General features: G+C 39.2%; 1 protein-coding gene across 1 annotated transcript; it reads right to left on the reverse strand.

Moving 5' to 3' along the window:
- Positions 1 to 31885: 31885 nt before the first annotated feature.
- On the reverse strand, positions 31886 to 243524 carry MDGA1 (MAM domain containing glycosylphosphatidylinositol anchor 1; the record flags this gene model as incomplete). Its single annotated transcript, XM_083376427.1, has 17 exons — positions 31886 to 32360; positions 35738 to 35846; positions 43470 to 43594; positions 80477 to 80608; positions 82143 to 82295; positions 92980 to 93003; positions 94148 to 94325; positions 140385 to 140530; positions 145384 to 145653; positions 192822 to 193115; positions 198093 to 198422; positions 199186 to 199455; positions 211177 to 211309; positions 225820 to 226016; positions 235196 to 235370; positions 242945 to 243084; positions 243428 to 243524. The coding sequence occupies 17 exons, from the start codon at positions 243522 to 243524 to the stop codon at positions 32269 to 32271; spliced, it is 2865 nt and encodes a 954-aa protein (XP_083232553.1). The 3' UTR covers positions 31886 to 32268.
- Positions 243525 to 262274: the final 18750 nt, after the last annotated feature.

Here is a 262274-nt window from a genome sequence, read left to right on the forward strand (position 1 = left end):
GGGTATTCCTTGAAGTCTAGCATTCAGACAAAGCAGCCATCAATAGGCACATAGAGATAAACCCCATTGACACACCATTCCAAAAACAAAACCAATAAAAAAAGCTAAGAAGGAAACAATACGACCAAAGCACATCATCTCCAGCAATCAAGTCATATAAGCAAGGATTTCCACCAGACAAATAATCAAATAAGCAGAAAACAATACCCTAATCAAGAAACTGCCAAGGACAAAATACCAAGGAGAAAATCACACACCCCACTAACACTGGAAGTATAAACTTCTGTATATAAACAGAGAGCGAACCTCGCACTCACTAACCCTTTCATTACTTAGGTAATGAAAGATATGCAAGTAAACAATCAAGATCAGAGAACAACAAGGATTCCACAAAAATCCTTTTTTAATCTTTAAGGCTGTAAATATTTAAGTATCTGTTCCATGTCCTGATAAATGCATGCCTTGTTTGCTTTGTTTGCAGTCCCATCAAATCCGACATAACTTTGACATTTCAAGGAACATCATTGTTTTTGATTGACAATCCTTGAAATCCCTGATCTGGGACAGATTATACATTTGTGGCCTAAAGCTGCATCCTGGTCAAACCATTCTTCCACACTCTTCCTCTGTAAAATAGGAATGTTTTAGACCTGTTGTGAAGGAAAAATACTGGAAGGAAACTGCATGTTTTGCAAAATGAATGGGCACCTTCTAAAATAGCTCCATGTGAAATGTATTGATCTGAGTATCTAGTTAGTTACACATTCAGCATGGTGCTGTTCACAAAGCCTTTAAAGTGAGTGGATTTCAATGGCACTGAGTGACTTGACCTGAACTGTCCTGGCTCTTTCATTTTTTTTTTCTGCTCATGTCTTGTCTGGAGGAAAGAAATGGCAGGCATGAAATGCAGAGATCTGACGGGAACCAGAGGAAAGAGCATTAACATAAACCTGGAAGAAGTAAATGAAATGCTTGGCAGAGTTCCCAAGACAGGCAGGAGGAATCTGACCAGGGAAGCTCCTTAAGGGCTTTATCTTAACATTGTCAACAACTGACTGGCAACAAATCAAAGTTGCTGTATTTGTCAAAGGTTTTGCTATGTTTTCGTCTAACAAAGAGGCAGGGAGGGAAAAAGAGAGAGAGAATTTGAATGATCGAGTCAAGCAGTGCCAACTGGAAAAGGGCAAAGAGCCGCTGGAGAGACAGGACAGACTGCTCTGAGTGCTGGATAATAGAAGCTTAATCCTCTTAATGAAGATCTTGGTGCAGATCATTAAACTGCTTATTGATGCCCACTTTTGATTGTTGACCTTTCTGATTCTGAGGATTATGCTCATTCCAACTTCACCTTTTGTGGAAGGCATTAACAAAAGTCCTATGTGGGGCCTTCAGTACTGGTACAATCAGCAGATGAAGCTGTTGAAATTAGGGAACTCGTTGATAGGTCTTCATAATAGAATGACTTTAGCTTGAAAGAGAGAATTTTATATAGGCCTCAGGCCTCTCCTTCTCCAATTTTATTTTACTGGTAAACTTTGTGAACTAACCATTGACTGGGCCCTGGAATCAGTGTATTTAGGCTTTTGGACAGAACACCCACTCTTCTTCTGACACACTTTTCTGATGTAACTTGCAAGCAGTAAACTCTTGTTGTAGAAGTGTCTTTGCCTATGCAAGATTTCTTCTGAAGGACAGCAGCCATCAACTTTGGTTGCAGCAGAATCCTTATCTTGGCCCAGCAATTGCCATCTACTGATTATTTGAAATACACAATGCTTCACATACACAAGGCTTAAATTGCTTTTCAGCCTCTCTTGTGCTATTTATGTTAATGGCTGATAATTTTTCATGCGGAAGAGAAACTGAAGGAGATGCATTTGTAATGCAAATGAGCATTCTGCCCAGTGTAGGCTTTACACTTGAATTACAAACACAATTGAATATTTTATCCTCATGTGTGAAAGAGTGAAAGAGAGTTTCAGACAGACACTCCAATCTGCCCACTATTGCTTAAATCCCCTGATATTATGCCTCATTGTTCCACCTCATTTTTCATGATAAATACCAGACTTTTCAGGATCCAGAGTTTCCCACTGAAAAGTGGCCTGGACTAATTCTAATTACATTACTTCCTGTATCCCCATAACACACTGTACTTAGCCTAATTCAGGTTTACATCCATATTAATCTATCTAATAGAATAACATCTCAGCAAAACACAACCACTTGCTCGCAGCATTTAGTGAGGACACCAAGCTGAATATGATCCAGATGAAATGAGGCATGGCAAGAGGGAGAGACAATGAAAGCCCACCTGAGTCTTTATGTATGGGACTCTGCTCTTAGTAATTTACTGCTGCCTTATTATACCCAGGCATCCCAATCAAAGAAATGCATACTTAGGCAATATTTCTCTTCTCAGGAAAGATGTCATTAATATACAAATGCCACATCTCTATATTCTATCTGAAAATAGTAAAATCAAAACAACATCAGATTACAATGATCAAAAGCATAATTTTTTGATCCGTCAAAATATTGTACTTGCTGCCAGAGTTGGAGCAAGTGTAGAACTGGAAACACTACTTTTGTGAAGGTTTGGCCAAGCCCAGTCCTCAAACACCGCATTAATTGTAAATTATTGAATTGAAAACATTCCAAACATGGTGGATAGTCAGTTTAATCTGAAGCAGCAGAAACTGCTAAGACGTCTGCAGCACTTTAATGATTATCACCATGTTCACAATGCCATAATTCATCTTAACCTTTAAGAGGTTTTTAGCTTTGCTTCTCCTGCCTTCCTTCTTTTGTTCTTTCTGTTCTTAGATTTCAGGCTATTTAAGTGCTCAGGAAAGAAAATTGTCCTGTTTTAGACCCTTATCTACCATGGACATTAATGGCTCCAAATAAATATATAACATATTGAGGTTTATACAGTGCTTTTTTTCTAAAAAAAATGGTGCTGGAACTCAGAGGTGCTGTCACTGGGAGCGATGCCAGTGTCTTGCTATGGCGTCACCGCCTGTCCTTTATACCCCCACCCCTGCGGCTCAGAGCCACATGCCATGGGGATTCCCCTCCCTACAGCTGCCATGGGGATTCCCCTCCCTGCAGTTGCCACACCATGGCCCATGATGAGCCCCCACCCAGAGCTGCTCCGAACCCCAACCCAGAGCTGTGTTCCTCATGGCAGTGGTCTCCGGTGCCAAACAGCCTCTTTCCAACCACATCCAGAAAAATTTGTAACAAACATTGGAATTCTCAAGGCCATGTTTGGTATTTCCCAGCAATCTGTTACTGGAAGGAAAAAGCAATCCCTGCTGCGTTACTGATCCCAGAGAAGCATTTGCATGTATGCAGGTATCCTTAGGGTGCCATAGTTATGGATGAGAAATATTGGTTGCAAAGTTGGCATTTCTGGATGTAATACAGACTTTAAAAATGTTCATAGCTTACAGAGAAGGTGCAGAGCCTTTATTTCTTGCTAGGCAAAATATGTCTCAATGCTAACATGTGGGAAATTTGCCTCACTGTAGGAGAAAACACAAGTTTTTGTTCTTCTTTAGAACAGCCAGTCTAAGGCTTTTCATCTGCAATCTTCAGGCAATAAAGAAAGTAAAGTTAAATTATTTTTAAATTGGAACAAATTCTTTCAGAGCTATGGCTAAAATAAGTACTGTTTAGAAATTGCAGCATTCCCCCCCACACACCTCGGAATAATAGGTAGAAATGCTACCTCAAGTAAGCCAGCCTAATTAACTGTACTTTCTCTTCAAATACTTAATTCAAATGTTCTCATCTTGTAGCAATTAAAAAAGCATTTGCCACACACTGGAACTTTTAATTAGATCTAATGTCTAATAAAATTAGAATAAACCAAACAAATAGTTTTCTCTTTGGTGAAGAGTTTATAATAAACTTGCATTTGGAGGTGTTAAAATTCAAATAATAATCATCCAGTGATTTCAATGGCCTGATGGCAGATTTCATTATGAATTACTGGTGGGACCAAACTGGTTAGAGAAAGGAAAACCTCCATACCCAGTTAACGAGTGCAGGGTTGGGAAATAATGAGGAAATAGCCACATGAAACTATTGGATATGAGAATAAAAGGGATTATTTTTTAGTAGCCAGATAGTTATTTCTTCCCCTTTTATGGCATGTTCAGAGAAGGTGGACTCTATACACCATTGTGATTGCTTTTAAGTTATTCCTTCCTACAACATGTCTAAGTGCCAGGACCTGAACTGCTCTTAAAGCTGGTGTACTGTATAAAGCTAAAGATCCATGAGCAGTGCTTTTTAATCACTTCTCTATCCTGAAACAATCATAGGTCCCAAAGAGCCAAAAATCCCATCCTCCTCCTCATGCAAATGGAAAATAAAAGAAAATGCTTGCATTGTTCTCCCAGAGACCTTTACTTCGTATTGTGCACATTTATCTGCTGGTTTGCAACTAAGTAAGTAAATAATAGATGATAACACCTGAATGGCCATTTTGTGGAAAAGCTGGAACCTAGAGGCCAAGGAATCTGGGGAACAAGAATTCCCACAAGAGGGGAGATGGGCTCTTCATGAACTCCACTGAGCCATAGCATTGTGAAGAAAAGATTTGTTTTTCTGTACTTTTAAATGTGCCTCAGCTGAGCTGGAAATAAATGGGTTCGGCTGTCAAATCCAGAGAATGGTGGCCAATCTACCTAGATGCGGAGGTGATTGCACAACACTCTATTGGCCCTGTGGGGTGCCCACCCCCAGCCCACTCCATTGAAACAAGTGTGTTTGATCTGACTTTCGCATTCGTATTTGCTATTCCACAAAGTGGAATGTAGAAAGGATCAAATGAGAGCTGAGCTCGTTGTCAAATGTTTTATTTAAAAATGCATTTTTGGGATGGAGTAGATGAAGCTGACTTGAAAAATAAATTGGAATAAAGACATGGAGCCTATATAGTAAGCAAATTGCTATTTCCTTGCCTGCATCTGTGACATGAGAATAGCAATTTATCTCAGAGGATGCAATGAGCTGGATGTATTTGTGCTTATCTGCACACTGCTTCTCTGTGACAGTACGTGGGGCAAAGATGGACAAACTTCCCCTGGGATGAGGCTGTAGGACCCGCCCCCGACCCCCGAGCAGCTGGAAGGCTATGAGTGACATCAGTGGAAGAGGTGATATCATATTAAGAGGAGGGGCTCACTTTAATCCCCCCCAAAGTGTTTTAAGATTCAGATGGGAGTAGCCAGTTGCTCATGTTTCCATTCTTGAAAGGTTTTTCTTCAAATATCTTAAACTATACTGCTGAAATCTGGTAGCAAAATGGCTGAAGCTGAGCTGATTGTAGGGGGAGGTTTTGAGGAGCAGAAACTAGAGAATCCTTCTGCTTTATCACCATCCTTATTACTGATGGAAAAATGTCTCAGAATTGTGCCATTGAAAATTGTGGTGTGATCTTGGGGTGCTGATATTGATTTGTTTTCAGGCCATTAAGTGCTCTTACCTGGCTGTTTTGCGTACAGGAATATTTGAATAGAGATAATTAGTATGTGGTGTTTTTTTTCCCCCCAGGAGCTGGATTTGTAGATGTAGATCATCATCTGACAAAACCTAACATCTTGCCTAGCCTCATAACATAAATCTTTGGGAAAGCTTCAGAGTGATACTCAAGAAATTTAGCTACAGTATAATCAGTTTTCCCATTGTGCTTGTTGCTGTACATACTGCCATTACTGTGATGGATTCCAAATTGAGCTCTTTTCTTTCAGCACAGATACAGAAGATGTATTTGAAAACAGAAGATGTCTATCACTTGGAAAGATTTAGAGGACACCAAGGTTTCCACTGTCTCCTTGGTAGGTCAACATTGCTCCCAAAGTTCATGGAGTAAGTCAGACATGCAGCAGATTGAAAGTGTCAAGAAAAAAAAATCAGCAACTGAAGTGGGAGCTATTGCTCTGGTATTCATTGGGCATATTGCTGAGAATCAATTATCTTTGCATCATTATCTCATTTGGCCGCACTTTGAATTGGATACAAAGTTCAGTCCCTACTTCCTTTCTATCGTTTATGCCTTCCAAGTCCTTTGCAGGGACATGGTAGATTTTTATTTCTGGAATGGAACGGAGGAAACAGAATTGCACAGTGAAATTCAGCAGCATCACCACCATCTTTCTATATGTTTTTTGTGAGGCAGATACCAATAAAGGAGAATATTAGTAGCTGGGTGTTGAAATGAGAGGTCCTTGGTGCTCTCTGAGCTTGCTTGTTTTCTTGCAGACATTTCATTGCCCAAACTAGGTAACAAACAGAATTGGCCTTGTGGCTTACCAAGAAACCTTGATATATAAGCACCCAATAAAGAACAGGAGGAGGAGTTTCCAAAATAGCTGGTAACATTTTAACTAAGCTAATCTCATTCATTGTAAAATGTAATTTATGAATTAAGCTGTGAGCTGCTTAAAGATGTCTATTTGCTGTGGCTGATGGGCACCAGGGGGATGCTTCTGGAGGACCATGTGCATCATTCGTCCAATAGTTTATTTAAGAAAATAACAGGCTTTAAATGCATTTTAAAATGCATCTTTATTATGAAAGACTGATTCACATATGCATGTCTTTAGTTTCCCCATTAGATAGTTCTGCACTTGAATCATAGTTGTATGCACAATGACTTCCCCAAAGTATCATGATTGTGATAATTGGAGATTATGTAAAAATCTTGCCTATAATGAGTTGAATTCTATATCAGGCTATCACTTGATAGGACATACATGCTGCCTAGAGTCACCTTGTAGGGACATGGGCAGCAAAATAAATAAATAAAATAAAATAAAATAAAATTATGAACACCACTCTATTTCTTTAAATGAGTAGGCAGGTCTTTTTCTAAGCAGACATTATAGCCAGTACAATGTATGTATCAGGCAATTGAAGACTGCAAAATAATATAAAAAGAAATCTCTTGATCAGACATCCAAAGATCCAAATTCTCTTCCTAAGAGTGACTTAGCAGAATTTTGGGAATATCAGAAGGCTAATATACATGCCATAGTACTTTCCCAGTTGGGTTTCTTAGGAACTGGTCCTGAGGGAGCACGCTGACTTTAGTGCTGCTGGAGATAATATAAAACTCCCACAAGGAAGGCCACTGATGGCCTTATCTTCCTCCATGAATTTATCTAATCAATATTTCCTGCAGTAGTAACTATGCACATAGTGGTGAGCCTAAATCTAGTCATTTAAAGAGAATTGTTGTGGACCATGACTTTCACCTCAGGAAAATTACCTGCGCTTAACTCCGATAAAAACAAACTCACCACATTTTAAACAGTCATAAAACAGAACCCCGCTTGGTTTAAAAAACTGCTCCAGTGATTTTTTTCCAGAAGACTATTTTGAAATCCATTCTTAGAGGGAGGCATGTTCTAATTATCAACCTGGACTAATGGATACTTTATGTGGCTTGTTCCTGTTCTAATTTTTCCTTTAAATAATGTTTACCAATTTTGCTGTGTTAAGATTTTTTTTTAATTGAAAAGTTTTACAATTTTTAAATACAATGAACTCCCTCCCCCCCCGCCCTCTCCCCAACCCTCCCCTCCCCTCCCCTCACCCCTCCCCGACTTCCCAGAGCTGAATACAGGGTATAATAATACAAACATAAACTAAAATATGCTAACAACAAAAATAAAACATTAAGTTCTATCGGAGTTTAACTCTCCATAGTCATAATATTAATAAAGTAACAAATAACTAATCATACATCATAAAAATCCACTACTTATTCAAATGCTAAATGAAACTTTTTAGTCCCATATTTATTCTGAATATATTCAATCCATCTTCTCCATTCCACAATATATCTCTGTTGTGATTGATCTTTCAAATATGCCGAAATCTTTGCCATTTCCGCCAAGTTGGAAACTTTCAAAGTCCACTCTTCTATAGTCGGCAATTCCTCCTTCTTCCAATATTGCGCAACTAAAAGTCTTGCCGCCATAATTAGATGCAACATCAACTTAGTGTCTATAACAGTAGTATCTGTAATAATACCCAATAAAAACAATTGCGGAGAAAACTTTATCCTTTTCTTAAATATCTTTTGCATATTCCACCAAATTTTAATCCAAAAGGCTTTAACCTTTGTGTTAAGATTGTTTTGTAAAGTGCAACTATCTACTAGCCTAAATAGTAATATAATTTCCCATTTTGCATCTGTAAGAGTCAGTACAGCAACATCAATGATATTTCCCATTATGTTATGTATAGAACCAATTATTCTCCAACTGCAGACTTCAAAATTCAGGAACATCATAATTACCATAATTCAGCTTTTATGGAATTAAGGTGCCCGTATATGACTGCAGTCTAGTAATATTGGTCATAGAAAACATACCATTCAGAAAGCTGGCATGAATAGCATTGCCTTTATCCCTCTCAAATAAAAAGATGTAAGAAACCTCAGATTTGAAACAGATACAACTAAGATCAAGGCCTAAATTGTTTGTTGGCTTTTTCTCTCATCTTCAATATCTGTTGAAAACAACAGATAAATGAACATTATTAAAATGTAATTCAAGAATTAATTTCTGAATTGCAAAGACTTCTGAATGATTCAACCATGCTGAGTGATTATTAGCGTAATAACAGAGCCATTCGTCTTCAAGGCTCAAGTAATGTCCACATCAAACTATTTGAGTTTACAGGTGCTGCTGTTGCTCTTGGCAATTGTGCTGTCTAAAAAAGATAATATTTTTGTAACTGGAGGCCATAAATGTTATTTACTGTTGTTTGGGGGTGCTGACCTACTCAGGAATAGCTGGTAACCTTTGAAAAGATTATTTGAATAATAATGTAGAAATTACATTATATTTGCAACAATAACATATTCAAGGTCTTCAAGAAGATCTGGATTCCTCCCCCTCCCTCATTTACTTAGGGTATCTATAGTTGCACTTACCTATGGATTCTATATAGGAATTGTTTCTGAGCCTACAGGAAAAGCAGCCACTTGTATATTTCTAGAGAGAGCTTGGTTACAAAGATTTGCAAGAAAAAATGTGGGTTGATCACACGCCACCTATTGGATTCCCATTTTATTTTATTTTATTTTTTTTATTATTTCTGATTGGGAACTCCATTAGCTTGCATCTCTCCCAAAACTGACTTGAATAACTCTGGACTTATTTGTGGCAATCTACATCTAGCGTTTCACAATGGAGCATAATTTTACGAAGAATACAGTAGTACAATGGCACTAATTCTACCACATCTTACCATTCCTGCTCTTGGTCTTCAGAATAGATTTTCTAGGTGGTTGTATTTAGCTCCTCTTAGCCTGTTTGGATGGAAGAGTCAGAAAGGAGAAAAGGAAAAGCTAGAGGAGGGTATGCTATGGATCACAGGATGAATATAAACCAAGGTATAGTTCAACTACCAAAAAAGCAAATACAATTTCAGGCATAAGCAGAAACCTAGGGTCAAGATCAAGACAGTCATTACCTCTCTGCATTTTGCATAGTCCTAGAACGTTTCACCCAGTGCTTGCACCACATTTTAGGAAGGACATTGACAAACTGGAGAATCAGCCAAACTGATAATGATCCTAGTAAAATTTATTAGGAGCAGTGGAAACATTTGGATATGTTGAGTCTGGAGAAAGAGTGTGTTGAAATGGGATAGTTGTCTGCAGATATCTGAAGGGCTAACTGAAGATGGAATGGTTTAATGTTGCTCTAGGATAATTTTTTGGTCTCTGTGAATCAGTATTATCTCCTGGAGGCTGCCTGGACTAGTCCTTGCAGTTTTCTTGGCAAAAACCTTTGGAAATGTCTTGTCACTGTCTTCTTCCTAAGAGAAAAAGAGAGGTCTGAAAGTCACCTAGCTGGCTTTGAATCTAAGGTGGGACTAGAACTTGGGGTCTCCATGTTTCTAGCCTGATGCCTTAACAAATATACCAAATTAACTCTCTAGGACAAGAAATAGTGGGTTATTATTACAAGGAAATGGTTTCAACAGGCCATCAAGAAAAAAAATCCAAATAGAGTTGTTCAACAATGGAACAGACTGCCTTGGGATTCTTCTTCGCTGGAAGAGTTTAAACAGAAGATGGATGGTCATCTGCTAGAGATGCAATAATAGTGGATACCTGCACAAGGCAGAGGGCTGATCTGGATGGACTCCAAGGTCACTTTCAATACTTACTTTCTACAGTTCTATGAAACAAATGTTATAGAACTGAAAACCATAGCTTGCTTGTCTGTACTAGTAGGTTTTCCTGTCTCTCAGATGCCAAAAGCAATTGTCTCCTTTTCATCTTTATGGACCCTTGACACTCAGAAATGGCACATAACTACAACATATTGCTTTTCTACTATGGCCCCTATCCTATGGAACGACCTCACTGTAATACTGTGGACTTTAGTGCTGATATATTAAAATAACCCACAATCACCTTTTTAGATCTGGCTTCTCCAGCTATTAATTCTCTCCTAACATTTGTTTTTAAGGGATTATTTTGAGCTATGTTTTTTTTACTGATATGTAAATTGATTTGGGATTTTTTTTGCAATGAGAAGTGGCATCAAGTATTTTAATTCATTGCAACCATAGGAAAGTAGTGCTAAATAAAGTTTGAAAGAAAGAAATGGGGGGAGGGTGGACACAGCTCTACCTGGAGGACAAGAGTCGTAGATGCAGAAATGACTCAAATAGCCTGGCACAGCTATTCCCAAAATCCCGGCACTTCACAATCGGGGGGGAGCTGAGATACCTTCTCAGTTTGCCCAGTGAAGTTTAAAATAAATAAACCTTGCAAGAACTAATAAATTCTTTTATATACCTTGGCAGAACCTGTTGTGCCAATCTGCTAGGGTAAACTTTCTCAAAGTTAGTAAAATTAGACTGCAACATTTCAGCTTCTCCCATACCTCAGGTTCATGGCTTGGTAAAATGGGATCATTAATCCTATTCATTTTCAGTTTCTGTTAACTAATTCCTGCCTGCACTTTATAGTGATTCAGAATCAGAATCAGAATAGAGCTGGAAGGGACCTTGGAGGTCTTCTAGTTCAACCCCCCCACCCCCCCGCTCAAGCAGGAGACCCTGTGCAATGTCAGATAGGTGGTTGTCCAGTCTTTTCTTAAAATTGAATTGATACTTTCTTGTAGCTTTGATGTCTTGAAGGGAAGGGCAATGGAGAGCACTGATGCTATCCAACTTCCAGTTTAGTTGGATTTGCATTCACCTCTAAATGCATCCTAGAAGTGAATGGAGCTCTCGTCATTCATTCACATGCCATAAAGTCAAATGATGTAAAGCATCTCCCCAAATGTCTTTGGAGACAGCCTCTGTGACGGGAAGTGGGTTGGACTGAGGGCCTGAAGCTGAGCTCCACTGGAATGCAACACACGATGTAAGCGGCTGCTTATGAGCCCCAAGGGGTTGGCTAGATTTAAGACTGGGTTATTAACACCATAAATCATGGAGACAGTCCTGAGGAAGGCTGACGAGGCTGGTCTGGCTGCAAGGAGCATTGCAAGGGAGGGGTGATGGCCAATGAAGTTGCGCAATCTCTCAGTAGTGCTGCATGTTATTTTAAGAATCTTTCATTTTTATGGCTCTGCTGTCAGCAAAGAAAAAAAGAGAGAGATTTCAAACTCTCGAATTTGGCATCCAAGCAAAGTTGCTTGACAGTCTGGGATGTCAGCAGGATGGAAACAACAGCAAGCGACTACAGCAAGGACCAAGACAATGCTGATTCTGGAAAGGGGTGTTGGTGGGATAGTCTTAATATTTTAGGAGCCTGTGGGTTGTGCTGTGCAAAGCACTGATACATACAAGATTGGGGTGATTTTTCTTTTCTTTTATGAAGGAAAAACCTCTTGGGTTCTTTGCCTTTTAAGCCTATTGTAGGATCTACACTACAGTGATTGTATATTACTTACCTGAAAATGAGAAAAAAAAATCTGCTATCTATTTTCAGGAAGAAGCAATAAATAAATAAATAAAAATAATTTGGACCATCAGGCAATTGTATTTGCCCCAGAAGAAAGTTTTTTAAAGTGTAATCAAAAGTGATGCATTTGTTTGTAATTTTTGTAGGGAATATTCATTGGAAAAGTGCTGGGTGGGCTTGGAAAGGACATTGACGAAACAGATGTAGGAAAATAATAATAATAATAATAATAATAATAATAATAATAATAATAATAATAATAATAATAATAATAATAATAATAATAATAATAATAATTTTATTTGTATACTGCCCTTCTCCTGAAGGACTCAGGGTGGTGAACAGGGCAATAAATACTAAAATACAAAGATACAAAAATTAAGAAAAGATTAAACAAAGTGCCCAATAACTTACAACAATAAGTTAAAATACGTTAAAACAATAATAAAACCCAAACCCATCAGGCCAGGCCGGCTTGTTCAAACAAGTAGGTCTTTAGATCCCGTTGGAAGGAGCGAAGGTTGGGCACCATTACTTGAAGGGGGCTTCTAGCAGAGATGAGTCTTACAAGTAAATTTGCATTGTAATGAGATTGGGAATACAGCTAAAAACCTCATAGGATCTCTTGCAACTTAGCCATTTGTGATCTCAAAGTGTCTATGAATGGATTTATTGTCAGCATACGGTGCTTGAGGCAAAGCTAATGTATTAAATTTTGGGCAAAATTACCCAGCTCCTCTATCATGCTGACTGTCTTCTAGTTTTCTGTAATTGGCTTTAAAAATGACTAAATAAATAAAGACAATTCTTTTTCTATCTCCATTTCTTTTTGCTAGAGAAGATGTTATCAAGCTTGATGTATAGGTGAAGATGCTGCCAGGAAAGAGATGTAGAGAGGGAGAGAAGGAGGGAGAGGGAGAGAAAGAAAGAAAGAGAGAGAGAGAGAGAGAGAGAGAGAGAGAGAGAGAGAGAGAGAGAGAGAGAGAGAGAGAGAGATGTTTATCAGCCTTTATCTATGCTGAGCCTGAATATTGGTTAAAAACAATGCAGCTACTACAAACACTATAGTATTTGTGATATCATCCTGGATAAAGTTTAGCACCCTTGAAACCTTTAACTTCCTGGCAAAATTGGGAGTTTATAAATATTTGTTCAAGAACTGACTCATTCATTTCTTTATACTGTGTATAAATGAATCTTGTGTGGTTAAAGAATATTTAAAGAGCATTTATTATGCTTTTGAGGAATGGTGAATTGAAAATATCCTCTTTTTAGATTTTTAAGGTAATCAGGATGTATTGAAGTATTTTTATGGGCAATATGCAGCATGTTACATCTTGTGGTTGCATTATTTTGCAGCTGATAATTTAGACTTAATATTCTTAAAAGGGCCTCTTACATGTTAACATTTGTAACTGCACTACTCAAAAATTTAGTGAGCCAACCTTGATGTATCTTGGAAGCCCTTTCAGCTTATTGCTCTACAGAACCTGGGGTGATGCTTCAACAGATTTGCCATCATCACCCTTTGGGTAGCTGATAAACAACCTGTGGATGGCTGAACCTTTCATGGGCAGTTCTTTCTTCTACCTTGTCCAACTGAAAAATTCTCCAAAAAAAAAAAAAAAAACACCAGGAAGATGACCCTGACTTCATGAGACTTAGGTGACTAATATGTTTATTTCATTTATTATAAGGGCTTGGAATATTTTATATGCATTATGTTTGTAATTTTTCCATAAATCAGGGAAGCCAGTATGATTATCTGTTTATCATATGCATATCTGCTTAGAAGAAAAGCCCATTGGAAAGTATAGTATTGTGAGTTGTAATTTGAAGGTCACTCTCTCTTATCAATGCTTTGTCCTTATTTCAAGCTTGAAACAGTGATACCAGTGTAACATCTCTACAGCAGACACCAGAACGGTATCTAAGTATGTGTGGTGTTTCAAACAATATTGAGTTACACAAGTGTATATTTATCAACAGAATATCTTTCCTTTTCTTCCCTCACTATCTCATTTGCCAAGGTCATGCACCGAGCCACAGATGTAGCATTAATATTAATAGTTCCTGTGTGAAAAATGCCAGGTGTCTTCTTTGGGAAATGTCAGTGATTGCTTGAGTTATGCAGAATTCTTGCTGTGATGGCAATTGGCATCTGTCTAAGAAATGGAGAAACACTTGGAGGCTGTTGTGAACTATTGTGGCCTAATCGATCATCGTAAGGATAGCAAAACAAGTCTGCTCTGGCAGAGACCTTTTTTTGGAGCTGCTGATGGGAGCAACAGGCTGCATCTACCTGCCAAACTTTATCGGAAACAAGGGACTTCTAACACTGAGCTTCAGAAGAAACAGCTTGCCGTAACGTAGAATGACCAGTGCAAAAAAGAAACTGCTTATTAAGATTCTCTGGTGAAGCTGCCGGCCTATCTTGTTACAGTGCATGCAAAAAAGATATGCTTACATTAGAGATCAAATACTGCTGGAAATCAATGCATTGATGAGAAAATAGCCATACCAAATTGCATTCCTTGACCCAGAAAGCAGTTTTTATTTTTCCCTTACTAAGAATAGTTTTTCTAGCGAGCAAAGCATATTTTGTACATTCATAAGAGGAATCCATTTGGATCAATCCAAAGGCTTATTTTGTCCAGCGACTTCTTTCCCACAGTGGCCAACCATCTGCTTATGGGAAGCCAAGAAGCAGGACACAAGGCGATTTTTCTTAAGATGTTGCTGCCCAGTAGCTTCCTCTAAAACAACATTTATTATTTAAACATCTACATGTTGCCTCTTGCCTACTTTCTTATCGTCTCAGGAGTGTAAATCTGCATGTTAAATTCTACTTTTGATTTAGATTTCATTCTGGTCTCTCACAGTGTAAGAGTTTATCCCCTCAGGAAGTTATTTTTATAAAGATAGAAAATGTCTTGAACTATTCTGTAACTTTGTGGTTTTGTACATCAAAAGTGTCATGTAACCATCTGGAAGAAAGTTGGCTTTGATCCTTCCACCGGGAAATAATATTTTGCGTTTGTGCTTATACTGGTCATAGAGACATTCTTCTATATTCTTCTATATCTCTATGTAATCGGGTTTAGATATCAAAGTACTGCATATCTAAGTTTCTGTTTTATTCTGCTGTACTGTATGTTTTATTTATGTACATCTGATGATGATGATAATATGCATTTAGTCATGTCTGATTCTTGGTGATTCTCTGGGCCAGGTCTTGCCACATCTTCTCATCTTTCACTACTTCTTTGAGTTGTTCTATGCTCTGGCTGGTGTCAACTTTGAAGGTGTCCAGCCACCATGTTCTTTGATGGATTGTCTTCCTTTTACCACTAACTCTTGCAATTACAATTGCTTTCTCCAGTGCTATGTACATCCACTTGGTTTAATATTCCAGAATTATCTAATCCAGAGATGGTTAACCTTGCCTTTCATTTAGATCCATTCTGCGTTCCAGACACTATTCTGGGATATCTGTTCCCTGCACAGATTTATGATACTATGGCTAAAGCCATTGTACAGAAAGAACATCACTGAAAGCAGAGTAGTATGAGTAATATATAGTACCATCTCCCAATATTTGGCTAATCTAGATTTCAACTCATGGGATTGCATCTGATTTTATCTATTGTTTTTTTCCAATTTAATAATAGGGTTTTGGGTAAATGCCATATCAGGGGATTGTTTTTCTCACAGAGATTTTCTTTTATTGAGCTTCACAAGACAGTTAGTTGTAGTTTGTTGTTGTTTCTCTAGTCCTTTATGTGCCCATTTTGTTGGCTTTATACTTCCTTTTTCCCTCTTAGGTCATTATATTATGTGCCATATTTGCCTTTTTCATTCCAGGCCTCTTCTGGACTACAAGATTGGAGGTGGGGGAGGGTGCGTATTAAAATGGACATCTATATCCAGGTAAATCCTCAGAGGATCAGAAGATACTTACAAATCATTGTGGCTTAGTAACGTAGCTATGCCTCTACAAAAACTCAGGAGGGGCATTTGGCTATATCCCACTTTAGATTAAGAAGTCAGGGGGCAGGTTTTTCTCCACACTTTTCTCTAAGCCTTCTCTTAGAAAAAATAAATTGGTTGTATGGGGAGAAACGATGCTTGCTCCAAGATGGAATGAAGAATTTCAAGATTCCGGAAAGAAATAACTAATCACAATCAGACTTAAGTGAAGACTAAGTATATTACTTATTTTTCTTTTTTTAAAAAAATATTGGATATGCTCAAACCAGTGTCTGAGGTTGATTCCTTTCACAACCATTTTTCCATTAGGCTCAGTCTCCATTTGGAATGAGCTTGCCTATTGATTTTTGGTTTATATTTACTCTTTGAATCCAATTCTTTTCCTCTAAACTCTGTGGTCCACCTGTGTTTCTCTTGATGGTTGTGTGTTTTCTAATAAAGCAAACACTTTACTGTTTGAAATAGAAATTTTGCTACCAATTTATACTTTGAAGAATTGTAATCTAGAAACACATCTCTGATGGCTAAAGGCATTGCAAGCTAATTATCAGCTACTGGGCTCAAACTGCAATTTTATTTTTTCCCCTTTCTTTTAATTAATGGAAAAGAAAAGTTCAAATGGTCAGGAGTGTGTGTGTGTGTGTGTCTGTGTAGGTGATAGCAGACATACTAGAGAAGTCATTCTGTTCTGTATTCACAGTTATTAGTCCCAGTTGGGTGGGGAAGGGCCTGGTGGGTGGATAGGTGAGGTTAGTCAGTGGGAGAGACCTCCCTTTGTTAGGTTCATCTTTATCAGCATCACATTAGAGCTACCTTATCTTACTGATTCTGAGAGTTTCACCTCTCCAAATATGTTTTCATACACTGATTTTTTCTCTCTCTTATGAATCTACCTACTGAAACACTAATGGAATTCAAGGCTTGTTTTCGCATGTCCTAATTTTCAATTACTGAGCTGAGGGCTGCTGAAATGAGGAATGAGACTTGTGTGTGTGTGTGTGTGTGTGTGTGTGTGTGTGTGTGTGTTCCCCCTTTATGCACTCCAGAGCCATGGCTGTTTCCTGCCATCCCTTTGGAGAGTTAGGATTCTTGATCAAAATTTGTCAGACAAACTCTAAAGCAGCATTTCCCATTTCATGCCTCATTAGGCTTATGGTCACCTTTCACCATGTATATAAACTATATCACTTAGTTCTCCTCCTTTATGGGATGATAGATGACTCTCTGAAGTGTCCTATCAACATCTGATGCTCACTGATGGCTACCTTAACTAAGTCACATTTTGTCAGAAGTGGCTTTATAAGAAATTTGGCTGGATGTGTTGGAAACATGAACACAGGACACTCCTGGAGAGCTGAGAGAGATTCTTGGATAATACCAGTTCTAGCACCAGTTTTCATAAATCGTTCTCATTCAGCAAAGTGACCTGTAGTGAGTCTTAATTAGTAGCCCTTACACAGATTTAATTCATTTTCACTGGTTCTGTTTATAGTCAGACTGTCATTTTATTACCCACCAAGACTTAACATCATGCAATATTGTGGCCATTGTTGAAAATTATAGTGGCAAAGGCACAAAGGAATGAGGCCGATTGTTGCTCAAGGAAAGGACAGTGTCAAGATGTGACAAATGTAGGGATTACATACATTTGTGGATGATAAGGTTATCATTAGCTACCAGTCTGAATGGCTGTATTATCACCGACGTCAATGGCAGGGTGGCTCCTAGCATCAATTGCTGGGGAAAACAAATACTGTTCTCCTTGTAAGCTTTTCAGACACATCTGGCTGTCCCCTGAAAGGACAGGGTGCTGGACAAACCCCTTTTTTGTTTTATGTTTTACAACCTCAAAAAATAAATGTGGAATGGTGGTGGTAAAGTCAAAGACAAGCCCTAGTTTGTATCTTTTTCCTCCTAAAAGGCTGAAAGCACAGACAAATTATTTATTTTTTTCCTGTCCCTTTTTCTTAGTTTATTCTGATTCTTCAAAACTTGATGCTATCTCACAGCTCATAAATCTTCTCCCTGTGTCCCAGTCACTTGGGTTTCCTCTCTTGGGCTTATAAAGCAAAAAGGTCAAAGTACAGTATTTGAAATACAGGGTGGTTTCATGTTCAGAAATTGATGCGTGTGTGTGTCTGTGTGTGTGTGTTGGCATTGTAGTACCTTCTTTTAAATTGAGTTTAGATCTTGAAATTGCTTGGAGATATGGGAATCCAGAAGGATCCCTTGGCATGGGCATTTGCAATCATGAATTGACCCACTGACAGCATTGTGCAGCCCTGCCATTTTACAAATTGCTTAAATTTGACAATGGTTTCCATCCATATGGATCTTAAAACTGTTTTCTTTCCTTGGTTGTGTTTCTCTGTTATCAAGAAAAATGTGAAGCCTTTTCTATAATGGTGCTGTATGAGACAACTAGATATTTCACCAAGGAAAACTTTCTTGGTCCAAACTTTTCCTGCTTTTGGTACATGGTTTGCTCTGACCCCATTTCACTTGTTATCAGAAGATTTTTTTTAAAGTACAGTTCTGTTTGCTGCTCTTTTAAATGTCCAATTCTAAATGGGGCCTCAAACAAAACGTTGCAGTGCAATATGCTCCTACTCAGCATTCCAGACAGCCAGGCTTTTGTCCAGCATGCTGTAAACATTCCCTCATCTGGGCTCTAGGTTTTACCTGTCAATATTTTGTGGTCTGTTGAACATGTCCTGTCTCCATTCACAAGTACAGCAAGCTCTAGATTTCCCCAAAGCCTGCCAAGCTTTATAACTAGTAAGATTCCATCCTCGGGAAAATGAGCTTGCTATCATTATTTAGAATATTTTTCCCTGTATTTTAGGATTATTGAAATATGGTAACTTGGGAACATATTGTTTTATTTTTGCTATTACCTCTTGCTTCTTGAAATATATTTTCCATTAGAAAGGCCAGAAATAAGTAAGCTGCCTGATAGAAGAAAATATGGATAAGACATCACTGTGTTTATTAGAAAGAAATGAATAAATTAGAGCAGCTCTCCCTAACCATGTGCTCTTCAGATATATTACTCCCATAATCTTCAGGCAATATGCTAGCAAAGATAGTATTTATGTAAATTTGTTATAGCTGCCCACTCCAGTAGATTCTGGGCAATTTTAGAAAACATCAGTATGGCGGGTGGCTAAATTATAGTGACATTATGGTAAAAAAAATTGGTGTGTTTACTCAAATTTGATAAAACAACCTGATTACTATCTGAATTTGTCTTATTGAACTTTATACATATTGTTCATTAAGGGCTGACACAATAACGAGACAGCTGTTTCTTGCAACCTGTACACATGGAGATGGTGCTGTTTTCATAATTGCCTGAATTCTAGAAGAACAAGATGCATACCTGGCCATGTGAAAGCAAAGAACAGTGTAATGCGAGTTCTTGAACTGGTTATTGTTCATAGAAACTGCTTTCAGGGCAATATAAAAGAAGGAAGATATTACCAATTTTTAGAAAGTGCTGGACAATTCCACAGGGTTATGAACAAAGCTTTGCATGTGTTACTTGGAGGTTTGGGGTGGGGGAAAAAGAGAAACAAGTGATACAAGATTCTAGTGACTATCCTTAAAAGTTCCTTATACCATTGGTTATACATTTAGGTCTCCTTTGTCATTCTGCTCCTCATAGTTGGTTCTTGCAGTTTGCTACCTTAATTTTTAATGTGTTGAGAGAACCAGCAGAAACACACACAAGAACTTGTATTTTTCAAATACTGCAGCTTTATTGGAATAAAATAGTCCATGTTGATATTTTCAGGGAACACAACAATGGTCAGAGAATGTATGGTGGGGAAGCTTATAAAACATCTCACCTTGTTTCAAACATTCTTTTCGTCCCTTCATATTCTGTGCTTTTATTATTTTAATTATTAGATACTTTCTACTTCTGCATGATGATGATGACGGTGACGACAATGATGATGATAACCCTCATGAAAAGCAAAGAAGGTGCATAAAATGAAGATGAAACCAAAGGCAGGTAATGGAGCCAGAATTGTCCATTTTCTTCTCATGATCCTAATGAGAAGGACATCAGACACCATCTTGCTCTCTCTGTTCACCCACAGTCTTTTTTGTAGCAGCTCATGTCTTTCAGGTCCCTGAACCAAAACCGCAAATCAGTTCTAGGAACCTGCTAATTATATGATCTTAATTATTTATCTCTGAAGACCAGAATGTATAACAATTCTGCTTTTCACACTGTAGTAACCAACTATTTCCTCTTACATTAGGAACTAACAATTATAAACTGTAAATACAAGCATATGAAACCTGGGCTGAAGGCAGGTCCCATCATCCTCTTCTTAACTGTACAACAGGTTTTTAATGATACAATTACAATCTTGTGCAATTTTGTAACACAAATTTCGTTCAAAGAAGGCAATTTTAGATGTTATTAACAATTTTGCACATGGATTACTTAGCTCAACTATGAACAGCTTGTGGCAAGGTAAAAATCTAAACACAGCATGTTACAGAACAATGATTCTATTATTACCCCTCCTCAGTGTTATTCATTTTAAATTATAAGCTATATTAAGAAGGTTTGAAGACTATGGAAGCGATGCATTATTATTTTTTTCATTTGCTGCTCTGCCCCAGACAATTTGTGGAAAACATAATATTAGTTGTATCCCACTTGCCTCTTGAAAGGTTAGTTAGCATGCTCATGTTTTTCCAGCCTAACCTGTTTGGCCAGAGCTTTGGAAATGCAATGATATAAGTACCGAGCTTGCTTTATTTATTTGTTTGTTCATTTATTTAAAGATTGCAACTGGGTGATAGAGAACAGAAAATGCAAGGTTCACTATGTCATTTTTGCTAATAAAAATAGCGCAGGTACTAACATTTCTTTATCGGTATATAAACATTTAATTTCACATGAGTTTGGCTTTCCAATTCCAACTATAGACTTTAGAAAGACATATCTTAATTTTATAAATTACATAAGAGGTCACGTATGTTTCAACTTTATCAGATTTCTAATACTCGTATTAGTAATTTTTTTCATACTTCAGAAATCAGCTCCCATCTCATACAGCTTAAATGGTACCTAGACAGACTGTGTATACCAAAACTGAAAATTAGTTTGAGAATGTGATTGTTAAAGAATGGCAAAAATGAATTTCAAGTGCTTCTTGAAATATGTATGTAGGCTGTCACTGGTTCGAATAATAATTTAGCACAATACCCCCCAATATATTTTCATCTGAAGGCATTTAGTGAAAGCTATTCTATAATTCTGTAGTGTATACCTTAATGTTAATATTAAACTATTGGCATTTTTATAGAGGTCTCTTCCCAGGTGATCACAAGTAGGATTCCCTTCCGGTCCAATCATTAGTTTACATTATCTCACAAATAAGTTGTCAAATTTGAAACAATTTTAGTATTGTTTTTGGAACTTTTGTTGCACTGATTGCGTTTTGATTGAAAAAGAAAATAAGGGAATAGTGGAAGTTGAATAATTTGGGTGTAAAGGTAAAGGTAAAAGTTTCCCCGCACATGCGTGCTAGTCGTTTCCAACTCTAGGGGCTGGTGCTCATCTCTGGTTCAAAGCCAAAGAGCCAGTGCTTGTCCGAGGACATCTCTGTGGTCATGTGGCCGGCATGACTAGACGCCAAAGGCGCACGGAACGCTGTTACCTTCCCACCGTAGTGGTCCCTATTTTTCTACTTGCATTTTTACGTGCTTTCGAACTGCTAGGTTGCCAGAAGCTGGGACAAGTAACAGGTGAGCTCACTCTGTTACGCGGCACTTGGGATTTGACCAGACTGCCGACCTTCTGATTGACAAGCTCAGCGTCCTAACCCACTGAGCCACCGGGTCCTCTAATTTGGGTGTATACACACACAAATGCAAAGGTTTGTTCTTCAAAGCTGATCAGGTTACAGCTATTGCCTGCACTTGCTATCTGGTAAGTCTTCTCAGGGTTTCCCACTGATGAAGAGACCCCACAACTATTATTTAGAGCCTCCTGTCCTATAATGGCAGTTTTGCCTCACCATTATAAATAAAACCTGTCATCTAGAGTAAGGGAGATTGAAGTTACCTGAAAGAACAAGGGAAATTAATAGGGAACTGTTTTTGAGCTGTTCTTGGCTTGCTGGTTTTCCACTGCAGCTGTTTCTCAAATGTTTTTAGACAAGCTGCCCCCAACACTTGACTCTGTTAGGACCCCTACTTTATGAATTTGTACCTAAAAGAGTTATTTTGCTAAAAAAATTTTCTCATGAAGTTTCTTTTCAGTAAAGAAATAAACCACAACATTTTTTTTCTTACATATGTTTAGATGTAATATGTAGTTTTACTGTGAGGTGAACTCCTAGGTTATATCTGTTTTACCAGTTCTGTATCCAGCCAGCAGGGGGCAATGGAGCCTTTTATTTACATGTCTTCTCTAGTTGCTCAGTTAGAAGAGCCATATTAAATCTTTAAAAACATGTGTTTTAAAACATGGAGCTTAAGGAAACATCATACCCAATATCACATGACTTATCTAATTTATAGCAGGTTCCATTGACTGGGTTTCCCCAAAACCGTTAAACAGCAAAATTGCTAAATGTCTCCATAAACAACATTTGCACACATGTTAAAACACAAGGCTTAAATGTGATTTGAGCCATCTGGGCACCTGAGCAAGATAAATAATGAACTAAAAAAGAAGTAACTCGATTCACCAAAATGAAACATCCATGTTATAACTTTGAGGACAATTTTGAACACACAGGGCTTATACAAAATGAACATAAGGCAATTGGCTTATATTAAATAAGCCCCCATACATAAAATGCGCAAAAACAAGTACTTTGGACATCTGTAAATTCAAAAAAAAATGGAAAGCAGTGAGCTATATATAAACTCAGTGAAATTTTCTGCATAATTTTACTCTGGGAAATTGGAGAAAATTACTTCCACCAAGTTGAATGACAGCTACATGATTTCTGCTGCTTAAGTCCCATGGGGCTAGGAAAGCCATTTATACTACAGGTAGTCCCCGAGTTATATAAACCCTGACTTATGAAAATCTGATACAATGGAAGGGGCACAATAATGAAGCCCACCATGTTGACATCTGTGCAGCATACAATCCAGTCTGCACAAAAATTAGCTTATGAAAGGTGGGGCTGCAAATAATCAAAACACTTTAAAAGGAAAACATTCCCCACAGTTTTGACTAATATTTGATGGATTAATAGTAGTTGGCATCACCTAGTCAACTTTGACTGATTTGCACAAACTAAGAGATTGAATTTGTTTAGTATCTGGGTGGAGGGCAACCAGAAAATTTCTGGGCTATAGGCTAGAGCAGAGGTGTCAAACTTGCAGTGTCACATGACATGTCACGACGTATCGCAACTTTTTTTTCCATTGCCGGCAATGGGGTAGGCGTGGTTTGGCATGACGCATCCAGCCTGCAGGCCAGCAGTTTGACACCCTGGGCTAGAGTGAACATTGAAACAGCATACTAGATAAAGCAGTGGGAAACCACTTCTGTACTGTTGTAAGAAAGCTACACGGATGTATTTATAAGTTGAGCTCCACTTGAAGGAGGCTTGAATTTTTTAAAATAATACATTACAGTCTAATTCTCAATATCTTAGACCAAATAGCATTTGACTGATATAACTCTAAGAGTTGTCAACTCTTAGGCAACTATGGCAGCTTGTGACTGAACATTATGCATCCTCTATTGATAGGACTTCAGTGCTATCTAGGAATATTGATGGCTATCTAAGGAAAAACTAACAAACAATCCCAGTAATTGATTTCAATGAATCTACCAACTCCCACTAGAATCCCACACATATTTACGGTGGCTGAACTTAACCATCAGTCAATTGCTGCTTTGGCTTTGGAATCTGAAAAAGACAGAATCAAGTTGTATAACAGTTTTGCTTCCAGAAACATATATGGGCGCTCTTTGTTACCTACATTGTTCATCAAAGCAACACTGTAGAAGAAAATTAAAGGGTGAAAATGTGGGTTCTGAATCATTCTGTCATTAACTAATGGTGGTCTAACATTAATAATTGCTTGGCTCAATATATGAAATTATCTACCTCCTAACCTTTGGCTATATTAATGGATGGAGCGTTATGTCTGTCAGATATTCTTCTCCAACTTAGAATAATAAATAAGAGTCTGCTCTCCTGATCAACATTCAACAGATCAGATACTTGAAACCAGCTATTCTGTAGGCATGTGCATAAAAAATATTAACATTTATTGATTTTTGAGAATTTCTCATTGTATTTTGTGGACTTATGAGACAGCGTCCATGTTTGCTACAACTTCCATAACACCCCATTCAACTAAAGTTCTCAGTAAATGTAAGCATGAACATGTAAAGTTCTCAGTAAATGTAAGCATGCACATTCATGTTTTATGAACCAAATGTATAAGCAAAAAGAAAATGTTTCAAAAACAGTGGGGATTCTTCTGGTAGACAAGTTCAGCTTCTAGCTATAACTGCAGCCTTTTCAACTGTGTTATTAAAAGTTGTGTGATAAGCTAAAGTAACTGAATTCAATGAATAGGGAGAAACATTTCCTGGAAAAAGTGAAATTGTTCATGTATTCTCAGGTTTTATTGGGTCACTTTGCTTGTAAGAAATAAACCCTGCATGATTTACTAGATATATAGAAATTCTAGACTAATTCTAATTCTAAGGGAATCAATGGCTAATTTTCCAAACTCTCTTCCTAAAGAAAGTCACCTCACTCTGCCTAATTTCAGTGACTAAACTCACAAACGATAAGTCTCTTGAAAAACATTAATTTCTCTTGCATTGTTGTTTTAGAGAATGACATTAAGACTCAAAGGTTATTCCTTCTAATGCTCTGCTTGATAAAAGGTCAGTCCATAAGACAATACTTAAGACAGTTTTCCTAAACTGTGTGAACCTATGCATATTTGTGTTTATGGTACAATTTAATTCACTGGCATATAAAACAGGATTGAGGGACAGAACTCCGTTCATAAATCACCAGTATTCGGCTGGCAGAAATGTAGAAAGGGGTTATCTAATAAACAGGAAAAGAAATGATTGAATAAATAAATGTCACTAACAGATATGGAAAGGGGACAAGATGTTCTATTACATCTTATTTGCATTTCTTATTTTAATATGGATCCTGGGGAGAATAAGAGTGGCTTTGTAAAAAATTAAACTGGGATGCTTTTGCCTGAATATTCTACAGACCTGCACATTTAACAGGTTATAGGTATAAATAAGCTGCAGTCAGAGCTTCCAAAGAACAGGATGAAACAACTGGCTTCACTTGAACATGGCATCTGAGCAGTGCAGTATGAGATTGTTAACTTTTGGGCCTAATCAGTGGGCTGCCGCTGGCTATGGTAAATCCCAACAAAAAAGCAAAGAGATGATGGTTAACTAAAATGAACGTGACTTCCAGCTGGGCACATAGTAACAATCTCTTTTCAATACAGTAGGCTCATCAAATCATCTAGCAAACATTTGGAATCTTCTCTTGCCTTATTGTTTATCTGAGTGTTCTTCTGCTTTTCTACCCAGGGGAAAGCCATTCTTCTTTGTAAGACATTCAAAAGATCAAGTATCTTTCAGCCCCTACCTTACCAGGATTTTACCACCAAATTTCCATTTCATTTTGCTGTTGTTGTAGCCCATATTACAGTGAATGAGGAGAAGGGCTATCTAGTTACATAGCATCTCATGACCCAGCTGTGGTCATTTGAAAACTCTTGATTTGATGCAGTTCTCTCCTTACTGTAAAGCTGAGGACTACTCAAACATGCTCGCCTTCCTCTAAGGATGCCGAGCAGCCTGATGTTGACAGCCCGGTGATAACCATTGTCTCTAGACTGCAGTTTATTGCTACGGAGTATAAATTGGTCCTCATTAAAATGCAATTTTTCAAGGCACTATGGGCAATCTTTCTCAGTAAATGTCTTGCTCATTTATTAAGCATCATCCAAGGTCAATTAGGGCAAATGAAAAACACAGAAAATTAAGATAGCACTTCAAAGATTGGCAGCTCCTGCATGGAGAATGTGAGCCTTGACCTTGGCTGGAGCCTCTGCTGTGCGTGTGGGAGCTGAGAAGCAGTCTGTGCAGAGGGCTTCAAAGATAAGAAGGACCCAGCTGCTTAAAACCAGAGCTTAGTAGAGAAGAGAAATGTTGGCAGAAGTAAAAGCCAATTCCATAAGAAAACGTTAATATTTCCTTTCTTTTAGGGTCATCATCATCATCATCTCAATAGGTTAAATATTCCATAGGGAAGCTTAAGCAATGGTAGACTAGTTTTTAAAAAATTCTCTTACAAAGGCCAGCTTCTCTAACCTATTATGAACCAGATGTATTAGGACTACAGCTCCCAGAAGTCACTGACAGGGGTGTCAAACTGCCGGCCTGTCGGCCAGTTGCATCATGCAGAGGCCGCACCTACCTCAGCTCCAGCAATGTGAAAAAAGTCACGATATGTCACAACACGTCACATGACCCTGCAAGTTTGACACCCGTGAGTTAAAGGGACCAGACTAGAAAAGGATGAAGGATATTTCTCAGGTATTGGTCAACATCAGTGCAGTAATTCCACTCTTGCATCAAAATTCCACTCTTGCTTGTGGAAGGTGCATTGTCACTCCAGCTCCTTTACAGCATAATTGATATTGTGTACACTAGAGGTATCTGTTCAATTACAGTATTATATCGCTGGAAAGTAGTACTCTCACATGGACGATTTCAGGAATAATGGCATCTGTATATTTAACATATTCTCTTTCCTTGTTATTTGTGCACCATATTTTAAAGTTCCAATTCTACATCATTGACCTAGAATAAAACCCATTGAATTTAAAATAACTTATTTCTGAGTAAAAATGCACAGGATTACAATAATAATCTACATTTTGCTTTATATTTGGTTCAGTCCTACCTTCAGAAATGTTTCCAGGATTTCTTATGACATTTCCAGTATACATTTATTTATTTAAAGGATTTGTAGAGCTGCCCATCTAATGTAGCATAATCCTGGACAGCTCACAAATAATATTTAGACAGATCAATTTGTTCTTTTGATTAGATTTGTCTTTGTATTAGTTTTCCATGTGTATTAGGGAGTTTGATTCTGGTTAGAATATATTCCCTAACCTGAACAATTTAATGGGATGAGTAATAAATGGTACACAATGCTGAAAAGCTAAATAATTTTTTTCTGTACATGAATCCTTATGTTTCAATCCACCTCCCTTCAACATGTCCTTGACAAGTTTGCAAGAGAAAAAAATATGTATAGTAATATTTTGTAATTATTCTCTGGACAGATTTAACTGTCTGGATTAAAGGGAACTAATGGATCTTCATGAATTGACTTTTTGAAACATGTGTTGTGGATTACTGTCATATGTATAAGATTGTGTTCACACAACACATTTAATTGAGTCAGGCAAGCAACATGCCAAGTGGAGCTTTTGTATGTGCATGCATGTGTCATAACATGGCATGTAAACTTGGGACATTTGATTGGATTGTTGCACAAATCCATAAAATAGATTAATTTAGCATATTGTGTGAATGCCACTATAATGCAATGTTTGTGTATATACCTTAACCTTTATCACATATACTCTATTTAATTGGGTTATACTCTTGTCTCCTCCAATATATGTCCTCACTGAAAACAACAGCACAGTAGGTTTATATATTTTTGTGATGGATGGATCTGTTATTTACAATTATTTTCTTCAGTCATTGCTGAGAAGCAGTGATGCATCTTACTTTGAGGAAGTAAAGACTGTCTTATGGAATAACTATATCACAATAGTGAAGGGTTATTAAATAATACTACATTCAACTACAGACTTTAGATAGATAGATATCTACGCATTGCCTAGATATATATATCAGTTATACGTCTAGACAATTTGTACCACTTCAATAGATCAATATGTATGTATGTGTGTTTAAGTATGCATATAAGCATGTGTTTATATATTTATCCATACACACACAAAATGACAGAATATCTGACAATATTGAGTTATAAACAATAAACAAATTATTTACAAATAATTTGATTCCTAAGCTTTTTTTTGAGGTCTACACTGAAATATTCAATTAGATCTGAGATGGTAACTCCCATGCTTTCTTGAGATCAGTTTTTCCTCTGCAAACCTGAAGAAGGGTGTCACTAGTTTTCAGGTAAAGCAGATTTCTCATTTTGATGGGATTACCTTTAAGGAGGAGGTATTCAAGGTGTTTTGGTCAATGGGACCACCATCTTTCCTTCCTTCCCAAATCTTTCCACAATAATGCTATGCCACGACAAAGCTCTGTTCTCATGCAACATTCTATTCTAAATTGGGGCTGCAAAAATCCAGGAGACCCTGAGATGACATGAAGGATAGGCAGAAAGACAGGCAGAAAATGCCAGCCCTTTGTTGCAATCTAGTGGCTGTCTGGATTTCACCAGAAAAGGGTTAGCATTTTCTGTGTATCTTTCCAACCATCTCAATGTTTCCTCTGCATTTTTTCAACCCATTTCCTAATTAGAAAAGGAATGTGTCAGAGAGTTACTAGCTGCTACTTCAAGCAGCTCTGAAAGGTTTTCCCCACCTTTCTTTGAAAACACTAGCAAATACAAACACAGCAACAAACAATCTCTGTTTGGGTTGAATTAGCCAGCATGACTCAATATGAGCTTTTCTGATCCTAACATTGGGTTTTACGCACAGTTGGCTTTTTCCTGCATAAGTGAAGCAGCTTCACCACTATGTCAGTTCATTCCATGCCTTGTCTTGGCAATTTGGACAATGACTTGAAACCCTCCATTTTTAACCTTCCTGCTTCTGACAAGGCACCAGAAACATCAACTCTCACTAAGGAAACCTGTTCCTCCCATGTCAGAGAAAGAAAAGAGCAATAAAAACAAGAAGGGTATTGGGAAATGAGGCTCCCTGAGACTTCTTGATGATTAAAAGGCTGATATTTCATTGATAGATACCTGAGCCAGTGCTAGCTCACCCCATCCAAGAGAGAACTTTGTGTATCTCCTTTGAAAAAAATAGGCACTTCATTAGTCCATTACAATTCTCACACAGATGGACACTTAAATCAGGAAGCTGCTGCAGAAATAGGACAGAAAGAAGGAAGACAACAGCTCAGGATCTGCATTTTGTTCTTTATTTCCCTCCCCAATCTCTCACTCCTAATCTTCCAAACACCAGCTGTCTCCTTTTGCAGTAAACTTCTCTAAATTCTCAAAGTAACTCAGAACTTGGTATTATTTTTAGCTTGCTTAGACTAAAAGTCAATACGGCCTTTAACTGTGCAGCCCTATGTAGCTGCATTCCTGGGAGTAAGCAGGAGCTGCTTCACTGTGGAGAGTGCACAAGTGGGCCAGAATAAGAATCAGCACCAAGAGTTATGTTGCATTTTCCCTTTTAGAAGTTCATTCTCTTTTTGAGACCAAACGGAATGACTTTTGCAGCACAGTTAATGCTCAGATACAGAGAACATGCTATTATATAGAGAATCCATCTTTGTCAATCGCAGACTCAAATGGAACTTTTTCATTAAAAATGACCTATTGTTCTAAGCCTGGGTTCATAAACCTGCAGGAAACCTGGGGAGACAGTGGGATTGGTAGGCTAGGCTAATTTTCGAAGTTGGAGGCTGGGGAGATCCCTGTATCATGTTACTTGTGATGAGTTTCTCAGTGGTCAGATTGTGCCTCCAGGTTCCCTACTTCTGTTGACAGTCAGTGGAAGTTAATGTTTAAATGTATGATAAAGTGAGCATCCTCAGTACTTGACCTCAATGGCTTCAACAAGCTGAGGCCATTTCTACCTTTTAGAGGGAAACATCAATACCAATTATGGAAAGGATTTTGGAAGTTATTATTAAGGAAGGCCACTTTTGCAATCCACTCTCCACTATTTTCCTTTTAGCAAGAGATAAGTAGAACACAATTCTTTCACAGATAGCTTTTTGCAATGAATAATCAAAACTTTCTATCTCTGGGCTGGTAGAAATGGTAAAACTCACCTGTGCCTTCTATGAGAAAGAAAGTACCGTATGTAATTAGGTCAAAATTAAATAAGAACTTTATATAAATCAGAATCTGGGTTAGCATTAATTATCCTTCATCCTATTAGCACGTTTGTAAACCCAGAGAATACAGAACTACACAAAACATCACCAGACATCATTCCCCCACCACACTGCTTGCTCTCTTCTACGTTTTGAGTTTTAAAGCAGCTGGAAGTAGCATTTAGCAAGTATTTGAATTGCTAGATCAACTTCCCCAACCTAATGCTCTCAAAGCAAGTTGGACTGCAAATGCTACAATTCTCAGCCAGCTGAAGATTATGAGGGCTGTAGTCCAATGTGTCCAGTAGCTACTTGGTGTGGAAGACTGTGGATGGAGGAAAACCTTATGTTGCCTGAAGTCTTCGGGACCAATTAAGATGTATGTGGAGTATGTCATGGCTGTAGTAATATCTGCCTGTTAGGTAGACCAGTTCTGCTTCATATAATGATTTAGAGTTGGCTTTAGTGATCTTGCAGGCTCAGGACTACCAAGTGCAAGTTGGGCTTTCCTGAGAAAACATTCCTCTCACAGTGGTAGTGTGGTGTCCCTGAAAACAGTGTTTTTTCCTCTGTCTTTCTGCACTGTACAGATATCTATGTACAGGTAGTCTTCGTTTACTGACTGCCTCATGAAACAACTGTCCGCACTTACAATAGTACCTTTGTGACCTATCCTCACATTTTTTACCTCCGCACGTCTGTAAAGCAAAGCAAAGATAATGTCAGTTTATAAGCACAGTTGCAATTTTACTTAGTGATCACTTTGCTTAACAACCAAGTTGTTGATCCCAATTGTGATCACCAAATGAGGACTACCTGTATATTCTTCTTCACAACTATAACAGCCTGCCTATCCTGGTTCCTTTATGTAGGGACAGCTTTATTTTCTACTTCCATTTGACTATCACCTCATTATGCAGCTGTAATACAGCTGCCCAATCCTTTAATACCAAATCAAGCACCATGATATCAGCATCCTTGATTAATAATATGCCAAGAATAGGTACTATGACCGACAAGGAAATATTGCAATTTCAGATGTCATAAGGGTGCATCTGTATGACTCCCCTTGTAGTTAAAAAAGGAAGTGGAGCTGTAAGGACTCAATTACTAAAAGGAAATAGGAAATAGATAAATTAGCAGCAGCAGTAATGACAACGACAACAAAAGGTGGAGGAAATCCTTGCCTTAAGGCTTCTGGAGCTCATGCTTTGATAGTAACTGACTGCAGTGTCACTACTCAGTTTCTTTACTTTGCTCCTCAAACAAGAAGCCTTTTCTTTTAGTCTCTGTGCTGTATTGACAATCTGTCTCTGGGATGGTAGAAAAAAATAAGTACTAAGGGGGAGAAGTGAGCAGCTGGAAAAAGGAGAAAAGAAGATGGGTAGGTGAAGGATGTCAACAGCTGAACCTGCAGCTTATGTTTGCCCTAGATTTCTCCATTCAACTCCATAATCCACAAGAGGTCTGACTCTTTGCTTTGCTGAGCTGAAGTTGGGGATGGATGGGTCAAGGCAAATTATAGATGGGCGAGTAAATACATGAGAGTCTTAAAAACGCATATGAACACTCAGAGGTACATGCAAATGAAGACAATGTTCTGTGGTCACCAGAGATGAGTGGGAGAAGTATGAGGTGGCGCTGCAGTAGACAGGTTGTAGGCAAAACCGGTACGGGAGAAGTCTTAATACAGAGGTACCAAAGGATGGCACTGTGTATGCTAGAATATCTTCTAAACTGTGGTTCTGCAGCCAAGAAGGTAACAGTTCTGGTAGAAATTTGTGCTTTAATGTATTTTGTTTTTGTTTTAAACAAAAGTTCCTACTTCCCTGAGGAAGTCTTGTCCACTGTTCTTAAAGGAACACGCCTTCCCCCATTCCAATGATCCTTTTAAACATCATTTTCATCCTCAGCATTGCCTTTCATTCTTTGCTTCCATTTCTTCTTTCCATTGCTTCCTCCCTCTTTCTTTCATTTGTTTGATTTTATTTCTTCTTTAGTTATATATATTTTGTTTTTAGACAGTATGACTTCCTCCAGGAATCCCTTAGGTTCTTAGTTGGATCCCTTTTGCGTAGTCATGCATGTTAGTCTTTGGTAACATATGGACACTTTGGTGTGCCAGTGAGGAGGGGGAGATAGAGGAGCAGAGGGTGACCAAGTAGGAAAGGAAGAGGAATGTCTCAGACAATGGGAGCATTCACTGCTATCATCTGAGCAGCACGTAAAGAAAGAAAATTAGAGGCCCGCAAAGAGAAGATGTGTATCGGGTGACAGCAGAATTTCCTGGAAGGGCAACTGCTGTAGGGAAAAAAAGAGAAAAGTTACCTCATGAAAACTATCAACGGTTTGCAAAGCAAATTACTGTAGAAAGCACTAACAATCTAAAATATAGATTACTGTGGAACGAAAGGATAATCTCAAGAATTCCAAGAATATACCCACCAAAAGAAAAAAATTGGATGTACAGCTATTCCTCAACATACAACTACAACTGAGCCTAAAATTTCTGCTGTTAAGTGAGACATTTGTTAAATGGGTTTTGCCCCATGTTAGCACAGTTGAGTTGTTAAGTGAATCACCACAGTTGATAAGTTTGTGGGACAGTTGTTAACTGAGTCTGGCTTCCCCATTGACTTTGCTTGTCAGAGGATCGCAAAAAATGATCCCATGATCTTGGGACACAGCAACGAGTCAGTCGCCAAGCATCTAAATTTTGATCACATGATTATGGGGATGTTACAAAGGTTGCAAGTGTGAAAAATGGTCCTAAATCACTTTTTTGAGTGCCGTTGTAACTTTGAACAGTCACTATAGGAACTGTTGTAAGTCGAGGACTACCTGTACTGAAAATTAAAATCACATGAAAACAAAAGGACAATTAGAATCCTAAATGCCTAGTTTTACTGTGCAAGCTGAAACTAATGTGTTCAGAAACTAATGTGTTTTAGAGACTATTGTACTACATGATCTTAACCAATTTCTTGCCATATTAAGCATGCACAATAAAACAGATATTTTTAGATTTTGTCTCTCTTTCAGATTTTGTATAAAGACAAACCCATACCTCAAAGAGTAGAAGAGATATAAAAGATAATGTCCAAGGACAATGGCCAATGAACTAAAGAAGGAAGCTTCTCCATAACAGGCTAGATAATTGTATTCTTCTTTGGTCATACTACATCCACACTTTAAGAAGGATTCAGAAACAGTGAGATGGGATCAAAGATGACCAAAGGACTAGAAACGAAGCCGTATAAAGAAAGATGGATGGCATGTTTGCCTTGAGAAAAGATATTTGAGAGGGGATGTGGCTGTACTCTTCAAATGCCTGAAAAGATGGCCTGTAGAGAAGCATCAGGATCTTTTCCTCTCTCATTCCAGAGCGCAGTATGCAAAATAAACGATGAGACCTGACAGGAAGTCAGATTGCAGTAAATCATTAGAAAAAGAGTTCTTAACATTTAGTTCAGTCTGATAGTGGAAGCAATTATCCAAAAAGGGAGATAGCTGCCCCTTTTCGGATGAGTTCAAACAGAAATTAGACAGCCACTTTTTTGGGATGGTTTAATTTGAAACTCCTGCACTGAGCAGAGATTGGATATGATGGCCTCACCCAAATTAATGACTCTATGATTTGTTCAATCACTCATCACTTTCCCATCATTTGGAATCGGATCCTATTTTTTGTTTGTTAGCTTGTTTGTTTTATTAAACTAGAAATGCCAAGGATTAATTCTGGACATACTACACACATTGATGGCTCATAGTTACCTTTTCTCATTTAAGCAGAACTTCACAAAAGAATCTAATCAAGTTCTGCTTAAAATAATCCTAAAAATATTGACTAAGGATAATTCTCAAACAGTGAGAAGAATACAGTGGTCTCCTCTCTAACGCTGATTCTGTTGCCCTTGGCATAGGATGGGTGGGAAACTTTGAGACAAATATGCCCAGGGAAAAATATATACTTATAATTTTGGAAGACATCTCTCTCAGACTACATAATAAAAAGCAATAGATCCATCATCCATCCACCATCACATTTTTTATGCTTATTATTACTGAATAATATTATCTTGTTTTGTGTGCTATTGTTATTGCTACAATCACCTTTTTCCTAGATCTGTAGATTCTAAAATTCCAACCTGTTTGGTAACAAATTTATCAAAGGAGCTGAGGAATAATGTACATTTCATTATTTTGATTGTGTGGATCACAACAAACTGTGGCAAGTTCTTAAAGAGATGGGAGTACCAGACCATCTTATTTGTCTCTTGAGAAACCTATATGCAGGTCAAGAAGCAACAGTGAGAACTGGACACGGAACCACTGATTGGTTCAAAATTGGGAAAGGAGTCCGGCAAGGCTGTATACTGTCACCCTGCCTCTTTAACTTATATGCAGAGACTGAGAAAGGCATCATGAGAAAGGCAGGGCTAGATGAATCAAAAGTTGGAATTAAGATTGCCGGGAGAAATATCAACAACCTAAGATATGCAGATGATATCACTCTAATGGCAGAAAATGAAGACAAACTAAAGAGCCTCTTGTTACGAGTGAAGGAGGAGAGTGCAAAAGTTTGGTTGAAACTAAACATTAAGAAAACCAAGATCATGGCATCCGGCCCTCTCAATTCCTGGCAAATAGATGGGGAAGAAATGGAGGTAGTGACAGATTTTATTTTCCTGGGCTCCAAGATCACCACAGATGGGGACTGCAGCCAAAAAATTAAAAGACGCTTGCTTCTGGGGAGGAAAGCCATGGCAAATCTAGACAGCACACTAAAAAGCAGAGACATCACCCTGCCAACAAAAGTGCGTATAGTCAAGGCTGTGGTCTTTCCAATTGCAATGTATTCCTGTGAAAGTTGGACCATAAGAAAGGCTGAGTGCCAAAGAATTGAGGCCTTTGAACTATGGTACTGGAGAACACTCCTGCGAGTCCCTTGGACTGAAAGGCGATCAAACCAGTCAGTCCTAGAGGAGATCAACCATGACTGCTCTTCAGAAGGCCAGATCCTGAAGTTGAAACTCAAATATTTTGGCCACCTAATGAGAAAGAAGGACTCACTGGAGAAGAGCCTAATGCTGGGAAAGGTTGAGGGCAAGAGAAGAAGGGGACGACAGAGAATGAGATGGCTGGATGGAGTCACTGAAGCAGTAAGTGTGAGCCTAAATGGACTCCAGAAGATGGTAGAGGACAGGAAGGCCTGGAGGAACGTTGTCCACGGGGGTCGCGATGGGTCAGACATGACTTGGCAACTAACAACAATATTATTTTCTGTGGCTAGATGGTTAAAAACCATGTCAGGCATTGACATTAACCTGAGACATTACAATAAATTAAATGAGCTTGATACATCACAGCCAATAATAATTATTTTTTTCTCTTTCTATGGATATTTTATTTTATTTATTTTATTTTATTAAATTTATATACCGCCCTATTCCCGGAGGACTCAGGGTGGTGAACATATGAACAAATATATGCTAATTATGAATAAGTATATTCTTATTATGGATACAATTATTATTATTATTATTATTATTATTATTATTATTATTATTATTATTATTATTATACATAAACATTGGTTAATATACACAGCTTTCCCATTTTTTCCCTTGGATTTGGGATGCAGTGATGCATACAATTCACCAAGGATAATTACTTACCTTTATTTGGGACAATTGGCTTTCTTGGACAATCACCTTTTTTTAGAGTAACATCATCAATGGCAATATCTCCCTCAGAACCTGTCCCACGGACACCTTCAAAGATGATCTGAGGAAAGAAAACATCAGACTTAGAAAGGGTTTTAAATGTCTAAAAATTTCAACTCAGCAAAAAGAATGTTAGGTTGCCTTCCTGTGATACTCAAGCCATCAGTCCCAAAGACGAGTAGCTCCCACCCAACACATTGTCTACTTGCCCCCATGTTTCCTGGAAGTTTCAATCTTGAAATGTCTCCAAATGGGGCATGATGGGGTGTGATAACTGTCTCTCATACTCCCAGATGAGATAGAAATTTAGACCAGCTTAAAACAAGAGAGAGAGAGGGAGGAAGGGAGAGAGAGAGAGAGAGAGAGAGAGAGAGAGAGAGAGAGAGAGAGAGAGAGAGAGAGAGAGAGAGAGAGAGAGAGAGAGAGAGAGAGAGAGAGAATGTGAATTTCTGCCCGCAATGATCTCTTTTATATTACAATTGCTCTGCAATACTCTGTTTGTTGTTATTGTTAAACAAAATACAAAACTGACTTGGGTACAATTAATAAATCTTAGTGAAATCTTAATGAGAAAAGAAAATTTAATTCTTCTTTGCTACCCTTCACATATCTACATTTTTTGGAGAATTCTTTTTGACAATTGTACCCTTTGGGACTGTGTATAAGGTCTTGTTTTTTTGTTTTTGTTTTTTTTTGTTTAAATGCTTTAGTTTATCAGTGAATTGTCTGCAAGGTGTTGCTGCGTTGATAAGGTAGAAGGCTGGAGGCTTTAAACAACCTCCTAGAAACTCTTTCAAACTTCACATCCTGGCCCTGGCTCTGCATTGGAGCAGAAGGTTAATAGTTCTCTGTGTCACTGACTAATCCCAGGACAATTTCCCCTGATATCCACCCCATGAACTATCTCACAATGTTCTGCCAATTAAAAGGTGTAAAAACAAAAAGCAAAAGAATTTCAATATTGCAAACTCCTGGTTGTGTAACATGGAGGCATATGATTGAGGTCTTTCCCCCCTCCTTGGGAGATAGACAAATAAATAAAACTTTATTTAAAAAGTAATAGTAAAATGCAAACTCCCTTTTAACTTGATATATTAAAACATAGTCAACATTGATAAAGGTAAATGATAGAGCTATTCCGATACCATTGCCAACTAAACAAGAACATTTCCAAAGAAATTGGAAGATGGCACTAGTCTGCTACAAACAGCAGATTCTCCCTGTCCGATGGGAGATGCTGCAATTGAGTCTTACAAACTGCACAAACATTATACAGAAAATGAATATCTTCACGTCCTACCTGAAGAATGATAAAAAAGATAAAAAGATAAGATAAAAAAAATGAAATCACACAGAACTCACTACCTTGCGCAGAGAAAGACAAGGTAATTAGCACAACACAAAGAACTAGAAATTAAATGCCATACAATTCCTGGCCTGTTTCTAGACAGCTGTTGAAGCAGATGTTTCCTTTTCCTCAAATTATCTGGATTTAAACAAAGACTGTGTGGAGTGATCTTAAATTCTACATCTTTCCAGAGTTGGTCCAACAACTTCTGTCTTTTTTAAAAAAAGACCAATCCCTTCTTTCTATCTACAGGAGTGTCTATGACAGACAGCATCTCCCCTACATGGAAGTGGATTCTGTATGCCTGAGGCTGTGGGAAGGTAAACTGGGTGTCAGAGTAGATGGCTTATTCAGGCTACAGTCACAGCAAAGGCATGGTAATACCCAACCTTTCATTCTGCAGGGCTAGGATGCCTCGTTCACACATTCTGGCTTCATTTCTGTAACATACAGTAGATCATATTTATTTATTATTTATTTATTTATTTATTTATTTATTTATTTATTTATTTATTTATTTATTCATTTATTCATTTATTTATTTATTTATTTATATTTATATACCGCCCTTTCCCAAAGGACTCAGGGTGGTTTACAGGGCATTTAAAAAACAGTCAATACAAACGTTAAAACAAATTAAAAGAGATTAAATACAACCCTGAGAAAATTAAAACCCAGTTAAAATTAAAATTAAAAATATTCTCAGCCTGGGCCAGAGAGCTCGAAGAGCCAGGTCTTCAGGTCCCGGCGGAATGAACGGAGGTTGGGGGCAGTCCTAAGCTCTGCAGGCAGCTGGTTCCACAGGGCAGGCGCACCCACTGAGAAGGCCCTACCCCTGGGTGTTACCCGCCGGCAGTCTTTAACCGGCGGCACCCTGAGGAGACCCTCCCTGTGGGAGCGCACTGGACGAAGGGAACTTGATGCTGGCAGCAGGTGTTCCCTCAAATATCCCGGACCCTCGCCATTTAGGGCTTATATACCTACAGCTCGTATACCTACAGCTTGACACAGAACCTCTGTTATGCCATGAACTCCAGCTCTGTGTGTCTTTCGTGGCCAATGTGAAGGAGTTTTAAGGTTTGGAGGATAGGATGAAGCCACGGGGCAGCGGTGACTTCTCTTATTAGAACAGGTCACTGCTCTTTTGCCTTTTGTCCCTGCCTTGATATGAGGTAGGCCACCCCAAGAGCGGATTAAGGGACAAAATAAACTGCATTATCAGCTTGGGTGCCAAAATCTCCATAACTCTGCTGCTATGAAGGCCAGAGCTATCCTTCTCCCCCTGTACTCCTGACTTTGGAATCACAGGGGGCTCCTTCATTCTCCGAGCTTGACAGTTACAGCTTCATTAGCCCGTGCCACCCGTGCTGTTCCCATGGATACAACACTTTACAGGCAGCAAGGGCAGAGGCCCATTCACCTCCCATTCCCTCAGGAGTAGAGCCAACCTCTGCATTCATGTCCCATTATGCAAGCGAAGACTACAAGCCTGCCATTACCTGTCTTCCGATGATATAAATCCTCCTCACACTGCTCGCATACTCAGTGGATATTCAGCGTTGCTGCCTTCCTATTTGCTGAATACTGTGATAGGAGATTTACAGAATAAAGACCAGATGGAGATCTGTGTAGACAGGCTGTGAAATTTCATTTGCCCCCAACCAACCTCTCTTTTATTTTACCTAAGGCAAGTGTGGCAGGGGTGGGCATTTGCAAATGTTAATCGGTAATTCCATTCTACCTCCTTGCTCATTCTGAAAATCTGGATTTCTAAAAATCTACACAACCTTGGTGTTTACAACTATTTCAGTACGTATCTTTTGAACATGTTAGAAAACAAGTGTCATGCATTCACTTTATCCTCAAATGCATAGTTTAAATACTTTTTGATTTTTTTTCTGAGCCACAAAACTCCCGTGTAATATTAAGGGAAGTGAAAAATCCATCTGACTGCTAAGTTCAGACCTGCACTTTTCTCTAGCAGAGGCAGATCAATTCAGGTTGAAAAGAGATTGCTCCAGCATTTCTAGTGGCAATGATATCACATGTGTATATATTTATGTGCAGAAAGCAAAGGGCAGATTTTTCACGCTCAGCTGCTCTGTTTTCCATAGAAAAAGGACTTTATCTGTGTATGCATACTATAAATGCGTATTTGTTTCCTATTTTCTGTCCTGTTCTATTTTTCTGTAAGGCAGCATTTCTGTTGTAAGAATATTCCATTCCCTGAGATCAATATATTGTTCTTGGGAAAATGTAATATTTTCCCCCTAGCTAACACACTGTTTGATATTACGTTGGCTACATGGAACCTGGCTGGCAACATACTGGCCACATATTGTATGTGATATGATACAATACTATTTTCTCTCTGTTTTACTCTTTTATGAATTGTCCAGTTCATTGTCTGGAATTTCTCTGAGGCAGTATGTTATCTCTCTATATTAATTCTGCAAAGGAATACTCATGTATGAAAAAAAAATCCCTACATAGCTTTCAGTTATTACCAGCTATTTTTACAGTGCAATCCTACGTGTAGCTATTTAGAGGAAAGTCTTACTGAATTAAATGGTACTTAAGGCCAGGTAAGCGTGTATATGGCCTTAACCATAATTCTCCCCAGCAAAATGGCTTCTCCTTGTATATATTGGTTATATAGAGCCTGGTGTTACTTTTTAGTCACTAAGTACTTGGAAATGTTCCAGTTCTTCTTCAGTTCTCATAGTCTGATGAAGAAGAAATGAACTGGATAGAAGGGAGGAAATGTTGATAATATAAGCCTCACGACACACCCTCTAATGCAGGGGTGTCAAACTCAATTTCATTGAGGGCCGCATCAGCATTGTGGTTGCCCTCAGGGGGCTGGGTGGGTATGGCCAGGGTGGGCGTGGCCTAATGGGTGGGCGTGGCCAGCTCTACATCATTTGCATCAAGGGTGCCTATGGGGGCCCGGGCACGAGTGGGACAGATCTGAGGGTCTCTGGCAGAAGGAGGGTCTCTGGGCCAGGGCCAAGGCAGTGGGGGCCGTTCCCTTACTGTTTCCAGCATGGCTTCGCGGGCCACATGAAACCACTTCACGGGCCGGATCTGGCCCCCGGGCCTTGTGTTTGACATGTCTGCTCTAATGGAAATGAATATCTCTCTCTCTCTCTCTCTCTCACACACACACACACACACGCACACACACAGACACACACAGAGTAGTATTGCTTTTTATGCTCCTTTGCGGTCCAACCTATTCAGAGACACTTCTGCAAAAGAGATGACCATCCCCAGGCTGTGAGTCAACAAGCTGGAATAAGCTCATACTAACTGAATGGTAACAAATTAGTTGCCCATCCCAGTTTCACTAAGCACACAGCAATAGTTGAGCTACAAGCAATAAGCAACAGGCTTACAAGTAACCAGATCATTGTTTTATGGCACCCCAAAGTATAGTACACACTTTAGAGCTAAGTAAAAAAATGCCAACCCAAATGCTCACAGCCTCACCCAGTACAAGCAGCATAAGGAATCATTCACCAAAGACAATAAGATGCCAGGAATAAAATTTGCAATAAAACTCTCAGGGAATAAACACCTGTGGATTTTAACACACACACACACACACACACACACACACACAGAGAGAGAGAGAGAGAGAGAGAGAGAGAGAGAGAGAGAGAGAGAGAGAGAAAGAGAGAGAATAATAAATGGATATGTATGACCCTCTTCATTCCCCAATACAGTTCTATTTATTTTGCAGATGCATATCAGTTTTATACTTGTCCAATATTTACAGACCTGAAAAAGATCCCTGAGAACTGGTTTGCTAAGATTTGGGGGGTTTTTTTGGAAAGCAGCACTGTTGATATAACAAAAGATGGTAGAATTTCCTTTATAATCTGGGATTTTAGAGTCTGGATTTCAAGGTACCAATATTAAATCAAACAGTTCACACAAAATCTGAACATAAACAGAGTTCATTTACCCAATAATGCTAAGTAAATATGTTTTTGTGTAACTTTCTATCAACAAAAATTCTATCTCTATGCCAATTTGCAACCATAACCCTGCTTTTAAAAGACCATAACTGAGTTTTCATCTCTATAATGAAAGAACAATCATAAACATGTCTAGTTCTTAATAGTAAACATAAACTTTTATGCAATTTATACATGCCTCATATGCTTCCAAAATAAAATAGACATTTGAAATCCCTAGGGATGGAATAGCACTTATAAATCATCTTTGTAGAATCACAGTGTGCAACTGTCTCACTGCTCACAAACAGCACAGAAAATTAATGCATAGTGGTTAAATTTTGCATAGATTCAGCACACCATCACGGAATCTTTCATGAAACTATACAAGATTTCCACAATAACCTTTAATACACACCTACCTACAAGAGGTAAGATTTATGTAGCTATACAGCTTTACTTCCTACCCAATTCTCACCCACCCCCATGTACAGGTTTCCCCCCCCCCTCTCAGATCAACAGAGAGTTGATTTATTGATTGTGACAGGAATTGACTAACTGGCTTGTCACCCAAGCATGATGTTGTAGGCTGAGAGTGAGTGCTGGTTCCAAAGTCACCCAGCCAACTTTCACATCCAAAGTGAGACTAGAACTCAGAGTCTCCTGGTTTCTAGCTGGACCACTAGACCAATCTAGCTCTCAAAGTTTTACTCCAAAATAGTTATGGGTCAAGATGCTATTGAACATGCAAAAGCAAGGATGGAGCCCATAGGACTAAGGACATCACATTTTTCAAGACTGTTTATACAGTAGCATTGACAGAAACACAGTATGGATCTGAACATTTCTATTTAACAGATAACACTGTGTACATTGGAAGAGACTTGCTACTGTTGTGATTCCGTGCCAGCCTGTGATCCCGGCAGCTGAGTCTGGGGAATCAGAGGAGGAGGAGGAGGAGGGGCCTGGGGAGCCATCAGAGTTGGAGGAAGGCTCTGATGAGTTACAAGATTTACAAAGTGAGGAAGAACCTGGCCCATCCACTCGTGGTCAAGCTGAAAGCCACCTGTGCTGGGAGGATGAGTCAGACTTGAAGGAAGCACAGCTGGAAGACCTCTGAGATGCAGGTAAACGTAGACAGGTCACACAAGTAAATCAGAGAGAGTCAATGGGTTGACTCCAGGGGAGAAGGAGAAAGCAGTGAAAAAACACGCCTTGGGGGCTGTGTAACAAAAAGGGAATGTGTGGGCAGGTCTGGTTGCTGGAGGCAACTGTTTGCAAAGAACTTCTGTGTCAAGAGATGATGGTCTGTTTATTTTACCAGTGATTTATTTCCTGTTGGCTCGTGCTCTGTTTTGTTTGTGGACAAGGTCTGTAACTTCAGTAAAAAGGGGTTTATTTATCCAGTCTACTGCTAAATTAGGGTTGCCTTGTGAAGTAGCAAGGAGGTACGTAGGCTGGGACAGAACAGTTACCCTGGATGATTCCACAGCTGACAGGTGACATTGCAATGAATCAGAAGTAATAGTTCTGAGTTTCCTTCACATTTCTCATTTCTGAAAATGTCTAGTAATATGGTTATAAAACATGGCATCATTGTGCTGCAAGTTTCCTCATGTAACCAGCTGCTGTTTATTGGAGCAGAGATACTTGCAGCTGAGTTGTGGTCATCTTAACAATAAGCACTGCACCATCCTTGCATGCATTCCCACCAGCTGATCCTCAAGTCAAGAACATTCTATATAGAAATATTCTGGTACCAGGATCACCTGTATGTTTTTCATTACCGTAAGAGGTCACGGTAGGAAGCTGCCTTATCCTTATGAAATCTAGCTCTGCACAGCCAATGGCTCACTAGAGTTCCAGATATGAACTCTATTCCAGCTGTATCTAGTTAAGGATTGCACTCATGACTTCTGCATGCATAGTAGTACCACTTAGATACAGCCTTTCCCATATCTTTTTTCTCATATGATAGCAGAAATACTGTAGTACTCTCCTATTGAGCAGGTGGGAGATTATAATGTGAACTTTCTGACTGGGCCATGATTTGCACCAGAAACTCCTAGCCACATAGCCCATGCTACCAGTTTCCCATATTAGAACTCATGCAACAATGACGAAGTCCAAAGTAGCTGTTCAAGCCACATATTAATACTGATGTATTAAGTCCTGTTATGAAGCATAGAGTTTGGGGGGGAGGGGGGAGAAAGAGAGGCCTGCCTCCTAAGCTTCTTTATTATAGGAGGCCAGAAAGAGGTATTCTGTTTTGTTGAAGTTGTGTTGTTGCACATTTCGCCATTCAACATCTTTGCCTTAAGGTTTGGTATAATAAATCAAAGACATAATAGCAGGTATTATAGGATCTGCTTACCTGGAAAGGTCCTGCAGGATTGATGGGTACATGTACTTGCTGCCACATATTTCCTTTGTCGCCTTTGAGTGACAAGGCTTGAGTGGGTTGCTTATTCTTCACATGAACCAGGAGATTTAAGGATCCTGTAAGGGAATGGCATGAAACACTGGAGTCATACTGCTTCTTTGCAGCAATCCTTTTGTCACAGGGATCAATTGACATTTGCATCTATATTAGATCTTGCACATTGGTTCTTTCACTGAATGCACAAGATGTGAGTATGGGCTATTAACAATCTATATATCTTTCATTATTGCAATCTTGGAGCAAAGATATAATTTAAATGTCTTATGCATTATTTCCCTGAAGAATTCTAGTTAATTCCCGGTTAATCTTATTCCAACTATGATGCTCTTTAGACATTCAGTAAGTAATATCCCAGTTAATCTATGCCTCCATTCTCTCCTCCTCATTTTTCTTATGCTGATAAGGAAGATCTAAAGAAATGAACATGTTGCAGTCCTTTATTACTGTCAGGATCCCTGATCTGGTACAGTTCTAGTGTCTTAGACTACAATATCTACATCCAGACAACCTTGCTTATAATTATTTTTGGGGATTTTTGCCACTATAGGGAGGTTGAGGGAAACAAATTGTGACATAGATTGAAGAAAAGCAGCATTGAAGATTGACACTGAACTATTTGTAAACCAAACTTCAAACTAAACTCAGCTGCAGCCATGTAACAACAACAACAACAACAACTGCCACAAAGAAGAGGGAGTCAAGCTATTCTCCAAAGCACCTGAAAGCAGGACAAGAAGCAATGGATGGAAACTAGTCAAGGAGAGAAGCAACCTAGAACTAAGGAGAAACTTCCTGACAGTTAGAACAATTAACCAGTGGAACAACCTGCCTCCAGAAGGGGGGAATGCTCCAACACTGGAAGTTTTTAAGAGGAGACTGGACAGCCATTTGCCTGAAATGGTATAGGGTTTCCTGCCTGAGCAAGGGGTTGGACTAGATGACCTCCATGGTCCCTTCCAACCTCTTCTTCTTCTACTTCTTCTTCTTCTTCTTCTTCTTCTTCTTCTTCTTCTTCTTATTATTATTATTATTATTATTATTATTATTATTATTACTACTACTACTACTACTACTACTACTACTACTACTACTACTACAAAGTTGGAAGGGCCCTTGGAGGTCATCTTGTCCAACCCCCTGCTCAGGCAGGAAACCCTATACCATTTCAGACCAATGGCTGTCCAGTCTCTTTTTAAAAACTTCCAGTGTTGGAGCATTGACAGCTTTTGGAGGCAGGTTGTTCCACTGATTAATTGTTCTAACTGTCAAAAAATTTTTCCTTAGTTCTAGGTTGCTTCTCTCCTTGACTAGTTTCCATCCATTGCTTCTTGTCCTGCTTTCAGGTGCTTTGGAGAATAGCTTGCCTCCCTCTTCCTTGTGGCAGCCCCTGAGATATTGGAACACTGCTATCATGTCACCCCTCACCCTTCTCTTCATTAGACTAGACATTCCCAATTCCAGCAACCATTCCTTATATGTTTTAGCCTCCAGTCCCCTAATCATCTTTGTTGCTCTTCTCTGTACTCTTTCTAGTGTCTCAACATTTTTTTTGACAATGTAGTGACCAAAACTGGAAGTAGTATTCCAAGTGGGGTCTTACCAAGGTGTTGTAAAGTGGTATTAACACTTCACGTGACCTTGATTCTATCCCTCTGTTAATGCAGCCTAGCACTGTGTTGGCTTTTTTGGCAGCTGCAGCACACTGCTGGCTCATATTTAAGTGATTGTCCACTAGTACTCCAAGATACCTCTCAAAGTTGCTACTATTGAGCAAGGTACCACCTATACTATACCTGTCACTTACTAAACACAAGTAGGGTAAGTAGAAATCTCTTCACCGAACAGAGGGTTAGATTCAATGGTCTACATTACCACTTCCAACTCAATGAATATGAATTCAAGTTCAGTTAACACTCCCTGTAGAAATTCTCTCCCAGAATCATCTTGCAGCATACACCTCTATAATAGGCATCTAAGGAGCACTAAAGCTAATAAAATATGTGTTTAATAGGCTTCTGGTCTGGCAGACCTTATCAAAGAGCTAGCTCCAATGAGCAAGCTCTTGTCTGCACATATTGTTTTCTGAAATGAATGTTTATTTAATTGATTTCCAAATGATCACCATGGGAAATGTGCTAAGATGGGCCAAAGCTATACAAATTTTGCATAGAAGGCAATTTCCAATTGTAAGGTTGTGAATATACTGCCTGAGAGATTCACAGCCTGGCTATATATCTATATATATCTCAGGCAATATATTCACAACCTTACAATTGGAAATTGTCTACCTGAAATCAGGAGGAACTAGTCTAATGGGAAGACAACTAGAATGGCACTCGCAACAGAACTTCTTAGAAAATGGCTGTGCAGTTGCTGTTTGCTAATGGTAAGTGCTACGTATATAGTAGCAAAATGGCTGTGGTTGGACAAATCCAGTTTGAAACTTCAAACTCCACTTAGGCCATGAGATTATTAGATGTTGTAGCTGAGCCCATCTCACAGAGTTACTTATGAAGGTAAAGTAGAGGAAGACATGCCACCTAGAGCAGCACTTTTAATTACAAGACAAAGCTTCCCCTAGAAATCAGTTTGTCCTTTCTCCCTCTAAAGCTCTAAATTTCACGTACTTTTTGATCTATTGTAAATTACTAGTCATTCAAGACATGCTAAAAGCACATAAAATCCAGATATTTCATTGATCTCTTTAGGATAAATGTCATCACAACTTGTCTTTGTAATATCCAAAATTAATTATTAAAGAAAGAAGTCTAAACAAAATTTTAAAAATTCTGCTTAAACCCATACTATTCTTGTCTCAGGTGGTTTAAAAAAATGTTTCCTACGTAGGAGGGATGTTATGTGTGTTTGTTGGTGTGTAAATGGATGCTGATATGTATAATTTAACTTCACCGTGGTAATAGAAGCATATATCTGCAGAATGAACGATTAGCGTTAAACCAAAGAACATAGTCAATTTTGGCCATCTGAGGAGTGTAACTTGGAGGAAGGAGAAACAGGTTAGCCTGGCTCTATGACACTGGACAGATGGCCAATTACAATTTCACTTGCTTTGCATTATGGATAGCCTGATTTTTCCTTAAATGGAAAATCTGAGTAATATGCTTTAAACCAGAAGTTTTAAGTTTGGTGATTTACATCCCTAATTTAAATCATTCGACTCTAGAATCAACTACTGTCCCTAACAGCTAAGAAGTAAAAGATTTCCTTGACATTATTCACCAGATTACTTTACCACAAAAATGTGACTGCACACTGCATTTTCATGGCTACACATTCTAATAGAACCCAAATAATATAAAATGGAATTGCCATATTTAATTCTGTCAATCTAGAAACATATTAATCAGCTCCAAGAAGGTATTGTAGGAGGGGTGGGCTAACAGCCAAATATTTGAGTTCTGGTGTGCTATGAATATTTTCTTCTGCTGATATCTAAGTTTATACACATTCCATATTAGGACCAGGCTAGCAACAGAGCTAGTCTGGTCTGTTCCAACACTGCCTTAATTAAAAGTGCATGCATGCATTATACACATATAATAAGCACAACAATTATCTCATGAACCACAGGAATGGGCATTTTCAGGCTCCATTTGAAATAAACTCCTTTTCTGCAACCATGGAGCTTTTTCTACCTGAACTACTAGATTGCAGTTTCCTGTTGCTTAGGGAGGGGAACAAACACACAAAAACTATTTCTTAAATTCCCTACTTTTCCCTGCTGCCTCCCCCCCCCCACCAATATTTCTCCTGACACAACTTCATTCATGTACAACTTGGCTCCTACTTTATGCTATTGCTTTGGGCACTGTGGCTCTCACATCTCTCCAAACCATTAAGCCTGATTCACAGCCAATGAAAGTTTGCTCATCCTTTATGTTCAGTAAGGCACTACCTGGATGAAATCTGCTCTCCCACTACTAGAAGAAGTTGGTCCTTGGCAAACTGGGGATAAGGTTGTTCTCTTCATTTTCAATTTTCAGACTTCCTTAACATCTGATGCCTATGTGAAAATGGACATCAGATAGAGATCTGGCTACACTGGCAAGGCAATCAGAGCTGTTGACAAACTGGAGGAGGTTTAGAAGTGTGCAGTGCTGATGAGGATCCATATGGCTTTTATCCTATAGCTATTCCAAAAATCAGTGAAAAACCTGGCTTTGTTCCCAGGCTGGGCATAGGATGGTTGTTGAGGCAATGTTAGGGGTGTTTTTTTTTAATGTATTGGCTTGTTTGTTCTGGACATGCATGGTTTTTTTTCCTTTTCTCTTTCTTTACTTTTTAGTTATAAGCCACCTAGAGTCATTGGTCAAATAAATCCAAATGAAAAAAAACACAGTAAACAAAGTCATAATTTGGCTTTTATAGTGAGACTGCTGGGGTAGCTCTGATGAGAACATTTTTTTCCTGCAGGACCATTTCTATCAGTTTGAATGGGAAGCACTAGGTCAGTTCAATAAAAGAATCCCGTCCACGTCTCAAGCTTTAAGAAATAATCCTGAAAACTATTTTAGAACAAATCTTTTGAACAGAGAAATGGAATTTTAATGGACATCTCTCTCTCTCTCTCTCTCTCTCTCTCTCCCTCCTTCCCTCCCTCCCTCCCTTTTCCCCTCCCCTCTCTCCACTCTCCCTCCTTCAAGCTAGATAAATGCCAGACATTGCACTCATTAAGTTGTGAAGACATCTGGCAGAGACTTACATTTTCTTCATTGTCCACCCAAGAATCCCTAGCTTTTCTGGCTCACGTCATGGATAATAATCAATTTAGCAAAAAAAAAAAAAAATGCCAGGAAATCAGGGATCATTCGGTGTTCTGATCTTATCTACTCATCCTAACTACAACCTTCCAGGCAAAAAATATGGCAGCACAGCCAGTAGTGGAGCAAATTATCCAGAAAATGGATTCTAATGCCTGTATGAAGAAGGAAAAGAACAAAAGGAAGTGAAGCAGCATCTGGAAAGCAAAAAAATATGCATGCTTTAAAATTCTCACCACCAAGCAAACTGAAACAATGCAAATCCTTGTTGCATGTCTACAACAATCAAGGAAGGAACAGGAATCAAGAAAATGCCATTTTCTCAACTGGAGACTCGGGAAGCATTTTGAAGGAATTATGGTTTATTGGTTAATCTCATTCCTCTTTTTCATTTAAAGTGGAAGAATATAAATGGGACAACAGGACAAATAAACTGGGGACATACAACTCGGCTGTTCTGTTGCTTAGGATGAGGAAATTAAGCTTTTTTGAATGCTGTACAATCACATTAATCTGAATAGCAAGAGGAGATGGTATGCCTAAATTTGAACAATATATTTTAAATACTGTAGTCTAACGTTTAAAAGACTGGAAACTAAGTCCCTAGTGATGAGATCGTGGAGGGCTATTGGGCTGTAGTGATAAGATATTATGATTATTAGTGAACCACTCATCGAAAGGTGAGAATATTTGAAACTCAAAGCCTACAGTAATTCAGATATTGCACAGAGCCTGCATTTTAGAGAGAGCTTGAAATGTTCAAATATTAAAAGGGGAGAAGTCAAAGTCTTAAGTAAGATTGTAAGAGTTATGCCAGGCAGAGAGATCTGCCTGCATCTTTTCCCCCAACTAGTTCTTATTCAGTTTGATGAAAGAAAATGTTCTTTGAAGATGACAATTTTGGAGAAATTTACATCTTTAGCTCAGATATAGCTGAGGGTGTGTGTGTGTGGATGTTTTGCTTTGTGGAATAATTTCTCCAGCAGTCTTCAGCTTCCCTGGCAACTCATCCCTCTGGATTTTTTTCACTACTGATGCTACTGATTACACTACAGGCAGGAATGGAGAGAATGCTCTTGAGAAATTGTTGAGGAATCTCCCCTGGACACATTAAGTTAAAATAAACGGATTCACCTAAGTTCTTTTCTTTTGGATAATTTTCTTTTTGTTGAGGGAACATTGGTGGTGATGGTGGTAAGGGACTCTCTCACAAGCATATCTCTTTTTCCCAAAAGAACCAATGTACTGTAGCTCAGCAGGCACATTATACACATGCACATGTAGCTCAGCAGGCACATTATACACATGCAAAAACAGAGTTTTTTCCATGCAAGTTTGGAAAAAGAAGTGTATAATGATATATGGAAGATAATAATAATAATAAAATTCTTCTTAGTTCTAGGTTGCTTCTCTCTTTGATTAGTTTCTATCCATTGCTTTTTGTCCTGCCTTCAGGTCCTTTGGAGAATAGCGTCACTCCCTCTTCTTAGTGGCAACCCCTGAGATATTGGACCATTGCTATGACGTCACCTCTAGTCCTTTTCTTCATTAAACTAGAGTCAAACTCAAACCTAGCAGACAACTTTGTCACCCAAAAAGTAGAGAAGGGAACTAGGGGATTAGCCATTTTGGATCTAATTCTCACTAACAGAGATGAAATGATAGAAGGTGTTGAAGCCACAGGAACCTTGGGAGGAAGTGATCGTGCAATATTGGAATTCAACATTATGGAAACACAAGCAATAGAACACAGTCAAACTAGAGTCTTGGACTTCAAGAGAGCCAATTCCAATAAACTTAGAGAGGGCTTGGGAAGGATTCCATGGATGAGAATCCTCAAGGGGAAAACAACTCAAGAAGCTTGGGAAATTTTGAAAAGTGAGATAATAAAAGCCCAGTCTACCACAATACCAACAAAGAGGAAAAATAAAAGCTCTCAACCAGCATGGCTGCATAAAGAACTCTCTGACAAATTGAAAGATAAAAAGGACAAATATAGAAAGTGGAAAGAGGGGCACATAACTAAGTCAGAATATCAGCAAATAGCCTGAGCCTGCAAAGATGAAGTGAGGAAAACTAAGGCTCAAAATGAACTAAGGCTTGCAACTAAAGTCAACAATAACAAAAAAAACTTCTTTCAACATGTAAAAAACAAGAAAAAAGTGAAGGAAATGATTGGTCCATTAGTGGGTGAAAGTGGCAAGAAGGTGACAAGCAACAGGGAGAAAGCAGAACTATTTAACTCATTTTTTGCATCTGTCTTTACACAAAGGGAAAAAAACAGACCAACCTATCAAAAATAGTGCCATAAAAAACAGAATAGAAACACAAGTTAAGATAGGCAAGAAAATGGTAAGTGAGCTGTCCAGCCTAGATGAGTTCAAATCACTAGGACCAGATGGATTACACCCCAAGGTTCTCAAGGAACTGGCAGATGTGATCTTAGAACCACTGAACTATATTTTTCAAAGATCCTGGAGCACTGGGGATCTACCAGAGGATTGGAAAAGAGCTGATGTAGTCCCCTTCTTCAAAAAAAGAAAAAAAATGGATCCAGAAAATTACAGACCTATCAGCCTGACCTCAATACCTAGGAAGATTCTGGAAAAGATAATCAAACAACGAATCAGCGAGCACCTAGAGGCAAACAAAGTCATTACTAAAAGCCAACATGGGTTTGTCAAAAACAGATCGTGCCAGACAAATCTTATTGCATTCTTTGACCAAGTGACAAAATTAGTGGATCAGAGGAATGCTGTGGATATAATTTACTTGGACTTCAGTAAGGCATTTGATAAAGTAGATCACAACCTTCTACTCGATAAGATAGAAAAATGTGGGCTAGACAGAATCACCACCAGATGGATTTGTAGCTGGCTGACTGGCCGTACTCAGTGTGTGTGGTTCTCAATGGAACTGCAAATGCATGGAATGTGTAGTGGGGTGCCCCAGGGCTCTGTTCTGGGCTCAGTGTTCTTCAACATCTTCATCAACGATTTGGATGAGGGGATAAATGGGGAACTCATCAAATTTGCAGACAACACCAAGCTGGCAGAAATAGCCAACACTTCAGAAGACAGGAGGATCTGGACAGACTTGAACACTGGGCCCTATCTTACAAAATGAAATTCACTGGTGAAAAAGTAAGGTTCTACATTTAGGCAAGAAAAACCAAATGTACAGGTATAGTATAGGGGTCACCTTGCTCAATAGTAGTAACTGTGAGAGGGATCTCAGAGTCCTAGTGGACAATCACTTAAATATGAGCCAGCAGTGTGCTGCAGCTGCCAAAAAAGCCAACACAGTGCTAGGCTCCATTAACAGAAGAATAGAATCAAGATCACGTGAAGTACTAATACCACATTACAATGCCTTGGTAAGGCTACACTTGGAATACTGCATCCAATTTTGGTCACCACGATGTAAATAAGATGTTGAGACTCTAGAAAGAGTACAGAGAAGAGCAATAAAGATGATTAGGGGACTGGAGATTAAAACATATAAGGAACGGCTGCTGGAATTGGGTATGTCTAGTTTAATGAAGAGAAGGATGAGGGGGGGGCATGAGAGCAGTGTTCCAATATCTCAGGGGCTGCCACAAAGAGGAGGAACTCAAGCTATTCTCCAAAGCGACCAAAGGCAGGACAAGAAGCAATGGATGCAAACTAATCAAGGAGAGAAGCAACCTAGAACTAAGGAGAAATTTCCTGACTGTTAGAACAATTAACCAGTGAAACAACCTGCCTCCAGAAGTGGTGAATGCTCCAACACTGGAGGTTTTTAAGAAGAGACTGGACAGCCATTTGTCCGAAATGGTATAGGATTTCCTGCCTGAGCAGGGGGTTGGAGTAGATGACCTCCAAGGTCCCTTCCAACAACTTCTTCTTCTTCTTCTTCTTCTTCTTCTTCTTCTTCTTCTTCTTCTTCTTCTTCTTCTTCTTCTTCTTCTTCTTCTTCTTCTTCTTCTTCTTCTTCTTCTTCTCTTTCTTCTTCTTCTTCTTCATTATTATTATTTCCAATTCCAGCAACCGTTCTTCATATGTTTTAGCCTCCAGTCTCCTAATCATCTTTGTTGCTCTTCTCTATACTCTCCTAATCATCTTTGTTGCTCTTCTCTATACTCTGTCTCAACATCTTTTTTTACATCGTGATGACCAAAACTGGATGCAGTATTCCAAGTGTGGCCTTACTAAGGCATTATAAAGTGTTATTAACACTTCACGTGATCTTGATTGTATCCCTCTGTTAAGGTAGCCTAGCACTGTGTTGGCTGTTTGGGTAGCTGCAGCACACTGCTGGCTCATATTTAAGAGATTGTTCACTAGGACTCCGAGATCCCTCTCATAGTTACTACTGTTGAGCAGGGTACCACCTATACTGTACCTGTGCATTTGGTTTTTCTTGTCTAAATGAAGAACCTTATTTTTTTCACCATTGAATTTCATTTTGTTAGATAGCACCCAATGTTCAAGTCTGTCCAGATCCTTCTGTATCTTAAGCCTATCTTCTGGAGTGTTGGCTATTGGAGTGTTGATGAGTTCCCCCATCTATAGAATCTCAGACCTATACCTGCTTCTCTGAAATATTTCTTTTGAAGAATTTGCACTTCCATTTTTTTTAGTTTTTTTAGTGATCACTTTCAATAAAGATCTCACGAAGTGAAACAATATCTTTATTACCTCAAAGTTATCTCATCATCTTCTCATTTTCTTCTCTTATTTTTCTTCTCCTGTTTGGCCATTTCTTCCCAGACTAAAATGCATGTGGCTTTTCCTTGAAACATCTGCACTGAAAAGGACTGGCTAGGGATCAATGCCAATGACTTGCAAAGGATCAAAGTTCCCCATGGCAAGGAGACAGAAGAAATCCCTGGACTCCAATTGTTTTCTTGGCATTTTTCACATATGGGGATGAACGTGGTATTTATCTTTTTATATAAATATTTAATATGCTTATTTATGTTATTATTATAACTATATTAACCAGAAGACAAATAAAGGCTGATAATAAATGGTGAGGAATTGATCAATGTGCGGGAGAGCTGTGCCTGCTGCTGCGCCTGCTGCTGCCTCTTTATAAGACCCGAACTGGCATTTTAGAAGAGCGTCTGGTATACAAAAGAGCACCAGCTGTGATACCAGATACAGTAGCCCAGGGGGGTGCATTTAAATGCTACAGATTTCTGGATGAAAAGGTCTGATTTCAGTTTCCACACAACAGAAAACTTACTTAGTTAGATGGGAAGATGTACCTAAAACCTGTTGCGGATAGCCCAGTGATGTTAAAGGAAGCATGATAAATAGAAACATTGGTAAGTCTCTATTTTTCACAATCATGAGTTGTGGCACATCGTTCTATTCTGCAGACATGGAGAGAGAGAGAAAGAAAGTAGATGGCTAAATTTAGAAGTTATGAGAACTTCTACAAGAATGCCAGCTCCAAAAGTCATCCCAAAGCTGATCTCAAATCAGCAATTGGATTGTTCAGTAATATATTTAGGAGAGTTAGAGGTAGATGTGTAGTTGTAGTTTAGATGAGAGATGAGGTAGATGGTTCATGGTCAAAAACCCTGGACAGTAGAGCACAAGATAGACTGAAACTAACATTTACCAGCAACCATCTCAGTCTCTGATGATGCCTTATAGCACTTATGACTTATATACTGCTACATAGTGCTTTATAGCCCTCTCTAAGCAGTTTACAGAGTCAACCTAGTGCCCCCAACAATCTGGGCCCTCATTTTACTGACCTGGGAAGGATGGAGAAGGCTGGGTCAACTTTGATCCAGTATAAAGCTCAACTAGTATTCATTGCAATGCTAGGGTTCCCTCCCCCTCTCTCTCTGAGATGAATTTTGCAGTTTGTCACTCATTGACTATACAGTTGGGAAGAGGAAACTAGGATACAGGATGACAGCAGACTGAAGAAGAACACTATCTTTTTATTTTCACAGACTCAGCATCAAGGTAGTGAGGTTTGCAGGCAAAGGTCGGACAGGTCAAGGTGGCACTCATGGCTATGTTTTTAAAGTCCCACCCTTGACATGATGCAAGTACCTCAAGAACAGAGGCCTTCAATATGCAGACGTGACCACCGTCTTGATCTTTTTGACCCCACTCCCCATACGTATATTCTTGTATCACGGAATGAGGAAATTTGGCTCCAAACTCTAAAAATATATAGTCTAAGAATTATCATTTAGTTCAAATAGTTCCTGAGAAAAAGAAAACCACGTTACCAACAATAACTTACATGACAGGAAAAAGGGGCTTTTCTGTTTATTGCATAGAGAGCCAAATATATGACTTATTCCTGCTGGGAATAAGTTCTTCTGTGTTTTTCTTCCTTAGAACTTCCTTTCCCTTAAACTGCTCAAGATGTACTTGGTTTAAAATCTCTGAAGCTTCTCTGCTGCACCTAGGTCTTACTTTGTATCTTCATTAAGTACAATGTTAATATCACCATCATCATCTACTTTTGGCAAGTGAAGCAACTGATTATAGTAAAGAGGTGGTCAAGTGAAAAGAAGCCCTGTGAAAAATTAGAGATCACTTGATCCCAGTCATATTTTTATGCTTAACAGCAAAGAGGTTATTGAAAAAATATACTATAGGTTTACTTATTCACACTTCACTTTCATCATCTTTTTAATGAAAATATGACATAATATTAACATGATATGGAAGACCCAGAGAATCCCAAAGTAGATAGAAATCCATACCTTGGAAACTCTGACTCAAACATAAAACTTTTACTTTTTTTAAAAAAAGAAACTTTTCATCGGTTACTTACTTATGTACAGATAATAAAGTTAAAGAGAAACACACACTGTCTTTCAATATGTTGTTGTTGTTGTTAGTTGCGAAGTCATGTCCGACCCATCGCGACCCTATGGACAACGTTCCTCCAGGCCTTCCTGTCCTCTACCATCTTCTGGAGCCCATTTAAGCTCACGCCTACTCCTTCAGTGGCTCCATCCAGCCACCTCATTCTCTGTCGTCCCCTTCTTCTCTTGCCCTCAACCTTTCCCAGCATTAGGCTGTTCTCCAGTGAGTCCTTCCTTCTCATTAGGTGGCCAAAGTATTTGAGTTTTAGCTTCAGGATCTGGCCTTCTAAAGAGCAGTCAGGGTTGATCTCCTCTAGGACTGACCGGTTTGATCGCCTTGCAGTCCAGGGGACTCACAGGAGTCTTCTCCAGTACCACAGTTCAAAGGCCTCAATTCTTTGGTGCTCAGCCTTTCTTATAGTCCAACTTTCACAGCCATACATTGCCACTGGGAAGACCATAGGCTTGACTATATGCACTTTCAATATACAAATATATTATCTATCTATCTATCTATCTATCTATCTATCTATCTATCTATCTATCTATCATCTATCTATCTATCTATCTATCTATCTATCTATCTATCTATCTATCTATCTATCTATCTATCTAATCGTATTTGCTACTCATCTCACAGTTCAAGGCTTAATTTTAACCATTAAGGTTAAAATCTGATGTAGGTGAAAGTGATTTGTGACTTATTTTAAGAGATTTACCCTGGAAATATATAAAGGGCCACTGACAGTTCCATTTTTTTTTAAAAAAAGTGCATCTCTTAATTTAATCTCTTCTGGCATTCACTAGCTGTCTAGCATGATTTTCTCTAACCTGATATGCGCCAAATATGTTGAAACTACACCTCCCAGAATTCCTGGCCAGAAAGAATTGGGCATATGGAAGAAAAATTATTTTGACTTGGCATCTGGAGAACTTCACAACTCCTACCTTGCACAATCTTCCTTAATCTGGTTTGTAATGACCATTTTTGCAGAATTTTCTACATTTGGTAACTTTTTTTTTATTCTCTGCTTTTAAGCATTACCTGACCTAGGAATGTGACATCAAATTTAATGTAACTTTATAGATCATGACATCACAATTGAAAGCAACTTTTATTGAATTTATTGCTATTATTATGCATGGTTGTTTAGCAATGATAGCTCTAAAGGGATTAGAAAATGGCCTTACACCCAGTAAGACCAGCACTTCCATTTATCTTATTAAAGTCTGCACTGGTAGATAGCATCTCTCCAAAGTTTCAAATAGCAAGTCCTTGGAAATGATGGCAACCAAACATAGGGCTTTCTACCACATGTAAAACAGAGTACTACCAAACAATGATCTGTGATCTAACATTTAATAAAGGAGATACTTAGCTACATAATAATTGGGACAGCTAAACTCAAGAAGAATTTACATTTATTTCAACTACATCTGCCAAACTTTGGTAGAGGACTGGCAATTGGGTTAGAAATATCGCCTTGTTTCCAATCCCCTGAAATAAACAGATTGTAAAAAACAGCTCCATTCCTTCTGATGATGCCACCACATCACTGGATTGTCTCTTGGAACCCTTCAGAAAACTAGGAGACTGAGTTGCAGTTCTGATTTTCTGATTTGTCAACAATTGCTCAGCCTTATAAAGGATATCGCTATTTCCCCAGAATATTCATTTAACTTATTTCCTTGTTTGAACCACAGGCTTGCATTGATATGAGTCCCTAAAAGAGTCAACTGCTATAAGCCAACCATAGCAGGTGCTTGTTAATTGGTAAAAGCTCAGTTTATTAATTATATAGTCAAGAATGTTTTTTTAAGGTCTTAAGGAGAAGACTGTCATTTAAACAGGAAGGACCTCCAAAAATAGGGTTTTGGACATCACAACTGTTTTAGAATATTTTATAAGGAGAAGTTATGATGAATGGCCAGAAATTCCTTTCCAAAGAATTCAAGCACTTAAGATGGATAAATGAGCTGACCTCTTGATCCAGGTAATAGGCAGGGACAATAGAAGTCTGGGGAAATCAAACAGAGAAACCAGTCAGGTGAGTTTCCACTTGACTATAGTTGGTAAGTGTGAATATTCATTTTGATTTTCTTTCTCTAAAGAAAAATGGGAATACTGTATCTCTCATCCATGGCTCTTGGAAAACCAGGTAAGAAAAGCAGCCCCATGGAGATCTGAGTTGGAGATCAAGGGCATTTTACTTAATTTTTGCCCAGGTATTACTGCAGTATAATGCACTGTATGGGAAAGCATAGGAACGGTACAAGGGAGATAGCAGCAGAGATTGTACCACCAAACAGTTGCTCCCTGGTGTTCCAGAAAGGAGTAGTTCCTACTGGAAGTCCAAGCCTGAAACAGCACAGAGAAGGGCAGCAACTGACCTTGAATCGGCAAAGGTGTGGAAGTGGTTTGTATGTAATCAAGAAAGGCAACAGTAGTTGTGGTGGGTAGAATAACATAGCACTTTAAAAAAATATGGAACTGTCGGTGGCCCTTTATATATTTCCAGGGTAAATCTCTTAAAATAAATTCCATGTGGGAAGGTGATAGGTATTCCATTTACAAAGCAGAACTTTTAATTGCATTTATTAGTGATTTTAATTTGCTTTTATTTTTGATGTTGTGTGTTCTGTTGCGATTTTTATTCTGGGAATTGCCTTGGGATTTTAAAAATGGATTAAAATGCAAATTAGGCTAATTTGCATAAGACATGAATTAGGGGCTGTTGCTGCTTGGATGTTTAGATTATTGCAATCCTAGGTATAACTTTAAAAGATTCCTGATTTTTTTTTCCTTTCCTTTTCTCTCCCCTCTCCTTGATCTTTGTGTGTTTTGTCATCTAAAATGTAAACTTGAAAGCTGGGAAGTGTCACAGCACCTGTTTGTACCATGTTACTCTGGAAAATTTTGGCCCTGAAGTGGGGCTATAATACTTTGCGGTGACCTAAATAATAATTTCAACAGACTCACAAGCTGGAGATGGAGAAATGTTTTCCCAACAACTGCAGAAACGTGACTTTTTGGCAAAGTGCTGGACTCAGGAGTACCAAAACCCTGAGAGGCCAAATGCCAGATGCTTAATTTCTGCTTTCCCATTTATTGCCTCTGTTTCCCTGGCTGTATTTTCCGGAAAGGTGGCTCTAATGCAACATATGATAAAATACTGGTCTCACATAAAGCCCCTTGCAGGAAAATCCCGGGAGTGAGGTACAGCCCTCAGTAAGAATCTATTACTTTTCATAATCTTACAAACAAATATGAGGTCCTTTGTCTCATTTAAATCAATGATAATGAAAAACAATAAGGAACAAAGGCCATGCAGTTCTGGTGGCAAGTTGCAGGTCTGCAGAGAAGTGGGGGTGGGCAGGAGGGCGAGAGATGGGAAAAGCCAATTGTCTTGATAGCAGAGGGAGAAAAATATCATGCAGCTCCAAGCTGAGATTTTTAGTAATGCAATTTGTCTCTGTGCCACGATAAGATGTATTTACTCTTCTCTTGGCTCTAATGATTCTTCATAAAGCAACATGTGTCTAATAGGCGCAACTGCAGGATCTCAGCCGCTTCATGATTCCATCCACTCGGCGCATTGTTTTAATCACGCTAGTTGGTATTCTGCCTAAATTGCCCAGCTACTACTAGCCCAGTCAGCCGGCTCCCTCACAACACATAAAACAGTTTCTATTACACAGAAGCATTTTATCCAGGTCACTTTTGCTATATAGTCTCATTCGGTGGCCTAATGAACACAAATAAGTCATCCTGATGGCTAAATGCAGCAGTAAAGCAATACTACGAGAACACGGTATAAAATAGTGCATCCCTCTAGAATAAAACTCTGGTCTCTTGAGGGTGACATTTGCTTAAAACAGGACTTCAAAGCTCTTCTTTTTTTTGTTTTTAATGCGAGGAAAGTGCTACAATGTCCTAGCTAGCTTTTTCCAGCGATATGCTTCTCTAGGGAATACTACTTCTTATGTACTCTTTGAGTTGCTAGAAATTACTGGCAGTAACTGTCCTTTTATTTATAAAAAAAGCAGCTCTATCACCTTTTGTATAAATATATATATATATATATATATATATATATATATATATATATATATATATATTAAAAAAGAAAAGACCTGGAGGCTTGCTTTTTGCATTTCATGAGGTGGGCCAGTCCCTAGGAGATTTTTTTTCTAGAAATAACATTTTTAATCTAGGGTCTCATTAGTGACTCAAGGGAGTACAGAAAAGAAAAGAAAAGAAAAGAAAAGAAAAGAAAGAAAAGAAAAGAAAAGAAAAGAAAAGAAAAGAAAAGGAAAGAAAAGAAAAAGCTGCCTGCAATTAGTGCAGGTTCGCATCCCACCAGGCTCAAGGTTGACTCAGCCTTCCATCCTTCCGAGGTAGGTAAAATAAGGACCCAGATTGTTGGGGGCAATTAAGCTGACTTTGTAATAATGCCGCTTGGGGTGTGTGTGAAAGCCCTAATTAAGCAGGCATATACATAGAATGAAGGCTACTGCTAAGTTTGTAAGCCGCCCTGAGTCTTCGGAGAAGGGCGGGATATAAATGGAATAAAAATAAAAATAAATAAATAAAGAAAAGAAAAGAAAAGAAAAGAAAAGCCCTAGTAACAACTGTTGAATACAAGAAAGCTGATCAAACTCTCACACTATATAAAGAGGTGGAGACTAACATCTGGAGACCCTTTTGGCATTGTCTGGAGCATGCCCAAATTGCACTACCAAAACTCAGTGGCAAAGGACAGACAGTGTTAGTGGGGAACCCAGCTGCAAATTCAAACTTCTCCCTTTCTGGTAGTCATGTTAGGCCCTGGTCCCTAACAAAGCTAAGCTTGTAAGCCGCCCTGAGTCTTCAGAGAAGGGCGGGATATAAATGGAAATAAAAATAAAAATAAATAAATAAATAAAATAAAGCTCAAATTAAAAAAAGTGGTTCTCCCTAGAAAAAGGCTACCTGCCCCTCCTCTAAGTCTTTTCAACTTGCCTTTTAAAACCAATTAATTTGGTTCCAACAGCACTTTCTTGCAAAGTGCATAACTGAGTTAATGCTACGGAATGTTGTTCTTTGAAGACACACATGGGAATCCCAAAGGGTGTTTTTTCACGAGGCCACAGGACTTTCTTTTTTTTTCTCTGTAAAGACGTTTTGCTTCTCATCCAAGAAGCTTCTTCACCTTCTAAAGAAGCTACTTGGATGAGAAGCAAAACGTTTTCAAAGAAAAACAAGAAAGTCCAGTTGTCTTATGAAAAAGCACCTTTGGGACAACCATGACCTAGATGGCTGAGAATCTCCAAAAGACACACGTGAGGATGTGTCTACAGAACACCTGGAGTGGAATGTCTGTGTATATTCTCAATAATCCAGGTCAAGGTTGTCACAAAGGTGCTTGTTCAAGAGGCAGCTGGACTTTATTTTTCTTTGAAGATGTTTTGTTTCTCATCCAGAATTGAACAAGCTTCTTGGATGAGAAGCAAAACGCCTTCAAGGAAAAACAAAGGAAGTCTAGCTGCCTCTTGAACAAGCACCTTTGTGACATTTGGAGTGGAACATATTTCGTGTGACTATTCCAGATTCCACAGGTTACTAGCTGGTTGTAAATAAGACAAAGAGTTCTACCATTGGTTAATATCTCCCTGGAAAAATTCTGTCTCTCTTTGTGAGATTTTTTTTTGCCTATGCATATTTGAATAATTATGGCAATCTTTCTTCAGAAAATCTTGTTTCAAATGTCTACAGTGTAAAAAGAGTAGTTTTAGGAAGATTGATTCACATTACCTCCAAACAGGTAATGCAGAAAGTGGTCGCTGCTTGTTTATTGTGATTAAAATGTTTTTTAGTGGAAATGTGATTTTTCCCCCTCTTCCACTCATCTCACTGTGCAGAGCAAATTGATCTGGATGTGAAGTGAAGCGATTATATGATTGCTTTGCTTAACAGCCGACTCTGGATTCAATGTGTATTTTGGATTGATTTGAAATCATATAAATCAATGTTTGACAGTCTAAAATCTTAATAAGACATTTATAAAAGGAGTAATAGGGCACTTCTGGCATTTTGCCTCTAGATGTTTACTGGCAGCAGCAGTAGCACTATATCTAATCTGATTCATTAATTTTGATCATGAAAAAACTGAATTTTAGGATGTGGTGTGACCTTTGACACTCTTTTTTCCCTCTCTGGCTCCCCATATACAGTGTGTTACTGACATGATGATTATTGGATTGGAGTTGACCTATAAGTAATAGAATAATTTTCAAATTAAATGTGTGTGTTCGGAAGAGACCATGAGAACATTATTTGATATACAATGTCTAATTATTATTTCATGTATACTCCATAAGATAATTCAAGTACTTCTTAGTGACAACACTCTGATATAATGCTTGCCAAACCATCATACATTCTTCTTTCAGAAAACAATTGAACAACTGAAGGCATGCCTTTTTATCCAACTATAACAACAGCTTCTGGATTAGACTGTATTTTAAATTGCTTAAGGTTTTGCTTTATTATTTTTATTGTTTTTTAAAATCATATTTAGTTTAATTGTTGTATATTTTTGTTTTTAAATATGATTGGTTGTATTGTGGTAGGTTTATTTAGATTGTTTTTTATTGTTTTTTACATTATTCTAGGATGCTAAAAGGAATGCGAGTAACATAAATACGAACACATATGAATACATTCATATGAAGAGATGCTCAAGATGATTATTCTTATAGCTCCATCCAACCATTTTAACATACAAGAATTGTTCACTATATGGATCAACCACACTTTGGGAACAATCTTCTTGCTTCTCTCCATTATTTCAGAGATTGAATGTGATTGAAGACCATCTGTCTTAGGACAAGGATTTTCAGAAAGTAGCTCTAGAGACCTAGAAAATCACTGGGCAAACAACAGCAAAGAATATTAATGATTCCCCATCTAGACATAGGAAACCATAATTCTTTGCTGCCATGTAGAGTTGTCCAGATTTTTTACAGCCTCATTATGGTAAGCTAGGAAGAAATATCCCCTTCCCTAAAGAATTAATCAGCTCTAATATTTGGCCTCAAGATACACTTGGAATTCTGGTAAACTATAATATAGATTTTTATAAACCTGAAAGGTCTCCATTCTTGTCCCAGAATCTCAATATGAGAAGCAACACCTAATTTACAGAATTCCAGGATCGCTCCATGAGAATGAAAATGCTTACAAGTTTTTTCTTTTTTTAAAGGCTTTGGTACTGTGGGAAGTCAGCTCCCCCCCCCCCCGAGAAAGAAATATTTTTCGGAATATTAAAAGGAAGAATATTATATTTCCCCAAAGTTTATTAAAGGCAGAAACCAACCCCCCCTCCCAAGTCTCTCTGCCCCAAATAGAAACCAGATCTGCAGAAATGCAGATGTGATAATTTTATCAGAAAGAATGGAGCCAGGAAGCTGGGATTAGAAAGACAAAGATCCCTAGAATCAACAATCCCTCACACCAAAAAAAATCCAACACTCATCAGCCACAGCCCCAGGGAAGCAGGATATGACCTTTGGGACATAATAGGATTAACCTACCACCATCATAATACCAAAAAGGCACACTCAGACTCAGGTCAAAGTTCAGGTCAAACTCCAAACAGAAGCCCAAGGAGGTATAAAAACCCACCACTCCCTACTACATGTGGTCAGCTTTCTCAGAGCCATCTTTCTGTCTGGCTCTCCTCTTCAATAAACTACAATCTTCTTTCTAAAGCAGTCTCCATTTTAATTATTTCTAGCTTGGACTGGACCCTGATGAAGATTTTTCTTTCAACAGTACCCAGGAAATATTAATGGGCCTCCACAAAACTCTTCATTGTCTACATGAGACAGAAAGCATTTTCCGATAGGTGTAAAGAAATTGCAACATCAACCATGTGTGTGAGGGAGAAAGAGACTTATTGGTGTGGAATCTGAATTTTGTGAGGGAAAGGAGGAAAGCAGAGAAACCCTGAAACTGTAACTTAGTCTGAAAAAAAAATCCCTTAGTATGTTAAGTAGATGGTGAGAATGGCTACCTTCTTCATATTTCTCAGCTGGACCTGCTTTTATTGAGAATCCAGCAGTGAGGAAAACTAACAGTGATTTGGATTAAGTCAATTTGCAAACCGCTGCAAACCACTGAGCTTCTCCTTTCCTGCAATGAGAGGTTGGAAAATAATGTATCATAGCTTTACTTACCTTTGCAGAAACGGTACTTATACTTTCAAGGCCAAATAGTACCACACAAATTACTTGCCAGCAACCAAAGATATGCTGGCCTGAATGAAGAAAAGCCTTAGGATTCCTCTGTGGTATATCACATAGACTGATGTCATGTCAGACAGTCTATCTCATTTTTGAGCCCACTATGTAAGCTGACCAAACAATCAAAATCTTTCCTTGCTACCTATATTCAACAGCTTATAGCTCTGAACACAATGTTAGTCTTCTCTACTATTTTCTCATCATTGCCATAATCTAATGTAGGCATGCACATTTCTCATGGAACAGTGTATTTGGCCTTTAAATACCATGCTGGAGGTTGCATTCCAAAAAGGAATAGGCAGGCTAATTTTATTTAGTTCAAATTTATTTAATTTAATTAAATTTAATCATTAAATTTGATTAAAGTTAAATGTACAGTAGTTGATACAATTACTCACCGTTCATACATCTCACAAAATCTATCATCTTAGAATTATAATTTGGTTAACAACTTTTGGACATTTTTGACAGTCATGATTAAGATCTTGGGGATGGTATTTGTGATCCTGAGATCATAGATTGTGTGCTTCTGCTGTGACTAAACTATATTGCAATGACCAAAATCAAAGATATGTAGAAAAATACAACATAGTATATAAAAAGCAAACTAAGGGTCCAAGTAAAGTCCAAATAACAGTAATTTATTTCTACAGTAGTTACATATAAGACTTCAGCAATCTTAGCTATCTCTCCTCCAGACATTTAGTTGGATGTATCTTGATCTAAAAGTTGCATACAGTCAACATGACTGGTGGCCCCTGAGTGTTGCATGAATGTGGTTAATTTCCCCTGAAAACTAAGTCAAATAGTGGCTATCTTTCTGGCAGCAACTGCTGTTAAAGTAAGCTAATTATACATTGCATTGCATTTTGGCTACAACTTTATCAATTATTAATTTGGACTATGCACCGTGTTGTTAGTTTTTGTTTATAAACTGGGTTATCGCAATTGAGCCAACCCAAGGGACTTAGCAGACTTCTGTTCTTACTATATAAGCTTCCCACTCCCTTTCTCCACATGCATGCCCATACAAATCTTGCAACTTTGTTATAGCACAGGGGTGTCAAACTCACAACATCACATGACATGTTGCGGTGTAGCGCCACTTTTTTTCCATTGCCAGCAATGGGGTGGGTGCAGTTTCAGCATGATGCATCTGGCCCGCGGGCCGGCTAGTCTGACACTGTTCTAGGGGAAACTCCTCAAATCCTCTGAAACAAGCATGGGGCACAGGAAGCTCCTGGAAGTATAGGGAATTTGTCCCCATACTTGGTGGAAATAATATAGGTGTATTTTTCCATATACTTGTATAATGTGCACATTACTGTGCATATTACTTGCATAGATAAGACAATTCATTCAATGGAGAAGGTATATGTGCTTATCTTTTAACTGCTCATTGAGTACAGAAAATTAAGGGGATGACCTTGATGGAAATAGGCAAGAAAATCTATAGATTATGCAAAAGAGACAATCAACCAGCCCAAAAGAGAAAAAGACTCCAGCACTTCTCCACCAGTAATCAGCACTCTGATCAGCATAGATTAACTCCAAGGTCAACTTCAGGCCAACAATCAAGTAAGCAATAGCCCAATCAAGAAGCTGCCACAGAGCCATTACTGGTAGTAAACAGTCCAACCAAAGAATCCCTAAGACCAACCCCACCCACCCAGATAGGCAAGACACCAGAATATAAACAGACAGCAAACAGCACTCCTTACTACCACTGTTGATGTTACCTAGTTAGAGTAATGAAACATTTGCAAGAAAACAAGCAAGCTCAGAGACCATCAAGGACTCCTCATTTCAAACCTGAGCTACAAATATTCTCCTTCATTGGTGACTGGGATATAAAAGAGGGAAGGTAAAGCATCATCACACTTGCAAGAGCTTGTTATTATACTTTATTTCAATAAAGTATAATTTTAATCTTCCTGAAGAGTCTGTTTCCTGATCACAAAGAGCTTACAATGAGATAGCCCCAATTACATAGATTGTTATCTAATTAGTAAACCAATTATTCTTGTGTAAAAGCAAAACAATGTCAGCATGTAATGCACTGATCTGTTTGAGTTTTTGATAATATATTTGGGTCAGGATTGTCTAGAGAGTGGTCTAAACCCTCTTTTTCTGCAAATTGGAGATCAAATATATAATGATACCTTCCTTCAAGCTTCATGAAAGTGTTCTGGTTTATTATGCAAATCTGCACTTGTTAAGATGTCTTTTCATGATTACCCCAGGAAGGCTGGGTTACTCTTTTTCAAACAGCACAAACATTTGGACAACACTACTCATCTCAAAGAATCTCCACATCCTTTTATTACCATAATTGTACCTTTCACTGCTGGATAAATCATGTTAGGTTTGATGCAGATCAGCAGCTCCATAAATGGAAGGACTCCTCCATTTATGTGAAACTGAATCAGATTCAGCATAAGCTCCTACCCTGAGGATTGGTCACTCCCACAGAACAAAGGGATATAACTCACTTTCTACCTGTTCCTTGACCTTCTGACGCTGTAAACTTTAAGGACATGCATGTGAATGTGAAAAAAATAAAATAAAAAACACCTCTGCTATAAGGAAGTGCTATTTGAACAATTTAGTTTATACATTTACATGTTTTTTTTTACCATGAAATTCTTTTTGACTTGGAAATAGCAATATTTAGCCTTCAAGAACTAAAGTAAATGATCTTTGAAAATTGGGACCTTTAGAATTATATGCCACTGACTAGAAGGGGAGAATCTAGATTCTTGATTCATTTGTTTAAACTATTTCCACTTTTTCCTAGAATCAGCCAATTAAGTATGACTCAAACTTCTGACTACAGCACTAAAATGCTTTTGACAGTAGCAATTCTTTTTTTTTACATTTTTTCTCTGCCATTCAGTTGAATCTCTCAGAGCTACCAGCATCCCAGAACCAAATGAAACAGCAAACATCAATAGAGGGGCAATAGAAACAAAGAGGAGGAAAGGAGCTCAGCAGAGATAAAATTAAAATTAATACAGTAGAAGTAAAAGTCCCTTGCTCAGAGAAGAGAAACATAAACTTCCATTCAGGCAAAGTTTAAATAAAGTTTTAAAAGGGAAAATAAAAAGCTTTTGATTTCGGCCTAGGGCTAAAAAAGACGATAAAGCATAACTCCCCTGATAAAACATTCCAAAGATATCACAGAAGAATCCCTCTCCTCAGCTTCACTTTAGGTGACAAAGCTGTTTCCAGAGAAAAATCCAACAAACCAGGGGTGAAAAATTTCCTTTTCAGGTATCCAGGTCCCAAGACAATTAAGGTTTATTCAGAGAACCATCATTCTGAAGTGTGGCCATAAACAGCAGGCAGCACGTAAAGATGTTTCAGCATTGACAAAACATGTTTGCACAAACTGTTTCCAGTCTGCAGCCTAGATGCTGCCTTCTCAGCTAATAGCAGCTGCTGAATTCAAAAGGTGCCCTGTACGCAGTGGGATAATCCAATCTCCTGTTGAATTTACCGACAGAATAATCTCCAGAAGGGGACTTTATATCCCTAGAGATACGTGTGTCATAAGATGAAAGGGGGAAGAGGTATCTGGTCGGGAAATCTGACACATCCTGACACTGTAACTTACACAGTGTCAGTTCTTCAGCATGCATTGCTATTGCCCAAATAGTCCAATTCTGCAGGGATGTTCACTCAGCACAAGGACCTTATTTTGCCCTGTTACTTCTCCTCTCCAGCTTTCACCTCTTCTGTAGGCCTTCTTCTATCCATGTCCCTATCTCCTTAAATAGTCCTCAGCTAAGTTGCTGTCAGGCAAAGCTAGAAACCTGCTTCATAGGGACAGAACGAGGTTCAAAGCAGCACAGCGACACACTGAGAAAAGGGGAGGGAGGGAAAAAGCAGGAAAGAAAACTCACTTGTTCAATTTGCTCTCATGGTGGTCTTAGGAATTCTAAGTCAGGTGGGAAAAGGTCTCCCAGAGTCAGCTACGGACAGAAAGACGGGCTTGTTTTCTTATCAGGGTATGGCTTCCAGCCAGTGCAACCATGACCAGATTACATGATGTTGCAAATATGATGTACACCCTCCCCTGTCGAGATAAAACATCCTTGACTTGTCATTTTGAATAGACCACAGGTCTGCAACCCGCGGCTCCAGAGCTGCATGTGGCTCTTTCAGCCATCTCCTGCGGCTCCCAGTCCTTTGCTATGTGTAGTCCAAAAAAAAAAAGTGGGACTAAAAAAGTTCAACCAATCAATTCAAATATGCAGGGTAGGTGCATATCTTGCCTTGGCTCCACTCTTCAGTCAAACCCTGTTCTGCGCATGCACGCATGTACGCACATGCGCACACATTTTTTTGCTGCTCCCAGTTTTTCCTTTTGCGAGGGAACCGGTTCTGAGTGGCTCTTTCACTGTTTCAGGTTGCTGACCCCTGGAACAGACAGACTTTTGTGCTGGTCCCTGACCTGAAGGATGTTAGCCTCAGCACCAAATAGGTCTTTCACAGCTAACTGAGTTTTTCACAAGAGGAAAAACAGTTATTAGAATTTAACTGAAAATATCCTGTCAATTAACTGATATTCATATCAATTAATATAGTTGACCTGCTATAGATTTACAAATCTTCCCTCTTTTTTCAGATATATTAGGCAGAATGTTTATTTCTGGTAATACTAATGAAGTATTAATTTGCCCTATGTAGGCGGGAAGCTTGAAAATATTAACTAGGAAGCACTGTCCCACACAGACTGAGTTTATGCGTTATGAATTCTCTAATCTCTTTTTGTGTTGTATTTGTTCTTACAAATCAGCCATATGCATTGTGTGGTATTTTACTCAGATGTTAGCACTGCTTTATTCAAATAAGTATGCACAATTCTATATGCATTTATTTAACAGAATAATTCACTATATGTCTTTTTAGAAAAGGTCCAAAATGTGTTTTGGATTACTTCTTTTCAGGCCAAAAATATCTTGGAAATATGGTATCAAATGATAAACTTGATGGTATTGATATATGGTATCAGGTGATAAACACAATAAAAATATAAATTAAAATATCTAACAATGAAAAAGGAATACTTTCTTAAGGATAAACTTTAATTTAAAATGTATTAATAAATAAAAAGGTTTTAACAGCATGATTAAACTTTTCCAACAGTTGCCCCTTTTGTATTATGTATGGCAAATATATGAATCGAATGAGAGTAGACAGAATTGGCCATTAAAAGAAAGCAGCCTGCTGGTATGAAAGGAAGATTAAAGGAATGGTTTGATAGAGTGAACATGACATGCAGACAGCCCCAGTTAAATTCTGTTTCCAGACATGCTCATATTTTTTTAGTTTTTTATGTTGCTTGCTTCTTATGTCTGCTGAACTGACTTTTTTTTTTGCATCTGGCTTCCTAGAGCAAGTCCAAACTTATTGAAGCTAGAAAGTTCCTGCATAAATTCTTGGCCAGAACTATAAGGTGCAGAGGTTTCAAACAGGCTTCTGGACATTAAATACAAACAGGTACTTAGGAAGATGCAGTAGAACTGGAAAGAATTTATAGCATAGCCATATATGCATATTCTCTCACAATTAAGGCCCATTATACTCTTTCCATGACATCCTTCCCAGAAAAGAGTGAATTGGTTTGCTTGGCTATAACTCTTTATGCATTATCCTAAGAGGAAACCTCAATAAACTTAATAAGATTGATTCTAAATAATTTGGATTGTTGTATTAGTTCTCTTATAAGGGACGCGGTGGCTCAGTAGCTTAGGTCGCTGAGCTTGTTGATCAGAAGGTCAGCAGTTTGGTGGGTTGAATCCCAAGCTTCTGCCAACCTAGCAGTTCGAAAGCACGTAAAAATGCAAGTAGAAAAATAGGGACCACTACGGTGGGAAGGTAACAGTGTTCCATGCACCTTTGGCGTCTAGTCATACTGGCCACATGACCACAGAGATGTCCTCGGAAAAGCGCTGGCTCTTCGGCTTTGAAATGGAGATGAGCGCTGGGCCCTAGAGTTGGAAACGACTAGCACGCATGTGTGGGGGAACCTTTACTTTTACCTTTATTAGTTCTCTTAATTTCTATGACAGGAATAGCTTTCAGTTAAATACCAAATTAACAAATACACTTCTAAATATATAGTTCATAGGGACTTACTACTAATAAGCAGTTTGAAGGCTGCAGCCTAAATTTTTTATGGTTAATAGTATGATTCCTATGATTTAAAATCCCATTTATGTTATTACCTTAAAATTAAAACCCAGTAATCAATCAATATGGCATCAGAAATCTGTTGTGAGCCTATCAGAATTTGCAAGGAATGAGGTAACAGCAGTGGAGGGATTCACATATGTGAACAACCGTTTCTCTGTGTGGATGCTGCTTCCGGAAGTCCATTCTGGGCCTGGGCAATAAAAAACTAGCTACCGGTTCTGCCAAAGTGATGCGAACTGGTTGAATCCCACCACTGGGTAAAAGGAGTTCTCATTGTGCAGATAATGAAACAATGGTTTGTGAACTTGGTCAACTGAGCAGCTGGCAGTAGGGACAATGATGTCTCATGTACATTTACGATATTTGCACAATTGTATGTGATATAGATTGCCTAATTCACCTCATTTGCACATTTGTACCACATATATGGTGTGTATGTATACACACACTCATACAAACACAAATATATAGGTATGTATACATACATATCATTATATAAGTATCATATATAATTGTACCATATATATGTACCAGATGCCAATTGGACATATGGCATTTGGCAACTGCAAACAAACAAAAGTGGCTCCCACGGTCACCACCCCCAAACCTGACAGTGATTTCCAACAGCAAAACATAGACACCATTCCCAAAACAAGAAGAAAGTTACCTTCTTACAGTGAATACTATTGTACATTGACTAAACTCCCCATAATTTCAGACTTCTTCCAATTTCATAAATAAAAAATACAGTGAAATAAGAAATAATGCCTCCATTATGGCTGATATACACATATTTTTCTTTGATATATTTGTGGTGTCTGGAAGAATGGGTACCCTGAAGAGCCAGAAGGACAGACAGAGGGAGGCAGCTGAAAGGAAGGAAAACACTTTCCATAATGTAAACCCCTTATTTCAGTTCTGAAAGATTGTATTATTTTTTTTTGAAGTCCTGATTTTACTGCATATTGTCCAGCAACAAACATTTCTGATATTAAAAATTCATATCTCTTTTATATTAAAAAAAACCTCTCTGAATCTTGTAGCACAAAATCCAATATGCTTGAATGCTATGAAATCTAACATCACAAAAAATCCAGCACTGGGTGCTAAGAAATAAAGCAAATAGCATGCCAGGGGCTTATGTTGATATGTGAGCAATAGTCCCTCCCAAGAGCCTGATGATGAGAAATGTACTAAAAACAAATGCCAAGGACTAGAAACAATAAACAATAACCCAAACCATAATGGAAGGTACTGCTTAAAGCAGGGGTGTCAAACTCAATTTCATTGAGGGCCGCATCAGCATTGCGGTTGCCCTCAGGGGGCCGGGTGGGTATGGCCAGAGTGGGCGTGGCCTACTTGGTGGGCGTGGCTACAGTGCGTATGGCCTACTGGGTGGTCGTGGCCAGCTCTACATTGTTCGCATCAAGGGTGCCTATGGGGGCCTGGGCAGGAGTGGGACAGATCTGTGGGTCTCTGGCAGAAGGAGGGTCTCTGGGCCAGGGCCAAGGCAGTGGGGGCCGTTCCCTCACTGTTTCCAGGATGGCTTCACGGGCCACATGAAACCACTTCGCGGGCCGGATCCGGCCCCTGGGCCTTGTGTTTGTCATGTCTGGCTTAAAGGCATTGAAGGAGACCCCAAAGGATGGAACTCTTGGGAAAGGAGGAAGGCAGTTGGTAGTTTCTGGTCCTAATATATCCTACCACCTGTATGGACAATACCATATCTGCTGCTGGAGACACAACCTTGTGCCCTTGCATTGATGGCTGTAGTACAGCAATGTTGATCGATTATGTACCATTATGTGGTGTTGACTTTCAGCAACCACACAGAAAGATTTTCCCCATGACAATGACTCTAACCTGCCCCCTTAAAGTCACCCAATGCTGCAACTGCTGGAAACAAGTGTCTATATGGAGATTCTCAACCATCCAGGTCTTGGTTGTCCCAGAGATGCTTTTCCAAAAGGCAACTGGGCTTTTCTTGTTTTTTTTTTTACCCTTGAAAATGAAGAACGTAAGAAGCATCTCAGATGAGAAATGAAAAGTCTTCAAAGGAAAAAAAAACCACAAGAAAAGTCCAGTTGCCTTTTGGAAAAGCACCTTTGCTGGAAATACGGTTCTTTTCTTTCTTAAACACTTTGGAGTGGTTTGGAGCACTTATACAAACACATCCCTCCTGCTCTATAGCCAGGGTTGTAGAGGCTGACTCTGTCTCCTGGCAAACTCCAGAAACAGGTTTGCCAACTGTATTTGGTACAACTGATGTAGAGAACAAATAGGTTTATCCTCAGTTGGGAATTGCTTGCAACAGTTTGCTGACTCCATTGATTTGAGTTATGGCAGGGATCATTACCCTGCAAGGGCTAAGCAAATCTTAAGTGCTGCCCTTGTAACTTTTGGTGGTTCTTGATTCAGCTGTTACAATTCATCATATGGCCTCCTTGCTGTCACTCAGGAAAGGAGAAGGTGGGAAATGGAAAAGGCACAGCTGAGAGGAAAAAGTTGCAGAAGAGGGAAGGAACATCCATGCCTGGGTTTACAATAGCGGGTGTGTAACAAAGAATAACTATACAGGAGAAGTAAATTTATGGTGAGGGTTCCTATAGGGAGAGTACTCCAGGTTGTACTTCTGAGTGTGTTTCATGGGTTGTTTTGTGTGTATCCATATGTGTGCAAAAGGGGAAAGGAAATTATATGTGGTGGAAAGGATGAAAATATAGCATCCACTGCAATTTCTGCAAGGTTTGCATTTATGGCTTTATTATGGTTAAAATATTACATGGGTACCTTAGAGAAGGAAGGGGACATTCAGTTGTAAGGAGACACAATTACTTGGTTAGATTATAGGCGTTTCTTACCCTGTTTATAGTAGTGTCAGAATGAGTGTCTGGATGTTCCCTGAAACCACTTTCTATAGATTCCTATCCTCCTCCTTTGTAGTCTTTCTGTAATTAACCTTTGAGAGTTTTTACTCAATTAGGTTTTCTGGAAGAGCAATAATAACAATAATGTGTATTATTTATAAGTACCCCTTGGACCTGGCACTGTACTATAATTAAACCAAAAAGATTAAAGCCTTTCTGCAGGCTTAAACTCAAAGAACACAGAAATACCCCAGGGAAGCTGTATCTTTGGATTTAAGCATTCATTTGACGAAAAGTAGCTTTATAGCCATATAATTTTAAGAAATTGCTGCTATATGTTATTTGTAGAAATGTTATTTGTATTATTTATTATTTGTTTAATAAATTTATCTGTGATTTCATTATATAGTCACTGAAGCAGCTCAATAGATCAAGTATACAGATCAATGTTGCATGAAAGAGTAGGGATTCGGCTGGTTTGCACCAGTTCGGCAGAACCGGTAACTAATGTTTTGTAGTCCAGGCCCAGAACAGACTTCCGGAAGTGGCATTCACACAGAGAACCGGTTGTTCACATATTTGAATCCCACCACTGGATTGATGGGAGAAAGTGGCCCCCCATTCCCCCCCCCCGCTGAATCTGTTCTTGTTTTCATGTAATGACTTTTTTTGTCTAATAGAAAGATGAGGTTTTCCTCCCCAAATAACTACCTGTGAATATTGTGTGTACATGTGCAAACGTCTTCTTAGATTTACTGGGAAGAACAGATGCCACTATGAAAACAAAAGAATGGGTGGGATGTGCAAACTTTGCTGCTGTGAAGCATGGATAATGCTCAAAATTAGAGCTGGAGCTGCTTGCCTGCTGGATTTTAAACATGTAATGTCTATTCTGCATTGTTTCATTTCACTCTTTTCTTTCCATCCCTCTCCAGTTGCCTTGTCTTCTCCTCACCTCCTCTCCTTCCCTTATAGTTTCCACTACCCAGGGCAGCTTCTTCTTCCCCATCTTATTCCTGATTTGGATGAAAGGCGAGAGGCAGTAGTGTGTGTGCATATGGGTCTCTATTCATTTCTGTGGATGACAGTGGTTTCTGTGTAAGAGTGAACACTGTTGGCAACAGCAGACAGGGGGTTAATTAGTTTTATTAATTTTACAGGAAATTAATTTGAAGCCATAATTCTTACACCAATTAATATTTATTTTTTGTTCCAACTCTGGCCTTTTAGAGGTGTGATTTCAAGGCATATGGGTACGGATTTCTGAAGTTTATATACACACATAGATTAGTCACATGCACATATTTATTGAGGAACTGGAGATTTCTAGGGTTGATTTTGGCAACTGATGAACTGGAGAAGTTGTCTGGATTCACTCTCCGTTCCCATCCCATCTTCTCTTTCTTTGGGTGGTTTGTCCTATACTCAGGGTCATATTCCTTTTGGGTTAATAACATTATTTTATAAACTAGACTAGTTAAGATGAAAGTCATGGACCTTAGACATTCCATCTATACTTATTTATAAGGCTCAGGTCAATAAAAATTGAATCATACAATTGGCAGTCTTCTTTGCAATTAGATATATCTGTGTTTTTTTTTACAAATAACTACATACTAAAATATCAGAACAACAGATTTGGAAGGGACCTTGAAGATCTTCTAGTCCAACCCCCTGCTCAGGCAGGAAGCATTCAGAAAAATGGTTGTCCAGTCTCTTTTTAAAAACTTCCAGTGTTGGACCACCCACAACTTCTGCAGGCAAGTCATTCCATTGATTAATTGTTCTAACTGTCAGAAAAATTTTCTTAATTAACTGAAGTTACTGAAACCTTCAGTTAGGTCCTGTAGTATCTGTATGATTATTCACTTTTCAAAAACAAATCCAATCAGTGAATTAAAGAATGTGAGCAGGAAAAAAAATACAAGGTCTATTTAACATTTTCTGTTCATCCAAATGCAATTCAACTATTATCTAGAATATGGGAAGAATTTGAATCACACTGTTTTAAAAACATGTGCTCTTTCCTTTGGCTCAACAGTGTGTGCTTGCATTAAATTCTGGGACATTGAAATTATTAAGAGAGATGAGATAATCATTTTACATATCTTGCATGGGGCCATTTTCAGCAGACTACTAATAAAGTCAATGTTTTTGTCAGTTTTTGTAAAATGACATGTCTGCTTTTTATACTAATAGAATGGTATAAAGTATGCTTATATTAAATACATTCTTACTACAGAATTATATGCAATGCCAGAAGGTGGCTGACATCAGAGTTTAGCTCCAGTCAAAGCTCAATTTACTCCATCTTCTGTGCTTAACTGCATTCCTCATTCATTCCAGTTACTCAATGTTTACTATCCTACCTTCTCTAGCTGCTTCCTTTATCTGCCTCATGTATTAATTGCTTAATTGATTGATTAAAACATTTCTATCTCGCCCTCAATTGTTTGAACACAATGGGAACCTCCACTAGCTAAAACAAAAATAAAGAAAGCATTAAGGGCAATCAATAACCAATAGAACAAAAGCAATAAAGCTACAGTAAACTGTAAAATGCCCCTATAAGATGCATACCCTTCAATAAACATTAGAATCATGAGCATATGGATCAATTTTAGCCTGCTTGAAATGTTATGAACTCTGTACTGGTGAACGCTTTTCAGAGCTGAGTTGCCATGGCGGAAAGATCCCTTTCCTAATCAGCACCACAAATAATTTATCTTAAGAAACCATCAGGGTGTGTCAGGACCAACCCGAGATTGTCCACTGTTTACCATGAAGAAAAACAGAGAACTCCTTCTCTTCTGATCATGTGGGAGCGGATGCAATGGAATATTATTGTCTACACTCTTGAGGGCAGGAAGCAATTGTAGAGGGCTCTGTCCTCACCACTGTTTTCCAATACTAACCCATTGCTCCACCTCAGCAGCCACCACTTCTACTTAATGACTAAGCCAGTGTGGGAAGTCAGCTCCACAGAGAAGGAAATATTAAAAGGGCAGAAAAATATATTTCCTCAAAAGAGATTGAAGAACCAGAAAAGCATGCCCAGTTTGCTTAATAGCCCCAGTTCTCCCTCCCCCAAGCTCTGTACAAATGCAGATGTAGGAGGCCCCAGCTAGAAGCTTAGGAAGACAAAGACCTAAAATCTACAGGAAAGCAGGATATAACCTCAGGACATAATAGGATTAACTCACCACCATCAAGAATACCAGAGCGGCACACCCACACTCAGGTCACAATACGTGACACAGGAAATACAAAGCCTGAAACAGGAAATAACTCCAAACAAAAGTCTCCAGAAGGGTATAAAAACCCACTCCCTACATGTGCTCAGCCCTTTTTCTGCTAGAACCATCTTTCTGTCTGGCTCTCCTCTGCAATAAACTGTAACCTTCTTCCTAAAGCAGTCGCCATGTTGTTTATCCCCAGCTTGGACTGAACCATGATGAAGACTTTTCCTTCAACGCCAGTTCTGGCACCGTTGTTCTAATCCTTTTCAGGCTCAAAAATAGAAAACCAACCCTTTGAATTGTTCCTCAAACCAGAGGGGCAATAGGGACTGACTGTTCTTCAGATGGTGCCATTTCAGCATACAGAATTAGTGCCATGAAAGTCATATGGAACAGCAGCAATTATAATGCCCTTCCAAGGATAGTTTACTCAGGTTTATAATCAATTTCCTTTAGATTCAATAAACAACTGGCTCTTATTAGTTACAAAGGCACAGTATGGGTTCTAAGAGGCTGAGAGGGGCCCCTCTTTGGTTTTTGGGACATTTCAAGTCCTCTGTGAAATACAAATCAAGAGGAAGTGTACTATAATTCAGACACGACAAGACAAACATGGTAAAGAGAAAGGAAGGAAGAAAAGAAAGGAAGAAATGAAAGGAAGGAAGGAAAAAAGGAAAAGGAAGGAAGGAAGAAAGAAAAAGAAAGAAAGAAAGAAAGAAAGAAAGAAAGAAAGAAAGAAAGAAAGAAAGAAAGAAAGAAAGAAAGAAAGAAAGAGAAAGAGAAGGAAGGAAGGAAGATGTGCATTTTTGTGTGCACGCACACACATGAGAGAGTCAGAAAGCCCAGCAGCCAAATAAATCAGAAGAAATGTGAATGGCCTCCGGAGAGCTCTCCCTGCACCCGCAGCCTACTCAGCTGAGAGATATTCAACCTCACCCTACTCTATTAGTTACTGAATATTTTATACTCTGGCTACATTCACTCCATTTGTATTCTGCGTTTCTCTTTCGTCATATGCATTATAAACGAGCAGTGTCTGGAAACTCTCTCTGGGAAGATTTGCCTGGATGGCTATGGATATTTTATAGTCAAATTGCGGGGAGCAAACTAGCTTTCTGAGTTGTGCTGTGAAAATCAGGAAAGAAAAAAAGGTCATAAACTGGTTATTAAAAAAATAAATACATGTCAGACTGTACAGCATTCTCCTTCCATTGTGCAATGAGATTTAGCCGCCCAATGATGGGGAGTGGTGATATGCACATGATAAATCTGAGAACAGGACATTATGATTTGCCAGGATGGGTTTGTTCAAAAGAGTTGAACAAACCAGCCCCGTTTCATTTTATCTTTGTTACAAGCCTGCAGCCAAATTCACATTTCATGAATGAGAAAGATGTGTTGTTAGACTGGAGTAAGCAACTGTTACCTCCAGATGTTTTGGATTACATCAGTGCTTATGGGATTTATAGCTCAACACAATCCAGTAAGCACTGGGGTGTCCAGCCCGTTTTCAGAACTGGTATCTTTTTCTCTTAAAACATAATTTACACATACTAGTTCAAAGAGTTACAGGATAATAAGAAGCATAATTTTTATAGTCAGAATTAGTAGGAATTATGTTTATCTCATGATAATTGAAGCCATTACTTGAACAGTGAAACTGCTGTAACAAATTTTTGGCACTTATCACCTCAAGTGATTGCTGAACAAGAGGCAAGCTGAGAAGTGATCATGGCAAAGTATCACCTATTTGGACACACTCACTCAGTTTACTGAAGCATTCTGTCTTATTAAAAAATATATCTTAGATTTAGTCCAAATGTGCTCAGATGTTACAGAAAAATAATTAGAAACAGAAACCAAAGTGATGTCAGAACTAACAGAATGGAGGGAAGGCAGGCTGGCAGGCTTAAATGTTGGGATTCTTAATCATTTATTTCATCTTCCTTTGGTATATGCCACAGCAGGTTGCAAAAATCTAGCCAATCTTGATTGATCCCCAAAAGTTAACCACTTGGATGGAAGGCCACCAGAAAACCCTGGACTGTGGGCTAGATTAGGAAGCAGAAAAACAATCATCTAAGAAAAGGCAATGGCAAAAATGCTTCTCTGTGGCTGCCAAGAAAACCACACTGAAATCTCCAAGCAACCAGAATATCAACCTTGATTCAAGGAAGATTTTTCTTTAACCTTAAGAACCCTCAGGGACTTCTCAAAACATCGTAACAAAACAATGCAGCACCTTGTGCAAATTTAAGATATTCTTGGAATTGCTTGAGGGAAATGTAGAAATGTCTAAAGCTTCAGTGGAGGAACTAGCAGTGTTCTAAAGAGGTTTGGAAGATGATGAAAACTCCAGAGTATAGGTGGATTTGGATGGGTGAAAGATACATAAATATTTTTTCTGGTTTTCTTAGTTATCGTACTCAAAACTAAATATGTTATTACACTGAAATGGTCCAAAGTAATGCCCATATCATTGCACCAATATCAGTACCTCTACGTATTGCTTGAATCAGGGAAGCGCTGATGGTAGTTAAGATATTCTCCTAATCCAGAGGTCATCAATCCTTATTTTTGGATTAATAGCCATGACTCTTGTGCCTGATTGGCCTTACAGAAGCCGAAAAGTGAAGGGCTGCTTTTTGGATAATTTGGAGAATTTGTAGAACAGGGTAGAAATGGGAGTGGTTCACTTCCCAAAAGCCCCGTGCTCCCTTCCTAGCCTACTTTTCTGATCTTAAAAGTTAAAAATGGCCATTTCACCACCAAATTACAGTGGCTGTACCCCAGAGGGCTTTGCAAGATCCCCAAAAGTGTGGGGTAAAAAAAATATGCACAACCTCCAGATTACCCAGCATTGTCATATTTTTAAGAAATTATATTCCCATATATAAAACATCCTAAATTTGTTTAAAGAAAATGTAAAAGAGCTGTTCTTGGTATCTTTCTATAGTTCTAGTACTTGAAGTAAAAAATCTTTCTCAGTTTAACGTAAGACACTTAATGGTAAAATTTATCAGTTAACCAACAAATGTGTCCCAAATTTACCAGACAGTAGGAAAATAAAACAGTTCTGCCTCAGGCCTGTGTCAGACATCTTAAAGGCATTCTTGAACTAATGTGGAACAAGACTTCTGCCTGCCACGCCTGGCTAGCTTTCAATGAGGCAGACATGGGTATTCATATTTCAAAGAATCATAATCTAACACAGAGATTCTCGTTCTTTTGTCTTTAAGAAAAAAGTGCAGAAAACTAATTTCTACTTGTGATATCTCATGTGCTTAGATACAGGAAGATGTACATTAACTCTGTTTACCAACCTTGTTTATCAATAGGTAGACATACTACTTACTGGGCCCTGATTTCTCAGTCCAGCAGGTGATTAATAACTTAGTGGCTTTTGAAAGAGTGCATTTATTATTGAAATTAATGAAATTATAATCAAGAGGTGACAAATTCGCAAATGCTCCTCGATTGACTATGAAAACTCATTAGGCACATTTGTGGCATTTACCCATGTACAGCTTCATCTTAACAATCATAGACAGGAGGTGAAGAGGGAGTGAGTGAGATATCCTTTGAAATGACTTTGCCTCATAAAACAAATCCTTATTTGCACATGATTTTTGCCATTTTTGGATTTTGTTTACTCTCTCTAAAGCACAGTGGTTACCAGAAAATCACTACTGCTATCTGGATTGTCCTGCCCAAGGAGTCTATTTACACTCTTTCCAAACTAGACCCCAAATAGTCTAAAAAAACAAATTACTGTCCTCAATCCAATCCAATCCAATCCAATGTAATCTTTCAATTAATATAAGAAAATATCTTCTTAAGAGGATTCTTACAGAAGCTGCAAAAATGATGAAGCTGTATCACAGCTATGGGAAGCAGAGGATAAAGCAAATTAAGTTGGCTATAACCAGTGGTGGGATTCAAATATGTGAACAACCACTTCTCTGTGTGGATGCCGCTTCCAGAAGTCCATTCTGGGCCTGGGCAACAAAAAATTAGCTACCGTTCTGCTGAACTGGTGCAATCCAGCTGAATCCCACCACTGGCCATAACCATGCCTCTAACAACGTACACATGTAAAAGTCTCCCAATCTTTGTAAGTCTGAAAAACACCAAAATCAAGTTTCTATCTCTTATGGTACAGAAATAAATCTATCTGAAAAATAGTGAGGATGTTCTTCTAAAGCTGCCTTCCAAATCTCTTATGTTGTATCACCATCTCCAGAATTTTCAACTAGCACAATGGCCACTGGTGGAGTTTTAGTTCAACATCTGGCCAGTATCAGATAGATGAAGTCTATTCTAAAGACTTAGGAAATGGATGCAATTTATACAAGTGCTGGTGATCTGTATCAGACTGACACAGCTATCTGTAATTTGTCTTTCCATACAACATATTCCATCATTTCGGCTCTGCACTGAAATGATGAAAAACAGAGATGAAAGAAACATATACACAGATCATGAGAGAGAGATGGAGATGTTGTCTTCAGGATTCAACTTTGGTATTGCTTTCCAAATAGAAAAACAACCTGAACACAACTCCAGTGCCAAGAAATAAAACAATCCAAATTGACAATCACCCCTGTAAAACAAACCTGGCATATTGTACACTTGAGAGCATTATTTCCCTGTAATTTGCAATGAAAAGGCAATCCCTTTAAATCCCAGAGTGTTTTTTCTCCATCCCAATGAGCAGCAGTCCTTCAAGGTTACTTACCAATGTGCTTTCCATACATGTGATAATAGAAGGAGACACAGAATCTGGCAGTCATGTTGTACATAGGGCTGATTAATCTAGCTTTGTCATCCTTCACTCGGGGTGCAGAAGCTTCAATGAACATGTAGTACCCTAGGGAGTGAGAAACCAAGAATAGGAAAGGTAACACATTGCCACAGTCCTTTTCATGTCAACAGTATTAAAAGTACCGGTAGTATGAAGAACAGCAAGGATTTGACTCAGACCCTTTTGGAGGCGCTAAAGTGGAATTTGGGGCCTCAACATCATCTTTTCTCTGAAAGTGACAGAAGTTGGACTTAGGTCACCTAATTTACTTGTTTATATCTATCTTTTTTCCAGGATGTCTACCTGGTTTATGTGGAATGTAAGCGGGACTTATTGATCCAAATCCAGTGAGCTTTCATGGCAGAAGATGGACTTGAAACTGGGCCTCCACATATTAGTTCCTTTCTTCTACACTATTGCTCTTTGTTCTAATCCTACTATCTTCTATTATCTCAATATTTTTTCAGCCTGTTCTGAGATGTTTGATGTTTCTTGGGATCCTAGCTTTACGGCCAGTACTGTATGCTAATTTGTACTAGCCAAGCTTCCATAGAAAGAGTGTCTCCCTACCATAAATCTTATATATGCTTATATGTATTGTAATCACCATGAAACATAGATAGAAAAGGGCACTGGATATGAGGTAAAGGGATAGGTTGACTAGCCTCAGCTTCCAAAATCAACTTTGCATCATGATTTATACCATAACCTTTTCTGAGAAGTTGCATGGAAAAGCACAAGGTTTTGGAGGCTTTGTTGGATTCCTGCTCCAGAAGTCAGACAGACATTTTAGAATGTTTAAACTTGTTTCCCCAATCCTGACTTGCTTCTTTCCTCTGTGCATGCATCAGTGGAACAAGGACATTTGGCAGCAGTAATTAGCCAGTAACGAGGACTAATGTTCTCCTGATTCCTCTAAACAAAGCTGTGGGAGTTTTAATTGGTTATTTAATGTGAATAAGAACATGCAAATTAGCTGCCTGTTCCTCATGTCCAAAATAGATCAAGAGAGTCTGTGTGCATGCACATGCACTTGAGTGTGTATACTGCATGAAGCTATGTTTTATATATTTTATTATATTTATATATTTTGTTATCATATCTTAAGATGAAGCATAATGTAGTAGATAATATAACATAATATAGTAAACAATTTGTCCTTAGAAAAGATCTGGAAAAATCTAGAGGCAGAAGTTCTATCTATCTCCTGCAAATTCTCAGTATTGCAATCTGTGAAAATTGAAGATTTCAGATAGGAAGAAGGAAGGGGCAAACTGGTGGGTGATGGGAAAAGCTAAGAATTGAACTGAAAAGTTTCATTCCCAAGAAAAATTGCTAGACGCATTCCAGCTTTCAGCAAGAATATGAGAGACGGAAGTTTGTTGTGTGCTAGACAGACATTTTTGGGGGTGTAGATTCAAAATAAGTACAAAGATAGCAGATGGGCATTTGCATAAAACTAATGGCAAATACCATTTCGTAAGTACTTAAGAAGTGGAGACTTCCTCTTTCCTTTGTTAGAAGTGTCATCGGAGAGAAGGCAGGAATAGGAAAAAGCAAGGGGCGTAACTTTGAATCAGGAAACTGGTGGCTTGCTCACCTTCGGGGGTCCCACTGAAATCCATGGTGGGGCCTGTGTTGGCAGTGCGCTTCGGATCATGGGTTAGACTGCTTTGACGAATCCAATCAAAGTTGTCTGTTGTGTCCTGAATATAACCACAGATCTTCTCATCTTCAAAGTGGCAGGTGTTACCTGTAGGCAGGTAAGGTGCCTAATAAGTAGATCATTCCAACATGATCTTGTCTGGTGGAGTATACAGGAGACAAAAAAATAACTTCCTTGTAATAATGATACTTCTACACTGAGAGAATAACACTAATTCATGGAACAAGTTGCATCTCCCATCCACAAACTGAAGCCAGCAAGAAGTTGCAAAAACTAATTAACAGCCCTGCCTTTTTCTTCAGCTTTAAATAAATATGGGAGAGCGTAAAAATCTATACATTGAAAAATGTCCTGCCTGTTTATAGATGAGTTAACAAAGCACACTGTGATCATATTTGTGTGATGGATGGATCTAGACAACATGTGGAGTTGTTATGATATTTTTTAACATTTCCCCGATGACTTTCCAAGTACTTCAAAACGCTGCTGCTGCCCATGCACAAAAATATTCTATATTTTTGTGCAAGGAATAAAAAAGCAAAGATCAGCATAGACGCCTTGTTGCCAGCATTCTCACGTTTGGCTCCTCTGTAAATCTTCCATAGAGAATCTATAAATGAACTTAGCAAACTAATTACGGATGTAAGGATGATCATATAGACATGTTCATTCATTAACTTAGTAGCTTTAGCTTCCTAAAGCCAAGAATATTACACACACTCCATCTTTTTAACAGGTCAGATTATGGGGAAGCACGCATACCTATGTTGGAGTCCAGCTCCTCAATGTTTGGTATTACCTAATCCAATTTTGAATATTCATTGACCACTCGCTGTTTATGAATTATGATCATAGAAGGGACTCAAAAGGACTGGATCACCTTACACAAAACCAGGGAAAAGTCGACATGCTGAGCAAAATAAAATAATAATAATAATAATTTAAAAAAAACCTGATAAAACTGTGATCAGCTTTGGGATAATGTCAAACTCCACTGATATGAAGAAGAAAGTCAGGATATGAAGTATAGCTGGAAGGAGCAAATTAAGTTTGTCTTTATATCTTTTGCTGTAGTCCCAAGCTACTATTTTAAGTTCCCTGTTTAGCTATTTTATAGACTATCAATTTGTAAATTAATCATATTATTTTACTGACAATTTCTGAACTTGGTTGGGATGATGATTTACAGGCATTTGCATAACCAGACTTAGCATACTAGAATAGAATAGAATAGAATAGAATAGAATAGAATAGAATAGAATAGAATACAATAGAATAGAATACAATAGAATAGAATAGAATAGAATAGAATCTGGAAGGAACCTTGGAGGTCTTCTAGTCCAGCCCCCTGCTCAAGCAGGAGAACCTATACCATCTCAGACAAGTGACTGTCCAGAGTCTTCTTAAAAACCTCCAGTGATGGACCATCCATGATTTCTGGGGGCAAGCTATTCCACTGGTTAATTGTCCTCACTGTCAGGAGGTTTCTCCTTAATTCCAGGTTGTTTCTCTCTTTGATCAGTTTCCAACCATTTTTTCTTGTCCTGCCCTCTGGTGTTTTGGTGCAGAGGTCCCCAACCTTTTGGGCACCAGGACCGGTTCCATGGAAAAGTTTTTCCATGGACCCGAGTGTGCGTTTGTGTGCTGCCTGAATCCCATGGATGGGGCTTTGCTTGTATGTGCAGACTGGTTGCTGGCATGCTGTGGCTTGGTACCAGTCCATGGACTGGGGATTGGGGACCCCTGCTTTGGTGAATAACGTGACCCCCTCTTCTTTATGGCAGCCCATCAAATACTGGAATGCTGCTATCATATCTCCCTTATTTCTTCTTTTCTTTAGACTAGTCAAACCCAAGTCCTGCAGCTGTTCTTCATATGTTTTAGTCTCCAGGCCTTGGATTATCTTAGTTGTTCTGCTCTGAATTTTTTCCAAACTCGCAACATATTTTTTGTGATATGGTGACCAAAATTGGCTGCAGTATTCCTAGAGTTTTATAAAGCGGTACTAATACCTCGCATGATCTTGATTCTATGCCTCTGTTTATACAACCCAGGATTGTATTAGCTTTTGGGGCAGCTGCTGCATATTGCTGGCTCATGGTTAAGTGATTGTCCACTAGGACTACAAGGTACCTCTCTCAGTTACTGTTTTTAAGTCAGGTCTTGCCCAATCTGTACTTGTACCTTTGATTTTTCCTGCCTCAATGTAAAACTTTGCTTTTCTCCACATTGAAACTCATTTTGTTGGATAGGGCCCATTGTTCAAGTTTGTCAAGATCTTTTTGGATCCTTAGTTGGTCTTCTGGGGTGTTGGGTACTCCTGCCAGTGTCATCTGCAAATTTACTGAGTTCCCCTTCAATTTCCTCATCTAAGTCATTGATGAAGATATTGAAGAGTTACTGGGCCTAGGACGGAACCTTGTGGTACCCCACTGCTTACTTCTCTCTGTGTGGATGTAGTCCCATTGAGAACTACTTGTTGAGTTCAGTTTGACAGCCAGCTACAGATCCATCTGGCGATGATGTTGTCTATTCCACCTTTTTATAGCTTACCAAGGAGTAGGTTGTGGTCTACTAGCTACAGTCAGTATAATTTCTCAGTGATTACCCATGCTCCTTTTATGTCACATCTATGCTATTGCAACACATTTTATGGACAGTTATTCTTGAAGGCAATCCAGAATTTTAAATGTTAGAAATGTGACAAATGTAATAATACCAATCTAATTTTAAAACCCTATGTTGCTAGCCAATTGTATTCAAGATTTTATCTGTCTAAAGGGCTTCCTATTTGTATGAACCTGTCATTCTGTTCTGTTCTGAACTTGCCACATTATTAAAATCTGCAGGAGAAAGGGAATACCCTTTTTACAGACTTACTTTTCTGCTAAACCAGAAATAGCTTTCTCTGATGACCTCAAAAATGCACTTTTGGTGCTGTGATTGGTTCCGACTCCAGAAAGTGTGTCTTTTAAAAGTATTGTTTCAGCATTTTCCTTAAAAAAAAGCTTTAATATAGATGTTATTTTTTCTGAATTCTCAGATAATACCTCCATATTTCTCAGGAAGTTGGCACAAAAATACGTGAAGAAATAAACCCAATGGCCTAAGGTGTCATAATCTGAAAGGGGAAATAATGGTTGGCAAATGTCTTTACATTCTCCATACCCCATCAATCCAGGACTGGATGAAAAATCTAACTTGATACTCAAAAATAAGGCAGTGGAAAGAGATGGAAATTGATTTTATATGGAACGCATAAAGAAAGATAACCCAATAACAGACCAGCCCTGAATAAAAGGATGAGAACTTTAAAGAAAAAATGTACAAAGCAAAACAAACAAATGTGAAGTGCTAAAAAAACTGGTGTCAAGACTGAAAGTGAGGTTAGTATTCCCCCCCCCCCCCCCCCCGGTCTCAAGCTTCTATTGCATATCACATTTTCCTGGATTAGATTGTGTGTCTATGAGTGTCAAGATCTTTTTGGAATGTTGAGCAGATGTGTACACCTTTCCTCTTTCTTTGGCCTGCTTTTGGCCTCCTTCATTTTATTCCACTTCCATTTCTCTCAAGATAGAACAGGGCTTAGTTTTAAACTCAATAAAATGGGCATGCAGTGCATGCTCATTCAGCTGAACTGTGGGCTGGATCTGAAGGATCAGCTTAAAGTAATTTATTGGTTAGAACTGAAGGACAACCACTGGTGAAAGTCTGCTGAGCAGTTGCCCTGGAAGACCTCATGAAAACTCAGCTAGCTGGCTGGTGAAACTCCTGCCAGTGAAGTAAACACAGCAGCCAAAGGGAGCTTGGCTGGCCACTTAACCACTAATTAACCCTGACTAAGTGCTCTCTACGCGGTCCATTCAGTTCTAATTAGCATCCTAATCCAAATTAGCCACAGTTTTTAATGCTGAATGCTAGGGACTGCCTAGCTTCTGTAACTGAAGAAGAAGCGGAACATGCACACAGGAGATGTGAGACTAGGAAATCACAAAAACAATCTGTTTAAGGTCCTGAGAGGCTGGGACAGAAGTGAGCTTTTTAACAGATCTTCCAATACATTATTGGGATGAAGATGATTGAACTCCAATTGCAGCTATATGGACTAAGGACAGAATGGCTTAAAAGGTTGTGAGGGAGGCTTGGTCATTTCACCCAATCCCACCACATAACCTCAGCTATAGATGATTGCATTAATTTTGAATTTCTAAGAGGATAAACTATAATTGCAGTTCCTACAAGTAACCATGCCATTATAGGTTGATTTTTGTGAGCATTGTCAGATAAAAGGGGCTGCCCTTGAGGACCACTCGGAGGCTTCAGCTGGTGCAGAATGCGGCCGCGCGAGTTGTGATGGGGGTCTCCCAATACTCCCATGTAACACCTCTACTCCGCGAGCTGCATTGGCTTCCGGTTGCCCTCCGGGTGAGATTCAAGGTGCTGGTGATGACCTATAAAGCCCTACATGGCTTGGGTCCGGGATATCTGAGGGAACACCTGCTGCCGGCATCAAGTTCCCTTCGTCCAGTGCGCTCACACAGGGAGGGTTTTCTCAGGGTGCCACCGGTAAGAGATTGCCGGCGGACGACACCCAGGGATAGGGCCTTCTCAGTGGGGGCACCTGCCCTTTGGAACCAGCTGCCAGTGGAGCTGAGGACTGCCCCTGACCTCCGTTCATTCCGCCGGGACCTGAAGACCTGGCTCTTCGAGCTCTCTGGCCCAGGCTGAGGATTAATCTTATTTTAACTGGGGTTTTTATTTATACAGGGACAAATTTAATTTTTTTAAAACTTGTTTTTAACTTTTGTATTTTGGTTTTTAATTACCCTGTAAACCGCCCTGAGTCCTTCGGGAAAGGGCGTTATATAAATGTAATAAAATAAATAAATAAAATAAAAAGCACTCTTCCTCATTCGCATTGCTTTCAGCAAAGCAGAATTTGTCACTACTTGTTTTGTGTCCATATGTGTCACTAGAAAGCTAAGTAGGGTAAAGTCTAGTTAATATTTCCATAAGGTTTCCACAGGGTTGTAGGCTAGACAGTAGGCAAATGGCTTCAATACTTCTCTCAAGAAAAATTTCACCAGAAGCTTTGTTCAACTAGAAGACTTTAATTTGCATCTTCCACTTTAATTTCACTGATTTCAATTCTAAACTCAATTTATTGCCAATGCCAACAAAACTAATATAAAAAATTGACTTTGCAAGAAGTAAAGGTAAAGACACTTCAGTCAAATGAAACCAAATTTGGGCATACTTGTTAAGTAATAAACTGTGTTATCAACAGAAAGTCTGCCTATCAGCATTCTGCCTATCAGCATTCACTCCCACCATGCAAGCATTAGGCTGCCAATGAACAGGACAAATAGTCCTCTCTGTGAGGCCAGAAATAGAGGACACCCCACTGGTGGCCCTTTCTATCTTTTTTGAAACCCAACAATTTCTGCAATTTAATTTTTGCTTTTTTATTATAAGGGAGGAGAAGACATGGAAGCTATTTATCAATGCCAAAGCTGACAACTTCTATTATCTGTTGGCTATTTAGGTAAGCACAGACACTTTTCAATATACCTGTGTCTTTAACTGATTATTTGTACACTTTCCCTTTACTTCAAGCTGGTTTCCATCTTAAGGCTGGAGTCCGCTTTTGCAGAATCTGTGCTTTATAGCAAGTGGTCTGGAATTAGTTCATCTGCAAGCTCATCAATGAAGAAGATTAAAAAACATAGCATATAAAAGAATGTAAAAGGTTCAAACCACAAATCTATCTACAATCTGATTTTTTCCTATGTGGATCCACCAGATATGCAACAGCATTTTTTTGTCATTTTCTACAATTATTTATATTTAAGACCATAATGCAGCCAGCTCAGTCAAAGCATTCCTTTCACCATTTTCTTAGGACTTCTAGGCTGCTACACAATATCTAAAAACTCACAAGGAGAGCTAATTAAAAATTTAAGGGGGCAATAGAAAGAGGGCGTAATAAATATTAATTCTGGGATTCTCTCTTTAAAAAAAAGAAGGCAGGAAGGAAAGATTCTCAGAACTTTTATGATCAAAAACTAGTAAGAAGCCAGTCAAATCAAGAATGGAAGCAAACATTCAAAATTAAATTTAGTTCTGATATAATTCCTGTATCAACACAAATGTCTGGAAAATAACACTCCATTAACTAGCTTTCATAAGTTATGTGGTCAGATGATATAAAATTCCTTGTGTAGCACTGTATGACATGCAAGCCTTAATAATGCAGAGAAATCTTACTAACAAAGACAAAGCAGATGGTGAAATAATTAAATTTTTTCCTAATCCAGGGATGTCAAACTGCTGGCCCGCGGGCCAGATGTATCATGCCGAAACTGTGTCCCCCCCCCATTGCCGACAATGGATAGAAAGTCACGATACGTCACGACACATCACGTGACGTTGCGAGTTTGACACTCCTGTGGACCTAATCTATAGATTAATCAGCATTATGTGTCCTTAATATCAGACTACTATAGGAATTAATCTTACCATAGGCAAATTAATCTTTGCCTTTCACTATGATCCATGGAAAATCACATCGGAGGTTTATTGGAGAGCCATGTGTGATGGTCCTTCCATCCTTATAAACCAGCTGCTCAGTGTCTCTCCTACAACTTCTTACAAACATCAGTTGGATAATTTAGTACAGGAGTAAATTGAGAAAATTTGCAAAAAAAATTCTCTCCAGCTGAGAGCATCAAGAATTGGATTTAGACCAACCATTTGGGCTCGACTGCAAAATTACTTTCTATTCATCATGGACCTTATATATACTGTTTTAAACAAATGTGGTATTAATAAAGGAGAATATTTGCAGCTCAGGGTTGAAATGAGGGGTCCTTTGTGCTCTCTGAACTTGGTTGTTTTCTTCCAAATGTTTCATTACCCAAACTAGGTAACATCATCAGTGCTAGTCTAACATCATCAGTGCTAGTCTAATACTGATGATGTTACCTAGGATACCTCAAACAAACATAGTAGGAACAGATCTCTTCACAATGCCAGGGAGACTAGTAATAAATGAAAAGATGGTTCCTTTCACATAAATATTTTCTTCTTTCAAGCAATTGTCAATGGATATTTCTTAGATACTATATCTCCAAAGGGACAGGACCTGGATTCCCATTATGTAGACCTGACCTGATCCAGAGGAACGGCAAAACTTTTATTAAGATTAGCTATAGTAAAATAATCTTGCAACTCTGATTGTACTTTACCTCTTTCCCCTCTTATATTCATATTCACTAGGCAGGTACCTGTCATTTTCACATTCCTTCTGCTTGTTCTGGACTTAAGACATATTTTTCCTCTCGTTGTTCTGGTAATGTATATTGCCTACCTTTGTCAAAACCAGCTTCTTTACTTTCTCCAGGTCCTAATATCTGTGGAAGCAATCCCCACGCACTGAAAAGGGAAACAGCTAGAGGTTCATGTGGGGAATTCTTGAGCTACGGAATGACCAAAGGGATTCCTATCTCTTATCCACCCCTCCCCCTCCAGTTTATTCCTTCAGATCTGCAATCTCCTGAGGCTGGTCTTCAAATCTGTGGTAGCAGTTTGGGATGATAGATATGAATCTGCTTTCTGACAAATCAGAATGATAAGAAGAGTTATGTTGTTTGACTGCACGGCATAAATTGCTGGACAGCTGGAATTATGTTTACATATTTATTGTACCTTGGGATGGGCTGGAGGTTGAAAATCTGCCTTCTTCTTGAGATGTTATTTTAAGCACTGTCAACACCCAAAAATGAAAATGAACCAAAAGTCACCAAATTTTAAATACTGCTTATTTCCATCTTTATCGCTGTTATCATCTCTTAACAGTATTATTATTAGCACTCCATTTAATGGGCGAATATATCTTGGGGGCCCTTAAGAACAGCAGTATCTGTAGCAAACTACAATGATGCCAAAATAACAACACACTCACAGTGAGGACATAATGTATTCGGAACTTGATGTCTGATTACAGTATTTGCTTGATGAGATCATCTAATATTTCGTCATTTTGTTGCCGGATACTAAACTAGAAGGAATAGCTTTATAATCAGTAATAGCAAGTCCTTCAAAAACCTTTAGTATCCATCAGGATCACCTCAGAATACAAAGGTAACAAATGGTCCTTTAGGAGAAGTACTTACTTCACTTCGGGGGTGGGAACAAAAAACAACCAACCAAACAAAAAAATCCTGACAGCTTTATAAGCTTAGAGAGATTGAAAAGTGTGAATGGATGGGCTTTTGCCAAATAAATTAAGAGGAAAAAAGGTTTAAAAGAACAAGATAAAGGCACATGCTGAGAAAATGGTTGCCAAAATGGATTCGGTATATGTTTTTAATGAAGGTGGTTTTTACAAAGATATGGTGGAAATGAACAGATGGAAAGACTCTTCCAAGATGCAATCATTTCTCCTGTATTATGTCTTACAGAATACAGGGACACATTATGCTAACTTTTTTTAATTATTTCCCACAAGGGATTCAATGGAAGGGTCAACCATAATAATGAAAAATGCAGAAGCATTTACACTGTGGAATCTGAGAAACTGAAGCACACTGAAAGGAAAAGGTTTTCAGTTTGATGCAGGCCACTCTATAGTAGCAGAATCCAAGACCCTGAATTCAAATCTTAACAAAATAACACAGTTGGAAGGGACCTTGGAGGTTTCTAGTGTAACCTCCTGCTCAAGCAAGAAACCCTATAAAATTTCAAATAAATGGTTGTCTAATCACTTTTTACAAACCTCCAGGAATGGAGCTAAACTATCTTGAAATGAATTACCCTCTTTTGCTTATTTAAGAGGCTTATTTTCTTGGATGGCCAAGAATAGTTGGGTGTGTGGATAAAGATGATAGATGGATGGATACATAGATATCAATTTTGATATTAAAAAGTATTTTATAACTTTTAAAGGACTAAAGAATCCTCAGCAAAACAGAAGTATGTACTTTTTGAAATTATTCATACAAAAATAATTTTTATATATAAAATATTATTCAAAGTCAACATTCTATTCCAGGGGTGTCAAACTGCCGGCCCGCAGGCTGGATGGATCATAGCGAAACCACATCCACCTCGTTGCTAGCAATGGCAAAAAAGTCATGATACGTCATGACACATCACATGATGTCGCGAGTTTGACACCCTGTTCTATTCCATATTCCCCATTATTTTTCTAGCCTAGTTTCTACTTGTCTAAATAATAAAGAGTTAACTTTATTTGGAAAGCACATTTCTACAGCCAAACACCACAGAGTTTCCTGAACTGTCCTAAATAATCATTTTCCTTTAGAATCACCCTGTCAATTCAAAACTCTGGGGACATGGCATGTTGAAGATAATGAGAGCTTATAGTTCAAGGCAAATCAATACATACATTATGAACAGAGTGAGATTCTAGCATTAAGTACCAGAGAAAATGTAGCCTTTCCTGGATGATAATTAGATCTATAAATAACTACATATATACAACAGTAACAACAATACCATCAACATCAACCTTCTATTATTCCTGTGATTCAATTTTGGATTTTATTTTAATTTTTTTTTGCAAGTGAACCATACATCTGAAACAAGAACCTGACTCATGGAAGAAGCTAAGCCTAACTAGAATATTGTGACTCTTCTGTTCCTATTGGTCTTTAAGTAGCTGTACATTTATCTCCAGATAAATATACTAAAGGCTGAAGCCCTCATAGATACTGTATGGTCTGTGTGGGTCAGAGCCCTGGATCAAGTTCAGATAATTCTGCATGCCATCCTCTTCTTAGATCAACTACATTCATATTCACTGGCACAACAAACAGAGTTGGTACAAATAAATGATTTGTTTGTAAATCTCTAGTTAAAAGGATTCCGCAGCAGGTGATGGAATTCTAGAGATGTGTTGCTGATATCATTAGACAACAATGGGGCCTGATGGATGAAGAGTGTAACCTGAGAAAAATTAAAGCTGCCATAATCTGGCCTGTAACAGTCTCAACAACCATTAGATGGCAGTAAGAAAACCGACTCTTTACTGCCATCTAATGGTCATCTGCCAGTTTCTTATGATCAAGTTGTCGGAGAGAGACTGTCACATTCAGGAGGAGGGATCAAGCGGGGGATCAGTCTGGAATCGTTATGTAGACACAAGAAGGCAAGGTCTGACTCTCCTTGAATACTGTTGAACCTTCCTTAGTCTTTCTGGTGGCAAACTGCCAGTCTGTGAAGATTGCTGTGAAATATGCTTGAGTAATAAAGTAGCTATTTTATACTCTACATGTGTGAATCTAGTTATTTGCACCTGACACAAATAGATCAAATTGTCTTTTCTGGGTCTTCCCTACTTTCCTGTTACTTTTTGTTTAAAAATACTAATCCTACCTCTAAGCTTAGGCACTACATCATACGTTATGATGTATGCATACAGCATCTTCCTTTATGTCTGGCTGTATTCTTTGGCTTAGCTGATTCTTTGCTGGTAAACACTTCATTTATTAGATACATTTAAAAGAATTCCTACTTGAATAAAATTCCTTGGAAATGTAAAGCATACAAAAGTGGCATTGATCCAGAAAACAAATAGCTGGGTATAATTATTCTAGGTGTTTTAAATTAATTTTATTACATGTGGTAAGCAAGGACTTTCAATAAATTTTAGTTTCAAAGAATGTTTTTCACTATCAAGATTCCACTTCAATTCTAAGAAGCAGGATATATAAAAAGATAAAGAAAGCACGGGGGAATAATCACTTACCTACTGGGTTAGGGTAGCTGATTGCTGAGAAAGGAAACAGAAATAGATTTATAAAAATACTTTTATATTAACAGTTAAAGATGCAAGAGAAAAAAACAAGTACCTGGATTTGATCTGATTAAATACCTTTATCCTTTTGTTCCTGGGCAGATTCAAAGCTGAGATTGAATGCAGATAATTTATAATTTAAATCTTGAAAATTGCCCCAACAGAGACTGGCCACAAGAAATTGTGTTCTTTTTGAGAAATAAGAAATGTATTATATTTATTTATTTTTCATCCATCTATCCCCTCATCAAGCAGCTCTGGGTGGTTTACACAGGATTGAAAACATAAAGAATTCCATTCTTTCACGGAACTTGGTGGGAATTAAGATAACTTGAAAGAATGGATGCCAATATTTGGGAATGGTTGTTCCTTGTATCATATCATTAGACTAAATTTTATATGAAAAGAAGTTTGGGAGAGGATTAAATCCTGTAGGAGAAAGCTCCATATCAAAAGAATTTGATGCCCCTTGTTTTCCCATCAAATTGTTATATAGTATGCTTGCATAAAACCATGTCCAACTTTATATTCTATACTAATAAACCAGTAAAATGTGTGATAGAAAAAGGTTTGATATTCATTCGATGCTAAAATCAAGGCTCACAAATTCCTCCAGATCTTGTACCTTTCAATGGTCTATAATCATAATAAAGATTTGATCTTTTCTTTCTAAATTGGATACACTTACCTAAGATGCTATTTGATCATCGAACTATATACTGTTTATTCATTTCCCCCTAAAATGATTCATGGATACAAATGACCTTGTAACCTAATAGTTGGAAGCAAATTGATGACATATTTCACATTAACTGCTTTGGTGATGGTAGTTGAACACTGAGACCAGTTTATATGGAAGATAGTCTGGGTAGCACATACTGTATATGATATATATATAAAATCACCTTGATCTCTGGAGGTGTTAAGATATAACACAATTCCCTGCCAGGAAATTTTGAGATTTGTTGTTCAATATATATGGGAAAAATCAGTGGGAAAACGTTTCTCTGAATAATGCAGGTCTATTAAGATTTTGTCAAATGAAATACACTTCCTTCAGTTAATACCCGCCTTTGAGGGTTCAAAAACGGTCAAATAATGGAGAGAAAGAGACACTCACGTTCTATATAGTGGATGATACGGGTAGCCATGTCCCCCATCCCAAACCGGGTTATGGGTGTCAAACGAAGTTCATAGCTTTGAGGCACCTTCAAGTCAGTCAGGAGGTATTCCTGTAACATGCCCTTTTCCATCTTCCTCACAGAAATGGATTTAGGGGGCAAGTCCCTGTGATTCAGCTGTGATTCAGAGACATAAGGCGGGATTGAATTAAATAAGAGTAGATAGTTATAGAAACTGAACATTGAAGGAATTTTGTATTTGAATTTTGTATTTGAATTTTTGTATTCCAAGTATTTCTTCTCTTTGTCAATTAAGAGTTGTTATTCAGAGTAAAAGCTGCTGGTATTTGGCACATTCCTGCATATGCTTGACTTAGTGCTAAATTCTAAAATATGGAAAAGGATCTTGAGTCCTCAGAATCTCAGAAGTTCATAAATTTAAAAAGTAGCAATTGTTTTTAACTTCTATAATGATAAAAACTCATCCTATTAATGGATTTGGGCTTTAGTTTCTACTGAATAGATTATGAGAAGTTTGTAACTAGTATAGTAGGTACTTTCATAAAATTATGGAGCAGATGTTCTATTTCCCACTGTGTTCTATGCAAACAAAAAGCTGGACTCAATCGTGATTTGCACAGTATTAATGCTTTTTGCCACAGGCACACTTTGCATTTATAAATATACATTTTTCAAAATTGTAGTGTTTTAAGAGAGTCCATATTAATAGCAATAGCATTTAGACATATAATGCCACATAATGCTTTATAGCACTCCCTGCATGGTTTATAATGTCAGCATGTTGCCCCCAATAATCTGGGTCCTCCTTTTGTCACCCTCGGAAGGATGGAAGGCTGAGTCAACCTTGAGCCAGTCAGGATTGAACCTGTGGCTCTGGGCAGAGTTAGCTTGCAATACTGCATTCTAACCACTGTGCCACTAGAGTTCCTCATATTGAGGCAACATGGACAATCCCAGATTTTCTTGTGTACTTAAATGTATATTTATAAGGACTCATCAGCTTTGGGACAAAAGTCTGTGATCTGATCCTTCCTTCCCTCAATTCTCTCCTCATTTTAATTGAATTTCTCTTGAGAGATTTGGACTCAACTGAAGTTGCCACACTGGCTTAGTTCACCTACAACTCTACGCCATGCTTTCCTTTAGTTGTGTTTTGTTCTAGAACCCATGGTGCCCTGATTCACACATGGTGCTAAGCTAGGATTTACAAATACAATGGCTGAGTTTATATTTATATATTTATATTTATTAAACTTATATACCGCCCTTCTCCTGTAGGACCCAGGGCGGTTCACAAGGCAATTAAAACAACATTACAATACAAAAATTAATACCAATTAAAATTGATTAAATTTTCCTTAATTAAAATTTAAAACCCCTATAACTCTGATTAAAAACCCAATTACAATAAATTAAAAAATTAAAAAATCCTCAGTCCTGGCCGGAAAGCTCAAAGAGCCAGGTCTTCAGGTCCCGGCAGAACAAACAAAAATCAGGGGCAGTCCTAAGCTCTACGGGTAACTGGTTCCAGAGGGCAGGTGCGCCCACAGAGAAGGCCCTCCCCCTGGGTGTTGCCCACCGGCAATCCTTTGCCGGCGGCACCTTGAGAAGGCCCTCCCTGTGGGAGAGGCACAGGACGAAGGGAACTTGATGCCGGCAGCAGGTGTTCCCTCAGATATCCCGGACCCAAGCCATTTAGGGCTTTATAGGTCATCACCAGCACCTTGAATCTCACCCGAAGGGCAACCGGAAGCCACTGCAGCTCGCGGAGCAGAGGTGTTATATGGGAGTATCGGGAAGCCCCCATCACAACTCGCGTGGCTGCATTCTGCACCAGTTGAAGCCTCCGAGTGGTCCTCAAGGGCAGCCCCATGTAGAGAGCATTGCAGTAGTCTAACCAGGTCACGAGCGCATGAGTGACTGTGCGCAAAGCATCTCGGTCCAGATAGGGCCACAACTGGTGCACCAGGCAAACCTGGGCAAAAGCCCCCCTGGTCATGGCTCCTATATGATCTTCAAGGCTGAGCCGCGATCCAGGAGGACACCCAAGTTGCGAGCCCTATTGACGGGGGGTAACACCTCACCCCCCATCATTAAAGATGGAATAGAATGGTTCACTCGAGATGCCTGTATGCACAGCCACTCAGTCTTGGCAGGGTTGAGTCTGAGCCTGTTTCTCCCCATCCAAACCCGAACTGCCTCCAAGCAATGGGACATCACGTCGAGGGCATCACTGAGTTGGTTTGGGGTGGAAAAAGTTGGGTATCATCGGTGTACTGATGATACCCCACCCCAAAACCATGAATGATCTCACCCAGCGGCTTCATATAGATATTGAACAGGAGGGGAGAGAGGACCGACCCCTGAGGAACTCCACAAACAAGAGACCTCGGGGCAGACCTCTGCCCTCCCGTCAACACCGACTGCGAATGGCCCAAGAGGTAGGAGGAGAACCACTGCAAAAAAGTGCCCCCAACTCCCAACCACCTGAGACGTCGCAGCAGGATACCATGGTCGATGGTATCAAAAGTCGCTGAGAGATCTAATAGGACTAGGACAGAGGAACAACCCCTGTCCCGAGCCTGCCAGAGATCATTCATCAGCGTGACCAATGCCGTCTCCGTGCTGTACCCGGGCCTGAAACCCGATTGGTACGGGTCAAGATAATCAGTTTCCTCCAGGAACAGAGGAAGCTGATGCGCCACCACACTCTCAACAACCTTCGCTAAAAAGCGAAGATTGGAGACTGGACAATAGTTATTCAAAATAGCTGGATCCAGGGAAGGCTTCTTGAGAAGGGGTCTCACCACCGCTTCCTTCAAGGCGGCGGGAAAGACACCCTCGCTCAAAGAAGCAGATATCACTGCCTGGAACCAGCCTCGTGTCTCCTCCCGAGCTGAATAAACCAGCCAGGAAGGGCACGGGTCCAATAAACAGGTGGTAGAGCTCAGCCTCCCCATAATCCTGTCCACCTCCTCGGGAGTCACAGGATCAAACTCAGTCCAGATAATACTCTCAAGACCGCTCGATTCCTCCCCGTCAGACTCTGCCCAGTCAGATCTGAGTGATTTTGTCCGCCAGATTCTGCAGACGCGATGAGGGCGGCGAAGTAATTAGACTTCGCCGTCCTCATTGCCGCGAGATAAGACCTAGTGAAAGATCTTATTCGCAATGGGTCAGATTCAGACCGGCTGGATCTCCAACAGCTCTCCAGACTCCGTCTCCAACGTTTCATCTCCTGTAGCTCCACAGAAAACCATGGAGCCCATCGGGATCTACGCCAGATCAGGGGTCGCAAGGGTACAACCCGGTCAAGTGCCTCGGTGGCAGCCCTCTCCCAAGCCTCCACCAAGGCATCAGCCGGGCTGTGGGTGAGGGAGATAGGTATAGACCCAAGCGCCATCTGGAATTGTTCTGGATCGTCCTGGTCTTTGATATGTTAATTTTCAGATTCATACTTCTAAATTCATCAAGCAGTATTTCTAATATTCACAGCAAAACATTCAGATTTTATCCAGCAACATGTCATTGCCTGCATATAATGCACTTACACTCCTAATCAAGACCCCAATCACAATATTTATTCATAAATATATTTAACAACCAAAGGGATATGAAACACCCTTGTCTTATTTCCTGCCCAGTCTTGAGTCATTCACTAAACATTCATGATTTATATTATTTAGCAATTATCTCTCTATAATTATGCAAAAAACATGTCCTAATTCAGGCCTATTCATGTTATCCCACGTTTTCTCTATATAGACAAATATGCAATCATTTTCCTTGCATTCATAGATTCTTTTAGTGACTTGCTGAAAAGCCAAAATCTGATCAGCATTTAGATACTGACTTGTATATGGCTATCAATGCTTTGCTGAGTCAAGGTTTCATGTAATTCTTTTTAGTAGTACTACATAGAGAAAGTTATTAACCTTAGTTGTACATGTGTCATATGCAGCAATCCCTTTCCTAATTATATCACAGGCATGCTTAAACTGGTCTACTTAGTCTAGGGCAGGGGTAGGCAACTTCGGCTCTTTTATGACTCATGGACTTCAACTCCCAGAATTCCTGAGCCAGAATTCTGGGAGATGAAGTCCATGAGCCATAAAAGAGCCAAAGTTGCCTACCCCTGGTCTAGGGTCCTTAACCTAGAGACTGCCTTGCAGGTCAACCTATTGTCCACAATCCACTAATTCAGAGATTCAGATGTACACTCAAGTTGTATGGTGTTTAAATTATTTCGGGGGGGGGGGGCTACAAAAGATGAACATAGCTACCCCTACATGTTATAGTTATTTCAAATGGACACTTTTAGACACCACATGGTCAAGATCCTTCCAATATAGCAGAGGTTCCCAAGCTTTTTGGCAGCAGGGACCGGTTTCATGGAGGACAATTTTTCCATGGACTGGGAGGGTGGGGGGAGGTTTCAGGATGATTCATTATATTTATTTTAATTTTTTTAAAAAATAAACAAATACTGCACTTTATTTCTATGATTATTACACTGTATCAGTGACTTTCTGCTTCTAAGAAAGTGGGAAGGAAAAGAGGCAATCCTAAACTCAGCCTTCCAGCAAAACAAACCGAAGACCCAGCACGTTGAGAAGTGCTGAGAAAAGCACTGAAAGGGGGGGGGGAAGAGCATTGCACAAGCCCAGCAGCCTTGGAAAAGGTACAGATAAGAGAGGGATTCCCTTGGAGACACAGTGCCTAAGGAGAAATGTAGCTTCTCCCCCTCCCCCCTTTCAAACCGGGTAGGAGCGTGCTTGGCTTGCAAACTTGAGAGCTGCACGAAGAAAGGAGCAAGAACACACACACACACACACCAAATTAAACCACAAAAAAACAGGGAGGAAATTACCAAAACATGAGGCACCTGGAGCACCATCAAAACAAAAGCAAAAAAATCAGTGGTCTTAGAAAAGGTACAAACGAGAGAGAGAGAGAGAGATTCCCTTGAAGACCCAGTGCTTAAAGTGAAAGGTAGCTTCTCCTTGCCCCTATTTGCACCCCGAGAAAGCACCCTCACAAACACATACCTTGGGGGGGGTATCCCTCTCCAAGGAGGTTTTGCCCCCCCCCCGTTGCAAGCTGGGCTGGCGTGCACTTGCCTTGCAAACTTGGAGACTTCCGCAAAGGGACCCCGAGCCCAGCTGGGGTGCTGGGAGTGGGAGAGGAGGAAAATGAGGAAGAAGAGGAGGAGGAGGAAGAAGAAAAAAGTAGCAGGAGGAAGAGGAAGCAGGAAGGAGGCAGAAGAAGAGAGAGCACAAGAAGCAGGAGGAGGAAGGACGCTGAGCTCAGATGTTGCCAGCCAGTTGCCAGCGCAGTGCTGGAGAACCTTTGCACTGAGAAAGCTGGATTCTGCCCTGCCATTCTCCCATCCCTACCCAGACCCCTGCAGATTTGCTGCCTGCCTCCAGCTCTGCAGACCAGTACTAGTCCACGGACTGAGGGTTGGGGACCCCTGTGATATAGGATCTGATGCATATACATTTTGTATGCTTATTTAAGTTTTTAATAGAAATTAAGAGGTTTCGGACTGGAAATAAAGAGATGAATGAAAGACAAGGCTTTTTTTTCACTCATCCTGTGTCTCTGATAAACACTGCACCATTTCCAAATGGTCTGTACACATTTCCTGTAGTTTAATAAGCAATTTGGAACTGCATGATCTCAACTGAAGTCATAGTTTGCATATATGAAGTGAAAGATCAGTGCTCTCTTGTTTCTGTGCAACAGTCCTATTCTACAATCCTTTGCCCATTCTGCATTAATACTTAAAAAGCTGCACAAGTGATGCTAATCTTTTATATCAATTCTAGTTTGCCATTCAGCTGTATAATTTACAGATGGTACTATTTCTCAAGATGATCAAACTCCAAGCTCCTTGAGTGACTATGTTCTTCTGTATGCATCTTCAAGCAGGTTGTACTCTTGTTTTTTTCTCTTTACTTGCTTTTGCTCTTTTAAACAGAGCTTAAGGAAGTCTCCCTTGATTGCATGACTGCTACTGTAAAAAAGCTCCTCAGGGATTGAAACCAAACAAGGAAGAATTATTATGCTTCTGGAATCTTGCTAGGGTCCATTTTAATGCAAAGGGGATTCACACGGCATCCCTAGACTTCAGCTTTTCTATTGATCTCCTACCAAGCAAAACACACTCGGAAGCAAAAACTTTTGTAAGCACTCCTATGTGTCATTTTACTTATAATAAAACCGGGGTAAATTCCAGCATCAAAGAAGAAGGGCTATTTTACAATATTGAACTAAGCATTTCTGATAGGGAGACAGCTGTCCTAACTTTAGGGACAACTGTTCCTTTATATTTGACAACTGTGTGAAGCCCAATTCACACAGCGTTAATTTGCAGGCCTGGAATGACTTTGATGATTCCTCTGTGCTTGCTCTGTTTGCAAATGTCTAGAATAAAAGACTTGTAGAATTGCATTTTACTTTTCAGTAATCTTGTAATCTGCAAGTTTGATTTTGTAAAACTGTACTTCATGGTTTTACAGAAAAGTGAACTGCATATATGATAGAGTCATGAAATTCATTTATATCTAGGCATTTACCTATAGAGGCCATTCAAGGTGCTGGTGATGACCTATAAAGCCCTAAATGGCTTGGGTCCGGGATATTTGAGGGAACACCTCCTGCCAGCATCAAATTCCCTTCGTCCAGTGCGCTCACACAGGGAGGGTCTTCTCAGGGTGCCACCGGTAAAAGATTGTCGGCGGATAACACCCAGGGGGAGGGCCTTCTCTGTGGGTGCGCCTGCCCTCTGGAACCAGCTGCCCGTGGAGCTTAGGACTGCCCCCGACCTTTGGTCATTCCGCCGGGACCTGAAGACCTGGCTCTTTGAGCTCTCCGGCCCAGGCTGAGAATTTTTAACTGGGGTTTTTATTTTAAGGGATAATTTAATCTTTTTAAATTGTTTTTTAACTTTTGTATTTTGTATTGCTGATTTTAAATACCCTGTAAACCGGCCTGAGTCCTTCGGGAAAGGGCGGTATATAAATCTAATTAAATTAAATTAAATTAAATTAAATTAAATCTGGCCTTTAGATATCGGGTTTTAAGACCAACCCTTACAGCATTTTCCCATAGTTTGACAGCTTTCTTGCATTGTTTGCATGATTATATATGCATATGTGAAAACAAATGCAGATGCAAAAAGCAACAGTACCATTAGAATTAAAATCACATTAAATCACATATATTTCATTAAAATGTTAGCTAATCTAATATAAGTGGGAAGCTGTTAACCCCAATTATTGCAGTAGGCTTGTTTTTCCGAAGTCCATCTTGCCTAGATTGTCTCAACCAGTCTGCTCCTATCATGTGTTCAGGGAAACTTAATTCAGACTGGGTCAATACATAACTAAAAATTAATTGTGAAAGAAAAAAAACCTTACATGGGTCTAATGTCCTGTGAAAAATATGATGTGAACTACATCTTTTCTTTGTAACCCTACTTTCTATAATCTGTGAAAAAAGAACTACTATGTCACACAGACACATAAAAGTAACACAGAACAGACTTATAAGAGCAGATAAAGAAAAAGATACTTTCCATATAAATAAACTTCTGAACTGTGCAGTAGCAAACTTACCAAAAATCTTCTGGATTACAACCTGGGAAACTCTGACTAATAACTTTTGAGCAAGCTGTGGTGTTCTACCATTTTGAACCATTCTCAGATCTTTAGTCATAGTTCTTGCTCTGGGAATTATAATGCAAGATTTTCTCTTTGTTTGCTCACATGAAGACCAACAGACAAGGGTCTTCCTATATCTGAAGCCTCACTGTATATTACGACAACTTTATTCACTGAATAGACCAAGATTTCTCAACCTTGACAACTTTAACAAATTGTGGATTTTAATTTCCAGAATTCTCAAATTAGCATTAACTTTCCAGTTCATTCCTTCTAAGCACCAGGAACCTCAAGCTAAATAAAAGTTTAGGGTAACTATAGGGGGATATTTTGCAAGACCCTTTTAATCCACAAGGGGCTTCTTATTCAACAGACCCCTGCTAATGTATTATTATAGTACTGCAAAACGTTTTTCCTGCATGATTGATGTTGGCATTTCTACACAGAAACAACAGCATCGAATCCCTCAATCTGGGAGATTTTTCTTCCTATAAGGCTTCTGACATTATCTCCTACCCTGCTCTCTTATTATCTTTGTATTTCTCTCCCCTCCCCCCCAAAAAAAATTTCTTTCATGAACACACTATCCTAGAGCTATGGTCCTATATTACTCTGGAGCAGTTAATAAAATATACAGCCAGGCAAGAATGCTGCGGGAAATGGAAGCAGCTTTATTAGAGATTCTCTATCCTCAGCGGAGGAACCTGAGTAGGACCCAGCAATGAGCTCATTCATCACTGGGTGCACTTAGCTGCCGATGGAGCTGAAGGAGAAACAGTAGAGAATAGTTCTCAGTCTTGATTTTTTTGCCTTTACCTCCTCCCACTTCATCTGAGGAAAGTAAGACTGGGTGGGGAAACCACATCGTTTCCCATATCCATAAGCAGCATGCTGCAGACATCCCAAAGGAAACTCTAGGAAAAGTGGAAAGCTGGTAACCAAATGATTTGATTCACACAGGTGAGGGCGCTGAGCACCCATCACCCAGAAGGGAAGCAGAGAAGGGCTTCAGTGGGAGAGAGTTTCAATTATCTCTCCTGGCTCCTTAGAATTATAGTGGAAAGTCTTCCTTCTTCTCAACTGCCTCATTTATTTATTTAGCATATGGTCTCTTTACAGCAACCTTTATGAGTAATGTCAAATCTGTACCCATCTCATGATATTCACAAACACTTGGGCCTGTATTTTGTGCAGAGTAATTCCCACTGAACTCTCTTCTTGAGCTTCTCAAAGCTTCTGAGGACACATGCTTGGTATTATCCATTTAAGTATCCTTGAATCTTTGTCCTCACAGATGCTCCTTTTCTGTTCTTGTGAAGTATTTCTACCAAGAATGCTTTGTGCACTGAATATGTTCCCAGCCTAATAAGGAAGTGAGAAATTGGATGTCTAGTAAATTCTGTTTTTTTTCCCAAATGTTTGGTCTTGATGTTGGGCTCCAACCATGTCTGGGTGCATCTATGTATCTTTAACTTGAAAGAAAATGTATTTTAAAAAGCTGTTGATTTTGTTGTTTTATTATTTTTTGTCAATTTTTAATTTGCTTTTTAAATCCTATTGTATAAGCTATGAAGAGTGACTTTCTGATTAATATGGCATATGAGTTGATAAATAAACCAAATGGTTAAATCTGAATTTTCATGGAAATTACTTTTTATAGTATAGATTGATGTGTAAATGAGGAATCAATGAATGTATAGGTAAAGAGATATAAAAGAGAGGGGTTGGGATCAGACCAATTCATGTCACTATAATCTACATGAGTGCTATCATACTATATACTCTATGGAGCCAGAATTCTACAGAAGACATAGAATGGTTTCAGGGTTCAACTTTAGTTTCCTGTGAGCAATTCTTCCAAATAAGAAGATCAAACAGGTAGTAATTTTCAGCTGAATATGAGACATATCAGTATCATAAGCTCACCTAAAATGGCAAATGTACCTATGTTGCATTTTTTAAAATTAAATTGTGCCCAATTCTCTGAGACTGCCCAAACAAACCCCTGCAGTTTTCTTGCCAAGGTTTTTTTCAGAAGTGGTTTGCAACTGCCTGCTTTCTAGGGCTGACAGACTGACTGGCCCAGGTCACTCAGCTAGCTTTGTACCTAAGGCAGGACTAGAACTCATGGCCTCCCAGTTTCTAGTCTGATACCTTAACCAATGCACCAAGCCAGCTCTCACCTACATTGCGTACATCCTCCTAATATCTTTTCTTTGGCATTGTGTCATAGAGATGTCACTGGGGAGCAGTTTTGCATATTGACATGTTGCATATTAGATTATTTTGTTTACAAAATATATATGTCTCCTATTCACTAGATTCTAGGTGGCTTATAATAATAACAAACAAAGTATATACCATCATAATCTAATAAAATCAAAATAAGATAGATGACCGCTACTCCCTGCTGTCCATTTTGGAAGCCCCTCCTTCCTGAAGGTCCTACGAAAAGGGATCAAAATTAAGTTAAAAAAAGGATAGTTGATAGTTCCTTTTAGAAAGAGAAAAGGTGTGTGTGAATGGAGGCAGAAGAATCCAAAGTGAAGGTGCTCCTCTTGAAAAATCCCTCATTTCCTTGATCACTTGGAGGTAAGTCCTCTGGCATCCCCTTTGATGTTTAAAATGTTTTATTTTAAGCCTAACATACCACTCACATTGCTGATCAGCTCTGAACAGCTTAAAGTTCTATCATAGATACTCAGGATTAAAAGAATGAAAAAATAATATATCCAGATAAATGACATGTATTAACAGCCTTGAATTTCACCCAATGTTCCTATGGTGAAGACCCATAAAACTCCATGCAAAGAAGGAATCTCTCTCAATTCATCTTTCTCACAGAATTCTGTTTTTGTATTGTTGTGAGCATGTATGGAATTTTCACATGTGCTTGTTAAGGCAATGAGGTCTTTGGGGGAACTGGAATGTCTGTTTAGTTTGGGGGAGACGGGGAGAGGAACAGGTTTCCCCAACAGAGCCATTCATTTTTCCACAATTAAGCAGTGAGACACATAGATTTCCCAGTCAATGTGAAATGATGGAATGAAAGTTCAGAACAAATCAGATTTATTGCCATATATAACTTTAGACAGAGAAACTAGAGATACCATGTCTTAATGGGCTCAAAACCATGACTGAGTCAATTTAAGAACCATACCAAGCTGTATGGCATGTTGATGGTCCACTCCAAAAGTATGGCTGATTTGGGAGAGGGTTTGCAAAGAATAGCACTAGGTTTAAGCAGTTTTGGGACCAACTAAAAGATTCTAAAAATCCATAAACTGTTCCTCCCCCTAATTCAGATTATTTGAAGGCTCACCTTCTTATATATCAGCCTCTTTAGAAAGATGACTGGGATGGAGACTCGTTCATTTCAAAAACTTCTCAAAGACATTAGGAGGAAGGCCTTTTGCTCAATTATGGTTAAGCTTTGGAATGTTTTTCCAGGAAAGCCTTTTTTATTCAATTAATGACTTCCCAGAAGCTAATAAAGATGATACTTTTTTTCTAAAAGAATCTGTATATAATTTTTATTTGCTCTTTCAATTGGTCTCCATTCTTTAATATATTTAGCATATTTATATTGCTATATACTGGTTTTTGATACAATTTTTGTGTTTCATATGATGTTGCAATTTAGAAATACGATTTTAATTGTAAATTTACCATTGGAAGTTTCCTAAAACACTTAAGACGTAAGGCAGGAAAGACATCTTTTAAAATAAAATATTTTTTTTGCATAGGATGCTGAAGTAATATTTTAGTATTCATAACATATTTTACTATTAAACATATTTTACTCCAAGATCCATCCTAGAGAAAGTTGGATAGATAGCCAATGTAACACAACTTTTCCAAGTGATTCCATGTGTCCTGAATATTTTAGTGGAATTGACTCATATTGTGAGTAGAGAGGAGACCAACAATGAATAAATAAAAAATGAAAAATATTTGATTGTTAGAAATGTTCTTGTTGGCCTTAAAACAGGAATATGTAAGAAGAGGAAAGAAATGGAAAAAATATCAATGAGATTCATTCATACATAGAACGTAGCAAGAGACACCATAGTTTATAGATAAGAAAACACTTCAATAAAACAGTGGAAGCACAATCTACTAAGGATGAAAAAGACATCAAAGTATTTTAGGGTGTTGGGCGTCTATTAATTTTTAGTGAGTACTGTATGCTCTACAGAACAGGAGTAGAACCTATTGAGAGCCAATTGAAATGTGGTAAAAGATTTCTAAATGAATTATTAAAAGCAATCACATAGAGAATTGGAGAAGGAGAATTAAAATGTTCTTCACAGTAGTTTACCAGTATACCTCCCCTCTTCCGAACTGATAGTATTGTGGTGTCTTTCCCTTCCCACACCTTTCTCCATTATTAGAAAATGTTTTGCAAAGAAGAATTAAAACAAGAAAATTATATTGAATAGAACAGCTAACTTTCCCTTTGACAGAACCCTGGGCACATTAAAAATAACCATTTAACCCAGGGCTTTTCAACCAGTGGTACGGGTACCACCTGTGGTACATTTTCACCTGGCAGGTGGTACGCGACATCCTAGAAAAATGGTAGCGGGGGAGGGGAATGGGCTGAACCGATGGCAGCATCGTACAAGCTGAGTGAGAGATAGCTGGAGATGCAGGGCTGTCAGGGCTTAGCGGAAGCACCAGGTACAGCGCGAGGCTCCAGCTGGAGCTCGGCACTGGTCCTAGTGCTTCTGTTGAGCCCAGAAGAAGTGCCGATCAGCTGGAATGTTGCAGCATCTCCAGGGTCTTGTGATTTACATTCAGATGCTTGGCAACTGATTCATATTTATGACAGTCACAGTGTCCCACGGTCATGTGAAGTGACCAAAACCTACTGCAACCACCCAGCAGAGGGAGGGAAATAAAAACCAAACACCACACCACACCACACCCCACCCCCACTGCCAATCCTCAACAGAAATGCTCACAACAATGAAAACCTCGGACAGGAGGAAGAGGGCCATCGGGCAGGCGGGCGGGCAGGTGTCTTCCTCGGCTGTGACTTGGGGGGCATTTTTTCAGTGCCATTGTAACTTCGAACAGTCACTAAGTGAACTGTTGTAAGTTGAGGACTACCTGTACTTCATCACTTTTTTCCGTTTTTTTTTTTTTTGGTCATCAAGTTTTGACACCTTGCTACTCGGATGTTGCTATATTCTAAAAGTGGTACAATGGGTGAAGAGGTTGAAAAGCCCTGATTTGTTGTTGTTAGCTGCGAAGTCGTGTCCGACTCATCGTGACCCTATGGACAACATTCCTCCAGGCCTTCCTGTCCTCTACCAAGCCCTGATTTAACCAACAGAAAAGGCACAAAATGGATTACCCACATTACAACATGCTGGCCTTGAGAATCAGTGAATGGTAAACAATACTGGTGAACCAGAATGGGAAGATCTGAATTAATGAAGGACCATTTAACATGTATCAACAGCACAAAATATGTGTTAAAAGCTGATGCATGTAAAATACAATATTTTGTAAAGCTTTCAAATAAAATAATTTGGAGGGGGTAAAGTTTTTCCCTGATTGGTAATTAGACTTGAGTCATCATCATCATCATCATCATTCAACTTTCTTTGTTTCCACGGCAGGCAACCCCCTCCTCCAAAAAGGAAGGAAAAAACCCCACAAAAAATGAAATTGAAATTGCAACTTCTGGGGGAAGCATGACGACTGAAGACATATCCACAAAAGTGGAGCCAAAGACTGTGGCAAAGACTAAAAAAGTAGTAAGCCAGTTCTTTGGAGGGGATGAGAGATGTCTCACAGGTGCATTGGACAGCTACTCTTTGCAAGGAGACCACAGAACAGCAGTCCTCTGTGGGCCTGAGGGTCAGGAGATTAAGGGATTATCTACCTTGCTCACAATCATGGTAAAGCCTTTACCTGCAAGCCTCACTTTCCAATCCCTTTAATACTTAAAAGTACTAGAGACCTTCAGAACAACAACTTTGAAAATGTAGTGGAATTCAGTGAATTCAGCTTCAACTCTGAGCAAAAGAAAAAAATAATAATTATAAGCTTAAGAACTTGAAGAATTTGAAATAAGCAGCAAAAAGCTAAATCAGATTTTGACCTAAATAGATTAAAGGTCCAGATATACTTGGAAAATTGTCTGTAGATGGAGTATTTTGAAATTAGCCACAAAAATAAATAGCTTCTCACAGGAAGCAAATTTATTTGGCTACTTTAGGTTATCGTCCATCAAAACAAAGATAACCATCTTTATGATCTTAGAAAATGGGAACTAGAGAGGATTATGTAGAAGGGAAAAATACACCCCTGCTTCGGTGTACTGGGACTTACAAAATGACACAAAACAATCAGACTGGAGTTAGAAAATAGCAGCTACAATATCAACATGTCAGTAATGCTGTCTGACACTATGGATGGGCTATGTCCAAAAGATGTTAATGAGGGAACGACAGATGTGGAACAAATTTTGTCTGACAAGACAAAGAAAATACCAAAAGTAGAACTACAAACAACAGGCCCAGAGAACGATTTGGAAAGGATACCTTTTTGAATGTGCAAAAGAAACTGGCTGAAGTTTTTAAAATTAAAGGGCAAATGCAAATGACAAACCAAGAGAATGACTTAGAATTTTTTTTTCTTATTAAACCCTTGAAGAACTCTGTGTAATGGGATAATGAAGTATTGAAGAGAAATCAAATCCGACAACAATATTTGAATGAACTAAATACGAATTCTGTTAGAAGTAAAAGGAAGGAATATAAAATTAGTTTATTTCGTCAAGATTAAAATAATTCTATATGGACTTTTTGCTGACCCAGAATTGAAAAGCTGATGTTCTATGGATTTGCTTAAAGATAAGGGATGGGATATAAAATAAAGAGATATCTGTTTATAACCTTATAGAGAATGAAAAGTTACAGCATTTGTCTATATTTGTAATGAAGCCTGCCTTCCTTCCTTCCTTCCTTCCTTCCTTCCTTCCTTCCTTCCTTCCTCCCTCCCTCCCTCCCTCCTTATATTTTTCTTACACTTTTTATTTTCTTACTATTTTCTTCTCTTTCTACAGCTAGAAGTTTGGTTTGTATTATTTGTTACCATTGTAACTTGTTGAGATGGGTGGCTATAAAATTGAATAAATACATCAATCAAAATCCTTAATAAAAACTATCTAAGGAAAAAAAAGTTGAATAGTAAGCAACGTGGATTTATTAGAAGAGGTTATTGAGGGAAAATAATCCAAACAAGGCTAATATGGAAAAATTTGGGTCTGGCAGAAATGAATATACGTGGAAAGAAAGGGAGAAAGTGGAGAGAAAAACATAGAAAAAAATAAGTTTTGAATGAAAAGCCTGGAAACTTGACATATTGTACTGACAGAAAGGAGCTTTTTTTGGGGAAAAAAGAAAGTAGTGATTTAATCAAGCAGCACCAAGAAGGCAGTTTTTAACAAAAATATGATAATTGTACATATCGTACAACTTCATATGATAACCCAGATCAGGTCTGAAAATGTTTATAATTTTTTTATTGATGAGATGGTGGCTGACATTAAATTTCTGTATGACTTTTGTAGAATTGAAAAGTAAATGCACACTGAGTAGGACTATAAATTGTCTAAAGCAGAACTAGACAATTAACTTCCTCCAAATGCCTTGGGCTTTAGCTATTATCAGTTCCAATCAGCATGGCTAAAGGTAGCAGAAAATAATTCTATAATTCCAAATAGTTTGGAAATTATAATACAAAATATCTGAAGGGCATTTAGCTATTTACCTTTGATCTACAACTAGCAGCTAGCAAAACCAAGAGTATATTTTACTAAAATTGTCTTCTTGATTTGATGTATTATCACAATCATGTCATAGCCATTGAAACACTAATTGAGATTTTTGGAAGGTGTAAGTCCAACATATCTGGGAGGCATGAGATTGGGTAATTTGTAGGACAAGATGTTATTATCTGTGAAGTTTGAAAATGTGAGATGTCTGCTATCAGTATCAAGCAATAAAAGACAGGTACAATGTCTAGATACAGTGTTTCACTGATGTTAGAACAAATGAAGTTCTTGTTTACACTGAACTCGAGAATAGACTGCAAACACTAAAATGTCTGCATAGTGGTGTTTACTGGGATCATCAACCCTCTTGATGCACATCAGGAGATTTGTGAAAGGCTTACTCTGACCTTTCATAAATCTCTTTTGTTTGGTTCCATGTGCTCTAAGTCTCCAAGCCAAAGAAGTATTTAATGAAGTCTGCAGTCCTTAGCTACCCCAAAGGCCCTTGGACATGTGATGAAACCTAAGATTCTCAGTCTTTGGTAATGCCCATCTTGCCACAGAGAATCTTATTGGTAATTTGGAAACCTGAATTGAATTATCTCCATTTAGTTGTCCAATCTTCAGGGTATGCAGCACTAACAGAACAAGGGACAACAAGAGTCTGGAGGCAAGAAGAGAGTCTAATTGGGATTTAGGTTTCTTACAGAGATGTCAAAAGCTTTGCGAGAGTTGTTGGTTAAAAAAAATGTTCATAACTTTAGCTGCCCATATGACAGGGTGGATAAACAAAAACCAATTAAGGAGAGCCAGAAATTGACAGGTTTTAACTAAGCAGCCTCTTTATGTAAAAATATAAGTATGAGATGAAAAGGGAGAAGGTGACATACAATCAGTGATGGCTTTTTTTAGCCATGAAATTAAGACAAGGGGTAGTAGTTATATTCCAATCAGCTAAGAAATACAGTACATAACAAAGCTTGAAGTACACTAGCCATACAAATGATTATTTTCCTAAATGTGAAGGCAGTGATTGCTGCAGAACATTTGCACAGTCTTTGTATCCTGCATAGCTATGAATCACATCTGAAAAGCTTATTAAACCACAGGCCTAAGGGAAATAGAAAATTAAATGTAATGTACTATAAGCAACATGCACCTTTGTTGAGTTTTGCAACCCAGAAAGTCTTTTTTTCCAACACTGATGTAATCTTAATAAACTTGAGGAGTTTACCCTGAGGTTTTTTTTTTGGATATCTTGAATTTTACCCAAGTTCAACCTTAACTATTATAACTCTTTATTATACAGTTTGCTAATTCTAGCATCAAAGGACAAAGACAGCACTCTTTGTCTAAAATTGACACTGAGGTTTCTGAGATCAGATCTTTTAAAACAACTGGTCAGGAGAGGAAATTGGCTTGGTAGAATTGCAGAAGGACTTAAGACCGATGATGGAAGTGTAAATATTGTAGCTTTAGTGCACTCTTCCACATTTTCACACTTTCTTTCCCCAATATTTTCTGATTTTTTTCCGCTGTCTTTACAGCCTTAGCAGTTTCGGACTTACATGCCTCAAAGACTTAAATACATTCAGAATTCATAAACTTCAGACAAAAGCTTGATTTAATGCCTCCGATATTAGAGACCTGTGTATTTATGGCAAGTATTTTTTTCCTCAACCTGATTCAAATCCCTAAAAGCACTGAAGGAGCAAATGAAATATTAGCTGCAGACTGTTTTCATAAAAGATGACTCATGTAAAGTTGCACTGGAAGCCACACAAATTGCTGGCTAGTGTTCAGGGCTGATGAATCTTGAGAAATTGCATATAGGGAACGGTTGCTGGAATTGGGTATGTCTAGTTTAACAAAGAGAAAGATGAGGGGGAACATGATAGCAGTGTTCCAGTATCTCAGGGGCTGCCACAAAGAAGAGGGAGTCAAGCTATTCTCCAAAGGACCTGAAGGCAGGACAAGAAGCAACGGATAGAAACTAACCAAAGAGAGAAGCAACCTAGAACTAAGGAGAAATTTTCTGACAGTTAGAACAATTAATCAGTGGAAAAACCTGCCTCAGAAGCTGTAAATGTTCCAACACTGGAAGTTTTTAAGAAGAGAATGGACAGCCATTTGTCTGAAATGATAGAGTTTCCTGCCTGAGCAGGGGGTTGGACTAGATGACCTCCAGGGTCTGTTCCATCATCATCATCATCATCACCATCATCATCATCATCATCATCATCATCATCATCATCATCGTCATTGTTGTTGTTGTTGTTGTTATTATTATTATTATTATTATTATTATTATTATTATTATTATTATTATTATTATTTTGAAAGGTCTTCAAGAAAACAATCAAGCTCAAGGTTGAAATGACCTGTTAGTTCTCTCTGAGATTATTATTATTGCTGTTATTATTGCTGTTGTAATCATTATTATTGCTGTTGTTATTGTTGTTATTATTATTATAAGATAAGATAAGATAACCTTGTCATTTTTTATTGTGGGCACACACTGGCACACATTAGAAATGAAATTCTGTTGCCTGCTCTCAAAAGTGTACACATACATAACACACATATAAACATGCTATATACATACACATGTATATACCTATACCCTTACATATAAATACATATAAATATTAATTACTGTCCACCTTGAATACATAGCAGAAAGAGGAAGCTTGAGAATCCACAAGGTTAGTACTGTATGGAACAAAACTGTGACTGAATCTGGCTGTTCTGCTTCGGATAACACGAAGCCTCCCCCCCAGAAGGTAACAAGGAAAACAGATCATGAAGAGGATGTGTAGTGTCCCAGACAATCCTGCAGACCTTCATATACTTCATGATTTTGGTCCAGCCGCTATTTTTTAGCTCAATCTGTCCCAATTAAGATTTTTTAGAAATACTGGGAGGCAATGCTATATAGGCTGCTCTGAATTTATGGAGGATCTGTGCTATTAAAACTAACAAATAATCTCATCCTATTTACTTCTATTTAAATTCCCATCCATCCATTCTTCCACACTTCCATCAAGATCCTGTTAGCATCAAACATTATGCTAGCATCAAATTCTGTACCAGTTCCCAGAAACGCATTTTATGCTTCAACAAGGGTCTTATTTATTAATCATACTCTTACTTCATAAGGGTCTGCTAGCATCTATATGTGCATATTCTGAAAGTGAGCTCTGAATATCAAATACCGGTCCCATTTATTATATGAACATGCTCTCTAAGCAAGCTATTTAGATATACTGTAATGCCTACTCTATAACTGTGAACAGGAAATTTATATTTTGGGGTTTTTTTAGAGCTATTGTTACATATAGACTTCATTCCCAGCAAAAGTAATTTTTCTCTACATTCTTTTTTTTTTGCATCAGCTACTTCACTTTTGTGAAGTACCCTCATACTTCAGTAGACTTATTTTAATCTGACAAATGTTGCTGCACATTGACTTTTAAATACAACCTCCAAGCCTGGAGAAAGGGGCTGAATCAATACAACATTCTGGGAGAGAAATGTTGGTGATGAGTTTGTTTACTTGAATCAAGGATGTGAGGTAAACGCAAGGGCCCTTTAAAGAATTTTGGAGTCGGGAGAGGACAATTGCAGCAACAAATATTATAGTGAAGTGTCTTCTGTGGAGCTCAATTGAGCAGAATGTGAATGTCTGAAAACAGCAGTTAGCCACTGTATATTCAGCTATGATGTAATGCAACAACTTTCCACAACCTGGTACTTTCCAGGTATGGGAAATGCTGAGAATGTCCGGGGAGTTGTACCCTAGTATATCTGCAGAGAACAATATCCTAGCCATAAAAATAATCCTTTGAAAGTTGATCCCTCTTTTAAAGTGAGACATCTCAGCCAGGGTGGTTGCAGGGAGACCTTTAGTGGCTCTGCTTCCCTGCTGTAATGACAAAGGCTTTCAGAGAACACAACCGAAGTAAAACACCACGGACAATGAACTAGAGTTGAATGGTCAAATTTCTGCTCTTTGGGGCTTCATCAATAATGTATCCATGAGGGTGGGGCAACAGAAACAAGTTCATCTGAGAATGCTGCCTGCAAGAGTTTTGATGCAAACTAACTTGCCTCTTCCAGCCTCTGATGGCAGTGCAGTTCTGAGAGAAGAAAAACATTCTTAACCTCCCTGGAGTTTACAAAGAGCTTTTTATTTTAAGGCTGGAATTTTGCCACATCAACAGCTTCTCTGCAGTTTCTTGTTTCCCTGGGGCTTTTTTGTGAGGTTCAGACCTGGAGACAAAACAGAATAATGTGTTCTGTGGCAAGGGAAAGTTGATGTGGCTCAGTTATGAAACCAAGCCCTGGGAGTCTTCTCAAGACTTTGGCTTAACTTTCTTTATCCACAGCAAGTGGATGGTAAAACTTCTCAATAAACAGGCTGAGCTTTTTACGGCATATTCACTGTTTCGTGGAAAGAGATGTCAGAAATAATGACTGTGGGTTTTAATGATATTTTCTGTCCAATTATGTATGCTTTCATCCATCAGAAAAAGCATGATTAATGGCAGCTTTCCAGAGGAAACAGCCACAGTTGCAAAATATGAAATCTGCTTACTACAGTTTTGGGTACAGGTGAGCTTATAATTCATGTGCTTGTTTTTCACAGGCTCTCGTGATAGAAGACATGTGATGCTTCCTTTTTCTTCTTTGAAAACCAGTGAAGGATGTTCACTATAAGCAAAACAAAACCAGATGTTACCTGAATGTAGTCTTAGTATTGTTAATATTAGGTTACATTGCTGGAGGAGAAGGACATTCCAGATGCGATTCAGAATGAGTGGGTGATTTTTGTTGAGCAGCCAGGAGATTCTGATATATTTAGCTGCAGAGAAGATCTCTCTCTCTCTCTCTCTCTTACACACACACACACACACACACACACACACACACACACACACACACCAAACAGGCTCACAGAATCAACTGTCCATCATTATTAGGCTCAGAGAACTGCAGTTTACAGCTTCCCTGAGAATCAAATTGGTGCTGTCATGAATTGATGTAGCTGCATGTCCTACACATTTCAGTAATGTCTTTCATTAGACAATGATAAGGAAACAATGCGTACTTTATTAGCATGTTTTCCCCCTCTTCTATGTTGGAGAAGATCAGAGCTAATCTTCAGTTTGTCAGGAAGAAAGTTCAAGTAAAATCTGCAGCTGATTTGGGGCCTATTTTTTATCAGCCATTTAAATATCAAGGTCCAGCAGAACCCTCCCTTCCTTCTGTTGTCTTCTGAGAAAAGCTAGGTTATGCAAAGCACAGAAAGAGTAAGAAATAGTAAACAAAAACAAATTAAAGATGAAACAAATAACTAAAATTTAGTTTACACCAACACTGTTGACCATACCTTTTCATTCTTCTATCTGAGTATACTATCCTTGCTTCCATCATACTAATTAATATACCACTCCATTCAGCTACGCCATTTTGAAGTCTCCTATTCTCTTAAACACATCCGTTCTTGCTTCTTATTTTTGAATTTGATACTCATTTGATTGCTCTAATTTTTCACCATTTATTTACTAGAACTTAGTCATTCAGTTAATTTTTTCTGTCAGGTGGAGTGATTTTTGATACATTTTCAGACACTTAGTCATTGTTATGTTATACAATCTGTAATATTTACTCTAAATTGTAGGATTCTTGGGCAACAACACCTCATTGTAGACAAACCTATGTACCTATTCTACATTCCCAAACAACAGTTTTCTAATGTTGCTACAAGCTTTCAATAGTTATTTATCTACAACAGGGTGTCAAACTCGCCATGTCATGTGATGTGTCGCAACTTTTTTTCCCCATTGCTGGCAAAGGGGTGGGTGCAGTTTCGCCATGACGCATCCACCCCACACGCCAGCAGTTTGACACCCCTGATCTACAACTAAGGTAGCTGGCTAGGAAATGGGAAACCTTTTATAACCTTTTTTTGTGGTAGTTATGAAACGAATACTATGGTTCTAAAGCGACCGCCATGGTTGTTAAACAAATCCATTGTCCACAATGGTTGATTTTGCCAGAAAGCAGAAGTAAAGGCCAGTTTCCAGCAGAACATGCAATAAATGATGATCACGTGACCACTAGATGGTACAAACAGATGTAAATGGTCAAGAGCCCAAAATGCAATCATATGACCATGGAGGATTCACCTGGCCATTGTAAATTTGAATCTGGGTTGTAAGTAAGCTCTGGGAAGGTCCATCATAACTTCAAATGTCACTAAGCAACCACTCATAAGTAAAGGATTAATTGTAATATGATACTGAGGAAGCAGGTAGACTACATAAAACTAAAAGAGTGTAACCATGGAGTCAAAATAAGACTGAATATAAAACTAATTAGAAAAGAAATTTTGTCTTGAAAGAGAAGTCAAGGGTGGTATAAAAAATGATATGCTAAAAGCTGCTGTGTTGATTCTGAAGCAGGGGATTTTTTTTATTACCACTTAGAGCTGGAAATAGATTAGAGGTCAGAACTGGGTTCTGGGTTTATATTTCAATTTTTCTTTTTAGTGAAATAGATTTGTAAATATTTTAACATTTGTATATTTACTAGAATCATTCATATCTCTATAAGTAGAAAAATAATTATGGAAATGTATTTGGCATATTGGGAAAAAATGATATTTAAAATCTATCTCGGATAAAACCTTATATTAAATCTGCTTCTTAATATCAGTTAACTTATTTTCTTTTAACTGTTAATGTTTTTCTTTTTTGAATATTTATATTGTGCTTTCATTTCAGGTCTGATTCCTATTTTTTTTGCCATGATTCAATTTTATCTCTAGTTTTGGATACTTTTTACAATACTTTTAAAAGTTTTTTTTTACTTTTTCGCTATATCCAAACATAAATATGCATAATATTAATTTTTTCTTTGAGTGATTGATTTCCATGATCTAGCCAAAGAGATTTTATGAATTGAAAAAATATGCCTTTCTTCCCCATTCCCTTCATAACAGTTGGATAGATTCATATAAGACCACCAAGTGTTTTTCTTTAAGTGAGGATGGGCAAAGTAAAGCCCTGATGCTACTGGATTATAATTCTCGTCAGCCAATAGCCAATGATAAGAGTTCATGGGAGTTGTAGTCTGATGACTTTTGAAAGGTCACAGGCATCATAGGAGTCACCTGTCACTTCAACACATTGTATAAAGTATAGCCTTTCACATATTATACTGAGGGATACTTTTTCTGATTTTGAAATGTTGATCTGGCAGCTACAGTTTCAGGGTTCCAAAGATTTTTTTTTATATCTTCTAGGGATGACCTGCAAAAAAGTGCTAATTCAAATCAAACAGTGCCAGGAGGGAAGTTCTCTTATTATTTGGCCTTGAGATGGAACATCCAAGTCAAAGGTTCCATTGTTCCATGACCAGAGCTGTGTCATATGTTACATTCTACAGCTATACTACTCAGCATTTGTTCTAGCAAAATACATACAAGCAGTCCAGTTCTGTCTTCAGTGGTTGGTCTCTGTGTAATTAAAAGCACTATAATTTAGACAAGGAAGAACTAAAGTGCAAATTGTACTTAGGAACTGAGATAACTAAACACAAGCAATAATGACTGAAATGTCTCTAAGAGATAAGAGGCAATGCACCCCACATGAAAACTTATATGTTTTCATTTATAATAGAGAAGATAAATAACACAGGATATTTTTATTACAGATTTTTATGATTCTGGAATCATGTAACTATTAGGAAGTGGAAACGAGATTGCCTGAAAGTGTGTGTGTGTGTGTGTGAATATGTTCCCATGGAAGAAGGGGGAACAGACTGAAAAGCAAAATTTATATCTCTATTAATAAGACTTTTACTGTTGTTTATGCCTGTTTATTGCAAGCTGCTCTTAAATCTCTTCACCTTAGAAATATAAATAGCACGGACTCACTTAGCTGAATTGGGAGGCATTAGAAATTGGATAAATAAATAAAATAGCAAATCAAAATTTTTTAAAAATGAAATGAACGAAAAGATTGGGTGTCTGTGGAGATTCTCAGTCATCCAGGTCCTAGTGATCCCAAAGATGTTTTTTCACGAGGCAACTGGACTTTTTTGTTTTTCTTTGAAGACATTTCGCTTCTCGCCCAAGAAGCTTCTTCAGCTCTGACTGGATGGTGGGAAATGGAAATATTTATACTCCTCCAGACAGCTGTTAATTTGCATTCTTTTAGCCAGGCATTAAATCTACCCGGAGGCTTATCTGTGTCTTCATGGTCACCTGAGTAGTGCAAATGGGTGTGGAGCCTTCTTGGAACTGTTGAAAGGACTGTGTTGTAGACTGGAGATAGATGATGTCAGATCCTTCCCCCTCTGTTGAGAGACGGCTGTTCAGTTTTGACATAGATTTGCCCCTCTTTCAAACCAGCAGTCCTCTCTGTCCAAATGTGGATATTTCTCACCATACAGTCAGAGGTGAAGAAGCTTCTTGGATGAGAAGCGAAATGTCTTCAAAGAAAAACAAGAAAGTCCAGTTGCCTCATGAAAAAGCATCTTTGGGATAAAAGATTGGGTATTGTTTAAAAAAGAAATGATCCCAAATCTGCAGAGATATCTCCTAATTAGCTTTAATACTTCTAAATTCTAGCAATTTGACCTTTTAATGTTTTCCCTCCCTAACACTGAAGTGGACCTTTCCTTCCTTTTGATAAAGTGACACGCTCTTGAAATAAATCACAGCTTCCAAACACACTTTCCCTCAAGGCACTTGGTTGGTTTACTCTGCCACAAAGGAAAATTCCCTGGTGAACTAGTCTTTTCTGCTGCAAAGATAGATAACATGTGTTTCTCTTTTTTTATTATTATTATTTACTATTCTTGTAGTTATTATTGTTTATACATTAATTAGCCAAGGGACCTATTTCAAATGTTAACACGCACCCTTTAGTCAGTGTAGGAGGAGAAACAAGTTAATCTGTACTAGCCAAAAATCAGGAGGGGGACTGGTAACACCTTTTCAGAGTAAAATGTAGTTTATTTCTTGTGAGCTGCAGCTCTGTTGACTTTTGAGTTGAGGCATTTTTTTTCTTCCTCTCTCCCTATGTCTGTATTTGAAAAAGGAAAGAGGAAAAAAAGAAAAAATGAAAGCAATCAAAGTAGGGTTGAAGGAGAGAGGTAGAAAGGAAGGAAAGATTTTCTCTCAGAAAAAAAGTCATAACCTTATCTATCCAAACTTCCAGAAAGGATTATAGCACAACTCTGTATCTGTCAAATAGGAAACAAAACAAAACAAAACACTTCACCGAATTCAAACCAGACTTACTTTCATGTGAGTGCATGTAAACACCCTTTTACAATCTGGAATCTACCTGATACATCAGGCTGAAACTCCCTCTCTCGCAGCCACCATGCCCAAAGACTACCTGAAGATAATCCAACATATCTGCTGGGCAGATTGGGGAAGGCTGTAACCTCTGTACCTCTCTGTGGTAGCCAGTGATGACAAACAGGGATGAAAAAAATGCTTTGTGCAATGGCTGCCAAGTCAGAAGGCAAATGGAACAATAATTTGTAGAGAGGAAGAGGGCAATTTAATACAAGGGTACCTTTTTTTTCTTCTTTTCAATGGGTTATTTTATCCAGCCCCCAGCCCCGGAAAAACTACAGAAAGAGCTGATTCAGTAGCTCTGCTGTTCCAGCTAAATTACAGTAACTGTTTGGATTGGCAAAGTGCTTTCGAAGCTGTCCCTGACTGCTTGTTTATGTTATAGATGGTTTCTGTGTTCATTTTTTGTGGCCAGAATCCAGAGATTCATTTGTGTTGATCCTTAAATTCAACTGTGTCTTGTTAGTATTGTTAGGAATTTCTAAAGTTTTGGTCTTTGAAAATCAATAGGATGTACTTCAGGTTGAGATTCAACTTTATTATGCTAATTGATTAATGTTTTATAAATCAAATTGTATTTTAATAATTGTAATTCTTAATTTTGAATTTGGAAATTAAATATGGAAATTAAGAACCAAAAGAAAATATAAGTGAAGAATCAAAAAGTTTAAGTACAGTCCTTAAGATACTAAAAAGAAAAGAAAATCTAATTAAAAATAAATAAGTTAACAGTAGCATATTGATAAGAGATATTTGCTTTGATATTTAGAGCTAAATAGACACCCAGTTTGCTCTAGTTGTTAAGGAACCATGCTAAAAAATGGGAGATTTTAAATTCTAGTCTTAGCCATGAAAGCCAGCTGGGTGACTTTGGGCCAGTCACTCTCTCACAGCTCAATACACCTCACAGGGTTGTTGTTGCAGGGAAAACAGGAGGAGGAAGATGTTGGATATATTTGCCATCTTGAGTGATTTGTAAAAAAATAACAAGGGTGGGATACATAAATAAATAAATAAATAATAAAATAAATTAAGAATTCCCCTCCATTCAAATATCAATATGTTAATCTGTATAAAGCATCACCTCCCAGAAGTCCAAAGGTAACAGTCAATAGGATGTAATGAATTCAATACTTTTTAGATATGTTTTAATTGGATCAAAAGTGTCGGGGAAAGTAAAACTGGAATCTTGGTCAATTCTTCTATTACTAGGAGTAACAGCATAGAACCATTTGGAGCAGGGGGAAAAAATATTGGGTGGAAAAAATCAACTTGCTGAGGGGAAAAAAAGCCCCCCCCCCTCTGTTTAAAATTCTACTCTTCTCAAATTGCTACCAGTGAGTTAATATCTCACCTTGCATTTAATCCCAGCATACCTGCTGCCAGCATCAACTTCCCTCCGCCCTGTGCATTCCCAGAGAGGGCATCCTCAGGGTGCCACCGGTCAGAGAATGTCGTCTGGTGGCCCCCAGGGGGAGGTCCTTCTCTGTGGGTGCCCCGGATTTATGGAATCGGTTGCCGGTCGAGCTCCGGATGGCGCCTGACCTTCGCTCCTTCCGACGCGATCTGAAGACTCACTTATTCGAACAAGCCGGCCTGGCCTGATGGGGGATGGGTTGGGATTTTATTGTTGTTTTTAATATATCTATTTATTGTTTTAGTTTGGCCATTGTGTTTAATTCTTTTTTAACTTTTGTACCTTTGTATTTTTATATGTTTGCCCTGTTCACCGCCCTGAGTCCCTCGGGAGAAGGGCGGTATACAAATAAAATTATTATTATTATTATTATTATTATTATTATTATTATTATTATTATTATTATTATTATTATTAAATAAGGTAAAGGTAAAGGTTCCCCCGCACATGCGTGCTAGTCCTTTCCGACTCTAAGGGCCGGTGCTCATCTCCGTTTCAAAGCTGAAGAGCCAGTGTTTGTCTGAGGACGTCTCCGTGGTCATGTGGCTGGCATGATTAGACGCCAAAGGCACACAGAACGCTGTTACCTTCCCACCATAGTGGTCCCTATTTTTCTACTCGCATTTTTACGTGCTTTCGAACTGCTAGGTTGGCAGAAGCTGGGACGAATAACAGGCGCTCACTCTGTTACGCGGCACTCGGGATTTGACCCGCCAAACTGCCGACCTTCTGATCGACAAGCTCAGCGTCCTAATCCACTGAGCCACCACGTCCCTTGTATTATTATTAAATACACCCTGTTTTTTCCACCATGTCCTAATCAGAAACATCTGCGGGATTGAAAGCTTTCATCAAAATATTGAAAACACAATCTTGCCATGTCAATACAAGATACGCCTTTTTCATATACATTCACAGTGTCATGGGGCACTTCTGGCATGGAGTTGCTTTCATCATTAGCCCACCCTTCATACACACACACACGCACTGTGGATGCCTCTGATCTTGAGACTTCTGTTCCAGCTCACCTCTCTGCATGTCTAGTATTGGAATGATTACAAAAGTCTGCTTCCCCCTTTTATCATATTTTATCACAGCAATAGTGGATAAATATGGTTAGTTTGTATTTCAATGCAAATATGTCTGATTTGCATTTCTTGAACAAATACATGAAATTGAAATGCCTTTATAATTTGATATTTACATTTTTCCAAATGTGGTATAGTTTGCCAATTGTTAAAAAGTGTACAGGAATGAATATATTACAAATGTGAAAGTAAACAACCAATGAAAAAATATAAAACTACATGCTGATAGAGAAAATACATTAAAATGCATGTACCGAAATAACCATGAATGACATTGCAGTATAAAACAATTTTTAGTTTGTAAAAATAAGATTTTTTTGTATTTCTAATTTGGTATTACAAGTGTTCAAACATTAGAGCCCAAACCCAATATTTCACTTGATTTGAGGTAACTGCAATTTTTTTATTATAACTTCATGAAGAACTACTGTATATGAAGAACATATAAATAAAGAAGTCAATTATAGATAAAAGATATGGGCTCCAAAAATCAAATGCTGTGGCCAAAACCTAACCAAATCATTTTGAAGATACAGTGTAATTTTATTTGTCTGTACTGAAATAATAATAAACTATATCAGTCCTACCCACCTTAGAGTAGCTGTTGTGGGGGAAATAGGAAGATGTGTGGGATATGTTTGTTGCCTTGTGTTATTTGTAAAAATAATAATAATATATATCTCCCTCCTTTATTATTTTTACAAATAACTCAAATAACACACACACACACACACACACACACACACACACACACACACACATATATATATATATATATATATATATATATATATATATATATATATATATATATATATATATATATATATATATATGGAGGGCAAAGAAAGGCAAAGACCCAGTCGAAAATACAGTGTGAAGTTGGAATATTTTAGAGAAACCCATCCATGTGACCCTATTATTTATCATTCCTACTAAGTCAGCATTTGTGAATAGAGACATCACTCGGGATCAGTTCAATTTCCTGTGAATGCTTTCTTATAAGGGCACTTTAAGGAGTTTATATGTTTATGGGTATGTATGTGGGGAGGGCATCTGATAGGTCTGGTAGTGAATGCAACTTATATGCGTATGGGGAAATACTTTTTATAGCCACACAAGTGACACAGAAAACCAATAGATTTTGGCTGCTAATTAGTAGTTGTCCAGATTTCTGTACTCCTACATCAAGGGTGTCCAACCTTGGCAACTTTAACACAAAATAGCTGGCTGGGGAATTCTGGGAGTTGAAATCCACAAGTCTTAAAGTTGCCAAGATTGGACACCCCTGCACTACATTAAAGGATGAGAGGTGATAGTACAACATACAGGCCTTTGCGTAGACTTATGTATATAATGCTTGATTTCACATTATGCACAGACTAAGACGTATTTGTTTGCAGCTTTAAATATTTTTTTAAAAAAACTAGAAAACTTGATTCAATTATGTAGTTTTCTAAGAACTTTTTGAACAGATGAATGCATTGGAATTCTGAGAACCCTCTGAGAAAATGATTGCCACTGGAGAGTATATTTGTGAAGGAATGTCTGTTTCACTCAGAGAAGAGAGTGAGGAATGCAGTCAATATTGAAAAGGTATCTGAGTCCTAGGAAAGACCAAAGCATGAAAAGGAAACTCTATGCCTTGATTATGTTAGATATATGTTGCAGAGGATTTTACAGGCGTTCAAGATCAATTACAATACCATATCTAGGCTTCCGGTTTTGCCCAGTAGCGCAGCAGCCAAGGGATTACGGGGCACCACACCCTACGGCCAATTTCTGCCTGCTAGGGGACCCTAAATGGGCCTGAAGTTGCCCCATATTGGCAATAAAGAAGGAGGGAAGTCCCACCAAGTACGGAAGATGGTGGTCAATCCAATCAGTCTGGGAAAAGTCTTCCAGAAACCAGCAAGAGAAAAGCTAGCTTAACTTCAGAGTCTAGCCCAGGAGTTCCCCTGGGGGTGAGAGACGATATTCCGGTGTGTGTGAAAACTTGGTTTTCCAAAGTTATAGTGTATATGCATAATTCGTTGCTGTTATTTTGAACTTTTGTAAGGGGTGCAAGAATATATCAGAAGCATTCTAGGGATGCAGGGTATAGAAAAGGTTGGGAGCCACTGGTCTAGCCCAAGCTACAAGGAGCCAAAGCCCAAAAGCACTATTTTAAGCTGACTTTAAACAATGTGCTTGGAATTGAGTAAGAAGAGTGATTTTCTCTCTTCTAGTTGATAATTGATTTCCAGGGGGGGGAAAACAACCGCAAGAAGCAAAAAGCCTCTGAAAGTGAGAAGGAGGGAGATTTCCGCCCTACCCTCCTACAGACAGAAGCAGCAAATTAAACCCTTAAGAGGGGACAGAAATATACTGAAATGAAATTAATATAAGACTTAAATCTGGATAAGTTTGAAATTGGTGGAATATGTTAAGATTTCTTTTTTAAATCATGAAAATAGAAGAAAATAATTGTTTATTTTGAAAATTGAAAACTGAAAAGCAAACTAGTGCTGACATCTAGTGATGGATGAAAATATAGTAGTTGCTTCAATACAGGAACTGGCAAAGCCCAGGAAAAGATAATTTGTTTTTGGGTGACCTTCAATGTCTTAATAACAGAGAACAGCTGTGACAAAAAGAAAACATCTTGGCCTACCTACAAAGAGAGAACTATAAAGTTTAGAAAAAAATGACCTTTCTGGATTATAAATACTTATTCAACTGTGACTTTAAAGCTGTCTGCAGAGAAAGGAAAACCCTGATTTTTGGCTATCATGGAAAACCAGAGATCTGCAGAAAGAATATACCAAGAAAAAATAAATACTTTTCAGGAGGAGATATATGCTATATTGCAACTAATTCAAACAACAATGATCTCAAACCATGAGGAAATTAAAAATAACTTTGAAAATATAAATGAATGCATCTCTAATTTAACTTTACAACAAAATAACTCTCAGAAAATAAAAATAGAGTGTAAGCAGATAAAACAGACAACTGACGAACCAGAGAAGAGAGATTTAAAGATGAAACCTAACAACAGAAGGAACTATGACTCAACGCAGGTGGAAAAAAAATTTACAGGAAATAATGGACATGGAAAAAATAACTTATACTTTAAAATCATAAAATAAGTCTGAGGACAAGAAAAAAGATTTGACAAAATGGATTACAGAGCTACCAGGAAAACTACGAGGACTTAAGAGACAAAAATGATAAGATAAATTAAGAGAGAAAGAAAGGGAAAAAAATTCAATGAATATGAAGAGGCGAAACCTTCCTATGAAAACATCTCACCTGATTTGTCTTTTGTACCTACAACAACATCCACAAGACTATGGGAAGACTCTTTGATTCAGAGAAACATATTGATCAGGAAAGATGTCTGGCAAAATAAAAAGGCTAAGGTGAGAATCAAGAAATTAGATGATGGGATCTGTCAGAGGGAATATTTGAAAATTGAACATCTGTTTGAATATGGTTAAAGAAATAGAAAGATTTTGGATATAAATGAATTTTAGTTTAAGAGGGATGAGCCCCTCAAGTAATATAGTATTTTTCTTTTCTTTTTTTTCCTTTGTGTTTTGTTTTTTGACATAAGAAATATAAAAATGTTGGAATGGTTTATATAAAGGAAATGTTTTAGATACTTAAGTGAAATTGATCTTGAGAAAATCTCGAATGGATAAAAATGCTTTGATTAGATCTAAAAAATTAGATAATTGGATTTATTTAAACGGAACACTTAAAATGCTTGAATATGGTTGAATATGGTTAAAAAGAAGAGAAAAATTCTGGATAGAAATGTACATTAGTCTACGAGGGATATGTATTTTAAGTAGTATACTATCTTATTTCTTTTTCTTTTCTTTGATTTTTTTCTTTTTTTTAAGATATGAGAAATGTAAAAGTGTTGGGATGGCCAGTATGAGGAAAAAGACTTAAATACTTAAGTATAATGAAAATCTTAACCAGTAAGAATGTTTTAAATATTGTGAGGAAAACAAATTTAAATAAGAATTTTAAACAGGATTTATGATAAGGCAATCAAGATGATCAGTTAGAAAAGTTTTCTATCAATGTGGTTATTATTTGCACAAATATTCAAAAAATGTCTGTATTTAATTGTTATTTATCCAAATAAGAAGAATTGTATTAATTCAAGCATGGCAAAGGAGAACAGTTTTGGAAGAAGAGAACGTCAAGCAAAGCTATTATGTGGACCATAGAATTACAGAAGCTAATTGTTATTGATTGTTTTTTAAATATAAACCCAGCCAACACGATGTTTACCAAATATTAACATGATTATGTAAAAAATAAAATAAAACATATTTTAAAAAAATACAATACCATATCTGCATATCTGGAAAGCCAGGAACCCAGGTTTGAGACCCAAGTGCCACATGAAAGGATGAGCTCCTGTCCTCGGCCCAGCTCCTGCCAACATAGCAGTTCCAAAGCATGCAAATGCAAGTAGATAAATACCATGTTTTCCTGAAAATAAGACCCGATCTTTTTCCCCCTCCAAAACAGGTACCAGGTCTTATTTCCAGGGGGAGTCTTTTCCACTCACCTCACAGCGGTGGCACTGACAGCACCGCCCATTTGGCCCACCTCTTCTGTGAAGGAGCAGCTTCATTCTGCAGCTGAGAATGGAGTTCCGGGCTGCATTTCACCATCAGAGGCCTTTCTGGAAGGCTTCTGCTGCCAAGAACTGAGCTACAGATTGAATCCATAGCTTGGTTCTCAGCTGCAGAGGCCTTCTGGAAAGGCCTCTGACTGCAAAATGCAGGCTGGGGGACACTGCAGAAGAAGTGGGCCAGTGAGGAGAGGCAGTGTTGATTCATGGGAGGCCTGGTAAATGGGTGCGGGGCAGGTGGGGCAGCTCCATTCCCCTCTCCCACCCTAGCTTGATTTTTAGGTGTACGCCTAGCCCCAAAACTAGGGCTTATATTAGGCCTGCCCCCCAAATCAAGCCAGGTCTTATTTTCGGGGTAGGTCTTATTTTTTGGGAAACACAGTAGGTACCACTTTGGTGGGAAGTAACAGCGCTTTGTGAAGTCATACTGGCCACATGACTACAGAAATGTCTTTGGACAGCACTGGCTCAATGGCCTTGAAATGGAGATGAGCACTGCATCCTGTAGTTGGCAATGACTAGCAGAGTAAAATCCGCAGGGACTTTTTTTTACCATATCTGCATTAAAGTTCATTCCAAGACTTCAATGACTTTTTTCCTTCCTTTGCCTCTCTTAAAGGGCTATCAGTATCTCACGTATACAAAAAGGCTACTGATATCAAGGAAGCTTCTCAGACAACACTGAATCAACAGAAGACAAAATTCCTAAAGTTCTTCCCAAGCTTTTCTCCAGTCCTTTAAAACATTTCTTCTCACCTGGTTTTCCTCACTGTCTTTTTCAGGTTAAATGGACACGTTTCTCAACAATGCACTTGAGTTAGGCATTACTTTTATTTTATAAAAATGCTTATGTGGGTCCAAGGCCATTCTTGTAAATAAAAAACATTGGAAAACAGTATTGATTTTTTTTTGGCTAAGGTAGAGCAGGGAATCCAGTAGATATCAGGGAAGCTGTTTACATGTACCATGCTGCTTATTCTTTCACGTGATTTCCATTTTCTTTGTATATCTCCCAGCATGTTAGCTGTTAGCAACCTTTGGGACTGCCTACTTTTCTGACTTCTTATAGCATGAGGTGTGCAAAAAAAATAAACTTCAGGTAAATATATGACTTGTGATAAATAAGTGGGAAAAATTCTCATTCTCTTCAGAAACGCCAGATTAGGGGAATTCAACTCTAGCCCCAAAACCTCTGAAAATCCCAGGAAGCTGCCATTAAAGTCTACCTTCACACAAGCAAGCACTAAGCCTCAAAGTAATGCTGTCATGGACATTGGGTTGTCCTAACAGGCACATGTGGCGCCGTTTCCTTGGTGATCATGGAGTTGTAGAGATAGTCTGTAATCTCATTGAGGTGACAAAAAATTAACCTATTTGTTTTCAAAGTAAATTCACTCTGTCCTGCAGGAAGAAAGAGAGAGAGAGAGAGAGAGAGGGAGGGAGGGAGGGAGGGAGGGAGGGAGGGAGAGAGAGAGAGAGAGAGAGAGAGAGAGAGAGAGAGAGAGAGAGAGAGAGAGAGAGAGAGAGAGAGATTGTTTCACCTCTAGCAATGTTCTTAGTATTTTTTTGCATGAAACAAGGACTGCAGAGCCAGGTCTTATATAGCTTTGATCTATATGCAGGAAGGGAGAATGGGGCAGGAAGCTGATGAGAGAAAAATGGGTTGCTGTGTTCATTTTCTGGCCAAGGAAACTAAATGCTCTTGCTGCGGGTAGATGTGTATATGTGCACACACTCAGCAGAGGAGGTTCTCTTGTTCGCTGGTTTATAGTAATTCTTGCTATATCCCAGCATTTAAAATAGTATCTTCTCATTGGTCCAGTTCAGTTCAGGGGAACAATTCATTCCCTTGCTGACTGGGGAATTTGGGGAAGCTGAAGTCCATATCTTAAAGTTGCCAAAGTTGAGAAACATTTATCTAAGCAGAGGCTCTGTGGTTAGAGCATGACTTTGTTGCTCTTGGGGCCTTCTGTAAAGTTTACCTATATGGACAGACTTAGTAAAGACACATATCTTCCTCATAGTGGTGCTTTTATGTGGGAGAATGGGAGGTAAGACAGGTCTGCAGCCTATGTTGTGATAGGACATGTTCAGCTTGACTTCAGCTCCTTCTCCACTATTTATGAAGCTCCTCTTCGTGAATTTCCCAGATTTAGAAATATTAGTGTTTAGTTTCATAAAATTATTGAGGGGGGGGGTTGGGATCTTGGAAGTCAGGTAGCTCAACAACCTGCTCAATTCAACATCTGCAAAGCAGGATGAAACTTCAACATCTCTGAGACCTCCATTCAGCTTTTGCTTAAAACCCTTTAATGAAAGAGATTCTATCAGGTCCTGAAGCCGTTTGTCCTACTATCAAGTGGTTCTTACCATTCCATAATAGTGATTTACTACACAGCAATTTCTACATATTTGTTTTATTCTTGCTCTTTGGAACAATAAAGAACTGGGCAGGGCTACTTCAGTGCGGCAGGCTTAGACATCTGAAGGCAATTATCATGCCCTTCTTTAATTTTCTCTTTTCCAGGCTAACTATACAGTGCACTGAAAATCACAGGTTGTGCTACAATTGTATCCAATTAAACATTAACACAGTAATTAGAAAGCTGTGATCTGAATTCTTTTATGTGTCAAGCTACAGGTTCCTGGTGACAATTATTTCAGTTGCAATGGCTGACAAGTTTGCTATGGTTGCAGAAACTATTATTGAAAATAAATAGCTGCAGCCTTGGAGGGTGTGTTTGCATGCTGCAGTTATGTATGCATCTATTATCTCAACAAGAGCATTTCCAAAGAGAACTATAGCATTTAACAAGTGCAGGGAGTTTTTTGCAGCTTTCATGGTGAAATGGCGTCAGCCCTTCAAGATAATCAGGACCAGTAAACCAAAACCAAGAATATTAATACTACTTTTATTGGAAGGTATATAATGGTATCTTAAAAGTCTGAAAATGCTTGCCTCTCCAGAGAAATCAGGAGGGTCAATTCTGAGAGTCTTTCCCCACTGCTATTCCTGCTATGGAGACACATTTCTCTTACCAGGCCAAGGTTATTCTCAGTGGCCAACACTGAAGAGGCTGCTTCTTTTAAGAAGTGTAGCTTGGATCTATTTACTCTGGAAGTTACATTTACAAACTAACAAAAGCACTTTCCTCTCTTTCTCATGATGCCATGAAAAAGTTGTATTCCTTTCACTGCCAGAATGAAATCATTTTTTGCAAACTTTAAAATAATGCTTTTGTTAATTTGAACGTGTGATCAAACTAATATGGGGAAAAGAAACTGGGGTTGCAAATGTCATCTCCAGAGAAATTAGATCCATGTACATGTATCTCACTGGAACAATGCAGTACAATTTCATCAAAAGAAGCATCAAGAACAGACCACAGTGGACAGGAACATATGAAAGAATAAAAGATTAGGTTCAGACTTATTCATGGGGGGAAAGAGCAAATAATAAATGACAGCTATACAACATGACTTTATAATGCAAACCTTGTAACTTATGACATTGCTTCCTGGTAAGATCTGCATTGTGATGTTACCCTTCCATTTATTATTTATTATTACACAAAATTCATTATTATTTACTGTCATCTTTGCAGCTAGTAACCAATATTTATAATTAGGATACATGTGGATATTTGCACATGCAGTTCTACACTGGACTTCTGAATAGGTTCATTCATTGTCACCCTTAGAGAAAAAACTTAGGTAGACTACAGGGTTTTGGTACTGCATGGAAAAAGATCTCTTGAGTTTCTAGGAGATAGAAATTCCTGCCTGAAACTGTGGAGAGAGACTAATTGCATAGAGACCACCAATACAGATTGACCAATGATTTGACATGATAAAAGCAGCCGTTCACGTTCAAGCATAAAACAGATTAATTATGACTTTGTTAGATTTACACACAGGCTTTCCTCTGGGAGCTCATAGCGTTCCCTCCGTAAGGAACCCGTGAGATAGACCGGGCTGAGAGAGTGACTGGCCCACAGTCATCCATGTAAGCTTAATTTGGTGCCTTCTGGTCCTAATTTAATACCTTAACCAATGCACTGGCTCTCAGCATGAAAAGTTTCATGTTTCATATGAATTAGAACAGAAGGAAAACAACTCACCTAATTCAGTGTGTGTTTTTGTCAATGTTATATCCCCTCACTGAGAGTGAATTACAGCCAATTAAAAGGATAAGTGCTGTTTCCTACAGTGCAAGAAGACGCTTGCCAGTCTAGGATTATCAAGTGAATGAGTCACTTTACAGTAATATGCAGGTAATCAGATTGGACTCTATGCTGATATCATGAAGGCAAGTACAACAGATTTAGGAAACATTACCTTTGTTCTGAGTGGGTGATTATTTAAATCTTTAAAAGCAACCCTGAAAAGAAATCAGTGAGGAGGAGCAATATTTTTACTCAGACAACATGCATCTATTAATAATGTATCTTTTCACTGAGAATTTCTCTATTCAAGGACAGAGTGCATCAGAAAGCATGTTTCGTACACAGGCACACTACAATTGGCTCACCCATGGAGTCAATTTTCAGGCAAACAAGAAGGTCAAGAATGTCCAATGAAGCCAAACCAAGGCATGTATAAGTAAAATGAAAAATCATCTTTTGGGCACCAAGGACAGGTTCCGTGGAGAGAGGTTTTCCACAGACCAGAGAGCGTGTGGTTTCACGGGCTGCCTGCATCCTGCAAATGAGGCTTCGCTTGTTTGCATGGCCTGGTTTCTGGCATGCCACTGACTGGTGCCGGTCCATGGACCAGGGGTTGGGAACCCCTGCTCTACAGTGATAAATTACATATTCAAAATATGTTTCTTTGCCATTCATGCCTACATTTTTGAACTGATGTAATACACAGCTGGACAACTTTCCTACTGGATTCTTATAAAAGCATTAATATTTACAGGGTTGGAAATATACTACTAGCAAGGCTATGGGATGTAGCCATCATCATGTAGAAACAGTACGTTTTTGACAGATAAGTGTAAGGATATGGGAAAATTTCAATAATTTATAGCAATTTATGTGCATGGTTAGAAAACAGCTCCTATGCTATTAAAATCCATTAATCTCATTTTGCTTCATATATAAATCAAATATTGCAAGTGAAAATCTGCCTAAGTGTGACCCACATTTAATGATAAATCTTGGGTATTTCACTGGCCATCAGAAGACCATCCAGTTTCTGTTCTAATTTTCATCAATACATCTCTGGAACTACTCCCCTTGTCCCATGCGAGTCTTAACTGGTCCATTAGTTGTCCTTCTGCCTGGCGAGCCCAGCTCCCCACTGCCTTAGGCCTCATTAGCACTACTCTGGCTGTCTGATGAGATGAACAGCAGTCAACTCTAGACCCAAGACCTGTTTGTAGACCACAGGGAATGTTTATCCAATATGGAAGGAAACAAATTGCAAAACCAAATGAAATGTCTTGCCTCCCTCCAGCTCTCACAATCATTCAAGCATTTCTCTCATTAAAGAAACACTAGGTGTCTGGTAGGAATTAATCTGATGTGCAGACTTGGTTCAGCAAGTGGGCCTAGTATGGAGGCTGTTCTAAATGAAATAAAAAAGGAGACATTCATTCTATGCTCTAGCCTGTGGAGCATCCAAGACTCATCTTGGATTAGGTAAAAGAGAGGTTTTGCTTCTTTTTCATTTGGGGAGATACACCATGAAAAGACACACATTACTCTATCAAAGTTTTCAGTTTGTATGGAAAATCCCAAGAATTCCTGGTTTTTTCCAGTGGACATAACCAAGATTAAGGACAGCTTCTGCACCAAACCTTTTGTTGCTTTCTCTTCCTACAATCTCATGTCACAGATGAGATTTTGTTAATTAACTGTTCAGTGATTTTTGTCCCTCTGTCTCTCTAAACTTAAACATCTGCCATGCCTGCAGTCCTTCCTCCTGATACATTTTTATCCATCTTCCATTTCATTTTTTAAAGCAGATTAACAAAAAGATACCATACAGTCAAGGAGAAGTATATGAGACATATATTTGTAAAAGTACTTTAAAAATGCCTTCATTCTTTAGCAGAAACCCCCCCCCCCACTAAATTGATTTTAGGCAAGGTTTGTTTAATTGTGGGCCATTCAAAATCATCAAGCCCTGCAAGGCTTTTTCTATGTTGAGGATACTTATGGATACTCCTGGATCTATCAAGTGGCAACATAAAACAAAAACAAAAAACTAACATCCATCCAGTAGCTGCAAATCCTAGGTTTTCAAAATTGGATGAGCATGATCAATCTTTGGCTATGATATACAAAGAATCAGAAAGCGGGAGGCTGCAGGGCTGTGTTAATTCTTCACTGGGAAAGTTCTTTGCTTTCAATCGAAACTGATCCTGGTGTCTGACAAGAGAGAGAGGCTTCTGACTTGTCTGAGTAAGACCAACTTTAAAGGTATCTTGTAAAACTCACCTTCAAGCCAATCTCTCTCTGAAGAAGTGGTTACAGTGAAGGAAGAAGGAAGAGTATTCTAAATCAAAACCAAGCAAACTATACTAGAAATGGCCTCAGCCATAACTCCTAGTGAAAACTGAGGAAGCAAAATATTCCACAGTATCTTGGCTGAGGCCATATCCAGTATAGTTTGCTTGGTTTTGATTTAGAATACTGATTGAAACCAACCATTGTGACCTGTAAACCGTTATAGTAGCTTATGTTGCCAGAAGTCAACCAATTGCAGTAAATCCTGTATGTTTGATATTACATACTTACAAGATTTACATATTGCCCTGAGTTCATGCATGTAAGTTTGTAATAACTGCAATATTTAAAATTCTTCAAAAGAAGTTGATTGAGAATGGCCTATTTTATAATTAACATACTGATGGGAGAGGAAGCTTATTCTTCTTCTTGTGCCATATCTGTTGTGGGATGTTGGCGATCATGTTGGCGAACCTGTTTTTATCGGCAGCCGCACAAAAAAGTGCTGCTGAGATTTGCCCAAACCAGTCCCTTAGATTTTGAAGCCATGATGTTCTTCTTCTGCCTGGACCTCGTTTGCCTTCAATCTTTCCCTGGCGGATTAAATGGAGTATGCCGTATTTTTCTGGGTGTCGCATCACATGTCTGAAATATGTGGGAAGCTTATAGGAAGGCAATTTGTCTATCTGAGTAAGACAACAACTGACTCAAGTTGTGCTTTACTCCTCATGACAGCAAAGACACGTTCAGATAGTTTTCTTGGTGAAATACAATAATAGCTTTGTATTGTTTTCTTTCTGGATGCTTTCTCAACTTCCCAGTCTAGGTTTTGACTGGATATCTCTCATCTAAATACTAACCAGTTCTCACAATGCTTAGCTTTTTTTGGGATCAGCTAATATCATCCAGATGCAGCCAATTGCTGTAGCCTTTCTGGTATATAATTTTGAAGATTTTCTATTGATTAGTAACAATGCTACATATACAGAATACACCCACTTGTCATTTATTCAAACATATTTTCATGCAAATACCTTTCAGGCTGAAGAACTGTTCAAGCATTTTTTCATGGGCTTTTTTGTCCTTTTCCCAATTGCATTCTCAAGTCTTTGTACTTTCTCCCAGGAGAGAGGTACTCAAGGGGATAAATAAAAATCCAGATTGAAAACAGGTGGTTTGCTATCTTGCCACAAGAAAATCAGAAATAAAATACAGAGAATTAAAGAATTCTAATCTATGCTGTTATAGCAGGAAACATGGATTTTAAAAGTTTGAAGCTGAAGGAGAGGCCAGTACTTCGGTCTTCTGACTCACAGTGAGGATCCAGGTCTACAGAGAAGATTGAATCCAAGCAGCTATATTTGTATAGGAAAGGATTTGCAAGTGCCAATTTTCAATTACACACACACACAAAAATATATACTGCCTTCTTGAATCCAACCTTCTTCTTTCTCTGCCAAACAATTCAGCATCAGGACTTCATCCAGAACAAAATCTTTTGGTAAGCTATTACTGGCTTCTACAGACAGGTAAAAGCAACATGTTAACTTACTGAATTTCCAATATGCAAGCATTAATAGCAATAGCACTTAGGCTTCTCTATACTGCTTCATAGTGCTTTACAGCACTCTCTGAGCAGTTCACAATATCAGCATATTGCCCCCAACAATCTGGGTCCCCATTTTATACCGACCTTGGTAGGATGGAAGGCTGAGCAAAAGTAATTTAAGTTAACTGTGCCATTATAAGAAAAATTAAATAAGGTTTTGAAGGCTTTAATCATAAATACACTTGGTAGAGAACTTCCTCCCTCCCTCCCTTCCTTCAACTGAAACAGACATCAGCAGTTTACAACACATAAACTGTTTAATAATAAGAAAGCCAAGGCACTTAATCTAAGTCAAGTGGCATTATGCCCCAAATACCCTTGGGAAGACTTCTATCTTCAACTTCTTCTGGAAAGTGAACAAGGTTAGAACTAAGCCAATCTCCAATGGGAGGCCGATCCAGATGATCAGTTCAACAATGGAAAAACAATATCTTTGGTCTTTGGCTCCTCTAACCTCCCCCAAATGGGGAAAAATCTGCTAAAATACTTCTTCCAGCATGACTGAATCTGCAAACAGTTAGTCCTGTAAGTAACTTGGGACCAAGCCAAGTGAGAACTAGCAAAAAGTGAGGTCGCAATAAGGAAATAACTATTGTAGAGATCTGGCAGATTTGATTAATATTGTTATTTTGGAACACCCCTCACCCTACTAAGCTGCATATTTGGACTCCCTTTAAACAACATCTGAACTGAGGCATGACACATCATGTATCTGAATTTCTACTTGTCCATTTAGGACAAAATCTGTCTGTATCTTTGCACATGGTTAGTTGGAAATTACAGTGGCAAAGTTCAGCATAAAGCAAGGCTGCTCTCAGACAAAGCTCGTTCATTATAAGAAGCTCCCTTGTGTACTGGGTTGGTAAAATTGTTATTATTTGTTAAGCACTCACAGTGTGCTCTACGCTGTATGAGAAAGTAATACAGAAGCAGACAGTTCTCTAGAGAGTGAGCCATCACAAAGAACGGAATGAAAAAAGATATTCTGTCTGACCCAGAGAACAGAGGTGCTCAGATCTTTTGAAATTGTTCTGTCCTCTACATTGAAAGTAAATAATCTTTTACTTCCAAGCTCAGCCTACCCTATTACCTGTCACAATGTGCCCCAGCAACTCTGAAAGCATCATCCTTAAAATCTTCATCTTTGCACATCACTTTAGTGAAGAGTGCATTATGTCTAATAAAGAAGAAAATGCCAATAAAAAGACCCTGTAAGACTATTACGGTGTAGAGAGCTCTCAATAGAATTAGTTTCATACTGTAAAGTTCAAATTCAGTGTTACAAAATCAAATTGGGGAACTTAAATCGTTACAATCATCATGTTCTACAATGTCCTGATTATTCTTACTGTCGAACACACTAGTAGGTGCTACTACACTGGCATTGTTCATGCATACTTCAGCTCTAATATGCTGTTTACAGATGGATATGGAATTTGTCCAGTCTAAATTCCTACATACGCTTATCAAATTTATACCTCTGAAATAAACTTATGGTAGAAGACACATCCCTGTCAAAATACAGTGTGCAATAAAATATTCATAAAATACATTAATGAAGTATAACATGCACAGACATGAATGTTCTTTCCTGCAAGAATGGATTACATTGACGGAAAATTACTTGGGAAATATTTGCACACTAGGAAAAGTGCATATGGTAGGTGTTAAGAGAAATGTGGAGAAAAATGCAAGGTGGGTGAGTGGGGGGGGGGGAAGAAAACCCATTTGAAACAGATGTTGAAAGAGCCCAGAATAAGCTTGTGATCAGGAAAATGACAAGTTAAAGGAAAACAAAGGTGACATATTTATCCAATCATAGAATACCTAAATATAGCAGCTGGAAAAATGTGGCATGGTTACTTTGGATCTTCGTGTTTTGCAGATTCATGTTAGAGGTTTGGAGTTTTGTCTAAAACCAGGTCCTAAATAGCCCAGGTTGATGTCAAACAATAAACACACTGAAGCAATTACTTTAAATAGAAGATTCTTAAAAATTTACAGCTATGTCAGCATAACCATGAAAAGTATGCCACCAGAAGTGCACATTAAAATTATTTCAAAGAGTCTAATGCAGGAATATTAATTATATTAATTTCATAGCTAGCAAACATTTCAATAAAATCATTGCTTTCTACCAAATAACAATTTATAAACTACAAATGAATTAACAAGAATGAGTTTCCTAATTTAAAATAAAAGGTCAGATTATATCCTCTCTTGGTTTTTTATTTTATTTATTTTTATTCTTATTACATTTATATCCCGCCCTTCTCCGAAGACTCAGGGCGGCTTACAAGCTTAGCAGTAGCCTTCATTCTATGTATATGCCTGCTTGTTAGGGCTTTCACACACACCCCAAGCAGCATTAATACAAAGTCAGCTTATTGCCCCCAACAATCTGGGTCCTCATTTTACCTACCTCGGAAGGATGGAAGGCTGAGTCAACCTTGAGCCTGGTGGGATGCGAACCTGCACTAATTGCAGGCAGCTGGTGTTACTTAAGGAGGCATCAGCCCACTGCTCCACCAAGGCTCTTCTGCTTTTGGCAGAAGAAAGGCCAGATATGAACAAAATTACACAGACTACACAGTTCAATGCATGGTAAAGGATAAATCATAGTAACTTCCACAAATAAACTGACGATTATTTGGGAATTATTTCACTGGTGTTGTTAAGGTTCAGAATAACATATGTTACAAAGGAGAAAGTATTCTAACCTTAACTAGTTGGCATTAATTTTTAGTTTCATCTTGGCTGGATCAATAAGAAGATTAAACACTTGGTCTCTTATGGACATTAGTATCATTCATAACTATAGTTGCTTAAAAGAACAAGAAATGACAAAAGATTTTTCCCTTTGTGCCAAAGCAATTTATCTAGCCAAAAGGAATCATTTTTAAGCACAGAATCATCTCAGAATTCCAGCAACTAAAACAAAAATTGCCAAACACAGCAAATAGTCTGAACCCCCAAATGGCTAAAATATCCCTCAGAAGTACCAACCACAGTTCCAATAGCCATCAAAGAAGAATACAATCTGTAATCAGAAGTGATACATTTTCTCCTTCCCAGCATTGGCATCAGCAGGAAAAGGCAGTGTTAGCAAATAATAAAACACGAGTAATGATAGCTTCATAAAAAATTCTGATGTATACATTTGTGTCCAATACTGAAATGCAAGTATGCGCAGCCATCATTTCCATGGCCGTGCAACATGCAAAGTGTCATCATTTCAGCATTTCGCGGTTTGCGGTGAACACTAATGTTTCCCAAAAGACAATGGGCAGAGACAGAAAAGCTCATTTTGCCAATGACACCCAGGGGTCACCAGAGGAATACACAATCAAATGCTGGAGGGAAAAAAAGTTATATTCTATTATGTTGCATAGGTAAAGGTAAAGGTAAAGGTTCCCCCGCACATGCGCACTAGTCGTTTCCAACTCTAGGGGCCGGTGCTCATCTCTGTTTCAAAGCTGAAGAGCCAGCGCTTGTCCGAGGATGTCTCCATGGTCATGTGTTACCTTCCCACCGTAGTGGTCTCTATTTTTCTACTTGCATTTTTACGTGCTTTCGAACTGCTAGGTTGGCAGAAGCTGGGATGAGTAGCAGGCGCTCATTCTGTTATGCGGCACTCGGGATTCAACCCGCCAAACTGCCAACCATCTGATCGACAAGCTCAGCGTCCTAACCCACTGAGCCACCGCGTCCCTATTATGTTGCATAGCTATCTGCTTTGTTGATAAAGGACTATATATGATTCTACCATTCTATTTAAAAGAAAGCCCATGAACTAGTGAACATTTCCCTGAATAGAGGAATAGGGGCATCCCCACCATGCTTCCCATGTTTTTGAACAAGACTAATTGTTTAGAATAGATTAGGGGCTACAGGAGTTATAGAAGGGAAGAAGAAATCAGGGGATATTGCTTTCTTCTTTGATCAACATAGTCTTTGCTGGATCAAAGAATATTCTGTGAATGGAAGAACAGTGTACAGAATATGCAAGCATAGACTTTGGCTCTCCTCATAGCAGTTCAGCCTAATTGCTTAGAATTTAATCTTTCTCAGGGGCTTTTACGGCGAGCAGGTCTAAACTTTACAAACGTCAGCATAACTCAGAGCAGGCAGGCAACCCACAGCCTCAAGACCTGGTAATAGTCCTCAAAAATGCAGACTGACCTTTTCTACAAAGAGAAAATATATCCCTTTCCTCTGTGTAGAGAGGGTATCAAAAAGAGAAACAGAACAACAGATCTTATAAGAACAATAAAAAAAAACCAAGGAAAAAAGAACAATTTTAAAATGCAGAGAATCTGTAGTCCCATTCTTATATATATATATATATATATATATATACTGACTCTCCCTATTTGCTTAATCTACAGAGACAGAGCTACCTTAGGCATATAGCCCCTGAATTGTTTCCATAATCTTGGTTTAACTAAATTATCGATTAGCCGAGAAATTTAGGAATTTGATTGTATGTCTGATTCACAGGTCCATGCTGAGAAAAACAGAAACACATGCACTCGTACACATATATGTAAGCACCTATGAATATATTTCAACAGTCTAGCATAGCAAGTATTTTCTTCTCCCTGGTTGTTTTGTTTATGATTCTCTTTCATTCTGTAGTACTCTTTTGTCCCAAACCTTTCTTCAGAAGGTTGTAATAATCTTCCCTTATTATTATAACAGCTTGGAGAAGGGCTTTGCACAACGTGAACCGCCAATGAATTTTCTTGGCAGTTTGAACCTGGTGTGCCCTTCAATTTACAGTCCTTTGTTGGTTCACAGGAAAGAATCTGAAATCCCACCCTTCTAAATGGTTGGCCTATGAAATCTACAAAAACTACTAATGACTACAAGTTTTTGTTCTTGTTACAGCTTTAGTGAAAACACAAAGCTTGAAAATTCCAAGGGGAATCAATAGACTTTCTTAGCTCTCAAATGTTTGTGCACCGGAATTTATAATTAAAGGGTATGTCATACAACAGATTTCTCGTCCATATAAAATGGGGGAAAGAAGCATCATGCTGTCTGTTCTAACCTGCTTTGCAAATATCAAATTCTAATCTAGGTAGGTATGGAAAAACGCATTCTTGTTTTAACTCTGCAACTATTGTTTGGAAGCTGGCTACGGCAGCAGCTGAATTTCTGGGCTTAAGTTGCTATATATATCCCTTTCCTCTGTGTAGAGAGGGTATCAAAAAGAGAAACAGAACAACAGATCTTATAAGAACAATAAAAAAAAACCAAGGAAAAAAGAACAATTTTAAAATGCAGAGAATCTGTAGTCCCATTCTTATATATATATATATATATATATATATATATACTGACTCTCCCTATTTGCTTAATCTACAGAGACAGAGCTACCTTAGGCATATAGCCCCTGAATTGTTTCCATAATCTTGGTTTAACTAAATTATCGATTAGCCGAGAAATTTAGGAATTTGATTGTATGTCTGATTCACAGGTCCATGCTGAGAAAAACAGAAACACATGCACTCGTACACATATATGTAAGCACCTATGAATATATTTCAACAGTCTAGCATAGCAAGTATTTTCTTCTCCCTGGTTGTTTTGTTTATGATTCTCTTTCATTCTGTAGTACTCTTTTGTCCCAAACCTTTCTTCAGAAGGTTGTAATAATCTTCCCTTATTATTATAACAGCTTGGAGAAGGGCTTTGCACAACGTGAACCGCCAATGAATTTTCTTGGCAGTTTGAACCTGGTGTGCCCTTCAATTTACAGTCCTTTGTTGGTTCACAGGAAAGAATCTGAAATCCCACCCTTCTAAATGGTTGGCCTATGAAATCTACAAAAACTACTAATGACTACAAGTTTTTGTTCTTGTTACAGCTTTAGTGAAAACACAAAGCTTGAAAATTCCAAGGGGAATCAATAGACTTTCTTAGCTCTCAAATGTTTGTGCACCGGAATTTATAATTAAAGGGTATGTCATACAACAGATTTCTCGTCCATATAAAATGGGGGAAAGAAGCATCATGCTGTCTGTTCTAACCTGCTTTGCAAATATCAAATTCTAATCTAGGTAGGTATGGAAAAACGCATTCTTGTTTTAACTCTGCAACTATTGTTTGGAAGCTGGCTACGGCAGCAGCTGAATTTCTGGGCTTAAGTTGCTATTATAGCTCTTACCTGACGGATATCTAGACGGTAACTAAGAATGGGATCAACAGCATCTGGTTCTTTCTGTGTCCACTGTAAGACATAGGAGTAGTTCTTGGACTGCTTCCTTGTAGGATTCGGAGTATCATAGTAAAATTCTGGGCTATAAGCTTTAGCTGAAAAGCAGAAAAGAGAATGAAAAGAGATGAAAAGAAGGGAAAGAACAAAACAGAGAGGAAAGTTGTTATAACTCAGTGAGCACCATAAGAATCCATGCATGCAACTCATCAAGAACTTTGAGTAGGAAGATCATGGACACCTAATCTACCAAATAGATATTTATTTTCTCTTTAGATATTTATAAAACATATTGTTAACTTCATATGCACTATCTACTACTTCTGGGAATATGAATAGTAAAATTTATTGACCATAATAAAGCTTAATAAAAGCTCTGCATTCCAATCTACAACTAAACCAGCTTTGCTTTTGCTTCTACCTGTTAGCAAGCCTTGAGATGAGGAAAAAAACCACAATGTAATATCTGTCCGTTACCAGTTACTTCTCTCTATTATGGCATAGTAGTTACTGTAACATTGCCCTTTCTGACACAACAAATTTATTGCCTAGCAATTAAGATAACCAATATAGGAGAATTGGATTTCATTTGGGGAAAAACAGCCGGAATGGAAAAGGAAATAGAGACAAATGCAAAATTCTTTGCTTAGGATGCAATTTAAAGCTACATTAACAGAAGAACAATTTCTAGGTCAAGGGAAATACAGCAGAAGTTCCATTATAATCTTCATTGGTCAGTCCCCATATCAATTACCATTTGTGGCTTTGGCATTTTACTTTAATTTCGAGGTCCTAAAACAGTTTCATAGAAAAACAAGAAGTATGATCAAGGAAATGGAAACTATATCTTACAGGGAGAAACTGAGAGTATATTTAATCTTGGGAAAAGTTGATTTAATGCAGATACATTTTCACTTTTCAAATATCTGAAGAAGAAAGTTAGTTCCCCCCCCTCATTTCCTTAAAGTATGCAACACATAGTACTCTCTTAGAACAAGTCCAGTTGCATGTATGAATCTGTTCTTAATAGTAAGGAGCTGTTCAACAAACAAACCAATTATTAAAGAAAACAGTGGCTCCTCCTTGGATGTGTTGCGGTACTGCGTTTTGTTAAAAAAATAAATAAATAAGACCCTTAACCTGAATGTCCTGAAATAATCATGTTATCAAAGTTTGACAGCAAAATAATAATAATAATAACAAATAAAAGCCTAACAAAATAGCAACAATGGTACATTGGAATATCTGCAAGGAATATAATTTACCTACAATCAAGAATTAGTGGAACCACAAAATAGAAAATAAAGAAGCTAAAGTGCTCTGACAAGCACCTGACACATAATAACCAGGACTTAAAATTGTTGATAAGAAAGGCAACAAATCTGGATAGTGGATATGGTATTATTATTATTATTATTATTATTATTATTATTATTATTATTATTATTATTATTATTATTATTATTATCGTTGTTGTTGTTTACTTATTACCTGGAGACAGCAGTAAACAAGAAAAATAATAGGAGAAAATCACATACAACATCTGTAAACAGAAGTAGAATGACTGTGGCAGAGGAAAAGCAAAAATACTATCAAAAGTAATAGGTGTCTTGAGTTCTATCCCAAAACAATGATATACGCCTATTCCAGGTCCTTGGGAAAGAGTCACTAGGAGGATGAAAATACCAAATCCATTTAAACATCTGGCTTACTATGCAACCAACTATAATATTAATACACAAATGCGGTGATTCTGGGCAGCTAATAAAGATTAAAAAATATACTATAAATAACAGTATAAAAATAGATTTCATAGTCATCTAATCACCAAATGACTAGTCTCATCTAATGGTTTAAGACACTGCCTAGAAACCAGGAGACTGTGAGTTCTTGTCCTGCCTTAGGCATGAGTGGCTGACTTTGGGCCAGTCTCTTTCTCTCACCCCAACTCACCTCACAGGTTGTTGTTGTGGGGAAAATAGGACAAAGGGGTATTATGTATGTTTGACACCTTGAATTATTTGTAAATAAAGGTGGAATAAAAAATATTTTTTATAAAAGTGCAACTAGTACATAGTATGAAGCAAGTCCAGGAGGACCTTCAAATTGCACACTGTGTTTGTGTGGGACAGTGGGACATCATATACAACTAAAGATGGAAAACTACCAGATCTAGTAGGCTTTAAATCCAAAGGCACTCTATCTTACTAGATTTGAGCTGAGTCCTTTAGTTTTCCATCCAGACCCCAACAGCCTATAAGCATTTTGTCTACTATAGACAAAATTTCCACAGTATCACCAGGCTGGGACAGCGATATACAGCTATTTCCAGTGTATTGATAATACATCATGCTAGAAAAATGCAGAAGAGTAATGGTGTTTTGACATCTTTATCACCTCAAGATAGGTCTTAAAAGCAGCTCTACATTTGTTCAGTCAAGTGTTCTCCACGTTTCCTTCCAGGAGTGCTTTAGATGTCTCCTTTCCCACTTCATCTCTCCAAGCTCTCCTCTAAATTGATTTCATGCAATTTTGGAAGGATTGGGGTGGTTAAGGTGGAAATGAGAATGGCTTACTTTCATTGCCACACTTTTTTGGGAGGGGGTTAATCATAACAAAAATACAGCATCACAAATGCAGCTGTCAAGTTTCAAAACCCCATCTTGCTGGCGTGACAGACATTGCTTCTTAACTTGCCAACAAGCTGGGGGGGGGGGAAAGGAGGAGTAAAGTTTGGAATGTAGACTTCAAAGACTAAGGAAGCAGACCATGGGAATCAAGGACAATGACTAGACCTAGAGATGCTTTCCCATAACAATAATTTCTAAATTTATTGGGCAACATGACCTGACCCAGAGGAAGGAGGAAGAAGTTAGTGCTTTTATTATTATGGGGGTTTGGGAAGGGGCCTGCCAGAGCTGGTTTTACTTTCATATGTGCTGATATGGTGTATTCAATAAAATTTTGCATTAAGAGCCTGAAGAGACTCGGAGGTGTTTGCTTGGCTGGGTTTGCTAGTCCGAACCTTGACAGCCTTGACTATTTTGCTGCAGAACGTTGGTAGTGCAATCTTGGGTGCTGGGACAGTGTGGTGCTGGGAGTCTTTTGTACCCTGAAGATTGATTACAAATATTTAAAGTCCTTCCAGTCACCCACTCCTCGCTACTGATTCACAAGGAAGACACTGTGGTCCCAAATACCACAGTTTATCTCCAAAGCAAAATCTTTTCACAGAAAACCCTATCTACATGCTAACATTTGACCAATTTAAAATCTCAAAAACCATACAATGGGAAAATATTCAAAGACAGGCAATAAATTTTACAGGTATTCCTTATTCCCAAAGTTTTCTTCTTTTCCGTTCCTCTTTATCCACCCCAATTACTAGCTCAGCCATTCTTTTCTGCTCTAATTAAATGGAAATGATTCCATGTTTATTTTTATTAAACTCAGAATGGTAATATTGATGTTTACTCCTGAACCCCCTTTTGTTATTATTTTTATTGACTTATATTTTTGTGTATGCAGACATTCAGAGCCACCTTGGAGACTAATTGTTGCTTATTCAACTTGTATTGACTGTTAAGTCAAGTTTCATGACAAATTTAGAAAATAAAATCAGAGCAGACAATCATTATCTTATGCCCATTTTTATAATTAATTGATTCCCAAGATAAAAGACTCCATCTCCAGTAATAAGTTCATTGGACTCTTTATAATTTTCCTCTTGCTCATATATATCAGTCATGGAGCATTTTGCAGCTATTTGAATACACAGAAGAATTAAATAAATGCTGGACCTCACCTATAACTTTACATGTGTGCACTCTGCTATAGAAAGAGCGGAAAATATCCATATAGATTTTGAAAGAATGAAAGTTGTACACAAGCAGCTATATCAACTGTTGGGAGATGAAGAAACTGGCATATTTCTATATTAAATTCACATAGACTTCTATTTAAATGTGCAGAGATGGCATTTCTTTTGGTACAAGCCTGATAACTGAAGTGTGGGGGTTTCCTTGTGGTATACACTTGATGTTGTGATAAGGTGTAAAAGTTACCTAGCACTTTTATAGTGCTTGGAAAATGCTGACTAAAGTAATTCATATTGATTGCAAAGAATAGACTATGTTAAAGGATTGTATGGCTGCAAAATGCCAAAGTCTATTAATACAAAGAGACCAAAAAACCCCACAAAACCTAAAATAAAAATAAAAATCAGGGAAGTCCAAAGGGTATGTATGGCCTCTAGCCACTCATTTTCTGAGACAGTTTTGCAGGAAAACAGAATAAAAGGGTCAAAGAATATTTTAAATCCCTGAAGCCCAGATGTCATGGAAACAACAGTGATACACAGGAGTTAAACTTCCCATTTTTAAATCACCAAATCATATTTAATTACATGCTGCATTGTGGCATAAAGTCTATTTTTTATTCATCAACTCTATCAATTAAAAAACAGAAACTGCCCTCAGGCTTCCAAACTTAAAAGACAAGATAGTAAAATGTAATATAGGAACTAATCTTGGAGTGAACAATGAGCTACGTGCCTCTTTTGTTTTCATCTTGCCATATATTCCTAGGAGGCAGGTGAAGGAAAGTGTGAATATTGGCATCTTATAGGAACCAATTTTTGTGCCTCATTTTATCAAGTTGTTATTGGATCCAGACTTGCCCTTTCCTAAATGGAATGTCTCCTTCTTTGCAGAAAAGCTGGTGATCCAGTGGAGATTCCTACTGGAAAGATTAAGTCCAATTTCTGTCCCAGCACTATCTTTCTGCTGCTCCGGGACTGCTCGGTAAATGAAGAGATGGTAAAAACTGGGTCTCCTTGTTTTATTAGAGTCTCATCATGGGCAAATTTCCCATTTCATTCATCTACCAGTTATTAGCCAAGTTTAATCATACTAGTATCCACTAAATAAAAAAAAGCACAGGTAAGACTTACCTGATACCTGGAATTTGCAAACTGCTACCCCAACATCATTGGAGATACTACATTCATAGTTGCCACTAGTCTCCCGGCTTACACTGTCCACTTTATATTCTGAATAGTCTTGCTGCTCTGTTGGAGGCACTGTTAGAAGGCTACCATTAAATCTCCAGACAGCTGTGGCCACTTTCATAGGGCTTCCCTTTAACATGGTACATCGAAGGATTACACTACGTCCCATGGCTTGCCGAATATCCTGGAAGATGGGTTCCACGACAGGGGAGACTAGAGGCCAAAGAAAGAAGTAGGTCTTATTCAGTGAATTTATGGCAGATTATACTGTGGGCAAAATAGAAAGTGTATTAATGCAAAATTTCTTCCCAGAGGTGAACTTTTCTTTAACTTGTCTTCCATTTCATGTTATTAGCTGCCATCTGGATACAAAATAAAAGCTTGAGTGTAAATGTATATGACACAAAATGAAAGCTTGAGTGTAAATGTATAAATTCATGGACATTATCCTGTTTATAAATCTTACGCATAAGTAAATAAATTGTTATGTGAAGAACCTTATTTCAGTCAATAAGATTGCCCCAGTCATTAGAAAGGACGGATGGAAAGAACACAATAATAAACACAAATATCTGAAAGATACAGATAGTTACTAGTGTTTTCCACAGGTTTGAACTCCATATCTCCTATACCAGAGGAATAATTCCTTAATTTTATTTAACAGTTCACCTACAGATGAAAATAGATGCTTAAATTATTAAGCATATATTCTTGGAGGTATGGTATTTTTTTCCTGCCACATAGCACTGAACTGAGCATACCTAGTTTACAAGTTTTTAAAGGTTTCCAGCTGTAGGGCTTTAACAGAGAAGAATGGATTAAAGCCACCCTATGATTAAGCTTAGAAGGGACGCAGTGGCTCAGTGTGTTAGGATGCTGAGCTTGTCGATCAGAAAGTCAGGAGTTTGGCAGGTCGAATCCTGAGTACCGCGTAACAGAGTGAGTGCCTGTTACTCGTCCCAGCTTCTGCCAACCTAGCAGTTCAAAAGCACGTAAAAATGCAAGTAGAAAAATAGGGACCACTACGTTGGGAAGGTAACAGTGTTCCATGTGCCTTTGACGTCTAGTCATGCCGGCCACATGACCACGGAGACATCCTCAGACAAGCGCTGGCTCTTCGGCTTTGAAACGGAGATGAGCACCGGCCCCTAGAGTCGGCTTTGAAACAACTAGCACACATGTGCGGGGGAACCTTTATCTTTACCTTATGATTAAGCTTGCTTTGCCCTATGATTTGAGATGGCCAGTTCCTTAGAGACTGCATCCCACAAACAGGTAGCTTTGTTGAAGGTTCCCTTTGCAGAACAATAATTAATCAAAAGCAGTGGAAAAATGAAAATCAATTTCATCCTCAAAACTTGCTTTGGAATGTTTGAAAAAGTGGCTTTTAAGGGAATTGACCTTCAGGTTCTCCATCTTTGTATATGACTCACATCAAAAACTGAACTGGTAAAACAAAAGGCTGGCTTAACAAATTAACATCTTAAAATAATTGTTCAAAGTTTGAGATCCAGCAGGAGGTGAACTTTCCAAGGCAAAGATGAATTAAAATACCATTTCCAGTTCTGGCCTGCTCCAGATAGATCAAAACTGCAACCCCCAGAAATATCCATAAGCAGTCTTGCCCTATGTGAGAATGTCATATCTGGGGAGACTAATTTAAAACATGATGCAGGGAGCCCATAGGACATTACACAATACTAAATCCAGGACATCAGGTCGGCCCCTATACTAATTCCCTCCATCCCAAAGGACTGATATATTGTGGTTTTCAGAAGCTTCATAGGCAACAATTGGTCCATGAGATGTATTCATAGCATGCCAATTTTCATTATTTCCAAGTTATATCAGCAGGAGAGCAAAGGCTTTGAAAGGGACATGAGCCTTAAAAAAAGAAAAAGAAATGCAAACTAAATGTGACAAATTAAGGAGGGTATCTGTTCAGAACAGAGCTCTTGATTTGGGCCAGACTTTATTCAATGGTTATCTGCTCCACATCCAATTGGTCCTTCAGAAGAGGGGCAACAACAGAATTTTCCTTGGAATTGCATATGGTGCAGCTTTATTGTAAGATGCATTGTATTTAAGGTCTGCAATACAGTGGAGAAGTTCACAGGGGAATTTGCTCTGCCTTTCTTAAATATTAACCCTTTTTAAAAATGTCAGATAAGCTTCCCACTTACTATTTTTTTGGTAGACTCCTTAATTTATATGCCAATTACATAGCAGTTCTACTTAATTATAGTCATTTCTGCTAATTTGCATTTATATTTTGAATAGGAATTTGCCTATTTTAAGACAATGTTTGCTGCCTTTTCCTGTTGCAGCACAAGTGAGCCTCTTGGCAACTCAGCAGGAAATAACCAGATGCAAAGACCTCACAACTGATATTTGTGAAAATAGGGCACACACCCATTAAATTGTACTCAAAGCCTTGGTTCTCTGTGTTTTGCAGCAACCAAAAAAATGTGTAAAATATTCATATCATGCTGCTTGAACTGTGTGTACCTTAAATATACTGCTCTGCATGTTAGTGTTTAATTATGCAGATGTCAGATGCTTCCTTTCTAAACTTTAAGAATTAAGCCACAAATCTAGTACAGTATACGTATGTGATATGAGAAACAGTAAAAAAAATGGGGACAGGGAAAGACGTGCTAGAACATCAGCCACTACCACAAGCAATGCTTTCTTGGACTAGTTCATATTCTGCAGTTCCAGAAACTGAGGTCAGATTAATTATCTTCAACACCAAAATAATTTTTCACTTATTTTTCAAGAAGAAATTGACTAATATCGGAAGTTCTGTGTCTACTCAGTGTTGTTTTGAATCCTACGTAGTTTGTGAGAATTCACTTATTATCTTTGCTGGAGCAGGATATACAGGAAAGGTTTGTATTAGACAATTATAGACATTTATATACTATGTCTACTTCAGTAAAAGTGCTATACAACAGTAGGTAAAAAAGCAAGAGACCAACAAGTAGATAGATATTATAATTCCAAAACCTTTCACTTTTCCACGTTAAAGAGATTAGCAAATCTGGAATTTAGTCTTTAACAGAAACAATGCTCCAAAACATAAGGTTGACTGGAACGTGATTAAATTCTAAAACCAACTTCAAAATTTATTTTTCTTTTGTGCTGCAGGCAAAGGAAAAATCTCACCAAATACTAATCCCTGATTGTCGAACATACTTAAAAACTGGATGATAGGAATACTCCACAGTGTAAGTTGTAGGAGGGCTACCAAATAGGTGTTTTAAATTTCCAGTGTGAGTCATGGATGACTGGAGACGTCTCTTTGAACAAGCAGAGAGGACAACCATTGTGAAGAATGAAGGTGGATCAGTCCTTCAAGTCTCTGTGGAGGATAGAATGGGAGAGGGCCCACAAGTGTTCTGAAGGACAGTTTCTTCCAAGGAGGCCATAAAATAATGGCCTCCCGCAAGTTTGAGCACCAGGAGCCAAGTGAAATCATATCTCTGCTTTCAGCAGCAGGGGAGCCTTTAATAAGGAAATTAAATCAGCTGAACTTACTTTCTAATCACATTGAGAAATGTTCAATTTAACCACTTTATGAATATTGGATATTATAGAAGAATGTTCTATGGACAAATAAGAGCAAAACAGAACTTTGGTGAAAGGCAAAACTCTGCATTCCAGCATAAGAACCTTATCCATCTATAAATCATGGTGATGGAAGTATTATAGTTGGGTCCTGCTTTGTTTTCTCTAATTCCTCCCAACCATTATGCAGGACTGATTAAGGGTTATCAAAAACATTTAATTACCATTACTGCTGGCAAAGGAAGGAGAGAGGTTTCAGGCAGCGCTGGGGTCCCCACCTGCCTCCTCAGCTCACAGCTCGGCAGATGCCTTAGTGGAAGCCTGGGAAAGGACGGCCACGGAGGCACTTGACCGAGTTGTACCCTTGCGGCCCCTGACCCGGCACAGATCCCAATGGGCTCCATGGTTCTCCGCGGAGCTCCGGGAGATGAAGCGTCGGAGACGGGGCCTAGAGAGCGTTTGGAGGTCCAGCCGATCTGAATCCGACCGATTGCGACTAAAAACCCATATTAGGTCTTATCTCGCAGCGATGAGGGTAGCAAGATCTAACTACTTCGCTGCCCTCATCGCGTCTGCAGATAATCACCCGGCCGCCCTGTTTAGGGTGACCCGCTCCCTCCTTAACCAGGAGGTTAGTGGGGAACCCTTGCAGGGGCTTGCCAGTGAATTTAGTCAATATCTGTCGGACAAAATCGCTCGGATTCGGACCGGTTTGGACTCCGACTGGGCAGTATCGGACGATCAGGACACGAGCGATCTTGTCAATGTCACCTGGGAGGCGTTCGATCCTGTAACTCCGGAGGAAGTGGACAGGATCATGGGGAGGCTGAGCTCCACCACATGTTTATTGGACCCGTGCCCTTCCTGGCTGGTTTATGCAGCCCGGGAGGGGACACGAGGCTGGTTCCAGGCGGTTATATCTGCCTCTTTGAGTGAGGGTAGTTTTCCCGCCGCCTTGAAAGAGGCGGTGGTGAGACCTCTCCTCAAGAAGCCTGCCTTGGACCCGGCTGTTTTGAATAACTTTCGTCCGGTCTCCAACCTTCGCTTTCTTGCGAAGGTTGTTGAGAGTGTGGTGGCGCATCAGCTCCCTCTGGTCCTGGATGAAGCGGATTATCTAGACCCGTACCAATCGGGCTTCAGACCCGGGTACAGCACGGAGACGGCATTGGTCGCGCTGGTGAATGATCTCTGGAGGGCTCGGGACAGGGGATACTCCTCTGTTCTAGTCCTATTAGACCTCTCAGCGGCTTTCGATACCATCGACCATGGTATCCTGCTGCGGCGTCTCAGGGGATTGGGAGTGGGAGGCACGGTTCTTCAGTGGTTCTCCTCCTATCTCCTGGGACGCTCGCAGTCGGTGTTGGTAGGGGGGCAGAGGTCGACTGTGAGGCCTCTCGCTTGTGGAGTTCCTCAGGGGTCGGTCCTCTCGCCCATCCTGTTCAACATCTACATGAAACTGCTGGGTGAGATCATTCGTGGTTTTGGAGTTGGGTATCATCAGTATGCTGATGATACCCAACTTTTCATTTCGACCCCAAACCACCTCAGTGATGCCCTCGATGTGATGTCCCGGTGCCTGGAGGCGGTCCGGGTCTGGATGGGGAGGAACAGGCTTCGACTCAACCCTGACAAGACGGAGTGGCTGTGCGTACCGGCATCTTGGGATATTCAGGATATCCCACCCCTCATTATGGGGGGTGAGTCATTATCTCCTGTAGATAGGGCTCGCAACTTGGGAGTCCTCCTAGATTCACAACTCTCCTTAGAAGACCATATCGTAGCTGTGACTAGGGGGGCCTTTGCCCAGGTTCGCCTGGTGCGCCAGTTGCGGCCCTATCTAGACCGGGATGCCTTGCGCACAGTCACTCATGCGCTCGTGACCTCTCGTCTTGATTACTGCAATGCTCTCTACATGGGGCTACCCTTGAAGACCACTCGGAGGCTCCAACTGGTACAGAATGCAGCCGCGAGAGTTGTACTGGGGGTCTCCCGAGACTCCCATGTCACACCTTTGCTCCGCGAGATGCATTGGTTGCCAGTTGTCTTCCGGGTGAGGTTCAAGGTGTTGGTAATGACCTACAAAGCCCTCCATGGCATGGGTCCAGAATACCTTGGGGAGCACCTGCAGCCGGCGTCAACTTCCCTCCGCCCAGTACGCTCCCACAGAGAGGGCCTCCTCAGGGTGCCACCGGTCAAAGAATGCCGACTGGTGGCCCCCAGGGGGAGAGCGTTCTCTGTGGGTGCACCGGATTTATGGAACCATCTTCCGGTTGAGCTCCGGATGGCGCCCGATCTCCGCTCCTTCCGGCGCGATCTTAAAACCCATCTCTTTAAACAAGCTGGCCTGGCCTGATGGGACGGGGTGGGATTTTTATAAATGACTTCAATTTTAAATTTGTATTATTTATGGGCATTGTTTAATCATGTTTTAATAATTTTAATTTTTGTATCTAATTTTTATGTATTGCCCTGTTCACCCTGTTCATTTGTCTGATGCGTTTATTTTCTTGCCCGTCCATTATATTCTCAATAGTCTTCTTCAACATCATTCTTCAGCAGTCTTCCTATCTTGCTTCTTCAAAGTCAAACTTTCTCTTGCATAGAATGCCACAGGGAATACTATGAGTTGCACAGTTCTGATCTTTGTAGGTACAGACACCTCACTGCATTTGAATACCTGTTCTAAGAACTTCATGGCTGCTCTACCAAGTACTAGTCTGCAGAGTATTTCTTTGCTGTTTGTTCCTTTACTGTTGAAAAGCAGAAGCTCTCTATTGTTTAAATATCTACATAGCAAATTCTAAGGCTGGTTGTTTTACTTGTTGTAATTAGTTTGGGGTTCTTTATATTTAATTTTTGTCCCTTTTTTTACTTTGTCCCTTAACTTTTATTACTAGAGTTTGTATAGCCTTTGCATTTTTGGCTATCAAGGTAGCATCATCAGCATAGCATAGATCAGTGATGGCGAACCTTTTAGAGACCGAGTGCCCAAACTGCAACCCAAAATCCACTTATGTATCTTCGGGTGCCATGTGGGTGTGGCCCATTGGGTGGGTCTGACTACGGTGGTAACGGCAGACTGGGTGAGACTAAAAAGTTCAACCAATCAATTCCAACTTTGTGAGATCTTTTTTTTTCCTGTCAGAAGTTGAAATTGATTGATTGATTGAACCTTTTTTTTGCACATGGTGGCAGAGGCCTAAAGTGAAAAGGCTGAAGGCGTAGGACTGGGGTGAAAGCGCATGTGCCCAGAGAGGGCTCTGCGTGCCACCTGTGGCATGCGTGCCATAGGTTCACCACCACGGGTATAGATTATTGATGTTTCTTCTTCCATATTTAAGACCACACTATTCTTCTTTCAATCCGGCTGCCTTTAATATATGTTCAACATATAGGCTGATGCAAGTGTTTTATATTAGTATGATCAAAGGATGTCAGAATATCAGTTCATTTCTCAGACATAAGTTGGTTTTCGCTCCACTGTGTAGCTGCTTGATTGATCCAGCTAGTTTGATTTATTGATCCAGGCCTCTGAGCAGAGACCTGGAGGATACAAGAGAAAAGCTGCCAAAGTAAAATGGCCTGAGAAGACAGTGTCCAGGGACTGGAGGGAGGGGACATATTCACACCAGTCTAAAGTGGCCAATAGGCGACAAGCTGATTCCCTCCTCTAAGGATGACTGCATTAGTAGAACTTTTGATAAAGTGAATCAGACTGTATCCGTAACAAAACCTGTGTTAGGGTAAGCATTATTTAAAAAATTGTACAGATAAGAACAAAAAGACATTGCTGGAGCATGATTGTGCCTCAATTAGATTATGATGACAGTTAAAACACAATAAAAGCATGGTTTAGAAACAATATAAAGTAACCAGTTCGACTCAGCAGCTTAGCCATCTCCGATGTGCTAAACAGAAATATTTTTTGCTTCTAGAGGAGGTATAGCAGGGAGAGAGTTAGCTTGATGTATCTGAGAAAGGAGTCTCAAAGTCTAGAAGCAGCTATCTGGGAAAGCCTACTTGCACATCCCTATCCTTGGGATGGTGGCAGATTTTTGTTTTTTTTCTGAAGACTTCATTGCCTGGATAGAGTTGTAAGGGAGGATTGTAAAATCTTTCAGATTCTGTAGAAGGATGTCTCTTATGGGAGTATGCTCAACACCCAAGACAATGCTGTAAATCTGACACAGAAGTTAACTCAACGGAAAACATTTTTGGATTATAATTCTATCTACGACGTGCTTTGACCATATTTAAATTGTGAATTTCTCTAAACATAAAGTCTTAATATTACTAGCTTTCAATGATCAGAAAAAAAGTGTTTAGTAGCTTGGATGTAATTTATTGTAATTTTTAATCTTATTTTATGACCTATATTGTGTTGGCCACTCTTGCTGATACTTTATATATTGCTTGGTTATTAACAATAATCTGTAACTTTTAAAACAATATAGTACATTTCCATTACTTGAAACCATTTAATTAAGTATTGAGCAATGTAACCTAATTCTCTGATGCTTGTAAACTCCCTGTTTATTGCCTTCATGTTTCATATTTCTGAATTTCCTTTATATATTTTCAAAAAGGTTAATATAAAAATAATTTAAGAATAATCAAAGAGATCTTTCAGATTGTTTCAAGCTATGTATAGAAGTCATAAGCAAGACTTTTTACTATGCCTGAAAACAGATCGACTGACAATAAAATTGTTTTAACAAGAGTCACTTGTCCCCTATAACTGCCCCCAGTCAATATTGCTGTGCTGTTACATCTAAGCACCCCAGCACCCCATTAAGCAGAAATTGACTGATTTCCCCTGTCAATATATTTTAACTGAAGCAGAAGCTAAACAAAACCCACTGCAACATCATTGAGATAGTCCAGAATTCTACCTCCGAGCTTCTTGTCTTAGCAGACTCCAGCAAATTAGTTCTGCAGTTAGAGGAACAGAGGTGTAATTTCACAAATTCAGTAATTATTTCTACTCAACTGGAAGGAAGCACAGAGATGTGAGAAAACATCATTTTAAGGAGAGTAAAGGCAACACCTTGAAGTGAAATAACATCAAAGTCGGTATCACCAAGAATAAAAGGACTCAGATATCATATTGTCAGATCCATATTGACCAGGAGCAAACTGGGCAGAATTTGACTACAACTGCACAGGATGTCAGGTGGTATAAAATCAAACACTCTATTCAAGCAGGAACTTGGAAAAAAACAACACCCCATAATTTCAAATCATGTAAGATCTTTTGTCCAGTAACATGCAGTTAGCTGTTGAGATATTAGTGAAGATTCTAGCTGCTCCAGCAGTATTCATACTGGTCTGTGATCCTTGTGACCAATAAAATTGGCTTCTCTCCACAGCCAGGTTGTGCTGGAAGTTAGTTTCTTGACCTGAGGTCATGGAGGGAGTTTCAGGTTGAGTGGCCTTTGCTCTTAGGTGTCCCACTTGTGTTCTAAAATATCAAAGTATCACATTTATTCCTTATCATGGAATAAAAGATTCAAGGGCAATGACTTTGGGAACGTTTTGGCAAAGGTTATTCTTTTAATTCCCAATGCTTATTTTTTAATGACAGCATTAAGCAGATCATTGGGGGTTGCAATTCTAAGCTCACTTACCTGAGAGAAAAGAAAATGAATGAGAAAGCCCTGAATTTCTTATTTTCCATTTTTCCATAATATAGTGTTGATAGAAATGGCTGTATCCATCTGTTTCATATTCTATAATGTTCACATGTTTTATGCACAAGTTCATTCTACTCTGCTTTTGCTTCAGCTTGTGGAATTTTAAAAATAACTTCACATCAAAAATTTGCATACATGTTTTCTCCTAATACACTCATTTGTTTGCAAGCAGTTTGCTCTAAGCCTTTTTGTCTGTAATTTCTTTCAATGCACACAATTTTATAAGTAATTTCCCTGAACGTTCACATTTCTTTGACTGGAAAACTGCATTGCAAAATTTGGAGGAGCATAAAAATCTAAAACCCATGCTTCCTTTCAAAAATAGGTAGCTATTAGACCTGGGCTGGAAAAAAACTGTTGACCCCTCTGGTAGCAGTAAAGAGTTCATCTTCTGTATCTCATTGCTGTTATCTGGAGCCATCCAGATTTTTGTAGTCCAAAGGGGAAGGGGCAAATAATAATTAAAATGTCAGTCAAACAGTGTTTTCTCCTGATCTCTAATACTATCATAGGGCATACTATCATTGTAGTGTGAAGCTTTTTCCTATTCCTCACATCATTCTTTTCCTGTTTGCTAGGACTGGAATGATCAAATGTCGGGAGGTACCTTTTTTATTGAATAGTATGTACAGGAAAAATTCCTTCCTTCCTTCTTTCCTTCCTTCCTTCCTTCCTTCCTTCCTTCCTTCCTTCCTTCCTTCCTTCCTTCCTTCCTTCCTTCCTGTTGAGAAATTACTGCTTGAATGCCACGGAACCTGGCTTAGTTCACTGAACCTAGTAATTATCAATGCACAGGGTTAGTCTCTGAAACGTGTGTGTTATTTTGGCTGGATTGTGCCTCTTATTCATAACACAATGAGGGAAGTTGACGTTAAATAGCAATAAGAAGTAAAAAAAAAGTTTGGCAGTTCTATTTTTCTAAAGGTTGAGAGAGTTGTGTGCACATATGCATTGTAAGGTTGTTGTTGTAATAATAGTGTACAGCTAATTAGTCTTTTCTCAGAGGAGTGACAGATGACAGTCAATTTACAGTGAGAGATGACAGTGATCTTCCTTGATGTTAGAACTCATAGCATTTACACCTACTAAGCCAATTAACTGAAGTAGTCCAATTGTCTTCAGATAAATGGTACTCCCACTCAATGACTTACTTCCTTATCATTAATTGATAATGCCCCAGATTTTACTTCACAAATACCGGAGAAAATGTCATCCTGAGTGGAATTATTTTGTTTGACCTTTTTGCCTCCAGCTTGCCCAAATGCCTCAACTTGAAATAGCCAATCACCAGGTGTAGTGAAGCTTAGCTTAGAAGCTGTGTCCAATTAAAACATGCTAACAAGACACTATAAAGGGAAGTACTCAGTTGTAGCCCTGCTATTCCTGTAGCTCAGTTATTGTGAACTCTGGAATTATAATACATGCTGTCTTCTTAATTTTAAATGATGCACTGTCTTGGGTTGTGTTCAGAAAATCAGATAAAGAAATAAGCCCTTCTTATCTACACTTTATTAATGCAAATAATTTATAGCTGAGCTGCACTAAAGGAGTCTCATTCTTCCATACCAAGCATAGGAGAAAAAATTACCCAAGCACTGGAAAGCTATAGATTCATTATTATGTCAGGAAGAAGAGATAACTAGGATTGTGGTACAAAATATTTCTTTTCTGTTGATTTGTTGATTCCTGACCAATTGATTCTATGAACTGGTCAGGGGTGCCAAACTCAATTTCATTGAGGGCCACATCAGCAGTGATTTTATTTTCTCTTTTCCAGAGAGACAAGCCAGAAGGAGGGAGAGCGAGGTAGGAAGTTTATTCTCTGGAGAGAGAATAAAAAGCCTTTTTGCCACCTTCCTACCTCACTCTCCCTCTTTCTGGTTTGTCTCTCTGGAAAACAGAAAATAAAATCATCTTCCCCCAGTCAATCTTCTCTTCCCCTTTAAAAATCCCTCCCCAAGAGCCCCGCCCTGCCACCAGCCACTGCAGAGGCCGCTGGAGCTCCCACCCTCTCTGCCAAATCTGCAGAGCTCTGGCAAAGCCTCCCAGCCAGCGCTGATCACTTCCCTCTCTGCTACACTTTCTTCCTTCCTTCTCTCCTTCTCATCTCTTTCCTTCCTCCACGCTCATGGGAGAGGTTGCCAGTGCTGCCATGTTGCTGCCGGTCTTGCTATCCCGTGTGTTGTGTGGGGGTCTGTAACAGTGAAAGGAAAGCCTCGTGGCTGCAAGGTTGGAGGTGCTGGGGGGGGGGGTTGGTGCTGATTTACAACCTGGTTGCATCCATCAAAACCAGAATGTGCTCAGCCTAAGATCCACTGGAATCAGCAAGGAGCTGCCTTGCCACCTCTGCCCTGGCCTCCAGGTGTGCGCATAGGAGACAGCCAGCGCTGGCATCCTGGGTGAAGTCAGCCTGCGGGACAAGACAGCCAGCAGGGACGCCAGACTCTGCTAGTGCGTGCACCCAGGGGGCAGGGCTGCCCCATGGATTTAAAGCTGAGCACCTTCTGGCTTCGATGGATGCAACCAGTTTATAGATCAGTGCTTGGTCAGCCTGGGCCAGGCCAAGGTGTGGCGGGCTGGTCCATTGCTCTTTCCAGAGCAGGTCCCCGGGCCAGATGGAACCATATGATGGGTCACATTTGGCCCGTGGACCTTGTGTTTGACATGACTGGGTTAGATGCTTTCATGATGCATTAGACCAGACATGTCAAACTCACCATGTCACGCATGACGTATCGGAGCTTTTTCTCCATTGTCGGCAATGGGGTGGGCATGGTTTCCTGGTGACACATCCAACCTGTGGGCCGGCAGTTGGACATCCCTGCATTAGACAGTGCAAAAATAGTTTGGGAAGATTTCTGGATTGGTAGTTGGAACCCCAAGAATTCAGATTCCAGGTCCTAGTATGCTACTTGGAGATTTTTGAGGATGGGAACTACCTCAGAAATATTGAATGATAGAACCAGGGGTGTCAAACTCACATCATCACATGACGCGTCATGATGTATCATGACTTTCTTTTCCATTGCCAGTGATGGGATGGGCGCAATTTCAGCATGACGCATGATGCCCGTGGGCTGGCAGTTTAACACCCCTGTGATAGAATGCACGAGCTGGAAAATTCTTATAGATCAATTTAAGTAATTCCTGCTGAATGAAAGAACCTTTTAACATCCCTGAGAAGTGGACAACCATCCTGCATTTGAAAACCTCCGTTCAGGAAATTAGTCCAGCATACCTATGATCTGATGTCAGATTCTACCTTTGGACACTGGAGTCCATAGTTCCCTTTCAAGCAGGTTACAGATGTAAAAGAGTTGTTTTATATCTATGTAAGAAGCAATTGGTGAAATAGTTACTCCTGATACAGAACTCAAGACACTCGTCACCAAAAGAGACTAACTGGTAAAAGGAATGGAAAGCTTATGCCATTAAGTAGCTGCCCTTTTGAATAGGCAGCAAATCACACATGTTCTACCTCTGCCTTCAATGTGATTTTTTTCCCCTGTTCTTTTTCTCTATAGAATTTTAGACTTTAAGTTCATTGGAGCAAGGACTCACCTCTTACATTCTGTAAATGACCAGCATGTAAGGAAGTATGTTTGAAAATCTAAATGTAGATTCTAATTTATATAATATCATTTCTAAAATCTTGGTTTTCAAAGCAATGCTACATCCCACTTTTTCCTCATCTTATTTGTTCACTTTCCATCAGTATCTGTTTATATAAATAGGCTCATTATCCTCCCATTGAAAAATTTATTCACTGTATACAAAATTCACACGTTGCAATATATATCATGATTTCCCTTGTGTAAGAAAAATACATCTTACCATAGATCAGAAATCTTGCTTGGCAAAACACAAGATTTTTATATATATATTGCCTCTCACAATATATAATGCTGAAACGAAAAAAAATCATGGAATAAGCAAATCGAAAAATTGCCTTAAGCAGTGAGAACAAGTCTAGAGGATATGCACAAATCAAATGGTAGATAAACCATAAGCAATGTTGGCTAGTAAGGGTTCTTCACTCAACTGAAACTGCATACATTTTTTAGTAGAGAGTATTACCTTGAAATTAATTTTGTTTATTTTATTGATAAAATTTATTGGCTGCCCATCTTATCACAGGGTTACTCTGGGTTGCTTATTAGGCAACATAATATCTAAATCTTGCCAAAACTGGCAGTTCTTATATTGTGTTCTGTTCTCTACTCTTCTTCTCCTTGGGAACTAGATCCCCAGTAGACCCAGCTTAGTTCTCTGGTTTCTTTGGATTCTAGCAATACTGCTTTATTTGTTTCCTACCTAAAAATTGCAGAATAGGATATGTAGTAGAGGAATGCACATAAGTAACATCAGAATATGTATGCACTTGCTACCTCAGTAGAGGAGGCAGACAGTTGCTAAGTGCATATCATAATCTCCAGTTTGGGCCTTGAAGATCTTCAGATCAAGCACTCAAAAAAATGCTCTGAGTTCTGCTTTTTAGACCTGCACCAAAATTGCTTATCAGACCTATCAAGTGTACTGCTGGCAAAAGAACCATAACAGCTTCTACAGGGAAAGTAAATACTTTTTCTGGATTAAGCGGAAGTACAAAAGAAGCTTGAGGCCACATTTCATTCTTTAAAAAAAAAGCTCTTGACAAGATCACACTGGCATTTATTCTAGTTCTTAACATTTCTTTTTCCTGTCCTCTTTCTCTGATCGTAAGCACCCAGGAGTGCAATGCATTATTTTACATTTACATTTAATTTCCTATGAGGAGAAAAATTGCCGTGAGTTCTAAATGCCAGTAGAATCACATGCAAACTAAATTGCACTAACCCCCCCCCAATCTTTTCTCCTAAGTAACATGGTAGAGGCTAAAGAAAGATTGAAGCTCTTCAAAAGAAACTTGGAAAGAGAAACAGCACCCAAGCACTGAGCATCAGTTAATGAAGATAATCTCATTCTGCTGTACTAAAATCCCATTTGCAGTTTGTATTATTAAGCTTGTCACAATTTTATTTTGCTCAGATGAGATAAGATAAGAGTCACTTCGGAATAAGAAAGTAGGCAGAAGTTTTTTTTCCAAGTGTCTAATGCTATTGCCTTGTTTTGCATGATAGTGTGGTCAGCAGCTTTTGTTTACAAAATTTTAAATCTCACAAGATCACCAACAGTTGTGACATATTCCATCCCATCCCCATTATTAACAATTTAATGGCAACATCTTATTTACAAAGCAACATCTTACACAAAGAAGAGGGAGCCAAGCTATTCTCCAAAGCACCTGAAGGCAAGACAAGAAGCAATGGATGGAAACTAACCAAAGAGAGAAGCAACCTAGAACTAAGGAGAAATTTCTTGACAGTTAGAACAATTAATTAGTGGAACAACCTGTCTCCAGAAGCTGTGAATGCTCCAACACTGGAAGTTTTAAAGAAGAGACTGGACAGCCATTTGTCTGAAATGGTATAGGGTTTCCTATACGACTAGATGACCTCCAAGGTCCCTTCCAACTCTATTATCTTCATCATTTTAAAATGCCCTGTAAACCGCCCTGAGTCCTTCGGGAAAGGGCGGTATATAAATCTAATAAAATCTAAAAATCTAAATCATCATCATCATTTGAGAATGGTGAAATCACTTCAATTTTGGCAATCCTATCAGATTCTGGATACATGGGTGCACACATAAACACAAGTATCTAAGATGTCAGATGCTATTTTAATCTTACCGTATTAAATATAACATTTACTATTAACCTATTACAATTTTAATAAATATGTCACCATCAGAGTGAGCCTTTGGGAAAAAAGTGCCTGTATTATTCGGAAAATAATGGAATTTTTTAATTTCTATAACATTTTCTGTAGCTCCAGGATCAGTGCAGGATCAGTAGTCCTCAACTTACAACAGCTCATTTAGTGACCATTCAAATTTACAACTTCACTGTAAAAAGTGACTTATGACCATTTTTCACACTTATGACCATTGCTGCTTCCCCATGGGCATGTGATCAAAATTCAGAGGCTTGACAACTGGTTCATACTTATGACCGTTGCTGTGTCCCAAGGTCATGTGATCACCTTTTGCAATCTTCTGACAAGCAAAGTCAATGGGGAAGCCAGACTCACTTAACAACCATGTTACTATTTTCACTATTGTGGTGGTCCACTTAACAACTAGGGCAAGGAAGGTCATAAAATGGGGCAAAACTCATTTAACAAATGTCTCACTTAACAACAGAAAGTTTGGGGTCAATTTTGGTTGTAAGCTGAGGACTACCTGTATCTTCTAGATGCTTCCTGCTAAGAAAAACTGCATTGGGCAGGCAGCAATAAAGAGTTTTTTTTATTTTTTAATTTATTTTAATTCCATTTATATCCCGCCCTTCTCCGAAGACTCAGGGCGGCTTACAAGCTTAGCAGTAGCCTTCATTCTATGTATATGCCTGCTTATTAGGGCTTTCACACACACCCCCAGCGGCATTATTAAAAAAGTCAGCTTAATTGCCCCCAACAATCTGGGTCCTCATTTTACCTACCTCGGAAGGATGGAAGGCTGAGTCAACCTTTGCTGAGTCAACCTTTGAGTTGGGGAGGAGTTGGTGGTTACTAATTAACGTGAATTAACTGGTTCACTAATCATAGTACATCGAGCACAAGTTACTCCACACATTTTAAGATGCACTGGCTTTTAAGTAGGGGATACTTTTATCCTCAAGAACTTGTTTTCAACTATTCATGACACTCTGATGGCTTTAGTTTCTGACGGGGAAACTGTTTCAGAAAGGGCACTTTCAGATAAGTTTTTCAACATTTAAAGGAAGATAATTCCATGAGAAGACTGAATCAGAGGAAGATAATCTCCTGTTACAGATTATTTAAGGTAAAGGTAAAGGTTCCCCGGCACATGCGTGCTAGTCGTTTCCAACTCTAGGGGCCGGTGCTCATCTCCGTTTCAAAGCCGAAGAGCTTTGAAAAAAAAGTTGTGGTTTATGGCTTTGATGATTAGACAAGATAGATTATAAAAAGAAGAGTGTAATGATGTAACTTTAGAGAGAGATGTTAAAAGTATAATTGTATTTAATAACTGCTGTGAAGATTATCAGAAGCCACTTCTTAGCATCTTTTTTTCTTTTCTCATTTCTTTTTCTTTTTTCTTTCATGTACTTTTTTCTTCCTCTTTGCTTTTTATTTCTTACTTTACATTACTTTGTATTAGTTTTTAAAGTTTTAATAAAAATTAACTCACACAATCTCTCTCTATAGTTTTGCAGCTCAGAAAGTATTCAGACCCCCTTCACTTTTATCACTTTTGTTATGCTGCAGCCTGATTCTACAGTTGTTGAAATTCATTTTTCCCCTCTCATTAATTTACACACAGTATCCTATAATGACAAAGTGAAAGCAATTACAGCCTTGAGTCTTTTGAGGTATGATGCAACAAACTTTGCACACCTCGATTGTGGGACTTTCTGCCATGCTTCCTTGCAAATCCTCTCAAGCTCAGTCAACATCCCTCCAGAGATCTTCCATAGGATTTAAGTCAGGCTGGGCCACTCTAGGGCATTTACAGAGTTGTCCCCAAGCCATTTCTGTGTTGTCTTGGCTGTGTGCTTGGGATCACTGTTATATTGGAAAGTAAACCTTCAGCCCAGTCTGGGGCCCTGAGTGCTGTGGAATAGGTTTTCATCGAGGATATCCCTGTAGTTTGCTCCATTCAGCCTTCCCTCTCCCAGTCCCTGCTGCTGAAAACACCCCCAGACAATGATAATGCCACCACCATGCTTCATTGTTGGGATGATATTGGGCAAGTGATGGGGGATGCCTGGTTTCCTCCAGACATAACATTTAGAATTGAGGCCAAACAGTTCAATCTTGGTTTCATCAGACCAGAGAATCTTATTCCTCACAGACTGAGAGTCCCTCAGGTGCTTTTTTGCAAACTCCAAGAAGGCTTTCATGTGTTTTGCACTGAGGAGAGATTTCTGTCTAACCCAGGGGTCCCCAACATCTGGTCTGTGGACCAGTATTAGGTCGCGGCATGCCAGCAACTGGTCCACACAAACAAGCAAAGCCCCATCCATAGGATGCAGGCAGCACACAAAACCATGCACCCTCCGGTCTGTGGAAAAACCTTTTCCTGGTGCCCAAAAGGTTGGGGACCTCTGGCTTAGCCACTCTGCCATAAAGCCCAGATCGGTGGAAGGCTGCAGTGATGGTTCTCCTTCTGGAACTCTGTCTGATCTCCATACAGGATCCCTGGGGTTCAGTCAGAATGACCATTGAGTTTTTGGTCACATCTCTTACTAAGGCTCTTCTCCATCGATTGCTCAGTTTGACCAGGTGACCAGATCTTGGAAGAGTCCTGGTTGTGCCAAACATCTTCCATTTGAGAGTTATGGAGGCCACTGTGCTCTTAGGAACCTTCAGTGCAGCAGAAATTTTACTGCAGCCTTCCCCAGATCTGTGCCTTGCAATAATCCTGTCTGTCTCTGACCTCTGCAGTAGTTCCTTTGACCTCATGGCTTTTGCTGTGCTACAGAATACATTGTCAGCTTAGAGGCCTTCTATAGAGAGGTGTGTGCCTTTCCAAATCATGTCCAATGAATTTAATTTACCACAGGTCGGCTCCAATCAAAGTGTAGGAAGATGTTAGCAACGATCAAGAGAAATGGGAGGCACATGAGCTAAATTTCAAGTGTTGTTGCAAACGGTTGGAATACTTATGCCAATATGATATTTTATATGTATATGTATATGTATATATGTAGAGCCGTGGTGGTGCAGTGGTTAGAATGCAATATTGCAGACTACTTATCCTGACTCCTGGCTGCCAGCAGTTCAACAGTTCAATTCTCACCGGCTCAAGGTTTTACTCAGCCTTCCATCTTTCCGAGGTCGGTAAAATGAGGACCCAGATTGTTGGGGGGTAATATGCTGACTCTGTAAACCACTTAGAGAGGGCTGGAAAGCACTGTGAAGTGGTATATAAGTCTAAGTGCTATTGCCTAACCATAAACAAATCTCTCGGCCAACTCCCAACAACAAACTAAGGTGAAATACAGTACACTGCCCTCCCCCACCCCCCAAAACACCCACAAAACTCTTTTTTTAAACAAGAGAAACTTTTAAAAAATGGAGGACAGGTTTTAATGATGGTGGTGATGGTGGTGATAATATTGTCAAAGGATTTTTCACAGATAGGTACAAACAGGTCTTAACTGCTACCCGTAGTACTGGGATTAAAGGAGTGTGATGGATGCATCACGTACCGCAAGTTACTTGTGTATACAAGCCTTTGATTGCCATAGAATTTGTAGATTAAATTGCTGTGTGTCAATTATTAAGAAATGCAGTTGTTGCCTATAATGAATGTAAATCATTCAGAATACCATGCAACTCCTTGATTGCATGAATAATCACCACTACATGACATTGTTCTTTGCAGCTATAAAGTCCCTATATACATTATGTCCTCCTCCTACTTCATCCTCCTTGACATTATAGTGCAGATTATTCAGAAAAGTTTAAAAGGTAGGCAGTAACACTTGTATTTGTCAAAGATGAGCCAACTTAGAAAACCTTTCCACCCAGTGATAGTGAAAATGCTATTCCTGGCTCTGATTTTCATGTGGCATATAGTTGCCCAATAGGAATTGCACAGAGCCCTTTGGACCCTTAATATTTTCGCACATCCTACTGAACAGCTATCAGCTTGGAATGACTTTTGTTATTATGGCATTGGCTTAAATTCAAAGTAGCATTCTGGAAAAGAAAAACTTCACAGCCTGCTACCAGCTGCTTGAGCAACCCCATCACATCTGTTCATTTGGTTCTCTTTTCACAGAGTAATTGAAAGTTAAACCAGCTATTGCTGCAGGTAAAGCAAAAGCTATTGGAGGGGAAGAAGGTTAAGATCACAGTATCAAAAAGTAAAGCAATACAACTCAAAAATATCATTTATTGCAGGGTTTAATGAATCACTGACCAGTGAGCAGATGACAGATAGATTTTATTTCCAATGGCTATTGTTGTTATGAGGAAGGTCACTATTTCCTATGGTTTGGTTGGGGAACCCCATGTGCCTACAGTCACAGAACTTTGTAATCTTCCAGAGCTAGGATATTTACCAGCATATATTATTCAGAGATCTGGATAGTCCTCAGGAATAGATTTGGAGAGGATGGGAAAATGCCAGAAATAGTTCCCTTCTCATCTTAGTGATAAGAAACAGACTTTTTATGATGCCATGGGAACACAACAAGGGTATGAAGAAATTGCTCTGGACTTGGTCTCCTAATTATCCAGTAGCAAAGATGAAGTAATCTCTATGGAAGAAGCTGGCATGAGAACAAGCATAAGAATTAACTTGCTGATTCACATCAAGGATTGTGTGGCTCATCTTCAATTTCCTAAACAAGCAACCAAAATGTCTCTCGGGGAAGCAAATATCAGCTTATATATAATAAGCATTCAGTGTGTGTAGAACTTTCTGAAAATCTAAATAGAAATTAACCTTGAACATGGAATTTTCACTTAATACATACGACTGCACTTTCTGGACAATTCTGGACAATTCCAGAAAGTTGCAGGAATAGAAGAAAACGGATCAAGTGGATCAATCAGATTTACTGAAATGTCTTTGGCAGAGATGCAATTTGTCACCAGAATCATGTTGAAATAGCAAGTATTTTTATACGCAGTCTTCGGGGTTAGGCCTGACTCAACAATGACTAACTTAATTGGATCCAGATGTGAAAAACTGAGCTTCGTACTGCAGCTTCCATAACTCTTGGCTTTGCTTCTTTCACCTTATGGTATTTGGTTTAACATCTTGAATAGAGGGAAACAGCAGATGAATGAAAGGGAGGGAGGGAAGGAGGAAGAGACTAACTTCTAACTTAATAACCCCTGATTGATCTTGTGGTCACTAATACCTTCACTTTGTACTGGATGAAGAAGTGATTCTTTTTTAAAAAAAAAAATAGTTTAATGAATTGCTAATCACATTATTGCTTGACTCCATGTTCCTATAGTCAGCTTGTTGTAGGCAGCACACAGGACTACGAATACCTAGGATGCTTCCCTTTCACACCTTCTTGGTTCCCAACAGATGGAAAACATGAAGATTGAACCCCAGGCAGCATTCCTACAATGGCTACGGTTAAATGCTTTGTGCCTTCTGACAGCTGCTTGATCTGCTTAGGGAAATATCTCTCCCCAATTATCAGGCTCTTTCTACAACAATGGACATGAGAAAAGAGGAAACTGGCCTCTGTTCAAACCTTGTAATCTGCTCCTCAAGCTGGCCATATCCTCCTCCTCCTCCTCCCAGATTCCCCATCTGGACCATAGTTTGATCTCGATTTCATACAGATTCTGATCCAATGAGGATTTATTAGTTTACCCAGGCAGTAGATAAATATATTCTGACATTTGATTTCTCAGGCTCCTTGACAACTATTTTCAGTCCAGATGACCAGCTTCAGACAAGCCAAAGCCATGTATGTACATAGCTCATCACATAAATCTATTTATACGGGCAACTGGAAAGACTCTTTTTTTAAAGACCTCTCACTCTAGTCAGAGTAGTGATAGGAAACGTACTTTCTAGAAATAAGCTCTTCCTTGTCATTGATTGGCCATCTCCAATCACTGCCTTACTCATACACTGGGGTTCTAGTTCCCAGAACTCCTAGGTTGACAAGAAGTTATTGGATGTTATAACCTCAATACATGTGTTAAGTGCCAGGTTTGGGAAGACCTTGAAAGACTAGGGGCCAACACAGATATTAACATGGCTCATGTTTCAAAATACCACAGGACTACATGGTCCATCTTACAATGTTTCCCCACCTTTCCCCTTTAGGTTAACTCTTATGCAGGGTTGTTGTTGTTATTGCATTTAAAGTAAATATTTCAGTTCAAAATCCTGGTTATCTTTAAACACAATTAAGGACTATGGATGAAAAGTTAGGGAAATGTGTCTCAAACTGAAAATCTAGAGTCCTGAGGAATGAATGAGAAACCAAAGACTTTTTCCTTCCTGTAGCAGCTTGACTGAAGAGGGGAGGCTTCACAGAGTCTAATCTAAAGTGTACAATAAAGTTTTTCTGTCGTAGCCAGAATTACATGTAGGTGACACTAAAAAAGCAGATTAAATCACAAAGCTGCTTATCCCAAGGTATAAACCTTTTGCTTTCATAAAGATATGCATACACAAAAAAATGAGTAATGATAGTTATCAGTGGAAAACTGTTGGAAATGAGCTTCAAAATGTCATCATTTTGTTTACAGCCAATTAGCTGCTGCAATTTTTCATCTTTCTCCAATTCCTGGGTATCTCTGTTTGGCAATAACTCCTGCACTTAAATGTTTCTTCACTCATAGTCCCAGTCTCCCATTTCACAGCGCAGCAAGTAATTGGCCAGAGGTCATGTATTATGCATATGCTACGAAGTGTTAAAGGAAATCCCAGCAGGATTGTTACCATTAAATCTATCTATATTGCATTAAATTCTTATTAGCCACTATGTTTTGACTCACAATTAAGCTGCCCCAATACATCTTCATTATATATATATATATATATATATATATATATATATATATATATATATATATATATATATATATATATATCTCCAGTATATATATATATCCAGTATATATATCTATCTCCAGTATATATCTCTCTCTCTCCAGTATATATATATATATATCTCCAGTATATATATATCTCCAGTATATATATATCTCCAGTATATATATATCTCCAGTATGGAACTCCCTAATCAGCACAAATGTTATTTTCATTTATTTTCCCATGACTTGGATTTCTTGGCTGCAGTTAGGGCTGTAATGGTGGTAGGAAGGCAGTTTCTGCCATCACTTTGACGGAAGCCAAAATAGTTATCTACTCGGCAAATGGAAGCACTGGGTAATTTGCTTGGGGTGAAATGTTTTGTGGAAGTAGCATTATCTCCAAAGGACTGTGTCAGGTAATCTTACTTTTCCCCCCACCAATACCATGTCTTCTTAGGCTTATAGAAAGTTCCTGATGTACTTATAAATATTGTGGAGTCTTTAGTGAATCCAGGTCTATTATTAAGCAGAGTGACCTGACAGCTTTAGGTAGGTAACCGTGGAGAGGGTATTAAGCTATTACTTCTGTATGATCATTTTTTCATGTCACTATCCTCCTAAACTGGCTGTGGCAATACTTATTTGTTGATCTCCTGGAAAAGCTGTCTATCTTACTTTGTTATCTACCATGACAAAATTGCCCCTGGGGAAGCACTCTGATGATACAAGTAGGGTATCCCAGAACCACACATGACAGTTCACTGGTGCCATTACTGCAACAGTGCGGCATTTTGCTTTAGTGCCCACAATGGGAAATAGTTTGCACAAGAGTAGACATTATGGAGAAAAAGGGCCTTGTGGAAACAAGGAATCTGGCTTTGTTCAACCTTGAGCTCTGTCACAAATACATTGGATGCATTGGATGGATGCATGGAGCAAATAGCTATTTCTCAAGAACTAGCACAATGGTACTATATGTTTCTATCACAATGTTTTACAGGCAAACATGTTTTGTGTTTTTAAAAGTAATGTGGGAAGTTTTATAACAAAATATATTTTATTCTTTATATTGTCTCCATCTTCAACATTAACAGAATCCACAATGGACTGAGAATCAGCATCTTGGCTAGATAACTGACAGTCAAGCTGAAACTAAGTTAACCAAATAAAACTAGCAAATGGGGGTGGGGAATCTTTTACTCAAATTTCCTCAAACCACCAATAAGACCTTATCCACATATCAAAGGAGAAAATCTGTAAACACAAAGAGAGTTAATTAAAAGGGTCTCCCAGTGGAATTGCAGTTTCACAAGAATAAATATCACAGATGACATGTACTTACACATATCAACGCCCCTCAACTGTCACTCTAGAATCAGCACATATACACTTCCACACCCAGGACAAACTCTGCTATAAAACAATGTCTCTGTATCCTGTTTTCTCTGTGTGTGTTTTTTTGCCTTTGGGAATAAATATTTCTCCTTTCCTCATAGCTGTCTGGATTTCATTTTTATTTATTCTTGCACAACCCCAGCTTAAGTTGGAACCCCAAATTATTCTTCAGACAATCATTATAAATGCAGTAGTCCCATCTTTTATAAAACCTTCAAAATCCTCTTTCAACTCTGCTTTCTAGCCTTTGTAGGAAAGTGAAACAAACCCAGGGTTTCAGGAACTGCTGAAACTACTGCAGTGTCCTTATATGTATTTATCTTCTTGAAATCATACTTGATAGAATGCATGCTGATGTTACTTGTTTGGACATTGTCACCCAAGGCTGGAGTGGGGATAAAGACTATGAGGGCCCGAATGTGTCAAAATAAGCTCAGATCAAACCCCTAAAAGTTGGAAATTCTGTTTGTCACTGATCAATCTATTAATCAGAATAGAGCTGAAAGGGACCTGGAGGTCTTCTAGTCCAGGGCTTTTCAACTGGTGGCATGCGTACCACTTGTGGTACATTAGCACTTGGCAGATGGTACGCAGCCCTGCCTAGCCAAGTGTAGTGGGGGAGGGAAAGAGCCAGCGCAGGCAAGGACTTACTGTGAGAGAGTCCTCCAGAGCTGCACAGTGGCTGGGGCGAGGCAAAGGCCCCAGGCTCACTTCTGGCTCACCCTCCCCCATGAAAAAGGAGGAGGAGGGGGGGAGGAGACAGGAGAGGCTATAAAATGAGGCAGTTTGGGTGGGAGAGAGAAAAAAGAAGCAGCCTTGGGAGGAGGGAGAGGGAGAGAGAAAAAAAAAAGAAGCAGCCTTGGGAGGAGGTGGAGTCAGCTCCAGCTGTACCAAAGGAAAAGAAAAGGGAGGAGGGAGGAGAGGAGAGGAGATGAGAGAAGATCAAGCAGGCCAAGCAGGCCAGCCATGAGCCAATCTACAGCTTCTGTGGCAGCCAGCTGTGCTGGCAGCAACAAACAGGCAAGAAATGCAGCGGGGGAGGGGTTGCCCTCCATGAGGAATTAAGAAAGGTAGCAATGAAGAAAGGCAGCATCAGCTGGAGGTGATACACGGAGGGAGGGAGGTGGAGAGTGGAAGGATTCTTATGTGCTTTTGTGACTTTGAAGTTCTGGGATTTGTGCAATGTGGTCTTTGTGTTCTTAAGGAATGTTTGGCAATTTCTATTTGGCTGATGGCTGATGGCTGGTGTTAGCTTCTATTGCTCTGCTATTGTTAGCTGTAAGTTTTGCTGCAAGGGATTTTGAAGTATTTTTCTCCTGAATGGATTTTGCCTGTAGCATTCCTTTACTTATGAATGGAGCCATTTGGGGAGGCTGCCTTAGCAGCCAATACTTACTACATTTTTTCTTAAGTGCTGGCTGCACTACTTAACTTTCCTTTCTAGCTTAATTTTAAAGGGGAATGTGCCTTTTTAAGCTAGTCTTTTAAGCAGCTTGTCTTTTCTGTCTCTGGAGGCTTTTCCTTGTTTGAATAATATATAGAAGAGAGAAAATAAGGGGGGAGGTGGGCATGAGAAAGAGGAAGGCAGAGAGGGAGGGAGGGAAGTCCTGCCTTAGCACTTGGCCACCAGCAGCCCTGCCATTGACTTTGCTTGTCAAAAGGTTTCAAAAAGGGATCACATGACCCTGGGACACTGTGACCATCATAAATATGAATCAGTTGCCAAGCATTCAAATATAAATCACATGACCCTGGGCATGCTGCAATGGTCGTAAGTGTGAAAAATGGTCATAAGTCATTTCAGTGCAATTGCAACTTTGAACAGGCGTTGGGGTTTTTTTTGTCATCAAGTTTTTGACACCTTGCTAGGTGGTACTCAAATATTGCCATATCCTAAAAGTGGTACAATCGGTGAAAAGGTTGAAAAGCCCTGTTCTAGTCCAACCTCTCAAGCAGGAGACCCTATACCATTTCAGATGGGTGGCTGTCCAGTCGTTTCTTAAAAGCCTTCAGTGACAAAGCACTTACAACTTCTGAAGGCAAGCTGTTCTAGCTTGAATCTGATTCCAGTTTTGTCTCCTGATAGGGCCACGTTCATCTAAAGTATCAGGGCTGCAATTTGGGTTCCTTCTGAAGTCAGAGTTTCTGTTAAGAGCAGTTAGGCAGAGGCCATGGCCACTGGGAGCTTGGCCCAGTTTCAGTTGATGCACAAAATGTGAGCTGGTTTGGACCAGGATATAAGTGCAATAGAGACTCCTATGCCTGTGTCCTCCTGTATTTTTTTTAATCCCATTTACATCCCGCCCTTCTCCGAAGACTCAGGGCAGCTTACAATTTAAAGCACAAATCAATGTGCTTAGCAGTAGCCTTCATTCTATGTATATGCCTGCTTATTAGTGCTTTCGCCCCCGCAAGCGGCATTATTACAAAGTCAGCTTATTGCCCCCAACAATCTGGGTCCTCATTTTACCTACCTCGGAAGGATGGAAGGCTGAGTCAACCTTGAGCCTGGTGGGACTCGAACCTGCACTAATTGCAGGCAGCTGGTGTTACTTAAGGAGGCATTAGCCCACTGCTCCACCAAGGCTCAATTTTGACTTTGACTTTAATATGCACTACATATGGTTGTCTGTGAAAATGACTCTGAAAGTACAACTGGCCTAAATGGTGGTGATAGCTGAATCTGTCACCTTAATTCACAGATGGACCACCACCATTTGGGCCAGTTGTAGCTTCAGAGTCATTGTCATAGGAAGTCCCGTGTAGACTGAATCCCACTTTTCTGCCATTACTGTACGGTTATGAAGTTTAAGCTGTGATCTAAAACCTATCTATCATCTATTTGAAAATTTCTGAATACCGTATTTTCCAGCATATAAGACAACCCGGCGTATAAGACGACCCCTGACTTTTGACAAGATTTTCAAGGTTTTTTGTCTTATACGCCGGAAAATACTTACATGCCAGTTGCCAAGTGTCCGACACAAGCCCGATTCAGATTCAGCCCCGTCTGATGCAAATGGTGCAAAGCCACGCGCTCTTCCAGGCCAGACTCTGCAAACAGCATGCCAGAAGCCGCACGGCCAAGCGCGATTCGGCTTTGAGAAAGCATTTGCAGACGGAGCAGCCGCCGTGTCTGGAGCCAAGCCCCGCCCAGGAGACGGTTGGCCAGGCGGGCCCGGAAGACGCGCTAGAGAGCTGGGCTTGGGGCGGCCATGCCGAGGCTGGCTGGCGAGAGCCGCTGCATGGTCTGCAGGCAAGAGGGGCGCCAAGTACTGCTGTTCCGCACTCTGTGACCAGGCAAGCGATTCTTCCGGTCGGCGCGGGTCAGGCGGTGCCTCGGCAGGAGCAAAGGTGCTCCCTTCCTACTGTCTGTCGCGGCCTATGGGCGCGACATTCAGCGGGGCCCCTCTTCACAGCACGCCGCACGGGCCTCACCCGTCTCCCCATGGACGCGCCTCCCTTGCTACGGGAGCCACCTCCGCCATCCCTGCACGCCACAGACGCAGGCCCACCTCGACTCGTCGTGAGCCTGCCTTCTGCGCGTCGGCTGCTTCTTCCGACCGTCCGACGCCACGTCCGTCTCTCCAGCGATCGCCGGCCTGGCTCGGAGGCAGGGGAGGCTCACGAAGAGGAGGCTTCTCCCTCCCGTCCGAACCTCGGTGGCGATGGCGACAGCGGCAGCTCAGCTCCAAGCCATTCCGTCCCCTCCCCCGATCCGATGAGTGATTGACACACTGATGCCCGGCAGCTGGCCAGCGCACGTGCGCGCGCAGGACAACTCTGCCAGGTCTCGCCTGGTGCCAGCAGGCTCCGCGGCGTCCTTGACCGGGACTGGACCCATCCCGGCTGCAGTGCCTAGACGCGGTGTGGGCTGGGAAGTTTGGCGGCGACATGCTGGCTAGGAGGCGGCTTTGAAGCGCGTTGCCGGGGACTGCAGATCAGAGAGGTGAATAATATTTTCCGGCGTATAAGACGACCCGGCGTATAAGACGACCCCCCAACTTTTGAGACGATTTTTATGGGTTAAAAAGTCATCTTATACGCCGGAAAATACAGTAGCCATGAAGTCTTCATAATACTGTTAGCACCATGACGTTTTCAGGAGTACTTGGCTGTATGTATGTTACAATGGTTCCAACTGTTTTGGAATTCAGGATGGCCGTCTAGATTCACTTGTCTCCAGAAGCCTTTGGGGACCAGAGATGTCCCCCTTGCATTTTTCATTTATATATGAGATTGTTCTTGTGAGGCCTTAGGATTTTTTATTATTAGTACTGGTTATTTATTTGCATTGTTTAATCCTGGTTACAGAGACAGAGCATATGCCATTTAGAGCTGGATATGAACCTATCCTATAATAATAAATTAATAATATGACCTTTGCTTTCTGTTAAAATGGAAGGAAGGGTTGCATGTTGTTTAAAATATCCACAGAAACTGTTCTAGAAACAACTGAAACCCTGCCTTCTTCATATAATAACTTGGGCTCAAAACAAAATATTCAGAATATTGTAACAGTAGGAGAATACACAAACATATTTGTACATCATTCTTATGCAAAAAACCCTCCCTTTGGACAACAGTAATTGGTGAAACTCCAGAACAGTGGGTCACTAGCAGTCATGGCTCATTAGAATTAAAAAATAACCGAGAGTGTAGCTTCCTATTAAGGTTCTTGTTCATCACAGAAATTGTCCCAAGTGGTCTTTGCCTTGATAAAATCTCCTCATGCAGACTATTTTTTATAATCTGTGTTACTATTCTAACCACATACATTACAGAGCCACTTGGCTGAGAGGGGCGGCTATAGAAATTGAATTAATTCATTAAATAATACTAGGTGTCAGCCCTAATCTTTAATTAACCAAACCTGAAAAATAGTAGCTAAACTCAAGTTATAATGTAAGGAAATAAATTATTTTCAAATGATAATTTGTAATTCTGCCTTGCTTTCCTGAGGAATGTGCAAGGGTTGTCCCTGTTTTAAATAACCTATCATGGTTTACAACAAGTGGATAATACTAAAGACATAAGGGACAAGAACCGAGCAAAAATTAAATGTGATTTAATTTAACTGTAGTGCAGTATAATTTACATTCTCTCTTATGTATATATGATTACATCTTTCATATGTCATATTTTCACCTTTTGCTATATTAAACACAGTTATTTTTGCTACTATAGTTCATGCGAAGTCAATCATAATAGCCTGAGGAAGGATGGCAAAAGAAAATAAATATCTCCATCATTATTAATTCCTACTAAGCTTAACCCCTAACCCACATCAGGCACCCCACTGACTACACCTAGTGAACCAAATAAGTCATCTCATCTGAGTGGAGAGAGGTAATCAATACAAGCTGTACACTGTGGAGCACAGTGGCGGTCTCATACTTTGTGAACCAGCATCATTAGAAATTTATCTTAAAACTTCTGGAAAGCCTTTCAGCCATAAAACACATGAGAATATTAACAGACAATTAAAGTCTGCTTTTGCTTGAAAAAAAAACAACCCAACAGAATTCTGAGAGAGTTTCAGGTGCAAATAAAACTAGAATTAGGCCTAGTTCTATTTACAATGATGGAGTTTCGTGCTTATTTACTGTCCCTTACATATTCCCAATTTCAGGACTTACATTTGCTACATGGATAGCAGGTTAAATTGATGGAGATGACTATTTGTCTGACATATAACATTGCAAGCTGGTCTGCCAGATACCAAGGGAGATGGAACACTTGTTCACATGGCAGAATAATAATTTTTAGAGGCATGGTTGACTGGAAAGACAATCAAAATTTATTAACTAATTGCCTACTACACAGATAGCCAAAGCATTTGATTCATATTTTAAAACGTTGACTTGGGGGGGGGTATACGGAATTTCAGAATTTCCCAGCCAGGTTGACAAATCACAACCCGTTGCTATTTCTGTGGATCGTGAGGTAGGGGTGGTTAATTTAATCTTAAAAGACACACACCAAAATATTTTTTTACATATCAATATATAGGTTGACAATCATAGTTTGTTTTCTAAAAGCCACATCCTCTATTTTCTAACACCACTGCTTTTCTCCAGTCTTTTCCACATTCATAATCTCTCTTATGAGTCTTTAGATTTACTCTTTTCCTACATAATTGTAATTGAATTTTCCTAAATGGAAATTCTCAGCATTTTCAAGTAGGTATTTGAAAACTCAGGCTGAAGTCCTGGAGGGTCTGTATTAGTCCCTATAAACTGGGTTCAGTGGATCAATGGTCCAATTCAATGTAAGAAAATTCTTATATAAAGAAGATTCAGAAAAGAGATAGAGCAGATTACATTCAGATTACATTCAGTAAAGGGAATGTCATTTGTATCATAATATTTCACTACAATTCAAGTGAAGGAGGGTGAGATGTTATTTCCATATGATACAATCATGTTCTCAAAAGTTCATGAATATAAATCTACTCTTTGTCCTTGCCAATATTTCTGAGGACTTTTCCCATGGAGCTTTGAAACCTTGAAATCAAAACAGAGGAAAATCTGTTTGGAATTCAGGAGAATAGGGCTTGCTTTATCTCTAAAAATCAACGTTGGTTGCACCAGTGCCATTTTATAGCTCTAGCGGACTGAAAAAGGGTTTGGGACACTTATTATTAGATTTCTGATGGAATGCATAACTAGGCTTTTATAAAAGGATGGAAACATTAGCATCCCTTTTCGCTGTAATATGCAGATAGGCTATTATGGTATTGAAATGGAGGCATGTTCTTAAATGTCTCACCAATCAAATACCTGAAATCAGAAAGACTGGCTGTTTAAAATAAAGAGTCATTTTATTACCAATATTGCCAACATACAGATTTCCATAAATGAAACCCTATTATAGATTGATGATGAACTCTTCATTCTTAAAAGTTAAAGACTTTTTTTGTTTGGTGACACTTTGGAGACTTCATAGACAGGTTTGTGCAGTATTGTTTGCAACAAAATAATACCTTTAGGTGCCTACCTGAATCTGTGAGGCCTTTGAAATGGCCCCACTCCAATGTTTTCCCTTAGTTTTACACTTTGCCAGTTCAAGTGACAGGAGACTTCTACCGAGTGAGGAGAATTCACATCAGACCTTGACATTCAACACAACCACTTCATTCCTTCTACTTGAATCTTACTTCCCTGCCCAAACTGATACCTTCAATAACATTCTGAGCTGGTTGCTTGGAAGAAAGATGTGACATACTGAGGCCTCTGAGTTTCACTTCATAAATTCCAACCAACATTTGGTTCTGTACTTTCTAAAGGAGTCCTACTTTATGTGGCTGATTTGCTTGTTTTCCTACTTTTTCCTGATAATCCACTATTATAAATCCATATAATCCACTGTTTAAAGTATGTGGCTTCTTATAGAAAATGGTACTACAATATTTTGGCAGAAAGGGGCCAGAATAATAAAGTTGGAATAATTATTAATGTCTTTGAACATATCTCACACATGATGTGCTGTTTTTATGATCAAAATCCCGGTGTAAACCTCCAGCTCAAGTATCCAAATAAAGTCCAGGATTTCTTTCATCTCTGAAGATCTTACTGTTTATTGAATACATGACATAGTATAGGCGAAGGAAACTCTAAAACTCTAAAATCCCAAGATGTCTAACCAAAGCATGTAACAATGACATTCCCAGCCAAACCTCCCAGATGTCCACTTAGTTCATGTATACATCTTCTTATTGTTTTGAGAACCTTGTTATTTTCTTCCCCTCACTTAGAATGTCCTCAAAATTTTTCCATACATCTGTGTTTCAACAAACATCTGGAGAACTGGAGAGGTTTCATTTCTTTAACTTAATCCATCAGAAGCCTCATCTCCCCCCCCCCCCTACTCTAATGACAAGATGAAATAATAAGGCACTCTTGACACCTGGTAAAGCTCAGTCTGAAAAAAAAAAGGAAGTCACACAATAAGATACTTTTAGAGGTAGCATCAGCTATGCCATGAAATACCCTACAAATATTAGTTCAGCTCCTATTTATTTGCCATCTTCCTTTCTTTTTCATAGGCCTGATTGAGACTGTCTTTAAAACGTATCTGATTTCACCTGCCTGGCACGAGTTTAATATACATTATGATGGCTGACACATTTAATTTCACTAATGGCTCTATTCCCAATACACATTTGATAACCTGTCATTATAATAAAGTTTGTCTCATCTAATGTCCCTTTTATTAAAAACCACAAACTACTCTGAAACAATTATTATTTTATTTTTTGTGGGGGGAAAATCAGACTCAGTCCTACCTGGAGAAATTATAGCACATGAATTGGACTGGTCCCACTGTACCATAGATGAATATGAGTATTTCCTCCTTTAGCCACTCTGTTTGATACATGTGTGTATACAAACACACACACACACACACACACACACACACATACATGTTTTGAAAACACACACACACACACACACACAAATTACATGGTTTGGTGGGAAGTATTCTTCATCCTTCTTTGGAGAGGGAAGAAATAGAGATTCATGAATTTGAAAGGAAAGGGTTACTGAAGTTGTCATAATATACCTTGACTTCAGCAAAGCATTCAACAACTTCTCTAACAAAATTCTAGCATGAAGGATGGAAAATGTTGATTGGATTTATTTATTTACTTAAAAAATGTATATAGCTTCCCATCTTATATCAAACTGGGCAATTCTCAACCAATAGTTAAAACAACATTGATATATCATTACTACTTACTTACATGTAGTATATCTGTTAAAACCAGTATGCTACCATAAGATGAATGCAGAGCTGGTTGAACACTTGTATTCAATAAGTGTATATTAATGAATGCATCAAGCAGGAAGGAAATGTTAAGTAGTTTACTTCAGGATTCAGTTCTAGGTGCTATGCTGTTCAATATGTTTATCAATGACAAGATTAATGCAATTATCAGATTTGTAGAAGACTAAGATAAGGGACAGAGCAAAGACTTTGGAGGACAGTATTAAGAATCAGGAGTATCTTGATGAACTGGAACACATGGGCAGAAACCACAAACTACATTCGGGATTAATGCAAAATTCTACATTTGGGTAGAAAAAAAATCAAAGGCATGAGTATAGGGTATTGGGAACCATATCAGGCAACAAAATATGCAGACGGATCTAGGCATCTTGATGGATCACAAGGGGAACATGAGCCATAGTGTGATACATCTGCAAAGAAAGCAGATGGAAATATAGGCTGCATCAATAGAAGTATACTGTCAAGATTGGAATAAGTCACTGCTCCTCTTTGTTGTTGTTTTTTATTTTAATCCCATTTATATCCCGCCCTTCTCCGAAAACTCAGGGCGGCTTACAATTTAAGCACAAACCAATGTGCTTAGTTTTTGCCTTTCTCAGGCTGCATTTACAATAGTGTTCCAGTTCTGGTCAATGCATTTTTGTAAGGACATTAACAGACTGAAACATTCCATAAAGCAACAACCAGGATGCTAAAAGACTCGGAAGAAAAACAAAAAGTTTTGCATACTAGTTGCAGGATTGGGTAGGTTTAACCAGGAGAAGACTGCAGCATGAATGCTGCCTTTGAGTATCTGAAGGCTGCTGTGGAAAAGATGGGCCAGAATTGGTCACGGCTGTTTGAGAAGCCAAGACAACAAACAATGAGATTCAATTGCAATTCAATAGATTCAGTTAGATAAGAGGAAAATGTTCCTAACAGTATTGGGCACCCGCCCAATACATCAAAAAAAATCATGAGCAATACAGAGGAAGATAAAGTGCTTCTGATCACAAGGTAAAGAAGTTGGGGGGGGGGAAACCTCATTCTGTTGTTTTTGTGACACTTTCTGATGTATTGCTGTTGCTTTACTGTGTTGGTATGAGCAAAGTAAAGGAGCAATGAAAATTAAATGCCTTCACTTTTACATTAAAGGAAGCAATATTTTCATATTATATCTGACATGCCCATGCCCTAGCATAGTATAGCAACAATTAACATTTATTTGGGGATAAAGGGTTGCAAAATGAATGGATTTTGTTTTTGTTTTTGACCTTGTAATGTTTACAGGCCACAGTTTTGATCTCTCTTCCCCATAAAAATGGTGGAAACTGTTTTCAGCACTCCAGTCAGAGGTGATCGTAAGGTTTGTAAAAGGGGGACTCTTGTTTGTAGGTTGATTAGAAATATCCAAGCATGTGACCCAGCATACAGCTTCTAACCATCCTTACTTAAAAGTTAGAAAAAGATGTACAAAAAAGAAAGAAAGAAAGAAGGTTTGTTCTAAAGAGACTAAAAGGATATGTCATCTCCTTTTGATTCTTGGGTCAATAAAGATGTTCAGAGAAAGCTATAAACTTGAGGATCACCAAGTAACACCTTTGTGCAGCATTTACTATCTGACACAGTGCAAGTATCATTGTGCATTGCATGATATGTATCTTGCCACCGTGTCATCAAACCCAAGTAGAAAAATCTGGATTTTGAAAAACAGACTAGCTGTGAAATAAATGCATTGCTGCCTGCTTAATTGGAGAAGAAGATCGCTTTATTTTTTTTCTATGCAAGAAGCTGCAGTTAACCTTAGATTTGTCAGAAAATTGCCTTTTACATATTTAAAGAAGTGTTTCATCCATTCAGAACTAGATATACATATTAAAATCCAAGAGGATAATTTTAAATATCCTATATAAAATACTTAGGGAAATGATAGGAACATACTATCCTTACTTCATTTCTGAAAATAATATGTAAGATTCTTTATTCTTTTGAATTTTAAAATATATTGATGATCAACAACAATTAATTAGTAGTTTGCTTGCCACCATCCACTCCATCTCACAGTATAGCAGGATTACTCTCTCTCTCTCTCTCTTTGCAGGTGTGTGTAAAAGAAAAAGAAGAAAAGGGAAACGGAGAAACAGTTTCTGACATCTAATCAGATCTGCTGTATTGATTTTTTTATAGCTTCAGCTTTGGAACAAATCAGCAAAACAACCAAATTATCATCCAGAACTGACTTTTCCCAAGCCATATCAATTCAAAAGCAAGTCACAAGTGTGCACAGATACAAATATATACCTATGACTCTCTCTCTCTCTCTGAGCAGATTCTCATTTGGAAACACTAAACCAAAGAAAAACTTGGTGGAGCAGTGGGCTAATGCCTCCTTAAGTAACACCAGCTGCCTGCAATTAGAGCAGGTTCGAGTCCCACCAGGCTCAAGGTTGACTCAGCCTTCCATCCTTCCGAGGTAGGTAAAATGAGGACCCAGATTGTTGGGGGCAATAAGCTGACTTTGTAATAATGCCGCTTGGGGGGCGGCGAAAGCCCTAATAATCAGGCATATACATAGAATGAAGACTATTGTTAAGCACATTGATTTGTGCTTCTTAGATTGTAAGCTGCCCTGAGTCTTCGGAGAAGGGCGGGATATAAATGCGATTAAAAACAACAAAAAAAACCCTTCTGCTTTCATGAGGGAGCCTTCAGTGAACACGTGGTTTCCCTTTCCAAGGATATTAGAATTCCAGAGCAAATCAGAGAGCTAATGAGTTGCTCATGCTTGAGAGCAGCTGTTCAATTAACCAGAGCAAGCGCACTCACCCTTCTGTATTGCCAAGCTACCTACTATGAGAAGGAAAGAGATAAATGAGAGGTTCTTGGTTGAGTGAGGAGGGGCACAGGTGACCCTGGAGGTGATTGCTGTGTTCTCCAAATAATGAAGCTCATTTTTAAGAACGAAAAGGGTTCTGAAAAGAAATCTTGTTGATGGCTCTCAAGGAACAACTACAAGGTCTTGTGGTGGAGGCAGTACAGGGATGAGATATCTTGAAGTTAACCCCAGGCTCCTCTTGAAAACAGACACAAAACTGCATAAGAGTTCACACAGCTGCTTCTGTTAATTTTTGATGCCATAAAATCAAGTATGTGGCAAACTCTTTAAACTGGCTCATATTTTGTGCTATAATGTAGTTTTATCTAGTTGTGGATAGGATTCCAGTTCTAGCCCAAAACTATTCTGGTGTTCCTTGATATATTTCATCTTTCCCTCTGGCTGTGTGTTTTAGGGCTGGTCTGAATTTGGAACATAAAAAAACCCAACAACAGTTCCTCTTCCATAAGAATCCCTTTTGGAAAATAATGTGCCTCTTTCGGAACGGTACATTTTAGAACAGGGGTCTTCAAACTTGGCCCTTTTATGACTTGTGGACTTCAACTCCCAGAATTCCTCAGCCAGCATGCCTGGCTGAGGAATTCTGGGAGTTGAAGTCCACAAGTCATAAAAGGCTTGAAGACCCCTGTTTGAAGACCTCTGTTTTAGAAGGAAAAACAGAATCTACTGGGAAATATTTGAACTGGAACAATTCCTTTTAACCATAGTTGGCTTATATGATCTGGTAAGGCATTAACTATGGATTTATTGGTTTATTTGTGTGATTTAAAGCTGCCCAACTCCATAAGACTCCAGGAAGCTTACAACTTTAAAATCAATGAAAAACAGAACAATAAAAAGGAAGCCAAGCACGTTCAGGGAAAAAAAATCTAATCAGACAGAGTTCTATGGATGTTCCACGCCCATTTTAACCCAAGACCTGAAGGAATAGTGAGGGTTTCAAAGATTTATTGAACATCATCAGGTGGGAGCCATTTGAATTTCTGGAGAGATGTCACTGGGCAGGAACAGAAAAGGCTTGTTTCCTATGTCCCAATGGATGACATTATGAATTAAAATGGATTAATTCATATACATGCTAAATCAGAGATGGAACTCCACTATTTTTCAAAACCTTTTAAGGTTAAAGAGGGTCTAGTGACACAATGGTGTTAATACAAAGAGCAAACTGCAATGCTATTCCTTGGTTAATACTTGCAGTGCCAGAAACATGCATTTTAACATATCTTCTCAAAAAGAAATTTAAAAAACCCCCAGTGAAAACCTATGTAGCTGAAAATTATACACTGGCAGGCTGATCTTGACTATCTGATTTGGCAGTCTCATATGGACTGTCTGAAATGGTATAGGGCAGGCATGTCAAACTCGCGACTCTCGGAACTTTTTCCCATTGCCGAAAATGGGATGGGCACGGTTTCTCTGTGACGCTCCAGCCCACGGGCCGGCAGTTTGACACCCCTGGTATAGGGTTTCCTGCTTAAGCAGGGGGTTGGACTAGAAGACCTCCCTTCCAATTCTGTTATTATGTTTTCTTGGGAGGTTCTGGATAAAGCATACTATATGAGGGCCACATGTGATATTTCAATTGTCCATACCTACTCTGAACCTAAATCAAAGTAACTACATTATGTTTAGCATAGGAAGGGAACTCACTCATCAAATGATTTTTCAGCACATTTTCAAATCAAAACTGATTGTATTCCTGAACATTTCTGGGGGAGAAATGGGCTTAATAATCTGTGCCTTGGAAATACTGAAAATTCAAGCCTGCATGCTACCAATCAAATATCAAATGAAATTAGTTTGGGCTGGCTTTACATAATGAGGTTTAAAATGGTTATGCCTCATTTTTCTGGTCACTGATGGAAGTTGTTCTTGTTTATAAAATAAACACTTTATGTAAACCCTTTGAGAGCCAGTTTGGTGTGGTGATTAAGGCATCAGGCTAGAAACAGGGAGAGTGTGAGTTGCCACAAACTAAGGTCCCTCTCACAGTTACTGTTTCTGAACTACGTTTTGCTTAATCTGTACTTGTATCTTTGGTTTTTCCTGCCTAGGTGTAAAACCTTGCTTGTAAAACCAACAACATGAAATTTAATGTGGATAAAAACAAGGTTTCACACCTAGGCAGGAAAATCCAAAGGTACAAGTACAGATTAAGCAAAACATAGTTCAGAAACAGTAACTGTGAGAGGGACCTTGGAGTACTAGTGGATGATCACTTCAAAGTGAACCAGCAGTGTGCAGCAGCAGCAACCAAAAAGGCTAATACAGTTCTTAGTTGTATAAACAGAGGCACAGAATCAAAATCAACTGAAGTATTAGTATTGTTTTATAAATACTTAGTAAGACCACACCTGGAATACTGCATCCAGTTTTGGTCTGGCATTTCATTTAGTGCCTGACTTCTGTTGATTCAGGAGAGTAATGCACATACTGTATGCGTGCAGTTTGCTTCTTAGCATCTAGCTATAATCTGAGCCTTGCCTCATCTCTTTAAACTGAATGTGATGTTATTTGCTCTGTGATATTGCTAGTGGGGGAAATTTAGACAACACAATTTGAGGGCATTTGCTTAGCTCTCTTCAAGTTTTTAGAATATGCTTCCTTTTCTCTGCAGTGGCAAATGAGGAGGATGAAGAAAAAAAATGCACTTGAATGAGTAATGCTTTCTGACTATAAATTTCCCCTTTGAGTATAGCAGTGCAGAGAAGGTGTCTGATAGTAAAATTAACATATTTTCTCTTAATCCAATACCTGCCGATCTCACATTTCAGAAGCCAAAGTACCTATGTTATTCTGGACATATAATCCTGAATTTCTTTTTCCTGATGATTTGGTATCTTGGCAAAAAGAGTTTAATTCAATATATATGGCCACCAGTCTCTCATAAGTGTCCCTGGTTGGGGAACATAGCTAAAATGTCGATATATTAACATAAAATGAAAATTATAAAAATATAAAACATAATAACCAGAGAAAAACCATCCATAATAAATAAGAATATCTCACAGGCTTACCTAACCTCGTAACCTCTATACTTGGCAGAACAGCTAGTTCTTAAAAGCTTTCTGAAAAGCTGCCAGGGTTGGGCCAATCAAATCTTGGGGGGAACAGTATTGCAGAAGATAGGCAAAGCAACAGAAAAGGTATGCTCTTTGATCCCACTAGATGACAATTTAATAGAGGAGAGTCAGAGCATGCGCCTCCTGATGTGGCAGGAAGAGGCAATGAGAGAAAGGCAGTTCTTCAGATATCCTGGTCCCAGACTGTACAGAGACCATAGAGCTGCCCATCTCAGTCCAATTTTAGATCACTAAAATAGAAGGTTTTTTACTGAAAAAAATGAGAACTAAGATGGCATCAATGAGCAGGCAAAAAAAAAATCCATTTACTCCATTTTTATTTTATTTTGTTGTATTGCATTGCTTTGCACGGCATGGCCTTGTACTGCATTGCATTGTTTTCTATTTTTATTTTACTCCATCAAATTTGATTGATACTGATTCCTTTGGATAATTAAATAAATGTAAAACCCTGAGGATCTTGGAATTTAATATTTAATATGTCCTCTTAAAAAAGAATGTGGACTGTGGAAAAAGAGATAATGTGACAGAACAACTCCAAGCACATAGGCTACTTAAATCAACAAAGTAACCAAATATTGATAATCATATGTCAGACAAGAGTAAATCTAGGAACAACAACCACCACAACAACAAACCTCTAAGCTATACCTCAAACAGATATTACATTCTGAACTCAGATTTGGAAAAACATTTAAAAGCAAACTCTCTTCTCCTCATGAGGAGTTAACTTGTTAGAATGAACCCCTGATTTGGTTAGCTTCCTCCTCTTCTGAAATTGCTTCTTCTTCTGCAGCATATTTATTTTTGGGGAAGGACAAGCAAATTTGTGGCAGACCTCATTGCCAGACAATGCTTATTGACTGCATAAACAGTAATTTCTATCTTTGAATTTTTAGTATCCCTTTTGGGATGGTGGTGGTAAACATAATATCAAGTCACGTTTGGTGACTCCATGAACACATCAATGGATTTTTCATAGCAAAAATATGGAAGTGGTTTATTCTCACCTAAGATGCTTTTTTTCTAAAAAAAAAAAAGTTAATCGATCCCCCATCTCTAGGATTTCTTGGGTGTTTTTCCATTTGAGTAACCACCAAGTCTCCCCTGCTTAGCTTTGTTTAAGATTAACCATATTCAGATAGGTGGATTTAATCTTCCATTTCCTTTTGGTTTGGGTCATTGGTTGGAACAAGCCAAATTCTATTCCTCTCTGTGCTCAACTTAAAAGCGATTATTAGCTCCACTGGCATCCTGGGAAGCTTTAGGAATCACTTTTGTTAAGGGATTGATGCTAATCTAGATAAGCGTAAAGTCTCCAGGGCCAGATGAATTACCTCTAAGGCAGGGGTGTCAAACTGCTGGCCCTCAGGCCAGTTGCACCATACAGAGGCCGCGCCCACCCCAGCTCCAACAATGCAAAAAAAAAGTCACATACATCGCCACACGTCACATGACGCAGCGAATTTGACACCCGTGCTCTAAGGTATTGAACAAGCAAAGTACTTGCAGAATTACTGCCTGTAGTTTTTTTAAGACATGGAGAACAGGTGAGGTCCCAGAAGATTGAAGGAGGGCACATGTTGTTCCTGTTTTCAAAGTAAAAGCAGGATCCAGGAAACTTGAATGAGCTTCACTATCCAGTGACTCTGGGTGGTTTACAATGGTGTAAAAGTATAAATGTAAAAGCATTAAAATTAACAACAATTAAATAAAGGTTGAAAAGCAAGAGCATGGACAACAGAGGGGGTGGGCTTTTGAATCTCACTCAACCAGCCACCTCCAGCATAGTGTGCTCCATTGAGGCCCCAGGTCAACAAGCAGAGCCCTGTTTTAAGGCCCTTCATGAAGGCCAGAAGAGTGGAGGTGGATCTTACCTCTGATAGCAAGATGTTCCAGAAAGTGGGGACCACAGCAAGGAAGGCTCATCTCCTAGACCAGTGGTGGTGAACCTATGGCACGCATGCCAGAGGCGGCACTCAGAGCCCTCTCTGTGGACACACCTGCCACTGCCAGCAGCTTGCACAGGTCCATTAGGCCAGCCCCGGCGCCCAGAGCGGCAGCCCCACCCAGCACAAAGAAGGAAAAGCAGCTGGCTAGCAAGCTCAAGTAGAGGTGGTAGATCACACCCCCATGCGCTCGCTGGCCTCTGTGTGTGGGGGCCGATGGTGTCAGGCAGCAGCTGGCTCTGCCTCACCTTGCCTTGCCCCACAGCAATGGCACCCCCCTACCCCCTGCCTCACCCTGCAGGACAAGCCTCCTGCCCTCCGCCCTACCCACCAGAGGCCCTCTGGATCTCCCCCAATCCTGCCCAGCCCTCACAGGCATCCTCCCATGAGCAACATCAAGGAGGCCATGACCACCCAGTCTGCCATGACCACCGCAGCCAAGCCCACCTAGTGGGTCACACACCCCACCCACCCTGAGGGCACCAAAATGCTGATGCGGCCCCTGGCACTTTGTGATAAATAAGTGGGTTTTGGGTTGCGGTTTGGTCTCTAAAAGGTTCACCATCACTGTCCTAGACCCTGCTAGTCAGAATTCCTTGGCCAAAGGGGTCCACAGAGGGCCTCTTCTACCAAAGTGAGTAGGGCGAGCCAATCACTTTGGGGCAAGATGGTTCTAGGTAAAAAAAACTTGTACAGCTGGCTCAAAAGCAGCTTATGTGCAAAAGACCTGGGTGTACTAGTGGATCACATACTCAATATGTCCAAACAGTATAATACAGTTGCAAAGAACGCAATGATATCTTGAGGAGTATTAAGCGAAACATAGAGTTTAGACTGTGGGAAATAATTACCGGTATTTCATTCAACTCTGCCTCGGTTAGCTCTCACTTGGAGTACTGAATTCAGTTCTGTACATCCCTTTCTTTCTTTTCTTTTCTTTTTTTGTAAACTGGAGCAAGTCTGGAAAAGATCTACTAGGAAATCAGGTCCTAAAGGAATGGTTAAAAGACATTTGGCTTGTAGAAGAGAAACTTGAGAAGGGATATAATATCTGTCTTTAAATATCTGCAGGGCTGTCATATTGCAGAGGATTTGGACTTATTCTCACTTGCTTCAGAGGGTAAGACTAGAAACTAATGGGATGAAACTCAAGGATGTAGATACACTTTAATCATCAGAAAGAACTTCTTGACAGTAAGAGCTTGTTGATCAATGGATTACACTATTGCAAGGAGTGGTTTCTTCCCCTTCACTGGAGATTTTTGAACGGAGGTTGGATAAGTTATTTATCATAAATGAATTCTGCAACGTTCAGGAATTTGGATTTGATGAGCTCTTAGGTCACTTCTATTACATATAAATATGTTACTATAGAAATAAACCTTATTATTAAATCATATTATGGGGTAACCACATTTAACAATTTACAAAACTCCAATAAATTGTGTGGGATTTTCTTGTGGGGGGGGGAATAAGCTGATAATTTTATAATTAATTTAAGTCCACTTAAATTAGTCATGAAGCTGTTTCATATTTTTTTGGTGCAGAAATTAAAACTGAATTCAGTTTATCACTAGGTGTGTTGAAGAATTCATTTAACTTAAGCATTTATCGGTATATGCTGCCTATCCTTTGACATTTTGCATGAATTCCAATTGTTGGAGGGATCTCTTGAGATCTCAAGGGTATGGAAGTATATATAAGCCCCATTCCTCCTGGCATTTTGCATGACTGTTAAGCCCTTCCTATTCCATTGGGACTTTGGTAGTGACTGATAGGGGAGACCTTTGTATTAATAATGATGTATTAATAATGATTTTCATTTTGTCTTGAATCTACATTGCCCAGGGTCATAAGTGATTGGAATGATTCTTGGTTGTTCCAGACAATTTAAATGAATAATACCACTTGGAATACTGAGCTCAAATATTACGTACATCAGAGAAAGATTTATCATTTTTAGTATTTAGAAAACAGAAAAATTGTTTTATGTATATGAGAAATCTCCAAGAAATGTTTAATAAGGATCGGCCATATTATAATAAAAGGTTTAAGAATAAAGGATTGATTGTAATAACTATCATCTTTAGATGCAGTTCATAAGTTGGATGGAACATTAACTCACATAATCTGGGTATGTCCTATTACTGACACAGTTTGGGTTTAACTCCACAGAACTGTTAATGCTATGGGATATTTATAGAGTTGCAAAGGAGCTATTTAGACCACTAAATCTAGCCTCCTGTTCGGTACAGGAATCAGAACTAAAGCTTACCCCTAGCTGCCACTTGAACTATAAAAGGGAGGCCATCTGGTTCTATTCTTAAATGGCTCTTGCTGAATTTTCTCCCCTAACATTTAGTTTCAATCTATTTTCCATCACTATTTTCCATCTTACACTATGGACTGATGGAGAACAGCTCTTGACTTTATTATACTGCATTTGAAAAGTGCTTATCTGAAGAGTGTTATCACACGTTTGGACCATCCTCCTTTCTGAAAGCTACTTTACCTAGCTCTTTCACATTCTTTTGGTAGGATGTGATTTTTAATCTCTGATCACCCTCGCTGCTTTTTTTCTGAATCAGTTCCAGTTTGTCTGAGTTCTTTGGATGTGGTATTCAGACATGGACACAATACTCAAGAAGGGATCTGTCTCAATGCCCAGTAAAGTGAAATATTAATTTTTGGTGATCTAGAAACGGTTGACAGCCTCAAATTGCATTTGTCTTCTGTGCAGTCACAACACATTGTACTGATTCATATCCAGCTTGTAATCAACTACAATTACAAGTTCTATTTCACAAGTTTTGTCAGCAAGTTACATATCCCTCATCCTACACCTGTGCATCTGATTGATGCTTATTAAATGACTTTTTCCTCTACTACAGGCACGTCAAACTGCCGGCCCTTGGGTTGGATGCATTACAACGAAACCGCGCCCTCCCCATTGCCGGCAATGGGGAAAACGTGATACGTTTGACATGCCTGCTCTATTAAATTTCATCCTGAGTTTTTCATTTACCAAACTCTCAAGATGTTTGTGAATTGCATTTCTATTTTCTATTCCAAGTAACGAGGAATTGCCATTGAGTCTTCCCTGAGATCATTTTCAAGGTACTTCCATTTGCTTGTAATCAGCAGTGGGATTCAAATACCTGAACAACCGGTTCTCTGCGTGGATACAGGCCTGGGCCTCTGAGGACTAGAACGGAGTTCCGGAAGTGGTATCCAAGCATTTCCAGTGGGCTGTTCTAGACCTGGGAGGCCTCCTCCAGGTCTCCAAGGCCCAGAAGGGACTTCCAGAAGCAGTGTGCATTCAGCTGGTTCTCGGAATGAACCGGCTGAATCCCACAACTGCTTGTAATATTCACACATTACTAGCTTATTAAAATGCCATGGGGTACTTTCTCAAATACTAAGTTGAAATCAAACTATGTTATTAATATTATGTCCCTGCAGTGTACTAAGGAAGGTAACCAACAAAAAAGTTGTCAAGATTCATTTTTAACAATCCATGCTGACCACTAGTAGCTGCTGCATTGTCTCCAAGGTCCTTATAAAACAATCCTTTTATGATCTCTTATAGAATCTTCCTGGTTATTGCTGTCAGACTGAATGATTTATAATTCCCTGGACCAACATCCCCATTTCCCCCAGCATCATATTTGCAAGCTGGGATAATATTTATATTTCCCCCCAAAACTAGCACTTCATCAGCTCTCCAGAATTTTCATTAAGGTTCAGTCAGACCATTACCAACTTATTTCAGTGTTCTGCATGTAAATCATTTGGCCTTGGAGATTTAAACCAATTCAGAATATATACTTCTTCTTAAGTATCAACCCTGTCCATTTATCTAGTTCTTTACAACTGCATGCTGGAAAATACACCCTTTGTACAGTATTTACTAACCATTTACATTTATTTATTTTTTACTCTGGACAATCCTTGAAATAATTTTCAGGTCTCAGGAAATACTTGCATAAAAATGGCAAAAATATGAAAATTTCACAAAACAATTTGCTTTTAACCTACTTATGTTTTACAACAACAGTAAAGAGGCATGCTTGCAGCTGAATCATAGCACATAAAAAATTTCCAGCTCTGTGACTACTAACATTGTGTGGTACAGAAAGTTAAGAAAATGTTTGTTTACTGTTTTGGTCATGATCTCTTGTGAAACCCCTAGTGGCCTCAGGAAATCTCAGGATTCTCTGGACCCCCAACTGAAAATGGCTGTACAGTACTAGACATCTTTTTTACTATATCAGGACTCTCTATTTTTTATGGTACTCTCTCTATTAGAGAATAAAATAGAATAGAATTCTTTATTGGCCAAGTGTGACTGGACACACAAGGAATTTGTCTTCGGTGCATAAGCTCTCAGTGTACCTATTAGCATTTCTCTGTCTCAAATAACATCTAATACATTCTACTTAATTTCCTATTGGTGAGCACCCCAAAGCTTAAAGCTCTCCTAAGAACTTGCCATGTTTTGACCACACACATTTAAAACCATTCTTATGAATTGCAGTCTTCCCATACCAGTGGACTATGATTCTAAGAAAGCAGATCAAGGCCTCAGAAAACAAATGTCTTCTGTTGTCATTGATTGTATAGCCAATGATAGATTCTCCCTTTTCAAGCCTCTTCTAGGGACTAGTGTAAGGGATGAGATACTGCCTCTGTAAAGCTTCCATCTTAAATTTTTGAAGTTCCTGCTGATGCAGTTGTTATTTACATATTATTTGTCTCCATGTGTATTAGCAGAAAGATAAATTCATCTTAAGTAATTTCTCAAAGTTGTTCTGTCAAAACTCTGTGTCTGACTCCTGGTAAACAAACACAGTTCACAAGGCAATGGGCCTTATTGGCACTTTTTGGTAATGACAATTATCTGAACTCTTCCCTTTGGGTTCTTTCAGAGTGCAGAGTTTAACTTCTCTGCTCTATAGGGATCTGGCCAGATTCCCTGGCTCAAACTTTGGAATGGCTACCCAACACTCAATAGATTTTTTTATTGCATGCTACAATAGAACTACGTAAAACAACCAATTGCCCCCTGTCAACATCAGAATATAGCTCCCTCTTATATCTACTAGAGCTTTCCCCATTTCCTCTGGTTTAAGGCATAACCTGTTTTGCAGTTCTCAGCTAGGGTTCAGTTGGTTATTGAGGTAACTGGCATTTCTATCCCAATGTATCTTTCCTAGATCCATTAATTCTGTTCTGCTCTTTCTTCCACTGAAGATTTTGATCCTGATTATATTGTAAGAGTGACGACATTCAGTGATACAGAATATTCTCAAAATGTTTTGCTCCTGGTAGTCATTTTATTTAGTGGCTTGTCTCTTTTTGATTCTCTTCCAATGGAAAGTTGCTTTCTCTTCCTGCAATACATGTCGGATTATTCTCAGACAGGAGAATCACAAGGACACAAGCACTGCAGAACATAACAGCAGACTCCTGTTTTTTCCCCACTTTGTTTCCCCTTAAGATACAGGTAGTCCTTGTTTAGCAATTACCTTGTTAATGATTGTTTAAAATTATGATAGTGATGAGAAAGTAACGTTATGACCAATCCTCACATGTTTGAGCTTAGCAATGCAGTAAAGCAAAGAAAGCTGGAATAGGATCATAAGCATACCCCCAGTTTCACTTAGCAACTTTCACTGCACCATGAGTAGAAAACTTTTATTTTTATTTTTTTTCTGTTCTCAGCTTCTCAATTTAGTCAAGAATGTTCATTTATAAAAATATTCCATAAGATTTCCCAGGGCCAAATTTCACTGTTAGTTCTTGTTCAATGACCTTACTCTCTGAAATGTGGCTGTCTCTTATATTCCTCCTACATACATCATCTACTTAATCAGCAGAAAGCAGTCCTTTGATTATTTATTAAATGTGTATGCAACCTGACTCCCCAAACCCCTGGGAGATACCTACAACAGGAAATTTGTGCTTCTCAGTAAACTTTGCAGTCAGCAGCTATTCAGGAGACAACTATTCCTTTCTCATAACTGACATACAATCTCTCAGAATATATAGCTTCTCTGGTCATTCTCCTCTCTTGTTATTTTTCCTTTGAACTCCACTAGCAGATTTGCTTTCTGTTTGCTCCCTGTTCTTTAATCTAATCATTGTTGTTGAACATGTAGATCTTCCTTTTTGAGTATTTTGAATTGATCACAATATCAATAACCATAGATCTCTCATGTGTGGGATATAGCTAACATTATTATTGCTTTTAATACAGTGTAATGATAAATCTACACCCACTTTTCAGCAGAGGATTTATGGTGTTTTATTTGTCAATATTTCAATTGTGGGTTTTTTAAAAAAACACACAAATGAACAAAGAAGAAAAGTTTTGAACAAACTGCCTTTTTTGATATACATTTCCAATTTTCTTTATTTAATTTTAATTATGTCATACTATTAATAAAATTAGGGACGCAGTGGCTCAGTGGGTTAGGACGCTGAGCTTGTCGATCAGAAGGTCGGCAGTTTGGCGGGTCGAATCCCGAGTGCCGCGTAGCAGAGTGAGCACCTGTTACTTGTCCCAGCTTCTGCCAACCTAGCAGTTCGAAAGCACGTAAAAATGCAAGTAGAAAAATAGGGACCGCTATGGTGGGAAGGTAACAGCGCTCCGTGCGCCTTTGGCGTCTAGTCATGCCAGCCACATGACCACGGAGACGTCCTTGGACAAACACTAGCTCTTCGGCTTTGAAACGGAGATGAGCACCGGCCCCTAGAGTCGGAAACGTCTAGCACGCATGTGTGGGGGAACCTTTACTTTACCTTATATATATGTAAGTTTTGATATCATAAAATAACGTTAAAATATTTCTTCTATTCTCTGTGGCTGTTATGGATTCGGGGGCAGATGTGTGTTTTTCGGATGTAAAGAAAGCAACACAGTTGGCGTCACATTGGTTGACATCAAAATAACTTGGGCCATTCAAGGACACACAGGATATCTTTACAGAATGACATGCTCAAAAAGCAGAGATTAAATAGCCATCCCTCTCCCCACTCATCATAGGCAGACAGTTCATCAATTATGTTTGGTCAGATACCAATGAACACATTCAGGTCTCTATCATAGCACAAACATTGGGATATAACTGGGAAATGTTCTTAGGAAAGTTTCTGAGTATTCTACTGACTTATGTTAAAATTATATATTATAATATATCTATACATTACATAAAATTATATATTACATTATAACATTTTTAAACACTAAATCTGAGATTTAAACTTTTCTGACCCTGTGGAAGTACAAGATCTAGTAACTCAAACATACCCTTGTCTGCACACTAATTTTGTTATTAAGGGGGGCGGGGGGGACAGAACTATCTAATCTGCAAAAACAGTAAAGATAGATGTGCTGCATTGAAGAAAATAACTTTCTCATTTATACTCACACTGTACGTTGAGTTGCACTAGGGCTTCTCGGGGTCTAATGTTGAAGCCATTGTATCTGGCTGTCTGGCATTTGTAAATCCCACTCATTTTTTGAGTCACCTTCTCAAAATGCAGCTTCCCATCATTTGACTCCACTGTCATGGTCCCCGAAGGCATAGGAGCCTCTTTATCAACTCTGGACCAGATGACAGGAGGTTTGGGTTTCCCTCGGACTTCACACTGTAACTCGGCTCTCGAATCTTCACGGACAGTAATGATGGATTGACCCTTGGGCACCATGATCGTTGGAGGCACTATTGGGAAAAAGATGACAAGAAAAGAACCATTATTCAACACCAATGTTTAAGAATTAGCTCATTGGAGTGGTATGTGTATGTAAAAGATTGCTGAAGCTGAAGGCATATTTAATTCTTCAACCTTGTTATTTTAAATAATGCTGATTCAGTCAATCACCATCATTATTTATTCTGTATACCACCACAGAATTTGGCTTCTGCCTTGCATAAGAAAAAAGCCTTCCTCATCCTGTTATTCCTATCTTTAAAAGAGGAGGAGAAAGAACCCATGTAACTACATACCAGTCAGCTTAACATTGTTATTTGTCAACGCTCTGGAACAGATAAACATATAAACATGAGTTTATCAAGAACAAATCATGACAAGCCAATGTGATATTTTTGACAGAGTGAGTAATTCAGTTAACTATGAAAGTCCAGCAACATGTACCTTGAGTTCAGGAAAACTTCAACAATATTTTTCATGAGATTCTACTGTGAAGCATGGCAAAATATGGGCTGGACTATGGTAGTTTTAGATTGATACAGAGCTGGTTGAACAATTGTATCCAATGAGGATATGTCAATGGCTACATTAGTAGAAATAATAATGTCAAGATCAAAAGAAATCATAGTCCATTTATAATACTGGTGTCAAACCCAATCACGTCATGTGACGTATTGTGACATATCGTGACATTTTTTTGCCATTGCGGAACGGGTGGGCATGGCCTGCATGTGATGCATCTGGCCCGCCACCCTGATTTAGAACATACCTAGAATACTATATTCTGTTTTTGACACTACATTTTAGGAAGATATAAAAAAATTGGAAGAGTTCCAATGAAGATCTAGAATGATAAGAGACATGAAATAAAAAACTTATTTTATGATATTTGATCAATTAGTCTGCCAGATGTTTAGACTGGATTTGGCATTTTTATCTACCTGTTGAGTCCTTCCCAAGAACCTGGGATAGGCAGATGTTTTATGGTGTTAAAGGTATTGTCACAGGATGTAAGCTGATCCCTGTAATAGACCAATGGTGATTTTGTCAGTGCTGATGATGTGCAAACTGTGCTGCAGATGTTTTGGGATTGCATCCAAGGCACCTATTATTATTGATATTATATTTGTTTTCTTTGCCACAGGCATTTTACTTCTATCTGCAGGTCTTTGTATATTGTGATTTTCTCTTCTGCTGTCTCCAGGCACTTCAACTTGCACTATTCCAACTTTGGTTTCCTTATCAACAATTTTATATCTGGGATGTTATGTGGCCGAGGCATGTCTGTTTGCATTCTAAAATCCCAAAGCACTTTAGCTTCTTCATTTTCTAATACTTTGTCTATTTTGTAGTCTCACCAGTTTTTGCTTGGTGTTGGTGCATGGTATTTCTTGAAGATATTCCAATGCCCCTTTGTCATTCTGTTGTTTGTAGTCAATCTATAAGATCTTCTTGTGGCACCTAACTAGGTGGTCCACCGTTTGTTAAGTTTCTTTGCAGAGTTGGCATTTGCTGGCTGTTTCTGTCTTTTCAATTCTGGCTTTGTATGCATTTGTTCCTGAGGCTTTGTCTTGTGCAGCCAGAATTAGCCCCTTTGTCTTTTTCTTTAACTTGCTCTTAGCCACTGACAGGTCTCTTTATCTGCTTTGCCTGCTAGTTTTTTTTTAATATATTGGCAGTATAATACTTTGCCTTGCCATGCCATGCCATGTCTCTTCCATTCTTCATTTTGTTTATTATTGTAACATTATATAACAATTATACTGTAGTATAACATTATAAAATACATTATTATAAATTATTATAATGTATAATAATAATAATATATATTATAATATACATTATAATGTATAATAATAGTCCAACTCCAGTGGGTAAGGAACTCCTCTAGATGGAGGTTTTAGTCTAGAAAAGACAAAAGATTGTGAAGACATGATAGCTGAACTAGATGATCTTCAAGGTACCTACCAACCCCCACATTTCTATAATTGAAAATGTGATAATTTTTTGTCACCTTATGAAGCAGTCTGTAACTTGTTCCCATTGGTTCAAATCCAAATGACTAGCATACAAAGAATGAATTTGTTCCACCATCATTGCTTCTAAATCTTACTTTCCTCAATTCCTAAAACTTTCAGAACTTGCTCTTCATAAGCTTCACCATCTTCTTTGCCCTCTTTTTAAGATTATAATTAGGGGATACAGATTCTTCAGGGCTGCCTACTCCTATTTGTTGATCTCCAAATATATTTGAACTCTAACTTTTTTTTTTCCACTAGAAATTCCGGGAGTTGTATGCCCTGAAAAACTGGTAGGACACCTGTTGGGAAAAATTATTGCAGGGAGTATCTGTACTAAAATATCACGGAAACGAATAATGATTGTACTTGATTCTTTGCGAAGTCCTCTTTCTCTCTTCAAATATTGTTATGTATACTTTTACAAGTTGAAGGGATTTAAAAATGCAGTGTAAAAGTTCCAAATTTATTTTTACCTGCACGACCAAGTAATGTCTGCGTGTAGCCCATAAACGTAAGAGGGCCAAGAGAGAGCGTGATGATTTTAATCACGCAAAAATGTAGCGCATAGCTAGCTTAAAGGCATATTTATGTGGGTCTAGCATCCCGTATCTCCATCAGTTATATCGCTAGGCAATAAGAAGGTGAATTTTCAATTTGCAGGCCTTCTGTGGGCTATGGAATCTCATCAAATCCTCTCTTATATGGTGTGAAGATTGCGCTGCACCCACATGGCTCAGTGCTGCCAGCATATGCTCACCTGGCAGGAGACAATTTTCTTTATGGGAAAAATGTGTAAATTGCATTTGAAAAGTTTTTAATTAAAAGCGGCTTTCTGGGACGCTCATGCTGGATGACCTGCTTGCTAAATCTTACGGGAGAAAGGATATTCAGAAAACCAGGGAATAAATATACAGTACCACCATTTCTATCTGTGGTCAAACTCGGGGGAAAATCCACACACTTCAGTAGAAACGTAGTTAACCCTTTTTTCAAAACCCATGAAAAGTTTTACAAGGGTGGAAACCTTATACGGACTCTTTACTGAGAAAAAAAATAAGAATGAATTGCTGATCTTAGGATCTGGTGATTAAAATTGAAGCTAAGTAAATAAATAAACCTTTATTGTCAAAGTACAACATGTGTACATTGAGATTAGCTGAGCCTCTCCCCGTGCTCCCTCCCCCCAACACACAGTGACAACAAACCCTCCATCCTACCACACCATGTGAACCAACTACACCACACACCGGCCTCCCAAGTCAATTCTGCATAAGTTCACAGAGATGGAGAAAACTTTAAGATGATAATTATTTGATAGAAAGAAGTGTGGAAGACACAGTTGCATGCTTTTCTTTTCTTTCTCCACTTTTTTTTCCTTGTGCCTCTAGTTCTTACTTTCTATGTTCTTGTTTGTTTTGTGTATGTGTGTGCGCATGTGTGTATGTGTATTTACAGTTCCATACTCCATTCAGATTACTTCTGAATTTCTTTGTGGTAGGAGCCTTGCTTAGGATTTTCTTTTGGAAACTTTTTATTTAAGTGGACTGCTAGGCTTCCCATTGTTTCTCTGATAGGCACCTGTGACCTTTGTTGCAAACACACTTCAGAAAGCTCTGTTCTCTAACTGCCTTACCTCCAAACCTCCCTGAGAGATGAAGTACATCTGATGCTAAGTGATTCATTAGAAACTAAACCACTGTTTGTTTTAGTCAATAAGTATGAAGGCTATTTTCAATGGAACAACAGTACATACGGTGGGGAAGTTTAACTGTGATCCCGATAGAAATTTCTCAACAATATGCTGCGGATGGTTTTGAGCTAAAATAAATAAAACAAACAAAATTCCCTAGCAGAAACAAAATCTCCCCCCCAAAAAAAGAACATCACAGTGCATGTGTGCACGAAGGAGGGGGCTAGGGCCTAGGGATGGAAAGTTTCAATAATTTTCCCTTGGATTTATCCCTGAAGAATATCATTCCCCATCTCTATTACATTTATTTTAAACCCCTGATGTATTTCAGTGATGTAGTTAGTGCCATATCAAATTTGGCTCTTAGCCAGAACTTCCCAAAGCATTAGTAATGTCATCCTCAAAGAATATCACAAAATTACTCTTTCTCAGAGCCACTTTGCATGGCTAGATGGTTACACCCTGCCTATCTCTTCTCCTCAATTTGCTCCTGATTTACATGCAGAGAAGTTTCTAATGTGTTCAAAGCTGAGTCTGGTCCTTCACTTTAATATGCTGTAACTCTTAGGCCTTTTTGTTTTGAAAGGTTTGTTATGCTTTAAGAAAGAAAACATTGGAAAAACCACAACATAATTTAATATTATCTAGTATGACATAGGTCGGCAGTTTGGCGGGTCGAATCCCAAGTGCCGCGTAACAGAGTGAGTGTCTGTTACTCGTCCCAGCTTCTGCCAACCTAGCAGTTCGAAAGCACGTAAAAATGCAAGTAGAAAAATAGGAACCACTACGGTGGGAAGGTAACAGCGTTCCGTGTGCCTTTGGCGTCTAGTCATGCTGGCCACATGACCACGGAGACGTCCTCGGACAAGCGCTGGCTCTTTGGCTTTGAAACGGAGATGAGCACCGGCCCCTAGAGTTGGAAACGACTAGCACGCATGTGCGGGGGAACCTTTACTTTACCTTATGACATACTGTATTACATATAAAGAAATTTACTCAGCCTGACTTCTTCTGTAGTCATTTATCTGAAAACACGAAATCTGGAACAGAGAGAAAGAAGTTGCATGGCAGTGCAGCCTTCCATCTTAAACCCTCCAAATAATTTGAAAAGGATTTATCCTGTGATTAAAGCTAATCTACCTATCTGGTAAGCAGATCTTAGGCTCTTTATGAAGCTCCTGGGATAGATTTTGATTAAGCATACAACATTCCTTTTTTAACTGTGTTCTATCCTTAATCGGGCTTCTGGATAAGTTAAAAATTAGATGAAAGTTTACCTGTTTCTGAAGAAATATTCACCTCGACACTCAGGTCAGGGATGGGTGCTCCTTGGAAAGATGCCACACACAGGTATGTACCATAATCAGTGAAACGGAGATCGATTATCTCTAGGCTGCTTGTCACGGGGGGGAGTTCCGGGTCATTCTTGATGACAACTACTCGATCTGAGAATTTGGCCAGCTTCCCATTCTTGTACCAGAAGTAGAAAACTTTTTCTTGTGGGACAGCATCCACATGGCATGAGAGCTTCAGGTCCTGCCCTAGCTGGATGGTTTCACTCTCTTTGATGACATCAGGAGTGATCTGGAATGTCACATTCTTCATGGCTGGAGGAAATACAAAGGCCAAACTGGTGAATATATCAATGCCTGATCTTCAAGTGGTCAAAATATGTCATGTCATGTTGTGTCATGTCATGTCCTGATTGACAGGGCATAGAAATCTGAGTAATTATGTAGCACAAAAAGTATACCAATATAATTCACATTCTTATCAACAGAATTTAACATTCTGTTTAATAGCATCTCCTTTTCATAGGCAGAAATACGGTAATTCTGGAAAGTTATTTTCACTGAGTCCATGATGCAGGGGGAACTGACTATCTGAACCCCTGCTTGCTATAATTTCATTCTTGGTAGGAGAGGGATACAAACATGATTTTTGAATAGGCTACCTTATACTTGTATGCTAATATAATGTATTAATTTGACCCTCAATAAATGGAATGTGGCAAGAGAAGTCGCTTTGACAGAAGTGGCTAAAGAAATCAGGAGAAAAACAAGGAGAGAGGAAAGTTTTAAAGAACATGAGAAAACTTATTTGTTTGCATCCATCTCCTATCAAAACCCTTCTCCTTTCAATGTACCTTAGTGTGAAGCAGTGTGTGTGTGTGTGTGTGTGTACACACTTATGTGTTGAAAACAAATCTGAAAATTACGAGAAAAGGAAGCAATGCAATATAAAATCAAGCTTGGTTAATACTCTTTCTGTCCTGAAGTACCAGTCTTAAATTTATTCCAATCTTTAAAAGGAACAAAGTGAGCTGGAAATTCAGGCTCCATCCCCAATTAGATTAATAGAAAGACGTACATCGCACCAATAGGTTCACTGTCTTCTTGGCTGGATTCCCAACATTGTTGATGGCTGTACAGTTGTAATAACCTGAATCTTCGGTTTGAATGCCCCAGATGGTAAGATTGCCCCCTTGAACCAGGCTGTTCAGAGGCATAGGACCAGGTGAGTGAGACCAGACTACCTGAGGCAAAGGATCCCCGCCTGTTAACGAACAGTATATGGTAACATTATCCCCTGGATTTACCACTAAAGTCTCATTCACAGATAGTTTTAGAGCTGGTGGAGCTGTAAGAAAGAGAGAGAGAGAGAAAAACAAAAAGAGATTTTTTTTTAAAAAAAGACAAAGATTCATTTCTAGGAAATATGAATTAGCATATTTTGCAATATATACAAGAAAGCCTGATAAAACTTAGATTTTTTTTAAAAAAAATGCATACTGTGCTTGTAATCCGGTCAGATGATAACTCTTAAATGTCTGGAACTAGGAGCCCAGTCAGTTTCAAAAACATACAGATGAAAACTGGAGGCATACAACAGTGCTATGCTCAAAAAGGTAAGTTTGTCCTTTGCTGATCAGCTTGCCAAATTATACTGGGAGAATGTCTCTCTCTCTCTCTCTGAAATCCACTTTTTGCCAATGCCAACTCCTGGTTTTTCAAATATTGTTATACAGTAATTTCCATCAATCCCATCCAATTATTTGATTTTTCCCCCATTGCATAACTGAATTGTTGCTTTATAGGCTTCAGATCTCTCTAATATGTTAAATTGTTACTGGGATGTAGATCAATAATTTATGGTCCCTTTTCCTTAAATGTATGATATATATCAGCACTGTTAAAACCTGTTAAGAGTTTACACTCCTACGATCTGGTGCCTTCAGGGCTACGACACCTATCATCCTCCATCAACAAGGCTATTTACACCGCATCAGATGTGGGACATCCATAAAGCTTATACTACCTTTCTGCAGAGATATGAGACTCATTTTGACTTGATGCCATTTCTTGCACTGGAGTTATAAACATGTGCATCTTCAAAATGTGACACAAAGAATAATTAGAAGTTCCCAATCACAATTTGTGGTGAAACTATCTTTTCCAAATTCCCTGCACCTCAAGTGCACAGCAAAAAGTCTTCCTTGGGGATTTAATTACAAGTAGCTTCACATTATAGCAATGAAAGAACGGAACACATTTAACTTGTTAATATCTTGCCCCACGTGCCATGCCCGGCCTCCTTCTCCTAGCAATTACGGCTAACCTCTCAGAGCTCTTTCTTTAACTGCCATGCATATCAAATGCTGGACTCCAACCACATTCACAAATCTTTGAGCCTCCCCTTTATGTAAGGAGTCATATTATGAATGGGTAGCTCCTCTGCTTTAGAATGCTTAACCTCAACCCTTCTGATTAATGCCTTTTCTTCAACATCCCCAGACACAGATCCAAAAGGCTTTTCTCAGTGTTTTCTGTTTAATCTCTCAAAGGCCCTTTAAAGCTCCTCCTTGGGAGTCATCAGAGACTTCACATGGAGCTCAGAAATTAACAATCAATGGGACAACGGCTAAGGCATGTTTTAAGTAACAGCTGCAATAATGCAAAATAAGGCATCGTTACATATTCATAAAGCTTGATTTAATGACATCATTATTTCTGCCACCTCTTCTTTCTGGGCCCTCTGTTAATGACCTGGCTTTGCCCTGAATTTCTAATTCAGATGAACAAAAAAACCATGAAGGCTGTTCTCTTAAAGGGGCAAGAAAATACATATTTCACAACTAGTCTGATTTCCCCCCACATCCAAACCGATTGGCTAACACTTGGACACTTTCAAAACTATTATTCCTTTTCTTAATTCTGAAATATGTAGACTGACATAAGTGAAACACTGGTCAATTATGACCAATCTGTAAGGGAGAATCAATGTAGTATAATAGGTAAAAGTAAAGGCCATGGATTACAGGCAGGAAAACTATGAATTTTAAGCCTGCCAGAAACATGAAAGCCAACCTTGCCCCTTCCTCTCTCCCTCCTTCCCTCCCTCCCTTCCCTCCAAGAAGTTACTGGCCAGTATATTCTGAAAATGTTGCCAAGAAACTGCATCAAGTGACAGGTGACTCGACAACAATAACAAGTACTCTGATGACTTGAGTTTTGACTTCAAGATAGGATAGTCAGGCTGAATGGCAACATGAACTGAATCTAACATTCAGGCAAATAAATTTCAGCTGAAACTCCAAGCCCTGGACAAATTGAGGGGAGGCGTGTGGGTGAGTTTATGGTCAATAGAGCATTTTCCCGACAATGTCTGCATTGCAATGAGTGGGAAGTGGATGACCATCAGTCACCAGGAGATAACTTGCCCACATGCTCATCCTGAGTTTTCCATCTCACAAAAAGCTCACAGAATGGGAGGGGGCATTTTGCTGAGCCCCAGCTAGGCCTAATCTAGCACTGGGATATGTGGAGAAACTGAATTCCAAAATGTGGTTAGAAGTGAAATATGACTGGGATTTTATTAATGTCTGGCGTGCCAGTACAAATACTTCATTTGGCCTTCCAGTTAAAGGGCTGATGCTTTACTCTTATTTTGGGTTTCAGAAGGATTGTAAGTCTTGAAGAAAATGAAACCCATATGATAGCAGTTTTATGATAGATAGGCTGAACAATATTTAATCACATGCTGCTGAAGCTCAAATCAGGTACACTATTTTGCATTGTGTAAACATAAGCAGTATGTCAATGTTAGAAGACATCACAATACTTCTCTGCACTGTTAAAAAAACATTTGGTAATGCATATGTGTGCTATTATTCCATTTACTCTTCCAGTAGAATTTGGAAGTTAATGCAAATGTATAGGTGTTATATCATATCACACAGACATCCTTAAGGATTTTTTTAAAAAAAAATGTGAATAATTTATAACGGGTTTTCAACCAGTGGTACGGGTACCACCTGTGGTACATTGGCACCTGGCAGGTGGTACGCAACCATCCTAGAAAAGTGGTAGCGGGGGAGGGGAATGAGCTGAACTGGTGGCAGCACCGCACAAGCCTAAGCGAGAGTTGGCTGGAGCTGCAGGGCTGTCAGGGCTCAGCGAAAGCACCAGGACCAGCAATTTTTCAGGACTGTCAGGGCTCAGCAAAAGTGCCAGGATCAGCACCAGGCTTCAGCTGGAGCTTGGCGCTAATCCCAGTGCTTCTGAACCTAGAAGAAGCGCTGATCAGCTGGAATGTTGCAGCACCTCCAGGGTCTTGTGATTTACATTCAGATGCTTGGCAACTGATTCATATTTATGATGGTCAGTGTCCCAGGGTCATGTGAAGTGACCAAAACCTGCTGCAACCACCCAGCAGACGGAGGGAATAAAAAACAAACACCCATCCCACCCCCGCTGCCAATCCTCAACAGAAATGCTCACAATGAAAACCTTGGACAGGAGGAAGAGCGCCACCGGGCGGGCAAGCAGATGTCTTGCTTGGCTGTGGCTTGGGGGGCACTTTTTCAGTGTCATTGTAACTTCGAACAGTCACTAAGCAAACTGTTGTAAGTCAAGGACTACCTGTACTTCATCACTTTTTTTCCTTTTTTTTTTGGCCATCAAGTTTTTAATACCTTGCTAGGCGACTGGTGGTACTCAGATGTTGCCATATCCTAAAAGTGGTACAATGGGTGAAAAGGTTGAAAAGCCCTGACTTATAAAATTACAAGGATGCTAAAAAAATATTTTTTAGCATCCTTGTAATTTTATAAGTCAGAGGTTAGATTTTGATATTGCAGTAAATGGTATTATACATTTTAGAAGTTTTTTTCTTATTATTATTTCCATGTATTAATCTTTAAAGTGCAGAACAGGTACCATACTGTTTGAGCTTGTTAGCCTTATAAATCTTGTTAAGAAATAATACATAAATAAGTAAATTCAAATTTCGTCTTTGGAGAAGCTTCTCCAGGAGTCTCCACCAAATGATGTCTGATAGAAATTTAGTAGGAATGTCTACAGATATACTCAATCATCCAGGTCATGGTTGTCCTAAAGTTACTTTTTCCAAAAGACCACTGGACTTCCTTGGATTTTTTTTTTCCTTTGAAAACGTTTCGCTTCTCATCCAAGAAGCTTCAAGAGTTCTAACTGACTAGTGGGAATGGAAGGATTTATGTTCTTTGCAGTCATCTGGTTGTTAGTACCCTGAAAGCTGGTCGTTAGCTCTCTGAAAGTTGTTGAGGTCACTTGGGGGTTTATCTGTATCGTCAGAGACATCTGAGTCAGAGTGTAAACAGGTTTGGTTTAGGTTTGGTTTATTAAATTTATATGCCGCCCTTCTCCCTGAGGACTCAGGGCGGCTCACAACAATAAAAAGTTAAAAGATATAAATACAAAAATTAAAAGAGGATTAAACAATATAAGAAATAAGAACAATTTAAACCAATAAAAAACCAAATTTAAAAACCATGATCAGTCCAGTCCTGCTTGTTGGAATAACCAGGTCTTTAGGTCACGGTGGAAGGACCGAAGGTCAGGAGCCATCCGCAGCTCCAGGGGCAGTTCGTTCCAGAGGGTCGGCGCGCGCCCACAGAGAAGGCTCTCCCCCTGGGGGTCGCCAGCCGGCATTGCCTGGCCAACGGCACCCTGAGGAGGCTGACTCTGTGGGAGCGAACCGGGCGATGGTAGGTTGACATTGGCAGCAGGTGGTCTCGCAAGTATCCCGGGCCTAAGCCATGTAGGGCTTTAAAGGTGATTATCAGCACCTTGAATCACACCCGGAGGGCAACCGGAAGCCAATGCAGCTCACGCAGGAGTGGTGTAACATGGGAGTATCGAGATACTCCCATAAGCACCCGCGTGGCCGCATTTTGCACCAGTTGAAGCCTCCGGGCGCACTTCAAGGGCAGCCCCATGTAGAGAGCATTGCAGTAATCCAGGTGAGAGGTGACAAGGGCATGGGTGACCGCACTTCAAGGGCAGCCCCATGTAGAGAGCATTGCAGTAATCCCGGTGAGAGGTGACAAGGGCATGGGTGACCGTGCATAGGAATGCTGACAGGAATGCATTGTAAATAAGAAATAGGTGGTGTGGTATCCCTCCCTCTCTGTTAAGGGAAAGCTGTTCAGTTTTAACATAGATGGCCTCTCTGATTTCCCTTTCAGGCCAGTGGTCTTTTCTGTCAAGATTGTGAACTTTGCTGTCTTATGAAGCACCCTTCCCTTAGGACCCCACCTCCAATATCTAACTTTTAGGGTTTTAGATTTTAAAAAAAGTTTTAATTTCACTTTTAAATCTAAAGTCATACCACCTCTAGCACGTTTTAAATTTTAAAATGCATGAAAGCTGCACTGCCCTTTCAAGGTTTATCCTCCAATTTGGTGGGGTGTTTTTTTTTACTTTTTTACTGTATTTTTTGAATTCGAAAAGACCAAAGAATCCTTTTAAAGTGATGGCATATAAATGAGGTGCATCAAATGGAAAATTTAGAGAGGAAATACTGGGCTACTCAATCCATCAAAAATGTACGATATTTGGATTAAGGAATGGTGCCACAAATTGGACTTTAGATTATTTTATTGGTCTTCGGTGTCTGGAAAAAAACTCTGTGAAGTGTTATTTCTCCTGTTTTTAATGGGAAGTCCAGATTTCTTGGTTTACCATTTTCAATAAAATAATTACACGGATGAATAATAAAAGAACAATATGAAATAGGATGCAGTTTACGACCTAAAATGAAAGCTGTCGATTTTTGACCTGAAGAAATGCAAATAAAGCATTTTTTTTACCCTAATGGGCCTTGCTATAAATAAGAAACGTTCCTGAAGCACTGGTTTAGGCAACCATTCAAAATTATGTATTTTATGTCACTTTCCCAGACTTAATAGCTAAAACCCTGTGTAGCAACATTTTGTTTTCCATTATGTCAAACAAAATTGACCTAACGAGGCTTGTTTATGTGTATAACTGGGCCAAAAAGAACCCATAAATCGGTTCCCTACACCATATAAAAGTGCCAGAAGCATTTCTCCAGACTCCTGAGTTCTGACTAGATAGCACAAAATCCAAGTTCAGCTGTGGGTCCACCTTGGACCGCATCCTCTTGTTGTTAACAGATGGAGACTAACAACATGCAGCCATCCTTATGCAGGAGATCAATCTAATTTATTTGCAACTTGTAGCAATTACTTTTGGTCTCTCTCTCTCTCTCTCTCTCTCTCTCTCTCTCTCTCTCTCTCTCTCTCTCTCTCTCTCTCTCTCTCTCTCTCTCTCCCCCATTCTCTTTCTATCTCATTCTCTCTCCCCCTCCCTCTCTCTCAAAAACAACCCTCACACATCTTGCTGGCAAAGTAAGTTGAGGAACAAAGGGAGGAGGGAAGCAATAAAAACAAAGAGTCACTTTTAATTCTCTTTGAAGTCCAATTTGCTGCAATATAACTGCAGGAGAGTTCTCCTTTCTTGTGCTTTAACTGGGTTGAAATCAAGGCAGAGAAAAATAATCCTTTACTCACCTGCCCCTGCCCTGCCCTGCCCAGCCCCTGTCCTGACTGTGGGCTGTCAAACCTCTGGACTTCCTAATTGTAAAACCATTAATAGTAGAACAGTAAGGAAAAACTGGGCATATATATATGCAAAGTCACAATGGTTTCTTGCATTCGCATTTTGGAATCTGAAAAGCAGCAAAGAGTGATACTTCAGCACAATCCAAAGTTATGGCTTGAGATATGATTCTAAGGCTTTGATGCATTAAAGTACAGAACAAGGGGAAAGCACTTATTCTAGATGAATTTAACTGGCACAAAAAGATTTCTACAGAAGCATTCTGTCTGAGTTGCAGTCTGTCACCTCAAAACAAGATAACTAGCAATAATACCATTTGTTCAGGCTGCATTTACTAGTCTAAGAAAATAGCTGGAGAGTCAATGTGGTGTAGAGCAGAGGTCCCCAACCTTTGCAGCTTGGAGTCCCAGCTGGGCGTGGGAATGGAGAGGGGAACCGGGTTGCATGAGTAGAGGGCCAGCGTGCACGTGCACACTCAGCTCAACTCATGCAAGTGGTGGGCCAGCGCACATGTGCATGCACATGCAGCTCGACTGCACGTTGAGCTGTGTGCACGTCCGTGCTGGCCCACCACTCATATGACCCAGTTCTGAATAGACCACGGCTTGGTAGTGGGCCGCGATTTGGGGATTGGAGACCCCTGGTTTTAGAGGTAGTCCTCAATGCATAATCACAATTGGGACTGGAAGTTCTGTCAATAAGCCATCTGGTCATTAAGTGAGCTGTGACTGATTTTATGATCTTTTTGCCATAATATTTGCCATGGCTGTTAAGCAAATCACATGGTTGTTAAGTGAAACCAGCTTCCTCATTGACTTTACTTGCCAGAGGTCAGGTGGGATGGTCGCAAATGGTCAGCATGCGATCCTGGGACTCTGCCACTGTCGTAAATATATGCCAAGTGCCCAAATTGTGATCACATAACCATGGGGAGGCAGTTGTAAGTGCAAGTTGTCAAAAGAAACATTTTTCAGTATTGTTGTAACTTTGGACTAAATGAATTGTCATAAAAGGAGGAATATCTGTAATGTATTGAATTAGGATCAGAAAGCCCATTTTTAAGTCATCTTCAGTAACAAGAGAAGATTGTATGGGCTGCATCAGAGACACACGGTTGTGGAGCCAGTTTTTTATGCTTTGGAGTTTTTTTGTTTCTTGCTTTTAGTGTATGTATAGTTGTTTATTCTTGTTTGTAAGCCACCCAAAGTTTGGTTTAAATTGGGTGGCTATACAAATGTTTTAGATAAATAAATAAAGACAGCTCACTAGAATGATTGATTGATTTTGGACTAGTCACTCTCTTAGCCTGAATTATCTCACAGGGTTATTGCTGTGGAGAACAAATGAAAGACTTATGTGATTTTCCACTGCCATTCTTAACCTCTTTCCTATTTATTAAGAGCCCTAACAAAATTCAACAGCAAACATGGTCAATGTGGCCTTCTGGTGTATTCAATAGAACCAATACTTTTATCCATATCTTGAACAGAATTAGCCAAAAAATGGCTAATGACCACATTGGTCTACAGCACACCTGAATTAACCAAATACCCAAAGACTGCAACAGCCATGATTATGGATCCCATAACCTCTGCCTATTCACATACCTCCAATTTGATGGACAAACCTACCAACATATTAAAAGTACACCTATGGAATAACCTCCTTTGGGACTTACAGCAGAAGTTGTTATGCAAAGTCTAGGAGCCATAGCACTTCCACAAATACAACCCCAAATATGGATAAGATATGTAGATGACACCTTCACCATAATAGAAAAAGGCCAATTAGAGAACACCTACAGAACTATCAACAACATCTTCAAAGGAATCTAGTTTACCAAAGAAGAAGAAGAAAACAGCAACTCATTATGCTTCCTCGACATTCTGATCAGCAGAGACCACAATAGCAAACTAGAAACACAAGTATACAGAAAAACCACCCACACCAACCAAGTGCTCCACTTCCAGAGCAACAACCCAACCTTCCACAAGAGCAGCTGCATAAAAACTTTACTTAGACAAGCATAAATTCACTGCAGCAACCTGGAATAGCAGAAAAAGGAATACAGCACAACCAACACAAGATCCAAAAAAAAAACCAAAACACTGCCATACATCAAGAACCTCTCAGAAACCACCAAAAGACTACTGCAACCACATGGAATCAGCTTCACAAACAAGCCAACTAAAGTCTTTCAAAACATTTTAAATAAACCCAAAACACTAGCAGCCCCAGAATAAAAACCAGGAATCGTCTACAACACGGGTGTCAAACTCGCCACGTCACATGACCTGTTGCGACGTAATGCGACTCTTTTTGCATTGCCAGCAATGGGGTAGGGGCAGACTCGTTATGATGAAACTGGCCCATGGGCCGGCAGTTTGACACCCCTGGTCTACAACATACAATGTAATAACTGCAACAGCCACTATGTAGAATAAACAGGCAGAAGACTGGCCGAACGCATCCATGAAGATCAACTAGCAGTCAGAAGACATGATGAAAACTCTTTAATTTTACAACATATTGACAGATTTAACCACAGTTTAAATTTGGGAAACTGGGACCATCTTAGACCAAGCCAAATCCCAAAAGGCTAGGCAATTTCTAGAAGCCTGGCATTCTGACAATTTAGTTATCAATAGACACATAGGTATAAACAATATCTATATACTATGCAAAAGAGAGAATCAACAAGCCAAGAAGGAACAAAAAGACCAAAACACCTCCCCACCAGTAATCAGCACCCAGATGAGCATAGATTAACTCAAAGTTTAACATCAGACCAACAATCAAGTAAACATAAGCCCCAATCAAGGAACTGCCAAACAAGCCAACAGTAAGTCCATCCAAAGAATCTCTAAGACCACAAGCACCAACGCTGACAGGGCAGGCCACTAGAATATAAACAGAGCAAACAGCACTCCTTCCTAGCACTGATAATGTTACCTAGTTTGAGAGCACCAAGGACCTCTCATTTCAACCTCGAGCTATAAATATTTTCCTTTATTGAAAGCAAATCTCACTCCTTACTAGTACTGCTGATGTTACCAGTTTGGATAATGAAATGTCTGCAAGAAAACAACCAAGTCCACAGAGCACTAAAAACCCCTCATTTCAACCCTGAGCTACAAATATTCCCCTTTATTTTTCAATACACTTGCATTGGCTTTTCTATCTTTCCACACCTCATCCTTTGTGAAGCGTGCAAACCAGCGTCTGCATTTCCTGCATCAGATTGTTCTGTACCAGCCTGCTACCGGCCCTGCAGAAAAGACAGGGACAACCCCTTTACAAATGGCAAGAGGCTGGAATTAAGCCTGCCAAATTTATTAAGATAAAACAGAGCAAAACAAGACACCAACCATGAAACAGGAGCTATGAAACAGGAACTATACAAGCGGTTGCCTTCAGCAAACCAGCCCTCCCACGCACTCCCCTTTTATACAGTTCAGGGTGTGGCTTCTCTCTGCCTCCTTCCGAGGTGCCCCATTGCCTTCCTGTTTACTCCTGATTGACTGCCTCCTGCGTCGGGCGTCCTTGAACAAGGCCAGCTGTGGGTCATCGTCATCCACGCTGTCAGGCTCACACAGCTGGGTCTCCGTCGTGACCAGGTGGGAGGGGCCTGGCTGAGGGCTCTCATCAGCAAGATCTTCAACCCCCTCAGCAAGCTCTTCAACACCCCCCTCCTCCTCTGAGTCGTCCGACCCAACTGCCGAACCCACAGGCTGACCCTGAATCACAACACAGATGAGGAGAGCACATCTCTCTCCTTCTGTCCTGGCCACTTTTTACAGAGGCACAATTGAGAGCATTTTAACAAACTGCATCACTGTCTGGTTTGGTGGCAGCAGTGCCTCAGATAGAAGGTAAGGACAGAGATTGATAAGGACAACTGATAAGATCTTAGGAAGCTCACTCCCTGGTATTCAGGATGCTGCTTATAAGCGCTATGTGCTTAGAGCTCAAAGCATTGTTAGAGACCCCACGGACCCACTTTATGGTCTGTTTCTGTTGCTCTCCTCTGGGAGGAGGTTTCAAAGTATTTCTAGCAGGACTATCCGATTCTGTAATAGCTTTGTTCCCTATGCCACCTGCCTGGTAAACTCACAAGCTCCTAAAACCTGATGCCAATCACTTCATCCCCAAAGGTCATATGTCACTGAAAGAACACATACTCTGCGTGTAAAAGGCCCTCGGTCTCAATCTACACATTGCATGCTATGTTTCAAAATGCATTCAGAGACAGTGGAAATTCAGCATAGGCCAAAGGCTGGCTCTCAGATGAAGTTAAGTCCGTGAGCTTTCTTATGAACAACTTTGTTGTTAGAGTAATGCTCGGAGAAAAGGTGGCACATCTTTTATATTGAGTGTTGCTGAACTGCAGCTCGCACCATCCAACACAATGACAACACTGGCTAGAATTGCTGGGAGTTGTAGTTCAACATCTGGAACATCTTGTTTATGTCAAGCTTTTCCTGTCTTCTTCCAAACAAAAGAATGTCTGCTGCCGAGATGGCACTAGCTACCCTATTATCTTCTCAGCACACTGATTTCAAAAGACTGCAGACTACAAAGCTGGAAATGTCCTCTGTTGAGGGTCACACTGATGCACTTCAAAAAAAAGTATCAGAACATGTTTAAAACAAACATTTTGGAGAGGCGTCTTTGAATGGTATCTCAAGAGAAAGTATATTTGAAAATAAAGCCTAAGAGCATTTTTGGGGTTGATTTTTAAAACATCACAGAATAACAAGGAAACAAGTCAGAACACAAAATGATCCGGGTCCGAAACAGAGACGGGTACTGTTCGATCTAAAACTAGGATTTTATTATCCTCAAAACTTTATTTTTTTTTAAAAAAATGTTTCCATAAGTGCAAATATAGGGAAATATTAGAAATTAAGTTGGAATTAGACATCCATGTATAGTTTTTAAAAGGGAAAGGTGGACAATTATTAGCTTGTGGACCACACAGGGATCCCCAGCATTTATTTATCCATTTCATACGGCCACCCATCTCAACAAGTGGGCAGTGAACAGAATTCAAAACAAAATAAAAACAATAACAAATATAAAAGTTAAAAATACAGGCAGCTGGGAAACATCACCACCACAAAAAAAAATTACGAACCAAGTACTTAATACCGAAAACCTCCAAAACAACACTACATCGCACCATTAAAATTTGGCAAAACCATGCCCCCCCCTCCACAATGTGGACTCCTACAGCCTTCAGCGACAGGAACTGGAGGAAACAGCAGCATTTATGATAATGCCCCCCCCCCACTTCCTCCAAATCATTTTCATCTACTTAGAAAGATTCCCCAAGGAACCTGAGGTCCTTCTGATCAAACTTCCCTCGAATTCTTTTGCCATCATTAATCTCTTGAAAAAAGAAAACCTTAAAAGGGCTTCTTCCCCTTGTTGATCTCAATGGATGGGAGTGACTTACCGGTTGTATTGGTAAGCTCGAAGGTGACTGTCTTATCAGGGATGCCACACACATTTCTGACAGATACCTGGCATGTATAACTGGCATAGTCGTGGGGTCGTAGATTTTTCAGTTTCAGAACTTTTGTTTCTCCCTAGAGTGTTTGAAAAGAAACAGATGAGAGAAGTTAAGTGAACTATTAGTGTACATGAGCCTGTGTAGTCAACCGAACACCTCACATACGCTTCCAGTGCTGCCAAATTCCTTTCAAGTAATTGTATCAGATTTACTTGCTATTTGGGGTGGCTTGGTGGGGGGAAGAGAATGGACTAAAATATAGCCTAGTGAAAGAATAAGAAAGCAAGGGTCTGTAGGCACCAATAGAGTCAGAAACTCCTTCTTGGTGTCTATCTTGCCCCATTTAATAACAATAGCACTTAGACGTATAGTACTTTAGAAGCACTCTCTGGGTGGTTTACAGTGTCGGCATATTTACCCCAACAATCTGGGTTCTCATTTTACTGACTTCGGAAGGATGGAAGGCTGAGTAAAACCTTGAGCCGGTGAGAATTGAACTGTCGAACTGCTGGCAGTCAGGATAAGTAGTTTGCAATACTGAGTCAAACTTGAGCCCCGTCTGAATAGAACTCCTGGCTGTGGGCAGAAGTAGCCTGCAATACTATATTTTAACTACTGTGCCACTACGGTTCGTTAACTTTTTTTTTTTAATGAAAATTACCATCATGCGAGGCACAGCACTGGCATCCAACATCACTTTCATTTACAACAATCTTTCTCGGCCTCTTACAAGTTTAATAGACATTCTTAGAAAATAAATATGAGGAATGGCTTTATTAGGAAGTTGGAAAGAAAGAGGCAATGCTAAAGTGGGCTGCCTAGCCAGCTACCTTGTTGACCATCATTTATCATTTGTGGAACCAGGGCTGGTAAGGACTCTGACACTAAGAGCTTTTTTTTAATCAATGTGATCAGTTTGTAAATTGGGTGTGCCCCCATTGCAATCACTTTTTGAATATGATAGCTGTCTCTAGGATGGATAGCTGCCCATGAGATGGTCTCAGGATTCTAAATGGGCTAAATTAATCCTGCTATAATGGAAGCAAGAATAATAGGAATTAAGTATTGCTAAGGCTTCTAGCAACAGGTCTGACAGCGTTGTCTGCCATATCGCTCTAAGTATTTGGCTCTTTTTATGCTTAATTACAATTCAGCATCTGAGAAGGGTGCTGATAAGTTTTTGGCATAGGTTTTTGGGCAACATTATCTTGTTTTGAGGTATTCTGCAATACAGTAGTACAAGGGTCACTTTATTTGAATGAACAGTGAAGGTCATTATCTTTGAAAAGGTCATGGTGTAAGTGAAAAAAATCACCATGCTGTTGGGAAAAATTCACTCCATTATTCTCTTTATAGGGGAATCATACTAATCTATGGGAGCAAAATATCTGAAGATGTCTAGTAGTAATGAATATGATCACTTATTGCACTGATTGCATTTTATCACATAGACCAGACATGTCAAACTCCCAACGTCACGTGATGTCGCGCAACGTATTGGAGCTTTTTCTCCGTTGCCGGCAATGGGGTGGGTGTGGTTTTGGGATGAAGCTTCCGGCCCACAGGCCAGCAGTTTGACACCCCTGACATAGACCTATGGAAATGAATATCAAAGTCACGATGGAATTGGATGACACGTTCATTTCCATCAATCCAATACTTCCACCCCATCATCAACCTCAGATCAGAGCTCTAGGGAATATGTCCACTTCCTTGATGACATCATAATACAACACATATATACAAAGACATTACAGATAAGCCTTGACTATGATTGGTCACTTAGTGACTGTTTAAATTACAACACCTGCCCAAAAGCTACTTATGATCTATTGTTTGAAGTTACAACAGCTACTCCCACAATTCCATTTTGGGACCTTGGAAACCAGCTTATCTTGACAGCAGTTTGCAGTGTCCCACAGTCATGTGACCACAATTTTTGATATTTTTTGTGCGTTTCTGGCATCCATTTCGTTTTTTTTTTTAGCAAAAATCACCCCTTGGAGAAAACTGATTTGCTTAACTACCATTATCAAAAATTGGATCTGGTTGTATGATGTCTCAACTTACATGAATTACAACTGTAATTCCAGGCTCAATTGCAGTCATAGGTCGGGGACTACCTATATATCAGAAACCTACACATCACCGTGCACACACCCTTCCTCCATCTAGAATGTGCACCATGTCTATCATTTATAGCCAAACTCTACACTACAACTACATTTGTTTCGACTCATTTGACAGGGATGTTCAATTGATGGAATTAAACCATTTAGGGACTGCATTACCAACCACAAAGATCAATAGACAAGTCAATAGAGTCAGATCAATACCCAGAGAGGACCTACTACAAAGCTATAGAAACAGAGCAAGAAAACAGCAGTGGGTTGTCATCTACAACTCATAACTCAAACACATTATTTATAAACTACAACCAAACTGGACAATGATACTGGGCTTTCTTAGGCACCAGGTGACAAGTCCATACTTTCATACAGACAACTACCGGTACTCAATCTGAAGTGAATTCTCATAAGCAACAATGGTGCTTATATAGGAAGTAGGACCTGCAACGAACCCAGATAACTACTTTGCCCCAACATACCATCACAACAGTACCATCACAAATGCACACACCAGATTAAAGGCTTTTTCACATGCTCTTCCTCTAAGGTGATATATGCCATCACCTGTCAGCAATGTCCCTCTGGATTCTATGGACAAACTTTACACACAAAATTAATGAACACAAGTTTGACATCGGAATTCAAAACAAGGACAAAATAATAACAGCATTTCAACCTGCCAGAACACACTCTATGCCAGACCTCAGAGTGTCTATTTTGGAAAAATTGGACCTCCGCAACACCCTTGAGTGAGAGATTGAAGACCTCATATGTATTAAAAGGTTTCAGGCAATCTGAGAAGGTCTCAACAAACACAATGGCTCTTGAACATATCATAATTGTTAATTTATAATATCTGTGGCACATTAATCTACATTTGCAGAGGCAATCTGTCTTGACCTCCCTTTCTTCCCCCTCCCTTAATCTATATATATTTAGCCACTCTATAACATTTGATGAAGTTTATGAAAACTTATACCTTTTAATAAAATGTGTTTGAAAAGCTGATACCAGACTCCTGATTTTTCCCCCCATTATCCTTAGGGTTCCTAAAAGCAATCTTTTGTTGTAATACCTTCCTGACTTGAGAAATCAAATTGATAGGCTGATAGCAATCATCATGTTTTCAAAGAAAACTCTTGTATTTTTGTTTTGGTCCCAAACATTTTTTTTCCTTTTGGTGATAGTGGAGTATGCTTTCACATTGATGATAAAACCCACACTGCCCTGCTAATACTGCCTGCCCATGGGCCGGATGCGTCACAAGGAAACTGAGCCCACCCGATTGCCGGCAATGGGGGAAAAGCTCCGATACGTCGCACGCTGTTCACGTGACGTCGCGAGTTTGACATGTTTGCTTTAGACGCTTCATATGCATTCCAATTGGCTCCCTTTGAGTGTTACTTTACAAATTCCTTTGCTTGGTGCAAATTTTGATGTCTTCCTTGAAATCAAAAGAATAAAAGTTATTTTTTAACGTCCTTTGACATACTATCTGTGAGAAGTACTGTAAACCAAGAGACTGGTGTTCTCAGGTCAGATTTGGAATTTATGCAAAGCATTATGTAATTTATGTAAATGCTGAACAATTGCTTAGCTTCCCAAGGGTTTATTAAATTTCAAGAAGAGAAGGTAGAAAGAAGTATGGATCTGAACCATACTGTGTATAAAAGGCACTCACAACCTCACATGGCCATTGGGCATTCAACTGTTCTGTTGGGTTTCATTCTTGCTTGCAATAAAGATTCTTATTTAGCTAAAGTGTTTCTGAGAGACTTTTGCCAAATCCAAGCCTAGGAAATTAATTCAGCTGTGTAAAGGTCTGTGATTTACTGTTAGGTCCTGGTCAGGAGTGTCTGACATTTTCTTTCTCTCCTTGCCTCCCTCCCCGCCCCCCCCCCCCGCAATTGTATCTTCTGCTTTGCCTTGAGCTTTTGTGAAATCCCTTTTGATTTGTAACATAATTCACTAACACAGTCTATTTTCTGCCTTCACTCTTCTGATTTTGCCAGAATACCCTTATATTAAACCAGTGCAGGCTTCCCTTAGTAATCTGAATGTTACCATCTTATACATCTTTCCCTTTTGATTTTCAAATTATTAAAACATGTCTCCTCCCGGAAAAAAAGTGACCCAAAGTGAGGTGCAGTTTTTCTTTTTTTTTTCCCCGCCCTTTTTTTTGGCCAATTGATAGAACATTACTTTTTGAAGCTGTGTTTCCTGCTACAAAGGTGAAGTAGAACTTGATTCTCTCATTCATCTACTCTATCTATCTCATTCATCTCAGATGAAGCTATTTGTGGACAGATGGGTTGCAGAAAGCTGCAAGGCCAGGAAAAAAAAAAAGAACAGCTAAACTGACTTGTTTAAAAAAAATAGCAAGAGGCCGCAGAATTCATCTTAGAGTGAATAGAGAGAACAAGATTTGACGATTCAAGGTAGAATTTCTCTTGGAGAACTTGGTGTTTATAGTTTTCTAATTCTCAACACTAAATATGTTTAACCTTCTTGTGTCTGCTTAAGAATACAGAGGAAAGGATTTTCAGGGAAGAAATGGCAGGCTGAAGAACCCAGCCACTAGACCTCTTCTTCGATAATTCCTCTCTGGACAAGAAGAGCACTTGAGATTGCCCAGAAGTGCCACAGACAGTTGCTCCTCACACAGAGACTGCAAGCTAACAATCTCTGGTAGGTTCCTCTGATGAGCAAATAGCCATCTTGCTCAAACTGGGAACAGCACCTTTGAAAAGACACTTTTGCATGTTTCATTTTCTAATCACTCTTGGAAACTACTTGTTAATTGCTTTTCAGCCATTAGGAACCTTTGGATTGACATGTTTTAAAGCACTGGGTGAATTTCCTTTAATCCTTAGCAAAAGCAATTTTGAATATAAGTTTAAAGACTTAAAACATTATTTTGAAATAAGCAATAAGATGGTTTAGGATAATTACAAATAGACCAAGGGCCCAGATGAATTTGAAATAAGATTTTGGAATTAAATATAAAAAATGCTTCCCATGGAAAAATACTTTGGTTTTGAATTCTTAGGAAAATAAGACTTTAAAACTGGTCACTAGAGGAAACTAGAAGGAACTAAAGATTACAGTTAAAGGAAGAGAACACTCAAACTTGACTTACAAGTACAGAATGAGACAAATATTGAACATTGCACATATTGAAGGAAATTTATGAGCAATAGAGCTAGAAGTTAATTTTAAGCATGCTTGACACTATTGATAGATTATGTTTAAAAGAAGTAGTTGAAGAGAAACAAGTTTTACCTGACAAGATAGAGACTGACTGAAAGTAGATTTAAAAATGATAGACTACAAGAATGACATGGAAACAAATGTTACACGAGCCGTACAAAAGAAATGGGCTGATGTCTTCATAATTAAAAGGGATATGCAAATAATTAATCCAGATTATCTTCCTATATTGGATTTACCTGTAAATTACTTTATTGTGATCATTAACCAGCACAAAAGAATTGATATTCAAATACTGAAAATATCCAAAACTAAATTGATAATGTCAGGATGGTTATGAAAAGTACATACAAATGAAAAATCTGGCTAAAAGACAATATTGAATCAGAATAGGCTAAATGGCTTGCTCAGGCTATATATTTAGAGCAAAAAGAAATTAAAATTAGCAATCCTGATAATACCTTGATCAAATAAACCAACTTTACATTCTTTCCAAGTTTATATTATCAGGATATATCTTCTTAAAAACTTCCAGTGTTGGAGCATTCACCGCTTCTGGAGGCAGGTTGTTCCACTGGTTAATTGTTCTAACTGTCAGGAAATTTCTCCTTAGTTCTAGGATGCTTCTCTCCTTGACTAGTTTCCATCCATTGCTTCTTGTCCTGCTTTCAGGTGCTTTGGAGAATAGCTTGACTCCCTCATCTTTGTGGCAGCCCCTGAGATATTGGAACACTGCTATCATCTCACCCCTCACCCTTCTCTTCATTAAACTATACATACCCAATTCCAGCACCTGTTCCTTATATAATATTTTAAGATAAAATGATGTTAGTAAAATTACTTACACTTTTGATAAAAGGGAAAGTAATTCTTTTATATATTTCTTTTCTTTTTCTCTACAATATTCTTATTTATATTTCCTTTCTATTTTTCTGCAATTTTAATTTTTAATTTTTAGTTTGTATTATATTTTAATTGTATTTTTTTAAAAAATAAAATTACTATAGAAAGGAATGCAGATGAAGAGGTTAATTGCTATACCTGATATTAAACGTAACCCGAAGTTAGGCATGGCAATAAGATATCTTGTTATTTTCATTCAATGGCTTACTAATTGGATCTCGGATAATGTTTCCCTCTCTTGTTTAAAGTAAATCTGTTTTAGGGCATGTCTTTCATCAGACTGATCTCGTGCAAAGCTACCTGTATGCATTTGAGTGGACTGTGTAGTTCAGAAGGCAAAATTCACACAAATATGGAAGAGAAAATATAGCCTTAGAGCAAGATAAATACCAAAAGGCCACAATAGTACTGTGAAAAACTGCCTCCAGAAGTTGTGGGTGCTCCAACACTGGAGGTTTTTAAGATGAGACTGGGAAATCATTTGTCTGAAATGGTATAGGGTTTCCTGTCTGAGCAGAGAGTTGGACTAGATGACCTCCAAGGTCCCTTCCAACTCTGTTATTCTGATCATTATTCTGTTCTGATAATAACATTTAGAACCTCCCTGCCAAATACTGATTTATGTACTGTATGGTTTAGTAAAGGTAAAAGTAAAGGTTCCCCCACACGTGCGTGCTAGTTGTTTCCAACTCTAGGGGCCGGTGCTCATCTCCGTTTCAAAGCTGAAGAGCCAGCGCTTGTCCGAGGATGTCTCCGTGGTCATGTGGCCAGCATGACTAGACGCCAAAGGCGCACGGAACGCTGTTACCTTCCCACCGTAGTGGTCCCATTTTTCTACTTGCATTTTTATGTGCTTTCGAACTGCTAGGATGGCAGAAGCTGGGACAAGTAACAGGCGCTCACTCTGTTATGCGGCATTCTGGATTCGACCCGCCAAACTGCCGACCTTCTGATCAACAAGCTCAGCGTCCTAACCCACTGAGCCACCGTGTCCCCTTATGTATGGTTTACATACATCTAATTTATTGATCAATAAACGTGGGGTAAATGTGTAACCACCAGGTCTGTAAAACTCTGAACAAAGCTTAAAACAATTAAATTTACAATTTATCTGTTGATGTACTCAACTGTCCCTAAGCTTCTTCTAAAGACTAATGTAGGTAAGCCACAATTCTGAGAAAACAGAAAGCACACACAGGAGTGAAACATCATGCATCCAAACATACTGTTCTCTCTCTTTTAGCAATACCATGATATACTATAGACAAGAAACTGTTGTCTCAGATCTGCTTCCTCTCTCAGCTGCCCAGTTTTGGCTTGTCAAAGGAATGTAGTAGGCATTAGCCTATCACCAGCATATAAAATGATTACAACTGTAGGCTAGAAAATAACAACAACAAATTCACTCCAACTCGTTCTGCAAGTAGCATCAGGCAAACTATTTGTAGAGCTGCAATTTTTGGTAACATGCCAGTTATTAAGCTTTTTCCAATGATAAAATCTCTCTCCCTTTCAGAAAGATCATTTTAAGAGGTAGTGTGATATAATGGTTAGATTTCTGAGAAGGGGCAGATTTAGGATCCAGTCTCTGTGGGTAGTTTGAGCCAGTCAGGATCTCTCAGATGAACTTACTCATGGGATTGTACTGAGGATAGAAGTGAAAGAAGCATATTATATGTGCTGTCTAGAGGAATGATGGGGTGGGCATTTAATAAATAATAAAAAAAATTCCTTCCAACAGCCGATCAATAAAATCCTTAAGGACAAAATAATTCAAGCTGGAAGCAGATGCAAGGCAGAAAAGCAGGTGAAAAGTAGACAATTGTGCCAACTACAATGTTACAACCAAGAGAAGACAAAGGGACTGGGATTTCCAGTTTCATGTAAAGCAACAGCTGCCTTTACGGTTAGTCCTGCCAGGAATCATAATTCCCTCTCTGACCATTAGTAGAAATCACTAAAATAGTCAGAAAAGTTAAAAAACAATGTTACTGAGAAGGGACAACAGAATGCAATCTATGGATCAAATCTCTTACTAACCATAAGAGTTTTCCTATAGAGCATCTACACATGCCTCTAGCATGCATATAGACTAGGGGTCTTCAAACTTGGCCCTTTTATGACTTGTGGACTTCAACTCCCAGAATTCCTCAGCCAGGCATGCTAGCTGAGGAATTCTGGGAGTTGAAGTCCACAAGTTGTAAAAGGGCCAAGTTTGAAGACCACTGATACAGACCTTGACTTACGGCCTCAACTGGGATCAGAATTTCCCTTGCTAAGCAAAGCGGTGGTTAAGTGAGTTATGCCCAATCTTACAACTTTTTGGTATGGTTGTAAACTGAATCAATGCAGTTGTTAAATTAGTCATGTGGTTGTTAAGCAAATGTGGCTTCCCTTATTGACTTTTGATTGTTGGAAGATGGCTGGGAAGGCCACAAATAGGGTTCATATGACCCTAAGATGCTGCATGTCATAAATACATACTGGTTGTCAAGCACTCAAATGTTAATCACATGACCATGGGGATACTACAACGGTCATAAGTGCAAGGTCCGGTCATAAGTTACCTTTTTCAGTGCCATTGCAACTTTGAACCATTCCTAAATGAATGGTTATAAGTTGAAGGCTGCTTGTATTTGCATCTATCATGATAAATCAATTAAAGCTTCAGATTGCATAAAACAAAAGTAAAAATGAACAGGAAAATGCCTTTCCACCTAAAGAACGGTGGCAGGAATTCATAGGTCTCCCCTGTCATCAGGCTTTACTTTATTTTCATCTAAGAAACATCTTTCTTCCACAAAGCACATGTAACTTCCCTTTTTGAATACTGTTCTGGAAATAAAGTCTTTTCAGTAGTTCATGGATCTTTTCTCTTCAGTTCCAAAATCCCAAGACACTGTATTTCATCTCATAGCTTTATACAGATACAGTGCCCTTGCTGACCTTAATAGGGACATTAAGGAGACAGGTCAAGGTAGTTGTGATGATAACTCAAATAAGCAGGGGATTGTGGTCCAAGATGAAGAACTTGTTTTCGACAGGGAGAAGTGTGAATCAGGTACTACACATCAGTCATGCAAGAAGAGAAAGGCATCCAAAAAGAGAAGCCACCTTCTGGTTGGTGATTCAATTATAAGGGATGTAAACTTAGGAAAGGATGCCGAGGTTTCAAAAGAGGTCAGGTGTTTTCCAGGTGCTACTGCAAGTAGGGACAAGAAGCATATTTCTAAAATAATCAAGAACGCCAGCAAGGACTGTGATGTGGATGCTATTGTATATCTTGGCACTAACGATCTGTCCCCAAAAGATGTACTCTCTGTGCAGAATGATTTCCAGAGCTTGGGGCAGGAACTCAGCAGGATAGGCTGTAGGCTTACTTTTTCAGAGGTTTTACCAGTGCATAAGGAGCAAAATGGAAAAGGCCAGCGTATAGCAGAATTCAAAATAAATAAATAAATAATAATAATAATAATAATAATAATAATAATAATAATAATAATAATAATAATAATAATAATAATAATAATAATAATAATAATAATTTTATTTATATACCGCCCTTCTCCCGAAGGACTCAGGGCGGTGAACAGGGCAGATATGTGGCTAAAGGACTGGTGTAAAGGGGAAGGCTTTGGATATATTAGTCACAATGTCTGTAGCTGTTCCAATAAAAAAATGTACAAAAGAGATGGTTTGCATCCATCCAAGAAAGGGACTGAGTTACTTGGCAATAAATTCAAGATTTTCTGGAGGAATATTTAAACTAAACAATGGGGACAGTGAGTTAATTGATACAGAACATCCCTGTCCCCAGCAATCTAAAAATTATAGGGTTATCAGTGCATGTAACATAGATGTGTGTGTGGATAAGAATATCAACCTTGCTGTCAAGCAAAATCAAGCTTTTAATAGCGAGTGCCACACAAAGTGCACTAACCAAACAGGTGGTAAGAAAATAGGGTAACTCAGGCACCACACATGTTATGTAGAAAGTAAACACAGGGTCAGTGATAAAGGACTTAAATGTCTATAAAACAATGCATAGAGTATGAACAGTAAGCAGGGTGAATTAGAAATTCAGGTAAATGAGGGCAGATATGATATTGTTGCCATTACAGAAACATGGTGGGATGAAACCCACAAATGGAACACACAGCTAGAAGGATTTAAATTATTTAAAAGCAACAGACCAAACAAAAGAGGAGGTGGAGTTGCTCTCTATATAAGAAATAACTACATCTCTACAGAAATAGAGCACAACAATGGTGAAAACTCTCTTGAATGCATTTGGGTCAATATAAAAGAGGGGGGAAATGACATTGCCATAGGTGTATACTATAGGCCATCCAACCAAACAGAGAAAATAGATGAACTTTTTGCTAGTCAGTTAACTAAGGTATGTAGGAAGCACATCACAATAGTAATAGGGGGTCTTTAATTACCCTGAGATCAACTGGGAGACAAACTGCACCAAGTGAAAGATCAAACAGATTCCTGACAAACCTAGCAGACAACTTTGTCTCCCAAAAAGTAGAAAAGGGAACTAGGTAGCCATATTTGATTTCATGGCTGAGAGTCCTCAAGGAGAAAACAACTCAAGAAGCTTGGGAAATTTTGAAAAGTGAGATAATAAAAGCCCAGTCTAGCACAATAAAAATGAAGAAGAAAAATAACAGCTCTCAAAAGAAACCAGCATGGCTGCATAAAGAACTCTCTGATAAATTGAAAGATAAAAAGGACAAGTATAAAAAGTGGAAAGAGGGGCACATAACTAAGGCAGAATATCAGCAAATAGCCCGTGCCTGCAAAGATGAAGTGAGGAAAGCTAAGGCTCAAACTGAACAAAGGATTGCGACCAAAGTCAAAAATAAGAAAAAAAGCTTCTTTCAACATGTAAAAAAAAAGAAAAAAGTTAAGGAAATGATTGGTCCATTAGTGGGGTAAAGTGGCAAGAAGGTGACAAGCAACAGGGAGAAAGCAGAACTATTTAACTCGTTTTTTGTATCTGTCTTTACACAAAGGGAAAAAACAGTCCAACCTATCAAAAACAATACCGTAAAAAACAGATTAGAAACACGTTAAGATAGGCAAGAAAATGGTAAGTGAGCACCTGTCCAGCCTAGACGAGTTCAAATCACCAGGACCAAAGGGATTACACCCCAAGGTTCTGAAGGAACTGGCAGATGTAATCTCAGAACCATTGAACTATATTTTTCAAAGATCCTGGAGCAATGGGGAACTACCAGAGGACTGGAAGAGAGCTGATGTAGTTCCCATCTTCAAAAAAGGGAAAAAAATAGATCCAGGAAACTTCAGACCTATCAGCCTGACCTCAATACCTGGGAAGATTCTGGAAAAGATAATCAAACAACAAATCAGTGGACACCTAGAGGCAAATAAAGTCATTACTAAAAGCCAACATGGGTTTGTCAAAAACAGAAGCGGTGATGCTCCAACACTGGAAGTGTTTAAGAAGAGACTGGACAGCCATTTGTATAAAATGGTATAGGGCAGGGGTGTCAAACTGCCGGCCCACGGGCCAGATGCATCATAACGAAACCGCACCCACCCCATTGCCAGCAATGGTGAAAAAGCTCTGATACATCGCTTGACATGTCTGGTATAGGGTTTCCTGCCTGAGCAGGGAGTTGGACTAGATGACCTACAAGGTCCCTTCCAACTTTTGTTGTTGTTGTTGTTGTTATTCCCTGCATGCAGAAGGATAGCTTTGGTATGATTTGAATGAGAGACTGCCTAGGGCATGCTTCAAAAATCAAATGCAGACAGAATCCAAACAGAGCCCAGCCTGAGGTTAGTACACAGATGTGCAGAATGCCTCAGTATCATCTGCCCTTCCCTTCCCTTCCTTTCATAAAGAGAGCAAAATTACCTATGAGTATGCATATGAAGTGGAGATGGAGGGGTGGGTGGGGGCTAATTTTCTAGGTTGTTTTGAGGAATATAAACTCAATTTCCTAAAACGTCAAAGAAGAAAAATGTTAGCATGTGATTTAAGAAAGTCAGGACATGGGAAAATTCTGAGAATTTATGAAGGAGAAAAATAAAGAAAAACACATTCATTGTGGAGATTGTTTCTGAATAGTACTTCATCACTAGGTATTTGAACAATCTCAAGAAAAGCCAGTCATTTCAAAAACTGAGGCAAAAGCATTAATGAAGCATAGACAATCCACTTGGCGGTAGGAGAGGGGAGAATTCAGCTTTCTGACATAAGTTTTCATAGGTTAATCATATAGTCTGAACAGCTATGGTTACAAAAAATGAGTGTGATGTTTTTCCTTAGTACTCAACAAGCTGTTCCTTACCACAAGAAATCTCTTAATTATTTTTTAAGGTACAAGCTTTCATTCTTTAATGAACAAGCAGACTTTTGTAGAGGGATAGACAGACAGACAGAAAGACAGAGAGTCTTTGAAATTGATTTTTAGCAGTTTGGTAATAGAGCTGCATCTAGAATGCTGGGCTGTGAATTTTGAACTTGTACATAGGGATTGCCAAATCCATCCATTTTCTTTCATTCCTTTCTATCTCTCCCATTTATCACATATATTAACTTTCCTGAGTTAATACCTTTCTTGACCTCATTGCCCCTTCTCCTTAATGTTATACCCTTGTGGTTCTTTCTCCAATCTTAGAATCTTGTAATTCACTTTTTGGACTCAGTTGAGTCACAGGCCCTTACCAAGCATTATTAGCATACCCACTTCTATGTAAACAAACACTAAAGTAATCCATCCACACAGCATCATATAAATAGTTATGTTATCTGAAATACTGCACTACAGGGATCTTAGCTTGATATCATTATAAATCAATCAAAGAAAACGCAGTGGCTACTATACTGTATTAAAAAAAAATCTTTGTTGGGATTCACCGGAGGTCAGAAGCCTGTATAAGAATATAAGGTAATAATAATAATAATAATAATAATAATAATAATAATAATAATAATAATAATAATAATAATAATAATAATAATGAGGAGGAGGAGGAGGAGGAGGAGGAGGAGGAGGAGAAGAAGAAGAAGAAGAAGAAGAAGAAGAAGAAGAAGAAGAAGAAGAAGAAGAAGAAGAAGAAGAAGAAGAAGAAGAAGAAGAAGAAGAAGAAGAAGAAGAAGAAGTTGGAAGGGACCTTGGAGGTCATCTAGTCCAACCCCCTGCTCAGGCAGGAAACCCTATACCATTTCAGACAAGTGGCTGGCCAGTCTCTTCTTAAAAACTTCCAGTGTTGGAGCATTCTCCATTTCTGGAGGCAGGTTGTTCCACTGGTTAATTGTTCTAACTGTCAGGAAGTTTCTCCTTAGTTCTAGGTTGCTTCTCTCCTGGACTAGTTTCCATCTGTTGCTTCTTGTCCTGCTTTCAGGTGCTTTGGAGAATAGCTTGACTCCCTCTTCTTTGTGGCAGCCCCTGAGATATTGGAACACTGCTATCATGTAACCCCTCACCCTTCTCTTCATTAAACTACACTTACCCAATTCCAGCAACCGTTCCCTATATGTTTTAGGCTCCAGTCCCCCAATCATCTTTGTTACACTTCTCTGTACTCTTTCTAGAGTTTCGACATCTTTTTTACATCGTGGTGACCAAAACTGGATGCAGTATTCCAGGGGTGGCTTTACCAAGGCATTGTAAAGTGGTATTAGTACTTCACGCGATCTTGATTCTATCCCTCTGTTAATGCAGCCTAGCATTGTGTTGGCTTTTTTGGCAGCAGCAGCACACTGCTGTCTCATATTTAAGTGATTGTCCACTAGGACTCCGAGATCTCTCTCACAGTTGCTACTATTGAGCAAGGTATCACCGTCCTATACTATACCTGTGCATTTGATTTTTCCTGCCTAAATGTAGAACCTTACTTTCTTCACAATTGAATTTCATTTTGTTATTCATAGTGGAAATTCTACATGTAAAGTTGCAGAAAGTGGGAAAAAAAGAATAATTAAAATGATCAAGGTCACAGAAACAATCCTCTTTATAAAAAAAAATCTTGCATTAGTTTTTAAACAGAAAAAGGTAGATATGAAGTAGATAAAATTGGGCATGATGTAAAGGAAGTTAATATGTGTTAGTTTACCCTCCTCTCTCATATTGCAACTTGGCATCTTCCAAGAAAGCTGAACGATTGGAGATTCAAGATAAAAGATTGTATCTCTTCACACTATGTGCACTTAAACTATTGAACTGGAAGCTTTTAAAACAGGATTAGATAAATTCATGGAGATAAGACTCAGTGACTATTTGTGAAACCTATATATTGTCACAAGAAAATCCAATTCCCCCAAATGTCCAGAAAGTATGTGGAGAGATAACATCTATCTCACCTCTGTGTACAATGGTTCATAGATATCCACTCCATTATCCTGACTGTGGGAAAGAGTCTCGGAACCCCTTCTCCAGATGAAGCGAGCAGGTGGATTAGAGCTGACCGTGCATCGAAGGAAGACGGTCTTCTCATGATAAAAACTCCCACGGACATCACTGATAGTTTGATGGACAGTAAGGACGGGCTGGTCCAAATCTGCAAAGAAAAGAAGGAAGGAGAAAATCCACAGAGATTGTTGATGAGATTTAGGCCAGAATGTACAAAGTCTGTGGATCACCCAATGCTCCAGATGTATAGGAAAAGGAAGGAAGTTTGGAAGACTTCATTCCATCCACCAAGCAAATTAGTAATAGGACCTATAACAAAGTGATACCTCTCTAAAGTAAGGCTAGTATCTGCTAAGTATCTGCATAGCAACTGAGCTTTTCTAAAACAACTAAATGAGGAATAGGATAAATTGCATTTGCCAGATTGATCAGTAAATACTACAAGGACCGCAGTCTGTAAATTATCTGGCCCCAGAAGACTGGAAAGCTCATTTGTCCTGGGGCTAGTGAACATGTCACAGAAGTCCTTTGAATAAATTGTGCATTCTGTTGTCTGTTAGCAAGCCAGATGGCAAAAGAAAACAGGAGATAGACTATTTTTAACTTGGCGTATTGATATTTTAAGCACTATGTCCGGCTTTGTGCCAGTTGATAAAATTCAAGTGCTTTGTATTTTGTCTGTCATTGTGGAGTGGAGATCTTTAATAATGCTTGTGAAAACTTGATGCCAAATCTGGTTGTTTCCGCCTAGCCTGCCAAATGCATCTTTTCATCCCTTTTATTCTACTAATGATACTTTGTAGTTTCTTTAAACTGCAGCTTCTCTATATTTGAATGAAGTTCTTGCCCCATCAGCTGAGGTACCACTACCTCAGAAAGATTAAAGATAAGCTTTAATCTTTCATCTTACATGGTCTCTTAACTAGAAAGACATTTTAAATCTCACTTCCTAGCTAACCCAAATTTGCTCATCCTTTTACAAATTTAATATTTTAAATTAGTTTTTTGTATACGGTTTGCAATAATTTGTTTCTACATTTTGGAGATAATCTTTATTTAGTACAAAATCAAGAACTTTAAGAGTTATTCTTGAATCACACTATTGAATATTCCTCCATTCAAATATCTTCATACAAACAAAAATTAATCACAATGAAAAGCAATTTGAGCAGGACCTGCTCAAAACCCCACAAGCGCAATATCTTTATTTGCTCAACCAATATTTTATCATCTCTGCAAGTTTTCATGTTTCTTAAAAATCTTTATCAGCCTCAAGGAATGCAATTTGGATGTTGTTCAATACAGCAGGGTGCAAAATGTTTCTGAATTACAGCAAGGGTTTTTGTAAAGATATAGCTCTCTGAAGATGCTAGCTGTTATTTCATGTAAGTGGCTGAATAATATATATTAGCCACAAATCTCATGTTCATTTTTCAGCTTTTTAACTATTTCACTTCATTAGAACTTTTAGGAAACTTGAAAGCTTGTGGTTAATACTAAATTTTGGTTAGTACAATAAAGATATTGCCTCTATAGATTGTTCTTATTTCAATTTTTTTCCTGGCCAACTCATCTGTCATTATGAAAAAAAGTATAACTCAATAGTTGGGCATATTCTTTAAATTCAGAAGAGTTAAATTAACTCCTTGCCATCTCCAGATAACACTGAAACTGTTTCCTTATCAGAAAACTTAAAAGATACACTCCCAGTAAACAATATAGTTTGTGAATGAATGACCCAACCTAGTAAAAAGCAGTCTTCTTTGTCCCCAATACTATTCTTACATGGGACAAAATTCAATATTACAAGTCTCTGTTCACTGCGTGAACCAAAATCCTGAAGGTAAGACTCAGTATATAATTCTGTTAATGACACTAATTCAGTGCATCATAATAAGACTTCTGTTCCCAAGATGCCTTTCAAGATTGAGTAGATTAAAGGAGCAAAGAACCCTTGAATCAAATAATATAACTCTTGCCATCCATTTAGGTTCCCACTTCATTTAATGTTCTGCTAATGAGGAGAGACAGAGCCAAACCAGATTAATGAAAGTTGTCAATGTGCATCATATGTCCCTGCTTTCAGACCGTTGGGTGTGTGTGTATTTGTGCACTCTAGGGTTGGGGAGATGGATAATCATTAAACTCAGTGGAGAGAAAAATCCAGATGTACACTAATGAGGACCAAATACAGAGCTTTTGTAAAAAAAGAAAAGTCCTGGCATATTTGAAACATGTGACCACAGAGCATATGAAGGCTCCTTTTTTTCTTCCATAGAGCTCTTATATGCTGTTGAAATTTAAAATATTGATTTAGTTATATACGTCTGGAAATCTGGTTTCAAGACAAGATACTACTTTCAACTAAAAGCAAACATTTTCCATTAGATATGTGCCTAGACCAGTCAATTTGCATATTTTAATGAGGCACACATTTTGAAGAGCCAGTATTTGTAATAAATGTTGAGATTTGTTAGTCTGATAATAATAGAAGTGTATTCAGACACAAGGGCAGATTTTTTTTTAGCTGAATAGTGATATTGAAAATGGCAGAGGAAAACATAAAAGAGATGTAGAGCCAGATTAGAGGGACTTCATAAATACTTTGTAAGGAGTTTCAACCAATATATAAAAAGGTAAAGGTAAAGGTTCCCCCGCACATGCGTGCTAGTCGTTTCCGACTCTAGGGGCCGGTGCTCATCTCCGTTTCAAAGCCGAAGAGCCAGCGCTTGTCCGAGGACGTCTCCGTGGTCATGTGGCCGGCATGACTAGACGCCAAAGGCGCACGGAACGCTGTTACCTTCCCACCGGAGTGGTCCCTATTTGTCTACTTGCATTTTTACGTGCTTTCGAACTGCTAGGTTGGCAGAAGCTGGGACGAGTAACAGGCGCTCACTCTGCTACGTGGCACTCGGGATTCGACCCGCCAAACTGCCGACCTTCCGATCGACAAGTTCAGCGTCCTAACCCACTGAGCCACCGCGTCCCTAACCAATATATACTAACCTTCATTTCACTACTCCAGTTAATCTAGGCAAACTTCATAATGTTACCTTCCTGGATGACTCCTAAATAAGCACCAGGACTCCACTTTCCTTTATAAATCATTTTTAGTTCCTATAATAACCTCTGGATTGTTAGGCACAAAACTATTCATGTCAATGTATACAGAAACTCTTGTTTACATTAATGGGAGAATGGGGTCTTTCTATAGTAGCTAAATATTTATGTTCTTTTCCCAAGTGCTTTGTGATCACATCATTCAAGTGAGAAAATATGGGTCATTGCTATTTGTTTCCTCTGCATTTTGATCTTCCTTTGCAGCAGTTCCTACTTGGATGGGTTTCAATTGTTCTTTGCCTTGTTCCTTCCACAAGCTAAAGAAAGAGAAAAAATATCAGTGACAATGAAACAGCTGAAATAGCATAAATGGGCTTTAAGCAATGACATGCAAATGGGACAGCAATAAAATTCACCTGACCTAAGCCTCAGTCGTCTGCTGCCTAACTCTCATTCATTTTTGATGCTGTGCGAAGCAGTTATAACAAGGTGACTTACCCTTGGTCATTTCACCTGGAATTTTTTTCTGCCCCCAAAACTCTTTGTGTAATAGGTTCTCACCTGCACTTCATCCCAGAGACCTTTAATTTCCTATCAGTCTCCAGTGACAGCTCTAATCTCTTACCATACCGCTTTAGAGTATTTTTTTTTGGGGGGGGGGAACCTCACTGTGTCTAAGTAAGTGATTAAAATAAGTTGAAGGGATTTAGGCTCATCATATTTAAATGTGCAAACTGTGTCAGAGGCTCTTTTAATTCAGGTTCATGCCTTTTATTATCTTAAAGCCAATTTCTCCCATCTAGTATTCAGTAAGTCTATAGGAACTAAAGGTAAAGGTTCCCCTGCACATGCGTGATAGTCGTTTCCAACTCTAGGGGCCGGTGCTCATCTCCGTTTCAAAGCCGAAGAGCCAGCGCTTGTCCGAGGATGTCTCCGTGGTCATGTGGCCGGTATGACTAGATGTCAAAGGCGCATGGAACGCTGTTACCTTCCCACCATAGTGGTCCCTATTTTTCTACTTGCATTTTTACGTGCTTTCGAACTGCTAGGTTGGCAGAAGCTGGGACAAGTAACAGGTGCTCACTCTGTTACGCAGCATTCTGGATTCGACCTGCCAAACTGCCGATCTTCTGATCAACAAGCTTAGCATCCTAACCCACTGAGCCACTGCGTCCCTTCCTATAGGAACTACAAGGCCCAAAACTCCCTGCACTCATGTGATACCACTTTTCTCATCCATAAATAGCTAGATGCTTTGGAGTCAATGTTGATTTCTGGTAAGTTGCTAGACAAGTCCCTGCAATTTTCTTGGTAAGATTTTGGAAGTGGTTTGCTGTTGCCTCCTTTTTAGAGCTGAGAGAGTGACTGGCCCAAGGTCATCCAATTGGCATTATACCTAAAGGCAGGACTAGAACTCAGTGTCCAATATTCTAGCCTAATGCCTTAACTCAGGGGTGTCAAACTGCCAGTCCGCAGGCCGGACATGTCACCAGGAAACCTTGCCTACCTTGCCTACCCTATTGCCGGCAATGGAGAAAAAGCTCAGATACATCACGCGACGTCACGTGACGTTGCGAGTTTGACATGTCTGCCTTAACTAGTACACCACTACACCAAACTAGCTCTTTCATCCTTTCTTAAGATCCTTTCTCATCCTTATTTATCCTCATACCCAAACCAATGCAGCTAGTTGCAAATTCACTAATGGTTCTTCCAACCTAAAGAAATCTGAATATAAAAATTGCCCTCTTCAAAAATTCTGAAGAAAATCACAATTTTACTGAAGAATGCCATCTTTCTTCCTTGTTTTCCAAGTGGTCTCTGAAGATAATAGAAGAGCCAAGAGGCTTTTCCATGCCTGCAGCAGTTTGCAAGTGTCTGTTCATTTCACTTAAGCCTCAGCATGTCTCAGCCAAAAAAAAAAAAAAAAGGAATCATTAAAGTATTAAATCTTAGCAAGTACTGATGATAGTAGAAATGGTGATTATGGAAAGAATTGTACTTATTTTTTAAAAAATAATATTTTAAGTATTCAAAGCACCTCATCTATCTCTAGCTAGATGCACTAATGCCTATAGTAATACAAATTTTAATAAAACTATATCAGAGCTTAATTCAACCCACAGTTATTAGCTTGCCAACTGATACAACCATGTGGGTTGTTTCAATATCAGTATAACTTTTAAATGTCCCCACTTTCCATCTGGCTTTCCTATCTCTTCCTCCCAACATGGAAAAGCTCCAAGGAAAAGCTTCCCTAATTAATAACAATATCTGGGGACTTTGTGCTAGTGCTGGCAGTTTTCTGGATCTTCAGCAGACCTGCTTTGCTGGCATCAGCTGAAATGTAGCAGCAGTTTGGCTGACATTCTTCTACAAGGATTTATATGAAGCTTTGAAACAGGTTTACATGAATCAACGGGTAACACACGACCTGATGTTTTCTTGAAATCTGAAAGCTGCTTAGGAATTTGGTCGGAAGATTGAGAAATTTCATTTTTTTAGTACCGAGGAAATCTCATGAACAAAGGATCATGTTTATAACTGGTCTGAACATCCCTTGATGGGAGTATAGTAACATCTGGAATATGTGGCTAGTTTTATACAGGCAGTCCTCGACTTATCACCGCAATTGAGCCCAAAATTTCTATTGTGAAGTGAGACATTTGTTAAGTGAATTTTGCTCCATTGATGATCTTTCTTGCTGCAGTTGTTAATTGAATTACTCCAGTTAGCAGCATGGTTATTAAGTGAATCTGGCTTCCCCATTGACTTTGCTTGTAAGAAGGTTGCAAAAGGTGATCAGATGACCCCGGGACACTGCAACCTTCGTAAATATGAACCAGTTGCCATGCATACATTTTTTTGACCACGTGAACAAGGGAACCCTGCAAAGGTCATAAGACTGAAAAACAATCGTAAGTCACTTTTTCAATGCAGTTGTAACTTTGAACGGTCTCTAAACGAACAGTTGTAAGTCGAGGTCTACCTGTATTTGCATTTTACTTTCTACCTGTATTTGCATTTTACTTTCTCCAAGTGTCAGGAATGATTACAACTTGATCTGTGAAACAAGCACACAGACATCACTTCAATTCTGAGCAAACAAATTGTTTCAGATACCATATAATTTTAGGTCAGGGCACAAGTAACTGTAAAATTATCATCAACAGTAAACAAAAGGGAATGTTTATTACATATTAAGGAAAGACAAAGACAATGTCATGAAAGGTGCAGTTAAGGGCAACAGTGGTAAGGATTAACCTAGTCCTTTCCTACTCCTTCATTCATCTATCTATCTATCTATCCATCTAACAAAGAGTTACAAAAAAAGTGCAAATTCTTTTCTGGGACAGCAGCGCATGCACGCACACAAAGCAAGAGACGTATTACCAAGTCCATCTGTAGAGTAGATGTTAGTATTGAAAAGCCCTTGGCCACCCAATTTACCCCACAGCTCTAAAGGTCAGAAATATAGGAAGAAGAGCAGGACTCTGCATCAGCTTAGATCCAAGCTCCATTCTAAAAGCAAAGGGAAACTGCACAAGAAATCAATTCCCTTCTGAGATGGGACTCTTTAATAACCCAAGATAAATTATCTATGGTAAATAAATTTACAAAGAAAAGGAAAGCACAGGGAAGCTACATAATAGAGGAGGACAAGAAGAAAAACCTAAACCAGCCTTAACAAAATTGGCACCGTCTCTAGCTGTGTTTTAAATGCAATACCCAAAATTTCCAAACAATGAGGAGGATGACAAGTTGGTGAGGCTTCTCTTAAATATTTCAAGAAAAGAACGTTAATTTCCTAGATAAGATTTTAAAAACTTCTATGCAGTTGGCACTACAGGGGCCCCATATGCTAATGTTTTGTACATATATAATTAAAAATAATATACAGGTAAAGATGGTCTTTTGGGGGGGAGGGAGAGGACAGGCTGTGAAGTAAAATGTGAAATGTTTAAGTATATATTGTCACAACATTCTCTTTGGGAAAATGCATTCCAAAACCACTTTCCAATTGCTTTTTGCTAGCTGGCAGAAGGCAACAGTGGCTTTCCTCTCGTAGCATCCTGGAAGAAAGCCAGAGGTGTATTTACTGAACCAACGTACACATTTCAAGAAAGCAGGAAAGTGAGGATAATTATATCATTCATTATCAGATATCTTAACAGGTGATTATCAATGTAAGAAAAGTCTTCCAGGATCAGGCCAGGGCACATTTTCACCAGCACTAATTACCTCTAGAGCACCCATAAGCAGACATACTGATGTTTTCACACAATTGCCATTAAGCGAACTGAGTTTTTTACTTTAAGCTTTGAATTTAATAATTTAATAATTGAATTTAATAATTCATAAATTTGTTTCATTCATCTGATCTCCCTGAATTTATCTGATCTCCTGTTAAAGCTATGCAAGTTATGCCGGTAAATTGGTTCCAATTGCTAGAGAGAATAGGACTAGAACCATTTTACAATTTTTAAGAAGAGACTAGACATTCACCTGTCTGTGATGGTGTAAGTTCTCCATCTTGAGCAGGGGCCTGGACTAGAAGACCTCTAAGGTCCTTCCAGCTCTATTCTATTCTAAAATACAAGGACATCAGGCTAGACTTTAAGAAGAAATTTAATGTTTAAAAGCTATGTGAACCGTCAGCCAGTGGAAGAGATTATCACATGAAGAGGTATGTTCTTCACTAGAGATCTTCATTCAGCAATGCTCTAATGGATTCTACACCAAAGAGCAGATTGTAATTCTATGATTTTATTAAAATATTAAGAAAACCCCGGGGTTTAATTATTGTGTTCTCATTTTATTGTATCATTTACCGGTATGTGTTTATTTGTGCAACTGGGTGAATCAATGCCTTTGTGTAAGGGGTAGAAGGAATAACTTTGAGAAATAGGAGGAAAAACTGCAATCAATACCACAGCGAAATAAAAGAAATCTGGAGCAGATCTGAAACCCAAGTAAGTATCCCAGACAAGACCCTCTCGTTTTTCACCAAAGTAAAGGGAAGGAAGGGAAAGCGCATTTGGACTTGCAAGACTGTTGTTACAACCTTATCATAAAACTAGCATTAACTCTGATTTCCTAATCTGGTCTACCTTAGAGGGTTAATACTTTGCCAGGTAGATGAGAGTCATGTTAGAAGGCAAGTAAAATAGAAGGGCTTTTAGTTTCATGTAACGGAATCTAATATAAAGTTCATTATTACAATGAAAGATTATTTTGTATAATACTAAGCTATGGTTTACCATTAGTAGAACAAAGAGAACCCAGTCTCAGGACTACTCCTTTCTCCTCCTGTGTGGCCACTGAGAGAGGACATTACGCCAGACAGGAGTCTGAACCTAGAACACTCTTGATTCATTCTAATGACTGTTCATTAACAGCCCAAGATCAAATCAAGTTTTAAATGAGACATCTAGTGCAATCTAGTGCTCTACAGATATTTTGAATTCCAATTCCAATAACAGCAATGGCTCTTAAGACTTATTTACTGCTTCACAGTGCTTTACAGCCCTCTCTAAGTGGTTTACAGAGACAACATATTGTCCCCAACAATCTGGGTCCTCATTTTATCGGCCTTGGAAGGATGGAAGGTTGAGTCAACCTTGAGCCAGTGAGAATTGAATTGCTGGCAGTCGGCAAAATTAGCCTGCCAAACTGCATTCTAACCATTGTGCAATCATGGCTCAGAAGAAGGGCTTTTCTTAATCTAATTCCTGACTACAACCTGAAGCTGAAGTTGTTAACCCAAAATATTTGGTTGGCATCCCTTAGAATTACCTTCTTTTTAACTAGCTAATATTCCAACTCTCATTTGATGAATTAACATTTAGTTACATTAAAAGAAGAAGCAAGGGTTCTTAATTTCTGTATGACTGTATGATTAGGAGCAAACAGACTTGCATCTACCTCTTCATTTAGTGTTAAACCCAGGGCTATATCTGAAATGAGCAAGGAAATCCCATCACTGCACAGTTGACTAAGGTTTCCTCTATCCAAATGGGCTTCACCAAATTGCAGCATTGCAACTAACTATAGTACACATGCCTTCTTATCTGACCCTAAGTTCATGAGGACATTTTGTCCAAGACCAGCACTTTCAGGAAAGGGAGCGTGGATAAAACAAGGTCTGTCCCTTTACCTCAGAGGTATGAGAATGAGTCTAGGTCAATGCAGAATTTCACTAGCCAAGCGATCAAGATATACACAGTAGAACTGTGGGAAGTCTTGGATGGCCGCAAAATGACTTACACTGCACATCTACTCGAATGGACTTGATGGCAGGGACCCCAACCCCGTTCTCTGCTTTACAGTAATAACGACCCCCCTGAAGCCTCTGGATCTTCTCAATCAGAAGGGTCTCATTTAACACCGATGTCTCCTGGAATTTGTCCGAGGCGCTGCCGGCAGTTTTGGTCCACCTCACCTAGAGGAGGGAAAGGAGAAAAGCAGAGAGAAATAAAGCATAAGAAACAAGCAAACTTTGATCTGGGCCCTGGGCCCATCTATTTATTTGAAATGCTTTTAGGCTGCTTATCATGCTATGCATCTGCAGAAAATATGTATATAATACAACTGTACAGAGTGTACCATTTAATATAAAGGTAAAGGTAAAGGTTCCTCCGCACATGCGTGCTAGTCATTTCCGACTCTAGGGGCCGGTGCTCATCTCTGTTTCAAAGCCGAAGAGCCAGCGCTTGTCCAAGGACGTCTCCGTGGTCATGTGGCCGGCATGACTAGACGCCAAAGGCGCATACAAAACAATTAAATATATATAAACATGAACAATGTGGTAAATGCCAGAGCGAATATCAATGTCAGGCTTCCTCTTGACTGACAGTCAAAACTAGAAGTCTAGCAGGCAGAGATTTCAGGGCGCAGCCTTTGATCATCTAGTTTTATTAGATATTTGAAAAGCTATCATTAGAACAGAAAACTAATAACTACTAACCATGTCCCATAAGGCAAGTAGATCACAGTCCCCAAATGCCAGGCTTATCTCTCTTTCTCCTGCCATTGTGTCCTAATGGATAGAGAGCTGGGTCTTTATCTGTAGATTTATCGATAACTGATACAGGAAGTCCTCGACTTACGACAATTAAAAGCCAAAATGTTCATTGCTAAGCAAGGCAGCTTTTTAAGTGAGTTGTGCCTCATTTTATCATCTTTTTTGCTATAGATGTTAAACAAATCATTGCGGTTGTTAAGCGAATCTGACTCCCCCACCCCCCAATGAGTTTGCTTGTCAGAAACCAGCTGAAAAAATTACAAATGTTGACCACATGACCCTGGGACAGCACGGCTGTCCCATAAATACATGCCAGTTGCCAAGCGCCCAAATTTTGATCACATGGCCATGGGGATGTTGCCATGTTAGTGTAAAAAAAACAATCTTAAGTAACTTTTTCCAGTGCCGTTGTAACTTCTAACGGTCGCTAAATGAATGAGTATAAATCAAGGACTACCTATATTTCTGGATTGTTATTGTAATATACCTTTAGACCTAGGATTTTTGCATCTGATCTTTCTGTCCCTCATTAAAAATAATGTTTGCAGCATGCATTTAATTTAATATGGAATTGGTGTTTGTTTTATGTCTCGCATTAGTTTTCTACACAATCTGAATCAGCCTTTAGACTTCACACTTGGGTCAAGAAATATTGCTCCCCGAGCATGATCTTATTTTTGCCAATAAAGAACACTCTCCTTATAACTCTGGAGATTCCAAGGATATTAGCAGTAACCCCTGCTATTTTGCTTTTGATTAGCTATCATGCATGCTTTGGAAGCCACATTTGCATAGCTGCATCAGGGCTAATTGGGATCATCACATTTCTGAGCAGAGTAAGTTTCAGTCAATTCTCTCTAGACCCTGAGAATCCTGAAATGGTTAGTTTTCAGAAGGATGAGGTGCAGATCCACTGTGTTGCTTCCTTTTTCTTAATTAATCTTCCCAGTATGTTTGTTTATGCTTCTGTTTGAATACAATAATTTCACTTTGTTATTTATTTTATTATCTAAGTGCTCTGGGCAGTGAATGAATGTTTTGCAGAGTTGAAAAGGGTAAAGCAATAGAATTAGATTGTAAAAATATCAGAACTTACAGAAATGGTGGGAGAAAAAAAACATTTTTTTTTTGAAAGACTAAAAACCTTATATGGAATTTCCGCTGAGAAGAAGAAAGAAATTATATGATGATTTATGGATTTGAAGATTAAATAAGGGCTGAAGGGATTTGTATAACATCTTAGGGATAGAGATAATGAAATTGCAATTGAAAAGAAGATCAGAAGTCATTTATATGTTTCTTAATTTGAATTTATTTTTTATTTTTTGTACTTTCTCATTTCTTTTCAATTTGTATTTTATTATGGGGAAAATTCTGATATGTATGTATGTGTGTGTGTATATGTGTATGTATATATGTAGATCTTTGGTCATTCAGGTTTTTCCCCACATAGAATTGGAGGTATCAGGGCAACGTTTCGACAAAATCTCATCCGTCATCCTCAGGCTGGTGACTTCAGCTTCGTTCTTCTGGGAGAAGTGTGTGGTAGTGGCTGTTTTTTCTTCTTTTGTAAACTGCCAGAGGCAGTTTATATGTATATAGCATAGCAAGGTCCATTCAAAAAGCCTTGACAAATACTTAAACATACATTTGCCTTGCCTTCCAGCTAATATAAGAGAGACAGAACCTGTGGCTCAGGAGGTTAAAACACTGCCTGATATATAATCAGCCCGGGTTCGAATCTCAGATAAAGGGTATGACTAACTGATGAGAACATAAAAGAGTTCGAAATGATCATCTTAGCCTCCCAAATTCTTTATTAGCAATTTGAATAATTTGCACAAATAATGAGCTGTCATAAGTTGACTAGTTCCTGTGGATAAGCCCTGAGCCGGGCCAAAACAGGAATGAAAGAGTTAATTAGCAAGGTCCATTCAAAAAGCCTTGACAAATACTTAAACATATATATATATATATATACACATATACATATACATATACATACATACATATGTATATGTATATATAATTTCACAACCTTAGACACACACAGAGAGACACACATGGCAGTGAAATATATTGAGAAAAGGAATAGTACACCCTGCAATCATTCAAATTTTTCTCATTTAGAAAGGGGTTTACTTTGGTGTCTCAGATACATAAACCCAGGTGGGCAGGGAGAAAGAAATGGGTTAATCGAGTAGAAAGAAAGAAAAGAAAGAAGGAGGAGGGACCTGACACAGGACCTGACATGTAATATTCAAATTGTTGGCTAGGCCAAAGACAATACGTTGCTTCCATTTTTCATTAGAGCAGATGGCAAACTGGTTAGAAAGCTGGCAGATGCAATGGAAATGCAGAAATGGGAGCAGCAGACTGGTGAGCAGAGGGCATGAGGAAAGTTGGCAAATAATCATATAATGGTATTTCTACCCATGGTGGAATTCTAATTCCAGAAAAGAACAGGCAGACCACTGTTATCAGCCGCCACTGTCAATCTGCCATAATCTGAACTAGCACTAAAATCAAAAATATGTGCAGGAAGAGCATCTTGAGTATGGTCTCACCTATATTGTGCGAATCAAATTACAGAATAAATGAGTAACATATTACAGACTGGGAATGTGCTACTGTCTTGCAGTTGACTGCCTTATTATTTCTTTTCTAATGATAATGATGATGATGATGATAATAATAATAATAATAATAATAATAATAATAATAATAATAATAATAATAATAATAATAATTCTTCCCCCAGTGTGGCACTACCTTGACATGGTTGTGGGGCTTGTGTACTCTGAGGAAGATGAGAGCTATGCCAGAGATTCAACCATGTCTTTTTATGTCTCTCCCATAAAAAATATAAAGTAAAGGTAAAGGTAAAGGTTCCCCCGCACATGCGTGCTATTCGTTTCCGACTCTATGGGCCGATGCTCATCTCCGTTTCAAAGCCGAAGAGCCAGCGCTTGTCCGAGGACGTCTCCGTGGTCATGTGGCCGGCATGACTAGACGCCAAAGGCGCACGGAGCGCTGTTACCTTCCCACCGGAGTGGTCCCTATTTTTCTACTTGCATTTTTTACGTGCTTTCGAACTGCTAGGTTGGCAGAAGCTGGGACGAGTAACAGGCGCTCACTCTGTTACGCGGCACTCGGGATTCGACTCGCCAAACTGCCAACCTTCTGATCGACAAGCTCAGCGTCCTAACCCACTGAGCCACCGCGTCCCTATAAAAAATATGGTGAGACATAAATTTCAGAATGCCATACCGGCTCGGATGTCGCCCGGGTTAACAAGGTCTGCACTAGATGTTGGAGTTCCTGGTTATCTGGTGAAAAATGGGTTATAGGACTCAGGACTGTTGGCTGAGCAACCAGGGCCAGCAGCTGCAGAACTACTGGAAGAAAAGAAAAGGTGTTTACCCGTCGCAAATACACAGTGATTGAAAACAAAGAAATAATGATCTGTTATTACAGATCAAGTCCAACAAGAAGAGGATATCTAAAATGAATGCACCAGTTCTGGAAAGAACAACATCCAGAATCAGAAATAACATAACAGAGACTAGAAGATCATTAAAAAAATAGCTGGGAAAGCAGATAATAACAAGACTTGGCAATGGCTAAGAGCAGGAAAGTTGTTGAAAGAGACCGAGGGACTAATTCTGGATGCACAAGACCAAGCCTTGAGGACAAATGCATACAAAGTCAAAATTGAGAAGACAGCAACAGACAGTAAGTGCCCCCTATGCAAAGAAGCTGAAGAAACAGTGGATCACCTGTAAGCTGCTGCAAGAAGATTTCATAGACTGACTACAAGCAGCGGCATGACAAAGTAGCAACAATGGTGCATTGGAAGATCTGCAAGAAATATCATTTGCCTGTAAGCAAGAACTGGTGGGATCATAAAATAGAGAAAGTCATAGAAAATGATAAAGTTAAACTGCCCTGGGACTTCAGAATTCAAACAAGCACCTGCAACATAACACCCCGGACTTAACAATTGTCGATAAGAAAGACAAAAAAGTCTGGATAGTGGACATGGCAGTGCCTGGAGACAGCAGAATAGGCAAGAAAGAACTGGAGATGTTAACAAAATACAAAGACCTACAAATAGAAATAGAAACACTGTGGCAAAGGCAAGCAAGGGTAGTACCAATAGTAATAGACGCCTTGGGTGCAATCCCAAAACTACTGGAGCACCACTTGAACACCATTGGCACTGACAAATTCGCCATTAGTCAATTGCAAAAGGCGGCCTTACTAGGAACTGCTTCCATCCTGTGACGATATCTGTAATACCATCAAACATCCACATCTGCCTATCCCAGGTCCTTAGTAAGGACTCGATAGGTAGACAAAAGTGCCAAATCCAGTCTGAACATCTGGCTGACTGTGCGATGATCAATAATAATAATAATAATAATAATAATAATAATAATAATAATAATAATAATAATAATAATGATGATGATGATGATGATGATGATGATGATGATGTATGGCCAGTGCTTTGTTCAGATTATCTAAACATGTTGAGATTGGAGAACAAGTCCTGGTCTGTTTCACAGTATTGTCAGAGATCAGTTACTCCACCCCATGATTGCAAATGTTTATAAACATGCTGGTTTATGGTGAAGACATGGCCTAAGCCTCTATCTTTCATCCAGGGCTCTGCGACTGGCAATCTCAGGGTTATGTCTTGAAAATGCCAGGTTATGCCCTTTCTAGGTGAATAGTATTTAGGTTGACAGGATGAAGTTGTCCAGATTTCCTGGAGGAAATTCTCTCTATCCAAAATGGAGTCTACTAGAAATTGAATCTGAATTTTTTCTGTAGGTAAAATGCATGCTAACTACTCCGCAGAAAAATCAGATTTCTCATATGCAAACATGGACATTTTCCTGTATGCATTCCTACTTCAGGGTAATTTAGGCTAGCTTCTTGCCTTACAACTTCTCTTGACAAGTGGAGCCAAATATAGACTATCTATATATCTCTAATAAGTTGCCAGAATCAGTAAAGTTTCAAATCCCACAATTTCATCAGGAAGTAGTACTTCAGTGCCCCTCCATCCTCAAATCCAGTTCCTCTGTCATTACCTTGACCTTTTTTAGTAAGGTAAGGATTTCATTCCTTAGCTAGCAGAACTAATTCCTAAAATATCAACTACTAGACCTATACATTTAAAGAGAACAGAAAAACTAATAGCAAAAGGATCCTTTAAATTGAAATTGGTCTCCTTAACAATTGTGTTAGCTTTAATTTATAATTATTTATCAGGGATATTGACCTAAGGTAGGATGTGAGCTGATGCTGGTGAGGTTGCTAAGGGCTCAGGCACATACATCCACCACGCAGAAAACATCAAATTTTTCCACTGACATTTCTAAGCATGAAAAGGAAAGCTTCCAGTATGAAGTCTTAGTCATTATAGACCAGCCCTATGAATACTGAAAACAGCATGCTATATTCCACCCACATGATTCAATACAATCATAACCATATCTCTAGCCCTGATAATCAGGCTAGCTTTGTCCCAGATGTGGCTACTTGTCAGTCCAAACCTAATCAGCAGCTTTCAAGCCACAAAACTAGCCTTGCAATGATATGGTCCACACATGCTTTAATTTCCTTGACTTCCCTCTCCTGCTCCATGTGTGGATTGAATGTGTGGAGGGGGAGAAATACAATTGACATTTTTTTTATGGAATTCACGTACTATATTTTGGAGGGTTCAGAGTGAGTGAATATACTGTAAAAAGTGAGTTAGTGAGAGAAAAAGTAGATGTGGGTTTGGAGACAATTTTCAGTTCAGGCTGGAAGTACTTTTCACACATTCAGCTGTGTGATGAAAGGCAAAGTTATTCCCATTTTGCAGATGCTAATCCAAAGCTTAAACAAAACAAGTTTGTCAAATTCAGACAAGACCCATGAGGGACAAATGGGAATTAAGTTGTTTATCAAACCCTATAAAAGTGCAAAGCTGGAAAGCAACAATATTAGCACTTTCACATGCTTTTGGTAATCTTCTCCTTGCCCACAGGCCTATATGCAAGGTGGCTTGGATTCCAGGCTTGGGGTGATCAGCTTAAGCAACCCCATCTTGCTCGGCCTGTAGTTAATGGCAGCCAGTGAGATTTGTTTAGCCTTTGTCCTCTCATTAGAAGCCTGAAGCCTCTTAAAGAGTATTCTGTTTGCATGGCTGCTTCTGTCGGTTCTTTAATCTTTCCTCCACTTTTTTTTTTCCATTTCAGCTTCATTTATTTAGTTTGACCATATTTTGGAACTTTAATGACTAATTGAGGGAAGAGTTGGGAAGGGATTAAGCAAAGGTTAAAAGACAAATCTTTGATTTGGAGAGGGAGCAGAGATACATACAAGAGGATGAGAAAAGAGGGAAAGAATTAGTGTGGGTTCCTGTGTGTGTTACTCATCACTCAAATTGTTAATCGAAAGTTTTTTTATGAACTTTAAACCGAGTTTCAAAAACTCTGTCCCTTCCTAATATTAGGCGAAGGCAAGAAAAGTAGTTCATTAGAAAATCAAAATAAAAGGAGGGAGTCCTAGAAATAAAAAAATGAATTTATATTTATTCTGTAAATTCAGATACCATGGATATAACAGCCATGACATGAGTGAATAGAAATTCTTTATCTGTATACTAAGTCTTCCTCACGCATCATGTATAGTATGAACAAAAAGACCTTAATTTACTATTTCTCTCTACTTTTAAATAATAATAGAAATATATTCCCAAGCTCTTTGCCACCCTCCCTTTATTGCACTTGCTATCTTTTTTCTTTTATTTTAAATGTTTTACTATAATATCTTTCTTTGGTTATTGAGAGCTTCCCAGGGTAGCTCAGAGTCAAGCAGAATAAAATCTGAAATGATGAAGTAGGAAGAAGAATCCCTATACTGATACAGTGGTCAATATCTGAGAATACCTGGCCAAGCAACATTCCTGATGATAAGAAGAGAAAGCTTACCTGTGGCCGCGGGTGGCCTGTAACCAAACACTGCAGAACAAGGATGTCACCTTCCCGAATAGTGTACACTCGTTCACTGATGTTATCTTCCTTTACAACACATGCCTGCCCAGCATGGATGATCTGGGCCTGGGCAGGTGCTATGGAAAAAAAGAGAAAAATTGAGAAGCAAATATCTGAGGGGTTTGTGTCTGTCTACTGCATCTGTCTCATATTCCACTTGTCCTTGCAGCACCTGACTGCAGATATAAACAGTGCTATCTCAAAGCTACTCCAAAGTAAATCCCACTATGCTCAATGAAGCTTGCCCTTAGGAAGCCACTACAAGATGGCAGCTTCAGATACCACTAAGATCTTTAGATTATGTATCATAAAGGCTATGCCATTTTCCAGAAAAAGAACAATGGCTAGAGCTACTGTATATGTATGAAGTAGTGCAAATCAAATGATCACATGGTTACATTTTTATTCATTAAAAAACACATAGCATCAAAATATAAACTGCTTCTGCATGCCAAGCCATTAATTTTGCAAGAGCCATAAAGACAGAGGTTACATTGCAGTTCTGAACTTGTATCATTTGGGTCAGATTATTGTTTTTAGGAGATTGATTTAGACTAGGACAGACATGTCAAACACAAGGCCCGGGGGCCAGATCCGGCCCGTGAAGTGGTTTCATGTGGCCCGCAAAGCCACCCTGGAAACAGTGAGGGAATGGCCCCCACTGCCTTGGCCCTGGCCCAGAGACCCTCCTCCTGCCAGAGACCCTCAGATCTGTCCCACTCCTGCCCAGGCCCCCATAGACACCCTTGATGCGAATGATGTAGAGTTGGCCATGCCCACCCAGTAGGCCATACGCACTCTACCCACGCCTACCCAGTAGGCCACGCCCACCCAGGCCGTACCCACCCGGCCCCCTGAGGGCAACCGCAATGCTGATGCAGCCCTTAATGAAATTGAGTTTGACACCCCTGGACTAGGAAATGATTTCGACTAGGTTGAAGAGAAGACAGATTCTTATGCAATGATTATCAATTCCATGGCCACAGAGCAAAAAGCAGAACAAGCATGGAAACAAAGGTGTTTTTTCAAAAGATGACTGGATTTCCTTTGTTTTTCCTTGAAGACATTTCACTTTTCATCCAGGAAGCTTCTTCAGTTCTGAAGAAGAACTGAAGAACTGAAAAAGCTTCTTGGTTGAGAAGTGAAACTTCTTCAAGGAAAAACAAAGTTCAGTTGCCTTTTGAAAAAGCACATTTGGGATAATGATGATCTGGATGACTAAGAATCTCCATAGACATCAAACAAAAAGGAAGATAAGAAAAGGTCATACATATTTTATTCATATATATTTACCTAAAATAATTTTTATTTCACATTTCCAGTGGTACAAAAATAAAACAAAACCATCATTAAAAAAATAATTAGTCAGGACAATCAATTCCTTTTTTAAACAGAGATCCACCAAACAAAAACAAATTAAATTATTGAGAGCTGCACAGTACTATCTATCTATCTATCTATCTATCTATCTATCTATCTATCTATCTATCTATCTATCCACAATGAAAGAGAGAGAATCATTCAGATGTACCAGAGCAGAAAGTTCAGTAGCCGTAGAAAACTTTTTTTTCAAATCAATCTTTAAATATTATACTCCTATCTAAGGTAAGAGCATGCAACATGTGGTATTTCAAAAATGCTGGACTTTTTTTTCTTCCAGGGATGAAGTAACACAAGCACGTATATTTACAATTGTTTATGATATGGATTCTACACTGCTGATTTAAATCAGATATCAATAATTTTGGAAGATGTTTTTTTTAAAAAAAATATTCTCATCCACATTTAAGGGTGGAAAGTGTACTTCTTTTGCCCACAAACCTAATTTGTATTTTCTGAACCAACAGGTAAATTGACATGGAAAATCCTTTAATGTTTGCAGATCTTCACATTTTATAATGTTAAATGCATACATGATGCATTTAGTTAAGTAGAATTAGAGAGAGAGAGAGAAATGTGCAGTGCTTTTTTTGTAAAAGAAAAAGGTGCCGGAACTCACACATGTCATACAACCTGCCTTGCCTACCCTACAAGGTTCTATCCAAAAAAGGTGCCGGAACTCCGTTCTGAGCGTTCTATGAGAAAAAAAGCCCTGGAAATGTGTATACCATTTTTGCGCCAACTTCTTTATTTTCATGTAGAAATAGGATGAAATTAACCTAATATTGTTAACATAAGAAACTGGGGAAAAAACTGGAGCTAACAGATCCATCAATACCTACTTTTTCAAATTGGCGTATTGGACTTACAATTCTCGTACCCCAAACGGAGGAACTGTGACAGTGGAAATCCAGACTGTTGGGATAGCTCCGAATTGGTAGGACAAATCTATTTTCTATCTACATCCCATTCTAAAAGGCCACTGGCACTGTTTGTTTTCTTAATCTAGCATTTTGGTAACAAATGAATTCAGAACTAGAACAAACATCTTAGGAGAGTCATAGTCTAAACAAGAAAATAAAGCAAACGCAGTCCCACGTATCTAAACTGTTCAGAGATTATCAAGAAGCTTAAACCTGTTAAATAAGGTCACACTGACATTAATAATATACAAATGAATTCAGATATTTGGATCATTTAAGATAATTGCTGTCTAGTGGAGCAGATCTCTCATAAACTAGATCAGAAGCTGTGAATAACATCAGAGTATCAGAATACCAACTTAGCTAATGTATTGCCCTGAATGAACAGAAGGCAGTTCCATCCTTTTCCCCTGCCTACTCAATACTTTGCCTATGTGTTGGCCTAATCCTTATTGTTTATTTTGATGTTTATCCTGAAGTTGGGCCTTTCCATGCTCTTCGGCTTCTAAAGCCATGCATGAAATAACTGGTGACAAACTACCCCTTCCTGAGCATATACAGGTAGTCCTCAACTTACAACAGTTCATTTAGTGACCATTCGAATTTACAACGGCAAATGGCTTATGACCATTTTTCACACTTTTGACTGTTGTAGCATCCCCACAGTCACGTGAATAAAATTCAGATGCTTAGCAAGTGACTCATATTTATAACAGTTGCAGTGTCCTGGGGGGGGGGGTTAGTGTCATGTGATTGCTTTTTGCAGCATTCTGACAAGTAAAATCAATAGGAAAGGCCAGGTTCACTTAACAACCATGTCACTAACTTAACAATTGCAGTGAGTCACTTAACAACTATGGCAAAAAAGATTGTAAAATGGAGCAAACAGAAATTTTGGGCTCAATTGTGGTCGTAAGTCTAGGAGTATCTGTAATTCATTCTTTCAACTTATATTTGCATTCACAGAATTATTACAATATCTAATAATGTATGTGCAAGAGAGACTGTGTGTAAGACTTCAAATTTAAAGGAAAAAATTGCTCTGGGGTGCAGATTCAAACTCAAAAAGGCACTTTGGGTTACACATGGTTACCAACCTAACACCTTTCCAGATTTCCTCAAAGCAGCTGAATTTTCTCTGGGTTTATGAGAAGCATGTGTAATACATATCACTCTGTTTTTGCTGTGCATGTCCACTTTTCTCCTGATTTCAAGCTGTTTCTCCAAAAAGGCAGTTCTTATGAGTACCTTGACGAGTTAACTGTGAAATCTAAGTTAAAATAGTACCTTACACCTCTTTTCCAATGTATTTCTAACTCTGTATTTACAAGAATGAATAAAATTTAGGATGAAGATCGGGTAAAGGTTATGGAAACTAAAAATGTGAGTCCCAGTTCTCCAGCAGATTAAATTTATATATGTCATATAATCGTAAGACCATGGCAATTGCTGAAAGACACCATAGTCTTGTTTATTCTCATCTTTGCTCCCTCTACCCATTGCATCTCAATTAATGGCTACTGAGTGGACGAAGACCCTGAGTTATACCAGCTTTGTTTTACTGCCTGTATGTTGCCTCCTTTCTCCTTGGAGCAGCAGAAGGCTGCTGTAGGGAAGAGTTTAAAATCAGAAGGCTGCAGGAAAAAGGGGATGCCTGCTTGCCCCCCTACTCCTGAAGGCCTTTGTACCTCAGCTCCTGTGGTAGATTTGCAGGGAGGAGAAGGCCAGTGGGGCTCCTAGGCTCCTCACGCTCTGCAGCTACTAATCAGGATAAAGAGAACGTCTTGCTTCAGGAAATTTGGGAATGTCAGACTCCTGCGTCATATCATGTTCCTTCTCTTTCTCCCCATTTGTCTGGCGTTTTGATTAAGTTATATCCTTTCATTTTTCCTTTCATCCCAGAGTTTCATCCCACCAAGTTTCAGTAATGCCCACTATATCATATTTGACTTCCTGCGTTGTGACTTCTAATTCTTCCTCTTTCCACCTGATATTCTGAATCTTTATAGAGATTCTGGAAATCTTGGGGTCGGGTACCTTGGATTATTCCTTCCATTATTTATGGTGTATCTTGCATAATTCTCCTAGTCTTGTCCCGGCACGTGGCATCACACTACTGTCTTGGGGCTCTTTCTCCTCTTCACATGTGAGCAAGGTACCTTCCAAGCATATGCTTCTTAGGTGTAGCCCACAGGTCGGGAACCTGTGGCTCTTTCACCCTTCTCCTGTGGCTCCCAGCTATTGCGCTTCCCTTCTCTCTCTCTCTCTCTGTGTGTGTGTGTGTGTGTGTGAGAGAGAGAGAGAGAGAGAGAGAGTGGGGGGGGGCTCCTCCCTTTGCTGCGTCTCCTCAGGAAGCAGGAAGAGAACCAGGCCAATAAGAATGTGTGTCAGCTTGTCCTGAACAGCCTGAAGCCAGCTTGCCAGGTAAGTAGAAGATGAGAGAGAGAGAGAGAGAGAGAGAGAGAGAGAGAGAGAGAGAGAGAGAGAGAGAGAGAGAGAGAGAGAGAGAGAGAGAGAGAGAGAGAGAGAGAGAGAGAGAGAGAGAAACTCATGCATAGCAGCCTCTATTTCTTTTTAATTAAACTCTTCAACTCTCCCCCCCTTTGTCTGTGTGCACTGCACAAGTTTTGCGGGTCCCACTGTTTGTTTGTTTTTCCCTCTGAGAAATGGGGTCCAAGTGGCTCTTTGAGTGTTTAAGGTTGCTGACCCCTGGTGTCGCCCATCTCATACCAGAAATCTTCACCTTAGAAAAATGACCCGCTATTGATAAATCCTGTCAAGACTCACACCAGCCAAGCAAAAACCACATGGATTTCAGGGAAAAAAACCCTGGCTGAGGAATTCTGGGAGTTGAAGTCCACAAGTCATAAAAGGGCCAAGTTTGAAGACCCCCTGCCCTATTTAATGTTAGTCAAAGCTAAAAGCATAATCTTGAAAATAGTAAGTTCACAAGCAGAGTCTTTCTGAAATATTTATTTCCCAGAGTTTCCCATCTTGGCTATATTACCTCTCTTCATCTTCCCCCACTTCTTTCCCACAACCTCTTCCAAATCCACACAAATCCATCTGCACAGTCTTAGTTCATTTCTAGCACTCCTTCTTTTCCTAGGCCACATCCTTCAACAAGAAATGGCCTGTGACCCCACCTCTTTCACCCTCCTCCCCAGCTGCTGCTGCGGGTTCAGAACTACAGTATATCTGGGCATGTTATTTGTCTTTCTTTGTTTAAACCATTTATATAGCTGTCTATCTTTCAGCCAAATCATTTCACCCACGTGGATAAATAGAAAGGCATACCATTGGGTCAGTGAGCTTAAAGAATTTCTAGTGATCACCAGCATTGCCTTCCCTCTTTGGGGCAAAGGCCATAACCCTTCCCTTTGCACAATCCACATAACCTTCCGTAAAACCTGTGGCAACTGCTCATCATATATCTGTTATAGCTCTCCCACTGTTCCTTAAAAAAAAAACTTAGTAGATTCTTCACAGATATTTGAAAATACCCCCATTTTTGCTGAGATGATAGAATGATAGATACATTAACAGTTAGTTAACTTGTTTTAAGAGATAGTAATGTAATAAAGGGACATGGTGGCTCAGTGGGTTAGGACACTGAGCTTGTCGATCAGAAGGTCGGCAGTTTGGCGGGTCGAATCCCGAGTGCCGCGTAACAGAGTGAGCGCCTGTTACTCATCCCAGCTTCTGCCAACCTAGCAGTTCGAAAGCACGTAAAAATGCAAGTAGAAAAAAAGGGACCACAACGGTGGGAAGGTAACAGCGTTCTGTGCGCCTTTGGTGTCTAGTCATGCTGGCCACATGACCACGGAGACATCCTCGGAGAAGCGCTGGCTCTTCGGCTTTGAGATGAGCACCGGCCCCTAGAGTCGGAAACGACTAGCACGCATGTGCGGGGGAACCTTTATCTTTACCTTTTTAATGTAATAAAAGGGCATAGCAGTTCTTCTGCCTCCTTCTCTCTCTCCCTCTTCCCTCTTTTCAATTGACTGGTGATTTATTGTTGTCTATTTCCACAAGCATTATCCAAACAATTATGGATTAATAGATTCTTAGAATGCCTTCACAACAAATGCACAGGAGTTCATCAAGGACCTCCTTGCCCTACCTTCAACATCTGCAGATCTCCTGCTGTTTTGCTCATAAGAACCTCAGCTGTCATTAAAAAATAAATGCACCCAAGGCACAGCACAAAGCTCTGCAGGCAGAGCTGAGCAGATGGGAGGCCTGCCCTTCCCAGGTGGACAAGGGATTAATGTTTATTAAGCATGCCAGTATTAGAAGGATGAAACATTTATATAAACCTAAAAAGGGGATTTAGAGCTCGTGCAAGGAAGATTGCAAGAAAAAGGAACAAAGACACAAGAGAATAAACACCTTTGCCATAACATCCAAGCTTTACCCTCTGTTTCATGACTGCATTGCTAAACAGCTGACTGTGAGCACGCTGTTGAAGCATACAAGCTCGCTATCACCAATGGGGAAAGCATATTATGCAGCACATAATTTAACCAATGAAATTAACTACAACAAATCATGTTGATAGTCACTAATTTGGATAGCTTTAAGAAGAGTTTGGATAAAATCATGGAGGACAGATCTAAACAAGGGCTATCAATATCCCAAAGGTGCAACCATGACCTGGGTAACTGAGAACCTCCATAGACAAGAACTATCAATCTTGGAGGCCCGGTGTTTTGTTAAGGCTGGGGGGTATCATGGTGACAAGGGGCAGAGAGCTATGTCTCAAGCAACCCAGGGGCATCTTGTTGACCACTACAAGAAACAAAATGCTGGAGTAGGATGGGTTATACCTGAGTCAGCAAGGTTACTGTTACAGTCTTTTTCACTTTCCAGTCAAGAATGTTGAAACTATTTATGTGAAAAGCTATTTATGTGCAGTGATTTATGATATGAATCTGGTATTTTTCAATATTTATTCAATGTTAAGGTACGAGTGGATTCTGCCATGCTAAGCTCTTTTTTTATGAACACGACACAACCTACTCACAAGTAAATGTCACCAAGTAAAGTATAGATTAAGGTGATCCATACTTGCAAATTATTAATGTACAACTTGATCTTATCTTTTTCAATTTTGAAATGTGTGCTTGATTTGGTCAAATGAATCCATCTGGATTCCTGGTTAAATTGTCTCTGCTTTGATTGACAATATAGTTCCAGAAATGGACCACTATGAAGAATTTCTCCGATTGTGGTAGTAGCGAAAAACAGATTTGTATTTCACTTAGATGTAGGTACATATTATATAAAAAATATTATCCCCCCCCCAAAAAAAAATCACTGAAAGCTGATTGCTGTCACTCCACCTACCTCTGAGTTACTGGCTACATTAGCAAAAAAAACCTTTGGGCTAATTCCCCTTCATTTGTGCTTAATCAGTATGGTAATTTACATTGGCTTCATTCTAAATCAACTAAACACTTTTCAATAAGTGAATTTCCTGAATTCAGGTTCTGCCTAAAAATCTAAGCCTCACTACTTATCCTATTTCTCCTCAGACTTTTTATGACATGCCTCCAATCCTCTCAGTCTTACTTCACCAAATCTCCTTAGCCTTGTAGAAGAAGTTAAGCTCTTGTTAAGTTGCTTTAATGTCTCTGGGAGCAATTTGATGTGGAGAGCTCATTTCTTTACCCTTGTAAAAACAGGAGCCTGCTGCTTAAGTTAACTTCTAGCTACTTACTGATCTTGCTTTGTTTGTTTTGTTTCTCCTATTGCTATGGCTCCTATTCAAATTTGTGTTTCCATTGCGTCCATTTGTTCCACTAAAGCGTTCATTAAGGGAACGGGAGAAATCTGAGAAAATCCCCTTTCTTCCTTTTGCAACTCCCCCTGTACTACCTACTATGTTATTCCAAAGAGCCTCGCTAATCCTCTGTAGGGCAGCGTAGAGAAAAGAGGAAATTTACCTCTCCTGCTCTGGAGAATCTCCTCTAGGATCAAAGCATTTTTTGTCACCAAAGGGCACACAGCTGAGTCCAATCTCTTGATGTTTTGTTCCTCCTCTGAGGTATAGTCAGAGCAACTCAAAGTTTCTCAAACAGAACATTCCTATTATTACTATTACAACTGCAGTATTCGTACAGCACCTAAAGGATTCTAAGCACTATATGGATATTTAAAGAAGAAAAGCGTATCTCTGTAGGTCTGCACTGCCTTATGAATATACTGTATACATTGGGAAAAGTTCCTAAGATTACATATGAGGACATAACATAAGAGTCATATATGTCCTTAAAGCACCACGATCAAAAGGAAAACAATCATTATAAAAAATGCAGCAATAACAGCTGCTTTCAGACATTCTCCATAAACCCTATCAACAATTATATTTCAATTATAATGTACCCTGACAATGCTCTGCACATTACCCAAGCTAAATAAAAATGCAAGACACAGCTAAACACAATAATCACATAGAAATTGATCTAATTGTGTAAACATACTCAGTCAAATAATTCGTATTTAATATAACCATTTGTATACAAAGCATTATTTTCATGGAGTTACATCCATAGAGAGAGCAAGCAAATCCTTCTATTTCTTAATTTTTGCTTTGGGACATGAGTTCAGGAAATCACTTATGTCCCAGAAGGGAGTTTAGGTATCTAAACCCTGGACATATTTACAAGCATCTACTGCTGTATTTATAGATGTCTATATTGCGGTGGCTCACTGGGTTAGGACACTGAGCTTGTCGATCAGAAGGTCGGCAGTTTGGCGGGTCGAATCCCGAGTGCCGCGTAACAGAGTGAGCGCCTCTTAGTCGTCCCAGCTTCTGCCAACCTAGCAGTTCAAAAGCACGTAAAAATGCAAGTAGAAAAATAGGGACCACTACGGTGGGAAGGTAACAGCATTCTGTGTGCCTTTGGCGTCTAGTGATGCTGCCCACATGACCACGGAGATGTCCTCGGACAAGTGCTGGCTCTTCGGCTTTGAAATGGAGATGAGCACCGGCCCCTAGAGTCGGAAACGACTAGCACGCGTGTGCGGGGGAACCTTTACCTTTACCTTATATTGCTCTTATTTATCTTGAAGAAGTCTATCTATGTGATTGCTAGGAGTCAAAACCAACTTACAGAATTACAGAATAACAGAGTTGGAAGGGATCTTGTAGGTCATCTAGTCCAACCCTCTGCTCAAGCAGGAGACCCTATATCATTTCTGTGTCTTCTTGAAAGCCTCCAGTCTCTTCTTGAAACCCACAACTTCTGAAGGCAAGGTGTTCCATTGGTTGAAAATTTCTTGTTTCTAGGTTAAATGTCTCCTTGATCAGTTTTCATCCATTTTCTTTGTCTGGCTTTTGGGTGCTTTGGAAAATAGGTTGTCCCTCTCCTCTCTGTGATAGCCCTCAGATATTGGAACACTGCTATCATGTCATCCCTGGTCCTTCTCTTCACTAGACTAGTCGTGCCCAGTTCTTGCAACCATTCTTCATATTTTTTTAGCCTCCAGGCCCCTAATCATCTTGCTCTTGTTCTTCTCTGCACTCTTTCTAGAGTCTCAACATCTTTTTTATAGTATGGTGACCAAAACTGGATTCAGTATTCTAGGTGTGGCCTTGCAAGGGCTTTATAGTGGGTACTGGTAGCTCACATGATTTTGATTGAATCCCTCTGTTAATGCAACTTAGAATTGCATTGGCTTTTTTTTAAGCCACTGCTGCACACTTCTGCCTCATATTTAATTAATTGTCCACTATTAAGCCAGGTTTCACCTAATCTGTATGTGTCCTTTTGGTTTTTCTTACTTAAGTGTAAGCCTTTACTTTTCTCTACGTTGAATTTCATTTTGTTATATAGGGGCCAGTGTTCAAGTCTATCGAGATCCATCTGGATATTGAGCCTATCATTTAGGGTGTTGGCTATTTCTGCCAGCTTAGTATCATCTGCAAATTTGGTAAGTTCCCTTTCTATTCCCTCATCTAAGTCATTAATGAAGATATTGAAGAGCACTGGGCCTAAGACGGAACCTTGTTGTACCCCATTGCTTTCTTCCCTCCATGTAGATGTAGTACCATTAAGGACTACTTGTTGAGTGTGGTTTATCAGCCAGTTACAAATCTATCTGGTGGTTATTTATTTATTTATTTATTTATTTATTTGTTTGTTTGTTTGTTTGTTTGTTTTTATATACCGCCCTTCTCCCGAGGAACTCGGGGCGGTGTACAGAGTAAGGTAGGTATACAGATTGAACAATAGTGAAAAACAATAGTAAAAACAACTGAGACCCCAAGAGCTATCAGGCCAGGCCAGACTGCTGGAACAGGTAAGTTTTTAAATCGCGCCGGAAGGTGCGGAGATCGGGGGCCATCCGGATTTCGGTAGGCAAGCAGTTCCAGAGGGCTGGTGCACCCACTGAGAATGCCCTCCCCCTGGGGGCCACCAGCCGACATTCCTTGAGCGGTGGCACCCTGAGGAGGCCCTCTCTGTGGGAGCACACAGGATGGAGGGGTGTTGACGTTGGCAGAAGGTGCTCCCGTAGGTAGTCCGGACCCATGCCATGTAGGGCTTTGTATGTCATTGTTAGCACCTTGAATTTCACTCGGAAGGCAACCAGAAGCCAGTGCAGCTCACGGAGGAGAGGTGTGATATGGGAGTATCGGGAGGCCCCCAAAAGTGTCCGTGCAGCTGCACTTTGCACCAGTTGAAGCTTCCGAGTGGCTCTCAAGGGCAGCCCCATGTAGAGAGCGTTACAGTAGTCTAGGCGAGAGGTCACAAGTGCATGGGTGACTGTACGTAAGGCATCCAGGTCCAGATAAGGTCGTAGTTGGCGCACCAGTCGAACCCGGGAGAAGGCCCCCTTGGTCACAGCTCCTATGTGATCTTCCAGGGATAGCTGTGCGTCTAGGAGGACACCCAGGTTGCGGGCCCTATCAACAGGGGGTAATAACTCATCCCCGATGTTAAGGGATGGAATGATCTGAGTATCCTGGCTTGCCGGTATGTACAGCCATTCAGTCTTGTCCGGGTTGAGTTGAAGCCTGTTCCTCCCCATCCATTCCCGGACCGCTTTCAGGCAGCGGGACATCACGTCGAGGGCATCACTGATGCTGTTTGGAGTTGAGATGAAAAGCTGGGTGTCATCAGCATACTGATGGTACCCTACTCCAAAACCACGAATGATCTCACCCAGCGGTTTCATGTAGATGTTGAACAGGAGAGGCGAGAGGACCGACCCCTGAGGGACTCCGCAAACGAGAGGCCTCGGAGTCGACCTCTGTCCCCCTGCCAGCACCGACTGCGAGCGACCCAGGAGAAAGGAGGAGAACCACCGCAGAACCGTGCCTCCCACTCCCAGTCCCCTGAGGCACCGCAGCAAGATACCATGGTCGATGGTATCGAAAGCCGCCGAAAGGTCTAATAAGACTAGGACAGAGGAATGGCCCCTGTCCCGGGCTCTCCAGAGATCATTCATCAGAGCAACCAATGCCGTCTCCGTGCTGTAGCCCGGCCTGAAGCCCGATTGGCACGGGTCTATATAATCCGCTTCATCCAGGACCTGAGGAAGTTGATGCGCCACCACACTCTCAACAACCTTCGCAAGGAAGCGAAGGTTGGAGACTGGACGAAAGTTACTCAATGAGGTTGGGTCCAAGGTGGGCTTCTTGAGGAGAGGTCTCACCACCGCCTCCTTCAAGGCGGTGGGGAAGTGACCCTCACTCAGAGAAGCAGAGATGACCGCCTGAAACCAGCCTCGTGTCCCCTCTCGAGCTGCATAAGCCAGCCAGGAGGGGCACAGGTCCAGTAAGCATGTGGAGGAGCTCAACCTCCTCATAATCCTGTCCACTTCCTTCGGAGTCACAGGATCAAATTCCTCCCAGATGACGTTGACAAGACTGTCCATGTCCTGTTCCTCCAACTCTGCCCAGTTGGAGTCCAGGCCAGTTCGAATCCCAACTTTTTCTAGCTTACCAAGAAGTAAGTTGTGGTATGTTTTGTCGAATGCCTTATTGAAGTCTAAGTATACTAAGTCCACGGCCTTTCATTGATCTACTAATTTAGTCACTTTGTCAAAGAATGAAATAAGATTAGTTTGACATGATCTTCTTTTTAACAACCCCATTCTGACTTCTAGTAATAACTTTATTTGTTTCTAGATGTTCACAGATCAGTTTTTGATTATCTTTTCCAGTATCTTCCCAGATATTGATGTTGGACTGATTGGTCTATAGTCTCCTGGGTCTGTTCCCCCCCCACACACTTTTTTTTCTGAAGGAAAAAAAATTGATGGCATATAATGATTCTGCACTGCTATTACATGGCTTCTTTTCTGATTTGTACAGCAGTGAGTTACATTTTATTTCTTCATTGCATCAGTGTAAAAGAACTGGCTACAGTGGGCCATTAATAGATATCTCCCATCTCCAAAATTATCAATCATTTGATGGGACATTATAATGCTCTATCTCCTCCTGCTTAGATAAAGCCTGAGAGTTCAGATAAAATGGTTTAGGATTTAAAACATTACAATTAGGACTTTTAGTTACATCCAGAAATGAATTTTCAGCCAGTGCAAGTGGAAGAAAAGAAAGAAAGAACACACAAAACTCCTCTGTGTAGTTTGGTGGGGTATATGGAGGAATCTACGTATGTGTACAGCCAGCTTTTGAACCTGAGGAGAAAATAAGACGACAGAAAAACCTTTTGTTGGTGGTGTCTTTACAAAAAATGAAGACAAATGAAACAGACTCTGCCGCTGTGACCTGCACTGCTTTACAATGTCCCTGCATGAAAATATATAGTCCCAGAATTGGAATAAGTGGCTGCACTTTGTCTAATGAAACAGGATGGAGATTGATCAGACCACATAAAGGAGCTGATAGACACAGCCACCCTAAAAGGAAGAGAAACAAACAAAAACAAGGAATTATCCCAGCAAATAAGAGGGGCAATAAGAAGAGATAGGTTCTTAGACACTGAAACTTAGAAATAAATCTCTGGCCTATACAGAAAAAAAAACAACCCCAGGCTTGGTGTTTCAAGCAAGAAGAGACAATAGATCCTTGAACAATGGAGTGGATGTGGCTGCACCCTGCAAGAAATCAAACAGAAATAACTACTAACTCGTAACTAAATTATGAATTAAAATGAATAAGAATTGACTGGACCTATCATCCCAAAAGCATTTGTTTGCCAGAAGCAAGGATTAGAGATGGGACAGAACAATATCCAAACCCATTAGCAATTATTTTGTCTTGCTAATTTATTTTTTATTTTTATTTATTTTATTTTAATTCCATTTATATTCCGCCCTTCTCCGAAGACTCAGGGCGGCTTACAAGCTTAGCAGTAGCCTTCATTCTATGTATATGCCTGTTTATTAGGGCTTTCATACACCCCCCAAGCGGCATTATTACAAAGTCAGCTTATTGCCCCCAACAATCTGGGTCCTCATTTTACCTACCTCGGAAGGATGGAAGGCTGAGTCAACCTTGAGCCTGGTGGGATGCGAACCTGCACTAATTGCAGGCAGCTGGTGTTACTTAAGGAGGCATTAGCCCACTGCTCCACCAAGGCTAATTTAGGGACAAATGATACTACAAAGAACAGATACCATCTCATCATGGACATGGAACATCTTCTGAGAAGGGCAACAAGGACAATGAGGATTTCTGAAGCGAGATTAAATGAATTTTTCAAGTTTAACCTTGAGAGAAAAAAGTCTGAGCCATAATGTGATAACACCCTTATCTCTTCAAATTCCTGAAAGGATATCTCACAGAAGTTCAAGAAGTGTTATTTTTCTAGAGGGCAGGACAAAAAATAATGGATTTGGGAGGGAAGAAGGTGCTGATGAGCTAACAGAACAATCTGTAGCTTTATCTTTTATTGTTATTTTTTTAAAAACAAATTTTATTCACGCTCTTTATTTTATTTTACTCCATTACTCAACTTTAACTATTCCTCATGCCCCCATGAAGATTAGGCAGCCATCGTGAGCCATCCAATCTAATGGATTTAAGTTCAGGAAGGCAGGTTTCTAATGAACATTAGAGAAACTTTCTTAGTAATCAAGAATAGTTTGATCCTCAAATATACTACATGAGTCGGTGGGTTCTCCTTAGCTGGATATACTTAAGTGGTGGCTTGACAGTCATCTTTCAGGGTTGCTTTAATTTGGATTCCTGCACTGAGCAGAAATGGGACTTCCAACTTTATGATGTTACCCGAAACATTGGCATGGTAATTGGCAGAACAGCCTTTGCTAAGTAGGAAATATTTTATATTCTTTTGGAGCAGCTTATGTTTCTGACTTTCAAAGGCGAAAGGAAGAAAGGATGAAAGGATGAAAGAAAGAAAGAAAGAAAGAAAGAAAGAAAGAAAGAAAGAAAGAAAGAAGAAAGGAAGGAAGAAAGGAAGGAAGAAAGGAAGGAAGAAAAAGAAAGAAAGAAAGAAAGAAAGAAAGAAAGAAAGAAAGAAAGAAAGAAAGAAAGAAAGAAAGAGAAGGAGGGAGGGAGGGAGGGAGGGAAAGAGGGAAGGAAGGAAGGAGGGAGGAAAGGAAGGAAGGAGTGCTTAAAAAATACTATTAAGAAAAACCGTGTTACAATTAAGTGGAGGTGCAGCTTTTAAAGGGCAATAAAAGCTTTTACTGTTCAAACTCTCCCAGTATGTCTCAGCTTTCCTGGAAACTCAGCATCTCTTGGATATGTTTGGCCTTTACATGTACTTGACCTCTACAGCGAGCTTTCTAATGAGCCCTTTGCCTGATGTATATATATACACACACATTAAAATAAAAGGGAACTGAAAGGTATAAAATACCTTTATGCCCAAGGCAGGGCACTCTACATTCCTATTATTACCATAACGTAGGATGTTTATAGGATTTCTGCTACTAAAAGGAATGGGCGCGTTCATAAAAAGCAGCATCGGAGAAAGAAGTTGTTTTTTCACCAGTATTAAAACCAACAGTTTATTTTAAGCTATAATTAAGATTATTTAATTCAACATAATGTCCAAACTACATGCAACAGTATGCAACTAATCAGGAAAATGTCTGCCTTTAAAAAAAGTGGGGGAGTGGGAGATTTCGGGATTAAGAGTTAAGGAAGGAATTGGCACAAAACAGTGCCAAGTACAAAATCCTTTGGCTGTTGGGAAGAAGAGTCCAGCTAAGGGAAGCTACCTTTTTCCCACTTCATTGTGGGTTTAAAAGGCAAGTATCCAAGCTAGCAAATTCTTAAACCACTACTGAAGACAAATATTTACAACTACAGTATATACAATGGAAAGGAATCCGTGTCAGTGTGTGCCTGAATTGCAGTTCCCAGTAAAACAGGGCCAACAGTGAGAGATGCTGCAAATTGCAATTGCTCTTATACTAGTATGCCAGTAGCAGCCAGTGAACTAATTCTCCAGTGCGGATCCTTATTGTTATAAATCAGAGGGGGTGGGGGGGAGGGAGGGAGGGAAGGAAGGAGGGAGGGAGGGAGGGAGGGAAGGAGGAGGAGGATGTGAGAGGGGAAAGGGGAGGGAGGAAGAAGAGACGATATGTGGATAAGCGAATAGAATAGAATAGAATAGAATAGAATAGAATAGAATAGAATAGAATAGAATAGAATAGAATAGAATAGAATAGAATAGAGCTGGAAGGGACCTTGGAGGTCTTCTAGTCTAGCCCCCTGCTCAAGCAGGAGAACCTATACCATTTCAGACAAGTGACTGTCTAATCTATTCTTAAAAACTTCCAGTGATGGAGCACCCACGATTTGTGGAGGCAATGTTGTGATTCAGGGTCAGCCTGTGGGTTCGGCAGTTGGGTCGGACGACTCAGAGGAGGAGGAGGGGGTGTTGAAGAGCTTGCTGATGATGGCCTTGAGGCTCTGCAGAGCCCTCAGCCGGGCCCCTCCCACCTGGTCACGACGGAGACCCAGCTGTGTGAGCCTGACAGCGTGGATGAAGATGACCCACAGCTGGCCCTGTTCAAGGACACCCGACGCAGGAGGCAGTCAATCAGGAGTAAACAGAGGAAGGCAATGGGGCACCTCGGAAGGAGGCAGAGAGAGGCCACGCCCTGAACTGTATTTAAGGGGAATGTGTGGGAGGGCTGGTTTGCTGAAGGCAACCGCTTGGATAGTTCCTGTTTCATAGCTCCTGTTTCATGGTTGGGGTCTTGTCTTGCTCTGTTTTATGTTAATAAATTTGGCAGGCTTTATTCCAGCCTCTTGCCGTTTGTAAAGGGATTGTCCCTGCTTTTGCTGCAGGGCCGGTAGCAGGCTGGTACAGAACAGGCAAGCTGTTCCACTGGTTAGTTGTCTTCACTGTTAGAAAGTTTCTCCTTAATTCTAGGTTGCTCCTCCTTTTGGTCAGTTTCCAACCATTGTTTCTTGTACTGCTCTCTGGTGCTTTGGAGAATAATTTGATGCCCCTTTTTTGTGGCAGCCCCTCAAATACTGGAATACTGCTATCATGTCACCCCTGTTTCTTCTTTTCTTTAGACTAACCAAACACAAATCTTTTCTTTAAATCCTGCTTTTATTCAGAAACTGAAGACGGCATGTGTACCAGTCCCTCCTGCATTTTTCTTCACCTGTGAGGTTAGTCGGCTTGACCAGCCCAAAGTTGTTCCACGGGTGGGATGGAATAGAACCAGTATCTCCCACTCAAGAGATCATAAAATAAATTTTAAATCTTTTTTTTTCTCAATGTGTTTTGCTTTTTATGATTGAGACTTCATCAGTGATATACTGAGCATCAACTATACAACTTTTCCAATTTCTCTGTCCATTTACTGTGACCTACTAAAATTATATCTGAATTTTTATTTTTCCTTTTATATTCTTGTATGTCTTTTAAAAATAGATGATAGACAGACAGACAGACAGACAGACAAGCAGGCAGACAAACAAACCCTGGATTTCCCAGTTCCGATTCCAGCTCCTTGACCATTACATTAAACTGGCTTCCTCTTTTGTACACGAGGGAAATATCAAGACCTCTGGATAGATGGGCACAGAATAGAAAACACATCACAATACATGCTATCATCTATCATGATTGTGGCGTGCTGGGTGTCTGTGAATGAAAAAGGATAACCTCCTTCCACTTTTGCTTTCCAGCTACCAGTACTGAACATGTGCTGAATAAGAACATTTTATTTTCACCGAAAGCATTTCCTAAAGATTCCACTTACTGTTTCTAGAGCAGATGTTACTCTTACTCATAACTTGAACTAGTGCAGGGGTGTCAAACTCAATTTCATTGAGGGCCGCATCAGCATTACGGTGGCCCTCAGGGGGCCGGGTGGGTGTGGCCTGGGTGGGCGTGGCCTACTGGGTAGGCGTGGCTAGAGTGTGTATGGCCTACTGGGTGGGCGTGGCCAGCTCTACATCATTGGCATCAAGGGTGCCTATGGGGGCCTGGGCAGGAGTGGGACAGATCTGAGGGTCTCTGGTGGAAGGGGGGGTCTCTGGGCCAGGGCCAAGGCAGTGGGGGCCGTTCCCTCACTGTTTCCAGGATGGCTTCGCGGGCCACATGAAACCACTTCACGGGCTGGATCCGGCCCCCGGGCCTTGTGTTTGACATGTCTGAACTAGTGCGTTCATTCTCTTGCAACCTAACTAGCAGCTGTTTCGTTCTGTATACCAATATTTATCAGTGACCCATGAATTGATTTCTGATGCTTTGGGTGTTAATCTCAGTGCAATTCAATCTCTTGCACAATTTGTTTGCAATGGGGGGGAAAAAACAAGAATCAGTGACTATAGAACAAATGATCCTAAACTCAAAGTAAGCATGATAGATACGTGCTGTATTTTAATGTCCAGTGTAGCAGGGAAGGGAGACGGGCTAAAATAGATTGGAACCATGGTAGAAAAAAAGGGATGGTTTGGACTTGATTGTGGCACCTGGTCAAGCTATGGAATAGCCTTAAGGAAAGAGGAATCTCAGAACATTTTACTGTTTTCATGCAAATCTTATAAATAAGACAAGAATCCACAAATCAGACAGAACATGGTAAAACAGACTGGCTCCTGATCATCAAAGGAATGAGGTAAGGGTGTATTATCTCTCCTTATTTATTCAACCTACATGCTGAATATACATTGAAGCAGACTGGATTGGAAGAAAATGAGCTTTTGTTAAAATTGGAGGAAGAAACATCAATATCCTGCTCTGTTGATGGTTATTCCTCTGCTAGCTGAAAATGTAAGTGATCTGGAAGCTTTATAATGAAAGTCAAGGAGCATAATTGGAAAAAAATGGGATTAAGATTAAATATAAAGAAGATCCAACTAATGATAACAGATACTGTACAGTAAGGAGTCTTTGAACTGACAATACAAGTATTGAAGGAGTGAATTGCTTCAGACTTTTACGACTGACTACCAACAGAAAAAAAAAACAACCAGCAGTCAAAAAGTATGTCCCAGATTAGTACTTGGTAACAATGAAGGCTCCTTCCTTCAGGGCTGATTCCAATCCGTGATGATGAAGGGGAGGAGAGATCCTGCCCTTGACCTGTGTGGACTACTACAGAACTTGGTCCTCTCTCTTTTCCTCTTTATCATTTACATGAGGCTGCTGGGTGAGCTCATCCATTGCCATGAGTTGCGGCAACATTAGTATACTGATGACACCCAATTATATATCTCTACCCTTGGAGAACTAAGAATTGCCAATCCTGATGCATAGGGACGCGGTGGCTCAGTGGGTTAGGATGCTGAGCTTGTCGATCAGATGGTTAGCAGTTTGGCGGGTCGAATCTCGAGTGCCGTGTAACAGAGTGAGCGCCTGTTACTCGTCCCAGCTTCTGCCAACCTAGCAGTTCAAAAGCACGTAAAAACTGCAAGTAGAAAAATAGGCACCACTACAGTGGGAAGGTAACAGCGTTCCATGTGCCTTTGGCATCTAGTCATGCTGGCCACATGACCACGGAGTCGTCCTCGGACAAGTGCTGGCTCTTCAGCTTTGAAATGGAGA

Source organism: Vipera ursinii (assembly GCF_947247035.1).
Source record: "Vipera ursinii genome assembly, chromosome: 1".
Taxonomy (NCBI): Eukaryota; Metazoa; Chordata; class Lepidosauria; order Squamata; family Viperidae; genus Vipera; species Vipera ursinii.